Consider the following 288,358-nt stretch of genomic DNA (forward strand, 5'->3'; position numbering starts at 1 on the left):
CAAACCAGTGCAGGTGAGGAGAGGTAGCTCTGCTGGTCAGTCCACTGACATTTCTACACCTGAGCCCCATAAACACCACCACCAGCCATGCTTCACCCTTGTGTGCCATCACTCCACTGGCCTGCCTCTCCTGGCATATTTGAAACTATGTGCCAGTCCCAGACACTTGCAGCAGAGACCAAGTAGTTTCAGATGCATGGATTGCAAAAGGAAAAACTTTCTCAGCCTTTAATAAAGCCAACTGAGAGTTACTAACATGTTTTCCTAACCTCTTCTATTAAAAGGAGAGTAAGAAAGGGCAATGGTGGTATCTGTCCATCACCACAAGGTTTGGGTCAAGAGTTTTACAGAAGACAGACACCAGCATCTCAGCAATCTTCAACACAGTACACAGAAAGGCTAGGCCAGACTTTCTCTGGGTAAACATTGATGCAAAACACATCAAGATAAAAAAATTCCTAGTTTTTTATTTATTAAACTTTTAAGCATTTCACATTTTAAGTTGATCTGCATGACAAAAAGATATTTACACTGCAACTTTAAATCTAAAGGCTGACAAAAATGCCATGAGAATTTCTCACGTTACTTTGACAGGGCCTTGTTTAGGTTTGGCATCAGTAGCTTTTGCTGAAGAACCATAAAGGGCTACAGACAGCTTTTCCATGTGCCTGAGTAAAGTTAAGCATTACTACAAGAGGAAAAGACTCAGCACAACACAAACCCTACAGAAGAGAAAAAAAACACCATCTCCTCTTTCCCTGGAAAGTTTTAAAACACCAGTACTCTTTGCAGGGACTCTGGTCTGACAGTACTTCAAGGAAAGGATGGAAGCATATTATTTCTCATAGAAGAAACAGGAGCAAACAACTCCAGTAGGGATTTCAGAGCGACTTGCCTGAAAAATACAGCCTCTGATCTTGCAAATGAATGGCAAAGTTCTTCAGCACTTCAAAAGAAGCAGTATCAGATTTTCAGGGCTGTTTGCTTGGTGTGTAAGTAAACGAGCTGCTTATTTGGGCAAGAGCACGCACTGCCAAGTGAGGTCAGAAGAGGTGAGGAGGTACTAAAATCAAAGCTACAGAGCTTGACAACCTTGCTGAGGAGTCAGGCGCAGCACCACGTTCCCCACTTTTGCTCATAATCCTTAGTGCAGGTCAGCAAGGGCTGCATCCACAGAGGGAAAAACAGAGACCATCACTGTTCACAGACACACAGAAAGTGGGCTTTCAAAGCACTGTCAGCCAACCCTTCGGTCACTTTACCAGTGCAAACTGGAAAAATAAAGCCTAAAATTTGAACAGCATTTTTCATCATTAGGGTGCCAAGGCTATGGGCATTATGCTGCTCAGGAATCTACACAGGCACTGTGGAAATGACAGGAAGAGAGCTCTGGCTAAACACATTTAATTCAGATTTATCCTTCTAAATCTGTAAACCTATAACCTAAATTTGTGTCCATAGGAGAACATACAGATCCTGCCAACAGGTCATTGTTCATTCTCCTTACATACACTTGCTAAAATCTCAAGGATAAGCATGTCTTACAGTATTTTCCTTCAAATACTGAAAATGACTTCTCAGGCTCTAAAGAGACATGACGTTAAATAGCTGGGCAAGGACACTCCGGACACTTCCCATCATCTCTGCAGGGAAAATAATGGACAAAACCAAGCATATTTTTGGTGGACTGCTCCAGAACATCAATTAATACATTGCTTTGTGGGCTAGCAAAGGCAGCCAGGAAAGTCTACCTGCCAGAGTGCTATTAACAGCTTTGATGTCTTCTCTGGTACTAGGCTCTCCAATACTGAGTCATACGAGTTTATTATTTTAGCAAGACACTTGAAATTTATAGTTGTTTTTTTTTTCTTTCTTTCTCAATGTGATGCAGAGATTTTCCTACATGTTACTCTTCTACTTTGCTACCTCTGTCACTGTGAAGCCGAGGACTCCATCTACAAGCTGCCTAAAGGGGCCCAAGTCTGTTCCCCTGAAGTCCAGGGCTTCCCCTCTGCCACTTGCCTTCCCTCAAACCCTCTTTCATTCACATCAGCCACTACACTAACTGCTTCACCCCCATCTTTATGCCCTGTTGGGAGTGTTGCTGTTTAGCAGTTCTCCTTAGGTGTCAGCCACACACCTCCTCCCCACCCCGGACGTGCTTCCTGCTGTTTTGCAATTCCCAACTATGGCTCATTCACCTCAGGTGTCCCACCATGCTGTGCCCCACCAACACGTCCTGCCCTTCTGACCCCATGTGCTGGGGCTGCACCTGGCGCACCTGTCAAATATTCCAAGATAAAGGAGGAAAAGAGAAAAAGGCAAAAAGGCAGACTTGCAAACACAACACTTTGACCAAAAGAGAGAAAAGACTGAATCCACCCCACAGCACAGAAACCCAAGCTGGTAAGAAGTGGGGCTGAAGCTCTGGCTGTTTCCCCCACTGGTTCTGTGAGCAGCCAAAACACCTCTTCAGCAGCACCATCCCAATTAGTGTGACTCACCTTTGCAAACCTCATTAGTTTTGAGGGAAGAGAGACTGTCCCTGTAATCCAGAGCTGGGGCACGCACCTGTACCAGTGGAGATGAAGAAGCAGCTGGAGGCAGCAAGATATACAGTCTGCAAGGGCAGAGAGCTCACTGACTATAAATTCTGTTTTACCCCTACATTTTTTGATTTTTAAAACTATTTTTCTAACAAAAAGGCCCAGATTTACAATGTAGGACTTTCAAAGAACAATTCAATTTCATCAAATCCGTCACATTGTAGAGGTTGTACATCCCCTCCAGCTTTTACACACTCCTACTGAACACAGTGCTTTTACCAGTCAGTGCTGGAATAGGTCACTGCTCACAGCTGATTACATTGATCACAGAACCAACCAGGGAACACTATCGGTGACTGAAAAGAACCCTGGATGTAAGAATTAATCTAGAGTATTGTTTCAGATGACATGACAGCAAGCTAGTTGTAAGTAAATGGACATTAACATGATAACAACTGGATCCAGGCACTGGATGCCTTCAGACATGCCCTGAATTCCGGGGAAACTGAAGGTCTATCACAGCTGGGCATTGCACTGCAGCAGTGATGGATCATTTATATGATCTAAGGCACTGGAAATCCAGGCCTAAAGGTGGAAACCTCTGATTTTGGTAAGAATTAAATAAGCATCACTGGGGATTACGTACTTCCCTCGAAGAACGAAGTCCCATACAAACCACTGTATGATTAGGCTTTCAGAGCTCATCCCCTACACCAGGCTTTTGTAGCTCAGCAAACTATCATATTGCAATAACATTTTTAAAACTTGCTTGTCATTAACAATTAATAAGAATGCACAAACGCTTTCCTGGATGTGTCATACGATCTTCACAGAGTGATCTAGTGTGAACAGTTTATCTTTGGACTTCATCTTTAAATGCAATACTCAAACTGAAAGAGGGCTCTTCAAAGGTGACTGATTGCTGCCATCCTGCGGCAGGCACATGTACTTCAGATTGACACCAGGGAGAAAAAATTCCTTTAAAGGAATCCTAACCCGGCTCTAACCCTACTGATATCAGACTGCCAGTTCCAGAACGCACATAAATACAAGGATCCTCCCGTTTCTGTTGGTAACTCTGCTGGTGTTCGCAATTGGAAAAGCCATCAGATCATCAGATGCCTCAAATAACATGATTCCTCTGCTAAGACTGCATCCAAACACAACGCAATAGCGCTGTTCCTATCACTGAATCTGAAAGGACGGTGGGGGGAGTAAAATATAAATTAGTGGACAGCCAATGCTCTGTTACTTTTCTAGAATCTATTTCTCACATTTCATCCCCAGTTAAGTCTTCTGAAGGAGAAACAGTTTACCATAACCTGGCTGTGAGATCCAGGCATCTGAGAACACATGTGAGAACTTGCAGACCGTCAGCATCTCTATGAGCTGGAGACTCCAGAAACAGACAAACCGAGGGCTTAAGAAATCCCAACCTGAACAAAACTTGAATCCCTGAAACAGTCCTGAAGAAGCTACAGCTTGCACAAAAGACCAGAACTGTTGAGACATGGCACTTAGATCTCATCCTTGGCCAAGATTAAAATGATGTGGGACTGAGACACCAAACCTGACTGGAACTGGGAGAAGCAGAGAGTCTTCAAGAGGTTTGAGACTCCACAGGCTCCAACAAGCACGGCCACAACTGAGACTCAGATTTTTAGAACTATAGCCTTGTTAGTAAGCCAAAGACTTCACTGGGACTGAAAACTAGCTGGTATTCTATGCAAGGTTGCTGTGTCCTTCAGCAGGCTGTGCTATGTCCTTGGAATGACCTCTGGGACAGAGTGGACCCCAGGATACTTCACACCTGGTCAGTCACAGTATCCTCTAGCATGACACTCTCCACACTCATGCCCCTCACAGGCAAATTTGTAACCACTTGTTGAAGAAGCCATGAAGCAAGACACCGAAGGATTCACAACACTATTTAGCAACCTTTGCAGGACTCCCATATGCCCTGCAACTAGACCGGCTCCCACTCATAATGCCCCCTAGATACCAGCAGGAACAATTCACAAGCACCAAGGTTAACTGTACCAGTTATGCCTTTGATGCCAGAGTGTGAAATCTCCATCAAAGAGTGAGGGCAGTCTCTTCCGTCCTGCAGATACCAGGTTTTGTGGGGGTCCAAGTCCCAATCCACAGCATAGTACCTCCTGGCAACTTCACCTGTCCTGCTCAGGACCTCAGTGGAACAGGAATTCAGCCAGATTGTTAAACCTAAAGGAGAGACACTGGGAAGGTTGGTATGATGTGCACCATCTCTGAACTGTCAGATTTGTGCAAAGATGATAAGCCATTATAGACCACAGCAGGACTGTGTCCCATAGATGCACATGCAGCCAAGCCTTGTTTTCTCCTTAGCACATGACAGCAGCACAGGCAGAAAAACTTGTGTCCCTCTAAACTCAGTGAAAACTGGACCAGAACAGCCTCCACAAACAAACCAACTTACACCAACACAGAAAAAATGGAAGTTTCAGTATCCTGGCACACTCTCTCCTACTCTGCAAGTCATGCTCTGACAACCTCCTCTCTTCCACATAGACCTGCCCATCTCAACAGCCCCTTTCCTTTGCTTCTGGTCTCAGTACCCAACAGCTTGCAGCAGCCAGATTGTCCATCAGGCTCGACCCCACTGCATCAGCAGCTGCCTCTGGCTGTGTGCCTGTGCTAGCAGTCCACCACAGCCAGCCCTGCAACTCCTTGTTTGCCTTGTGTTGTCAGCAACCACCCAACACAGACTTGCTCAATCTCTAGAGACGTTTCTATACTTACTCAGACACAATTTGCCCAACATCCAGCTTCCTCATTAATTTCCCCTCTTCTACAAGTCTTAACTACTTATGTTTCATGGGGTACTTTAAAGGGAAAAGGAGCTTACAGCTGGCAACACAAATTAAAAGCCATTGGACTGGGAAAGAACATTGGTTTGGAATAGCAGGGGGCAGATAGTGGGCCCATCATGCTCCTTTTACTGAGGCATGGGGCAAAGACTACCACAAAGGTAGCCTCAGGTAAAGGGGAGAGAGCAGGCATAGGAAGGAGCACAAGAAGGGAAGGGGCAGGGAAGGCCACCTGAAAGGGAACATAAGCAGAGGCAGGGAAAAGTTGACCACCATGTGACTCAGCCCTGTCTGGGAAACACAGGCCAGAAGGATGCCAACAAAGACCTTCCAGTTGATCCTGGTCTTTTCATCTTGAGTAAGTCACCTATGTCAGTAACACCGAGTATCTTCTCTTACTTTCAGAGATCTGTCCATCTGCAGCTGATCTCCAGCTTCTCCTGAGTTCCTCCACAGTAGTGAAGAACACAGCAGTCTCCTGACCTTCCGGCATCTTGAGATGACTCAACCCTGTGACTGCTTTCAGCTATGACAAGGGGACTGTTTCCCAGCTCCAGGGCAGCTTCTACAAGACAATGTTAAAGGTATGGTCTGCATGGTATATACTCATCTCATATTCCTGTCTAAGGACTGAAATGTGCTTTTGAATAATTTAGAGATAACACTAATGGAAAGTCTATTGAAATCCATGCTATGATCTTCACACACTTGTTTATTTAAATAGGTTTTGCAAAACTTTGAGCTTTTATTTGAAAAAAAAAAAAAAATCTGGCTTCATAGGTAAACTTTGTGCTGGGAGTCAGTGCAGAATTGTCTGTAGGGAGCCAGCAAAGCTGTTGATCAATACTTCAAAAGAAAATGTCACTATCATTGAGTAGTTTTTATGTTCACGGGTACATGACAAAGAATGATCATTAATAGTTTGCTAACCCAAGCAGGCAGAATATGATACAAGGCTTTTAAAATTATCCTGGAGACTATAGGGTTTTACTTGATTTTCACCCAAAATTTAAACACTTACTATTCTAAGCCAGCAAAATTAAAATTCTAAAGTCCATTCAGAGCAGCACAAAAGTTTATGAGGCACTGGAAAAGCAATTTCTCCAGAAACAGGAAAAAAAATACATCCCTGTAGATCCTTCATGGACGAAATGCCCCACAGAAACCTCAAGGATGTCAAAAGCCCTGTCCTACTGAAGCTCTCACCACTGCAGTGGTTCTGCAAGACTCTCCTTCAGTACAAAGTGCTTATGCAGCACAGCTCGCTCTCATGCTGTTCCGTGTAACAAGTAATGCAGAGCAGACACACTGTGCTTTGATGTCGGCCATGTTCACACGGGAACAGCCCACTGCACTGAATGCATTCTAAATATCAATCCTTTATGATCCCAGATATGCATTTAGAGGAAGCAATTGCTCAATTTTAGGCAAAAGCTCAGTGGCGCTTGAGACAATGAGGTTTAGTTCAGGCTGATATGACTGTTCCCTCCATGCATCAATGACAGATGTATGCAGGAAACAGCTCTCTATTTCCATGCTATTGCTAGCAGACAGTATCAATTTCCAGCACTGGAAGTGACAGAGGTTCTGCATTTGTCTTCTTCAGATTTATCTCAAGGACAACTCCTATCCCTCAAGCTAAGATGAGGTAAATGCAGGTAATACTGTGGAGCTGTTTGTTCACGATGCAAACTGCGAGCTATTCTGAGGGACTTCCAAATTAATTTGGGAATCTTTCAATCCAGGGTCCAAAATAAGCAGATAAGCAGCATAACATGTATGTAGCTTACTTTGCACGATTAGCTTCCCTGTGAGCAGGAGAAACATTCCTGGGAGCAGCCGATGATTTGTCAACAGATAAAAATGAACTGACATTTTAAGACCAATGCTGCCATTTCACTCAAAAGTCTTCCTGTACAGCAGCCTGCTTGAGCTGAGCAATGAAATATACCTGAAGGCTAAAAATCCAGTCAGTGGTAAAGTCTGTATTGTCTTCTTTGAATTGGTCAGCTCTCTGAATATCATCAGGCCATAGAACTGTGCAGGACTGCATAGCAACAGAAACAGATGCAGGATCATAACTTCCTTTCATAGCTTTGAAAAAACTGGGGTGCTCTCCAAACATTTTCCTTATCAAGAAAATCCAATCACTTTGCCGTCTTTGCTGAGTTTTTCACTCCATTGTATTCAGCCTAAGTTAGAACACGTTGTTTCCAAAAAACATGTACCTGAATTCATGAATTTACATGCAATGCTACAGAAAATTAAAACTAGTATTTATTACATGAAGTTAACATGAAACGCAAACACAAATACTGGCTGGAAAATGAACAAAGTTATGAGCTCTGTTTAAATTAGCATTCAGTACAAAGATAGGCTTATATCCAAATTTTGCAGATTATAATGGAGGAAAAACCAAAACACAGCAACAAAATTCGGTAACTAGGTCTCCCAGTTCACAGTTTCTTCTGACAGTTATTGTTAGGACTGGACACTGATCAGCTAATCCAGAGTATGATCATTGATCGATACATATAAACAAAAAGGCAAGAAGTCCTGAGTTAGGTTGTGATCAAAAGAATATGAGCAAGGGAACAAGACACCCTGTTTCACCAGCTTGGACAAAGCACTTAAAAATTTAAAGCATTCCTTCTAAATCTTAAGTGATAAGAAACTCTCTGCAAGGAAAGTACTTCTCCACCATTAGATGTGCCCCAAAAAACTTTCCTAGCACTCACTGCTACCTGCAAAATTGCACACATCTTGAAAAATATTACCTTAGTGTTACAACAGGGAGATTTCCTGTATGACAATCAGAGTTTCTTTTTAGGCTTAAAAGAAGCAGAACACTAAATTCACCTGACATGATTCAAGACCCATTTTGTTCTGAGATTTAATTTTTTCTGGATGATGGAATTTTTATGGTTTCTGCAGTGACTTATCCAGAGAAAACCTGGAGGTTCATGAGAAGTTTAAAAATTAGGATACCTGAATCAGAAAATAGTTCCAAACCCACATGGATTCTGTTACTGTTAAAATACAGACCCATCGCCCAAAAGCAAGGTACACTTCACAGAATGATGAGTCAATAGATTCGGGCTTGGGTGCATCTGAGCTAAGAATGCTTCATCAGAAAGCTTTGCTACTATGCCCTTCCCCACTTAATTGGGTAGATGCTGTTTTAGATGTAACAAGCTCCTCATCTCCACTGCCCACTGCTGCCCCAGCTGGAGATGCAGGCTTCCTACTGCACCATCTATAACTTCAGGAGTTGAAACCTGTATCTTAAATCACCCCATTGGAAATGAGAAGGCAGTTGCTGTAAATGACACTGTGCAGGGATACACACTTGATTACCAACACTATTGCCAAGCACAGGGAGTGCGATTTCTGGGCTAGCTGCAGCTTCCAAGTGACATACATGCACAAAGGTATACCAAAGTAATCCACTCTGGAAGCAGTAACGATGTGAACTGCTGCAGTTAACACCAGCACTCCAAGTTACAGGCTACAATTACCTGGCATCAACAGCAGACGTTCTTTATCACCAATTACCTACACCAGCTAGGAGTTCAGCTAAATCATTATCTTTCACCAGAAGGGAACTAACATTGTTTTCAAGTCTCTTTCCTTAGCCAAGAAACATAATTCTAGGATTCCTGACTACCTCAGACACACTGTCCAGACAAACCCTGACTCCAAGATTAAGCTTGTATCAAACAAAATAGCTGAAACCCAGAAATAGAGTTGGATTAAAATAAAAACACCATCACAACAAAAAAGCTATTAAAACAAGCAATACAAATAATCTAGCTTTAAGTAACTTAAAAATCAATTATTTTAAAAATATTTTGCTGCCAAGACTTGTCACATTAAAAATTGAATGGATACTGATAAAAATGTATTTTTGCCAAATCTCTTCTACGGTACTTGTCAGTAGCTGCTCTTGGGTGGCCATTTACAGCTATCACATGCCAAAACAAAAAAGAATCATGACATCCATCTCCCTGAAAAAATGCAAGATTCAATAATGCATCTGGAAAACAGATGCATAATAGAGAATATAAAGTACAGAGAAGTCAGCAGAAAAGATTTGTGTGGTTCTTTTTATTCCTGTTTTGCAATCTATTTCTTATGTACATATACAGGTGTGTGTATATATATAAATATATTTGCTACCTTTCGTAGCTGTTGTTTAATGCCAGCATTTTACATACAAGGTAAATAGGTACTATTCGTAACAAAACATTGTTTAGTCCAATACTCACACAGATGCTGACCTTGCTGAAGAAGCTTCTGGTCTTTAGTGTTGGATTTTCTTATTACTTACAGTATTTTGGAAATTAATTCACATAATCCAAGATTTGCTACAACTAATACCACAAACTTTGTTTTCATCTTTTTTGTATAATCTTGTCACCTTAAAAGCAGATTAAAACATCTGTGAATAGATCTCATTTGGAGATGCGGCGTGTTTAATTTTTTTTAAAAAAGGAAGCAAAGCAGGGTCATTTCCTTTGCCAATTTCCAGGCATCAATAGTCAACATCAAGCATTTCTATAGGAAAAGCACACCATAATGAGTCTGTAGCACATCGGCCAGATAAATAAATAGCAGCTTTCTTCTTGCAGAAACCACAAATGAAGTAGAACAAAGCAACAACAACGAAAAATTCCTCACATATGACACACTTATTCCTGAGCAGGCTAGAAAGGAACCACTGGTGGTCAAATAAGTGGAGAGGGAAGAGGAAAATATTGCAAGCTGAGAACTTTATTGACTGAAAAAGGCACAAGAAACAAAAATATTGAGGCTTTAGAAAAAAAGAGAAAGCATTCTGAGCACTACTTTCAAACTGAATTTGTGATGAAAATGAGTATTTGGTGACAATGATAAAATGAGTACTAAGTGACTGTCCTGGTTTGAGCCTGGATAAAGCCAATTTTCTTAGTACTGATTTTTTTTTTCTTCAGCGAGTTTTCCAGCTAGTGGACTGATAATGCTGGACTGCTTATATTACTGCTGAGATGTCAAGGTCACTTTGCTCTACTTGTTCAATCTGCGGCCTCAGATGCTACAGGAGCAGAATAGTCGTATCTGCAGTTCTCCCACAGGGAGGAGTGGACTAGACAGACAGCAAAATTTACCAGAGTATTCCATTCCATGTATCTACATAAGCCCAGTATAAGGTCAGGGAACATGCAAGTCAAGCCCCTTCCTGCTTCTTTCTCCCTTCTCCATGGCCAGCGTCCAGGGAGGATTCCATCTATCCATCACTGTTGACCCCTCGGCTCGTGCATTCCTGACCCTGACTCTCCCCTCAGCTCCTCTCTGATCTGCTGATATCTCATGCAGAGAGGTCTTGGACATTTTAGAACTGCTCACAGCTCAGGAGACACTGTGGGAATTGCTGGGGGTGAGGAGAGGCAACAGCATTTTGCACAGTCCTGAACACATTTGTATATAACTGTACATATTTTCTTACATATTAGTATTTAATTAAAGATGTCTAGTTTAGTTTTCAATCTGGGGAGTCTCCCTCCATTATTCTCTCTTTCCCTACCTGGGTGGGAGGGAGAGTTGGTTTAATTGCCAATCCTGAGTCAAACCATGACAGTGACACAAGGCATTTATGAGAAAATTCCTCCTCAACTAACAAGAAGACCGAAGACTTTAAAGATGGAATAAAAACTTTTTAAGAAAACACATGCTTATCTCTTTAGAACCTTATATCCCAGTGCCTTTCATAGACAGTACACAAATCTGGGTGTATATTCAATAGGAATTCAATCTAGAAAACAGTTCCTTTATTTTTATTAGTACCCATATTTCAGTCTACTCTTTCAGACTGGCACAATTATCTGTGGCAAGTATTTCATGTTGAGATTATGGGGTATGTTTCTTTTACAGGATTTGTAAAATACATTCTCATCTGTTTGAATAAAGATATATCAACACAGAAAAGACAGTAGATACAATTTACAAGAGAGATTTGTAGTCAAATTTAGAGATACACAATGACCAATGTCTCATTATAATACTAAATGGAAACTCAGGTGCAAGTTTTTCAAACTGTACATGTATTTTTAAAAAGATAAAGGCTTTAAAAATGTTTACATATTGAAGCACTCTCTTTAAGATCAAACACTTATTAAAAACAGTAAACTTATAGCAACAATATGGGAGAACATATGAGCCATGTGAACATTAGTAATTAAAATTAAAACCTAATATGAAATAGTACATTGTGTTAACAAGGACAGGCAACACACCAATTACTTATGCCGAAACATCAAAGAATCCAGGTGTTTGTTCACTGTATTAACAATACTGTTGTTAAGTTCAAGCAAAGTTTCTGTTTAATGCTGACTTCCACCAACATTGTTCTGTGGAGTCCTTCCTGCAGAACTCATCTGAATCTTTTAGTCCAAGTTCAACCATGATCCTTCCTAGATCTTTGCTATAGGAACTAAGGATGCTATCAAATATGGATTCCTTAAAACTAGGCTTATTTTATTTACACTATTCAAAGTTTACTTCTCCTTCCAACAGCAAAATGTGCAGGAGGATTTACTACATGCTATACAATGTAAAAATAGACTTTAAAAAGCCAGAACAATGTGAGTAAAACTGTACAATGTTTGTTCCCTGCTCCGGTTCATTGCACTATTAAGTTAAAACAGATGAGTTGTCATGCCCAGAAGACTTACTGTAGGATCAGAAAACCCACGCACATACAAGGGAAATAAATGCATAATGGTTTAGGTACAGTGCCAAATGAAAAAATACTGAGTTATATCCATGGAAAGCTTCTCATCACAGGAAGGAGCGTTGTTAATTCTGAAAGGCAGCCCTCTTCATGTAGGACACAGAACTGTAAAAGAACCAAAAACACATCTTGATAAATATCAGTGAAACCAATCTATATAAAAATGTATTGTGTATACTAAAATACTTAAATGCTGAATTCTACCCTATCAATAACATGGCAAAATCTAGAAATCAACTGAAACTAGCAGTTAAGATTATAATCCTCTTCTCAAAAGATAATTAAGCGACACAACCCACTATCTCTAACTAACATTACCCAGAAATGAGTTAACTAAAGGTCATGTCTTAAGGAGTGCTCTTTGAGGTGTTCTATTAGAAAACAGAACATTAAAGAAAATGTGTTGCATGCAGTTGTACTTTAAAAATATGCACTATTTGAGATTCTATAAGATTCTAACTCTACTTTCTAACTCTGGTGCGTGTACTTGTATCGCACAGCGGGCACGTAAGTCATGTCCTTCACGTGTTTCTCATTGCTGTTTCACATGTAAGACACAAACCTCAGAGCAATCCAGCTTTCAAACCAGTGCTAGCACAACACAAAAGCAAATAAAGAAGTCAGGTGTAACAATTAAACAAGAACTTCAAAGGCAAGAAAACAAATGTTTGTGTTATCTGAAATACTTGCATAATTTAAAAATAGAACAAGGCATAAATTCTTGCTTTAGTAAAACAAAAAACTATTCATTTTTTTAAGCCTTTAACTAGAAGCTTGAAAGATCAGGTATGAAACAGCAAAGCAAGCTGCAAGAGGGAAAACTGTTCTGCTTTTGTGACATCCATATTCAGAAAGAACCCCTAAAATAAAACAATACTAGACATATTTAATGCATTTACTCAGCAGTAATGTATAGTATATTATTTTTAGCACTGTATTTATATGTCACAATTACTGCTCAAGGATAATTGGAAAAGAAAACAAAGCACAGCAATAAATACATCTTAAAACAGTTTACTGTAAGGATACATTTAATCTCAAAGGTATTTATTTCAGCTACAAATACGTACTTACATATTGTTATATATAATTGTTCTAAGAATGTCACCATTGTTAACATTTTTTTTAAAGGAAAAAACCCACATTAATCTTGCAGGGGTAGAATGATTTGAGTATCATATTGTTAGTAAGTTATATTAAAAAATTATCCCCATATGTGAAGTTGAGTCTTAAAATTTTGTAAAAATTTGAAGTAAAAATGTGTCTAGACGTGATACCACACAACTTATCCCTGATATTTTGGTTCCGTATGTATCTACAGGCTAACATTTCATAGATCTCATTTATTTGTTCCATAAGTAGCTAAATTAAGAAACCCATGCTTCTAGTACATTTCCTCAGATATTCCTCCTTACCATCATAACAACAAAACATAACATTCCCCTTCCCACCATGCCTTCCTCAGCTTCTATTTTAAATGTCTTATCAACTCCATCCCAAGAAGTCCTCCCTATAGTGTTCCTGATGCCCCCTCAAAACTTATAGGAGCTACTGCATTTATTGGCACACGATTGCATAAAAGCTACCTGGTCAACTGGATATTGGCTGTTAAAAGTCAATAGCCTTTAGCTCAATAAAACCAGTGGTTTCAGTCCTTCTCCTGCATAGATGCAGTTCCCTACAGCTTTTGTGAAATGCAGTTGTTCCTAAACCCTTCCTGTCTTGCAGGGTTGATATCAGCAATTATTGTTTGGGAGGCTGAAGAGAGAGACATGACTGCACAGAAATATTTTCTTCAGAAATCATCCTAAACTTGCATACCTTAAGGATTAAAGATACTACTTGATCCACTATTATACTTAGCAAATAAATCATAATAGAGAAAGTAATTGAAAGCTTCTGTAAAAAAACCTAAATTCAATGGATATCATTAATACAAACAAGCTTTTATCTAAGGATATAGCACCTATCCTTGTGGTGACACCTAAAACCAATGCAACCACAAGATATGCCAAAAAGCTGTGCTCCCTGCTTACAGCCTACCTGGTGCACAAGAAACTTCGCAGCTTACTTGTTTGTTTAGGTTTTTCAAAGCAAACAAACACAAAGTTTTGAAAGCATGTTGTATTTGTTAAACCATTAAAAGGATCAGTAGAAAGTTGAGCACAAACAACATCTAAGCTGCCAGCTTCAGACCAAAAGTGTGATTTCTAACATCAAGGATTTCATAGTGTTGGCTTGATGTTTCTCTCACTGTCAGCAAATGCATTCTCACCCGCCTCCAAATCTCAGTTTCTGCTTCAAAGAATCTCTGAATCCTTTAGCTTGAAAAAGACCTTTAAGATTATCAAGTCCAACCATTAAGCCAGCACTGCCAAGTCCACTGCTAAACCATGTCGCTAAGTGCCACATCTACACGTCTTTTAAACACCTCCAGGGATGGTGGTTCTACCACTTCCCTGGGTAGCCTGTTCCAGTACTTGATAACCCTTTCAGTGAAGCAATTTTCCCAATATCCAATTTAAACCTTCCCTGGCTCAACTTGAGGCAGTTTCCTCTCATCCTGTTACTTGGGAAAAGAGACTGACACCCAATAAATATCCCTACTGATAAAATACAGTAACAATATTCATACATTTAAAATATATTCAGAAAAATATAAGCACCACTGCAAATGCATTTCATTTTACCATCTATTTTAATTCTAAATCTATAAACTAGAATAACATCATACACTGGTGGGAGAAGAACTACAACATACTTGCAAAGCAAATCACTAAGTCACTTTCATTATTAGTACCTTCAGGATGGAAATGTTCACTCAAAAGTAAAAAGAAACAAAACCCCACTAAAAGAAAAAAAAATCTCTTGAAAATAATTTAAACTACATCAAGAGTAACATGAACAAGAGAAGGTAAGTTACTGTATTGTACAAAACTACATGGAATATGCACATAGTTTGGCTGTAGGATACTCACCTCTGAGGAGGTGCTCCTATGGAATAGATCCAAGGTATAACTAACTGATCACTGGAAAGAGTGACTTAAGCATGAGGACAAAATGATGATATTTTTAACCTTTTGGGGGACACAAAATGGTGGTAGAAACTGGGAAAATAAGATTCTTTAAAGAAGCCAGCACCAGAAATAATTTCAAAACTCATGATCCTAACCAGAAATGCAGGTAAGAGTTTTCTTTTTTCCTAACACGAAATGCAATGAGTTGCATTGGCCTTTTTCACTTCTTCATTGTATTGCATTTGCACATCCCATGCTCTGAGGATTCCTACATCCAGCGTTTCAGAAGCATTAGCTGGTTATGAAAAAAAAGTCCAAGAATGATCCATGGTACTAGAGAAGAATTGCAGATCTGGTTGCAGAACTTTCCTTCAAGTTCTAGACCTGTGCTCCCAAGGCCGAACTGCCTTGCGAAAACAAATTTATTCAATCGTTATTAAATTAAGATATCAATCATTACACAACATACATCAAGGAGGTTCCTTGTGGGTCTTCCTACATGATCCAAATTTAGTCTTTTACAAATGCCAGAAGATGGTCACACTTCTACAAAACACCATGAAAATAAAATATAAACTTATTTCACCACCTTTTTGTTTAATAAGAACATCAGTGAATTTGGCAAGATTTCTTGTTAAATAAACACTTAACTGCTCAATCTTATGGTTCCATTAACCCTTTCAGGCTCACAGCATTCTTCTTTTATTTGTCCCATTACATTATACCAATACTATGTCAATTGTTAATTGTTTTTCTTCAGTTCTTGATTCTAAAAAATTTCCACAGTAAGCAATAATACCTGGGAAAATTTATTACTAATTCTATGGACAGCCATAACACTCACATAAGACTAGCATGTTCTCATTTTTTAAATACCATAGAATAAAAATACAGTCCTCTAAAAAAATGGTTAAAGACTTTTTTCTCTTTGCTGTGTAAAATGGAACACAGATCTAGAAAGAAGGTTTCATCTGTGCTGACAAATGCCACACTAACTGGATTTCCCATAAAGCAAACACATCCTACTGTCATATATAATTTACTGCCTGCTTTTTTGTTGAACAAATGGAAAAAATTACCCTCAAAGGACCAAGACGTTAGAAGAATTTCACAGAATTAAGTATATCTGGTGATACAATTCATATATTTCAAAATGTCATTTCTTGAGTAAAGCTTAATAAAAATAAATGGCATCCACTCAGTGTAAGACAAAAGTTGGATCATAGAGTAAACAAATGTAGAACGAATACAATTATCACTATAACAATATGAATGCTTATTATTTGGTTTAGAATTTGCTATACTCCTGTTTTTTCTGGAAAACAACTTCAGACCCCTAAATCCTCATAATAATTTTCTCCTTGTCAAGACATTTTTAATATTTACAGTGAAATCAGTAGACTCTTTAAAAAGGAGTTCACTTGTCTTATTATGACATTTAGATTGGAATTCCAGGTACAAAAGCTGAGCTGAAAGTTGCTATAAGTGATTGTCTTGAATAATCTTATCTCCCTTTGACATACTTTAAAAATAATTTTAGGTGGCTGGGAGTATTTTTTTGCCATGCATTAAGCCTCACTGAGTCTTCAGGTCAGAAGTTTTAGAGGCAGAAAAAGAAGAAAAAGATTAAAACTTCAGAAACAACTGGAAGACTGCCTGTTCCACAGGACAGACCTACATTATGATCTAACACTGTCAGGTGAGCTATAAATATTTAACACAATCTAAACATAGCACTATGAAGATAGTTAAGGCTACAGTAAAGGGAAGAGTAAAATTCTGTGCTCACTAGCTTGTATGACTGCTTGCTGTCATGCAAACAGATGCACATAAAATCAAGAAGGGCTTAGTTCTGTTCAGTAATGAAATCATGCTATCTGAGGGGAAATCATCCTTTCCTTTCAGCATGAGTGATGCAAGGGAGGGATTACTTGGCATACTCCAATTGCTTGTGTTTTACACTGTAGAGACAACAGTGCTTGTATATGAAGACCTGTTTGATCCAATGTGAGAACAAGGTTGTCAGAATTGTTGCATCTAGCTAGTAGAACATCCCTGGTAATTCTGAAGTCACAAGCATGCAGAGGCAGAAATATTAGGGAACCTCAGTATTAAGTTTCCTAGATCAGCCTGTCATATGTTCAGCTAATCTGCTTCTATAAGCCTTCTGTGCAGATTTCTCCATTTTCCTAGGGAGCTAGCTTCTTCTCAGCATCCTAGTAATTTGAAAGCTTTTCTGGATAGCTACATCTAAAAATAAGAGTAGACACTGTAAAGAGCACTAGTCATTCCAACCAGTTTCTACCACATGTATTATGATGAAAAGCAAACAACTTTAATTATTGACAAGAGTTCATCCTCTTAAACTAGAGTTCAGTGTCATTACCATTAAAAAATCCTTGATCTTGAGCCTAAATAGCTCTCAGCTCATAAGCAAATACATCTGTCTAATGTAAGAAAGATTTTCAGAAAGGGTTAGTAAACAATAGAGCAATAAAAGGAATCACTGAAAGGATCTCTGCATTCTTATCGCATGTGGTAGTTCTGCAACCCTACATGAAACTTTGAAACAAGCCACTTCCAACAGGAAGTCTGTCAGAGCTTCCAGAACACTGCATGGCTTGCTCTCCTTTCAGATTTTCTGAAGCAAAAGCACAATAAATTTAATCCACAACTTTAACCTGAGAGTATTTTCAAACCTTTGTGAGATCAAAGTGATTAGAAGTCTGCGTAAGAAATACAAAAATCTTTAAAACTTATATGGAGGAAGTTAAGTCAAATGATTTGAAAAAATAGTGAGACTTGGAAAGCATCATACCAAAGGAAGAGAAAAACTCTGCAGCATACGAACGTGAAGCAGAATATAAATATAATATAAATCTGGGTGGAAAATAAAAGGACCCATCAAACTTTTGTGCATCTGTTTGTTCTTTGGGGCTTGACACATACGCTAAGCTTTAAACCCTTAAGAAGACGGTACCTGGAAACAATCTGGAACAACTCTGTAAATCTATACAAGCAGTGATTTTCAAAGTATGACATTCTATTAATATAATCAGTGCAATTAAGACTGGAATATAAATGATTAGTACACAAACCCTTTAAATAAAATATCAAGAAGGTATAACAAGTAAATGTAAAGGCAATAATTTCTCCAACCTGTCAGAAAGTAACACTTAAAATGAAGCTATAAGCACTTTATCTAGCAAATCCATTATTACCATAGGTAGTTTGAATTCTGATTCTGAAAAACCTGTACAACCAAAGTATTCAACTACACCCATTTAACCCTGTAAGCCATACTACCCTGCTCCTGCTGATGTCCTTCAGTTATTTGTATATACAACACATACTTTGCTACATTATAATACCACAAACAGAATAAACACATTTTATTTATGAACTATATGCTCAGAAACCTTGGACAAAATAGAAGATAATATAAATGAGAGCCATGTTTGATGGCAACAAAATTAATGAATGCTCTAAGACTACTTTCCAAAAACACCATGAATGTACATTAAGTTAATTCAGAATTAAAAAAAATATCAGTGCTAAGAGATACTCACCCTTTAAAATATAGTCTGTTAACAAGCTTGGCACTTTCTCGCTATCCTCTTTCATGGCATGCAGGACTGAAGTATGAAAAAAAAATAATTCAGATATTTAATCATAAAGACAACACTCTCAAAAGAAGTACGATGACACTATTTCAACTACTCATAGGGATATCACTACAAGATTAATAAGAGACATCTTAACTAGATTGAGAAGATACAATGAGACATGCATCCCCACCTTCCACTTGTGTAATTCTCATCGAAGTCCATTGTAGACAGATGCAAGAGACCCATTTTACATGGTTAACTATTACAGTAAAATGTCATCAGTCATAGCAACAAAAAAAGTATCTCTTTACTATAAAAAAATATCTCAAAATAGTCACCACATGCAAAACTAAAATGTGCTAACAACTGATGGAGTGTTGGAAATTATACTTAAAAATGTCTGCTCCATTACTTAATTTATTTCTGTGATCTTCATCCAAAATCATGGAATTATGACACTTTTCTGGAGAAAAGCTGCTGTGAATGACTTGCTGAAAATGTTGGTGTTTTTTTTCCTCTCAAATTGTGAATGTTAGCAACTGTAGCTTAGAAAAATCTTAAATACATGATTGAATTTGCCATTAATTTTGAATAAAGCCAAAATATCATTTTTGTGAATTGTATCAAGTAAAATTGTGCCTCCTTGTACATTTCTGGAAAAATAAAAACATTTGGACTAGCTCAAGCTGACACATAGAAGTTTGTCTGTTACCCCATATTTATAGCAACTCTTTATGAAGTGCTCTAGACTCAACTGAAAGAATCAAAAGTACAGAATTATACTGAATAGAAGCTCTGAATTCCTCATATGAGACCCTGAACTTGAAATAGAACAAGCGTTTTGTCTCAATTTTTATCTTGAAGCAACACATTTAGAGTTCATAACCACAGAATAATACACAGCTTTGAAAGAAAAAACAACCAAACAACCCAAAACACCTGCTTTACTGCCTGCCTTAACAACAGCAGACTGAGTCAGAAATCTGCAACTGAGTCACACAATACTGAGTCACAGAATCAAGTTCCAAACAGCCCACAGAAGGCAATACTGTTAGTACTCTTTACAGTGCATTTCTACAAGATGTTTTGTTAATAAACCATCAAACACCACAAAACATTTTCAGGAGGCTTTAACCTCTCTCAGCTTAATATTGAATTTTTGATAACACTTTCAAGTGAAATTTAAATGTGGTAAGAGGCTAAAACTATGAAAAAAATCTAAAAAAATAAAATGAAAAATCCATTTGTCACAGAACAGGTAAGAATTACCAGCTAAGGGTGCCTACTGCAGAAAAGTAAAAGGAATTTAATACCTGCCTAAACATTTAATTTACTCCAGAATCTGTACTACACCTCTTTTCTCTTTCTGGGAAACAACCAATGAGCCTTTTACCATCCCTCAGCCAGCTGTGGAATCACAGACCTGTGCTGCTGGAAAGTACCTTTGGAGGTAGTTAGATCCAAAGCCCTGCACCGATATCTGATCAAATGCACTGAGGTACTCTACCATCTATTTTTAAACTGTTCCTATAAACCTCAAATGAAGGAGATGATGCTGACTACCAGAGATGCTCTGCTGTATTTAGCCATCTTAATAATATTTTTTTTAAAAAAGATAATCTATTTTTTCATGCAAACGAGAATTAAAAAAAACAGACGACAAAGAACTTATAAATATTTTGAGAATCTGGCATTAAAAGTAAGGGTAATTCAAAGCACTATTAAAACTCTGTTTGGTTTATACTTCATAACTGTTGAAATTTATTAACAAAAAAAATTATCTTAAGAGAAAAAGCAGGCTATTAAAATCAAGTGCAATTGTTATACAAGTACTCGTGTGTCTCACCATCCATTCCACTATTTGAAAGTCATTCCAATAATCTCAATAAAGCACAGCAAGATTAAACAAATGTGTGTCTATCAGATACTGTAAGGTAGTACTGACAAACTCCATGACATGCAGTAATTACCATACAGCCCATCTGCTGTGTGATGTGAGAACATTTTGTTTCCTGTTACAAGCAATTTTCTAGCCTTCAGGGTTTCAGAGAACAGCTAGAAAACAAACACACTGTGAAAGCTCAGAAAATAAGTAAAAATTGGCCTAAATGCACGGTTAGAAAACATGCAACTTTATATACATGCTATAAGGGAAGGGCAAGAGATAGGAGTATGGATTAATTTGTTTTGAGCAACCATTTGGAATACAAAGAGGAAAGGATCGGGGGATAACTTTATATGCTCACTTTTAGTTAACGTTTGAAGATCTTCAACAGATGGGGGTCCATTTTTCTTCTCATAAGGAATTACGGTTGTCAAGTACTGTCAAATGAAAAACAGAGTTACTTGATAGTACTTTCACGCAGTTTATGTTGTTCATACTTTATTTCGCAAAAATTGTAGCAATTGAAATAACTATAAAATGTATTCTTTTTTAAAAAAAAAAATCTTTTCAACAAGTTCTACTACACAAGAGATAAAGATTTTACCTTTCCTATCCCAAAGCTTTCATCACAGAAGCCAAATTCTTTCTTTTCAAATTATGTGACCACTTTGCAACTCATGCAGTTAAACATACACACACACAAAAGTATTTTAAAAAATCGAGCTGTTTACAGTAAAAAGTTTCTCCATTAGGTTTCTTCCTCGGAGCCCACGCATACAAACAGTTAAAATCTTTCCTCTCCTCTATTCAGAATTCAACCAGAAGTCCTTCATGTTTTTAAAGCACCTCTTGCAACCAAGTAAAAGCTGGAAGAACAACCTTTCCACTGCTTCCCCTCAAACAATGCTATAAATGGAGATGTACAGCTTTCAACCTTGCTCTTAAAAAAAACAAACACAAAAACCCCACCAAAATATAGTTGTCTGTACAAAGAAAATTAGGTTGCCCCACAATTAGGTGAAAATGATAACACTACTTTTGCCTTCTGACACCACACACTCGGAACCAAAAAGAACAATGCAAGCTTAAACATAACAGTCCACCATTCATATTTTTATAGTTTTAATAGTTAAGCGTGCTAACGTATTGTTTCAAACCAACTCTACTTTTGTTCTCTTTTAATTGAAATCATGTCCGCTTAAACAAATACAAAACATTTCTTAATCTTTCAGGATTTTCACACCTGCAGTGCAACCAAGACTTCTTTTTAAATTCTTGAAGCAATCCTGTTGCTCTTTTGTTAAATGCAGCTTAGTTTGCAGCCTATACAAATGCATACTCTTCTTAAAGAGGTTAGAAGTTCAAAAGTATTGAAACTATTGGAATCTTCCCTTATAAAAAGATCTGAAATCTCCTTCAACTCTAAGAATTTAACAGCTTTATTCTGGCTTAACAGCTACAATGCAGTAGGCAATGCAACCCTCTATCTCATATTCAACTTGAGAGATATGTGGTTCTCCATGTAATAATCAGAAAACACATTATCTACAAGGTCTCCTTCTCTCCTAGTAGCACTTCAGCAACAGTCAAGCATAACTCAGACTGGTGAAAAGGTCCACTTTGTAGCAGGAGTTTTAGTGCTGCCAAACACATCTATAACTGCTGCCATATTTAGAGTGGGATCACACACCTCACACCAAAGCATATCCTCTGCCTAAAAAGCCAAACAGACTCAGATCTGTTTCACTTAAGGGCCTACAAGAAAGCCAGGGAGGGACTTTTTACAAGGGTATGTAGTGATAGGACAAGGGGGAACGGTTTTAAACTGAAAGAGCGTAGATTTAGATGGGCTACTAGGATTAAATTCTTTACTGTGACGGTGGTGAGACACTGGAATGGGTTGCCCAGGGAGGCTGTGGACATCCCCTCCCTGGAGGTGTTCAAGGCCAGGTTGGATGGGGCTTTGACCAGCTTGGTTTAATGGGAGGTGTCCTTGCCTGTGCAGGGGTGTTAGAACTAGATGATCTTTAAGGTCCCTTCAAACACAAACCATTCTGTGATTCTGTGATTCTGTTTTACAGGATGTACTGACACCTCACCAAGACCTTATGCAAACACAGGGTGCCCTTCTCCCTCCCTTCTCCTTTTGTATTTTCTCGCGTCCACTTAGCACAGCAGAGGAAAGTATGCAGAGCTTCTTAGGAAATGATCAGTTTTCAACTTCTTCTCCAGCAGATGCAACCAACAGGTATCAAGAGATAAATACACTCTTAGTAAAACTACTGGAATCAATAGCTAGAGAGAAGACTGTTGTACCTGCAAATGTCAGATGAAAGCAGATCTGCTAACTCCGAAATCAGATCTCAGGCTGTTATTTCTAGCCTTCAGAACTAAGTGGGATTCTACCTGTTGCCTAGACAGTAAATTACTAGGAGACGTTGCACTGGACTAAATACCAGTACTCCCTGTTATCCTCCTCCTCCCAACTTCACCTTCCAATTTTCCTTGTTAATAACAATAGTTAAAATAAATAATTCTTAATTTCCAGCAATTACCTTATTTCTCTCATCAATACTTTGCTGCTGTAACAAGTCTTTATAATAGCACTTTTAAAACTCAATCCCTGAATTGCTGTGTGAGGCATAATGTATTATGGAAAGAAAATTACTGAAGTGTAGCTTACTGATATGCCCAAGTGTTAATTCTACTGAGATCTCTAAATTTTTGAAGCAGATCTGACAGTCTGATAAGCAGCAATTACCATGGCAATTTGTAATCACCTGTAGAAAGTGTCTGACACGCTTGAAAAGCAAAATTAAGATGATTATTCTGAAATTTCTTCTTGAAATATGATCTCAGAAAGAGTTACCAAGATTTAAACCGCTTTTATGCCTTTTTTTCCAACTGCATTATCAGATGGGAACAGGCAGTTTACAATGAAAGCTTCTCTTTAAACACTGAAAAATTTCAAGTAATTTTCACTGATGTCTCACACACACAAGATATAATTGAATTTTAAGAAGGAAAGCACCAACTATCAGAGTAATACTACCCAGAAAATAGTAAAGGTGGTAAACATAATTAAAGACTGAAAATAGTTCTGAAATAATTATACAAGCTTGTCATAAACTTTACACTGTGACTTTATGTGTATGAACTTCTACCTTTCTCAGGTACACAAAAAATTGTTTGCCCTTGGATTTTTTTTTGGAGCACAGCTCCAGATTGGTAACTAACTCTTCCCTGCTAGCAGAAAGTATCTGAACGTGAGTTGATAATGACAACACACCCTAAAAAAGCACTTGGAAAAAACACTAATGAGAACAGGACTAAGCAAATGAGCATCCGACACATTTATTACTTTTAAGCTTGCTGCAGTAAGATCAATATTTTAAAAACAGGGCAAGGGCTTGGTAATGTGTCAAAAACAAACAAGCAAAACCCAAACAAAAAATAAATGCCAAAGAAAAACAGATTTCCAGGTCGAAATCAGGAAAGAGCTGGTATCTCTTATCCTATCTTTCTTCCTTATTTTTCATTTAAAGTTCTTATTTCCATGACTTGCTTTAGGATACCGCAAGAGGGAAGAAAACAACCCTAACCCTGCTAACAAGGATTTAATATGAGCTAAATTGGGAGAAGAGAATGACTAACACGAAGTATAACATCAGTTAACTAACTCAAAAAATGACTGGAAAGGTTATCCAATGGGTCTTATTGTTAATACATGACTAATCTAGAAAGACTAGACTTGTCATGTCTAGAAAGTTAGGAGGTAGTCAAAGAAAAGGTATATTTGAATAGACATGCATATAAAAGCAGTGTTTTAACCAAAAGTAAGAGGGGACTGGAATAACTAAATATGCTCACTTTACAAAAATACATAATATTTAAAGTAACTAAAAATGCAGGCAAAACTGTAATTTATTATTAAGTGGTAAAGACAGAAAAAAAACCAAACCCCAAACAAACCCAAACAGCACAGCTATTAATTTACTGGTATTGAGATAATGTAGTGATTAAAAACTCTGTCAGGTAAGCTCGATGCATGTATTCAGGATTCTCAAATCAGGGGTTCCATAGCTGGATCTGTGTGTTCATGAACTCTCATACATATACCTTGCTTGAGAAATAGTTTGTCTATGATTTCTAATCTCATAAAGAGTTGTTTACCTACTGAACTCCTCTGCAGAACAGCCATCTTCCAGACAAAAAAACCCAGACATATTTGAATGTAAACATACTTGAAGCATGTGTTATGCCAAAACAGAATTTTAGTCTGCGGGTGAGAAATAAGGATTATTTCAGTGCATCAGGACATCAAGTCCTGACTGTCTCAAGCCATTGAGGAGAGAAAGAGACTCTAGGCTAATGAGAGTCCTGAGGCAGGGAAAGAGTACAGATCCCAACATTTTAGTCCTATTTTTTCCGTGTCTTAGCATTTATCTTTGGCTATTGTTAATTCTCAAGATTTCGGCTCCTACCGAAAGTGCAGGCAAAGAATGAGGAAAAGAGGGAAGAGAGCCCAGCACCTGTTTCTCTCCACCTGAGTTTCCAAACGTGTGGCGGAAGCCATTCTGTATGACATTTGAGATCCCTTCCATGCTGAAGCGCTAAAAGTAGTGGAAACACAGCAGAAAGAAAAAAAGGGACAGAAGAGAGAAGTTCAGAAGACTATTAATCAGTATTTATCAAGCGTAAAAGACAAATGACAAAGCTCTAAGATGTATTTCAGCACATTTCTGCTTTTTCCATTAACCCACTAAATCTTTGTAACTAAAAAGCAAACTTTATAATGGCAGTTAAGCAGTGTATCTACAGAAAAATTTAGTCAAATGAAACCTTCACTCAACAGAATCAATAATCGAGACTTGCCTTTTAAGACTCATAATTTCATTTTCAAATGTACATGGTAGTATTTTGGATAGTTTAGTTAACAGTACAATCTCCTTTAAAATTAATGTTTAAGCAATATACTCTCAGAGACACTGCTGCTATCAGTTTTTCAGATGTTAAGCACCAACTAGAAATACTGTTCAGAGGTAGTAATTTTCAGCTATATTCCTTTAGAAAGATTTTATGCTTTCATGATTCCTTTTCCACAACTGAAGCAACTATTAGCTATCAACTGTATTCCCCCTTTTTTGTGTGAAGTGTGATAAAATACACACAATGCATTAATAAAGCACCCACATTAATTTCAAGCTCCATTATATGGACCCATGGAATCCAAGTAAAGAAAAATTTTATATAATCCAACCACGGGTTGGGTTTTTTTTGTTTGTTTTGTTTTTTCTTGAACTTTGTAGTTCTTTTCGCTTGCTGGAGAAGACAAGTAAAAAAAACAAAAATCAAAGTAATTTTTACATTTAGTGTGAGATAGTCAGCACTTGACAAGCATATACAACCAAGAGAATGTCAAGCTGCTGATGCAGGGCAGTATAATGCACACACCTCAGCACACTTATCTGAACATTTTTATTTATGGCAGGGGGAAATAAAATGTGCTGGAATATAGTATTCATTTTCTTTCTAAAGCACAATCAAGTCAGTAAATAGACACAGATGTTACTAAAGCCAACTTAACTCTTTTAAGATATTCTGGTTAAAGGAACTGGTATCTTCAAGCCCTGACTATTCTTAATTACTCCCCATTTTGCTCTTGTGAGAGAGTTAAACATTTTAGAAGTCTAAGAAAGTGATTTACCCAAAGCCTGTATCAGGGACAAAGAACTGAAAACCCCATCTCTAAGCTTTGTATTTAAATGAAACTCCATTACAGTTTTAGTTAATAAAATTATTAATGTATACATGATTAATTAACAGAAACTCACTCGTCACAAAGTTACTTGAACAGATTGAGCACATCTTTATGCACATTCTCAGCACTTCCTTTAAAAAAAAAAAAAAAAAAGGGGCAAGCAAAAAAAAAGGAGTATTGAAGGAAGGAAGCTTGCACCTCTTTTTGGGAGAAAGGTCTGAAATCTCCACTTGGGAATGGTAAAAGCTATTTTCAAAGGAAACACACATATGCAGCCTACAGTGTTATTTGGGACCTAGTTTGTTCAATTCCTCTCACAAAGCAATCTGCCATATTTGTATCTTGAAGCAACCAAATATGAAAATGTCATATACTGGGACCATGCACAATTACAGTGGGAAGCATTAATCAAGTCTCTACAATTGAAACATTGAAACTAGCTAGAATAGCTTATCAGTAATTTGACTCAAGTTCCAAAACCAAATAGTTATTTCTCCTTCTATTTAGAATGCCATTTTTCTTCTTTTTCAAGATGAACAACCGTCAAGGTACATTAGAACTTTTCACTGTGCTCTTACAAAGGTATGACAATTTTGTACTGTTTCCAGACATAAAACTTTCACAGAGTTCCATTAAAACTTAGCTAGGCCCACAAAAGGTGACTTTGAATTAGATGGACAAGACCAGAACTCCATTTAGGTTTTTTCACAGGTATCTTATTCTTGTAAGTTTAGAAACAGATTCTGGAGAATTGTTTCATTACAAATGCTTATTCCTTATGCTTAAGAAACAAATCCAAAAAGCTTCTGATGTCAAACTAAAGCATTCTTTCTGGGACCTAGCCAGACTAACAATTGTACACACTCACTAAATTTCACAGAGTGAAGCCAAACAGATAAATGAGTATGCCTACTGACAACAGAACACACAGCAGTACATTCAAACCCAGCACTTTTCACAAGAAAGGTATGCTGATTCCAAACAAATTCTGCAAACAGAAATATCTGTTTGAGTATGAGAAAAGTAAAATGTTTTATGATCTTGTGAAAAAAAAGATAATCTCAATAAAAACGCCTGAGCCTTGTCTGTAAATGAACACATACAAGCAGGTGTACAAGATATCCTGTTAAAATCTAGGACTACTACTTCCCATGGGGAAAAAAAAAAAAATAATCTAAATCTAGCATGAGTTAGAAAAATTTTCTTACTGTTCCAGGCATATGACCTCTTTCTGGTTTGCCATTTTGAGGACTACCATTTTTCAGCTTCTTTTTCTTCTTTGCTGTTTCTTTTTGTTCTCTCTGCTTGTTTTGTACTTCGATGAGGACAGAAATGAAGCTGTTTTTCACCTCCTTCTCAAACTCCAACTCATCTCGCAGAGCCAACTGCTGTACCAGTTCCTCAGAATAATCCTTAATAGCAGTCTCAATTTCTTCTAGCAGTTCATTTAGCTCAGCAACAGACAATCGTTTTACTCCTATAAACAGATCATGTAAAAAAACGAATCTGTCAGGATTTTATGCATGAGAATACTTGTAGGAATTACAAGACAAAAGTACGCTGAAATTTTTTCAAAACAAAAAATTCAGTTCTAAAACTACATACTTAAACTATTATTCTGTAAAAAAAAATAATTCCTAAAGGAATAAATACATCACAAAGGCAACCAGACTAGCAAGACAGACTAGCAAGAAGACAGTTAAACTTTCTTCTTATTTCTAAGAAATTGAAGATAATCTGCAAATATGAAAAGCATTATAGTTAAGGAAGTTGAAGTAAGCATTAGACTTGTAATACTGCGAACCTTTGTTAACTATTATTTTTCATCTACACTCAACATTCAAAATAAAACGTTTTCTGAACCAACAATCAACATCATGGTGTTTCTGTAATCCTTGGGTTTTTCACCTACAGTAATAAAGAAATTATACTCTGTGAGCTTTCAAAAGCTTTAGCTAATCTTCTTAAACACAGTGTACTGGCTTAAAGAAAGTGTCTAATTTTAAGAAATAGAAATTAATAAAGTTTAGTAAAAATGACTGACTTGTCCTTACAAAGGGATCTCATTCCAATTAATCAAGCTTCAGAATATTTGCTTTAATTTTATTTTAAGTTATGAAAGCTGACAAAGATAAGTCTTCTATTTACATTCTAAATCTAGTTTCTTATTTCAGGACACTTGGAAAATATTTTTGAATGCAGATATTTCTAAGAAAGACTTGCTAAAAATCAAACACATGGCAAACTTACCCTTTAAACTACTTGCAATAAGCGTAAGAGCAAAATACTAAATATAACTTACTCTCTTCATAACTGTTGTTTGTACTGGATCTCTTCAATGTCTGAATTTCCTGGGAAAGTATGGAGAGTCGATCTGATTGGGTGGGCGTTTCATCATCTTCTGGATCAGGTGATTCCTGCATCATTTCCTCTATTTCTTCAATCACCTTTAAAAAAGAAAACCGTTATGAACACCCTCCTGCATGAAGAGAAACAGACTGCAATTTGAAGCAAAGCTGTTAAAAGCTTAAGGTTTTTTTACTTTCAGTTAATGAAGATACTGCTGGATGACACTAATACCAAGACTGAATTGAGAGGAATCAACAAAACCATAGTGACATTTACCCCCCATCCTTGCTCTCTGAGAATAAGCCCTAACAAGCAGTGTCTTGAAACTACACCAGAAGACATGGTTCTGCTCAAAGAGAACTAAAGAGTGAGCAGGAATACCTTTTCCTAGTCCTTAGTTGAAAGAAAACAAAACAACAAAAATCAAGTGCCTCCCCACCCCCAACCTCCCTTTCACTACACTTCTCTAAGCAAAAAAAAACCCAACTAAACTCTGAATATCCTGAAAATGTATTGTTCTTATGAGAAGTTTTATTAACTGATCCGTCATAACCTGAAGTTGATTTGCTTCCCTGCGTGTAAGATCTCAGCCAGACCAAAAGTAGAACAGGAATCCTGTGCATAGAGAGCTTATTTTTCAGTATAGAAATGACCATATTTCTACAGGCTAAAATATTAACTGAGCAGCTGAAAAAACAACACATCAACTTTGGCAGGTTTAAAGGCTGCAGACATTGCTGATATCTGCTTAACAGTAAAAAGGAGCTGAGGTAGTTCAGGTAATCCTGTCTCTCATTGTCTTAATAACCATGTTCCTCAGATTTTACAGGTAACCATTTAAGCAACAAGAAAATACATGCTTGTGTTTGCTCACTGAAACAAGATCTCAATCGACAGTCCTTAACTTGACTCAGAAGAGCAGTTTTCAAGATAATTTAGGTGAATCCACAGATTTGGAACAGAAGTCTTTAGACACCAAGTAATTTGAAAAAGAATTCTCACTAACCACCAATCCATGTGAATGGCCATACAGTCCTGCTGGAAAACTACAAACTCTGCAATATCACCACCATTCTGAAAATATTTTTGCTACTTCACATAGTCACATTCTGACTTATTCATGGCAAGGAACGTATAAAGATTTCGAAGATGCTAGACTATCAACCTCACCTGAAGCACTGAAATACTTTTGAAATCTGAATGAAGCAGTAATATACCACATATTAATATGACTATAATCAAAGACCAATCAAGAAGCTTAGCTATGGTGAACAGTAAGGAAGAGGAACAAAGAACATTTACAGATTAAAAGAAAATACTACACCAACAACACTGTCTTTGAGGACATTTTACCTGCTCTGCTGTGAAGAGTGGTTCATCATTGATGCAGGAAACAATGATAGAATGCATATCCAATTGTTCTCTCAGCTCTTCATCATCTGACAGGTCAAGGTTCAAATTATCATTTACCTAGAAAGCATGAAAATGAAAATGTGTACTTATATAAATATATATACACACACACACCTTTGTGTGTCTATGTATATATATACACACATAAAAATATAGGTACCTATATAAAAAGGGGAACTAATGTTGAATTTTAAGAATGAAACAGATTCCTTGCCCATAATAATGGAATCAGTCATTCTTACTGTCAAATACCTGGAAACCGAAGTACCTTAACAATTGAAATCAAAACCGCTATTGGAGGAAGTTAAAATAGCTGTCTTTAAATACAAAAAATATATCAGGTATCTGCACAGAAGGCAGTCAATCCAATGTAGATATTTAAAGCTTAAAAGAAGATGGATGTTTGTCAGCATGGGGCAAAAACTTATCTATATACTCTAATACTACATTACACAAACCTGTTATTTTATGTGCTTTTATAGTTCTACTGTTTAATGTAATGAAGACAGAAAAAAAGTTGTTAAAAAAAAAACAAACATGAATGTGATTATCATCCTGGATTAAAGCATATTGTTTAACATCTCAGAGTTTTTTCAAAAACAAGCAGAAATAATACTGTTCCCACACATATACCATCAAATTACACTCATCCTTCCAAACCAAAGACATATATATAGTAAAAGATTTGTCCCATCTTTGATCAGTCACATTTTTTTACTCTCACACAGTGATATATACCAGCTTATTTACAAAGTTACTTGTTTCTTTTGCACTTTGTCCATTACTAGGTTCCAGCCAAACCAACCTAGAAAAGCCGCCCAGTGCTCAAAAGCTGCAACACTCAACCTTTGACTTTTTGAGCTTAATCATTTTAACTGACCTTTGGGGTAATTTACACGCGTTATGACTAGCTGTATGAAGTACTTGGTCTCAAAGTGCCAGTTTTCAATTTTTGTTGCAATTCCTTCAATTTTCCCAGTTTCTTCAGAAACTTAATAGCTTTCAGATTTCTTTTGAAAATGCTACCGATATCCCCACATAGCTAGTCTACAGGGAAAAAAAACAATTTGTACTTTTTCAGCCACCAGAATTAAGTCATATGTCCACTTTTTTCCAGAATCTGAACTCCAATAATCATGCAGTGCCAGGGCTCCACTAAGAGTATCTGTTCACCTACCACAGAGATACATCCTAGTTTTGACGTTCTTTAATGTCTGCAATCCTCATATACTTTTCTATGTATATAGGATCATGAAAACAAGCTGTGGGATAGTAAGCAAGGATTATCTAGAAGCAGTTTATGAGGTCAGCTTCCCCCCCAACATCTGCAGAAACAACATTTATCAGAATATATATTCTGATAATTTAGGTTAATAAACCGCTTAAAACAGCTCACGCTACACCTGATGCCAAAAGGACCACCTGGTGTCCCACCCAGCCACACTCCGTGACTGTTTCTGCGCTCATGCTCCTACCAGGGATGAATGACCTGTTTCAAAGTAATCTAACAAAAACATTATAAACAAGCAATTGTGCAATCCTTTTCCTTGGACCACTGTACAATACTGCAATCCAACTACTACTTTTACTGTGAGAGTCATATACAAGTGTTCATAGATCTGTGATGTGAAGCAACAAAGATTAGACCAGTCAGCCTCATTCACCCTAATTTTTTCCTACTAAAACAGGAAGAGAAATACTTTAAGCACAAGTCCAACAGCATATGATTAGCTTCAAAGGCATTAAGAAAGCATTGCTTAGCTGTTAGCATTCGTTGTAAGTTAAAACAGGCTTCTAGCTGGTCCATATGTGCTGTCACATACCCAGAAATACTGCTGGAACACAGAGAAGTAGAAAAAAGCATGTGAAATGCTCCCAAACAGATGGTCTTTACACATCAAAAGGCATGCCAGGTGGACTGAAAGCTGAAAAAACTTAAGATACGTTTAATCCATAAACTGACCTCCCCTCTACTGGCAGAATACCTAAAATTCTTTCTAATCAAGCTCCTTTACATTTTTTAATGTAGTGCCTTCATAATCTCCCATAAAGAACTTCAGAAAAAAACCTATTCGAAAATTTTTTTTTCTATTGTACTTTGTTTCATTATCAAGAAATTAATAATTTTTCATTTAGTCATTTAGTCCATTTTTCAGTCACACGAGCAGGTCACAGCATAGAGGGGTTAAGTCTTTTTACTTGAAATGTAAGGATTTAATTACTCTAAAACCACTTAGAATATCTGAACAAACACTCTAATAAAACCTAGAATAAACACAAGTTAAATTCAAGGGACAGCAATCAGACTCAAGGAGAGAAAGTCAGTTCCAAACTGCTATCTTCCCTTGCTGAATTCCAAAGTATTCTCTTTAGGGGAATAATCTTTGTTCCAGTCACAGTAAGATAGCTATCGTTTATGTAACGGACAGTAGATGTCAAAGCTTTAACCTATTCTCAGGTTACACACAGAGATATTTTTACAATATAAATCAACTTCAAAATGTTTAAAAGCTACTTATTTTCTCAGAAGACCTGGGAGATGGGAATTCTTCCTAGCTTTTCTTCCTGAAGTGTTTTAATCCACTTCTAAGAAGATAAGAGGACAACTCTTTCTATAAACCTCTCTGAAGCTCTTCATTCCCTGCTCCCTCCCCAGACAACTATTCTACTTGTTAAATCAGAAAAACAAACCAAAACAAACTCTTGCTCTTCAATGTCTCCTGGGTCCCTTTTCTGCAAAAGAAGCTGCTTTAGTCTCCATCTGACTGCAGAATGTGATGGACTTAAAAAAAGCCCAAACTAGATTTTTAAATCAGAACACTCCTGCCTCTTTTCCTCGCTTACCCAGAAGAGTGTTCAACATGAAACAGACAGTACAGAGATTTTATGTGAAACACTTTCTCATTTTACAATTTTTTTCTACCATGTAAGGAACACCCATCTAAAACTACCTCTGAATTATTTCAACCCAAGGCAATGCAAACATACATCAGTGCTTGATTTTTTGATTTTTAAAGCTCTCATGTATCATACCAAGCACTAAGAACATTTTAAGCCATTTAATAACAATACTGTTTTATACAAATGCAAATTGCTTAATTTCCCTGCTGAGTATAAAAGATCCAAAGAGCGTATTTCTGCTGATCAGAACTTACCCCTTTTTCTGAAAGATTCAGTGTTGGCAAGTGCAAAGCTCTGGTGTGTGAAGATTTCCAGTCAACAGGCATTACGTTACCATAATTATCAGTCAAAGCATTCCAAATCCTGGGGAGCGGAATAAATTAACAAAAACGCAGGTCTTAAAACAAGCAGCAACTGATCAGCAGTAAACATGTTTGTACTGATAATATAATTCTGTCATCAACTATTTTTTTCTCCCTAAACATTCATGTACAAGTAACTGACAATATTTTATAATATTTTGAATTTAAGAGAAACCAGTTTTTGATCAACATAATTTATATCACTTTTTAAACCAACAACGTACACAGCTGTGAAATAAAACAAAAGGGCTAGTTTCATACTAATTATGTAACCACAATCAGAAGTTTTTTGGGTGGATGAGTCCTTCCTTTAATTAAATTTGAGCTTACCGATAAATTCCTTTCCTAGTGCTGTAGCTGTTCTCCTTGCCTCTTGCATGTTTAAATCAGGAATTAGAAAAGGCTGAGCCTAATCTTTCTCTTTCTTTCCATTGATCACAGAAGAGTGAACATGCACAAGTTACACTAAAATTCTGCAAGGATTTCATTTTATCCAGAAGTACTCTTGCTGAGCTCAGCCCACCACACTTAACTTTTATCTTAAAAGTCTACAGGGTACAACCTCTCTGGCTGCACGAGAGGCTGCAATATGCAGCTCTACCCTGGTACACCAGTTCAGAGTCGGAAAGAGAGCAGCCCTGTTAGCGGCAGGCTGCTGCCTCAGGTCAGCTAACAAACCCTGCGCTGTGGGTGCATGTTTGGGGTGGTTGCCTAGCTAGGCTCAGAGGAGGTCAGGGGAGTGGCTGAGCCAGACAGCCTCACCACTGAACAACACGGCTCTGATTCATGGTCCTCTGTGCTTAACCTCGCTGTTTATACCACAGATAGGTAGCCTTTTGCTAACAGTGTTACTCTTATCTTCTCCTAGAATAAGACATACGATTTAGTTGCCTCAAAGTAAAAAGAAAAACGGCACTGTTTTTAATGAAGATAAGCTGGCTGGGATTTGTTATAAAATAACAAGCCTAAATACTTGTGAAATAATGTTAGAACCAGGAAAGCAACATAGATCCGAAAGGCGCTGTCGCTCAGGGGAAAAACAATTATCGCAGTTGCAACTCAGATTATGCTCTCCATCTGCTTCCTGTACTTTCCGTGTTTAACACACTGGAACAGTGGGCGTTCTGCAAGAAGCCAAACGAGCACGACCCTCAGCCACTGTCTATTTCAGAACTATTACTGTCTCTGAACCCGGAGGGGAAACGCACAGGGATGCAGACACACTTCCCCGGCCGTGAGGGGAAAAACACCGAAGGGCTCGATCTTAATCCAGGGCCGGGCCGCGCAGGCAGAACATGCGCGCCTGTCCCGGAGCCCGGCGGCCCCAGCCGCAGCCCGGCGGGCAGGGGAAGGTTCCACTCCCGCAGCCCAAGAGCCCTTCCTTCTGGGACTCAGCGAGGGCACGGCCCAGGAGCAGCGCTCTCGCCGGGCAGGGCTGTCGCGCTGCCCCCTGCGCCCCCGTCCCGGCTGCCCTCTCAGGCCGGGCCAGGCCAGGCCGCCCCCTCCTGCGGCGGCCCTGCCACCGCCGCCGCCCCCTCTCCCTGCCGGCCCCCGGCTTTGCACTCACTCGTCGTCCTGCAGGGCGCTCTGCTCCGTCAGCGGCCGCAGCGGAACGCGGCTCTCGCCGCCGCCGCCGCCCGCCCGGGCCTGCGGGGGCTCAAAGCAGAGGGACAGCTTCGCTCCCAAGTCCGCAGCGCCCCAGCCGCCTTTGTCGCGGGCAGCCTCGGGGCCGCTCCCCGCGGAGGGCTGGAAGCCCGAGAAGTCCTGCCAGTCGCCCGGGTCTCGCTGCGAGGCCGCCGCCGCCATCGCCGCCGCCGGGGACGCCGGCCCGCGCGCGCCCGCCCGCGCGCTCCCGCCCGCCCGCGGCTCCCCAGCGGTGCGCGCGCCCGGCGCCTCCCGCAGCGCGGGGGCGGGGAGGGGGCGCGGGGCGGCGCCCGCGGGCGGGGCGCGTGGCGGTGCGGGAGTGCCCAACGGCCGCGGCGCGGGGCCCGGCGCGGGGCTGCCGGCTGGTGCGGGGCTGCAGGGGGAAGGGCGGCTGCAGGCCTGAGGCCTGGAGCGGGGGCTGCAGGGCAGCGCGTGGGGGCAGTTCTCCAGGGTGGGGCAAGAGGCAGGATTTGCAGTAATTTCACTGCTGCGTCCTAACCTAGGGCTGGGCGGCTTTTTGGCTGTCATCTCCCTCTGGATTCAGCCACCTAGCGAGTATGAAACTTAAGTTTGGGAGATGCCCATCCTTTGCCGGCTGTGTGTTGTGCCCCTAGGTGCAATAGCTAACGACGGGCTTGTTTTTATTTGGTATTTTTTGAACCGCCGTAAACTTTTTGATATCCCACAGTAGACGCTCTGCTCAACTTCTTCAATTTCTTCTGAGCCTGCTGTAAGTTTCTTTTCATCCTTTCTACTTGATGTTTTCAAATAAGAGATTCCCTGCTAAGCATCTGTGTGCCATTGAAGTATTTGAAAGACTTTAATCCTACCTGACCAGGCCACAGCTTGTTCAAGCTGACACGTCCTAGCATACATTCCAATATGATTGTTTATGGCACTGGGAGTAGGGCGAAGGAGGCCACGACTACCAAGTGTTCAAATGTGGAGGCACCATTGTTTTATACAGCAGTGCAATGAAGTTTCTGTGCCATTCTAGTGAAAAAGCAAAACGTCTGCAAGCACAATTTGAAGATGCTCTTTTAGAAGGTACCAGTCTTCCATAGCCCTGGAAGCAAAAATGCTGAAACAGGTATCTGGAAAGGGAGAGGAAATTACTGGAAATGCAGGATATGTAAATGTAAAGGAACGCACAAAAAATACGGATCTGTCCTAGTCAAAGTCAGGTATGGGCTTTACAGTAACCATTACTACTTGGGCAGTTTGGATTATTGCAGCTAGTTCTGGAAGAGCCCCAACTCTGGTCAGTAGCAATCCAAACACTGATGCTAGTTCCAATATGGAATTTCACAAATGCTTCTCATGTGAAAATTCTGTAGTGTAAACCTGAGAACTTTCTGTAACTACAAATTGTTCTTTACCCACGGTATTTTCTGATCTAAGGTCAGCATGACAATATGAATTCCTAACTCAGGGAAAAAAAAAACCCTCACCATAATATCAAGATATAAACCAATGTCTCCAGGACCAACGTCTGGAAGTAATAAATACAAACATTAAAGAAAATACGCAACAATAGGTTTGAAATTTTTTATTGTGCTGCCAAGAGCCAAATTACAAGAAACCGCCTTACAGTTAAAAAAGTAAACAAGCAATCTGCTGAACCGCAGTGCACTCCAAGTGCCACATACGCATCTATTTTTCAGAAAATTATATCTGCATTTCTCTTACAAGAGCACAACAGGAACCAAAGTAAAAGAGTGTAATGGATACAGCACATAGGATAAATCATATCTTTAAAATAATAATAATAAAATAATAATAATAAAAAACATTTTACACCATGTCCTATATCCTGCTAATATTTTCAGAATATGGCCTTGATTGTAAAACAAAAGCAAGCATTTACAATTTCTGGATAAAGACTGCTTACTCTTATGCAAGGAATGGATGTTTTGTCTTGACAAAATTCTTTGTAGTTACTGGACAGAAACGTCTCTGTTTCAATATCAGATTGAGTACAAAACACTGGGGAGACGACATTTTTTCTTATTGGTGGTTGGAAACTGAAGTTATATAAGCAGAAAAAATGTTGACCCTTAATGATACACCTATTTTTTTTCTTTGATGCAAACAGCTAGAACACCTTTTTGATATTCTAAAACAAAAAAAAAATTGTTAATCTTCAGATTAATAAATTAGGTCATTATAATAATAAATTAGGTTTTTTTTTTTTTCAGTTTTAAAGTTCAGCAACCTCTGACCAAGTATTTACAACAATACTTGAGAGTTCCTTTACAAAAAATACATTTTCTTTTCACATTAAGCATACTGGGTATCTGTGTCTCTTATGACAAGCAATTGTAAAAGAAAAAAGGCAATGCACAAATGGGTAATTAGTATAAAAGTGCCAAGACCTGTTTGGAAAGTTACCATTGTATTATACAGTCAGAGTTATAAATGAGGCAAGCTACAACAAACTTCCAGCTTAATGTGGACAATATTCCAGTAGTTGTTTCAAACAATTGTTTGAAGGAAAAAAAAAAAAAAAAGGAAAGAAAGAAAAAAATAAAAAGAAAATCCAGGAGCTGATGGTGTTATTCTGTGGAGCTGATTAGTGCTGCATGTATATTGTCATCAGTGTCTCTAGCCAATGCATTCATTAAAAAGCCTTTTTAAGGCTAAGCAGGAAAAGAAAAAGAAGAAACACCCTGAAATGTAGCAAGTAGCAAGAGCAACGCTTACTGCTATAATCGTGCACGTACTGTACACACGCAAACACAAGAGTGTACACACACACACACACGCGCGCGCACAAACACTTTCAAATCAAATCAAACTGTAGGTAGAATGAGATGCTCTTTTCTTGTCTTTCCTAAACTCACAAGCGATTAAGCATTGATATGGAATGCCTGTTTATCTGTTTCTGCTCTGGGTAAAATCACTCTCAGATAAAAATACATTCAACAAGAAAAAAAATAGAAAAAATATATACTGTATATATAGCATTTTATATCTACAGTATATATATGTATAGTGTATATACACATGCATGTATATATACATATGTATACCTACATGCATTTGTATATACATATATATACACAAACATACAAATACTTTCTGTTGTTTTTAGCATAATTATATTTACATAAATATTCCTATAATGCTAAAGTTTAAAGAAGCATGATCTCCTTTTTTTTTCTGAGCTTCAAAAAAGGTGCTTGAGTAATATACAATTAAAATTAAGCAGCTTCCTAGCATGGAAGTAGTTTCTAAATCTGCATACCAGTAAATAAGAACATCAACAGGAAAAAAACAACAACCTTAAAACAGTCTCATTTTTTACTCTCTTTTAAGCAAGAGCTTTGTCCAACAAAATATTTTTCCTTCTCCTGTATGAACAACCAGAGATTGCTATAAAATAACAAAACAAAACCACAACAGACAAAACAAACAAACAAAAGCCCCTGGAACTGCATGGTGTTCTTGACTTTTCCTTCCTTCCTTCAATACCGCTGTCCAAAGATCCAGTGCTCATATCAGGAATTAATTAGGCCTCAGTCATTTGCTAACTCTGCCAAAGTCTGGCTAATCTAGCCAATCAGCTTTGAAGAAAACAAAAATAAAAACAAAAAGCAGCACAAGGTATAATTTTATACATCCTTAATAAACCCACCCTTTATTTTTCTGCTATAACCTTTTCCTTGCTATTTCATTAACTACTGTAGCTTCTCATCATATAGAAAAATATTTGTAGCTACACCACACCTGTGATGTGACAAACTGTTCTAGGAGTGTATTACTGTAGCAACAACTGGAAAAAAATAATCAGACCTTTACGTATTTTTTTCACCTGGGGTTAGGCTTTGCTGCAACAGATGCAATTTCAGAGCAACACGAGAAACCACTATCCTGCTGCTCAGCAGTATTTTTTATTCATTTTCTTCTCCAGCCAAGCCTGACCAGCTTCTCTTCTCTGAAGCTTCCTTTTACCTCTACTCCTAGCCCCTGATTCCCCCTCCCAAAAAACCTCTATAGCTATGTTACAAGCAAATACATCTTAACAAGTTTTAAAACTTTGGTTCTAAGAAAACACTTGGTCAGTTATCTCAAGGATAAGTGGGAATGCTTTTTCTGGCACATTGCAGGAGTCAGAGCTCATCCCAGTAAGGTCTTAAGAGCTGTACATGTAGTCACAAATCCAATACAATCCACTAAGCAAGTGCACAATTCTAGTTTTATTTTAATAGCAGACTTAGTCTTTCTCTCTCTCTCTCTTTCTTAAATTCTCGGTAGGGGTGCAATTCTTCAAACTGTTTGATAGAAATTATCTGCCTGTAGGTTGTTCTGTTTCTGCATGCTGTAAAATCCACTGTATCTTGAATCTGGGTCTGCAATTCTTAGCATCCTCTGAGAACTGTCCACCTGGACCATGGTACCTTTCTTGCAGTCCACATATACCAGTTGATTGTTTAGGCAAGAAGGCTGTTAAAACAGAAAGAGAATATTGAATCAGTTAAAAAAGGTTTGTATTACGATCACAATTTAAAAAAACGTTTATGATTCAAGTCCATAAGCACAAACCAAAATCAAACTGGCCCTGGACTTTTGCTAAACTTGTTAAAGGCTTAAGCCAGGCACAAAAACAGACCAACACCCTCTTCTGAATCACCATTTTTCATCTTCTGAATGGAGCTCTGATATTCCCATATCCAGTCCTGCCATTCCTCTGCTTGAGAATCCTTCAAATGAAAAGATTCTGCTGATGAGAAGAAGGTGAAACAATGCTGGGTGCACATAATACTGGGTGCACACTACCTTAAATGTTTCTGGGCCAAGCATGAAGCAGGACAGGCAGTAAGCATACACTATGGATAAATAAGAACTTGGTGACAATGCTCACACTGTAAGAATGGCACATATCTTAAAAATTCCACTTTCCACTGATGCAGCTTCTTTTTCCAAGTCTTAAATCAGAAGGGTCTTTATTACTAAACATTTACAGTCAGTAACCCTTATAATAAAATAGTTTTTTTACCCAGATATTTATTACAAAACGTTATTCTAAGATGTTTTACATTTGATTCTTCAAAAGCCTGTGCACTGAGTTCACAAGGAAGCCCTGAGGTTCACTGATGTTAACAGTCAGGGCTAAACATTAACAGTTCATGTGTAACTTTAAACATCTTTTGTATAATTTTTCTTTTGGTATGGATATGATTTAAGTACAGTTATTGACTTGTTCTTTATTGAATAGCTGTACTATTTTTAACAGAAAGAACGTAAGCTAAAACAGGCTTGCCAAAATTTGTTACTAAGATCCATCAGTCACCCAGCAAGGAATAGGATAAACTAGTAAGTGATACCTAGTAGAAGAAATGTTAAAAGAAAGCTACATTTATGACAAAGGCCCTCACAAGACATCTGAGTTTCAGTATATCTGTCCATGGTTTTGCACTGAATCTGCATGTGGCTTAAAGTGAGCTTTCTTAGCATATAGATGAAAAAAATGTTTCAGCAATAGAAGTGTTTAAGGAAAATTATGCTTCCTAAGTAAAAAAGTATGTGGAATTATTGATTAGTTCGAAAGCTATGATTTTCGTTTCAGTTTCAAACATTTTGTCACTTAGCAGACTTCCTGAGAGTTTAGGAGTGAATACATCAGAGTTTAAAATGAGTTTTTAAATGCATTCCTGAAGAAATTCAGAAACTAGTATCACGTGTCTTGAAAGACTGGAAGTGGAATAATACCGATTCTTCCTGTTTCCTATGTTTCCTAGTTATTACAACTAAATTCAACTTTATGCTCTGACTATCTTTGTAAACTATGTGGAAAAGGCTTTTTTTTTTTTTTTTTTAGGAAAAAAGCTCATACATACATACATACAGCAAGTATATGGAAACAATTTTTAAAGTTACTGTATTACTCTTCTAGGTGGAACTGAAGAAAATATGGTCTCAAATTGTGTTTGAAGTATGTTTGATTAGAACTAGGAAATAGTAAGTGGATAAATTTGAGAACTGAGGTAAATAGCATTTGAATATGTAGTTAGGGCTTAGTCTGCTGATGGAACTATTACTCAAACAAAACAATACTCCTTTCACTGTTCATTTACAAGCTACTTGCTTCTTCCTTTTTTTGGTAGTCTCATAATGCTGAATACTCTCTTAAAATATTAATCCCAGAACACTAAAATACTGTTACTAGAAACTGTGATAAACATACTAGTACATCCAGTACCTGATGTTGGACAAGAATTTTAAAGTGGATGAAAGTTAAGAAAGCAAAAATACTCTTACGAGTTTGACTGCTGATAAGAAAATTGCATATATTTACCTACACATATAACAGAGTTGGGTATTTTTTACTTCTTTTTTTTTTTTTCCTTAGCTTGATTTGTGTCTAGGCTCATAAGTCATTACTATATGGAGTAGGAACTGTTCTCATTTGATAGTGAAAAAAATAATTTAGGAGGCTAAATCAATACCAAGAGACTGATTGAGTGGTGTAAAATGGTGTAAGACATAAAGAGAAAATAATTTGAAAGTTTAGATGATGTGAACTCAATTGCATCCTACACAATACTCTGGTTAATCTTACTGTCCAGAAGAGTGAAAGCCTGGAAACATATAAACACGGCACCTTTGCTGGAGTTTTGTAGCAGGACACTGGAATCCACTGCTTCTTCTGATTGATGAGCAGAAGGACGATGATCAGTAACAGTGCTATCGTGATAGGAATTGTCACCAAGGCAATAGAGCTAACTGATGCATCTTCACTTGGGTGCGGTCCACCACCACTTCTGTACTCCCCCTGGAGATGATTCATGTCTGCAAGGCGAATGTGAGCATTTGGTAGTAATTATACATGGGCCTTGACCACAAAGAAAAATCTAATTCTGAAAGTCCCAGTTGCAGATCTTGTCACTCACATTAATTTGAACCTTCTCTCTTGAAATGTCACCTTATTTATATAAATTAGAACAATGGAAAGCTAGTATCTTGTATAGTGAGTGTTTTAGCTGGAAAAAGGCCATCAAAAAGAGAGGAGATGGGATGGAATCTAAAGCACAATAACAGCAAGTCCAAACGTAACCTCCTAGCTCAGTTGCATTTACATCATCTTTTCTGATCACAACCAAATTCCTACTTGTGAAAAAAATCTGCTGGTGTTTCTATGCTTTGGAAAACCTGGAAGTCTTAGGATTAAAGTTCTTTAATTGTCTGGTAAGACAATTATGATGTGTATGCACTCTCATTTGTTGAGAACATATTACAGTACTTGCACCTGTGAAAACACACTGCTGGCATTCTACTAGACTGTAGCAAGTTTTGCATGTAATTGCAAAGAATGGTCGTTTTCAATGATATACACAACGTTCCCACATGGTTTGCAGTGCATCTTTATAAACCCCAGCCAGGATAGTTGCAAGCCAGCTACTAATGTCTGAGAAATTACAATCCTGTAATTATACAAGTATAAGCTTACAATTTTAAAGCAGTTACATTTCATGCATCCTTTCTTCTAATCACCAAACAACAGTATGCTATGAGATCATTCTTGGATTGAAAAAAAATATGTATGAGTTTAGGTAGGCCCTCAATCAGAAAAAGGTTAACAAAGACTGTGTCACAGAGTGTTTCCCCTACCCTGGAATAAAGATTTCAGCACAGTTTTAAACAAAAGATGGATTTGGATCCTTAAGACAACTACTCTGTCATTATACCTGAAGTGCTGGGTTTTCTTTTTCTGCCTGGCATTTGTCTATGATCTCTGTTAAGGTCTGGTATGTTTTCCTGTTTTTGTTTATAAATACAAGAATGTCAAATGGATAATATGAAGGTCTGTCAACTCCAGTGAACTGACAACAGCCTGCATTTTAGTTTTGGTAACAGAAGAGACACTGTAGAATTACTCCTCATTCATAATTTTATTGCAATTCTTAATTTCATAGAACTCCATCATACCCATACAGATGTTCCTTCCAAGCTGAAAATGGAATAATAATGAGATCAAATTGCATAACTATAATGTAATCAACTGAATCATCTTTACTCAAAGCAAAATGGATATAAGAGCTCTTTACTGAAGAATATTCTCAGATAAACCACCTTTACACAGCATTACACAGAGGCTATGTGAATAGAACAAATAAATGCATTAAAACATGGGGAATAAACAAAGACCTAAGTTAGCTCAGTTTTTATCAGATCTTACCTCTGTGAATGTGGATTATGTCATTTTCACTTGGTGTTGGCCAGTTTGGTACTGCTAGTTCCATGTCTGCTCGATGATTTGTCTTCTCAATGGGGATGTTAGTAGGTTCAGGTACATACATCTCTGTGCAATAAGACAAATGCCTTTCACAAATTACGGGCTGATTAACTTCCCAGTGCTGCTCTTAATTCAGGAAATACACTTGGCCATCCTGCAGCGCTTTGTCCTATGAATCCTTTCATTTGTTTAAGACCATTACTAGTCTGGGATTTTGTTTTAAAAACCTGTTTCATACTGTATATGAGATACATGCCTGCTGCCATTATCATTATCCTAATGTGAACGGGATTGTATAGTCCCATGGACTAGCTTGCTTTTGAAAATAACATTTCAGAAGACACACTTTACTATAGCCCCTCTCCTTTGTAATACTAAACAACAAAAATTCCAAGGGAAGGCTCCATCTTCCCATCTGATTTGTGAACTGTCACTGCTGGTTTCTTTGCCTTTTAATCCTGAAAGTAGAAGAATTGCAAGAAGGGGGTACTGCTGGATCTCCGCAGTTGTCCTGACAGAAGTAGGTACTCGCTGACAGAACAAAGTGAGCAAACTCCTGCAGAAGCATGTCAGGCCTAGGATTAAAAGCCAGTTGCAATTCTTACATCCCCTGTGTCCATCGCTAAGAAAATTTCATATTACTTTTAAGCCAAGTTAAAATGATAAGTGCAGCAATGTAATATTTGAAAAGTAAGGAAGAAACTTGAAAAATACAGAAGTGTTAATCACTGACAGAATCTGTAGAGATGTAAGAATATTAGTCTTTCTACTTCACTAGTATATTTTCATAACCTTGTGAAAGGACAGAGCAGGGGCAAGCAACTAATTTTTGAGTTCACAGTTCTCAGAATAAGTAAAAAACAATCTATATAACAGCACAATATGCCTATGTGTGAAGAATACTAATTTTCCTGATGTCTAAACATCTGTTACTATCTTGATACTGTTCAAACATGAACTGACATCCAAACACCAATTAAAAAACCTGATTATTGGTGCTGAAAAACCAGCACTACAGTAATCTGGGTTGTCTTATCGCATTACCTGGACACATGGGACAGCAGCTTCCTTCCACGTTGATGGGCTCAGCACAAGGGAGGGGTGGGCAGCTGACGGTGGAGCAGAGAGTCTGACCCTGCAGGCAGTAGCAGTGTGTGCAGCTGTCAATGTCCCAGCGTTCCTCATCTGCATATGTTTTCCCGTTGAAGTGGCAGACCACTTTCTTTGGAACTGTATCCTCTGTTGAAGGAAAACAGAGTGGTGTGATCATGAGGTAATGACCAATTACACACAAATATGATTTCCTCCCCAAACACAAAAGTGAAACAATAGCTACAAAGAAATCCCAGCTGTAACTAAACAACCCTCTACACATCTTCTGGAAAATCTGTTTTAAAAGTGTAATTTCTGCTTCTTTTTGAAGTAGATAACTAGCTTGGGCTGCTTCTCATTTTCCTCATGCAAGAGGCTAGAGGCTAGATGATTTAGACAATAAATGATACCAGAAGTGCTGTGAAAATTAAGAAAAAGGTTTTTTTTGTTGTTAATGTTTTGCTGACTCTCCCGAATCCTCCTCCTCTTTTAGTAAAGCCTCTTTAAGAAAAAAAACAGGCTACCCGCATTTCTAATACCAAAGTTCAAGAACAATTAACACAGTCTTGAATACTTCAAGAAAAGATTAGGCAGGATGCCAAGGAGAATAAAGCAACTCTCAGGTAACATAACTGGAAGTGCTTACACTATTATGATAGAACAGATTTGAGGGGGCTCTGATCATTCTCTGTAACTGCATCAATGGAAAGACCCAGAAAAGGGCAACAACCAATCTCAGTACCTTTTTTTCACTGTTAGTATTCTATAAATCGGAAATTGGTGTAATGTTAACCCTCAAAAATTTGAGGTTCCAGAACACTTTTCCCAAATTTTTTGAGAGCTGTGAAACTAAGACGTTTTCAGATAGATTCTGCCTAATAGGCACCCAGACTTGATGAAACAGTAAGATCTTGGGAGAACACTTAAAAGAAGCATTACAGTTTCTGCCTAATCATTCAATACACCATTTTTTAAAATGCTGCATCCTATGCAGGCCTCCTAGGTGGTCTGCAGTTTACCTTCTGTTTCACTGAGAAGACAGTCATGAATTGATTAGGGTGTTTTTTTCTGCTGTAGCACTTCATAGACAATAAAAATAAAACTGCACAGCAGAGCCTCCAAAAGCCAAGCAGCACTTCATTTTCATCTTGGCTTCTTGCTACCCTTTTTTCTTAGAGGCAGAAATTATTATAATGAAACCTGCTGAGGATGTGACTTTGCAGCTGAAGCATATGCATGAGATTACAGAATGGAATCGCAAAGTAACTTCTTAAGCTATCAGGGAAATACTGGTTTAACAGCCACACAGTTTACATGTATTACATTTATGTGAGAATTACCTCCCAAATATAAATAAATAGCCTTATTAAATAATTTGGCCATCAGTATAGCTTTTAATTAGTGACAACATAATAGACTGACATCATTTGGAATAACAAGGTTAGCAGTCAGCAGACCAGTGCAACAGATATGGACAGTGAATCACATGCAAAAGGAGACCAACAAAAAGTACTATTGTGAAAATACTGATGGAGTTATCTGAAAAGTGCAAATGTTCTAGAGGGCCTTGGTATGGGTACCTTAGAAAAGCTCAGACTTAAGAAGGATGCCTACAGAGGATGGAAGCTAGGGCAGGTACCCTGGCAGGATTACACAGAGGTTGTCAAGCAGCTTAGGGATCAGGTCAAGAGAGCCAAATTCCAGATAGAAGTAAATCTTGCCAGGGGTGTAAAGAGCAGTAAGAAAAGCTTCTATAGGTATGTTGGGGATAAAAGGATGACCAAGGAAAATGTAGGCCCTCTCCTGAATGGAACAGGAGACCTAGCTACACAGGATATTCAGAAGGCTGAGGTTCTCAATGACTTCTTTGCATCAGTCTTCTCTGACAAGTGATCCAGCCTCATGGCAAAGGCCACAGCAGGTGAAGGCAGGGACTGGGAGACTGAAGTACTTCCCAGTATAGGAGAACAGGTTTGTGACGATCTAAAGAACCTGAAGGTGCACAAGGGACGTAATGGGGTCCATCCACGGGTGCTGAGGAACCTGGTGGATGCTGTCCATCATATCTGAGAGGTCATGGCAGTCTGGTGAGGTTCCTGCCGGTTGGAAAAAGGGAACATAGCCCGTATTTTTAAAAACAGGAAAAAGAAAGAACCAGGCAACTCCAGGCCAGTCAGTCTCACCTCTGTGCCTGTCCAGATCATGGAACAGATCCTTCTGGAAAATCTGCTAAGGCACATGGAAAATATGGAGGTGTATTGGTGACAACCAACATGGCTTCACTAAGGGCAAATCATGCCTGACCAATTTGGTTGTCTTCTAGGACAAGGCTACAGAGATGGTGGATGGTGACAGAGCAACTGACGTCATCTACCTGGATTTGTGCAAGGCATTTGACACTGTCCCACATGACATCCTGGTATCCAAACTGACAAGACATGGATTTGACAGGTGGACCACTCGGTGGATAAGAGATTGGCTGGATGGCCACACCCAGAGAGTTGTGGTCAATGGCTCAGTGTCCAAATGGAGGCAGGTGACAAATGGTGTCCCTCAGGGGTCAGTATTGGGACCAGTGCTGTACAGCATCTTTGTTGGAGACATGGACAGTGGGATTGAGTGTATCCTCAGCAAGTTTCCTGATAATACCAAGCTGTGTGGAGCAGTTGACACCCTAGAGGGAAGGGACGCCATCCAGAGGGACCTTGGCAGGCTGGAGAGGTGGGCCAGTGCCAACCTCATGAAGTTCAGCAAGGCCAAGTGCAAGGTCCAACACCTGGGTCAGCACAACCCCAGGCACAAATACAGGCTGGGGGGAGAATGGCTTGAGAGCAGTCCTGACGAAAAGGACTTGGGGCTGGTAGTTGACAAGAAACTCAACATGAGCCGCCAGTGTGTGCTGGAGCCCAGAGAGCCAAACACATCCTGGGCTGCATCAAAAAAAGTGTGGCCAGCAGGGCCAGGGAGGTGATTTTGTCCCTCTGCTCTGCTCTGGTGAGACCAGAGACCCACCTGGAATACTGTGTACAGTTCTGGTGCCCTCAGCACAAGAAAGATATAGACCTGTTGGGAAGGGTCCAGAGAATGGCCATGAAGATGATCAACGGGCTGGAGCACCTCTGCTATGAAGACAGACTGAGAGAGTTGGGGCTGTTCAGCCTAGAGAAGAGAAGGCTGAAGGCTGAAGAGAAGGAGACCTTACAGTGGCCTTCCAGTACCTGAAGGCGCCTACAGGAAAGCTGGGGAGGAGCTCTTCATCAGAGATCGTAGTGATAGTATGAGGGGTAATAGTTTTAAACTGGAAAAGGGCAGATTTAGGTTAGAAATCAGGAAGAACTTCACCATGAGGGTAGTAAGGTGCTAGAATGGGTTGCTCAGGGAAGTTGTGGAAGCCCCCTGCCTGGAGGTGTTTAAGGCCAGGTTGGATGAGGCTTTGTGCAGCCTGGTCTACTGTGAGGTGTCCCTGCTCATAGCAGGGGGGTTGGAACCAGATGATCTTTGAGGTCCCTTCCAACCTTAACCATTCTATGATTCTATCCCATGGCTTCCTTGCCTGTCATTATGGGTCACAGCCTCCCAAGTAGAAGATTCTCTAAGTGAATATAGGGTGGACATTGGAAAGGAACAGTGGGAGGAGAAGGTGGCTGCAAGCTGCAAAAGCAGTGTAAGGTTCTTCCATAGACGACTTGCACGTTGGCATGCAGAGCCAGTGGAGCCCTGTGTTGGTCAGAATGTAGATATGGCTGGGGAGAGGGTGAGGCACACAGCCTGAGCAGTCCTCTGCTGCTCATTATCTGTGCAGACTTAATACTGAGCATTCCATGTGTGCTCCCAGTGGGCTACCTTGCCCCACTCAGGACAGCTTCTTCAACTCAGCAGCTGGTTTGGCTGGAAAAGTCTTTTAACTTACTCAGGCTTTTGCAAGTTTGTAAAGAATACATCACAATTAAATACAGTGAACGTTTTTGAGAAGAATGAAAAAGGTAAAATCACATTAGCAGTGTTGCACCTTTGGACTGTGAGAGGAAAATTTAAAGTCCTAAGAAAGCATTATCCTGTGTGTGTCTCCCATTTTGGTGTCCATTTCTATGCAACTGTAAGCCCAGGATGAAGGCCACACCACCAAATGCTCAAGGACAGTGGAAACAAGAGAGATTTTCAGTAAGAAATCCATGTACAAAAATGCAGTTCAGAATATAATTTCCAGCTCTACCTCTCTTCTCCCAAATTTCCTCTAGCTGCACCTGTAAATCCATTTTATTTGGTAAACAAACAGTCATTGCTCTGTTTTCTGCAGAAGACTAATTTTGATTGTAATCAAATAAATATCCCTTTATTCTTTCTAGAATAGAAGATTATCTTTCCAAGTTAATCTTTCCTTACAAGAGAAAGAGGAATGCTGCACTTACAGGATGAATCTGAGGATTCCGACAAACCACAAAGCATCCGAGGCCTATAACATTTTATATTTGAATCTATACTAACTTGTTAAGCATTCACCAGATCTGGATCCAGAAAGAAGCAGAATAAAATACAATGTTAAAACTCTTCCTAATTTTGGAAATTTCCGGTAAACGAAGAAGGCTTGTTTCCACAGAGTTTGCCTACTAATAATTTTATCAACTCTTCCATGGAAATAGTAAGGGAGAATATGTACAAAGATGTGCTTCACAGTTCTCAAGAAATGAAAAGTAAACCAGTAAGAACCAAGAAGACAAAAATTAAGTGCATGATCTTACTCCTTCTATAGGCAAGAGTATATAATTCCTATAAACCATTATAAAAGTAGGTTTTCATGAATTTGAGTTATTTAGACCACCAAATACACTGACAACAGAGTACAGCTTAGATTAATAATATGTATTGCTATTGTCAGTCTTCATCTGAGCACTAATTAAAATCTGGCTTCTGAATTTTGTATTGCTGAGCAGTTGCTACTAAAAAAAACAGAAAGTTGTTACAGCTCATATATATAAGTATTTGCAATATTGTGCAACTATATGGATTTAAAGTAAATTAATTAAAGCTGTATCTTCGTGTTGTGTTTATATATATTTGCAAACCTGACATGCAAGGTGTAGGCACAAAGTTCTAGAGGTTTTCTTTTTGTAGTTCATTGCACTAGTCCCTGTGCTGCATCCCTTCCCTGACCTAAAGAATTTGCCAGTACAAAGGCTTGTGGTTCTGACTCTACTGGTTTGATTGTCCAGCTTTGCATACACTCTGCATTTTTTAAATACTGAAATGTATTCTAGATTAAAGTAATCTTTATGGCTGCAAAGTCAATCACTGGAAGAAAAGCCTGCAGAAAAACAGGTGTCAAAGAAACTTTAAATCCTCCCCATTTTGTATGCAAACCATGATGAGAAAGTTGTAATAGGGTCATAGTACTTTGCTCTCAAAATGTCCTCATCAGGAATCTAAGCAGAGTTCCAAGGGCAACTGAAATGTTGATACTTTCTAACTTTTCCAGGCATTTATTTGATGGAATTCCTTGCATATCTTTAAAAACTGTATTATGTATTATTAAAGATACTTATCTGCAATGATCTAAAGATTTCAAGAGCTGTATCAATGCTACATGTCTGAAAGGACTGCACAACCTTTCTGATGAAAAATTGTATTGTTTTATAGATGGGCAAGTTGATTCAAAAGTTCATCTAACAATACTTAAAGCCCAAACTCAATTTTATTATAGTCCTTTTAATGAATTCTTTTTTACTATATCTCCCTGTACTACTTTTGGAAATGGAGGTTACAGTGAGCTCTGGATGGTCTTCAACAATGCTACGAAGACTTAATTTCAGTAAGTGCATTATACAGTTCTTCTCTACCAGCAGCTTCCATTCTACAGCCTTTGTGCTTATGGCAAACTCTCAAAAAGTAATCTGTAAACGAATAATCCTATTCAAAATACAATGAAAAAATGATCACTAATCTCAAATTCTGCAATTTTAAAAATGCCTGGCAATTTTCACTATCTACAGCATCCAACATTTACTTCAATTCTAAGTTCAAAACCAGTGCATGGCCCTTAATTCAAATTCCCTTATTTTTTCCTCAAATATATTGTTTTGCCTCTTCTATTACTATTTTTAAGGAACTTGTTTCTTCCTGTATTTTAATTTATACACCTTATTAATATTTCTCCAGTCTGTTAGATTTCATAATGCTTCAACTTATCTTCTGCAGTCTTAATTAATATTTTCTTCATATTATATACATCTTTACATAACGTATGTATTACCTGGCAGATTTTCCTTTAAAGAAAGCATTTTTTGTGTAATATTTTCAACTAGAAAGGTGTATTCCCAAGTTTTCAGGAGGATGTCCTCTCTAGTTTGTAGACAAACTACATTTATATCTATGTGTACTTCTACCTAAAAATGACAAATCATGATACATAAACCTGCCTATGCAGATTTCACTCTTCAGTTCTGCTGAAGGCACAAACTGCATCTCCCCAAAACAGAGAAAATGTATTTCAATTTGGAAATAAAACTTCTTTTTAGTTCCCAAGAAGGCAACAGCAAGTTATCAACTATTTTTATTTGCTTACCAATACAGTAAGGACAACATTGTCCCTTCCTCAAAACAGGTCTCTCACAGGATACTGGTGGGCAAGACTCAGAGTAGCATCTAATCACACCATCCATGCAAATGCAGCTGGTGCAGACATTGGGTTTCCAGGACTCAGCTGTCAGAAAAATATCTCCTTCATCATTTTTGCAATAACTGGGCATGCTCTCATTGCTTGATGATGAGGGTTGAAGAAGCTCATCTGTAAATATAAACAGATTAAGTAATTTAACTAACAGTAGCCAACATCTCTTGTATTTCCTCAACAGAGGGTTCACTCTCGAAGAACACAATGGAATTGTAACACATGGGCTCAGCACTTCAGAAGAATTAGTAGGCCAGAACCGTATGCCTATTCAGTCCTTACATATGATGAGGATCTAATGCTGTGCTCTAGAATACAGTTTGTGTAGACCTTTACTGAGTTTATTTCCCCCACCAAAAAAAAGGAAAAAAGGACAGCAAAGTGAAAAATAATCACTGTTAGAAGCAGCCTCTCAAGAAACCCACTCTGAATGCTCTGAAATGAATGGTATCTAGAAATTAACCTTAGAGAGATTTAATTTTAAATCTAAAACTTGAATCCCAGCTTCTGCCATGTCTGTTCAAATCCTTGCATAATGCAAAGTGAAAAGCTATTATGCTGCTGTTGCCTTCACTGCTGGACTTATATGAGCTAATTATAAGCTGTTGGGAAACAAATGGAACTTGATAGGGTTTCAGTCTGATGCCAGTGGATCTGCTTTAATTCTCTTGCCTGCACATTAGGGAGACATACTTCTACAATGAAGCTGTATCTTAAAAGACATTATGGATCAAGAAATACGACTGTATGTGCAGAAAACACATAAGAAGAGAAGAGAAAGAAAATTATTCATAAGGGGACTCAGATCAAGTTTTCAATCTGTGTAAATTATGAGACTAAGCTCCTCATATAGCTGGTGGGGAAAATAAGCTTCTCCAAACAGTATTTTGAAGTTAGGAAAAATGAATGTTCACTGTTACTAATAATGAGAAAAATGGAAGTCAGGAGAACTGGCTAACTTTTTCACTGAAAAGACTTTGTCAGAAAAAACCCACCCAAATCCCAGCAAACACCCTCTAGAAGAGATGGCAAAGCCTAAAATGTTTCTTTTTATAAAGTAAAATTTTTGGATTTTGTTTTTAATAAGGCATATTTTCTTGGTGAGTTTACATACAATTCACAAGTTTGGAATAAATTTCCACTGCAATAATCTCCCCCATTTCCTATGTAAAATAGTAATTAATGTTCATTTATAATTGCACCTCTTTCCTCTGAGAAAAGCAAATCTCATTACCTTCTTCACACTGTGAGGCAGTCCAGGAAGAATCTGGTACTCCTGCTAGGCTGGAATGTTTTGCTATTACTCAGTTGACTTCAAGTCACTCTCAAATCATACCAGGTGAAGGTAAAAGCAAACAGAGACCAAATCCCAAATAGACAAGATAGTAGTAAAAAGGTTCATAGAAGCTAAGGCATGCAGAAAGGAAAAGAAATGAGCCCATATCTGCCTAGCACTTTGACTACATTCAAAGTTTCTCTAATCCTGCATGTTTCCATAAATGGACCAGTGCATATTTCATAAACCTTCCAGCTGTGGTTTGAAAGAAGACTGGTTCTCGTGCAACCCTTACGTTATTAGATTGCTTTCACAGAAGATTTTAAACTTTAGGGCCATAACTCCCCTGACATATAAGACATCTCTTGCACACGGTCAAGTTTTGCAGTTGAAGTAGAGGATGGCAGGTGGGCACTCCCAGCTGCTCAAGAACAAAGGTACCACAACTGGAAGTGCACATACTGAAACATTCAATATTCACACCATACGTTCTCAAATCAAGAAAGGACTCTGATGAAAGCTGGTTGTCAATATATACCTGGGCACTGCGGACAGCAGGAGTCCTGAGTGCGGGTGGGATTTTGACAAAGAAGTGGTGGACAGACTTCAGTCTCACACAGGACACGTCCGCTGTGGCATGTACATTGTGTGCAAGAATCAATATTCCATGTCTCTCCTTCTACAAAGTATTCCCCTCCAGGAGCATGACAGATAGATGGACTGTTAAGCTCTGGCTTCTGCACGATTATTTCATCTGGGAAAAACAGAGTTAGAAGAAGGCAAAAGAAACTGTGACTCTAATGTTTAACAAAAGTACCCAAGATTAATAGTTCCTGTTATTACTGAAAATTTTAGGAGTTACAAAACCAGCTATAAATATATTCTTAACGAAGCTCTTTTGACTTCATCACTTCTGACTTTGTCACCACCATCTCATGGAAAATGGGAAAAATATAAACAAGAAAGAGTTCAAAAATCAGTCTGAATAAATACTAGTTAATATAAATCACAGATAACCTCAAGCATTCTTGGAATTTCAGAAAAAAACACATCAAACTCTGATGTAGGAATTCTAAGAGACAACTTCTCTTTCTGAAAAATTATACTGATCTGACAGTTTCTTAACTGCTGAATATTAGCATCAGTGCAAGTCCTGAAAGGACGAATAAATAAGCTTCTCATTTGGGATTAAGGATGCCTGGATTCAACTGTCTGCCATTCAGTTTCCTGAGTGATATGTGTCTGTACCATCTGGTACCAGATTAAAAAAAAAAAAAAGAAAAACAAAAGAAAAACACAGAATCCCCCACCCAAACCCCTAGAAACATAAATGCACCTAACATTGGTGGAAGTGCTTCATCACTTTTTTCCCATTAAATAAATAAATGAATACATTGTCTGCAGTTGTTGAAATAAAAAATGGACCACAGGAGATGCCTCAGTGTGTAGACTCATAGTTCCAGTGATTGTATCTCACCGAATGAACCTTAATTCCTTTCCAAACAATTAATTACATTACCTCTACAGCCCTGGCTAAAAGTCACCCAGTCTCTAACCCAGGCAGTTTAGAGAACAGATCTGACCTCCTTCAAGTTAAGAAAGGAATGGAAACTCTTTCCCTTGTTCAGCATGAGAGTCCTCCAGTCACTGGGATATTAAAAAAATAGGGGAACTCTCTTTATCTCTTGGTGTTTTTTAAAAAAACAAACTTGTCTGCACTTTGAAAGTGTTTAAGCACTTACCATCAAGAAAAAGGTTATGCCATGAATTGCATTCTCATAGCCTGATTAAAATGTTTTGAAACCCACCCTCACATAAGGGGCAATAAAGGCACTAACAGATTCCAGTTTACCATGCTGGTTGTTTTGGGCCTGGAGTGAGTCCACCAGCTTTTTCCATGCACTGTGTATAGGAATCGAGATGCCTCACACAGCATGTTTTTATTCAACTCGAGAAGACATGCATTTAAAAGCTACCTGCTGCAAACCAAGCTTCAGGATTTGTAAGTGGAGTCCTTCAGCTTGAATTCAACCCATCTAACATTAGCGAGCTAAGTTAGGTACTGATACTAAGAACTGAGCGGCCTCAAGTTTCCTGTGCTAGAAATGGAGGGGAAGAGAAAGTGACTTCCAGGTAACCACTCTATATCTCTAAACCACTTTCTGAAGCTCCCGCCCTCCTACTTAATTAAAAAGATACCTAATGTAAACTTCATCCTAATTCAAATGTATTGGTTAAGGACAGAAAAATTGAAAGGAAAGCATCTTCTCTAGTCATTTAGGCAGGCCAAGGCTCACAAAAGTGCATGTGCTTCTCTCTGCATTTGTGGCACTGCTGTACTTGTCTGAAGAACGGTGTTTTGTGCCCTTTGCTCTATGACACTGCCACGTAGAAGACACACCACTCCATTATTTGTTTTCATTTCTGGAAAATCATCGGTAGGACTCAAGGAATCGAACTCTGGCCTATCTTGGTCTGTTCACAAAGTACTCCTGCATTTCTTCTTTCAGGGAATTACTTTATCTTTCACTGATTCTGTTATGCTATGCTCTTCCTAATGCTTGTATTTATGAACCGCATATGTCATTTAGTAGCATTTACCTGATGTGACATAGCTGGTCTGCTGCCTTGTCACTATTTTTTTATTTCAGCTGGAACAATATATTGTGTTTTATACAATGGCACCCTAACTCACCATGACAAAGGCAATACTAATGATTTTCCTGAAATTTTATGAGTTCTCTCCTGTGCATTTAGTTCTCCACCAAGTCACATGCCTCTTTTATTACAGCTCATATACTGCTCATAATCAGAAAAGCATACCCAGGCAGTACTGCTGTACATATTGTATTGCTTACTGCTCCCTTAGTAGGCATTGATACTGATATTGATATCCCCCTGCAACTAAATTGCTGCAAACAGACAACTACTATATTCCTGAAGGAGCAACTAGCCAAGCAAATACACATTTCTGGGATATAGTGTGCTTCTGCAGAACACTAGTGGATAATGGCTTTCTCAGTCTTTCAGGAAACCTGGAGCATTTTACAAGCATTGTGACAATCCACTTAAACCTCTTAATATATAGGAGTATGGTTAAAATACATGTTGTAGCAGTCAGTGTAGATCTTGATTTGTTGAAAACTAACAAATATGGAATTGCATGTAACAATTTTTTTTTTCAGTCTAAAAAATGATCTCTGAGAACTGCCATTTCCCTGTTGATAGGCGAACAGTGCAATTCAAAACTCAGTACAACAGGATTGCTAATTATTTCAAAATTCTTATGCCAGACACGTTTGTGTGATGTGCTTACGTTTTACAATTTTAAAATGCATTCAAGTCTACTGAAATCCAGGATGTTTATTTAACATCATCAGTTGGGAATCAATACCTTGCAAAATAAAATCAGAAGTACCTTTTTAACAAATCTAAAACCTCAGTGGGGGAAACAAAACCACACTGGGACTAATTTGGCCATATTAATTAATACACTTACTTATGCAATCACTTTAAAAAAATGATATGCCTTCCCTAGCATTGTAAGAGTTTAAACCATGCATGACTTTGCTAACACAGAAACTACATGACTACTACCTTGAAAGCAGGAAAGTTGTCAGAGAAACCTAGTGTATCTCAAAGGAAAGGACACTACTGAATAAGCAATCTCTTTTATCCAAGAGACCAATGTTGCTGGTTCTCAGAATCAAACACTGATCTCATATAGAGGAAAGCACGTTACCTGGACATGATGGGCAACACTGCCCTGGATATATGGTGGGGTTGCCACAATTAGGAACGGGGCAGGTGATCAAGGCACACATTTCCCGTCCATTGTGACAGTAACACTCTCTGCAGCCGTCGTGCCAGCTCTCCTCATTCTCGTGCCGGCGCCCATCCATTGACAGGCAAGAGCCTGTTTTAACAGGAGGCATAAGAGAAGCAGTTGCCTCTGCACAAAATCAAGGGAAAATGAAATATCCTGATAAGCCTGTGTTGCTTAGGAAAAAGAGCACACCGACTTCCTGCCTGCATTGCATTTATTTTTAAAGTACATACAAAATCAAGTGATTAATAATTCTATCATTTACGCTTAGAAATAAAATAACAACACACACGGAATGATTAAAAGGTATAGAGAAGGGGATAGTAGGATGTAGCAGAACGTATTTCCTTGGAAAATAACTTATTTCTGATGCGCCTACACTGTTTTCAATCACACATAAATGCAGCACCGGGTAAATATTCAAAGAAAAAAAAGAAATAGAAGGGACAGAAATAGTAGAATGCATGACACATATTTTAAATGAAGTATTTAAATATTACAGTGTATTAGACTACCTATAATATGAGCGTCTGGTAGCAAGTAGAATATAAAAGCTTTTAAAAGAGGTAAGGATGGTTTTATATAATAAATAAAAAAAAGTACAAGTATGTTCTAAGAGGGTCATGCTAGGTACTGGAAATACTTCATAAAACAGTTACCTAGGTTAAATTGTTTGTTTACATTGCTATGATAAATGAGATGATTGGAAGATAACTGCTCTGACAATTTTATCCCTCATTGCCAGCTTTTACTGAGATCAGAATACAGTAGCTTGGACTGCTGCTTTACTTGCACTCAGCCAGAACATGCAAGTAGTTGGTCTAGGGTGGATAAAGTCTCCTTCATATCTTAAGTGGTATTTAAGTGCTGCAGGATTCAGTCTCAATATATTCTCTGTTAATCAGCATCATTAATTTAGAGCCCAACACTCCCTTATCACATCAGTATGATGATGAAGGATTTAGGATCAGTTTGCCAATGAACTGACTTGTTTTCAGTGGTATGTCAACCATGACACTTAAAATATATATAGGGTTACTTGTCTTAAGTTGCTTATTTAATTTTCTGTTTAAAAAAAGATGCAGTATGAAAAGTAGTAATGTTTACATGTCATTTTAGCAATAGTTTGTTTTGTTTTTGTTTTACTAACATGTGCTTCTTCAACTGTGGTGATCTAAGGTGGTGTAAGAACCAGAAGCCGATGGCACAAATTTTGATGCATGTTATCAGAATAATAACCCAGTACACAGAAATTACATTAGTATATCATTTTGTGAATTGAAAAGCCATGGCATAAGGCTAAATTACTTCTTAAAATACTTCATCTTATTGCATGAGCAGAAATACTATGAAAAGAAATTTACATTCAGTTACTATGCTTTTATGCTTCAGTATCAGATGATACATTAATTCCTGCTTGAATGACTATCACTGAAATACTGTCCTACGTTAAAATTATTATTGATACAGCAAAGTCTTAGATAGCAATACCTTTTCCCTTCCTTAATAAAGTATGTGATGTAACCAGACTTTTTTTCCTGAAATATTCTGAAGAGTGCTCCGAAATTTGAAGAAAACAAACCAAGCATGTAGGCAAGTAATAAAAATTAACTTCAGAAACTGAGATTGTTTTCAGTTTTTAATTAAAATTAATACAAAAGATAATACTTAAATAAAAAGCCAAATGCCCAAATACACAGTGGGAATAACTGGATAACTAGAGGGATGGCTGAAATGATCTGGGATTACAGGGGCTCACAAGTAACAGAGGTGGTAATGTGATGCCACTGCACTGAACCGAAGTTCAGTCTAAGACAGAAGTATAGAAGCACTGTCAAATTAAATGCAGGAGTCCTGTCTCTAATAGTCAGGAGCTTTTGCAACTGCTTATGTACAATATCCAGTTTTTGAACTGTGATAAGAAATCAAAATAACTGGATTTATTGGACTTTGAAAAAAAGCCTCCAAAAACATTTAGGGGACTCCAGTTGCAACCCCTTAAATACTGCAAGAATTCTAAAGGGAATTGCACTTAGCTCTTCCAAATGTCTGCTGAACTTACTACGAGAAATAACTGGTTCAATTTGTAGAAAGGGAGGTACGAATATTACAAAAAATATTTAAAATGTTGTATGGGTAGCCACCAGAAAACGTTATTGTAGAGTTTTTTGTTTGCTTGTTTGTTTCTTGTGAGAGTGGAGATACTTAATAAATTAAATCTTAGATCAACATCTGTTAAGGATTATCCAGATATGCACTGTTGTTAAGCACGGGCAGAGAAATGAACTCTCAGTTTTCCAGAGGACTACCCCAGCCCTGTACTTCTATGGTTCTACTTCTGTTAATCCTAGCATAAGCTATTTCTGTCAGAAGCAATTTACAAAGCAGAGCTAATTCACAAGCAGGGGATTTACTCATCCTTTCTTCTTACTTAGGGATTTTGGGTCAAAATTTTACTAAGGACTCAGTTGTCTACTGTGTATGATGGAATATTGAGAATACATAATGTTTGCTCCTTCTGATTTATACAATTGCATTTTTGCCTTCCACTACAGGAAAGTGACTACAGGAACTCATACACTTTCTTCGAGTCCTGTGTTCCCATAACTTATCTTGTTATATTTTATCAGTTTTTAAAATGCAAAAAAGCCAGCTGCTGAAAGAGTTAAGAAGAGTCATTAAACAAAATGATGGAAAAACACTAAAACTTACTTGCCTACAGCTTGAAATCAGTATACACAAGGAAGAATCAAACAAAATTAGCATCAAAGAGCAGTTAGGATCAGAGAGAGCCTGAGCACAAATGACGTTATTAAATGCAACACACGGAGATGAGCAGTGAAGGAAGTCTGATACCAAGACTAACACAAAACAGAAACTGAAAATATCTTTTAAAAGAGACATGCTAAAAGCAGCATAGAACTAAAACAGACAATGAACATTTCATCTCAATTTCCACCTTGAACTTGGGGGTTACAAATTTGGAATGTGACATGTGTGAAATCTTTAGCTTAAGAATACCCAGGCCCTTCTCTTGAGTAAGTGTTCTCTCTACTCTTTGTTCCTTGAGACTGCCTGAAAAGCATACAAGAAACAGAACTCTAGTTGTAATGACAGTGAACCAATTTTTGTGACTCTGTAATGGGACATCAAAGTGGAGCCGAGGCTTTCTGTTGAAGCCAAGATGAACACAGATAATAACAAACATCTGGAAAACAAAAAACTCCCTAGAGAAAAGTTGAACTGACTCTTCCACCAGTTACTATCTTTAAGCTCTTATATATTCTGTGCAGTATTCCTTTTCTTTTGCTCTAACTTCCAACTGCTTAGGAAACAAGCTGTAATTAGAGGTGGTAATGCAGTCGAACATACCTCTGCACTTGCAGATAACACAGCCGTGCTTGTTCTGCTGGAAGCCCATTGGACAGATTTTACCACAAGGCAGGTCTGGGCATTTCTTACACCGACAGATTTCACAGCCATGCTTGTTCTTCCTAGATGACCAAAATAATTTGTAAAAGGTCAGCAGGTCACTTTAATTCTCTACATGTCAAGATCTTTAAAGCAAAAGCATCCCATAAAGAAGTGACATATCAAGTAACAAAAATTATCATTAACTGTAATCCTTAGGTTCAGTGGGCCTATGGGGTCTCCATCCCTGGTATGTGCTCCTTCCACAGGACTGGCAAAATCTCAATTATCACACAGTAGGATGGAGAATGGACGACTTTCTGTCCTCCTACCCATCTGTTTTCTCCTTCTTAACTTCTGTAACAATAGGCTTTTTATATAAAAAGAAATCCTTTTCATTAATACGCAGAGCTTTCTAACACTTCACCCTATGGAGCATAACAAACAGGGTGGGTTTTTTTGGACAACTGTGTGGAGGTTTTGATTTATTTAAAGATGCAGGAACCCAGATTTTCTTATTACTAACCTTTGACAGTCTTAAAAAAAAATAAAATCACAAACATGATAATTACTCCTTAACTTTGCACTCCCTTATATGCTTTTAATACTCGCTTCTTTAGTCTCCTGTTTGTGACAAAGGTTTGTGTTAAAATAGAGATTTGTCTTCCATTACATTGTATGCTTTTGATGGTCATAACAGGCTTGGAAGTTACATAAGGTTTGCTATTTTAAAAAAGAAATTGGCACAGTAGCAGTACAGAACCAAATAAATGTACTATACAACTGCAAATCGAAATAATTTTAGCACTAGAGTAAGACCTGAAGTGAAATGGTCTTAAAGGAGTTCTTACCACAATTTCAGCCCTCTATTACCGTGTTACATACATTGTTGTTTTTAAATGTTATTAATTTCATTCAGTGCACTTTTCTGTTTACTCTGCAGACAGTGACAAGATTATGGTGCTTATTTTCAATGTTTGTTTTCTTCATTGTAAAAAAATCAAAATCATCCTAAGACTTACTAAACACTCATAATTTAAAAATACCAGCCAAACATTGTGCATAATTAAATTACATTCTACATTTAAAACCAGAATTTAAATTGAAGATTATAGTCTAGTTATCTTAATAAAATTTAAACTTCAGGTGCACAAAAATGCAAGGGAAAGATCATCCCAAAGATAGGGTTCCTAGAATACTAGAATCATAGAATAGAATCATAGAATCCTAGGGGTTGGAAGGGACCTCGAAAGATCATCTAGTCCAACCCCCCTGCCAGAGCAGGGTCACCTAGAGTACATCGCACAGGAAGGCATCAACTTGAAATCAACTTGCTTTTAAAACATCTTTGTCTTACTTCCAGCTACCATTTTATGCCCATTAATATTTGCTGTCATTTCTAAAATGCTGTTGCTGCATAGTTCACATGTATTTTCTAATGCAACTGTTTAATGCTCACTTAATTAAAAAAAAAAAAAGAAGAAAGAAGAAGAGTGTTTACAGAAATCCGTAATTTACCTCTGTAGGTCAATATGCTGAAAGAGTCATACATACAGCCTAAAAATTACTATTCTTTACAACAAGTAGAGTAATTCTGTAAGAGGCTGAAGATTATCTTTTTTATAATGCTTTCTATTTGAATACGAGGCATGTGGTTCAGTGCTGGCCTGGGGATGTCATGGCCTCAGTTGTGGCCTCTGTGATGTTTTCACTGACCTACCACAACTCCTCTGAATGGGATATGGTAGGTTGGGACAGACAGCATGCCTCGGACTGGGAAGTGCCTGGGCAAGCCATTAAGCTTAATAAATCTAGGAAATAAAGCCTATCTTATTCTCTTCTTCAACATCATAAACCTTACTATTTTTATAATTTTTTCCCACTCTTATGTGACAGTATCACACAAATTTTTAGACACTGGCTGCTACCTTCACGAGTTTAGAAAATCACTTAGATTTGTGCCCAAAATTTGTACCCTTCAACAGATTATCCTTGACACATGACTGATATTGAAAAATACTTGCACCTAGGACTAAACATCTCTGTGCCTGAAGTGCTATTGCAGCTCATGGACAATACTCATAGGCCCTTTCCTATCCTTCTCAGAAACCAAGACATCAGTTCTTTATTATAGGAAAGCATTCCAGCAAACTGAATGATTTGATTGATTTCTTCACATAAAGCTAGGCCCATCTATCTTTTTTCTCTCCAGTCCTTGATTTTCATTCAGAAGACTGAGCTGTTTCTGTGGGGATAGACAGCATTAATGCTTGTTCACACTAAAGAAGATGGGACCAACACCTTTAGATTTCCCCATGTAGTCATCTAGATTACTATTGACACATACCACAAGTTTATTAACAATAATCACCTTAAGTGCTTAGCCACGGGTATCGGCGGGATGATACTCACAGACCACACAAACGAAGGTAAGATTACACTCAAACACAGAAAACCAGTTTATCTAGGAGCCAGGTATAATAGGCTCCAGTTGTGTTTTTATCTTTCCCATTTTTAGAGATTTCTCCTTTAAGGCCTTTCAGAATAACAAAGGCCCATCCTACCCAGAGGGCAACAAGAGAAGGCAAATTGAATTATTTCAGATTTGTTGTTGTTGTTCAGAAAGGTATTCTTGATGATTTATACTGGTTTGTCAGAGTATAACCCTTAATATCTCAGGTCAAATTCACTGCAATCTGAAGGTCATCTTCCAATTATACATAAGGATCTTCCTCATTTTTGCTTTACACTTTCTTTAGAAAACCAGTTAAGTCGCAGTTAATGAGAGAGAGAAAGACTATGAAAGTCAAACCTCTAAAACCAACCAAAAAGTTTCTAAATTAATCCAAGTTCATTTATTAATTCAGTTCACATGGAACATCCAGCTTCACTGCAAAGCAGTATGAAAACATAGCACAGAAGACAATGATAAAGAGAAACCTTTGCTTAAGAAAAGAAAGTGAAAATCAGAAGTTGCAGAGTAAAAGTATATGTAAGCCGAAGTAAGGGATGTATCTTACTCAAAGTTAAGGAAGGAAACTGAACCAAAGAAAATACTGTTCTTTTTAGCAGTTATTCATGACCTGATTACTAATGAGATAGACTTAAATCAAGAACATTACTGCTAGCCACACACTGGGAGCACAGGTGTAGGAATGGAAATCCATTATCTTTATGTATCTTAAAAATATATTTACTTTTTCCTGAAGGTTCAGAATTTTAAAGGCAAAAAAATTTTTCAGTCCACCACAGATTATTAAGGCCTCTACTGTGTTCCACTGGAAGTTGTAAAACAACTGTCTGCTTTCCTCTATACAAAAATTATAGTTTAACATAGCCAAACCAGACAAACCTGCTCATTATGTGAGAGTATTTCTTCCTAAATTCATATTGATGGGAAAGGTACTGTACATTAAACTAAACGTGACACATCTACACAAACAAAACAAATTAATAGTAAATGACTTCGGTCGCTACAGTAAAACAATCTTTATCTGCAGTAGAAAAACATTTTTAACACTTGAGTGTCATGTCTACATTGGGACTACCAGTGAAGAAAACCAGTAGTAGTAAACAGAGAGGAACCAGAAGAAGAAACAAACTTGACTATGAACTACAAAGAGTACAGTTATCTGGAGTGGAAATCAAGATCTAGATCTTGGCTCATCAATATATTCAAGCTATTTTATATTCAAGTCCAAAAAGGCAATTACAAAAAAGACATTATGGACTTTATTTAATAGCTTTCTTGTATTATAACTTTTAAATATTCTAAAGCAAATAACCTTGATATAATAATTTATTTATGCACTGGTAATATTAAAATTTAAAAAAGCTTCTCCTGTTCCAAGCTGAATGATATTCAATCACACTGAGTAAACAGTAAAAAATGTTGTGGTTCATACCAACTGTCTGCTGTTACGCAAACACATGCACACACTACTCAAGCATGAGGATGAAAAAAGCGTTCTCAGGTTCTGTCCTGATGGCTTTAAGTTATTGACCCTGCTACATTCAATAAATTAAGAGCTACAGTATGGAAAAATGATAAATCCAAAGATCTAACAGCTTTAGTGAGCTCTTTAAATACTGCATTAGATTAATTTGCAAAGTTTATAAACCAGTTTGAAAAAAATAACCAGTAACTGAGTATGTTTCAGGGAAATCAGTTTTCTAAACACAAATACAAAACAGAAATAAAACAAGTGGAGAGATATAAAGTCTGGAGGCTGCCGAACTCACATCCTGTACTTGCTGCAACCTAGAGGGACCTGGACAAGCTGAAGAAGTGGGCCCAGGTGAACGTCATGTGGTGCAACAAGGCCAAGTGCAGGGTTCTGCACCTGGGCTGGGGCAACCAGAGATACGAATACAGGCTGGGGCAAGACATGCTAGAGGGCAGCCCAGTGAAAAAAGATGTAGGGGTACTAGTGGATCAAAAGCTAGACATGTGCCACCAATGTGCAGTTGCAGCCCAGAAGGCCAACTGCATCCTGGGCTGCATCGGGAGAAGTGTGGCCAGCAGACGAAGAGAGGTGATTATGCCCCTCTACTCTGCCCTGGTGAGATGCCACCTGGAGTACTGTGTCCAGCTCTGGAGCCCCCAACACAAGAAGAATGTGGAACTGTTGGATAGTGTCCAGAGGAGGGCCATGAAAATGATGAGAGGCCTGGAGCACCTCTCTTATGAAAACAGGCTGAGGGAGTTGCGGTTGTTCAGCCTGAAGAAGAGAAGGCTCTGGGGGAACCTTAGAGTGACCTTCCAACACCTAAAAGGGGCCTCTAAGAAGGCTGGGGAAGACCTGTTCACAAGGGCATGTAATGATAGAACAAGGGGTAATGGTTTCAAGCTAGAGCAGGGTAGATTTAGGTACATTTAGTTTCCTCTGTCATCTACTAAAGTTTGAATTTTGAGGACAGAAGTGAAGTTTGATTAAATCTTTGCTGTCCCTCATTTTGTCTAATTTCCATCCTATCACTTTCATAACTTTTGTTTCCTGCATATCTAATTCTGCATCTCAAGTAATAGATAGAGAATGGTATTAAATGTTATTACTTTGTTCTGCTGGACTGCTATTATGTAGGCATTTTCAAATTACACTAGGCATGCCTCAAGCATACAAGTCAAGCAACCTTTCTAACACTGAAAAAAAAAAGAATCAATGTTTTGAAGGCAAATGTATTCTTGAAACTTTTTTTTTTTTTTTAATGTGTGTGTGGCTGTGTGTTGCAGCAAATTTATGCCATTATTGTTCCTTGAGATATGAGTTTGTTTTTTGTTTGATGTAATGCCACCTCTTGTTTAGCTGCAAGCCAAATGCAAGAGCTGTACGGGCAATAAGAGAGAGAGGACAACCAGCACACTCACTTCAGTGGAACACCACTCTGTGGCTAAGAAGAGCATGAAGGTTAAAGGAAGATATAGGGCTGGTATTCTCTTTTTTTAAAAAAATCTGGCAGCTGATGGTGACAATGTCCTTACATTGCAGCTTGATTTCTGTTTTTCTAAAATCTCTGGTACCTCGCTGGTCATTTAGGTTTGACCACATTTTGATTCCCCCAAACTTTATTAAAACTGTATACTAAGAGAAGGACACACTACCCTGTAGATTACTGATAGAAAAACCTGCAGCATTTATGGACAACTGTCCAACAGAACTCTTAAATGAGTCAGAAATTAAAGGAGTATTACTGTCAAACACTAAGAGCTACAACATTAGTAAAGTTCATTACAAATTCTAAGAAAATAAATTACATATGAACATTATCTAAAGACCAGCTGTCATGAGGTAAAAAGGAAACTGCTATGAAAAGTAGGCAGTAACATGGAGTGGACCCATCAAAAATAATTTGTAAAATACACAGAGAAGCCAGCAGATTATTAAGAAATTTCTACATGACAAAAGATCTGTCCAGTTTTCACCACCTGTTCCACAAACTAGTAACTATTGCAAATCTTTCCTTTTATGGAGAAAGAACTTCAGCAACAACACAGGTTTTCAACAAATTTGCAAAGTGGTTCAATGATACCGTTTTCCACAAACCCTGTAAAGTAACTACCACAGGTGTCTCAATATAACTCCTCTGCTGTTATACCAACATTAAAAAACACTGAAATATTAGAAAATACTTTGAAAAGGATAAATGTGTGATAAAATTAAAGACTATTACATTGGTACATGCAAACAAATTTTAAAAAGCTACATGCAAGAGATGTTTTTTGTAAATAGCTTTTTCATTTTGTCAAATATTCTTTAAAAAAAAAATATTAAGCAATGCTTTGCTTTTATAATCAGCTGCCTTTTTTAGTTGCTATTTTGTAATCTATTGATGAAAATCCATTTTGAAGAATACTTTAATCTCACATCAAGTAATGACATTTCTGTTTTCCTGCATTTTCCCCTGCTTTGCCACAAAGTAAACACAAGTACCTATGCCTGGATTTTATATATTTTCAATATGTGCAGGGATTGATTAAAGATGCTTTCAGAATGAGAATACGTACAAGTATCCAAAGGGACAGTACTTGTCACATACAATGGGTTTGCACTTCTTTGGCCGCGGTCGGCACTGACAGATCTCGCAGTTGTGAACGTCAGTCTGGAAGCCGAAGGAACAGTCCAAGGAACAGCCTGAAATGAGGCCAGTGCACAGCTCCTCCCCTGCAAAGGACACATGCTGATTATCACAACGTGAAAACTGTTTACACCAGAAAACCACATCTTTAGCAGACTAAATCTTCTGTTCTCTTTTACTTCTTAACTTTTTACATACTGGTAAGCCTTTCCTTTGGACTGGTCTAATTTAAAAATATTTGACAGAATTCTCTAGTAATGACCCCAAACCATATGAGAAGACACTACAGGATGTCTTCAGTTCCAGTCAAGAACTGGAGGAGTACTACCTGGTACCCTAAAGTCACATGATTTTATGAGCAGATGCACAGCTAAAGGTGTCTAATATCCCTGACTCTGCTGGCCTTTAATAAAACATTTAAAATAATACATACTTTCAACACATTACATGGGTTCAATAGGTTTCTCTTCAATATGAAGCATCCTTATTTCTCCTCTTATTTTAAATAGAACTGAAAGGCTGGGATATATTAACAACTTTTATTCTTTATGCTGTTTGCTGTCAACTGTTTGGTGATTAAGACCTTCTTTTAAAAATTATAACTGCAATACCCCAATATGTGATATAAGCTTAGAGATGCTAGACTTAAACACCTGTCTCTTGAAGTCCACTATGATGTTTTATCAGCCTTCTGTGACATAAGGGAGATGGTGGAAGGCTGGCATCTCAATTTCTCCAGTATAAAGATAAATAATGGTCATTATATTCACTATAACTGGAATTTACAATTTTGAGAATTATCAATTTCCTTTTGTTCATCCTGAAAGAAGACGTGCCAGACAGACCACTCTTAACATACTCTGGGATGCAATGTTCATTTACTGGTTGCACAGGTGAGAGAGAACGGGACATTATTTTTGTTACATTAGGGATGCAAAACACAGGGGGAAAAAAAAGACCATTATTACAATAGTCAAAGTGAGATCCAAATAGAGAAAGAGGGAAAAACAACTGAGATTTTTCAACAGAAGAGTATGACAGGTTATATACAGAGGTTTGACTTTCAGAGTGATACTTATAGGACGGCTGATCTCCAGTTAAAACATCCACACCACTGCAAAGTGCTAGTTACACAGAGGGCAGCTGAAGAGTGCTCCTCATTCAAGCTCTGATGACCACTTTCCTTTAGAGGTATGAACACTTAGGGACAGGATTTATCCGAAGAGGAGATCAGCACATTGATGTATTCTGTGCCTTCTGTGGGTCCAAAATGTAAAGATAATCTTCACTTCTCTAACACCGTAATATACTGAAGGCAGACCACAGAAGGAATTTTGCTTTACTTAAATGTTTTCTATTTTTGTAATGTTGCATTTAAGACTGCAAAATGCAGACTTAAACAGATGTGGTTAAGCGAAGTTGTTCCTTCTCTACCAGGTTAATGCTCATTTGGTAAAGGAGGCATGCTCCTTAGTACGACAGAGTGAAACTGAAGCCTCTGAGCTAACTAGCAAATTCACTGTCTACTTCTGCAGTAGAATTTGGGCGTACAAGTGCAATGCAACGTAAGGGCCTTATTATACCGAACAACAGTTCTCAGTTGAAGCAGGATGAAGATCATCAGGTTCACTGGCTCCCACCTCTCCACTTTTATGTAGATTTGATGTCTGAAGTGAAGAGGGTGCAAGTTTTTTTGTCATTCAGGAAAGAATACAGAAAAATAAATGACAGATTCCTTCACAACCTCTAGAAATTGTCATTCTCAGCAGAGCACTACTGCCACAAAATGTAAGCATTTACTCTTAGTCAGATATAACCTCTGCACAGCAATGATAACCCTTATCTCAGGTTCTTACTTCAGTTGGAGAGAAACACATATAAAGAGACCTTCATGAAGTCTTACGAAGTTTTTGAAGAATATTATTCAGGCTGATACATAAAGAATACTAGATCTTTTTAATATGTAGGCACTAATGCTGATTTAAAAACATAATGCAGAGGAAGCCCTGAAACTCTTCTCTGGTAAAGAGTGATGTATGTGTAACATAAAGAAAAACACTCCTTGAAGCAAGTTAAAGTAATGAGAATTTGCCTTTAATTTATGAGCTTTTACACTAGAATGTCTATACACAATTATTGCCTGACAGCATATAGTGATAATAAAATTAACTAAACTTTTCACTATGCATAACTTTATAATGTAGTAATGATTTTTAAAGTTAGACTTGAACTTTATGAATGTATTGAAAAGTACACACACCTACACTGGAATATCTCAAAAAATAATTAATTTCAGTTATGACCTTTGATACTATCTAAGTTATGATATCTCCTGCAGATGCTCAGAACTGATCAATGAATAATCCTGGAATTGCACAGGTTGAATCTATCAGAACCACTCGTTTTCTGAAACATACTTTGTTATGGAGATAAAGTGTTTAGGGGGCTGTTCATAAACATCAGGCTGATGGAAGACAGGTCAAAGAAAAAGAAGGTGAAAATGCAAAATACCATAAAAAATCTGGCTATGTCCAATGTACAGGGAAAGCTTGCTGAAGTCAATATAGACCACTCTTCAACACTGAATTTACTATTCTAACGTGAATGCTATACAAGGAAATCAGAATAATCTCCAAAGATCTCTGCTGACAGACTTTCTAATAAAAACAATTCCTTCTGAGAAGATGATTGTTACTAAAATTAACACTTCATCATGCTTAAATTTCAGGTATTATGACATTACAAGCTTTGGAAATTGATTTTAAATAGTTTTGAAAAAAATTCTCTATGAAGAAATGTATTGCAATGAAAATCAGAAAGTAAATTCTGCTCTGATTTCTGAGTTCATATACAATCATTTAAATTTCTCCTACTGAAACATTTTAACAATTACAGACAGTCTCAAACTGAAATCTGGGACACAGACACAGGTTAATGTCAGCTACACAGACCTGTTGAAAAACCCTAGTCCAGGGTTTTAAACTGGGTGTTTTTTTCAGAAAACAGAATGAGCCACCCATTTTAGAAAGCAGAGTGTAGCTCTCAGAGAAAGAAGGAAAGGGAGGAAGGGAGGAAGGGAGGAAGGGAGGAAGGGAGGAAGGGAGGAAGGGAGGAAGGGAGGAAGGGAGGAAGGGAGGAAAGGAAGAAAGAAGAAAGAAAGAAAGAAAGAAAGAAAGAAAGAAAGAAAGAAAGAAAGAAAGAAAGAAAGAAAGAAAGAAAGAAAGAAAGAAAGAAAGAAAGAAAGAAAGAAAGAAAGAAAGAAAGAAAGAAAGAAAGAAAGAAAGAAAGAAAGAAAGAAAGAAAGAAAGAAAGAAAGAAAGAAAGAAAGAAAGACATCACAAGTCTCAAGATTGAAAAGTGAATCAAATTCAGAGTATGGAATTGTTATCCTGACAGTATTTCTATAGCTTGAACTATCGCTTTAAATTCATCATTAATAAAATAATCACAAGTTCATTACACAAGGATACATAAAAACAGATTTTCTGCTAAGGTTTTGCATTTCAAAAGACAAGTACTAAAGAATAAAGAGAATTAGTTCATGAAAGTCAACTGCAATGAACTGAGGAAATCTATTGTGGCAAAACATTAGGAGGTTACTTGTTTGGGGGTTTTTTCCACCTCTGCTTAGATAAATGTAATCATGAACCGGAATCCCAAATCATGGAATGTATTTGCAGAGCAGAGATCCTGTCCTAGCTGGGCTAATAACTGCTTCAAAACTGTACCAAAGGGTAATCAGACAGTCTGAAAGGAAAGGATAGGAAACATTTGAAAAGTTAACGCGGATGGAAAACTGCCTTTCAGAGTTCTAGAGAACTGCATTATGCATCTTCACATCACTGCAACTCTAACAGAATGGGGTCAAGCTTCTGATCATATAGTATAAACTATCTTTATGTCTCTGATTAGTTCTAATGGCATCACCCAGGGAACTAAACTAATGGTTGGCTACGGGATAGAAGATCACAACAGAAAAGGAAACCAATTGAAGGGAAAACATTGTGCTGCTAAGGGAAATACCTGTCTGGAGAATAGAGTTCTTCTTTGTGAGTAGCAGAAATATTTTTATTAATATTTCTTATGAAATATAGAATGCGTCAATGAGGTAGTGTCAAAACAGAAAACAATCCTACACAAGGTAACAGGAGGGCTTAGGGGGATAAAAGAATAATAGTGGGGTGAAATATAATACTGAAAATGTGTAAGGTTGTGCCACCCATACGGAATAAACAATAATTTGTGCTACAAACTGAGAGTTCAGGCACAGGATATTTGTTGATCTCAGAATGATACTGAGGTGATATGACTTTAGAAGAAGACCATATGTTCCTGAATGTCTCAGGCTAATATAACTGTATTTTTACCACAAATATTTAGCTTTTTAATGTGAGGATAGACATTAGCTGAAACGCCATAAAATTCTGGAAGAATTTCAACTGAATTCAGTACAGCAGAAGGCTAGGACAATAATAACAGAAAGGCTGTCTGCCATCAACCAATGACATCTTTAAAATAGACTCCTGCTAGGAACGAACATGCAGTGAATACACCTAGGAATGAATCCAGCCCACACAACAAGACCATGCAGATTGATTTTCCATGCGCAACCACGACTGCAAAAGCAGCAGCAAAGCCAGTTACCAACAGGTCCATGTTTCTAGGCAGTGTTTTCACTAGATCTCATAATAGTGGCAAAAGCTACTGCTTTATACACTTTGACCCCTTCAAACACTGTAGTTCTAGCAAATACTTAGTAACTTCTCGTATTAGCGAACAAATCAATATTAGCACCAAAGTTTCTAAACCTGGTCACAATTGCCCATAAACTCATTTTAAATACAGTAATTTATTTCTCTCCCTCTCTTTCCCTGCTCACAAACAGTTTAATACACACAGAAAATAATAAAATAAATATTAAAGTTTCAGAAGAGCATGATATTGTTTAAGGGGAATCTGTTTGGGATATGGGGGATGGGACAACACTCTGAAGAAGAAAGTCTCAAGAACAGATGATTACCAAGATATCATGAAGCTCTACACAGCACACTGCACACAAACTATGTGGTGTTTATAACTCATTTCCACTAAGTACCTTATTCTCAATGCTAACACCAACTCTTGTTTTAAAAAGATTGTCTGATCACTGTAAGACTGAGTCACTGGCTGGTAAATGAAAGAAAGGTATGTACAAAAACCAGCGTGTAAGAGCAGGTTATATACTGACGTGACCTACTATATTCCAGGGCCCATTCTGCAAATAAAACAACAAAATTCTGTCCCAGGATATGCAATGTTAGCAATCTCTGCATGTGCGAGGATTCACTCAGCAGTCCAGTATTTCAGACACAAAGCAATCTCTCCTTCTCAGGTATGGTATCTTAGAGACAACGTTTCACAAAAGGAATCACAATTCTCTGGCCTAAATTAAAACCATCAGATGCATGATTTATTCCTGACTTCAGAGTGCTCACGTCCCCACCTTGCATGAACCTATGAATATTTGGAGTGTTATAAAATATTGCTCAAAAATGAAACTGAAAAGTAAACAAAATTCAATTCCATGAATTGCATGTTTAGGTCTAAAAAAGATCTTCAGTTTGAACCTATAATAGCTTGATTGTAATTCCAGCTAACTCTTGCTGAAAAAAAAAAGACTTCTCAATTTACTTCTTCTAGCATACATATGCCATACAAAAAACTCCAAGCTCTTAGGCTGGGATATTTGTTTTTCCTCAATTCGTTTTTTTTCAATGTATGGACACACTGATAATTGTACTGTAAAGACTGAAAGCCATCTTAGTGTAAGAACTTTTAAAAATGCATTCTAGAGATGCATAGGCTGTTAAAATACTTTCAGTTTTCAATTCTCTAGTTCACAGATAAAATACAACTGCCAGAGAATATTCACAGATACCTGACAAGAATTATGTTGGTATTTCAACTTGGCTCAGGCAGGTGTCCATTTTTTGAAAATTTGTAGCATGGCTACACAAAGCTAGCTACATACCTTTACCATCATTATTTTCTTGACGCTGAGGCTAGATTGTATCAGGAGAACTGTTTCACAGTACCTTTATAATTAAGCACTCCTCAGCCGTCCTCTCGGTGTGGATTGCTACTGCTGGTTAATCTTCAGGGGTGGGGATCTGGGGAGGCAAATTTATGAAGGAGAAAACTAGGTTACTTATCAGTAACTGGAATTCTCTGAATATATTGCCTCCACAGATCCACACTAACCCTCCCTCCTTTTGTTAGAATTCACTCATGATTCACAATAGCTGGATAAAAATGAAGGGACTGGGCACTGTGATGCTAGAAAACCCTGTTTAAAAAAAAAATCTGATGAGTCTGTTAAGGCAAATTACCCACTTGGACACTTTCTCTAAACAACTCTAGGATTCACATACAACAAATGACTTCATGAAAATGGATTTGTAGCAGTGATATCTCAAAGGTAGAATTAATGGAAAATGAGAAACCTTCAATAAACCTTCTAGCAGCACATTCGGGTGTTTTTTTTTGCCCACAAGTCAAGTGAAGTTCTTATCTGCTTCTATTGCATTAGATCTATTGTAAGCATTACTAAACCAAATATATTGTTGTAATCTTAAGAGAGGTCTGCCAAAGACTTTTATTGTAGTGAGAAGAGAGATAATATTTACTTGGCCTGAGGTGTTCATCCTAATTCCACTCTCTTCAGGGACCACTTTCACTATTTTCCACATGTGTATTTTGGGTTAATATTTCACTTCTACTTAGAATATGTATTTTCTTTCTGATCTAAGCCTTAAATTTTTAAGTAACATGCTTCATCTCAATTTTCCATGGCTGTATTTCAATAGCTATTTTTCTTCACATGACTGCAAAAGGATAATAAAGCATTGTTTTTCTGCCAGGTCTACAAAATTATTCAAAAATCCAAGATGCACCCTACTTGCACTAAGGGAGAGTACCTGGACTGTCTTTGTTCACACAATCATTTTTTCCCATGAAATTTGTAGCTAAATCAAGGCAACAATGGGAGATAATTGTAATTAAAATAGACAATGTTACCTATTTCTATTTTCCTTTACTATTTCCAGCAATTTTTCCTTTTTTGAAGTGTACATTTTGCGTGATTTGTGTGTGGGATTATTTTTTCTACCAAAGTTTGATATCAAAATAGACATAACACATGTGGATGGTCGCACTCACAGAGTTGCGGTCAAAGGCTTGATGTCTAAGTGGAGATCAGTGATGAGTGGTGTTCCTCAAGCATCACTACTGGGACTGTGTGGATGGTGTGATTGAGTGCACTCTCAGCAAGTTTGTTGACAACACCCAAGCTGTGTGGTGTGGTCAACATACTGCAGGGAAGAGAGGCCATCCAGAGGAACCTTGACAGGCTTGAATGGTGGGCCTGTGCAAACTGCAATAAGTTCAATAAGGCCCAGTGCACAGTCCTGCACCTGGGTCAGGGAAATGCCAAGCACAAATACAGATTGGGCAGAGAATGGATTGAGAACAGCCTTGAGGAGAAGGACTTGGGGATGTTGGTTGATGGAAAGCTCAATATGAGCCCACAATGTGTGCTTGCAGCCCAGAAAGCCAACAATGTTCTGGGTTGCATCAAAAGAACTGTGGTCAGCAGGTCAAAGGAAGTGATTCTCCTCCTCTGCTCTGCTCTCAGGAGACCTCATCTAGAGTACTGTGTCCAGTTCTGGAGCCCCAAACACAGAAAAGACATGGACCTGCTGGAGCAAGTCCAGAGGAGGGCCACAAAGATGATCAGAGGGCTGGAGCACCCCTCCTATGAAGACAGGCTGAGAGCTGCAGCTGTTCAGCCTGCAAAAGAGGAGTTTCCAGGGAGACCTTATAGGGGCCTTCCAGTACCTGAAGGAGGCCTACAGGAAATCTGAGGAGGAATTTTTTACAAGGGTATGTAGTAATAGGACAAGGGGTAATGGTTTTAAGCTGAAAGAGAGTACATTTAGGCTAGTGTGAGGGTGGTGAGACAATGGAACAGGTTGCCCAGGAAGTTATGGATGATCCATCCCTGAAGGTGTTAAAGGCCAGGTTGGATGTGGCTTTGGGCAACCTGATCTACTGGAAGGTGTCCCTGCCCACAGCAGGGAGGTTGGAACTAGATGATCTTTAAGGTCCTTCCAACCCAAACTGATCTATGATCCTATGTGTGTGTTTTTTTTTTTAAATGGCCAAAATCAGCATAGAGTTTTGAAGCATTCAGAACACACCCCTGAGTATGGATTATTTACAGGAATGAAGGAATTAAATATTTACATTTTAGCCAGGAAGAATGAAAGGCTAGTAAAACCCATCCCAAACTTACTAGGGAATGATTACCACTTAGAAAAATGATGAGATGTATTCTTCCGTGGTAGTCACTGCAAAGTTTTTCTTAGGCTTTTTCCTATCACTCCATACACTTTTCTGACTTAACTGCTGCTATTTATAGAGAGCCCACAGATGCATCTGCCTAACTTTTCTCAACCTTTCAATCCTGCCTTTGAATGTCTACATAACTAAATCAAATGTCACACTGCCAAACTCAAACTCCATGTCAGAATTCCGCTCTACGTCATAAGCTGTAAAGAGAGATGGTGTGACTTGCCAGAATATTGATATCCATGCTGCAGAGTATAGAGTGAATGGCACCACCTCCTTTATAAGTCTGTGGTAGAATACATTTTCTTCTAATTTAAGGAAAAGGTATCAACACTTCCAAAAATATTCATAGAATCATAGAATGGTTTGGGTTGGAACAGACCTTAAAGATCATCTAGATACAATGTATCTACATAGCATGTGTTTGGGAGAAAGGGGTGGTTGTTTGACTAGGAAAATGTGCAAACACATAATACATCAAGATTTCTAATTTTTGAATAGGGATTTCATGGTTTGACTTGACTGATTAAAGATAACACACCACACAGAGTGGATGGTGGGGCACTATGATGTGCAGGGAAAACAACTCATCTCAGTCTTCTACAATTGTGCCTCTCCATAGGCAGTATGGCAGTAATTAAATTGCATTACAGTTGCATCACGTAACTGCAAAGGTAAGCCTTCTAAATGAAAGAAAAAATAGTAAATTGACAGCAATGATTTGATTTAATTCCATTTTAGTAAGATTTGAAAGGTTTAAAAATACTAAAGCCATACAATTATACCCTGAACAGAACCTCAAATGCAATTCATTTGGAGTAAAATGCAACAGTCTAAGTTGTAGGCGAGATTTTAAAGCCTTTTTCTCTTTCATGAAAACAACACAGGGAATACACAAGGCATGATAAAATACTGTCCCTCACTGCAGATTCTCACTGAAGAATGATTTAGCGTTCAGCAGCATCTATCAGATTTTAAATCCTATGTTACTGCAATCAGCTAGAATTATTCAATGTGCCTGTTAGTCGTTGGAGCAACAGGAGTCTTGCCTCACAGACATCACAAACAGCTGATCCCTGGTTTTGTTTCATTCCCCTCATGTACTCCTCCTTCTAAAGACTTCAATACAATTCAGTGCACCCTATGAAAGCAAAGGCCTAAACACTTAAAACACAACAGTAATTGCTGCACCCTACAAGTAAAAATTTTTTGCTTATTTACTTTTTCTACTTGTTTCTTGTTTTTGTGTCATATCTTACTTCCCTTGCCTCCATGCTTTTCCTACTTTTTTTAGTTTTATTCTTGGTACTTAGCAGTGGTTCTTTCTATATCCTGGATTATACTTTTTTCCTTTTACTCTCATGTAGAAGCTTTAGCTTCTATCCTCTCCCAGTCTGTATGATTATTCTTTCTCCCTCATTATTTGTTGTTCCACCTCTACCTACTACTCTACCCTTCATATCTATCTGTGCTCACTCTTTGGCCAGTGGTAGGTTTTTTCCTCCCTTATCTTACAACTGTGGACTGCCTCTGCTTTTTTTTTAAATTTTATTTTACTATACAGCGTGGAGGTTTTCATTGCGTGTTGTTACAGCATGGTTTTGCATTCACTACAAAAACAGGAAGAATAAAGGACAAAGTTTTTAAACTACTTTTAAAATTGTATTCTACACATTTTATTATTTGCTTCTTTCTTCTCATTCTGTAGAAGGCTTGACTCAAGCTGGATAAACTTGAAACTGAATTATAATAAAGCATCAAACATGTTTAATGATATCATACTTAGATAATTATTTCTAATATATAAATGTGTTGTACTGATTTCTGGCTACAGCAATGTAAATGAAGGTAATAATGAGGAACAATTTACAGCTTTACTCTATGTTCTTACTTATTTGTCAAGTTGATTTTATTTTGGCTGAAATATATTGAAGTATAACGAATCTTCAGCAGAGATATCTAAAGAGAAATTAGCAAAAAAGGAAACATTATTGGACAGAGATTGGTAGAATTAGGATGTTATGACTCCAAATAATACTGGGGAGCAGGTGGGCCTCCTTTACTCAGACACTTTAAATATGGCTCAGTTGAGCAGCTTAGACCAGCAAGTGCCAAGTGGGTGCAGTATAAAGATTGTTCCCAGAAGTCCACATGAGTCTACATGAGCTAAAGGTAATATACATCCTCACATTCTTAGAAAACCAAGATGCAACTAAACCGGTTTGGACACGGCGGTATGGAGGATCTCAAACGGCAGAGAACCAGGCCAGTATATTTTCAGCACATTTGACCTAAACTCCTTTCTTACTGCTCACACACTCATTTGTCTAGAGCCTTGAAAACGAGAGACATTACTTGAAAATTCTATTACATTACAGAAAAATTCTATTTCTGTCATCTTGACTGATAACCACCAAGTGATGAAGACTTTCAAGCTGTTATTTTTCTTCACTTCTTTAGAAAATAAAGGTTTCTGCTCTCTGAATGACTGAAGAGATTTTTAAGCACTCTACAGTTCAAGCTATTTAACTGCAAAAGAGATGACAGATGAGTGATACTATTAAGTTGCTCCAGACATTCTGCTACAGCAAAATTAAAATAATTTAAAGAGAAATAATTTCAAACCTGGCAAGAGAAAAATTGCCATGAAGAGGTTCTTAAGCACTATTTAATCAGAAACACTCCAAACAAAACCAGAGACTTCCTGGGATGGGGTGTGTGTACATGATCAGTCTGGTAATCTGGGGTGATGGGTATCCTGTGCACCAAACTGGAGAGAAAGATTGCACTCACAGGCATAGATAATTAAATTTGCCAAATTTGTCCATCCTCTTGTTTGAATCTAACTCCTTGATCAATTTAACAACAATAAAAAAGGAAGGAAAATGAAATTACAAAGATAAAAGCAGAACCTCACACTTCTAATTTTGTCAAGAAGAACCATGTAAGGCATGTTTATGATAGTTTGGATGCAGTCTATGGAAAGTTGCCCTTGCAGTGAATACAACTTGTAATCAAAGGTGTTATTTCTGTATTGCCATGATGCTTGTCAAATATTTACTTGTTATTAAGATGTTCTGTCCTTTACCTTATGGAAATAAAAACATATTCACTTTTCCCCAGAAAAGAAGTTTAAAATGCCACAACAACCCCTCTTCTTGGTCCTTAAGCAAAACACTGATCCAAACCTAAAACTCTTTACTTTGTGCCAATTAAGAGTTTTATTTTGACCATATCTACTGGGGATCCCTAAAATAGTCATATTGGTTTAAAAAATGGCTGAAAATGGGTAGACTGAAATACAAAGAAGAACAGAGTAATACTTCAGTTGTGAAAGCCTCAGAAGCTACAAGGAAGATGCAGAACTACAACAAAATTACGAAGAGAGTTTAAACTCACTCCAAGGCTGGGCTGTCAGCCAGAATGATGCATCCTGCATCTGAGACTAGTACTCCATAGGTGACCTTTGTTAGGTAATTCCAACAACCAACAGAACCTTGCTTTGTATTTCATCTGTAATCATCTAATTCTTAAGGAAACATTCAGAAAATATATTATTGCTGCTTCACTGATACATGGGAAGTTGTAACAAGGCACAGTGATTTTCCATGGGGAAGAAATGTTCAAGCCTGCAGAAATACTAATGAAAGTATTTATATAGATATAAAATTTCTATATGTAACAGAAATATAAGAATACAAATACAGTAATATGTTATAGAAATAAAATTATATATATATGTTTGTATTTACACAAACACATTCCCCCCCATACACACCCCGGCATATGATTTTCAAACATTTATCCTCAAAACCTAAGTTTTGAGGGAAAATAGCTAAGTTGAAAACAGGCTGTATAACAACAGGGGGTTCTGAAGTGCACAAACCTAGATGCTCTTACACTCTTTATATACACAGAGGAAAACGAAATGTGGAAATCTTATCAGACTTCTCAAAGTCTGAATAAATGTTAAGTGTTACCTTTTTTACCTAGCTGTTAATTTTTACCTGAAGTCAGACATTTCATGTGTTCCTCCAAACACATTTTAAGCAAGCAAACAAGCAATGTCAGAAATCAGGAATTTATCCTCAAAAGATGAACAACTATCAAGCACACACATACTAACACAACATATAATCAACATAATGAATGGAAAAAACAGCATCCGAGCATTTTCAGATACAGCTTGATAAAAAAGGTAGAAGCCACTGTATTTTTGCATACTCACTAGTTTTGCACTGACAAATGCGGCAACCATTTTGGTCCAGTTTGAAGCTGTAGATACAGTCTTTTTCAGTCAAAGTGCAGTTTACCAAAATCTCACAGGTGGGCGGACCTATTGTGATGTATGTTGGTTCTGAAGGTAAAAAAAATAAGGGAAATACATTTGAGATGACTTGAGTATTTTAATTAAGTTCACAAAAAAGCATACACAGTGCAATAGTGAAGAGAACAAAATTAATTAAATTTGCTTCTGATTGGTGAATGTTCTCGGTACTTCTGAAACAACAGAAGAAACAGACTTTGCTTTGAAGTAATATACACTCATCACAAAGAATATAAAGCAGCATAAAATTTTTGAAATGTGGAAACAGGAAAAAATTACTACATTTTTTTGGTTCACTATGAAATCAGCTTTCCCGCAAATACAGTTCAAAACCTAATGCAAAATACTTATTTTGCCCACTTTTTTCCAAAAGTATTTAATAAAAACTTTTAAGCAGGTTTGTTGTTTTTTTTTTTCACTTTAGAAACTTTCTCCAAAGCTCAGCTGATAGATACTACCAAGCTGCAAACCAAAGCATGTGACTCAGTAGATCACATCTTTCTCCATGTGAATAAGATCACTTCTACTGAAATTTAAAGCAGAAGAGACTCTGAATACCAAAAGGGAGTGCAAGATCCACTGCATGTGAAAGATCTCTGGAAACCATTTAATGTATCTATTCATTGAAAACATAACTTAGAATATACTTTTCACTACCAGATTATATTTTCTGAAGTTGAGGAAATTGTCAATTACGAGGTATTTATGAACAATATCATGCTTACTTTTGGCTATCATTTAAATATATTGCAGTATGAAAATTGTTTTAACACATATGGTAGCCAGAAGTATTAATGTTTTACTATATGAAGTTCAAATACATTGAAAGGCAGATTTTGCCATCCTTACTTACGGCAGCTAGTCTTTACTCTCAGACTGAAGGTAAAATACTACTCAATGTAGATTAAGTTGTTAGAAGTATACACTGTTAACCAAAAACCAAATTTCTTTCCTATTGGCTCCATGTCCAGCAAGCAGATTTTGCACCCATGCCTTCCAGTCAAGTGACAATTTTGCTATTACGAGAAGGAGCTTTTCTGCTTGCATTGTCTTTGACAATTTCTAGCTTCTATAGCTTCTCCCCAACCCTACACTTCCCTTCACAACAGTTTATTCAGCAGCTGAACATTTTTAATCCTTTAAAAAATAGGTCAGCTAAGTATGGAGTTTGGAGGGAAAAACTGCATGAAAGACACTACAGTGAAGTTAAATGACTTCAAACTCATCTCAGAGGTCACAGTTCAGATTCCTTACTTTGCTGAAAGTTTCAAGGTAACATTCAAATTTTGTTGCTTGAGTAATTTTTGCAGTAAAAGTAGCTATACCCTTTATACACATATATATATATATCTATCTATAACACTACTAACAGCTTTGTTCAAATACAAGCTAGAAATTTGTATAATGGTCTCTGTAGACCCCTTCAAACATCTTGCAATTTAAATTAAAACTTTTCCAGATATTTTTCTAAGAGTTGCATATAGAATACTGGATTTGAGGCTAAAGGGGAGGTTTTATAAATTTCTGTAAATTTTTCATTTCACAGCTCCAAGTTTGCACTTGTAGTATGGAAGAGTAACCGTAATACGCAATGTATTTTAGAATCCACGGATTCCCAAACCAGACATCTTTTAATATCAGTGAACTCTTGACATTTCTTTTCAAGTTCATTCAGTAAACTATCTTAACTAAACCATAATCAAGTCTAATCTTCAACATTTGCAACTTTAACAAACCATTAGTAACAAACCATCGAGAAAATATTGATATACATTCATGAAACTCCATTAATTAACCTCACCTGTTTAGGATTCAGAGTATATAAACTAGTTCTGTAAACAAATTGATTTTTTGCATCTCGTGCCTATTCTAAAATCTCCTCTCCTAGCTCACTCCATTCTCTAACCAAAATACCTTAGACATACAAAAGATGAAAATAAAAGAGTTACCCTGAAGGTTACTGATCAGCCGGCCCAAACCCTACAATTAAAATGGTAAAAAAGCCACAGTAATGTTTATACTCACTGGTAGTTAAAGCCACTACAAATCATATGAATCATTAATGCTACCTTGTCCACAGACAGTAACATGAGCTGGAGAACTGAAGGAGACTGTAGTTTTGCCATCTGACTGCAGAACTGTTAGGTAAAATCTGTAGCTAAAAATGCCACTACACTCACTGAAAGCTGAGATGCAGGTTAGTATTGATTGACCCACTTGGGTGTAAACAAAATCTAGAGAGAATCAGGATTTTGTCCCAACACCCCATCACTTAAGTGCATCCCTCAAGGTAATTTCTCAATAATTGCAGGTGTAATTTAGGAAAAAACACAGTATTTGTTACGTATTTTGGTGGTGACTTTTCAAACCTGTATTGTTTTGATGCTCTCTTGTTTTGGACATACCCGCACAATTTTTTGCCCTGTTGTCACATCCAGTAATGTGGTATTTCTCACAAGGGACAAAATTCAACTGACATATTAATTTGAAAGGTTTTTATTAGTCCTCTACCCATTGTTGTATTATTCTGTTACCTCCCACTTCTGTGTTTGCTCTCAGCACCCTCAGTGTTCCTAGACAAGCTTACAAATTGTTTTTTTCTCCCTCCTGTCCCTAAAGGTAAGCCCTGAGATACAGTAATTTCATATGCATGCCTGCTTCTCAATGAGCTGCAAGTAGAGGACAAAAGAAATAATTTCATTCCCTACCCCCACATGTGCAAAAATGCAGCCAGGAAAAAAAAAAAAAAAAAAAGCCACCAAAAAAATCAGCCCTTTTCACTTCGCTAGACAAGACTCAACAAATAAAGCCAGCTCTGCTCTGCCAGGCTTCTGGCTATTTGAATAGGCAAGCAGTAGCTAAGCTTCAAAAAGCATGTACCACCACATGATCTGAGCTAGGCTTTCACTGCTGCTCTTGGTAGAAACGGCACAAGAAAGATCCAGTGCACAAATGTACAGACAATGGGTGGGAAAAACGGTGCTGTTTCTGTCTGAGTGCTTTACCAACAATAAAACTATACTGTAGAAAGAAAGAGAGAAGAAGAAAATAAAGAAGTGGATTGAATACAGTCTGGATGGAAAAAATGGATTTTTAACAGAGCACAGATTTTGCTGATGTCAAGTACTTACACAGAAGGTTAAAAGCAGATCAGAACATCTTGCTTCCAAGTACTCTAGCTGAAATGGACACTTTCTTTGCTGAAATTTACTGCAGGGGATTATTAATTTGCCTGCTGTGAGGTTGATAAAAATATCTGAATTAATTTTTTACGCTACTATTTACTTAAAATCAACTTCAAACATTTCAAAATCCACAGCGGATACTTCAGCCACTGGTGGTCCATCAGTCTGACTGGTCCACTGAAAACATTACGGTATGTCATCAAAACCCTGAGTATCATTCATCTCATCTGGAAATCAAACTGCATTTAAGAGGAAAGAAGATAAGACAGTGACAGCCAAGTAATGCCTAGAGCTATCTTTGACCTTACAGAGCCTATATTATCAATACCAACCCAAAAACTGGATGTGCCAAAAAAAAAAAAAAAAGTTGTCACGGTGGAATAAGACCGTATCTTCACTGGCATCTTTCTACCCAGGATACTTTCATAATATGAACACAACCAATCCCCAGGCCACTCTCTTCTGCGATTTACTCATATTTGAGTCCTCTCACTTCTACGACTGATATGACACAGCTCGTATTACAAAAAGGAGACACAGATCTTGTTATACCTGGATGAGTATTGAGGTCTTAAGATAATGCTCAGCTGAAGTATTCAGTAATGGAGAGAAACTTATGCATCCAGGTTTCAGTGCGACCAGGAGGAAAAGAATTTCTTAGGATCAGAATTTTACTATGCACACAGTTGGATCAAATAGAAAAGAAACCTAAAATTGATAATTGATTGCTGAAGCCCTGGAAAACGAAACAAATAAAAACAAACAAAAAAACCCGAGAGACAATTTATTGCGATCTTGTTGACTTCTACTGTTTATCTGAATGTTAAAAATGAACTGCTCACTGAAGTTTTCATTCAACAAGAAGAGTTCAGAAAGACACTGACACACTCGAGTGAGTACAGAACAGGGCCACCAAGCTGGTCAGGGGCTGATGCTGGTGGCAAATGAGGCATGACTGAGAGACCAGGCCTTGTTCAGCTGGGAGGAGGGTGAGGGGGGTATCCAACTGCATTCACCACTACTTAGCGAGAGGGTACAAAGACGACAACACCTGGCTTATCCTGGAGGTGCTCCAGGCTAGGATGAGAGGCAATGAACACAAGTATGAACATGGGAAATTACAACTTGATAAAAGTTTTGTTCTTTCTTTTCAAACACATATAACCCATTGAAATACTATTTTGTACTTTGTATTTTTTCAGTATTTGCATATTGACTTATTACTGCTATGCTTACAAACAGCTTCAGATGTGGGTTTTTTTTATAGTTACTACAGAAAAAAAACACAGTATATTCTAATAAAGATATTTTGAGGAATTATTTGGAGAATTATGCTCATGGAACTGGAAGATGAAGTTGACAGTGATTTCTTCCTATGTATAACAAAAAACATTTGAAAAAAAAAATTGAAAAAAAAAGCATGCAAAAGTTCATTTTTATTTTTACTACTACACATGCTTCCCATCCCCAGAAGTGTTCAAGGCCAGGTTGGATGGGGCGCTGAGCAGCCTGATGTAGTGGAAGGTGTCCTTCCCCATGCAGGGAAGTTGGAACTTGATGATCTTTGAGGTCCCTTCCAACTCTAACCATTCTACGATGCTATGATTCTACAATTTTTGAAAGGCTAAATTACCATCAAGATATTTTCAACATACAACAGGAACACATGAACTTTTCAAACGCACCAATCTAATTTATGCAGCACAATGAAGCCTAAAAATATTCCTAAATTTAAACATTATGTAGTCTCCCACAAGTGAGAAGTGGGATTGTACATTTCACTGCTCAATGCTACAACTTCTCAACTGTCTCTTTCATTTTCCCATCTAGTTAATGTGAATCAGTCTGTAGTTGTCCTGGTTTGAGCCAGGATGAAGCCAATTTTCTTTTTACTGATTTTGTTTTTAGTTTTCTTCAGTAAGCTCTTTTTAAACTAGCAGCATGTTTTCCAGCTAGTGGACTGATAATGCTGGAAAGTTTATGTTACTACTGAGACATCAAGGACACTTTTCTCTGTGACCTCAGATGCTAAAGGAGCAGAAGAGTCGTATCTGCAACCCCTCTGTAGGGAGGAGTGGACTAGACAGACAGCAAAACTGACTGAAGTATTCCATTCCATATATCTATGTAAGCTCAGTGTAAGGTCAGGGATCATGGAAGTCAACTTCCTTTCAGCTTCTTCTTCTTCCCTTTTCTTTCATCCATGGCCAGAGTCCAGGAAGGACTCTGTCTATCCATTAACATTGACCCCTAGGCCCCTGTGTTCCTGACCCTCATCACCCTCCCCTCAGCTCCTGTCTGCTCTGCTGCTCTCTCCAGCAGCTCCGGGACATTTCAGAGCTGCTCACAGCTCAGGAGATGCTGTGGGAGTTGCTGGGGGTGGAGGAAGGCAATAGGGTTTTGCACATTCCTGAACACATTTGTATATAATTGTACATATTTTATTTCATCATTAATATTTAATTAAAGCTGTCTAGTTTAGTTTTCAATCCAGCAAGTCTCTCCCTTGTACTCTCTCTCCTCTCCCTACCTGGGTGGGAGTGGGAAGGGATCGAGAGCATTTTTGTCGCTGTTTTAGTCAACAACCCTCAAACTGTGACTGTAGTTGAACTAAAGACAGTCAGATAACAGAGATTAATTCCTTGTGCATAATATTAAAAAGACTGGGACATGGAAACACATCTTCAGTGTATAGCACTGGGAAGCTTTTTTGCACCTGTGAGCTCCCCCATGTACAGTTCTCCCCACCACCACTGACTGTAAGTACATACGACTCCAGTGTGTAAATGGAAAAATGAATTAATTCCATAAATAATTCTGCCAACTGGTATTTTCACTACTTCTAACAATAATTAACTATGTAGGTTGGTTCAGGTTTGTTTTGTTTTGTTTTGTTTTTTGGTGGCTTGCTTTTTTTTGTTTGTTTGTTTCTTAAGGGGGCACAACCATATGAAACCTTGCATAAAGATCATGTTGTGCTAGGACACTAATTACAAAAAATAACTTTCTGAAGTTTACACATTTAATTTACAATGATTTTTAACCTTGGAGAGAACAACTCACAAAATACCAGTGATTTAGATCCTATAGTGACAGAAGAGGATTCTAGAAAGCCCAACATCTCATTGGGAGCATGAAATGAAAACCAACTCTGGGGGAAGAAGGAAAAATGGTCAAAAATAATTTTCTACACATGGAGAAAGACTAACATCAATAATAAAGAACATGGCAGTGATTGGGGAAAGTGAAATAGCTCCCTCTTCTGTAGCATTTTATACAACCACCTACCTTTAAAAGGATTAAGATGTTCCGATGCTATGAAACCCACACCGACTTAGAGAAATACAGCATTATTGCTTTCAAGGATTTACTATAAAAGATCAGGAAAAGGACTGAACAGTAGTCTAACTTTTTACCTAATGCTTTATGTGATAACTGGCTATAAACTAGTCCTGAAGGGTGCGCTGCTCAACAGCATTTCATTTGACTGCATACTTAATTGCATTTTGTCTGCTGTCCAAAAAAGTTAGCTGCAGCCTACTAAGCAGCAGCATGTGTGTTTACTTAAGCTTCCTGTAAAAACATTCATATCATTCCAAGAGTGACTAAATGTTTTCCATCCCCATAGTTCGCATTCCAGCCTTCCCTGCCCCTCCAGTTCATTACATGAAAAGTATCAGTCCTGAGTTCTGGGCAAGAGAATTTCCTTCCTGGGCTTGAAATACCAAATACCTTGCAGGAAGTTTTTCCCAGTGTTTAGCTATCTGTATTAACTATCAGAGTTCAACAGTTCTGCCTCACATATTTATAAAATGTATGCATCAACTTAAGGTAATTTTCTAATGTCACAAATAACTCTGAAAATATATTCACTAATGCTTCCAAACACATGCTTCAGTTTAGCTGATTTTTATTTCAAATTTTAGTCATACTATCAACCTGGAACTACTTAGATATGTATTTTTCCTCAAAAGTAAATACTGGAATCCAAGACTGTTTTATTTTTGCAAACTTAAGAAGCCTCGTGTGAACCAAAGCTGCATGGGCTTTGTTTTTTTTTTTTTCTTTTTTGCAGTGATGCAATCAAAATACTCACAAGCTTTCTACTCCCAAGATGTGAAATTGAAAGCTTTTGTCTGTTGTAATAAATTCTTCCAGTTTTCAGTTTAATAGGCATGTATACCCTTCAAACATATTTTAATGCTTTTTGACCATTTTAGGTGGAGTGACATGAAGAATAATAGATTAAAGCCTGTCTACCAAGATATGTCCAAACACTAGGTACATCAAACACACTAAATTGGAGTGCATGTGGGGCAAATTTTTGAATGCTTTAGGCTCTGAAAAGAATTAATTAGAGGATCCATGAAATTCTTTACAGTAAGGGAGACGTTCTTTGCTGAACTGATATATATACATTAGGATTCTTTCATTACTTATCCTTGCAGTAGTCTTCCACTGACCTTAACAATTAATCACTGAAAAGTAGGAAAAGGTTATTTTACACTAGTGTAGTCTTCCTGACTTTCTTAAACTCAGAGAGACTTTCAATGGCAGCACATTTCATTATACCCTGGATTGTGTGGTTCAACAGCCTCAGCTGCCTACTGCAAAACCACTACACTAAAGCATGATCTGGCAAATGTAAGCCCAATTCTCTGCAGCACAGCGTTTGCATCCCTTAATTGACTTTGATGAAAAGGCTGGTTGAGAACTGCAGCCCTGCTGCTGAACAATAACTTACACTTCACACTCTAAGGAGATCTCTGGGCCCAAAACCCTGTGCTGGTGAACGTTGCTCACTACCACTGACTTCATCCTGAATGAATCAAACTTCTTTTCACTGAACTCTGCTGCCTGTTTTTACTTAATGAAGTGTTGAACATGCTAAAGGAACTGAACTGAATTACATCTCAGCTAGAGTTTGGAGCCCTTTATTGATGAAAACGTTAATTTCTTTTTGTGAAGATAAAGTGTCAGCCATAATGACAGCGAAGTAATGTGGGCCTTATTCATGAAAATCCTCCGAGGGGGTTGTGTTTAACACTTAATTTCTCATTCACAGCTTATGCTGGCACCCTGCCACCTGTACCTGAGGACTGTCACTCAGAGGGACATACTGAGAGATAACCAATTACTGTGTACCAGCGGACTGGGTTGCTGCTTTCCCTGTGAACAGCCTGAGCCTATGGGATATGCAAGGGAACAGGAGGAGCCACACACTTTTCTAAGGGACATTTTTTACATAGTGCCAGAGCTGAGCACTTGTATTTATTATCTTGTTAAGAAAACACAGATAACAAAATCAGGTATTTTCATACTATTCGTCTCAATATTTACTTGCTGTGAACACAACTACTATTCCAGTTTGCAGATGTCTGTCCACTGATGCAGATGGCCTGAGAGAAACGTTGTTCTATCACTTTAGCTTGTTTGGTGTTCTTGAGGTGCTATTACGTATTGATACTAAATAGCTATTTTAAGCTAACAACCTGAATACCGATGGAACCAGTTTCCACCGACAGGACAGGTATACAAACCAGCTCTCATGAAGAACTTCTGAGCCTAAAGAAGTGCAAGGGCATACCAAAATTTTGCAGTCCCTTATAGCACCTGCAAATCACTTTCTGCCTTCCATCTAGCTGTCTGGTTTCATTTCATCTGTAGAAACGGACTCTCTTTGGGGCTTCCTTGTCCTACAAGAAGCCATTGCCTCTAAAACTGTGGGGAAAGCAGAGGGCCAGTGTGATTACCTAAGCCTTGGCTCTTAATGAAGACAGTATAGAAAACAAAGAAAGAAAAAACAGACTAAGTAGATAATAGTTTAAACAAACAAAGGCAAATCCCAAAGGACCAATATCATTACAGCAGCTATAGAAGCTATATAGAAGCATCCATCAGAAGCTTAAAACTAATTCTCTGTGTTGGATCCACAGAACATGATGGGCCTGCTTGTCCCAGCTCTCACCAGTGAAAGGAGATGCCTGCCTTGAAAAGCTGCATTGATTGAAAAGCCTGAAGTTGAGGACAGGTTAATGAAAGATTTACTTCCACTCCACACCGCAGTCTCTCAATGTTCCTTTACCTCTTGTCTCATGACTTATCAGTTTGCCTTGCTTTCTGCCTCCCCCCACCTTGGACACACTCACCTCGAATTTGCCAGCTCCCTGCTCACAACTTGGGCTTTTGTCTATACACTCCTTGCACCAGCACAACCCACAGGCATTGCTGTGTTGGAAAACTGGTGAGAAGTGACAAGGGTGGACATAGTTTAACAAGAGGTCTTGCCAAAAGGGCTTTGATCACTTTGATGTTTACTTAAAAAAAAAAGCAGCAGCCACAGCCATCACTTGCATAAACACTGAAAACTACACAGGAATGACTAATACTGCTTTCAGTTATGTATGAAATTTCCTGAGCTGAGGCTGAAAATACAAACAGTGATGGCCTGAATGCATAAAAAAGACAACCTTAGTCACCACATGCCACAGGAGGAGTTCTGTTTTCCTTAACAACTTCCTGCTTTCCTCTAAATCACAAATGAATTCCATTCTCCTTTGTCCTTTTTCTTTGCAACAACCTTTTAGGCACTTGAAGATTGAAATAGTCTCATTCCAACTTAATAATTTTCTCTTTAATTTAAACCAACCCAATTTATTCAGTCTGTCTTCTTAGGACATGTTCTGCAAAGCTTGGACTGTGCTCACTGCTCTCCTTCTGACTCTTTCCAGCCTACCTGCATCACTTTCTAAGGAACAATATCCAGAAAAGGACCAAAGGCCTACTATGTCATCTAGGGACATACCCACCCATAGGAAAGACAGCAAAAATAATTATTTCAGGTCTTGCAAAGCATACTCTTGATTGTCATTTCAGCATGGTGTTTGCCTTCTCAAGGCTCTGTCATATCCACATTCAGCTTTTTCTTTCCCTTTAATCACCATACTTCCACTGGAGAACTGCTATTAAACAATCACTCTGGTTCAGGACTCATGAAGAATCTCCTCCAAGTGTAGCGCATTGTATTTTGCCTTGTTGAATTTTGTCAACATTTTTTTGTGAACTCTGCTTTAAAATAAGCATACAAATTCATACTCTGCTCTCCAAGATGCTGCCTACCCTTTTTAGGTTTGTCTGTAAATAAAACATTTAGCTTAGATCTAAGCTAGTGAAAACATTGAACAGAGCTGGACCCAGCACCAATACTAGCAGATACTAACTACAGTGCAACTCAAGAAAGTCTGCCCACAGATTTGAAGACTAAATCCATACACAAACCCATTGTATTGGACTGCTATAGCACTATACATACCCCTGGCCTCCAAATACCCCATACTCCTGTCTCTTTCTCCCTATCTCTCTGAGGAGCTCCAGTGTAAAGCATCTCAAGCACCTCACTCACCCTCCCTCTTCTACCAGCAGCATTGGTAGACAAGATTCAAGTATGGAAGGGGTGAGGGGAGGTGAAGAGTGACCCTCTAATTCAAGCCCAGCAAATCCCAGACACGCATTCAGAAAATTACACATCTCAAACCTATTTGGCTGTCCCATCAACACTGAAATTCATGTTCTGTGGGATACACACACACATAGAGCATATATGCTATGAATAAGAAGCTCTAAAAAGGGTTTACTGTGGAAAACTGTATGGTAATATTTCAGATCACAATTGCTACTCTTTGTTCTCTAATTTAGAAGGCTGTGAACAGTGATTTCTGTATGTCTTCAGTCTCTACAATTGTTGCACTCCAGTTTTCTCACTGCTGCAGTAAGAAAATCAGGATTGTCTTCATTGGGGAGTGGGACTGTTCCACCTGAGTCTGAATTTACTCTGCTCATAGTGTGAATACATTTTTGTGCTTACATACCATGTGGATACTTCAAGAACCTGTGTTCACAGAATTTCTACAATCCTATATTCGATTCTCCAATGGGATTTTTTTTCTCCAAATGTAACACAAGAGCAACGTTAGCCTTACATAGGTGCAGGAATGTAAGCTTATCTACAGCAATTGATATTTCTTTTCTTTGAAACTGATTATAAAACAGCCAGGAAATAACTGAATTGGCAGAACTGTAGGTGTAGCAGCATTTAGACTGAAGAGAAAGTAGAGAAACTCAGGTAGTAGTAACCATTTCCTCTGGCTGAGCTGCAATGAGGCCAGTTCCATGGGCAACTTTGATTAGAATTTGTCCATCAGTCTCATGTCTCACAAACCACTCTATCCTTCAACATTTAAACCAAATAAATGTTAGAAACATATTTGACTAAATGTTTTGTCTCGCATATTAAAGAGCTAATATCTGACATATTAAAAGTAAGTTCACAGATTTGAAGCTAGCTGCTGGATCTTTTTCACAGGTAGAAAGTCTGATGAGAAATGTATACTTAAAAAATAGTGATAAGCATATAAAATCTCTGCCTTATTATTCTTGATCTCTGCCTATTTTTAAATGGAAATACGGACTTGAATTGGTCCACCAGTGACTCAATAAACAAAAATGACAGTTTTCAACAGCCATCAGTCTTCTTCCTGCTTTAGAGCTGAAGCATAACTAAGATTCCAGAAGAAAAGCAATAGTTTCCTACTTTCTGCACTAGCCCCCAAAAAGGTGAAGTAGTCAATGCAAAAAGTAGAAGCTATAGCTTAATTTAAAAATGTAATATAAAATTTATGTAAGAGAAGTAAAAAAAAAAAAATTCATGGTGAAACTGAATAATACAACTTAGGAATTACTTACACTGTCATTAAAAACCGATCTACAAAAACCCCCATTATTTCACTATGGTATATTCTCTATGGATTGAACATCTTGCAGTCTGTGTTGAGATCTAAGTAAAAACTGAAAGCCACACAAAGGAAAAGTGTAAAATGAGTTATGTTTAGCCCTACAACACTAGTAAACTGCTCTCTGAAAAGTGCATGCAGAGCTTATACTAATTTTGCCCATTTGTTAACATTTATTGAACATAAGTTACGCTTTCTTCCTTGAATCCTTTTCTTCAATAACTTGCACAGTTGAAAATACAATACTATGTAATAACATCAGTGATTCCATACCTTATGCCTCACTTGATATGATTTTGGTTTTCTGTTCTGAACAGCAGGACATAAGAGATGTAAAAGGATGGAAAAAAAGGAAAACAGACCAGGGAGCACAGGACAGCAGGTTCAAGCCACTAGTGCAACATCAGTTATGTTTCAGCTTCCATTTAGTCAGCACTTCTGCTCATACACTTAATTGCAAAATTAAGGTTGAGCTACAGATAAGCAGATTTAATTTGGTATATGCAGGAAAGCATCACATGGCTGACACTGAAAGTTTTAAATTCCTCTTAGGAACAACTGCGCCTGGAATGTATTTTACTGCTTGAAATTCTTCACTAAACATACAGCATATCTTTTTCATTAGTAACATTAAAACCAAGGGATTGTCAGTCAACTTCCCAGATCAAGAAAGACACAAAAGTCTCTAATGACTTTCCAATCTGGTAAAACATTGATCCCTAATATATGCAAATATTATTATGCAGGCTGCTAATCATAAGGCTTAGCAGCCTTTTTTGTTTGATGCCCTGAAACAGAACTTCAGGAAGTCTGAGGGTACCTTTGACTAGTTCATTTATCAAGGATTTACTTATTATTATTGCAAGATACGTTGTTAAGTCTCAGATGTTGAAGTAATGTTGCATAAAGTAATCCAAAGCTGTTTCTTGCAAACTCTGTTTTTTATATCTTGGGTTCTAGCATCTGAGCTCACTGCTGAGTTTTAACAGTCCAGATTTTTGATCCTTGAAATATTCCCAAATCTGAATTATTGAAATTAAATAACTTGGCATTATGGAGTATAATCACCTGCTTTGTTTAGTTTTGTTTGCTGTAGGGGATAAAAGTGAAGAAAGAAGAGAGGATTCAAGTGTGTTTTCAGGTATCCTCTGACTCCGGGTACCTGAGTATGCTCAGATTTGAGTATGCTCAAATCTCCTCCTACCATGAACTAAAATTACTTCCACTAATTGTTGGCTCCATCATTTGCATAATTTCATGATCCCTTGATTGTTTACTTGGTGCTTCTTTGATAGCATATACTGCCAAGTCAACTGTGATGCTTAAGCTTAAAATTTAGGAAGTTCTCAAAATGCCATTCAATATTACTCTCCTCCAGATGATAATGATACACTCAAAACCAGATGACTACAATTAAGTGCACATCATACAACAGCTAAGGCGAGAAAAAAATTAAAAGTCAGCTTATTTTCTGAGAAAACATGATTAAGAAGACACAAGAATCTTATTTCAATATTGATTTCATGGTGCTATTGTGTCAGTCTTTATCTACTTGACATAGTTTATATCTGAAGTATAATTTAACACACAACCTCTCAAGAAAACCTACAGAACAACTTCTATGGACTTAAGCCAGTCCTGCTTTAAAGAGTAAAAGCATGTTATGGCACAATATTACTTAACCTAGTGCAGATAAGCTAACATGTCTTCTGAAAGCACTACAGGGGCATTAGCATGGTAGGTTAATGAATTATGTTGCAACCTTCAGTAATGAACGATGGATACCTATGCTCTGCCCTGTGTTTGCTTCCCACTGTTCATAGTAATTGTCTCAGTCTGATATAGATAAGCATTCAATTCAACTGTCTCTCATTCCTTTGCTCCAATCTGGAAGAGGAATACAGAGATGTTCCTCTATCCTTCTCTCATTGGAGGAAAAAAAAACAACCCAACATACTGAAAATACTTCCACTAACCCCTCTCTCTGTACTGCCTCCCCATACTCTGTGATTTCCATAATGAGGGGATCACTGGAGGTTTAAAAGCAGTCAACCTGCTTCCTCATAATTGATTTAGTTTAGTGCAAGTAGCAACTCTGCAATTAACTGTCAGCTTTTATACATCATCAGACACTTTCTTCGTATCTTGTGATGTGAATTTTGGAATGAAACAGCACTTTTAAGAAATCTTTATGCTCATGGGACTTATCCTAAAAAGTATCCCAGTGAACTTGGGATGTATACTGCGAGTCAAGAAGGGCCCCGAGACACATGCAGTTACACAAAATTTCATTCTAACAGAGGTGGAACAGGAACAACCTAAGTGGTAGCTCACTGAGCACCCACAAGCATTTGTACACTGTGAAAGATGGCTTTGAAGACAGGTCTAGATGAACCATTTCTGAATTTAGTAATTTGGTGTTTTTCATGATGATCAACTACTCCGTAAAAAAACACCACTGAATGTATGTATACAGACATACATACATACACATACATATATATCTAATGTCTCAGTTGCAAATCTTCACATTTCCATTGCCAGGCTGGGTGAGCATTTACCATACAGTTAAGTCAGTTATAGAAGATACATGTTTTGCCACAAGATAATGAAAACTGCATTTTAAACCCTAAAATTTAATCTCCCACATAATATCATCCTTTGTAAGCTCCACTTGAAAAATGATGATTTATTCATACAATAATTATGTACATTATAAAACTGTATTGTGCAAAGAGATTTTCAGTTGTAACTAAATGACACTGTTAAATAAGACACCAGGAAAAATGTTATTATCAGTAATACCAGCCAACTGACATTTTGGTCTTCTAACTTCTCCTACACATAACAAGCTTTAAGCAAAACTAAGAGTTAAATTAGTGAACAATGCAGATCTTAAGTAATCTCTTACTCCACACTTTTGGGCCAAAAGAGAGTATCAGGCATTGCCATATACAAGTATAGTTAAACCATGCTTATATTTTCTGCCTTCACCAGTTTATTCAGTCACAGGCAATGCTGTAGGATCTACACCAATCCTCCAAAACTGTAAAGAAAACCAGGAATTACTGGCTAAGCAGCAGCCATCACAGACTGAAGCACAACAGAGAAAATACTAATCTTACCTTCACACACCGGGCAGCATTCCCCAGGGACTTTAACAGGATTTAGACAGCTCTGCCCACAGGCTGTTGCAACGCAGTGTGGATCTCCATTGATGCACTGGCAGAAAGTACAGTCGTCCTCTCGCCAGCGGTCTCCGTGAGCTTGGATCTGACCATTGGCATAGCAGCCAGCAGGATTATTCACCGGATAAACTGGGTCTGAAATGAAACATTGCAAGAGAACAAGAGATTTTACTTTCCCCTTTTACACCTAAACTTTAGGTATGAATAACTTCAATGATTTTGTTTGTACATGACCTAGAAAGGGTTAAGTGCAGCCACTATCAAACACTGAGAAAACTACTGAGAGTAAATGTCAAGACTGAAATTTACTGTTGAGAAAGTTAAGTCAACTTATACTGAATGTTCACAGATTCTCTTTTTAGGATTTTTTTTAGTGTTCTGTATTTAACTATTTCAACTCAGATTTTGTGTGTAACAACGTTTACACATATAAATACTGCAACTCTGTATATTCTAATTCATTACTTGAAATAAAAGCAGCTTTTACTCTTTAAAAATTACATTTTACTTTTCAGAAATGTGACAAGTAACATGGATAATAGCAAAAAGCAAATTACATATTAAAGTAAATTTGATATATAAATAAAACTAAAAGCTTTGTTTTTAGCAGATAGCAGACATCAAATAAGCACAAGTGATTTACTCCTAAGTCAATTTCAAAAAGCATTAAATTTGAAGACCTTGGGAGGAAAGAAATGTCTAAAGAAAAAAAAAGGACTGGATGAAACTTGGAATATTTCTCTGAAGTTTCATCATTTGCTTTTGGAAGGAAGACAATGCATTTTAAGTGCAGATGAAAGCAGCAGCAGGGCTAATAACAGTTGTGTTACTATAAGCCATTGTAACATGCTATGGTGGTATCAAACTCTGAACATTTGGAGTGGAACTGCACATAAATTCTACCTCTACCTGGCATTCACACTCATCCTGAATTTCAGTGACATTTCCAATTTTAGCAAAATGGGTTAAGAAAATATAAAAAAACAGGTGTCTGGGAAAATAAGACATTTAAAAATGAAAATGTTTCCTAATTTCTTAACTTTGCACCTTTTCTGTTTTAGGATTACCCTGCATCTGCAATTAACTATTTTTACCTAATCAAGATTCAAATCATACACAAACAAATGAAGTGAATTTTATCATTCAACTCATGTATGGGATTCTGAGTGACACAGGAATACAGACAAAGCACAGAAAACCCCTTTAAGTCTTGTGTTATTTGCTATAGTCTTTTATGCAAGTCAAAGCACCAAGTTCCTGGTATCCTTAAAAGGTCAGTAGTGTTTAGTAGAGCTATAAATTGAGCCCAGCAAATGACATTTCCTGATGCTGAGGTAACCTGCAGGACTTTGAAGGTTCTTCCTGGAGCTAAGACAAGAAGGGCTTGTACCTGTACTACACAACGCACATCAAATTAACTATTTGCCATTTAAAAATTGTTGCAGGAAATATAAAAAAAATGTATTTGTTTATATTTCTATCATCAAGAAAACATTAGTAGAAAACAATTAATTACCTTGAAAATCAGTCATGAAATAGTGCAATAGAAAGTGGGTAGAGAAAAATGTCACCTCTTCACCAACTAAAAAAGCATGAATGGGTGGGTTTTCAAGTATACATTCTGCCTATTTAAAAGACTTACCTTGTCAGTTTAGGTGTCACTAAACATAATGTGAGTTATTAAGAAAGGAATCAGACCTTACTTTTTTTTTAATGTGTTTAAAAGTACCAGGAAATTTTACTGCATTCAACAACTATAAATCATTATCCATATTTTTCTATATTCTGAGGATCTGTCTTGAGAAATCTCCTTTGCATGCCCTAATACACAGCAACTCATCAAGCACCAAATGAAGTCTTAACAGGTTTTCTTGATGGTCTGATTCAAAGGTTAAAAAAAATGGAGCAATCAACTTCTAACATTCTATGATGATATTGCAGAACAATTTATTGAGAAATCGTAAGATAAATGAATATTTAAATCACCACAGAGGATGAAGGACATACCTAGAACTGCAAGTCCAATGTGAAAAATCAGTACCCACATCTGAGTTTAAGAGAGAGCCCAGATACAGCAGATGTATAGATACGTTATTTATGTATTTAAATACACTGTCATAATGATTTCATATTGCCAAATCTAATCACAGGAAAGATTTCACATATTCTGCTAAATCAGCAGCTCATACAGCAATTTCTTCAGGAGTGGACCTGCACTTACTCAGGAAGGGCTGCACCACATCAGCCATGCTGACTCTTAATTTTTCTAATTTGTCATTAAATGATGGAATAGCACTGAAACTTTTTTTTTTTTTTTTTAACCCCCACAGCTTGAAGGCTCTTAAAAGCATAGGCACAACTGTACCAGGAAAGATGAAGAAGTCTAGCATCCTGCCTCTCACCATAATGAATGTCTAAACCAGATCTTAAACATACGGCAAATATGGACTGGGGTCTCTTTAGAATACTGAAGCCTACAGCATTTCTATTTCAGCTTGTCTACATGGGAACACCATGTATCAATGCATCTGATAGGAACAGATACACTAAAACATAAAAATACAAACACTAGTTAAAGAATTACTTCCTGTTTCCTACCTCACCACTGATACTTCATTGTTCAGATTTTGTTTTTATAGATCTTTGAAGGTTTCAAAAGTTTGTAACATAACAAGCCATCCAAACAGTATTATTCACTAGATCCTGTGCTGACTGAAAAGATTCAACTCGTACAGATGCCTTTTTTAGACTAATTTTTATGACGGTCTTTACTTTCATAACATTCTCTGTTTGGAACGAAGCACAACTATGATGAATCTTTTGTCTTATTTGCTCCTGCAATAAACTACAGCAATACTGATATTAAACACTGAAAAATGTTTGAAAGTGACATTAATACTTTGATTCCTCTCCTCCTAGGAGAAGATTTGAGATTTCCAGTTATTTTGCTTATTGAGAAGTCATTCTCAATCCCAAGTTCACATTTAAACACAGGGACCAGGAGTGCTTAATGGGTCACTGTCTATACTGTGGACCTTAGAATCATAGAATCATAGGGGTTGGAAGGGACCTCGAAAGATCATCTAGTCCAACCCCCCCGCCAGAGCAGGGTCACCTAGAGTACATCACACAGGAAGGCGTCCAGGCGGGTTTTGAATATCTCCAGAGAAGGAGACTCCACAACCTCTCTGGGCAGCCTGTCCCAGTGCTCTGTCACTCTCACAGTAAAAAAAAAAATTCTGATATTCACCTTAAACCTCCTATGCTCCAATTTGTATCCATTACTCCTTGTCCTATCACTGGTCATCACTGAAAAAAGCTTAACTCCATCTTCTTGACACTCACCCTTTACATATTTGTAAACATTGATGAGGTCACCCCTCAGTCTCCTTCTCTCCAAACTAAAGAGACCCAGCTCCCTCAGCCTTTCCTCATAAGGGAGATGTTCCACTCCCTTAATCATCTTTGTGGCTCTGCGCTGGACTCTTTCAAGCAGTTGCCTGTCCTTCCTGAACTGAGGGGCCCAGAACTGGACACAATACTCCAGATGCGGCCTCACCAATGCAGAATAGAGGGGGAGGAGAACCTCCCTTGACCTACTAACCACACCCTTTCTAATACACCCCAGGATGCCATTGGCCTTCTTAGCCACAAGGGCACATTGCTGGCTCATGGTCATCCTCCTGTCTACCAGGACCCCCAGATCCCTTTCACCTACACTGCTCTCCAGCAGCTCAGCCCCCAACCTGTACTGGGGGCTGACCTTGACCCCTGCTGGGACAAGACCCAGGTGTAGGGGTTCCAGCCCCATCTCCCTCTGTGGAAATCCTGGTTGTTTTCTGGCAGAAGGTGTGCCAAGTATTTTCTAGAGCAAACAAGAGGGTCAATGTGAAATTTCCCATAAAACCCTTTTTAGGAGGACTGTAGGCCTCACAAACAGAGAAGCAGGATGTCAACATGGAAAGGACGAAGAGAAAAATACTAAAGTCAGATTACTGCCCCATTTCTTTGCTATAATTGTAGCGAAGAGAAGGTGCACATATTGCTCCTATCAGACAGAACAGAACTGGAAGAAGCAGGCTGCAAAGCAACAGAAATGTGTCCAAGGGCCGCCACTATTGCTTTGAAGAATACCTAAATACTTGGTGCAGAAATTAGGAACAGCTTATATCCTATGGGAAGAAGGCCCCCCAAAAAGTACTGCACACCTGACCATATCTAAGGAAGATCTGATGCTGAAAGGAAAGAGGAAACCCAAACAGGTCTATATCAAAAGGCAGAGTGTCAGCATCAAAGAAGCACTACAAAAACCAAGATACTCAGACACAGCAGAACTGCAGAAATAAATTGAATTAAGGAGGAATCTGCAAACAAAATAAAGCACTTGTTTTCTCATTTGCATTGAAAAGACAAATGGAGAAAAGCAGTGGGAGTAATAAGCAAACTGGATGAAAAAGATATGGTACCTTCACACACAGGGCAGCACTCTCCTTCTGGCACATAGTACCTGTCGCAGTGTAGCTCACCACACTGGGCAGAGAAACAAATAGAGACTCCACCTTGGCATCGACAAAATCGACAAGCATCCATTCGGAACATGTCTCCATCGTGATACTCCATGCTGTTAAATATACAAGTTGGCTTCACTTCTGAAAGAAGAAGTAGGAAAAAGAAAAAAAGGTATTTTACAGATTTTGATAAACAGGAAGGAGTTAAACTTGTGTTGCTACTCACAAAAAAACAGATTTAAAAGAGATGGCTGATTTTTATTTCATTTTTTTAAAACTAAAATACTTTTTTTTTTTTTTAAGGAATATGGCCTATTTTATTGTCTGCTTCAACAACTGGACAAAATAAAATGCTATTCCAATTTACTTTCAGAGCAATTATTTACAATTAAAAGTATCAAAATAATGAAGAAAGGCTAAGGCATTCATATTTCTTCACAGATGTTAAATATTTCTCACTCTGGATGAGCTAGAAGCTGCTTCAAGTTTCAGCACATGAAGTAATACATTTTTCTATTTTAAGACAACAATTTTTGATGTTTCTTAAGAGCAATCTTCCTTTCTGCAGTACTCTGTACACAGGTAGATGAATTACCCTAAAGCTATCCAGTCCATAGGGATATCTTTAAAAAAATTCCCAAACATATTTTGTGACTGTGCAATCTGTTATGCAGAACTGACTACTTCTAAGTTCAAGCAACCTAGAGTTGTACTAGTCAGCTCACATCTGTACTACCCATAGAAAATAACCTCAACTCTAATAAATATTTATGTGATCACTTTAGTGTTTCCAAAACACAACAAGACTATTTCTTGTATGCCCCCATCTACAGCAGAGCCCTAACAACATATAATTAAATCCAAACTCTGTGGGAAACTAAAAATCTCTGAAAATTCCCAAGTATTTTGGGAAGGACATTAGTATTTCCTTCGTTAACATAAAAAAAAAAATAGAAAAGAAAAAATATTTAACCACCTTTTAGAAGTTGTTATCATTTTTTTATACTGAAGAGGTTTGGATCCAGATTATGAAGCAGATCTACACAACATGTATGTTAGTCTAAAATATACCATATTAGTCATTGGGAAATCATTACTTCACTGTTTTGTCATTACATTACTCAATGACTTAAGCCTCCTCCCACTTACCCACTTCAGTATAGACTTTTTTGGCCTTCTATGACACTAGCCCACGATACTGTTTTACTTCAGGTAGCTATTTTTAACTATCTAGTAAAGAGATGCATTATTTCAGAGCTACGAATCTAGCAGTCTCAAAAGCTAAATGTTCTGAAAACAGGAAGCTATTTATTTCAACAAGGTAAAAATTAAAAACATTACCAAACTGTAGATAAACCATCAAATTTCATTACATCTGAACTAAACATAGCAGAGGAAATAAAAGACAACTGCCTATGTTGTCGATTCCTGCAGAATGCAAGGAAAAGACTATTTATTTATTTACATGTTCAATGCCTAGTCACATAAGGCTGCAAACTGCCTACTCAATTTCATGTGGGAGATGAATAATATTTAAATAAAGATTCAGAATTTTCAGGTTCCACCAACCCAAATAATCTTACTTTTGGGGGATAAAAACTTTTCCTCTCAAGTACTCATGATGATGACACAGCTTTTCGTTAAAACTCTAAAGCATTTCAGGGACTCTAGTATTTCTTTCCAAATAAGCATATATTGAACTCAAGCCACGAGTTATTAAATATGACAGTAAGCCTTAAAGCTGAACTTGGAAGTGTCTTGGCCAATGTTTGATTTGCATATGCCTGTTCTGTATTCAAGGCATAATGTAGAAAGCAGCATATAAGAAAACACAACAAAAAAAACCCTGAACAGTAAAAGGAGGAAATACCACTGTGTCCAGAAAACAGCTATGACCTCACTAGAAAGCAATTCACATAAACAAACACTTGAGAAATATTTCAAACTTATGTAGCTCTAGCTGTTTGTCTACAAACCTTCTGAAAAAGAAAAAAAAAAAGACACCACAACTTAAAAGGTCTTTAATCAATTTGCTTCCGACTTGACTGTTTTGATTACAGCTTCCTGGATTTCTACTGATTTACCCCTCCTCTCCAAACAGTAAGTCTGAATTCCTGCCTAGTTAGGAGTAGAAACATCATATTCCATGAATTATCATTCATTTTTAAAATGTCCAAACAAGACCAAGCAAGTGTCTGTAAATCCTGAAAGGAAACAGTATGTTTTATTCCAACAATGAAAACCCCCATAGAATTATCACTTTATGTGTATTTTTACTCTCCAGATTTATGGTAGTGTATACATTCATTCTAAACTATTGACCCAAGCCTATACATGCAGCCATGAGACAAGGACTGCTTTTGTTAGAACCACATGTAAGACTGTAGTCTCAAAGACTCAGTCAAGCCAAAACAAGCACTAAATGAAGAACTCTAGCTTTAGATACTCATGAAGTGGAAGCCTAATGAAAGAGCGAGAATGACACCATGGAACTCTAATGATGCATTTCTTTCACCATGATATGCTGGAAGATTCTCTCAGTTCTCTCTTTTTTAAAAAAGTGCTAATTTTATTGTCTTACTGATCTATGTATGGCATCCACAAAGGAGTGAAAGAACATCAAGCTAACATTAAATAAATGCACCTTTTCCTGAAGGCCAGTAACCATTACTTTATTATTCTGCCAATAAAGAAAGCTTTGATGTGTGACAAAGTAATTTAAATTGACTGAACTTCATAGTACAAAGTGCTTAAAGGCATTCAGGATCCCAAACTCCTTTTCTGATGCAGATTACCACAACAAAATGATGGGCATGAAACTTGTGAACATGAATTCAGTACCTGTCAGCTATCAGGTAACCCAATAATACAAGATTGATCCAGACCAAGTGCAGACATGGAACTGCCCATTTGTTAAAGGAGCAAAGATGGAGTGGACAGTACTCAGAACAATACAGAGTTCATACTGGCTGTGGAAGGACAGATGATAGCACATCTCTGCTCCTATATAAAGCTAAGCATGACTAAGAAAGGACTTGATTTAGCATTAAAGCTCCTGCCACAGAGCAAAATGAAGAACAGTTCTGGCACAGATTTAGCACTACAGATCTCACAGCCACAGCCTATTTGTGCTGGCAGCAAGAGCCTTAAAGTCAATGTTGCAGTGAGCCACACAGACTCACACTACACAGAGATAAACTGTGTATTTCTCCAGATCTTTATCTCCAAACTGAACTGCAAAGACAGTATGTTCTAACAAATCAATTTTCTAAGGTTTTTTTACCTTATACTTTTAAATCTAATTAAATACACTTCTACTGACTGAACTAGTCCAAAACAAAACTTCTATTATTGAGATTTCTGTAGTTTCTCAGTACAGGTGGTTTTCTTTGATTAGAGTCATGGAACTGCTAAGAAATACGTGCAAGTCTGGCAATCCACCCCTTGTGAAGCAGCAATTCTGCCTACAGTGCATGAGATGCTTCAAGCATCAGCTGTCTGTAGGCAAGTTTGGGCACTTTCTTTTGCAGTATCTGAAATTCCAACCCTCCCAAAGTGGAAGCAAGATTCAAAACAATTTTCTATTGTTTCAAAGATTAAATGTTCTTGATTCCAGCACTTTGGACATTCCTTCAGTGTACAGAAGGATTTGTACCAGACTCTTGGATAGAACTGGGGCAAGTGCTGTGAACTTTCAATTAAATGAAAAGGAAGGAAACTGATAAACTTGATTTCTGTGTCTATATAAACGAAATACAGAAAAGCTTTCTGTTTTCAAAAACTGCGCTGTTAGGGCATTTAAAAAAAGAGAAGGGAACGTTTGACTGGAATTAGCCCATAACAATGTTAAAGGACAAAACATTATGCTTTGGTTCCTTGCAAATATATAAAAACAATGTAAGTAGGGGGAAAAAAAAAAAAAAAGGGTCCCTACTCTTCAGGCTGTAGTGCTTAGTGCAGTATATTCCCTGTTAACACAACTGCAGGACCCTTTGAAAGTCCTTTGGTTTTACATATTCTAGAACGGTCATCCAGAAACACCTTAGAATGAACACAACCTGTAACTATTATTTGCAAACAAGTGCAAATATTTAAGTTTGTGTTTATACATAATTGCACAGCTTCAAGCAAAGAGGCATTATTTTGTGTCACTTGTGGTCAGTTAAAAAGTGGAAGCCCCAACTGACAGAAGTAAGCAGCTGCAGGATGCTTCGTAATTGCACTCTCAAATTTCCAAGGCACAGCTCGCAGTCAGTGTATGTGCTTTAGCACAACATGCATTCAAGAGACCCACACATCAACTTCTAATTAGAGAAGAGGCAAGTTTGGATACTCTCGTTTCCAAACACTTCCACTCTTGCTGCACGTGCAGCTTTCAGTCTCTTTAGGTTCACTTGTTGATGCTTGTAATTTAATGTCGAATCCTTTTTTTTTTCTTTACAAGCTCTGCCCTGAGAAAAGGCAGCACAGCAGGTTTTGTAGACAAAAATCCTGGTGAGTAATATATTTTGGGTGGATCAATGGAAACCTTGAATTAATTTCTGTAAAATGCAGGATTTTGGGAAGGACAGCATCTTGGGAATATCTTGTTGAATTTTCCCCAAATTCGTATCATATACTACCTAGTATTCTCTAGAAGGAAAGCAGATTTCAGGTAAGTGCAAGCAGGGAAACTTCATGGCAATTGGAATAACATACCTTTAAAAAAAAACAATATTCACTCTTCCTTTCACTGAAACGTATACTCTGTTACAATGCACTGGAAGCACACAACAGGCAAAAATCTCATTAAGAAGAAATTATTTGCTACAGATTTCCCATGTTGCCTTATTTTCTCAGTATCTACCTCACATTTCTCAGGCACATTTGACAAATGAACACATTTGACTGTGGATTTAGCGCTTCCCTGAAAACTTCACTTCTGAACCCCTCTATATTAATCTCCAATTCCCATGTGCAACAAACAGTGCTGTGTACAGCTGTACCAGCTATACCACTAGTTGTACTATTATATGGCAGCCAGAGATTTGAATTTAGCAATTCATGCTTCTGTCTCAAGCTAAAAACCATGTTGTTATATGAACAACCCGGAGTTTGCCCTGAGTGTCATCAAGAAAGGACGATTAGGAGAAATAGCCAGCCAGCCATCTTCTAAATCTTGACAGGGGAATAATGCGTCAAGAGGGAACATGGGCTTGATTCCCACTACCATTTAAACAATACAGAAGGATTTTATTTACAAAGATGCTTTCCTTAAAAATAACGAATAAATACATGCCTTAAAATTGACCTTTATAATTGACTGACCTTTGGGACAAGCACCACATTCTAACAACATTTATTGTAATGATGAATTCTTTTAACTGCAGCAGTGTTTTAAAAGGCACAAATTAATGTATCCAGGTAGTACAACTGTTTTACTTAAAATACTCTGATCTCTGCATATATTCATGATTAAAACTTCACCCAGAACTATTAAGAGCATCAGCTCTGTATAATACACTTTTTTCTTGTCACCAAAGAAGAAGCTGTTCCCAGCACTTTCTACATTATTTCCTGTATAAAAAAAAAATACAGAAAGAAGCTCAACCTGTACAAAGATGGACATATCAGCTATGGACAGTAGCTACTTAACAACAAGCTCCAATGAAAACATCAGGACAATTCCAAGCAGGAATAAATGTTATCTTGGTGATAAATAAAGTCTCTATAACTGTATAACAAAATATGGGAAACCACAGATTACACATGATGGGAAGCATAAGGACACTCCCAATATAAATCTGAAGTATGAAAGTAATGAAGCATTAAAGTACTGACTCACTGCTGTATTTAGAATCCAACAGGAACAACGATGACTCCACTATCTGCAAAGAGCAATCACTGTAGAAGTTTCTTTCACTGCAGATTAATATGCTTTTCTGAGAAAGCTAGTTTGAGACTCTGTATTGGCAACAAAGACAACCCCACAAAACCTACAGACATATTGCAGAGCTTCTCAATCAGTTTTATATTAAATCTGGGAAAAGCGTTTCTGAAAGAATGACTGATCTGTCCCCAAAATGGTGACAAATAAGAAAGAGAAAATTCTGCAAAGTATCTACATGACACATATTTTGCTGCCCTTATTCATTAAGTATCCCCTCAACGTTGGCCGGTGCTGCTCTGAGCAAACAAGCTCTTTCCTACACAAGTAAAGGCAGCCTCCCCATATTGCCCTGAACATAAAACTCTGCATCTCTCACAGTAGCACATGCAATAAATACTGCAGAGGACAGGCTTGCTTTAACACTCTGAACGTCATTAGGGATACCTAAATATACAATTTAGTTACCTCACAATACACAAATGAGATTTTTTAGTCTATATACACTTCCTCATAATGGATGCTTTGTTTTTAAGGTAACTCAGATGATCAGTATTCATCCTGAATGCGTTTTTCTCACTCCTCTGCCCCACCTCACTCTGACTAGCAGATTTAATTCTAACATTAAATAGATGTTGTAACAGCTGGAAAATTTATGTTAATGTGACTAAGCACATGCCCTTTTTATTCCATCCTCTTGTCTGTTTTCAGAGGTTTTCAAACAGAGAAGTAATGGAACTCGTTGGTAACACTGTTTACACAACTTCCCCACTTAACATCTATAAACCTATTAACTTGCATTTGATTAAAACACACTCTTTAATCCTAATTGGAAAGGATGAATATAAGGAATTCAGCATCTTTCTGGCAGTTTGTTCCAACAGCTAACCACCCTCACTGCTGAGAACAGCGTGTCCCAGATATTATAGATTTGGCTCTTGTTACTTTTGATCGCAATTTTTTTCAATCAAGTGAAGAAATTGATCTAAGCATATCACTGTAAGATATTTTCTCCATCTGTCACTGCTATCTACTATATCTGTTCTGCCCTTGTTAGTATTTCAAGACCCTTTTAAAAAACAAAACTGGATATTATATTCAGATATCAGTCTCACAACAATCCCTTGTCCTCTACATTTTAAACTGACAGAAGTAATGGTGGGGATTTTATTGATTTATTTCTTTATCTAGTGGTTTGTCATTGCACTACACCTTTATCCAGTCAGTTCTTGTCAGATTAGGATTCCTAGGAATTCAGAGTTTTCAGAGTTGTGGCTTGCAATATTTGTTCCTGTAACAAGAACCACCTAGCCATCCTAAAATGCACTTGAAAAAATCCAAACTATAAAGCAATGCAGATCAAGTTCTGTGACTATTCTGTCATCTTTACCAGTGATCTGTCACACAATCCAAACGTCACATACAGAACTCCTCTTGAGTAGTTTTCATGGTTGCTCTCACCTCATTGATAAAAATATTTATCATTTCATGCTTATAACATTTTCTTCTTCCCAAAATGAGGCATCACTAATAACTGCACCTGGAAGTTTTTCACTTCTAAATACACCTAAAGTGGTTTCAAGTCACATCACAGAGTATTATTTTTTAAAATATTACTGTAGCATTAAGTAGCATAAAGACAAATAACCTTTTAAAAAGAACCCACAACTGTTTAACTTTTCAGACCGGTTTCTTAGAATTATTTATTTTTATAGAGGAACTTATTACTAAATAATTTTAATATTTTAATACTGATGTTTTAAGGATATAAACAAGAAAAGTTTGCCTTTTCTTGTTTAAGAAAGATTACTTATTCCTACAAACCTTCACTTTTCTTCAATCCGGCCTTTTTGCCTCCTTCTGTGGCACCAATTTCCCTTCAAAACCTCCTGTTTTTTCTTCCACTTTCTGTGTCTTCATAGGCTACTAAGTGGAAGATTAGCAATTGAAAAGCCTGAGAGGCAAAAAGAAATCCTGACCCAAAAGGAGGTTGAACTCTTGGAGGGAGTTACAGTGTAATTAATAAGGGAATGATGCGCAGGGCAACAGCACTAAGATGGTCCGAATTCACTCTTAACAATTAGAAATTAATATGACTCCTCCTTGGAAACAGGATATGAAAATGACTAGGGACAAAAAAAGTGAGCCATTTTAACTGTTCCATTTAACACCTGATATGATATATATACTGCAACTATTTTGACAGAACTTCCAAACTGAAGAGAAACAGGAATGTCAACAAGGTGGTTTGTACCTTTGAGACTCATTCACTGTTTCACACCAGCAAAGACATCATATCAGAAATTGGTTTTGCATTTCTTGCTCAAAATACTAAAGTAAATCCTGAATCAAACATTGCATTAAAATGTACAACACAGTTAAATCAAATTCAGAGATGATAGTTTGACAGTATTACATAAATATGAGACAAAGGAAGATTAGTATTACTTCAGTATAACAGTCAGTAAGTATATAAACAAAAATCAGGTAAATTGCATTTAATTCTACATCATCTACAATCTTATTTCCAATAGCTTTCAGATTAATTCTTTCACTAAAGAATCTGTGATTCTTCCTGATGCAATTTTTTTATTCATACAAAACCATTTTTATATATAACCTCCCATTATATGTACCAAGTATTATTTTTGAATCAGCATTTGAGCATTTAAAATATTGCTATGTGTAAATATCACAAACATTCTCCTGGGGCAGTGTCTCTCTATGTGTGTTTTTGTGCATATGCAATGAAGAATGGAAAATAAAAGCTGTTTCGAACATTATGATACAAGTACCACTAAACAATATTAAATATTGTTGAATAAATGTTCATTGATAAAACGACACCAACATATACATTTTAATCCTTATATGTTGTCTATGCATGCAACTCTTCAAGACTATTTTTCCCCTTCTATCTACCAACAATCAAATATCTAAGTCTCTTCCAAACTCACCATATACAGCATATATGCTGTTATACATATATATATATGTAGCATGCAGCAATCATGAGATATGGTTACTTCAATGAAAAAATTGATTTTTCAAGCATTTTCTAAGCATTTAAATAAGGAAGCAAAGATCGCAAATCAGTCTACCCTTATACTGACTTACATTTTCCAAAGGTTGTACATCTGCATTAAAAGTAACTTTGCCAAAGTTTCTTAAAGCAAACCCATAGTCTAAACAGCACCCTTTTGTTTACAGTGCTGCAACCCACAGTTGCAGAAGTTCACAAAAATTTCACTTCTAAAAGGACTCTACTGTTAGCTACTGGCAAAGCAGTACCTGAAAAACACACAGTGAAGGAACCTTGCTAAAACTGTAATTCCCTGGATCACAGGGAAAACTGCATTTGAAATTAAAGAAACATGACGGCTTGCCAATGACAGTTTCCCACTGAAGTATCTTCAGCAGAACTTCCAATTTCCTCCTACTGAACAAAGCTCAAGAAAATTATTTCTCTTACATCTTGACAACAGGGTAAAAATATAACCAAATGCCCAGCATCTCCTGTAGACAGATAAAATCTCCAGGTGCAAGAGAAAGCTTCACGTACCATTGACACATTCAAAGACATCACAGCATTTGCCAGGTGTTCCATCTCCACGCGAGACTATCTGGGGAACGGAGCCTGCCTCGCACATGGGGAAACCACATAAATCAGAGAGACACTCGCATCTGAAACCAAAGAACAGTAAGGAAAACCCCATAAATAAATGAAGCCACACATAAGGAGAAAGAATAAATAAGAGGAAAACTAGGAAAGCTAGAGCAAAAGTTCCAGAATTAGCATATTGATATCTTAGAATAATCTTTTATTAACCCATCAACCAAGATAGCTTTTCAACCTGAAGGTTTTTTTCAACCATCTAAACACTTATGCTGGTCAAGCAAACAGGAAGGTGGTACTATGCAACACCAACATTTTTCTAGTGCTGTGTGTAAAAACACAGAAAAAACCCCACGTTGTTCCAGTATGTTTGAAAATAATTGCATTCTCCAGACTTGCAAAATTAGGCTTCTCCTACAATTCTCTCTGAAAAATCAAAACTGGTGAAACACAAATAGCAGTAACTGCATCCATTAAGCAGAAGAGTGTTCTCTCATTAGAAAAAAACATACTATGTCCAGTTTTGTAAGCAGGAATAATTAAAAAGAAAGGAAGACCATGGAGAATCATTAAATCTAAGCCATATGAAAATAACTGCAGGTTCCTTTTTGGTTTTTGATGGTGCGTCCCTCAGTTTGTGGAGAGGCAAAATAATGTGAGAGGTTAGGTATACTAAGTACTGTGAATAAATTTAGAGATTGGGTCATTCTAAAAATAATGTTTTCTCCATGTAAGTATTATTTATTTGCTTATTTAAGACAACAGCCTAAGGAACTGGAAGATACCAAATGTAGATAAACAATAGTCATGTTTATTTCCAGATTCTTTGCTTTATGATTTACATAATAGTTTAAAAGTTAAACACTTAAGACTTGGGTAAGTTAACATTTAACAGACTTCCTGCCCCAAACAACAGGTACATGATACGGTTAAACATCAATGATTCAACACAATGCAATACAAAATGAACAAAAAGAAACATAAAATATAATAGTGCAGAAACTTCATAGAATAGGACTGAAATTTTTCAATTGCAAATCACAATTTTTTTTGTAAAAAACTTGCAGATTAATTTAGCATACTGCTAATACCCATGAATTTCAAAAGGAAAAGAACTTGCCAAAAGACCCCATAATCTTGAGTTAATGAAATGAAAATAAGAAAGCAAGAACTGTATTTGTTAATAAATATTTCAAAAATTTTAAGTATTCCAAGACAACCCCCACATTAAACCATCCATTAGTAAGAAGCATCACCAGCACTTAATGCATTCGCTTACTTTTTATGCTGAAACAAAGTCTGGTTCTCCTCTACCATGCATGTCTCCTTAACTGCCCCACAGCCATTTCATCTCAGTCAAGGGTTCAATGAAAGAGGAAGAGCCACCTCTCAACAGACCAGGTTTTAAGATCTTTCTCTTAACCCTCAGTGTTAGATAATGTTATTATGTTCTGCACTGTAAAGTATTACTCAAAAGGAAATGAGGAAGAAGAAATACCAATTAAGTCAAGGAATCTCACAAAACCTTTATTATGGAATCTGAACAAGATTCTTAAAATACTGCATTATAGCAGTGTGTAACTAGAAAGGAATGAGTCCTTGAAAAAACAGTAATAATTAAATCACAGTTGACAAATAACATTAAATACTTCAAGATAAGGTGAAGCAATTGAACATTATATACCCATATATACGGCAGTATCGTGACAATTTTAAAATAAGCATTTAAAGGATTTTTTAAAATACTATTATCCTTATCATAACAATCAAGGATAACAAACAAAATCAACAAAAAAGTATGAATACAGCAAGAAACATTTTACTTATCATACCTATTCTTCTGACATTTTCTTCTCAACTTATTTGTAAATAGAAAAAAAAAAAGGGGGGGGGGGGGAGTGTGTCTAATTATTTTCTTTAGTGTATGCCCTTTGCCTTCAGAGATGTAGAAGGAAAGAAAGCATTATGGCTTCCAATACATGGGATCCAAAACCCCAAAGAATTTGTAACAGCAGCTTCCCCTTAAGATGACTGTAAATAATCTTGCAGAATTCTGTGCTATTTATTGCTGCCCCAATAAAAATACGGTAAGTTAAAAATACTAGGTTTTGCTTGAACCCCCCAATATTCAACATCGAGGTAACCTCTGGGAAAAAAAGTAGATCAAACTTTCTGAAAGCTCTCATCTTTCACGGAGAAAATGGCACACGTGATGGAAGTCCATTTGTGGATCTTGATTTTTCAAGTCTCATGAGCTGAAAGTACCACTCTCAGTTTTCTTGCCTTCACAATCAGCTTTTTCAGGCATGCCTGTTACCATCTCTACTTTTTGCCTCACATTCACTATCTTTGATGATTTGAGTTGCAGAAGCATATGAGCCAATCAATAGCTTGCACTTTCCCCCTCTCGTTTTCTTCCCAGTCAATCGCTTTAAAAACAAAATAAAACACAAGGACAAACAACAAAATTGTCAGATTAAATAACTTAGGAGAAGGCAATCTTCCAGAAGAAGGGTTGAAAAAGATGTTTAAAAGACTGGTGGGAGCCAATGTTCCTTTCTGCAGAGAAGACTCCCATTCAGAATAATCAAAGCTTCACATACTCATTCACAGAGTAAAAAAAACAGAACTCCACGGCTCCAAAATTTTATAAATTGACTTCCCATTTGGTTAAAAAAATAATCCATGCATAGAAGAATGTCAAAGTAGCAAATGGTCTCAGATGGACTTTTAAATAGTCTGCATTCTTTTCAGCCAGCTCTGCTAGGAAAGCCTTTGACCATCATCCAGGCTATTAGCATGGAAAACATTGTTTCAGAGACAGAAGTCTTTCAAGAAGAAACCCAAGGAATTCTGGTAGCCAAGCATGGCTGTCCCGCTGCCAAAACAACATCTGGAAATTCAGAATAAGTGATCCCATTCTCAATAGGAGAGCAAAATGAACTTTATAGTACTAGATTTTTTCTAAAGTGCATTTTGGAGCAGAAGGACCGATGGAAGAGAAGTTGTAGGCCAGCTCTGTGCTCTACCACAGGCAGCTACCCACCTCCACGGTGGTTCTTAACTCAGTATCTGGCATTAGGTTTGAACAAGTTTAGGAGGCTAGATTCTGATAAGCCTGTTGATAGTGGCCATGGTCTTTCTCAAATTTCTATTTAAAAATTTAGCACTTCAGACTGCTGATCAGTAAGGCACAATGTTGCTTCTGAGCTGCTCCCTCGATAACCGTAACTTCCCTAGGAAAACAGACATAGCAGAAATTACTACAAGGAAGTCTTCCCAGAGAGAAGACAAGTTTGTTTGTTGCCTTCTCTCTTTACACAGCTTGCAGCGACACCACTGCATCGTCAAATAGCACACTGGCACCCAGAAGTTCCAAGATTAAAGGGAGGTCAGTACTTGAGGTACCAAGAAATTGACCCTCAGTATTTGATCCTCACACACCTTACTAGCAAAGACTACAAAGACACACATCCATGGGGAGGTTATACCATAACAGTCATGTCAAATCAACATGAGTGTGTCCTTTTAACAAGGAATAACAGTTTTATAAGAGAGCACAATGTCTCCTAAGAAGAGGGCCCAGAAAGAAGAAAAAGAAGAAAAACAAGAATCAAAGAGTTATGCTAGAGACTTCATGGAGTGCAACCTGAAAACGTGCAGGATGGCCTGGAAGGAACTAAGAAACCAAGTAAGAAGACATCTGTACTGACATTTTAAAAATACAGAATCAAGCTAGCTGGTAACAGGAACCACCTCCAGTTAGTTCTTCAGATTAAAAAAATAGTAATAACAACAAGAATCCTAGAAATTTCAACAAATGAGCAAGGGAAACTTCAGTATATGAAGAACAAGAAACAAGAGGATGTTCATTAAAACATGCTTTACAGATTAAGAAGGTAACTGCATCAGTAATAAAAATGACCTGATTTTTAATTTCAGATTTTACATTCTTCAAAACAGAAATAATTTCATTGCTTGTTTCTTTTATGTTTGAGGGGGTTTGGTTTGTTTTTTGTTTGGTTGTGTTTTGTGTTTTTTTTTTCTTTTCATTTATTTTACATAACCCTTGTCTCTTTTCCTTTACATCATCAAAAATACAAAAAGGAAAAGAAAGAGGACAAAAAAAAAATCAAACAGAATACTTACAAATGACAATTTTTATTTAAAATCTAATTATCTTGGTCCATTTACTTGTGTTATTAAACAGATGAAAAGAAAGAAAGGCTTGGTTAGCCACAGAAAAGCTGTTTTGATGGTAGGATCAAAAGAGTTTTCCAGGCACAAGGCATAATGGCTATGAAATTAAGAACAGGCAACCCTGAAAAGAAGATTTAGTACCAATGAATGGGAAGGTTGGGACGGGGCTGTGTTGAGGAGAGGGATATTACCATTTTGAGGACAGAAACAGAATTAAGTCTGAAACACTGAGACTAGAGAAAAGCATTCTGAACCATATATCCTATTCCTCTGGAGTTTTTACCATGGTCCCTTTTTTTCTTTGCAGGAATCAAATTTGCTTTAACATTACTAGAACCTATGTTACCTAAATGTAGTACAGAAAACTCTCACAGATCTGTTAAAAATATAAACACTTAAGGATATTGTAAAATCAGGTATTTCCAGAAGAGAACTCCCATTATCAAAGCTTGATGAACTAACTAGTGGCAAGAAAAAGAGTTTAAGTGCCATCAAGCATAGGTTATAAGAGATAACAATACAGCAAAATGAAATATTTACATAGCAGTCACATGAAATCATTGAAAGATTATGTCCATGTTACTTACACTTGAAGTAACTATGTGAATTAAGTAGGCAAGATGATGAGCTTTAAACTGGCCAGGATACCACTTAAAGAATCAACCAAATGCTAGTCTTGGAAAATATGACACCAGTTCTACACAGAAAGTGCCACTGCAGGCAAAGACAAAGCCATTGGGACACCTCTATCGAAGAAGTTCAGCTAGAATTTTCCTAAATCTTCAGACACACAGACTGAGGAGTTTTCACCGACAATTTCAGGGTCACTTTTCCATGTATTTTACATTTTCAGTTTTAAAGATGTGATTAAGCAAGTCAGTTATGAAAATATTCCTTTTTCCTGGAAAGCTTTCAGTATTTTATTTGGGACATCAATAATAAACCTGTAGAAAAAGATGGCAGAAGAACTGTGGAAGTTGCATGTAACACATTATTGGATTATTTCCAAATGCTTAAAAGTTTTGCATCACTTCTGTGAAGTGACTCATATGGAAGTTCCTCATATTCTAATTCTCTAAGGGGTTTACTTATCGAGAAATCAAAGTTAGCATGCTCCCACTCTGGATCTTGTTACAAACAGATACACAATATAACAGTGCATTTTCCCCGTAAGTATAGTAATCTTTATACACAGGGAGCATTTAAATGGGACAAAAAGCAACTATCAGCTTTTAATTAAAGATCCTGTGAAAGAGAAGACTTTTTGTGCATCTTTTGCATATTATTAGCATTAGGAAATAGCAAACAGATGCAAAGCAAGGGAAAAAGTCATAAAATCAGCATTCACATCAAACAGATTATCATCTTTCCAAGGCTTATTAGAATCCATGAAGTTCATTTGACTAGAAGACTTGATTTCATCCTTTGACTAATGGTAAACCAAGTGAGCTCTTTCCCACAGGAATGAGACAGGAAAAGAAGAGTCACAAAAGTCATGCCATGGAGCCAGTAAGCACACACCCACTGGCCAAGTGCACTGAGTTCTCAAGAGCACTCATTTTTCAAGTACACTGGTCTATGTATAGACCCTTGCGAATTCATCAGTATACTAAATAAAACACAAAACAGCCCAACTCTTCATTTCTCTCATACTTCGCTGTGTCAGCTTATGTTCTCCTCTGTTGAAGTTCTCTTCATTTTTTACCACTATGTACCTCACTTATTCTAACATTAACAAATGTTAGTTATCTGGTATAAGAATCTATTTATTTTCTTATTTCACTACTTTTTAATGAGCAATTATAAATATGTGATCCTCTTACAAATAAAACAATTCCTAAGGACTTCAGGTCAAGAATCACTTACAGAAAATAGTTTTGAGTAATTCATTAACTTCAGTAATACTGTAACTCCAAACTTGCTTACGACTGAATGACATAACTCTCTTGAACTAAGCCACCAGGGACTCAACATAAGCAAACAAAAAATAAAATAAAAAAAAAGCAAATTATCCAGAAGCGGCAAATATGACTCTCCTAAAAATGTGGCAGAAAAATTATAATTTAGCTTCTGAATTTATTCCATTATGGACTAAACTTAAAATGAGTCCAGAAGATTGCTGCAGAATTCCAGTGTTTCTGAAACCAAGCAACTAAATGTAATTTATGAGACCTTTGCCATGTAGTATGAACCATGTATGCAGAAGTGTAACCCTTTTCTAGAAACAAGATCCTTGAAATTCCACCAGTAACATCTGAAGGAACAGTAGTGTGAAACTGATTATTTCAAAATGGCGCACAAACTTCAGTTCCACTTCTTAAATATTAAGTAAGTTAAGAAAGAGAGAAGGAAGCAGCAATTTTTGGCTGCTGAAGCCAGACACAGCATTTCCTGCTTTTTTTTCAGAGGAAACACAACTTCAAACTCTTTTGATATGACCTCAACACTGTTGATATAATCTATATATGTATACGTATGGTTTGGTGGAAACTTCTGGAAAATTCTCATGTCTGCTTCTAAAATGCAAAAATCCAACTGACAATTCTGTTGCTTTTTTATGTATATGAGTCTCCCTAGGCATCTGTACAGTTCTGAGTTGAAGAAAACTGTCAAAGACAGTATTGATCTCTGTGATACAACCAGAAATTTGACTGTTGAAGTCAGAAATTATTCTGAAGTAAATCACCTATTCAATTTCCAAACAAGTTCACAGCCAGTTAAGCAGAAGAAATGGGAGAAAATAAGAGTGGGAAGTCGTGGGGCACAGGAGGGAAAGCAATATTCAGTATGATCAAGTTAAACACCAATTCTCAGACTGACAGCAAAACCAAGAAATTGTAACAGAAAGACATGTCTAGCAGCTTATTATAAATTGAAAGAGTTCAAACACCAGCTTGCTTGTCAAGAGTGCAAACAAACCAACATTCTACAGACACTAAAATTTAGTTCTACTTCCAAGCATAAAACATCGTCTAAAAGTAGATATAAATAAGAGTTATTTGGGTTAAAATTTATTCTTAAGTTTAACAGTGAAGGAGTAAATGTAACATTAATACAGCACATGACCAGATTAAAGTCTTATATATACTTTTCCATTAAAACTCATACTAAAAAAGCAAGCTTATTGCGTAACTATGATCAATACTTCCTCCCCTTCAGCAAATGCTGGGGGAATGTGCATATGGGAAATGTGCTCCTTTATTTGTCTTGAAAGGTTTTGCAATTCAGTACTTCCTAGGAGCTGGTAGAAGAGCATGGATGTATATTTTTAACTTACACAATACAGGACCAAAAAGCTGATTTTACAGAAGATGCAAGCAGGAACTGTTATATTTAAAACATTTTACAGCTGCTTCTGCAGAACATTCACGTGCTATTTCTTCTGAAAATTTTCTTGTGTTTCCTCTCTTTGTTAGATGTCCCTGACGCTGGAAAGTCAGCTATCAGGTTCCAGAAATGTCTTGTGTTTCAAGCGCTTCTGTTCAAGTTTTATTGAGAAGGCTTTAAAAAAACCCCAAAATAAACTTACCATCTTCTTCTCATTTGTGGACTTCAGGAAAATATGACTGCCTGCCAAAACAACCCACACTGTGAGGCAGGATGCCAAGGCAACAATAACTATCACTGAGAACATCTAGGAATTGTTGAGGCAGCTGTAGTAAGGGAGGAACAAAGGGACTGAACTTTGAATTCAGTAAGTAATAGTATCTCTTGGAAGACGAATGAGGAAAAGGTGGATATGGAGCATGGGTTACCTATAAAGGCCACACAAGTGCCCTTTTACTCTTACTCTTTGTGCATATTCAGTACAGTGCAGTCTGTAAACAGGAATTAATACCACTTTCTCACTTTGACCTGAATGAAGAAAAACGGTTTTCCTGGACTTCTCTTAGGAGTTCTTTTTAAAGACTAAAATACATGAAAATGCCTAAACACCTATTTCCAGATATTATGAAACTTCAAAAATCGCAATGTTCTATTTAGCCTTTTCATCAACTATTAAAACAAACAAAACTCTATTGCAAGCCTAAGGTTGATGTGCAAATGGTTCAGCTGGAATCAGTGTCCAGCTTTCCTTCCATAAAAAAGCCTGCCTCTTCAGTATAGAAATGAGACTCCAATTCAACATCAAGTGTTGCAACGCCAAGGTACTGGATGGTCAGATGTACTTGAGATGACAAGGTGGTCTGCTAGAGTTAAAGTACAAGAGGAACAATTTGAGCAAGTTGGCCACAATAGCTGTAAATCGGAGTTTCTACAACAGTGATGAAAGAACAGAACCCTTAATGTGATATTGTTAGACCTGTGGTCCACCTACCCAAATCACTCAGAAGTCAAGCCCTGAACTGAAATCTCAGGATGACACACGTGCTTGGATTTGTATTTGGTCTTACCAGTCCCAGCTGAACTTTCCTTTAACAAAAACCGGAATCCACAAACACTTTCTCTTGGATACCGTTTCTTGAGAATGAGATGAGTGGAGGAGAAGGATCTAAAATTCTAGAACAAATACAAGGGAAACCTCTGTTCCAGCAAATGTTGCTTAAGAGAGGTACAAGGGGGAAAAGAGAAAAAGTTATGCCTCCTGAAAAATCATGACTGCCCTGTAAAGAAGGTTGGGAAAAATGAAGTGGTGAATCCTGTACTGAACACCCAAAAAGTGTATAATAAAATTTAGGCCTTCCAAAGACAGGAAGACCTAAGAAAATAATTTCAACAAATATGCAAGAATGTCATATTTTGATAAAGAATGATGTGGGAAAGACTTGGCCCAGCTAAGAAGAATAAACAGGTTGTACTCTATTCTTCCTATTGAGTTGGAGAGATGCAGAGGCCGTCAGGGACTTGGAGGGACTCTACAGATGTTATCAGCAGAAAAAACATTATCCAACTAGCTATGTGCGGGTACTCTCAAATGTAATGCAAATATAAATTGGTGATAGCTTAAAAGAGAACTACAGAACTATAGATTTCCCAGTTACGATTCTAGTAGCTGCCATGAAATTATTAGAACAGAACTGTGCTGGTTTATGTGTAGCTGTCACTAGGATCCCCAAGACATGAAATACATATTAACACTAAATACAAACTATTGGCTGATAGATCTAATGCAGTGACAAGTTGTGGACGCAATAGATGAAACAATGACAACAGGTACCAGTGTCATAAAAGGGGATACATTAAAAGCAAACGCTTACTGGACAAAGTAATCTAGAAGGATAACAAAATAATTAACACATTTAAATTATCTCTGAAGAGGTGTGATCTTTGCATAAACCGCTGTCGCAGGACCTCCATTTTAGTTTACTAACAGGAAAAGACAGCATGGTTGACTTAACTGATATCTATACACTTCCTGAAAATGCTAACAACTACTTTCCCAGTGGAATTTATATGGTGCATAAGACAGCACAAAGTTCTATTAGAAACAAAAGACTACAAATAATAAAATAAGCAATTTATTCTTTTGGAATCAAAACCCAATTCAGTAAGGGTATAAAAGATTAAGAGACTCTCTCTAATATAAACCACTACTATTCCTTAATATCTTTAAAACTAAGTTAAGCACACTCATGTTAAAAATATTACAGTATAGGACAGATGCAAAAGTGTTTTCTTAATTTAATAGATTACTCTTCAAGTGAAACATGTTTTTGTAAATTTACTCTTTCTCCCACTATTTCTTCCCTTGAAGGATAATTTTAATTATGATAGTAAAATCTGCTTTTGTACTCTTCTAAGTTGTATTGAATTTATATCCAAATATACCTTAACGTAAAACTTGAGTAAAAAATTTATTTGATATCACATGAAGTATCGCTCATTTTCTTGAGCTGTATAAAAATGTAAGTATTTAAGAACTGAGGGGGCAGAGCTGGGCAACTGAGAGTTTTGCACTTGCAAAGCCACCCAGCTATCTCTAAGTGATAGTGAAATGGTCTGTTTCAAAGAATCTTCATACACTCATCCCTCACATCCAAGTGTTTTGGGTTCCAATCTTGTAATACTGTATCTGTGTAAAGCTCTTCTTCCCTCTTCTGACATATGAAAAAGTCATAAAGACTTACAGTTATGTTTCAATTAGATTTATTAAACAGTTCACTGCTCTTAAAAGTTCTGTCTCCCTGCAACTTATCTGCTTCTGTTAAGCTTCATTTACATGTTTTTTCCCTTGTCCACAACTACCACAATAATCTCTAAACTGCTTTTTTAAAGCTAAAACTCGGATACAAAGTAAACTACTGGAAATTTTCATGGATAAAATTATATATAAATTATTTCTGAACTACTTCTAAACTAGAACATATTCAGGTTTATGGTGTGAGCTTTTAAAGTAAGTATGTCAAGCAAACTTATTATTGGGATTTAGTGAACATATTCCTGGATACTTCTCTCAGAAGGATATTATTATATCCTATATTATCAGCAAGATATTCAAGCCAATATATGCACTCTGCAAAATTCATCTTAGGAGGTAAAGGACCACAATGCTGACTCATTGGAAGTGATTACCTTCCAGAAGCTGGGGGAGGAGGGGTTGGGAAATTATGTTCTTTGTTGTTACGTAGTTTGGGGAAGGGGTTACATTTCTATTCTGTCAGAGTAAATCCTCTGCAAAAATACTAATGAAAAAGCCCTACAATTCATTTTAAAGCTAGAATGAAATACAAGGAAAATGACTAGTGGCTACAGAAGACAGAAACTGAGAAAGGAGATGCTCTTATGGTCAGATTTTTAAGGGAAGATTAGTATCTTCAAAAGACAAAAATCAAGTTTCATAAAACTGCCTCTGTCAAAGCAAAATCGGTTGCATTTAGCTATAATTTCACCCTTTCATCCTTCTCAATTCATTCCTCTCTGTTTTCCCACTATCTATCAGAAATTATGTCAAGACAAGCAAACTTCAAGTATTTAGTCTTAGTTCTTCTTAATATTGGCACAGTATTAGTATCTTTCTGGTTGTCTAGAATTTTCTTGGTTTATCTAGTTTTATTGAAATACGGACCAAGAATAGCTGAAAAAAGGTGTACATGATAACAGAGTACTAAATAAACCTTTAAGTTATCAGATTTGTAACAGGCAACAGCACAGAGAACAGAAACTTGAGCAAGGGAAGACTACATGAAGGGAAAAGACCACAGAAGCAGAGGGATAAGACTAAATTTACAAATGATTCTAGCAAAGAGAGAAGCCAGAAAGAAAGACAGATAATCCAGAAATATCTGGTGCAAAGCTATGCAAATATGCCGTTTACTCTTTTCTATGTAATCCTACAAAAATTGCACAAAATCATGTGAGCAATAAAGATATAAACCAACACTAGTTACTGAAATCAGTTCCTGTTACAGTCCATACTTCATAGATAAAAAATTAAGATATTTTAATAAAGACCTTTACATTTAAAAAAAAATTCTCAAAGGGATCTGAAAATCTCAATAAAATTCATTCACAACAGAAAAACTATAAATTTGAATATAGCGGATTCTGTATTCTTCATAATGATCATCCCTTCATTTAACTTTGTAACATAAGACGACAAACTTCTATTAAGAAAACTGTGATAACATGTTCTCTGTAATAGCTCTAATACATTTTAATTTGATGAGTTTCTTGGAGAAGAGAGCATCTGTACCAAGAGCAGAGACAAACATATCATTTAACTTTCCTAACATGATAGCTTGAAATTGAAGGTGTTTCATGACAGTCTGATGAACGCTGAAGCAACCAGCATTTTTATACTAATGCCAAATCAGTAGGCTGTTCTGTTTGCAGTACTGCATTAGAAATCAGTGGGAAAATAAATGTAACCTCTCAATGCAAGTACAATAACTTACAGTATCAGATGTTTGCTTACTATTCCCACTCTCTCCCTGGCATTGCAGGTTTTCAATATTATGAATATGCATTCAGGAGCTCATTCATAAAACAAATACCAACTTAACACCAAATTTAAGGATCTGTTTTCCTAGCATATTACATACAAGAAAGCAGGCAAGAACAAGGTGTGGGACAGAAGTCAATCTCCTTCTGCTGCATGTGAAGTTGTCAGCTGTTAACTAAGTCAGTAACACACCATCTGTCCTCAACCAGGATACTCTCCTTGACCAATCTCCAGTCCTGCTGGTATTAAGCCTTTATTTCAGTGCCAGTAAACAAACAACAACAAGTAATTTATTGAAAAAGTCCATAATCTCAAACAGTTTCATGAAGCCTAAAGAGTGCCACTTCTTTTGAACTTCATTCTACTGATTAAAATGCGATATGGCTTTAAGTGATTGTAAACTGAATTACAGACAATGTGATGTTAGTATTTAATCGTAAGTTTAACCAGAAATTCCAGAATTAAGGAAAAACTTCCCCTCTTCCCAGAGTAGAGTTATTCATCCATAAATCTACACTTTCCCTATAGTTTTGAAGTCCAAGTCTCAGGTGGGATAGAGCACCTGGCTTCGAATATAAAGCTCCACTGTTTACTGAAATTTGAGGAAACACTGAAACTGAGTTCAAATTATTTGACTTTCGTCTTTCAAGTCACTGAACTTAGTTTTTCTTTTCACTCTCCTTTCATACATACACTTCTCTTCCCTCCATACTTCATCCAACCTTTCTTTCCTGATTATCCCCAAGCATGTGTTCCTTCATTGTCTCCTTCAAGTATTATCTTTACCTACAGCACATGAATGATGATTAGGCATTGTCTTCCTTAAGAAGCACAGCAGTATATTAAAATCTAAATAACTAAATACATTTCCAGCAGGTACACAACATGTAAAGTACCTGTATTATCTTATTTGTGCCAGATTCAGCTGCTCTTCTCCTCAGCTATTCTATTAAAAAGTGCATTATTGCTTTGGCTGAATGAAGGCAATAAAAAAATGCAGCAACCCACAGAATAACTATATACAGCAACACAGACTGAGTCACCAAATTAAAAATTAATGGAGGAGTATAAGACATTTAAAATTGTTTCAGCCTGCCTGCAGACTCAGAATAGGTTATGCTATTTAAGTTTTTTTGTAGCTTTACATATCCAGAAGGACAGCTATTAACATAAAAACCTCCTCAGATTTGATCCTCAGATTCCAGGAACTAAGAACCCATCTATCCCAGCTCTGATCCCTTGTCAAACTCTGATGCCAGTAATGCACAGCAATCTGACTTCCAAGAGGTTTCAGTGCAATTCACAATTATCTAATATTTCACAGACACTAAGCCTGCCTATACAATCGGGGTCTTTGTCTACAGGAGATGAGATTATGTGTTTTGTCACTTAAGTACCATACACATAGAGAAGTATGTTTCCGATAGTTAACTGGCTATATTTTTAAACATTATCAAAGAAAGTAAAAGATTCTTTCAAGAACATGTTTACTCTAGGTGTTTTAGTTAAGATCAATTCCAATGTGCGTGCTAGAAACAGAAAATATTTCCAATCGGTTATTTTTCTGAAGTAAATGAAGTTTTATTTTCTTGGTACTCAACATTCCCCAATAGAAGGAACACCGAAGTTATCATCTACAAAGAATAAAGTGGGTATTTTTCATTCCCTCTACCTAAGCCATGGAAAAATCAAACCACAGCTCATATTAAACTGCAGAAAACAGGAACACAGTTTTCCTTCTGGGAAATAAAAATAACTCAGCCTATAGATCACTTTTTAATCCAGCAAGTTGAAATAAATTTGGCAGCAAAAATCTACCATTAATCTAAGATTCCTATTGTGTCAAGGTTTCTGAGACAGTCTGATCCAGAAATTTAAGAAATTTTAATTTGAGATTGCTTCTTTGACTTTATAATCTCTCTGAATATAGTCCTCAGTAGCATTTTATTCTTGTTGTCTTGAACATGCTGAACTGTACAGGCAGCAATGCCAGTACGAAGACTAGCTAAAAACCTACAGCCTCCCGTGCAATCTCAATTAGCTAGGTCAGCTCTCAAGTAATATGGAACTATAGTATTTCCTGGGAAGGTTAATGAGAATATGTTGAAGAATGAAGGGAGGATACTGAGAATCTGTACCATGTTCTGGTCCAAAATTCAGAAAACCAAAGTAGAAAACAACAACTATGAAAGAAAGAACATCTATAGCATTTGCTGAATAAGGACAGTGATTATTTTTTTAACTAGTAGACTACAATGTGCATTCCACAATTACAAATAAAATTTGTCAAGGTCAGAAATAATATTTTCAAACTTGAACAGGCCAGATAACTATACCATATGAAGTTCTTCACATATCTTTCCCTGTCTTAAGTTTTTTAAAAATATATACATTTTTAACTCTCCATGCAATAAGAGATCCTCAATTCATGGAAAACAACAGTTTCAAAGCAGTCACTGTATTAAATGTGTACCTAAAGGGTAGATCCTTGATTCATTACACAACCTTTGTCATTTTCTACTTTCTGAATTCTTAGCAAGTTTATCACTCCATTACAATCTCACAAGGGGTTTAGAATACGGCAACATTGTATTGTGTTAAGACCTTCATACTGAATAAATATATACATATAAATAAATAGTTATAACTACAAAATATCTATTATTTGTAAACTATTTTCATTGATGGCACTTTTTGCTTGAATTCATATTTATTTGGCACATTGATGACTCAGGTTTTGGAAATTGTGTTGTAAAGACAGAAGCTAAAACAGTGGTGCAGAATTTTGGAACTAAACCAACTCCAAAACTGACTTATTTTTCTCAGCTGTAATGGATTATACCTACTTGAACAACAACAGTAGTAAGATGGAAGCAAGTACTCAAAAGCTCCGTTTCCCAACAGTTCCAGACAGCCACTGTCCTTCAGCTTCTTACTGAGGTCTTCCACATACAAAAAAATACCTTTTTTTTCTTTAACCAGGCAAGACTTTTTCTGGCATATGTTCTATCATCTCCACCATTAATTCCTTACCATCAAAGACCTTAACAAAACACTCAAAAGAATTCACTTTTGTAAAAATAATTGAATACATTGAAAAATCAATCTAGAGGCACAAGTTGCTCAATTGATTTTAGCAAAATCTGTTCCATGCATCTGTACTGAGAATTTTTTTTTTCTGATTTTTGTATTTCTATCAGCCTGATAGATTTTTAACTTGCTTCACGTATCTTTTATTCTGTATAAACATTTATTGCCACAGAAGGATGCATTATTATCTTGCATTTATAGTACCTGAATTGGGGAGAATAAGTTAAAAATACTCAGCCATCAAGACACCAACCTTGTAGGCAGGGTACAGCAGCCATCAGCCGTCAGCCTGACTTGGGTTTCATAGCTATCCAGCGGGCAAACAACTTGTTGGACAGGAGGACATTCGACTGTGCTGCAATCCACACTGAACACTACAAAGTAAGGGGAAAAGAAAATTCCTTTTATGCGTGCTTTAGACGCTTTTTGCATATTACTTCATCATCAGCAACCAGTTATGCATTAGCCTTTTAATTTAAGACGGAAAAATTATCTAATGAACGCATGCTTGGTAGGCAATGTTACAAAAAGACTTCAGTTTGCTAAGACTCACTTTTAAAAATTATTGACTTTAGAAGCAACTGAACTAATATTAGTTAGTAAGGAATTTCTGAAAGTTAAGACAGACAACCTGAAACAATAATTACACCTGTGAATACTATTAGTTAACATGAACATATGTTTCTGAGAATATATTTTCTCCGCAGCTTTTAAAACAGTAAATAATTAATTGTTTATTTTTTTCCTGATTTAAGTCTGTTTAAAGAGTAAAACACCTGGTTTATAGGAAACAAATAAAAAAATTAAACATTTACTATGGATTTGTGCCTGCACATGTAAGCTACATTTTTAAGGATGATTCTGTTAGTTTGTGGTGTCTGGGCATTTACATATGGCAAATATGAAATGCAAATTACCAACTCTATCTGCAATAACAAGATATAGAATTCCACAAAACTAGTAAGACCAGCAGACATGTTTTAGAAAGCAAAAATTGCTTAGAAATGCAAAAAAATCAGGCTGGATATAAATTTCATCCTGTGAGTCATACTCGGGAAAGTTGAAACATCTTTATCTTATTTGCTCCTAAATCTCCCATGTTAACAAACAATACCAGTTCAGGCATTATCTACTTGCTATTCCTTATCATAATTATAATGAGAAAATACAAAATAAAACATGGTTCCCTCTTTAAAGAAATTACCTACCTACCAACTAAGTAGGCAGGATGAACAGCATGTTATCAGACTGAAAATTATGTAGTACAATAACCCTGATTACCAATTAAACTTCACTTCAGTATTGACACTATTATAGCCTCTTACTGCAGTGCTCAAGCAGCTTGGTGATGCTACACCACAATGCCTGAAAGAGCTGATACCTCTCAAAGTCCCATTTTCTGTCTTCGAGTCCTACATTATTCAGCCTTGATCTTCAGAGGTACCCAGCAATAAGAATTGGTCATAATGAGACATCAGTCTCAGAGTTACATCTATTTAACATACCTCATTAAGCAGTTAAATGAAAACACACATTCAGTGCAACCAGTTTGCAGCTCATCAAGGTTAGGACCAGTAGGTTTGTCCTCAAGATCATTAACTTTCAAAGTACACGAGTATGTGTGCATCCTCTGTACAAGTGACTTTTTCCAGTTATCTTGGAAATATCTGCTAAATTGGAGCAACCTGACAAGTTCAAGAAGTTCTCCCTAGAAAATGCACAAATAATCAGAGTCCCTTTTATGGAGCAATACAGAAAGTTATTAAATCTAAATGGAATGATACCAGTTACTAATCCTGACAATGACAGCCATCAAATTAACTTTTCTACCTCTTCATAAACACACAAAGACACCTATTTGCCTTTAAGACAAGACTACTTAATTTCATACTATTTCACTTTGAAAAGCCCTAGCATTTTATGTTCCATTTTATTAACAAGTTTGAAACAGCTTTTTTTTAAGAAATACACATCTCGTTTCTGCATTATCACAACAGCCACTGAGAATCATGAGCTTCCCAGTAAGGCCCAAAACAACCAATGCAATTTGCATGATTCTGTTGTGCCAAGTAACTACCAAAGCCCAGTTTTCTGATTTTAAACTAGTAACTTTTCTACCTCCCTTTACTCAAGGTCCTCTCTGCCTCCTGTCCAGGTAAGCAGTCTGGGAAAAACAGCCATCAAGTTCTGCTAACAAGCTGCAACTGCACAGCTATTTCCATATCCATCTTCCCATATACCAGTAGGGATGATGAAAAAAAACCCACAAGGAAACTCTCTAAACCCCCCACCAAGTCTCAACTAAGGGGCCCTTTCTTCCTGAATAGTTCCAGTTATTTCCAGTGGAAATAGTGTGCTAGTACACGGCTCACTAACACCAAAATGTAGCCTGAACAGTTCTTCTTTATGAAAAAAAAAGTACAAGCCTAAAAAAAAATATTACAAAATCCAAATCAAGAGCATTCAAAGAGCAAATTCTCATGTCATTAAGTGGTTGTAGTCATTCAGTGGTTCCCGCTTGATTTGATTTACCTGTTTTTATTTTATACTGATCTCTCACTAGTACTGGAGTGGCCTCCTGTTCTCGTAGGGATTAGTAGCACTGATGTTATCCTCCACACACAGAATTTTGTAATCTACACTCATACACCGTCTCAGCCTTCTCCTCAAACTGGGAGATCTTTATTATTACATTATTAGATTCACCATAGAACAGCTGAGGTTGGACAGGACCTCTGGAGGTCATTTGGTCCAACCTTCCTCCTGAGCCAGGCCATGCAGATCTGGCTGCCCAGGACTGTGTGTAGATAGCTTTTGATTATCTCCAAGGACGGAGTCTACTAGTTGTCCGGGCAATCTGTGCCAGTACTGAGTCACCCTCATGGTGAAAAAGATTTTCCTGATGTTCATAGAGAACCTCTGGTTTTCAGTTTGTGACCCTGCCATTGTGCATCACTGAGAAGAGCCTAGCTCCATCTCTACACTCTCCCTTTTGGTATTCATATGCATTGATGAGATCCTCCTAAGGCTTTTCTTCTCTAAGCTGAACACTTTCAGTTCTCGCAGCATTTCCTCACATGAGACAGAACAAGAGAGATAAAGATGAAAGATTTTTGAGGAAGAAAAAAGAAATTCCACTTTTTTTTCAGTTTTAAATGGGTTTCTCAAACAGCAAAAAGCATTGCAACAAACTTCCAGATAAGATGAAAATACTATATAAGGCTATAGACTGGTCCATAATCAGATTCTTCATTACCTTAAGATGTCCCCCAGATTAGCTGTACTACTGACCTAAAAAACAAGACTGCAAGAATTTGCCACTGAAATACTAGTATTGTTTTCTCATCTTACTTTGATTTCAATAATTACATAGTGTACTGTAAGGTTTTTTATTAACTGGCATTCTATATTTTATTATAAGCTAAAATAAATTAAAATCCTGTCTAAAGAAAATGATTTTTATCTGTCATAGAAATGTTAAACTTTAAATATATAGTCGGACAAATACACATCATCAAGAGCTCATAAATGTATTGCAACTTCCTATCAGTGAAGATGCACCTATTCAACCTTTGCTCACAAGTCTTCAGGAACTTTTTCATGCACAGAATTTGTATACAGTACCATGTGAGAGTTAATAATTTTTCTAAAATAATGTAGCAGAAATCCTACTATGGTTTCAGACCCAGACATAGCTGCACTAATGTGCAACCTCCTTTATTAACTATAAAACCAGACATCTCTGATAATGAAACTGTTTATGACTAGGTGAAAATAGCTTCATAGTAGAATACCTTAGTGCAAGCTTCACCTTTACATATTACGCTGGCTTTTCAAAGAATAGAATGTACTGTTTGGGGGCAAGACCTAAAGTGCTGTCTATGCATCTAAAGGTCCAGGATAGAACCATAGAATAGTTTTGGTTGGAAAAGACCTTGAAGATCACCAAGTCCAACTGTTAACCCAGCACTAACAAGTCTACCACTAAGCCACATCCTTAAGCACCGCATCTACATGTCCTTTAAATACCTGCAGGGATTGTGACTCAACCACTTCCCTGCCAGACAACTCTTTCAGTAAAGCCAATTGTCATAACAGCCAATCTAAACCTCCCCTTGGTGCAGCTTAAGGCCATTTCTTCTTTTTCTATCACTTGCTGCTTGGGAGAAGAGACCAATCCCCCTCTCACTACAATCTCTTTTCAGGTAGTTGTAGAGAGCAATGAGGTCTCTTGTCAGCCTCTTTTCTCTAGTTCTCTCAGATGCTCCTCATAGGACTTGTTCTCTATACCCTTCACCAGCTTCATTGCCCTTCTTTGCAATCACTCCAGCACCTTGATGTCCTTCTTCTGGCATAAATTCTTCAGTGTAAGAGTGTAAGTTGGTGAGACACTGGAACAGGCTGCCCACAGACGCTGTGGGAGCTCCATCCCTGGAGATGTTGAAGGGAAGGTTGGATGGGGCTCTGAGCAGCCTGTTCTAGTGGAAGGTGTCCCTGCCCATGCAGGGGAGTTGGAACTCGATGATCTTAAAGGTCCCTTCTAACACAAAAAAATTCTGTGATTCTGTGATTCTAGTGAGGGGCCCAAAACTGAGCACAGTACTCAAGGTCCTGCCTCACCGGTGCTGAGTACAGGGGACAATCACTTCCCTAGTCCTGCTGGCCACACTATTTCTAATACAGGCGAGGATGCTGTTCAACGCCTTCTTGGCCACCTTGGCACACTGCTGGCTCATATTCAGCCAGCTTTCGACCAACAGCCCCAGTTCCTTTTCCTCTGAGCAGCTTTCCAGCCCTGCTTTTCAAGCATGCAGCGGTGCTTGGGGTTGTTGTGGCCCAAACACAGGACATGACACTTCCCTTGTTGAACCTCATACAATTGGCCTCAGCCCATCAATCCAGCCTGCCCAGATCCACAGCCTTCCTACCCTCAAGCATATCAAGGCAGTATTTCCATTTCTGGTGCAACACAGTGGCTCAGCACAGGAAATACTTAGTATTTTTCCAGAAGTCACAGCTTTCTCAGGGTCCACAGTCTGCTTCTACAGCAGCTAAGAAACAAACCATTGCTTTCAGTTCGGATGCATTTCAACTGGTCTCTCATGGATAACACAACTCAACATGGCTGCATCTGATAATAGCAATTACACTTTCTGCTCTGAGTAAAGAATGGGACCCAAAAGTTCAGATTTGCATAGATTTGTCCTTTAAAAAAACCCCAAACCTTCTGTGGTTAAGTAGCTTCTAGTGTACTAAGATTTGTCAACATTCACCTGCTCCCTGCCTTGTCTCCCAGTTTTGTGTTTGCTTTTTTTTCCTTTGCAACCTTTGCACTATGTCAAATGGCAAATGAAAAAAACAAACATCTAGACTAAAGTTATAAGTCAGCTTGAAGAGCCACTGAAGTTTAACTTGACAAAAATCAGGCTATATAGTGACTAATTTGTTGCACTCCTAAGGTAGGGGAGAACTCTCTGCTTCCCCTTAGCCTTCATTTCTAACCCCCATTGCAAAGCCCTACACTTCTCTTAGTCTCCTTCCCCAATCTCTTCAAAGCCTCTGCTCTTCTGCCCTCCTAATAGGCACTCAGTCCTAAATACCTTTATGTCTTAAATCCCTACAACAGGAAACTACTTCAGAAAACAACATACACACAGTTATATAAATCCACCAATGCCACAAATAACTGCATATTCAATTTGAAGATTCTCTAATACTAACAAGCTGAAAACAACCTTCAAGAAATAACCTACAAAGGGAAGTTTGGACTGATTTATTTGCAAAATACAAGCTAGGATGGCAAATAACAGTTGGGAGAATATGATCAGAACAAACATTTATTTTGAGAAGTAAATAAATAATCCCAAGTCAACAAGATAAAATTCAGTAAGTAGTGCTTTAGTTAACAGTCATGCTACGGAAATATCTTGGTATCCACTGCATTTCACAAACTAAATATAACTCTTGCAAAAGAGCCAGTTCTTATTTAGAATTTGGCATGAAAGATAGAAAGTAAATATACTACAGTATTCAGTACTGATGAAGATTCACCCAAAATAGTAGTCTGCTTTTGGACACCACATTTTTAAGCTATGTGGATAAAGTTAAGAAAACTTACACAGGGTCAGCAAAACATGGAAGGAGTCCAAGGAAACTACATTGTAAGAAGTTACAGCTAATTCTAGATTAAAGACCACTAAGGCTGACAAAATGTTCCAGAGCAAAAATTATTATAAACACTTGTTCACCAGCTACTCAGGATAGAGAACAAAAAAGGTTTGCTTAAACTTCCACACAGGCAAATTTGCATTGGATATTAGGAAAAACACAAAGGGAAGTACTAACAGATGCAAATACTATACAATCATCTCCTGTGGAGGACTTAAGAAAATGTTAAACAAGCATAGGAAAGGCACAGGTTAAGCATACTCAAACCTGTTTGCATATATGATTTTGGATTATTCAATTTTATATGCCTGCTTTCATGCCTGTGTTTTTATTATTCACCTTTACCAAAGCCTGGAGAAAAAAGAAGAGTGAATTACATCTTCCACTTTGGCGAGACTAATAAATAACAAGAAAGGATGATTCATGCTCTCATGAAGTGGAAAATGGATAAATATTGAAAATGTTGTAAAGCCTTTCATGATCTTCCTCCACAATACTTTTGCTCTCCAGTTTTTAAGGGTCATCACTTTGTAATATAGAAAAATCTGAAACCAGGAACTTTAATTCCTGTTCATGCACAACACAGCCCTGCTGTAAAAACCTTCGTATAATGTGATCACTTTCACTAGTAGCATCTACAGAAATGCAATATTCTCACTAGGCTACCTTTCCCTTGTTGCTTAGCTTAAATTAATGTCTGAAGAAAAAGAAATAAAGTAAAATTCATCATAATAGTTTTAATTTTTTTTTTTTTAAATGGGTATTGTCCTCATATAATAGTTTAAAATGTAGAGGCTATATAGGCTTTCTTATAAGCAAATATATGTTATTGTCAGGCAGAAAATAATTGAAAAATGAGGAAAAAAAATGGTGTCCACTTTTACCTGGTTTACATTCATAGAGGTCACAGCACTCCCCTGGCTTTCCTGATGCCTTAGAAACCAATATATTCAAATAGCCAGGCTGGCAAACCTTCCTCAAGCAGCCTGCAGGATTACACACACAACGGCTCGGGAGTGGACAGCATTCACCAGGAGGAGCATAGCCTTCAATCAAGATGGAATCTTCTGGACAGCGAGGAGAAAACTGGACTTCACAGCGGGCCTTGGAGCAGTCAGGTTTCTCTTCTGAAAGGGAGAGAAAAATCAGCATGCCATAAATGTCAGTAAAACACTGCACTGAAGCTGTAAAGATGAACTCAGATAAAGTTCCTTTATCTTCTCCCTCCCCTAAAACAATAAAAAGAAAACTGCTGCTGCTGGACTGATTAGCAAAAATTCCAGAACATGCTTTTAAAAAATCTTGGTTTTTTGCAAAACAGCAGGTGTCTTAGAAAATACTTTACAAAAATTCTGTATTTGTGAGATGTGCATCAGTGACTTCTGAATGCACACAACCTCAAAAAACAGCCATGAAGCTACACATCTGGCCATGACACTAAGAAACAACTGGTCTTATCATGCATAGCCCTAAAGTTCAGAGCTACCCATTCAGTTTCCTAAGACTTTCCATTATGAGCTGCAGATTTTAATTAATTATTACACCTCAATGACCTGAACTGAGATTTCATATATTCACAAAGCCTGTTAAAAGCTCAACAGCTAACATAATTGGAGAGTCCATACAACTAGCAGAAATGGAATACTGAGGAGCATGATCAACAAGTTGGTGGGAAGAATGACAAGCTGGACTAATATTGAGATAAGATAAAGAGAGAATGAAGACATAGAAGAAAGTTCTTGGACAACTAGATAACACTCTTCTAAAACTTGGAAGAAGCAGTCAAGATTTCCCCATTCTCAAAACCAGGAATCTTAATTCTGGCAAAGAAAGTTGTGTCGTGCCCTCTAATGACTAAGCCACACTGGGAAAAACCAGAACATTCCCATGACCAATCTACTCCTTAATGCAAATAGTGAGAAACTTGCTCATATCCAAGAGGGTCTCACTTTGCTCAGTATACCTGAGCACTGTTAAATAACAAATGGATTCAGGACACTCAGAAGAGCAGTATCTTTAGGTCAAGAGGACATGGTGACTTAAGTATTTGGAGTCAATGCAGGGAGTTTGCCCAGGTCTGTCTAGAAAAAAACATCCCAAACAATAGGAAATAAAGACCTGAATTTAGAAACTGTTTGTAGCATTCTTTGGTTATATGCAGGTTTGTAAACTAGATGGTTCTACTATAAATGTCACTATTATCCCTACAAAATTAATCTACTACTTTGGTTGTTGTCCTTAAAGTTACATGCAGAATCGTAGAAACAAGTAAAAACAACACTAAATTTATTAATCTGATGTTTAAACTACTGTGATTAAAAAAAAAAGAAAAAAAGAAAAAAAGAAAAAAAAGAATCAATCTCCAGTGATAATTTCAATGATTGAATAACATGTACCAAACATGAGCACCTCTTATCTTCTCCAACATTTTGGTAAGTCACCTTTTTGGAGTTACTGAAGTTACTGGATACTGTGCTAGGGTTTTTTAAACTAAAAGCAACACATCAATTTTTGCTTTGTTTTTTGTTCGTTGTTTTTTGCTCGTTGTTTTTTGCCTTCGCCCCTCAGGAATAATTTTTACACTTAATTTTAGTATATGCCTTGGAATTCCAGGTCATATCAAGGAATCAAAGCAGTATTGATTGTCTACATGGTTGATTTGCTACCTGTCCATTAGTTTCAGGGAGGGATACAAGTCCTAGACAAAAAAGTGTTTAGAAAAATACTAAGATAGGTCTTAGTATTAGTAATTGCAAAAGGAAATAACAAACATAAAAACATTTGCCTCAATTTTAGTTGACAAATACATCAAAACAGAATAAAAAAATAATTACAACATTTTGTTCATGCGCAAGTACTTAAGTTTTTTCTTACAACCAATAGAGCTAACTTAAATGTAATACCAGATAGCATCATAACTGTTTTCTTACAGTTAAAAACTCAACTATTTCCATCTATCTTAAAAATAGCCTAGGCTAGATTTGTACTTTGCCTGGAATTTTGAATAACATTTCTAAGATCTATTTTTTTTTACACCTCCACTTATGTTTAGGTTCTTATCTGCTTTATTTAACACATTTTTCAGACTGAACATTACTGGTTACAGAGGTTCCATACAGAAAGTTGTAAAAAGAATAGGTAACATACTAGTTTTTGGTGGTTTCAGATATTCTTTAGCTTCTGGCTATGATAAAAGGCTCAACATTTTAGCATTTAAAAATCTTTTCATTTTCCACTGCACATTGTTCAAGTGTGCACAGAGAAGTGATAGAAGAGTAGTGCAGTAGCAGCCCTTGAACTTAATGAACAGTGTGAATTTAAGGATCAACCATAAGCATCAATCCATCTGCCCTAGTGTTATGTATCCAGCCATTTCCTGATTTCCATGACTAACAAATAATTCCATCCTCATGCAGTCTCTCTTGTGAAAAGACTTCATATTATATATATTTTAAAAATTTTACCTATTTTTTATTTGACAGTGTGTATGTACATACATACATGTATATTAAGATAAGTGCTTCCTTAAGGACCGTTTATATTTCACCAATCTAAACCAGCTTTCAGAAGGGCAAGATTTGTCAGAAATACATATGATACTGTTGGGATTCAGACTATTTAGGACTCTCTACATATTTATTTTGAAACCAATGCAAAGCCTACTGTTGGAGCTGATACATGCACCTAGCAAAAATATGAAGAAAATAAGGATACACTACTATCAGTACATAAGAAGCATCTCATGCTTCTTCAAAGTAGAAGAAATTTTAAATAGAGAACCATGTCAAGATTTCTTGTATTAAATATTCACTGAGTGTTTCATAGTTACTATCTTTTATAGTCTTTTTCACATTATTATGCTCAGCGTAGTTAACTGTAGCAGAATTCATTGAGTCTCTACTATTAAATAAAACCAGGATTGCTTTCAGAGGAAATGGCTTAAACACAACCAACCACCGCCTTGCAAAGACATGTATGTGTTTTAATACCAGGTTATATAACACCAGCAGATATTTAGAAACAAAAATTAAATCTTTCTTTTTAATCAAGTGTCACTAACACTTTTGTACTTGATAGTCCTGAAATATAAACAAACAAAACCCTCTCCCTATAACCACTTGTGTAAATATTGTGCTTCCAAATTACAATCTCAAACCATGTACGTGGTAAAACATTCCCTTCCCAGGATACAAATGCAGCTGAGCAACGGGAAAGTCAAATATATTAACTCAAGCTGCATCAGCCAAAAGACAATTGTCCTTCTGCTTTCCTAACTCCAGCCTCAGCAAAGTCAAGGACAAGTAAAGCAACATTCTGGAGACTTTGCAATGTTTTGGTTCTTGATTTAGATGTGGTTTTATCCTCTTGTGGAAACTTTAATCAGTTCGCACTACACTACTGCAACTGCATCCCAAACCCAGCACTCATTGTAATACGAGAAGACGTGAGTTCTGTTTTACTGCAGTTCAGTAAAAGCTGATGAGGGCTCATCCTTTTGGTACCTAGCCTGAATAAAAGACATGACTTTCAAGCAATGATTAAGAAAAATTGCAGTTTTTCTTCTTGTTGCCTCAGCCACTGGCGAGCATACCCATAATCTCTATTTACATGGATAAAGATTTATATACAAGGTATTTCTACAATTCGTTGAATTAAACTTGTTTAGCTTACTTGATTGAAAGCAGCATAAAAATTGAGTTTGTTCTCAAAATAAATGACAAACATTAATACAGCCACAAATGTCACTGTTTTAGCAGGATTCTTGATTTATTTCCATTACAAACAGCTACTTAAGATTTCATCAAAGAGGAATCGTTTAATAGCACTTTTCCCCCTTATTAACAAACACTTTCAGCCCTTACAAAAGGAACACTTAAAATAACATGTCAGAGACAAATAATTACAAATAAAACAACAGACAACCTCAAAACACAGAAAGGTAGGGCAAGCTGGACTCCACAAAAAACAATTGTGGAGTCACTCACCAGAGGTATTTTTGCTACATTACCCTTTCTATTCACCAAACAGGGAGCATTCCTAAGCGTCTTCTCAAAAGACCACAGAAGATGCAAAACAACAACCTACTCCTTCTCTGTCAAACACATACATACACTATGAAGGACTGACCTGTCTCCCAGATGTTGTTTTAAGCTACTATGTATTACTCAAATCAAGATCTTCCTAACCAACATCTTCAAAGTCAGGAAAAGATATTGGGACATAATATCCATTTTATTATCTTAATTATGATAATAAATAGAATATAAACTGTTACTATGCATGCCCAGAAACAGGATAACTTTATTTTTTAAAGCAGTGTATGAAACCTAATTAAATGAGATTTTCGAGCAAAGAGAGAACTATATACATGACTTACTATTAAATAATTTCAGTAAAGCATTCAACACTGTCTCCCACAGCATCCTTGTAGGTAAGCTGATAAAGTATGGGCTTGGTGATCAGGTAGTGAGGTGGATCATGAACTGGTTGAAGGGAAGAAGTCAGAGAGTTGTAGTCAATGAGACAGAATCTAGTTGGAGGTCTGTGACTAGTGGAGTCCCTCAGGGGTCAGTCCTGGGACCAGTGTTGTTCAACATCTTCATCAACGACCTGGATGAGGGTACAGAATGTACCCTCAGCAAGTTTGCTGATGACACTGAACTGGGAGGAGTGGCTGACACACCAGAAGGCTGTGCTGCCATTCAACGAGACCTTGACAGGCTGGAGAGTTGGGCAGGGAGAAACTTAATGAAATTCAACAAGGGCAAGTGTAGAGTTTTGCATCTGGGGAAGAACAGCTCCATGTACCAGTACAGGCTGGGGGCTGACCTGCTGGAGAGCAGTGTAGGTGAAAGGGACCTGGGGGTCCTGGTGGACAGGAGGATGACCATGAGCCAGCAATGTGCCCTCGTGGCTGAGAAGGCCAATGGCATCCTGGGGTGCATTACAAAGGGTGTGGTTAGTAGGTCAAGGGAGGTTCTCCACCCCCTCTATTCTGCCTTGGTGAGGCCACATATCGAGTATTGTGTCCAGTTCTGGGCCCCTCAGTTCAGGAAGGACAGGGAACTGCTTGAAAGAGTCCAGTGCAGAGCTACAAAGATGATGAAGGAAGTGGAACATCTCCCTTATGAGGAAAGGCTGAGGGAGCTGGGTCACTTTAGCTTGGACAAAAGGAGACTGAGGGGCTACCTCATCAATGTTTACAAATACGTAAAGGGTGAGTGTCAGGATGATGGAGCTAAGCTTTTTTCAGTGATGACCAGTGATAGGACAAGGGGCAATGGATGCAAACTGGAGCATAGGAGGTTCCATGTAAATATCAGGAAGAACTTCTTTACTGTGAGAGTGACAGGGCACTGGAACTGGCTGCCCAGAGAGGTTGTGGAGTCTCCTTCACTGGAGACACTCAAAACCCGCCTGGATGTGTTCCTGTGTGATGTACTCTAGGTGACCCTGCTCTGGCAGGGGGGTTGGACTAGATGATCTTTCAAGGTCCCGTCCAACCCCTAGGATTCTATGATTCTACGAAATAAATCAGCAGAGCAAATAAATAAGATACTTACTCCTAAATAAAGAAGCATCTTTACACACAAATTACATGGCAAGAACATACACATGTCACATTTTTCTAATCCAAAATGTAAATTCCCTCAGAAGAACAATTTCATACAACCCTAACTATATGTAGAAAGACAGTGAAACTATTTGCTAAAGGAGATGCCTGGTTTTGTAATTAAGAGTTTGTACTCAGGACACTGATCACACTAATGAAAAGAATATTTTTGTAAAAGTTTGTTCTATCTCTATCCTTGAAGCAGCTCATAGGTCTCATTTAATAAGTTGACCATTTCAGCAAGGCAAGAAATTGTTTATACAAGTCATCAATTAATGTAATGAAGTGAGGAGTTGTATACAATTTTGCTGTTCAATTTTCACAGAACCAGACAGTTAATGGAAAAAACATATACAACTCAATCACATTTCAGTCTCTCCTTTATAAAAAAGGAAACCATTAACAAGGAGAACAATTACTTGTCAAGGATGCATCCACCAAACTTCTCATAAATTAAGTCTGAATAGATAACCTACAACCCACTAAGAAAAACTTAATTGGCTGCAAATGTTGCCTTTATGTTCAAAAAAGCAGTATTTCAAATGACTACACAAAGAACAGAAACTATCACTTGATTTGCTGATGAGGTTTCTCTGTGGGACACGTTCTCTTTATAGCTTTTCATCAAACACCACCTAAGCTGGAAGTGTACTGATATCTCTGACACCTCACCAGCCTGAGCCAACAAAGAATCTCTATAGAGATAAAGCAACGAGTCTGATCAATCAAGCTTTTACAAACTATCTATTCCGAAATGTATCTGGAAAGATAAATGGAACACAATCCAAAAAGGAAAACTGATATTTTGATGAATTCAAAATACAACTCCTAACCTTGGAAACAAACTTCTAGTCTAAAAGGCAGCCCTACAGACACCATAAAAATAGGAGTTTACCAGTGGTAGTACTATTTCTAGCTATAAATTACTACAAGTAACAGATTTGCATGTCATGACAAGCTTTACTTTCTGTAGGTCTGAAGGTTCAGACTTGCTTGCTGTTCCTCTGCAGTTAGAGTGAAAAGACAACCTGCCATCACTAGGCACCTGTTGGAGGACACCCTACAGTTACCAAGAAGAACCGAAACACCTGAGTTACAAAGTGTAACTGAACAGTAATGGCTGGCAAAGTGACAATGTGCTGTACTTTAAAGTGAAAACAGGGATCATTCATTTAAAGAGTCAGGATGTCTTAAAAAACATTTCTCATTTTCATCTGATTTTCAGCTCAGAAGCACACAGGAAACCTGTAGCATCTCAGAAGTCAAGGCATAATGTTCAAACTGACCTTTCACTGCAACCATGGTATATTTTTTATAAAGCACATAGGGTGGAGGAGAGCAATCTTCAAAGCAAAGAATAAAAAGAAGAAATCAAGATGTGGATTTTTTAAAATTATGCTTCCCAAGACCTCATGAAGTTATGGTGAAGTGGATGCATGATGGCAAAGTACTAAAGTTTTTGTAAAAAACAGTGCTTTCTCTGAGAGAAGGTAACTTCTTTGCCTTCCTGAAAGGTTTACACAATACTCACTCAAGCTGTCCACCAGTTAGAGGTGTTTTTATTAAGATAGGCACTGAATAGTGGGAGCCTAAATTTCAGAGTTTTTCTTTATTTTCTTAAAGTAGAGAAGTTGTAACAAAACCCAACTAAACATACACACACATCCCTCCTGGATTGTACAAATGTAGTATGGAAATAAAAATGGTTCCTGAAGAATTAAAAACTTTGCTTTCACCTCTGTATCCAATTCTTTTCCTTCACTATGCTTGCACGCTGTACTTTGACATGCAGAGAAAGTATATGCCAAGTTTAGTTAATGAGAAAAGCACACCAGTTAGCATTTGTTAGACAAAGGACCTTCAGGTATAACCTCATGTAGGAGAAATGGAGAAGAAAAGCCCCAGTGGGGGTGGGAGGGTCTTCTCATTCTTCAGGTGAAAAGAAACAGATCTGTGCTTTTCTGGAAACCTTTTCAGGGAGGGATTTTTATAACTTTGTCAAAACTTCATGTGACCAGAAGTGCCATTACTCAATCACCATAGGAACAAAGACAGATATTTTCATCCAAATAGAAGGCTGAAGTGAACTTATCTGAGACCCAGACCTGAACGCTTCCACCAAGATACCTAAACTATTCTACAGCTGCTCAGTTAAAACCAAGTTTTTAACACACACATATGGATATACATATGTATATACAAAGAGATTATGATTTATTTTTTCTCTTAGGACCCTAAGAAGAATATAGAATTAGAAGCATTTTGAAATATTTAGCTTCGTATTTCATTTTTCAGAGCAGTTCAAAACAGAATAAGGTTCACAAAGATGAGCATTTTGTTTGACTAATCAAAATGTTGCACTAAGGTCAGCATACATACTTCGAAGACACATGTTGTTCAGCTCTGCATTTTTGTTTCATTGTAAACTGTTTTGGTGAATTCTAGGCTAAAATACAGCCATTTTTACTGTACAGCCTTACAGGCATCACTGAAACACATTCCAAACAACAGGCATACTGTACTGTTACACAGTGGCAGGAAGCAAATATTAAAAGGATTAGGGATAAACAAGAAAAATGATTACCTAGCTGAAGCAGTCAGACAGACAGGGATCGATATCGGAATGCAAAATACCCAAAAGGATTTTAAAGAATCAAAAGAACAGTTATAGTAGATTAAAAAATGAGATTACCTTACACATACAATATGCACAGTGCTGTATACGGATGAACTGCTACAAATAAAAAAACGAACTAGAGCCTGACCTTTTACCTAAATCTGAACTTAATTTAAAATCCATCCTGTTTTTTAAACAACCTTTGCTTCGCTTTCCAGCATTCGGACACTCTGGATTGTCCCACACAGTGGGACAACCTGTCTCACCCACTGTATATCCTAATCTTCTTGTAATATATCAGCAACAGCCTGAAACTAACCTGGGTTAAAAGTCACACACAAAAAGAATCACAGACACAAGGTTTACTAAAGATGCACTTGTCAATATACATATAATACGGTGCTCACTGTTAATTTGCCAGAGTTTTTTCATTTCAAGGATCAAATAACCAGGAACAAGGGTTATGCCACTCAAGACAACTAGAGGCAAGAAAGATAATAATCCCATTTGGATGCCAAAGCTGTGAGGACATTATAAATCCACTCCTTAAAATTTCTTATTTTCCTGTACTGAAAAATACTAAGAACCCAAACACAGACCAGGATTGTAATCAAGCCTTAAGGGAAGCTGTTGACTACCAAAGAAAAGGTTTAAACAGAACCAAAGAGGATTTATCAGACAACCTGTGTCTAAACACAAACCCAATTTCTATGAAACCAATGATGTATGTGGCAGTAGTTGTGTTTGGGCTCAGACCTCCCAGCTCAAAGCTGGGCTTAGGAAGGTCTTATCTGTAAAATGCAAAGGTAGTTTTCCTTTTCCTCCCTTTAATTTAAAACTTGCTTTCAACAGATACGTATTAGCTTTTTTAAAAATATAAATTATCACCTTGATGCCAACAAGTTAATCCAAATCTATAATGGATAACAGTAGCTTTCTGACAGAAGTGCACATGCAGAGAAGGAAACAAGCCCAGAGAGGGAGGTGTGACATCCCAATAAGGGGATCCATTTCCCCTGGTAACTGCACTGCTTTTAGTAGCAATAAACCACCTTTAAAATTCTGCATTGAAAATCCTCCAGAATTTAGATGAAGAGATGTGCAGATAGCTACTCAGTCAGATTTACAGCTGGGTTGCCTCCATTGTAAAAAATCCAAACCAAAACAAAAATAAGTGTTTTCAATATTGTCATGACTGGAATAACATTGTATATTGTGATTTCTATAAAAGAGCCTATTATTCTGGATGGATGATACTGCTCATTCTACTGGTCAATCTTTATATTGGTAAATCAGTTGACATCCCTAAAGAAAGGAAGAATATATAAACAGTAATGAGGTGGTCTTAACTCCAGACCCAATACTTTGAAGAATGCCAACACATTTTTCAAATAAACAAAAAATAAAGACACTACATTTGCAACCAGTATAAACTGAATATGCTTCAATGACTTACAAAAATGTCCATCAGTAGGAAATTTACCTACAGCAGAAAGCATTCTTTATTGCAATGATACAAGCAGCTGCAAACCAAAGGTAATGCTGAGTGTGTACCAAAATAAATGATGATAAAGCGCAAATACTTGGAACAATTCTTCTTAATGTAGCTTAAGAAAAATATAAGCTAACTGACACCTGGAGAAATCAAGTATTCACTGAAGATGATGGTACTGCATCATATACCTTGATGTGACGGGGAGAAAGGGATTTGAATTTGAGCAGGGAACTGTTACCCCACAAAGGACAAACAGCTCTGGAGGCAGCTCTGGACAGGACAATTATGGAACAAGATGCTATATCACACAACCACACCCAAAGTAGTAGGCTCAAATCACCATTTGCTTCCTAATTGGAGTCTGAAATCGTAAGCAGAACAACAACCCAGAAAACACCCGCACTTGCAAAAAAAAATGCAAACTACAATCAAAACAAATGCAAGATTTTACAACAAAATGGGAATTCACATATGTGAGAAGTTAGCAACCAAGATAAAATTCAGAACAGCAAAAGCAATTAGTTTTCTAGAGCTAGATTAATTTAAAAAAAGCAACTGAGATGCAAAAGCTAACTTGGAAGGTGCAGAGTTTGATATTCAAAGGAACACAACTTTTTGTTGTTGGTGAAATTGAATCGACTCCTGTCTGCCCTTCAGTGTTTCATTAAGTTAATATAAATAAAGTTCATATAGGTGCTTTTCTCAAGTTGTCCGATCTCTGCTCATGTTAAAAAAAACACTAAAAGCCAAACCCACACACCATAAAATGAGAACTTAAATGCCTTAAGATACTTCTGGCTATCAAACTCCATCATCTAAACTATCTTTCCTAAGTATAATGTTCAAAGGAACTCTGTATGTTAGCAGCTTAAACCACATATTTCTTACATTGTTTCACAAAAACACTCAAGATGTATAAAGGCAGAAAAATCAACCCTATTGAACATTCCATTCTTCTCTTTACCAACCTAAGACTGTTGTTATGATAAAGTAGGAAGAGAAGCATTGTTTCCTTCTTATTGGCAAACAAATGCTGACTACTTCCAACAGTGAAGGCCAATGCCCAAGTGTTTCAAGCCACTTTCATTCTCCAACTGCTATGGTTTGTCTTTCTTGACTTCTCTGGGTTGGTTTCTTCCAAAACAGCCTCTCTAAATCGAGAATTTAAATGCATTTCTGTGACATAAAATTTTCTATATTGCCAGAGATTATCTTGGTTTCTTTTTTTTTTTCCCTTTATTTTTTAACATGAATATTTCTGTTAAATTTGCCTCCTTAGAATGAATTTTAATACCAATGACTATGACTACAACTTTGCAATTCAATTACCAAGCCCGCATCAACTTACTGAACAAAACTGCAATGCATTAACTAGGGCAACAGAAAAAGAGCTCTAGCTGGAATAAGAAATATGACAGTAAAGCAAATGGGGCCATTACATTTTTGGTAAATTCTATACTGGCACAGTGAATTCTTTGGTTAAAATTACTGTTGCCTCACAGGGAAGAGATTCTACAATATTTTTACTACATTTACAATTACAGGAAAAGTTGTCAACATGGAAGAATTTACTAAACAGCTCTGTCCTCCAGAAAAAATAGATATGGGTTTTTACTAGATTTATTTTTCTACAGAAATTACTTTTAACTAAACTCTAGTTAAGAGCATTTCACTGAATACAGAGATGGTGGATATTCCACATAAATCACTATCATTTCTCCAGAGACAAAGTCTTCTAACAGAGTGCCAATTTGACAATTAAGATACAAGAAGCACAAATAACCAACATATCAGAAGACATATCAGAAGACACAGTTGTAAAGAAGTGAAAGCACTCTGTTCTTTGTTTCTTATAGTGGAGGTGATTTCTCATATTCCATGTGAAAATATGGAATATTTGAAATTTAATCTTCTATGGATACAGGCTTTCTTGAATCCAAAGAACTAGTGTGCATTCAGAAAAACAAAATTAAATCAACCACTTAAACAACACATAACTAATTTTGTTAAATTCCAAGTTCCTGCTTGCAAAACTAATTTTAAGTGCTAGTTTGGATGAGCTTCTGTTTTTTCTTAACTGTCAATCAAATGCAAAAACAGGAAAAAGAAGAATCAAAAGAAAAACAACATCAAAAGACAAAAAGAAGCATATGCAATTTTAATTTTAGTCTAAGCTATAAGCATTTTAAGCTTGAGAAGATAGCTGTCCAACTGTTTGCACAACTGAGAACTGACTAGAAAAATTAACAGAAAACTGGAAATTTGAGAATCATCTTACCTTCCTGTTTCAAAACTACAGTAGCATCAAAACCAAAAACATCTACACATTTAAAGTAAAAAACAACAACAACAACAAACCACACAAAAAAGCATAAGTCTCATGCACATGTGTATTAACAACTGACCCTCAAACAGATTAAAGACCACAAGGAACCACAGTATGGGAAGGGCAAACAAGCTGCCCCATTCTGCAGTACTGCCATACACAACCCAATGTAACAATCCCAATTACTTTTTAACATTAACTGAGAAGCATCCAATATCCACAGTTTTTATTCCTCTCATAGTCACTGAAGAGGTGTCTGCACTGGGTTATTCAGGTATATAAATAAAATACTCAAAATAGGTGATATATATTAAACATCGCTAGTAGCATTAAATGCCCATCATACATTTCATGCTACTAGATATCACTACCCTGTTGCAGCATTCCTTATTCTACCTCAAAGTAGCAACATCCCACAGAGGGAATTAAATGTCAAAACTACAAAAAAGGAGAAAGTCAGAGCTTACACAGCACTGAGCTTCTGTTAACACTAATACAAGGATTTTGCTGACTGCTGTAGTCATTAAACTTGGACCCCTGTATTTCAAGCTGGATGAATGCCAACACCTTTTATTACAGACAAAAGCTAGTGAGCCTGGAAAAAAAACCCAACAACCCTATGCCAAAGATATAAAAATAATCTCTCAATTTCAAAATACTGTTGGCTGCAACATTCTTTAATTAGATTCAGTTTCTGATCCCATTTGAAGCATACAGTTGAGTATTAACTAGCTGGAAAGCTCTCTTCCAAGAGCAGTAGCTTAAAAGGGGAATAGTCCAGATGACTGCAAGTGCACTAATCACTTTTTCTCAAGTGTATTTTTTTGTTTTATTTTTCTTTAGCAGAACTATCAAACTAGTAGAGTATCACAAATTACCCTGGTTCAGCTATTTCTTTTGATTCTTTACCCTGTGCTTTTCTTTCTTCTTCATTGTCCTTTCCTCTTAAGTTATCTACTTATTGCTTATACCTTCTTGAAAGCAAACCCCTAAAGTATCTACTTAACATCTTTTCTAAGCTTATGTCTTTCTTACTATACATCTCCCTAAGCATAATATGTAGCAACAGGCTCGGTTTGTGTAACAATCTACCATAATACAAAAGAAAAAGACAGAAAAGCATATTGTGGTGTTTTGCATACCAACTTCTATGACATAACTAGAAAAAGAAAAAACTACGTTATTCAGCTGCAGATGTATTTAATTAGCGTAATTTCTTAGAGAGATTTGATTAAGCCTCAAATGTAGAATCAATTTATGAGCACTAAAGTACAGGCTACATACCTTTGTGGAACATTACATGCACTGACAGAAGTTACTGCTAGGAAAATGCAGGCACTATTGCACTCTGTGAGTGAATTGAAGCAAATTGGTGTTATTCCTAGTGAGATTTCCATGATGGCACTCCTTACATAGGATTGGAATTCAGTCACGTCCACAGCCATTTTTAGATCAACCTCTGTACAGGGCATGGCTCAGGAATCTGACATAATCAATGTACGTTGAACCTACACGTAAGTTTGCAGCAAACATAATTTTACAGAATATAAGGTTCAGAAACAAGGAATATCAGGTTATTAATAAACCAGTCCAGAATGTAAGATGGCATCTAATCCACAAAAATGATGTTAGCAACTCCAGAACAGGAGAGACTGGCCGATAATGTACTTGAAGAGCTGACAGGCTCCTCATGGAAACAGGACAAACTCTACCAGTAGGAAGATAATGGGCAAAGTTTTGAACAATTACCACCCTACACCCTGAGGAATCATAGAATGGTTTGGATTGGAAGGGATCCTAAAGATCATCTAGTTCCAACCCCTCTGCATGGGCTGGTACACCTCCTACCAGATCAGGCTGCTCAGAGCCCCATCCAGCCTGGCCTTGAACACTTCCAGGGATGGGGCTTCCACAACTTCCCTGGGCAACCTGTGCCAGTGTCTCACCACCCTCACACTAAAGAATTTCCTCCTTATGTCTAACCTAAATCTCCCCTCTTCCTGTTTTGATCCATTACCTCTTGTCCTCTCACTACATACCCTTGTAAAAAGCCCCTCCCCAGCTTTCCTGTAGGCCCCCTTCAGGTACTTGAAGGCTGCTATGAGGTTCCTCTGGGGCCTTCTCATCTCCAGGCTGAACAGCCCCAACTGTCTCAGCCTGTCTTGATAGGAGAGATGCTCCAGCCCTTGGATCATCTTCGTAGCCCTTCTCTGGACTTCCTCCATAAGCTCCATGTCCTTCTTATGTTGGAGGTTCCAGAATTGGACACAGTTCTCCATGTGGGGTCTCATGAGAGCCAAGTAAAAGGGGAGAATCACCTCCCTTGACCTGCTGGCCACACTTCTTTTGATGCAGCCCAGGACACGGTTGGCTTTCTGCGCTGCAAATGCACACTGTCGACTCATGTTTAGCTTCTTGTTCACCACCACCCTTAAGTCCTTCTTTCCTCTGGACTATTTTCAATCCATGCTCCACCCAGCCTGTATTTGTGTTTGGGACTGGTTCTGTACACTCTAACGTCACAATGACAGCAACCCTACCTGATAAACACATTCTGGGAAACAACACAAGCAGGAAGACCAGAACTTTAATTGATAGCTGTTGTAAGCAAAACTATTCTCAAACCAGACTAACAAAAAATGATAATAACGAATTAATATTTGAGGTTACTAGCAAATAATAGGAAATTACATCTCAAAGGCGCCATGATCCTTACAACCAAGATACTGCACTGACTATATAAATTCATGCAATGCATTTAAGAAATCCACAGGTTGAGAACATACACCTTCATACAGGCCAAGCCAAGAACTGGTATTACAGAAGTCAGCAAAGCCTGAGCAGTGCTAAAAAAAGCCTGCTGACATCCAACAACATAACAGAAGAAAGCAAAAGCTACCACACTGATGGTTATGCATCCCAGAGGGATGCTACTTTAAACAACATTGTTTTTCCATTGTTTTTCTCCATTTGGCTGGAAAGAGACACCAGAGAATAAAATCTTGTATTGCAACATAAGGAGGTATCTCTTGTGCCACTTAAGACACCTCTGCCACAGTAAACATCAGTCCTCACAGTCTTGCTATTAAACCACCAGCAACACAAATAAATGAGAAAGAATGAAAAATTTTGTAGGTCTTAATTGTTAATGAAAGCAGTACTAATGAGGTGAGTTTTAAAGGACACTTTCCTTAGCATGACTAAAAATGCACACTTTTTTTTCAACAAACAGACTAAGTTGTGTAACACATCACTTAGTCTTACCGCTGACAAATGAACACTTTTACTCTTCTTCTTTCAATCTAAACAATAAATGCATTTTCTCAATACAGGATAAATACTTCCTATCATGGATATATGGATCAAGACTTACCAAGATTTATCAGAAATTTCTGAAGTGTAAGTGTGCAGGAAAGATTAAGACTAATACTGATATGTCAGTAGTGGTAAAATAGGATGCAAATATGATGACTCTCTCACCTTTAAAGCATGCCTTCAGAATCTTATCAACATAAAAAGGAAGAATAATTTAAATACAACAGTTACAAAATTTACTCTAGATTTTTTTCCACATGCATACCCTCCCCTTTCACTGTGTCCCATTAATGCCTTAGGTGCATCCTTAAAAGGAAGCAAAGCTAGTAAGTTTAATGAATCTTTCCCACAATTAACTTCCAGTACTTCTCTAATCTTATGCTTAACACACCTAATGTCCTGTGAAGCAGGCTTTTAAATATCACCTTTAATGTGCTGCCCCCCGCACCCCTCCCCCCCCCAACCCTGGAAAAGGCATCATAAGAAGAGAACAAACCAAACAGAAACATACAAAAAAACCAGAGGGGCTTATAACTAAGCAGGCAAACAATTCAGAAGACTTAACACAAAATTTTAGCCCCACATTCAACTGGACTGAGTTTCTATTCCTAGTTTCAGTAACTTGGACAACCTCCTGTTTCACTTTCCAATCTAGCACCCATTTTACATACAAGTGCTGGGGAACTTGTTCTGCATGTGGCATAATGTTTTGTACAACACATGATACTTTTTTCAGTCAAGACGATATGTGCTACCATAAAAAAACCCAAAGAAAACCCAAACACACACCACAAACACCAAACTGCTTAGTATGTATCTGAAAATAATACAGCTGCTAGAAAATCCGAATATTCAGGGGAAAAAATGCACAAGTTTTTCTTCAACAGAAAAATTGCCTCTGAATATACTTAATTGACTAGAATCAGCTGAAGGTAACACAAAGTACCATCAAATGAATATTCACTTATCAGTTACTGGCAAGTAGTTATGAACTGATGTTTCATAAAGAAACTTCAGTTTACCAAGTTTTAGGTAGTCAAAATTCAGACTATACTGAAGTACAATGTATTAATTTTTCTTTGTTTAATTATCCCTTAAGCCCTAGTTTATATAACCACGATACAGATAGGTAGTTTTCTAGAAGCATATTATACTGATTGGAATAAAACAAGAGTGGAAGAAAACACGTTTTGGTTAATCTTCCATAAACAATTTTTTTCAGAGGGCAGCTGTTTCAAAGGCCAGGTAGAAGAGCCAACCACTGTATCAGCATTGCACTATAAGAAAGATAAAGGAGATACAGGCAGCAGTGAAACCAACCGCAGAGTAAGAAGCAGGTAAAGCGTTGACATCTCATTGAAAATACCGGTTCTGACTGACATCATATAGAGAAAGATAACAAAAAGAGCACAAGAGCCTCATGAGACTTCAACAAAGGTCCCAAGACTTTCGCAAAACAGAGTGAAAAACAACTTGGTGGCCCCTGGTCTCTCTCATTATTATAATAATTATTAGACTATATTTTCCACCATCAAAAATAACCTTGGTCATTCACCAAGGGGATCAATAATTCTAAAAGGAAAGTTTGCTGACTGAAGAACTTGATGTTCAACACAACAGAATTGCAAGGTCATCAAATCTCTTTGAGAAAGGTCTACTTTTTTTTCCAAATGTAAACCACAGTAATGACACTAGCAACCTTTATTTGTCCATACTGATCCACAATGGCAAGTGGGAATATGAAACAGGCAAATCACATACTTGGGCTTGATACACTGATGGGAATCCTGCGCTCTTTTGTGTATACCCCAAGCTCTTTACATTTCCATTCTGAGCTTCCTAATCTGTAAATAAGACATCCACCACAAACTAGCTGGATAGCTGAGGGAAATATCAAGGGCTTCCTTTCCAAACATTTCTACATCTGACATTAAGAGAGTGAGTATCACAATTCTGTTGAAACAGATACACATTAATGTGCATCATAATGACAGAGCATTCAAGGCTGTAACTGCTTGCATCATGTATACTGTTTTGCATATGTTGCTTTGTAAACAGAGCACTGAAATGCTCCTCCCCTACAAAACAAGAATATTCTTACTCTTCACGGTGATTATCCAGCTGTTTTGTATGTGTGTGTATGGGGGAGGGCGGGGTGGGGTAGGAGAGTGGGATGATGTCCAGTAATGTTTAGAACAGGTAGTGCAGAACAAACCCTAGCAGGTAATAAGGGGTGAAGAGAAGATATGAATGTGTCCCATGCTGGCTCTGCTGGCTGAGCTCCTACTCATATAAGCTGGCATGCAATTGGCTTTCCCCACCGCAAGGGCACACTGCTGGCTCATGTTCAATCTGCTGCACTGTCAGTCTTGGTCAGGGTAAGTCATCACTCCTGCCTGTGACAGGTAAGCTTTTTCCCTTGTACAGTTTTCATGAGGGCAGAAATTACTACAATCAGTAACATATTGCTCACAGTGTGATCCTTTCTTTATTAGTAAAACCATTTCAGGTAGGTTCTGCTTCCTATCATCAGCTTCTGCAGTCCAGCAAGCAAAAGAGAAACTCCAAGAACTTTAACTGTTTTCTTTTGGAGCTATGTATTTATGACCAACAAACATGATAAGGGAAGTTCAAAGATTTTTTTTTTTTTTTTTAATTCATGGATTCAGTTTTTTATCCTTCCTCTGTCTCAGTTATGTCTCCTGTAGCTGTTCAAACATTGAGCAGTAGCAGAAGCTTCTGAACTGCAAAAGAGATAAATTAATTTTGTCTCCAAATTACTACTGCAGCAGAAAACTTTTGTCAACCCTATCTCTTAGTTTGTGGCCTGAATTCAATTTCACCTGTAGGAGAAAAATTCTGAGAAAACAAGAGGAAATTTTCAGAGTACTACACTTCACTTACTCTCTCTTCATAGAGAAATATTCATCATGTTTGTTAGGAACTTCAGCTTGTTCAGGCTATGAAGGATCCTGCCTAAGAGAACTGCATCACAACTAAGAGGACGTCAAGTAGAAACTCCAAGAGGCCAGCATGGATGAGCAAGCATCTCCTAGAAAAGCTCAAACTTAAGAAGGAAGCATACAGGGGGTGGAAGCTAGGGCAGGTATCCTGGGAGGATTACAGAGAGGTTGTCCGAGCAGCTAGGGATCAGGTTAGGAGACACAAATCCCTGCTAGAATTAAATCTTGCCAGGGATGTTAAGAACAATAAGAAAAGCTTCTTTAGGTATGTTGGGAAGAAAAGGACATCCAAGGAGATTGTAGGCCCTCTCCTCAAGGAAATGGGCAAGGCAGCAACACAGGATATTGAGAAGGCTGAGGTCCTCAATGACTTCCCTGCTTCAGTCTTCTCTGGCAAGTGCTCCAACCTCAACATAAAGGCCACAGGTGAAAGCAGGGACTGGGAGAGTCAAATACTATCCCACCATAGGTGTAGAGCAGGTTTGTGACCATCTAAAGAATCTGAAGGTGCATAAATCTATGGGACCTGATGGGATTCACCCACAGGTCCTGAGGGAGCTGGAGGATGCAGCTGCTAGGCCTCTGGTCCATCATATTTGAGAGGTCATGGCAGTCTGGTGAGATTCCTGCTGATTGGAAAAAAGGGAACATAGTCCCTGTTTTTAAAAACAGAAAAAAAAGAACCAGGGACCTACAGGCTGGTCAGTCTCACCTCTGTGCTTGGCAAGGTCATGGAGCAGATCCTCCTGGAAAGTCTGCTAAGGCACATGGAAAATAAAGAGGTGACTGGTGACAGCCAACATGACTTCACTAAGGGCAAGTCATGCCTGACCAATCTGGTGGCCTTCTACAAAAAGGCTACAGAGATGGTGGATGGTGGCAGAACAACTGACATCATCTACCTGGATTTGTGCAAGGCATTTGGACACTGTCCCACATGACATCCTGGTCTCCAAACTGACAAGACATGGATTTGACAGGTAGACCACTTCGTGGATATGAGATTGGCTGGATGGCCACACCCAGAGAGTTGTGGTCAATGGCTCAATGTCCAAATGGAGGCAGGTGATGAGTGGTGTCCCTCAGGGGTCAGTACTGGGACCAGTGCTGTTTAGCATCTTTGTTGGAGACATGGACAGTGGGATTGAGAGTATCCTCAGCAAGTTTGCTGACAATACCAAGCTGTGTGGTGTGGCTGACACCCTAGAGGGAAGGGACGCCATCCAGAGGGACCTTGGCAGGCTGGAGAGGTGGGCCAGTGCCAACCTCATGAAGTTCAACAAAGTGAAGTGCAAGGTCATGCACCTGGGTCGGCACAATCCCAGGCACAAATACAGGCTGGGGGGAGAATGGCTGGAGAGCAGTCCTCAGGAGAAGGACTTGGGGGTGGTAGTAGATGAGAAGCTTGATATGAGCTGCCAGTGTGTGCTGGAGCCCAGAGAGCAACTGCATCCTGGGCTGCATCAAAAGAAGTGTGGCCAGCAGGGCCAGGGAGGTGATTCTGCCCCACTACTCTGCTCTGGTGAGACCCCATCTGGAATACTGTGTACAGTTCTGGAGCCCTCAGAACAAGAAAGATACGGACCTGTTGGGAAGGGTCCAGAGAAGGGCCATGAAGATGATCAAATGGCAAGAGCAGCTCTGTCGATAAGACAGGCTGAGAGAGTTGTAGCTATTCAGCGTGGGGAAGAGAAGGCCCCAGGGAAACCTTATATTGGTCTTCCAGTACTGAAGGGGCTATGGAAAAGGTAGGGAGGGGCTCTTTATCAGAGAAGATAGTGATAGGACAAGGGATAATGGTTTTAAACTGAGAGAGGGGAGATTTAGATTAGATATTAGAAAGAAATTCTTCACTATGAGGGTGGTGAGGAACTGGAATAGGTTGCCCAGGGAGGTTGTTGATGCCCCATCCCTGGAGGTTTTTAAGGCCAGGTTGGATGAGATCTTGTGCAACGTGGTCTAGTGGTAGGGTTCCCTGCTCATGGCAGGGGAGTTGGAACTTGATGATCTTTGAGGTCCTTTCCAACCTTAATGATTCTATGATTCTAATATTTTGCCATCTAGACTTCACAATTTCAGTATGCAATATAATCTCCACACAGCCAGATAAGATACCCTGTTCACTCTTGATCTAAATATTAATTCTGAACTTAGCTTAATTTGGTAGCTAAGACAGAGCTATATGGACACTAATGTGCAAATAAGCTTCATTCTAGACTTATAAAAATTCCTTAATAATTACTGACTTGATTTAAGGAGATAGTTCCAAAAGAATTAGGATGAATTAAAACAACTTTCCCTCCCATCTTATTTATATTCATAATACTTGAGCATGGAATGGAGGGGCATACACTAGGGGAGTATCTGTATCGAATAACAACTGAGGAGAAAAAAAAGTACTCTTTCTTCCCAACAAATTCAAGACCAGTTTACCCCAAAATATTTACTATAACCTTAAGTTATCCTGGAAGTTAATCTATTTCCTAGCAAGAACCCCAAGACCTAAGAGACTGACAAAACTTGATTTATGTCCTCCATTGTCACTTAGTGCAGCCCCTCTTCAGATGCACGGTCTTGTCCTGACAAATCTGAGAAGACTCCAGACTTGTTTATACAGGTCAAGTAGAAGGCATGTCCCAACGTACTGAACTTCGATACTACAGGTCACATTCTTCCACCTGCACACATCCACCTATACAACAGGCACTGTCCAGCTAACACCAGATTTCCATTACAATGAGTGTCAGGTTTACCACATGTTGTGTGGTCACATACCAAATCAAAATGACCACACAGAATAACTAACAGATATTTATTATTTATACCTATACTATGTTCAATTACATACATGACTGGCCAACAGTAACTTTTTCTTTTCCTCTAGGAACGCAATATAAGCAAGCACTTCCAAGAAGAAATTATATTCAGTTCAACTAAAAGCACTTGCCTTAAAAAACAGACATGGTCGCGATGAACACTGAAATAAAACAAACATTCTGGAATTCATGGCTATGACCAAAGCTCTGTGTTTGCCCTGTAATACCAGGCATATCGATTCTCCAATAGTGGATGCAGTTTATTATTACAAAACATAGCAGAGTATGATGATCTGAAAATAAAGGGAAGAAAAGCTGCACAGGAGCCAACAGTAAGTGGGCAACATTTGTTATGCTAACATGGCTCAAATGCTGTAGTCATATCACTTCTGTGCCTCAAGAACACTATCGTGTTACAGTTAAATAAAAACAATTATTCACTTCACAGTTCAGGCAAAAAGAAAATTATACTGGTACAGTTGTAATATATCAAAGCTGTTTCTTTTAGAGATTGTATATGTAAAAGACATTTATTAACACATAATTAAAATATGTAATATAAAAATAACTGCTGTATTTATATATGCATGTAAAATTCAGATATGCATACTGAGCAAGATCAAAACCTTTTTTCCCCCTGAAGAAGAACAAGAACACCGGAATCTCTTCTTCTCCGTTTTTACTATTAGAATTATTTGCAATAGCTTTTAAACAGAAAATAAATACTCTTGGACTTTAAAAGAAAATTTTCTAAAGGCATATTAACAGGACAGTAAAATCTCATATAAAAAAATTAAATCCTTTATATATTAAGCAATACCTAAACATTTTCTTACAGCATGTATCTGTGAGGAGTGGAGCAATTTAAACTCTAGCAGGCTTACTGTACTCTCAGTTCTACTTAAGTGCTTCAATTTCATGAGCAGTACCAGGACACCAACAAAAGGATTTCTGTAATGTTTTAGATTTCAGAGCAACAAGCCAAAGTGAAACAGAAGCCAAATATCAAACATAACATGAAAATGATGAAGTCTTACAATAAGCAAGCAAACTCTTAGAGCACATATAGAAGCAACAGCACAAAAAGGCACTGGTACATCTTGAAAGAACATGAGAGTCTAAGTTACTGGTTCACCTCAATTTGGTATGTTCAGCAGGCAATCAGCCAAATTTTTCAGAACTTCATTGTGATAAACCTTCACCAACGAACTCGAGTTATGTCATTGTTTGACTACAGTAGGCAGTTTAACTATGAGACAGACACACCTGCTCGTTTACTGCCTGCCCCACAGTGGGACGGGCAAGAGAACTAGAAGAGTCATGAAATGACAAAGACAGCTTAAGAACCAAAATAGGAGAAAAAGTAAAACTCTCCAAAGAAAAACAAACCCAAGAAAAACAAGTGATGTAAAAAAAACCCTGTTAGTCACCACCAGCTGACTGACTGATCTCCAGGCAGTCCCAGAGTAATGGCAGTGCTGGCAAACCTTCCCCCCACCCTTTTTTTTGCTGAGCACAATGTCATACAGCAGGGGGTAACTCTTTGGTTAGGTGGTGTCAGCTGTCCCAGGTGTATTCCCTCCCCACTCCTTGTACATCCCCAGACAACTTGCCGGTGGGGTGGCATGAGAAATAAAAAAGGCCTTGACTCTGTGCAAATACTGTTCAGTAATTACCGAAGTATCAGTGTTATCAACATTGCTTTAATCACAAATCCAAACCAAAGCACCATAGAAGCTACTATGGAGTAGCTATCCTGTGCAAAACTAGCACAATTAACACCAGAACTCGGCTTGCAATGTAGTAAGACTACTACCTGTACCTGAATGCATACATGGGGTACAGCTTTACCCACCCTGAAGTACACATTTTTAACAGATTAACTCTCTCCGATTATTCTAATATATTCAAAGAGGATTAGAATTTAGTTAAATACTGCATTTTCCTATTGGAGGAATGTTTTCCTTAACGTTCTCAGACCAAATCCCTTCACATCACAATCTGGACATCCGCTTACACATTTTGAAGCCCCACTACTGTTGCCTATTAAATAATGAAATGTAGAAATATCTTGCTCCATGACAGAAGTAGGAAGAACTTAAAAACATATATGTATACAAAAATGTACTTATGGATCCCTCCAAACATAACTTTACTTTGTGCTTCACACAATTCAAGGATTTTTGAGATGACACTTCTTTTAGAAAGTTGCATATATTTTTAGAATAGAACATACATATGTATAATTTGGAATTGTTCATCAATAGGAAGGATATTTATTAGATTCAAAATAGACTTAAAATGCTTGTAAAGAATTTCTAACAATAATACCCTGCAAGATGGAGCAAGTTATGAACTTCTATCTGGACCTACATTACAGTGTGTTAAGACCCAATTTATGTGGTATTTGTTAACAAATACACAAGATTTGTCAGTTATTCCAAGCTTGGGCTGCAGAGAAAGAAGATGCAAAGATCGAGGCCTTCACAGATCACCCTCTCCTCACCTCCTTGTCAAACATCAGTCCTTTAATACACTCACATATGCTCCAGTTCTTACTTTCTGAACACCTGTCACTGTTTCTTTCAGCTCCACTCATCTCATATTTAACATTCAAGGTTTTCTCCCTTTTTCATACTCTTCCTTCCTCTTCTTCGGATCCCACCCCTATTCCATTCATTGCAAACAAGCTCATTCCACACACTGTCCAAGTGTGAGTGGAGTTGTGAGAGCACAAAAACCTATCCTTATTTTAAATCCTTACATCTGACAACAATGCAGTACTGTGAGACTGCATGAAATAAATCCTCCTTAGCCTACTCATGTCTAAGGACACTGAATCAATCCCCAGAGAATTAAAATGGGAAACTTCTTCTTAAATCTCTACTGAACATTTGCAAACATTGTTTTCAATGGCTGATATCCTGGCCAGCTACAAGCAGTGTCTCTTTTAGCAGATAATGCTGTATCAAAATCAAAAGGGACAGCAGATAAGGAAAGAGTATAATGAATACAGATTCACCACCAGTTATCTCCAAATACAAAAATCACCAACTTCCAAGCTAAATCCAATATAAAACATGCCCACGGCAGAGCTCTTCTGTGAAAACACTGCAGGAAGCTTGTTTTATCATGAACATTACAATGCACTTAATAAAAACCCTCAAAGAAAACAAAACTTATGCTGATTATTTGCTTTGGGATTGCGCTCTGTCATTCTCACTCTGGTTTTAAATCATTCAGTAACAGAGGTAGCAAAGAGCACTTGAAGTTCCATGTTTAAATTTCAGCAAAGAGGTACGCAACTAAAGATGAAAATCTTCAAATTGCTAAATTATCACAAGGCTAGTCATAACTCACTCCCTACCTGCCCATCTCACATATGAAACACCATAGAGAATGCAAGAGAGCAGCACAGCAACCACCATGGAAGTTTAAATAGCCTTTGTGCATTCTATGCTACAGGACAAAGAGAAAGAAACACCAGAAAAACCCCACACCTAGTCAGCCCACTTCAGGTGATTTTTAAGTGATTCATTTGCCTAGGTTTAAAAGTATACATGTGAAAGCACAAATTCTAGAACTCACTGTTAGCTTGAAAACATACCTGAAACACACAATCAAAACCTAGACACTAACTGTCTAGGTAACTTCCAGAGACAGTAACAGAACTGAGAGGGCTAGTAACACTACATTTGCACCTGAAACATGATATAAACCAGTGTTCTGACCTCCTGTAAAGAGGACTAAATACCCAGTGTCCTTGCTTATTCGTTCCACACAGTACAGCTGTATCAAAAATTCAGGACAAGGGTGCTTTAACAGCCTAATCCACCAAAATGTAGGCAACTCTAAACTCTGTACTGCAGATCAGTATCTACAACATGCCAGGACTTTCTTGTGATAAAATCAAAGACCAGCACCATTTTTCCTTAGGAATCTGCAGTCAGCACACAATCATCAACTTAAGTGTAAGAGAAACTTAGGTTTAAATTCTCTTTTGGCACATGGGAATCTAAACCCCTATTTTAAAGAGTGTAAACAACACAAAATTTCACAGGAGTACAATTTTTCTAGTTGAGGCTACTTCATTAGGCATTAAAAATTAAATACTATCTTTCCTTCTGCATTATGTTGCTCAGGGATTAGAAGCTTCACTTTACCGTAAAATCATGTTTCTCTTTCATAAATTAATATTTATATAATTTTATGGAGATTAATATAGCTTCTACCACAGACACTGACAGAAGCCACTTTCCACAAATCTCCTGAAGTTGAATGTAAGAACCTGGAAAGAAATAGGACTTGCCAACTTCAGTTTCTATTAACAACTTCTGGAGCCAAGCACGGGTGCTTTAGAAATTGAGAAACAGATGCTTCCAACAAGCGAACATTTAAAGTAACACGAATGAAGAGAGAGAACACTTTAGCCTTGACAAAGTATTAAAAAAGACGGTTTGATATATTTGAAATGCTGTGCTTTAAGTGATAATAGTAGGAATAGTAAAAACTGGCAGATCTAGTGTCAGTGAAAACAGCAAGTAAACTGTAATTGCATCTGTTAATTACTAAATCAAAGACATTCTGATCATGAATATTAAAAGCAGAAGAACACAAAAGGGAGAGTGTAACGCAGGATGAAAGAAGATGAACTTTCCATGTAACTTTTATGGAAGCAGCAAGGTTTGGGGCATGCTTTTTTTGGCTCCTAAGATTCATGATCAGCTTAAAAAGAAAAGAAGATAGAGACCCCGTGCATCTTTGAAGATAGACTTCCCATCTCTATGCAACAATATGGGGAAAGTCAGGTAGAAAAGATTAGAAAGTAGAAGAGCATTCTATTAATAGATAAAAAGTATTTTAAGTAACAAATATGAGAACAGCAAGTCTAAACTTGGCCCTTTGAACTGGTGAACTATTAAAATGAAATAATTTTATGCTTCATCAAAATTACAGCAAAAGTAATCTCAGGTTTTGTACAAATACATTTTCACAGAACAGCAGAAAACTACAAAACCAGATTAAATCCTAATCAACTCTTTATTGACAGGAACAAAGCCATAACTATTAAAAACAAAACGAAGGAATTAGATGACTGTACCTGAGATATTCCACCAATGGTGGAATACACACTCTGCTCTTTTGAAAATGTAAAAGCAAGTTAATTGTAAGGAGTTTACTTCTCAAACATCACAAAATTGCCCACAGTGACAGTATGACAGAAAAGTACATACAGACAGTCATGCCTTAACAAATAATAGACCGTAAATTTATATTCCCAACCTGCACGAAACACTAAGATAAAAATTGTCCTTTGCTGTCTGCTGTAATTTTCTTTTTTAAAATTTTAATTATTGTAGTTTTCTGTCACTGGTTCCAGTCCAAACCTGCCAGAGCTGAAGATTCATCATTACTTAGTCAGGAAAACATACAGTAAGAATAAAATAAGTAAGGAGGCAGTTCACTTAAATATGAGATCCTTAAAAGTACAACTTAAAAAACAAACAAAAAAAAGCTTTCCACATAATTACATCAGGTTCCAAGAAAACAAATTTGTAGCACTGAAAAAGAGGCTAGAGACTAAATGCATCCTCCCTTTCAATCTACAATTTGGTTACTGTACCAGGCATGATATAATCAAAGCAACTACACACACTTACGAACTGTCAAATCCAATGAAGTAGAAAGCGGAACTTTTTTTTTTTTTTAAATACAAACACAATAGGTAAGAATGATGGCGTGACAAAAGGTCTGTCCAAATAACAGATAAAAAACCCTGAGTATTTGTTACAGTATGGAAACACCTTCTGGAATAGTAAAAAGCAAACAGCAGCATGACTAGATCGATCTCAAATAATTGGCAGGACATTACAGCTTGTGTACAGCATGTATTTCTAGTTCTGCTGTTTCCAGTAACAGAGCTTGTACACTGCATTTAGATATAGCCGGGCTAGAGTCCCTATATACATGGGGGCAACCCAATTGGCATACTTGAATTAAAATTCCAAGCTTATACCAGAAGTTACCAATATTTCCCATTATTTTTACTGATTAATGATAAAATCCAAAGCTTTAAAATTCTTTAATATTCATATGAATACCCAGTAACACCTCTTCACAATTAAAGAAGAAAATGTAAGTAGAAAGGTACAAGCTCATAGTAACAGTCACCTGAAAAAAACATTTTACTAATTCAAGCTGTAAACAAATACTAACACATTCAAACAAGGCACAGTACCCTCCTCTACATTTTAGAGTGGGGAGAAAGTAAAGGAATTATTAAATCTTGTTTTGATATGCATGTTAACAAAACTCTCAACCCATTTACACAAACATGAGATTCAGACAACTGGAAATGTCTATAACAAGTTTATTTAGTCCTGAATATGCGGTTCCTTCACAATCGCTACACAGCAGCTTCATTACACATAAAGAAGTTTTCCTTAGTATTACTCCCCAAAAATAAAGTTGATTTAAGTAAAAAAGTAATTGCTGGAGTACTGTTTTAACACTGTTAGACAAACTTTGGGGATAAAGAATATCTCTTCCATTATCATCCATGCATTTTTTCTCATCACAAACTATACCATTTTGTTCCGTGTATCTCTGACCACACTGAAGTATGTATAACATCTGAGATTATCAAGAGTTGTGCTTTAAAATTATAAAGAAACAACTACTTAACTGTTCTCTTTAAGAATTCAAATGGTAGGAGAAATATTTCCACACAAATAAACTAGTAGTCCAAAACAATAAACTATATTGCTTTCCCTAAAGAAACATCCCCCCAGCCACACACACAAACCCCATATTCTACATCAGTAGCCTCTTATGTCCCTGAAGTGCACCTTATAAAAAGCAAATGTTTTCACAAGGTGGCTGAACCATCAAGGTTATGAACCAATGCTACATCATATGGTGAAAATTTAGTCAGACAGGTCTACACATATAGTTTAGTGTTTGTGTATATATATACATATGTTAAAAAACACAAACAAAAAACCCCACAACAAAACACCACCACAAAAAAGGCAAAACAAAACCAAAACAAAGCAAAAACAAACAACCCCACAACATGATATCATCCTGGAAAATGAACTCACAAAAAAGATCACTGAATTTGATCCAGTATTATTCATACATCTGCTACTACTTATAACAGTTATAAAATGTGTCAGTGGATTTTTGTCCTATTTACTATTGCTAGCTGTTATCAGAAGCACAATGTGTCACTGGAAATAAGCTTTGGAAAAGAGAGACCTAATAGACCTGTACCTTCAAAAAAGCCATTATACTCTCACTTTGGATATATATTCCTAGAGTATTCAAAACTCTCCAATGATCAAAATCTTTGCATCACTACAAATGCGGACGAGAAAGAAGAAAAGGTGTTTGCTATTGCATTGTGTTTACAGAGGTAGTCAAAAGCACCTCTCTCAGGGACAACAAGTAAATGAATATGAAATACTAATTTCTTCTGAAGACAGAGGAGTTACTTAAAGGTACAACAAATATGGGAAGACTTATATGTTTGAGACATCACAAGGAATAGTATGACGACAAAACACAGCAATGACTAAGAATAATCCAGATCTTCACACAGGCAACGTTGCATACCTTGAACCCTTTGCATTCAACCACAAGCATTCCCCTCATGAACAGAGCGTGATCTTCTCACAGAAGCAATGGCACCACAGAGGCCATTATGAAATTAAGGAATAAAAGATACAGCCAAAAGAAGAAGGTGGCTACATTTGCAGAATCAACCCTGATCATCAAGAAAAACAGCCAATGTATTGATCAGCCTGCCTCAGAGTGTGGTGTTGTGGAACATGCTGCTGGAAGTAGTCAACCAAGAAGAGAGAAAACCAAACTGCAGGTGCATTGAGGCTTCCCAACCTTTGGAGCAACCTTCATCTCCCTCTTCTTAGCACACCTGCTCCAAGCGTATGTTTTCTCAGGATGCTGTTTTACTGAGCAAATGAAGGACTGATACAACTCCACCTGACAGTAGAATCTACCATAAAAACAGCTTTAGTGCTACCAACAAAATTAATTATCAGATGTGCAAAAAATTTGTTTGGGAGAATTTTAAAGGAGTGGAGGAAGCAATAAAGTTGAGAAGTAATATCATCCTGTGTAAATGGCTTCTATTCACTGGCACAGTAAACACCAAAATCATCCCTTAGTGCTAGGCAGAGTAAACAATGAAGAATTAACACAGTAGTCTAGGTCTGCACCTGAAGGTGATGTCAGGGAAGAGCCAGGCCACCTCCATAGCTTCTGTGGGCAGGCAGCATCCCAGCACCACACAGGGCCAAGGGAAACCCAGCAGGGTTGCACACTCACTTACAACCCCAAAAAACTTCAAGCTGGACTCGGTCAGCATCCTTGTCCTCAGCAGTGTTTCAGCAAACCAAAGGAGTTTTGGCTACCTGCCCAGTACCAATCTCCCTGCAACAGAAACGGCTCCTGTCACCCACTGAGGAGTTGCGCACTGCAGCCAACTGCAAGCACGACTGCAAGCACTCATTTCTCTATCTGATCATAGTTTTTACAGTGGGCTGGAAAATACCTGCACCAAAGGCAATTTTCACACCATTTTCACTCTTCAGTCTAACAGAGAAAAACATTTTCAAGCTATGTTTCTGATAAACGCGTAATTTGTAGCTTCATACGGCACAGATATTTTCACACCAAGTGAAGGGACATAACTGCACAATGGAATTCCCAACATTTTCACATCAGATGCCTCTTAATGCAGAAAGGATTGCTTTCACAGACACCAAACAGCTACACTGACTACATAGACATGGTATTTGTGCATTGATCATGGCAGTTATGGCAGATAAGAGCATTTTCCTTCCCCTTAAATCCTACGTGTATTGAAATTATAATTCAGTCACCCAGAATAAGTAGTAACATATACCTGAGTACAAGGGATTTATTTTAAAGATTAGGTGGGTTTCATGCAGGTATTAATGGGGTCATAAACAAAATGATGTAAATGCTGACTACTTCCAGCTTGTATCTAGTGTCGTCAATTAATGAACGTCTCTGCCTCAATAACAGATCAAGTACAAAGACAGCTGCAAGTTATAAATCCACATTAACCAAAAGACTGATGGAAAGAATGACAGAATATAATTTGAGTACAGGTAACATTTAATTTGTTACTTGTATTAGGAGACAATTTTGATTAAATGACACATGAAAAAGAAGCATAAAGCTGTAAAAATATTATGTCACCAACTAAAACGAAACCATTAACACCACCACCACTTATTTTTATGTAACAGTGCTACAGCTCAATGCAGAAATTATGAAAAAAAGAAGACACATGCATTTCCAAACAGTATCTGTTATTATTTACCATCCTAGCTGTTATCAGTAACAGATTTTATTTCTTTTTAGATTACTGTATTTTTTAACATACTAATACAATGGAAGCAATGCATTACTTAACACTTGATGGACAACAGTCCAAAGAGAACATTAATACTATTTTTCAGGAAAGATTTTTCATTAAAAAATTAAGTACAGAGCAAAAGTGAAAAACAACAAGAAGTAATATACAGTAAAGGTCAAGACAAAGCTAGAGATGAAGAAATGTCAGCCCTGAAAAGCCTCAAGAAATTGAAGACAAAATTTCTTCAAAATTTGGGTATCAATTACAACTTCAAATAAGAAAAGCTTCATGCTAACATGAAAGAGGTTAATTTATTTTTGTAAACAATGCATTTGCGTTTAGTCTGTATTTAATGCAACTTTACTGACATTGTCCTAAGAAAGGATTCATTAATTCTACATTAACTGACCATAGCATTGTATATAACATGGAATTTCATCAAATAGTACCTCAAATAAAATACTGAGTACTCAAATAAAAAAATGAGTACTATATGATTAAGCGAAAGAACAGAGATTCTAATAAATATACTACTCTTAAAATAACAAAATACTCGATCTTTGTATAAAGGAAAAGAAAATGCTTATAACTTATGCAAAAACCTGGAAGATTCCTCTACCTCAAAGTTACATTTACTTTCAAAGACTTCTCTTGCTCTACTTTGCTTACTCAAACACTTTTTTGTGGCTCTGAGGTGCCATTTTTTAAAGTAATGGTGGAAGATATTAAGGAATGGTAAAGGTCCTTTTACCATCACCTTCTTCAGACGCTCATTTAGGCATCTTAGCATACTCTGTAAGTTATCATCATGTACTCAAGGAACCACTTAGTAAAGGCCTCAACAGATTATTGTTGCTAAATTTTGAGTATATGAACCTCTCAAATGCCCATTTAGTATTAACAGTTACTACATAGCTTTTGAATGCTGGTGGTTTATTTTAAAGACAGCATTATATAAGTCCTAAATGGAGCTACTAGCTAAGAAAGTTACACCCAGTGGGAAGGTGACTTTCAGTCTCACCCTTTTAGGAAAGAGAACATTTGTTTATTTGAAGAAGCTTGTCTAACTTGAGTCAAGCATAGTTTCCAACCGACAAGGAAAGCTTCATTATCAATGCTTAAGTACTTGTTGAATTCCTTCAGACTAAAGATAAGAAATAAGTCTTTAAAAAGAGGTAGAACAAAATAGATTGTTTTGAGCCTCTGATTTTTCTTTAGCTAACCATCTCTAAAAGCATCCAGTTTACAAGAGCCCTATAAAGTACTGTAAAAGATCTTAAAAACAAAACAAACTGTGAGGTTTTCTTTTTCTTCTCTCTCCCATTCTTAAGTAGCAGTCCTGCACCTCTCCACCAATTTCTACTAACAAAGCAGAACTTCCTCAGTGCCACATTGTCCAAGAGGAAGAAACAGAGCTAGCACAAGAATACATTCAAGCCAGTCAAGCCAGTATCTGTAAAACTTGGTGGTCTTTTAGCTTTGTGATCAAGATTACTGATGGAAGGAAGGTACCACACAGGCTGAAAGGCACATGGGAATGGATGCTTCTTTCTCAGTGCAAGGAAGGGAAAGCAGTTAACAGACTAACCAGGAGCTGCTGAAAGGCACAGTCTGATAACCATGGAACTGGGAGGCTACTAAGAAATTTTCTCCAGAGGAAAACATATGTCAAAAGACCCCTACTATGCCTATAATCTGGAGGGAAATGCAAATGTCACAAGCCGCATGGTTAAAGTTTGAGGGGAATTCACATGCTGCCAGGGAAGAACAGAAGAATAAAGAGTAGGAGAAGAGGGCACTACTGTCCAGGCCTCCATTCCAATAGCCTTTACTCACCCGCAGAATGACTGAGGCTGCTCCTCCCTCAAGAAGACCATAAGGGGCATCAGCAGCAGTGGGAGAAGTCCCACTGTGCACCCAGGAAAGTGGGGAGACCACCTACAAACAAAATGGAACAAAAAGTAAAATTAAATTTAAGGTCAAGCTTGCTGGAACCTAAATTCTAAGAAAATATGTTTGAAACTTTAAAGGAAATAAAATTATATATCCCAAGCTTAGAAAACATCATCTAGTGTGTTTTTAATAAAATGGAAGATTTTATCCTAAAGAAATTCCTGGAAGTATTCCAACAATAAACAGCTCTATGAGGAATTAAGTTTAAATATGAACCAATCTCAAGAACAAGAGATACAAATTAACAACAAGAAACCATGAGAAATCTGCATCCAATAAGTTAAATCAGTATTTTATGAACTAACATTTCTACACTCTTGTCAATCTACAGCAAAGCAATGATATCTATGTAATTACTTAATGCCTTCTAGGACAAAACCAAACTAAAACCACACATGCTGCATCTGGAAAAAGACAGGACTTGAGAGGAAAGCCAAGTAACATTTGTTTATGTAAATATTTCCCCCCCAATTCCAAAATCCTATCATGCCAGAAGAAAGTTATAAAGGATTACAGTGCACCAGAGTGATATCCATTACGGCATACTATCACTATCTGAGCCTTGAGATCTATCAACATAAAAAAAAGACACAAAAAATCATCAGTCTAAGCTCTACAACAGTGAACATAGGAGTTGGTTTATACCATTTTTTATTTTTTACATTTAAACCAAACTCAACTACTAATCTTTTTTATCTGCACTACAAACCTTCAATAAATCTATTGCCAATAATTAAACAAGTATACAAGGAAAATATTTTCTTCCATGGAAAAGACAGCTGGATAGAAACATCTTAATTGAATTCTAAATTATGTACTGAAAAATATTAGATAAAAACATCTTAATCACCTTTGACAATCCATCTCACCCTAAACATTTAAAATAATTAATCATGTTGAAGACAGATGAGTTATTTCTCTAAAGGCTACAGTCATAAAACCAATCAGGTCTCATATTTATAGATCTATTTAGAATTAACACAAAAGCATTTTTTGCATGAATAGTTTCCTGCAATTTCAGAATCCCCAGAATGCAAATTCAGTTATTAAGCCAATTAATCTTTTAAATTACTTAATTATCTCTCAGATCCAACAAACAGGCAATTGTAAAACCTGAGAGAAATAGGAGGCAGAGTGAAGGCATTTGTAACTGTGACACTTCTAATCTACTCCAGAAGAACAACTGCTCTTTGGAAGGAGCAGTTACCTCTGTAAGGCAGTAACCCCAGGATGCCTGTAAGCAGTCGGGCTGCTGTTGTTGGAGTGTTTCTCAAGTGCTTTGGTATGCTCTATTTGAGATTTGCACATCAGAAAAGGTGAACATGAAACAGACTGTCAACAGCAAGAAGCATCTTGGTTTCAGATTTTATTTCAAAAGGCTCATTTCAACATTTCTGGAGCAGCAGGTTAAACTGTTTCTCCTAACCTGAGGCAAACTGAATAATTTTAACTTTATATATAAAAATCTATATTCTTTGTGAGCAAAAGGTGTTTTTCTTCACTGCACTTTATCTGAAACCTGTTCAGATAAATTTTTCCCCTATTTACTTGATTTTGCTAATTTCCTCTTATTTTGTCTACTCAGTGCACTTCTGCTCCTTTCCATCTTGAGAGGTTTACCCCATCCATCCCTATTCCTAATGTTAGATTGATCTGCTACATATTCTCAAGAGATCAATGCAGTACTCTGCACATCTGCCTATTAGGAGAATTCAAACCTTTTCTTTAGGCCTGGATAGTCCACACAGGTTGCTTTCTTTTCCAAATAGAAACAGCTCACTTTTTGGAAAACATCTATGTCAAGATAATCGTAATCACGATACAGGGTTTTTTTTTAATAGAAGCAGCATCAACTTACTAAATTCCAAAAAAAAAAAAAGTCTTAAAATAGCCTATTGATACTGCTTGCCACCCAGTCACTAGTTCTGCAAGCCCATTCAACACACTGCCCTTCAACCTCTGTTTTCAAGCACATTTAATATATATGTGTCTGTGGTTTTCTTTGCAACTCAGCCACAAGTGACATGGATCTTTCCAAAAGTTTTAAAACAAAAAGTACATTGTGTTGAAAGGCTATACAGGGGAGAAAGAAAACACCAACAAACAAAATAGCACCCTGAAATAACAAAAGATAGCATTTTAACTCTCTACCTTGATGACAATTTCTAATGATGAAATGTAACTAGCACTATTTATAATTTTCCTTTGAAATTATATTTTGATTGCTTCTAACTGGCAAACGAAGCCCTTTAACCTGGCATTCTTTGTATTTCATCCCCAAGCTTTACTATTAAGGAAAAAACAAAACAACACTTTTCAGCAGTGTCAACTTGGTTGTCTTCATGGAAATTACAGAAGCAATACTGGCATTTCTTGCCAGGACTAAAAGCAAGTTTATAATTTATTCTAGCTTCCCAGGCTTATGTAATCTTCTAGCACCTCTACTTGTGCTTTTAAACTTGTTGCCAATTCTAGTCAAACAAGAACAGCTTGAATACAGAAAAAAGCTCCCAAAAGGGGTAAGCAGGTACAAAGCTAGTATGTGGTTATTGCCATTAACTAGCTAACTGACAAAGAGAAAAGGAGAAAAGGCAGGGGATTTGTTGTTTGTGGTTGGTTTTTGTTTGTTTCATGTTGTTTTAATTCATTAGTGTTTTGTTTTTTAAAAGTAGTTTCTTTCTTTGCCTACTGCAGGTGCCATGAAAGATGCAGGAAGAGTCAGGAAAAGATAAAATAAGAAACAAGCTTGTGTTAGAATGACAGGAGTCAGAAAACGGACTCAAAAGATTGTACCACCTAGACGTATCCAACTTGAGGTATCTAGCTGAAGTATCTCAACTATGAGCCCCCACGCTGATACAACACTATGGACAAGCCTGGATATATGCAAAGGCAGGACCTTTGGTGTCCTGTATTAGCTTTCCCAGCTTCTCCTTTCCCTATCAGCTGCAATGCCACACTCCAGAGTTTTGACATGTTAAAAAAAAAAAAAAGAAAAAAAAGAGTGTAATTCTCCTATGTTGTACCCTAACAAACAGTAAACTAATCTAATCCAAATAGTCCAGTAAAACCTTCAACTCCCTCAAAGAACAAGAGTACCACTATATTTTATTAGGAGTACTCTGCAACAGTGTAAAATAGGAAGTTAAAATAGTGTTCCACTTTTCAGAAAAATGCGGAGGGCAAACACAGTGCTGACAACAAACACATGGGAAAAACAGAGTAAACGCAAAGACAAAAGACTCTAAAAAGTTTAACCTGTTGCTCATTTTTAATATTATGTATATATTTTTATACTAAACCTATCTGTACTGGAAGCACCCAGCATTAAGTTGTCAGAGGGTTCAAACACCTTTGACTGCTGTCTGAAGGGGCAGCTTTAAGCTCTTTATGGCTCTTCTACAAAGCTGTTTTTTGAGGGCCTTTTATTTCAGGGATAGAAGCTCAAGCCCCCTCAGTAACTCCAGCAGCTTTTCTCAGTCTCCAAAAACTGTACACAGACAAGTGGCAGATGATTACTTAACCATACTTCAAAGTTATGTTGCCACCAGCACATGAAAAAAGTGAGCACAAGTTGACTTGTACACCCCTAAATGAGGCTTTAGGGAGGACAGTAAGGAAACAATTGTGCCAAGGAAACATCTTACACGTTAAAACAGTATTTTTGTGCCACTGAACATTTCCTGTTAGTGTAACATGAAAAGCATTTTTAGAAATTGAAATACTGAACTTTTGCAATATTTCTTCAGCTTTGAATTAGCTCCATGAATTAAAGCATTAAGCACTTAATGGAGCAATGGAGATTAGCCTAAAAATTTTTACAGTATCTTTCATGTTTTTCAAGCAACTATCATCATATTAACAGAAAGTTAAGGCTTAGTCTACTGTGCAAGTCAGGATTTTCACACTGACAAAATACTAAACTCTGTAGTCCTTTCAGTGCACCAGAAAAACACCAGAAGTACTGAGGCAAAGTCGGACATTGATGGAAAGCAGAGAGGAGAGAAGTACAAAGTCCCAAAAGCAGAATTACAAAAAAAAAAAAGCTCTTGCCCTTACTCTGTACTTATTTGCAACGTAATTACTTTTTCTAAAAATTAATTTTTGATGCCAACATGGTTTGGGACCTTTTCCTCCCCAAAAATGTAAATGCATGTGAGAAAGTTTTCATCTGTACCTGTTGACTGGATTTTGTTTGACAGACAACACTTCATAATTACTTCTTCTATAGTTCTGAATTTCCCAACTGGACTTTGAAATTAAAATCTGGACTTTGAAATTAAAACCTGACCAGTATGAAAGAAGAGTATACGCTAATGGATGTTGTATGTACACAATACCAAGAGCCATTTTCTTCCCAACTAAAATGTTAGTAGCATGAGAATCAAGCCACACTCAGACTCAGTAATCATATCTTCCTCCTCCAAGGTTTGAAGCCAGCAGATTGCAATAACCATTCAAAAATATACAAAAATTATTTTTGAAAATTGATATTTTCCTGCAATAGTGTGGTACTGTAACATTGTTATTAAAACTTTAATTAGATGCAGTAATAGTTTTACATAATAGAATACTTACAATTCGATGACAGTAAGAAGGGAGCATAACAGAGGATATAATTCACACATTTGATTCATAGTTATTACAGTTTCTGAAGTGGATGGTATTTCTACTGGTCCACAACTCTTTAAAAGAAGCAAACCCCTTGAGGTTTTATTTTAAAAGTAGCACTTACAGCAATGATTAACATTTATGTTCAAAGGACAGAACAGCATGATCCAGGCAGTGCCCTCCTGTCTTATGTGCCATTATGAGCACTCCCTGGAAAATTTCCCCTGCAGTAAATACTGCACCTTTTTCAGCCAAGCAACAGGTATTACACATCCTCTTCCTTGAAGACCTATGCAGAAGTTCACATCTGTGGAAGCGTGCTTAATAAAAACCCCACACAAACATCTGCAAGTGGGCTTTTTTTATTTTTATTTTTTTTTAAGGAAGAAAATTAACTTTTATTTCCTAAAACAAAGTCAACAGCTTTGTGTCTAAGGCAGTGGTGTGCACTGCTAAAATACTCTCAGTACAACCAAAATCTTGTTTGGAGCACATGATTTGCTTACAAAGATCAACAAGTGGTACTTTTCAATTTAAATCAGGAGACAGAAATACACAAGCTCCAATTTCAAACATTACTAATTCAAACCCCAGAGTTTTACATAAGTATTCCATATATAAAATTTAAAATATTACAAATAATAAAAATTAGGTGAAACACTTCAAACAAGAATCACATTACAAGCTGTCACACAGTGAAGTACTATTCTAAAAGGTCCATTTATTATTTTATTTTAAAAACCTTTTAATTAAATTGCACTGTCGTAGTACACAGAATCACAAGATAGGACATCTGGAGGTCATCTGGTGCCATCTCCCTGCTCAAGTAGGGGTGCTCTGAGCAGGTTGTCCAGGACAAAGTCCAGATTGCTTTCAACTATGTCTACGGATGGATACTCTACCACCTCTTGGGCAACCTGCACCAGTGCTCAGTCACCCTCACAATGAAAAAGTGTATCCTGATGTTCAGAGAGGACCTCCTTAGGGCCCACTGCTTCTTGTCCTGTCACTGGGCACCACTGAAAAGAACCTGACTCTGTCTTTACATCCTCCTTTCAGGTATTTATACATATTGATAAGATCTCCCCTGAGACTTCTCAAGGCTGAACAATCCCTGCTGAGCCATGTCTGAGCCATTCCTCAATGGAGAGATGCTGTAGTCACTAAACACCTTTGTGCCCTTCATTGGACTCTTTTTGGTATGTTTGTGTCTCTCTCTCATACTGGGCAGCTCAGACCAGGACACAGTACTCCAGGTGTGGCTCTCATCAGTGCTAAGTAATACGGACAGACCACTTCCCTCCACTCCTCCTAATGCAGTCCAGCACACCATCAGCCTTCTTTTCCAAAAGGTCATATTGACAGCTCATGGTCAACTTGGTGTCCACCAGGACAGGCAGGGCCTTTTCTGCCAAGATGCTTTGCAGTAGGTGGCCTCCAGCATATACTGGTGTATGTACTTTTTATTTCACAAATGCAGGACTTGGCACTCCTCTTTGTTGAAGTTCATGAGGTTCCTGCCTCATGACAGCAGTATGACCCTCTGGTGTAACAGCCACGCCACCCAGTTCTGTATCACCAGCAAATTCACTGAGGGTACACTCTGCCTCATTATCCAGATCACTAATGAAGATGCTTACCATGATCAGACCCAGTATTAACCTCTGACGTACACCACTAGTTATTGCCCTCCAAGCAGGATTTACATCCCTGATCATGACCTCTGGATGTGGTCATTGAGTCAGTTTTCACCTCACTTTCTGCTCATTCAGCTTCTTTATGAAGATCTTATTGGCGGCAGCACCAAAAGCCTCACTGAAATCAAGACCCACAATTCTGCACTGCTTTCACCTCATCTATCAAGCCAGTAATTCGTCTTGGAAGGCTATCAAGTTGGTCAATTATGACTTCACCTTGGTAAATCCATGCTCACTAGCTCAGATGACTTTCTTCTCTTTCCTATTGGAGCCCATGTACATTATTGCGTCACTTTACACTCCATTTAAATAAACTTCCTAATACTTCATACATATGGCTCCCTGAACTCTTTTAATACCAAGAATAATAATCAGAATTATAAAAACTGACCTGTGGAATACACACACAAGAAAAAAAATCATAACAGCTACTGTCTTCAATTAAGATCAGCGATCCTTTTAGAAAGATACCCAGATCTTGACTTTGAAACTGCAAGTGGTAGAAAAAAAATCTACAGATTAAGCAGCTTTAACATTAATGACATCTTTTTCTAAGCTTTAACTTGTAGCTTCTCTATCTGTTATACTTTCATCTTCCAATCCACGTGCCCACCCCATTTAAAGAGATCTTTTCTCCTGTGACAGAACTGTAAGAAAAGTAACCAGTAAGACTTCTCTTTATACACTAAACATACTGAAGTTGCCTTGCAAGGTAGAGTGAACTTTTCTAGTCCTAAAAAATGTTCCAAGTACATCTAGAAATCTTTTCTTAAGAACATGAACTACTTGTCATTGGTAAGGTTCTTGAACCAATCCACAAAAGATAATAGGAGAGCTCCAAAATGGTATTATTTTATCTTAATTTCCTTGAAATGTATTCATAGTACCGAAGGGAGCAATGCATATAGAGAAAGTCAAAACCAGAAAAACTAGTGCCCATCTAACAACAATATATTAAGCAAGGCTTAGTTACAGTGCCTGTATTTGTTCATTACTTAATAATCAAGTGGTGAACATTCAAGTCACATAATTATCATCTAGATATGTCAATCCTGTCCCACTGTAACCACAATCTGAAGAAAAACAGAGAAAGTAAAGGTGACAGTTGAACAGCAAGACTGAAGGAACAAATGGACACTCTCCCTTCCAAAACAAAGTGCAGCTGCCACCCTGAGATTACTAAACTGTCCCACAGTGTCATTGTCCCTAGCCCCTTACTAAACTTCTGCGAAAATATCAAATACAAATCTTGACAATACTACATTTCCAAACCTAGAGTTCATGCTAGACAATTTTTCATTGTTTCTTCATAGCAACACATTTGTTGGTAACCATTGCTTACTTTTTTTATCAGTTGGACAGTAAAATATTTTTTTTAATTTGTATAACCCCATATGCACTTGGAGCCAGTCAGCCAGGCACATATTATGGTAATGCCCTTTAAAGAAAACCCAAAAAACAACAAAACAAACAAAAACAAAACCCAAAACCAGTCTGTCTACATTACTAGCCACACTGAAAACCTGAACTTGATTACTACAACTCATGACAAAGAATAAATATCAATTTTTAACACATTGTGGATAGAACAGTGCCTTATTAATTAACATATGATTGCAGTGCAAGATTACACTGATGATATTATATTAAAATTGTTACCTCCTGAAATTCAAGATTCCTGTCTAGTTGTAATAAGCTAAATTTCAAGGTGAAGCTGTTAATCCAAACCAGCTGGTAAGTATGCATTTTGATACAGAATGACAGACAACAGGGCAAGAGTCCAGAATGGCTGACCATATTCAGGTGAAAGAGTAGTCATCAGTGCAGGAGCGACTGGTGGGGAGGTTCATCTCATGTTTTACAGCCACAGGGAAAATTGAAGTTTTGGTTGAAGATGATGTTTCCTTGTGAAAGGAAAATTTCCTCCAGAGATACATTTGGAGTCAACCATTAGTACAAAGCCTTGGTGAAAAATTATGTGTTTTGTTTTAAATACTTTACTTTTACATCATAACCTTGGCCTTCCTAGTTGTACCACCCTGTATTAGCTCTGCCTCTCTCCTACCTCTGGAACTCTACCAGCACTGGGAACAGCAGCTGGCAATGGTCTCAAGTCAGACTTCCTATGGTTCACCACAAAGCTACTACCCTGTGGTGAACTGTAAACTGGAGCGCTGTGGGGCCACCACAGTAATCCAAGGCAGACCGCCAGTTGCTGGGGACTTCTCCTGCCAGTTTCCCATACAGACACATCAGAGAGAAAGCAGAGATAGCACACCACAGATTAACCTGTCAAGTGCTCACTGAAACAGCTATGCTTTTCCAGTATGCTTCTCCAGTATGCAAGTCAGGTTATTTTAGAGCATGCCCAGGTATCCCCACAGCAGTGCCTGTACTCAGGGGCACACTTTCTAGCACTCCGTATTGCTGTTATTCTTTGGGTAGGTAAACACTGAGAATGGTGAAATGGCCATGAGAAAGGTTGCCTCTTTACTTTTTCCAGCTGGTTGAACTTTTTCAGGTGAGATATTATGAAGGGAGAAGTGCCCCTTTCCCTGGAGGCAGCTAACCATGGCCAGCCAAGGGACGCAGTCCTAGGAGACAGCAGGCAGGGACAGAGGAAGCCAGGATCCCAATATATAGGAGACCCTTGAGAAAGCAGAGACCAGGTGGACAGACAAGCCATAGATACAAGAAAACAGGATCTTCCCAGGGTCTAGATGAGGATTTGGAAAGCTCTGCTCTGACTCAGGACACCTGTGAAAATTGCCTGGTTAGAAAGCAGAACAGATAGATTTGATTTTAAAACATTAAGATTAACATTTCACCCAGCAGATGTGAGTTGCTGTGGTACACAGGTTGACTTTAGCATTTTGTACACTTACATAACCAAGTTTTAAAGGAGAAACCCTAGGTATTTTGGGAGACTCATTGTAAGCATGGTGCAGAACAGTTCTACCTCAAGGCATCCAAACCATCAAAGCCATCACAAGTACAAGAATCCTTGCTTCTCTTTCTAAAAAGTAAAAATTATTCTGAGGATGTATTTTCATGTTCTATCAAGCAGTTCTTTACCCAGCACACTTGCTTCTATTCTATATTCTGAAAACAACTAGCCTGAATGCCCATAGAATAAGGTTTGAATTTCAATTTATATTTTCTTCAGGAAAGAGTAAGATAGAGTCCTATGGTTTAAGGTATGTACTGCATTTGAGCATTTGCTCTGGTTATTGCATATAGATTATCATGCTATTAATCTTTCACTGGCTAAGACTGTATGTTACTTTTAATTGGAGGTCAGATTGGATGGTATCTTTTGGCTTAAACAACAAGAATTCAGTGTTTGAAAATGCTGTAACCCAAAAAAATGCTGAATTCTACATACTAAAATTACTTATGAGATCAGGAGTAACTAATAAGCCTATTGGAACTACTACTCCAAACTTACAAGCTTTCCAGTTTCCCTTATAAACACTGCAATGTCCAGACTTTAGAAAAATATCCAGGAAACAGAAGCCTGTATTTCATTAATTTCTGTTATTTCAGTGTCAGACCTCTCCACATTTATACTGTAGCACAAGGTAAAAGCTGACATGATTTGCAACTTAATGGGAGAATCTTTCAAATTAATCCTAAGCATTTTCTGCATTGCTCCTTGCCTTTTCAAAAACATTCCACCTTGCTGCTGCAAGTATTTCTACTTTCTTTCCTGAATATTCTTAAAAAAAACCCAAACAAACCAGAAACTAAAAACTGTAGTATGGTTTTAAGATGATTAAATATCTATTAAACTCTAAACAGCTCCTGTTAAAAAAAAAACAACAAACAAAACACACAGAAGTATGAATGTATAATTAATGAACAACAGTTGCATGAAAAAAAAATTAAGGACACAGTAAAACCAAAATGCCAAATTTCCTTGAATGATGCAGTTGCCAGGCTGTTTTCTCACTGCAAGCCACTGCTAGATGTGACTATCTTATAGTCTGAGTCAGAAAGTTTTAAGAGGCATAAACTGTTCCTTTTCATCCTAAAAATATGACACTTAAACATGCCTGTTTTAAAAACAATAAACACAGGGAGTTCTGAAATTTCAAAAATCTGCATATGCTCCTCTGTGCACAGAAATCACTACTGGAGATGATTTTTATAAAATGTAGGAGATAAAGGAAATTTCTATGATTATGAGTTACCAGACCTAAAATTTCTATTTATGAAATCTCAATACTAATAGATGCAAGGCATATATATTTGAAGTAGAAAAAACTAGTGAAGGAGGATTAAAAAGATGAAGACTCTGGAGAGCTTCAGGGAAGATCTCTTATTCCTTCTCCCGTATGGAACAGCTATTTAACCTGATCATCAAATGACCTGTTAATTACAGTATGTCCTTGTAGCTTCATCCCAACCTACTTTCAATCATTCAGTTGTTCATTAAATGATCAGTTTTTGTTGTTTCCCCCCCCCTCCAGTAATTAATTCAAATTTCCTTCTCTCTTTTGCTTCCCTCTAAAATATGTACAGTATAGAAAGAAAATGTCAGTGAAGAGCTTGTTAGATATTTCTAGTTCCTCTGGGTACATACAATAGACTTCACTTCTTGCACAATTATTCTATTCATAATCACGTGGAAGCTTTACTAGATACGCTGTTTATTGCCACTTGCAGAACATTGACTGAGAATACAAAACCGCATCTATCAACATGATGCAGTTCCCCAATATACAAGTACATTTAAATTCAGTATTCTAGCATTTACTATTGCCCTTCTTAATACTTACACTGCTTTCCAACGCGTGTCATTATTTCAGCTTCAGGTGCATCTGAAATGATGCTTTATTACATGGATGCTAGCTTAAAGTAGACTTATTAATTCCTCAACATTGTTCAAGAACAAACTGCATAACTGACAACATTATAAAAAAATGACAAGATAATCTCCATGTTCTTGACAGCCGTTCTTTACTATCTTGCTTAAATATTACACAATTAATAGACCATCTATACAAACCCATCACCTACTTAACACAGGATGTAGGAAAAAATTAACATTGTTGTAGTAAGTTATAGCCAACAAAAACAATGAGGAAGCTATAGATCACCGAGTCAAAGCAAAAATAAAAAAACAAGAACAGCTACAAAGCAGAAAATCCTTTCCTCAAGTATACACACAGGGCGGGAAATCTCCACGGGAGAAACCTCACAGAAGTGCTTCTGATCAGAACCTTCCGCTGAGGAACGGACTGTGGGAAACACTGCTCTGCCCTGCAATGGTTACTGGTCACAGGCTCAGCAGCAAGGTCACTCTCTTGCTTGTCTTTATGTAAAGCACATGTTCTGTACAAAATATTGATATTAAAGCTTTCTGAATGTTTGAATTTACTAGGAAAGCATGAACAGACTTCAAATTATAGACAACTATTGCCATTTTCCTTTGTAGATTTTTTTACAACTGCACTGGAATAATGCTGATTTCTTGTCAGTGTAAATAACTGACCCAAATCAGGACTGCTGTTAGCAAATAACCCTCAAATTCTCACAATTGGGATTTTAATTTTTATTATATTTCTTAAAAGTTTTACAAATACAATTTATCAAATGCTGATTTTCCAAGACTTTTACCTGTACTTCAACCATTAGTATTTTTTTTTTTTCATAATCTTCATTACAGAAGAGAACATATTACTTAATATATTGGGAACAAAGACAGACAACAATGATGCTTCTGGTTGAATTTTTAATGCTGATTTTTGGAAACGCCTTTCCTGCTTCTTGTAAATCTGAAAGATAATTAACTCTACTGCTGCAAACTATTTCTTAAAGTTTGTTGTTCTTTTAAAATGTACAAATATTTTCTTAGTCTGCAGAATTACATTCAGTATACAACAGTCCAAATCTGTGAACAGCTAAAAGAAACCCAGCCTTTCCCAGTCATTCCCTGAATGAGTAATTCTTGACTTTGTGCACATTCAAAATAAAGTGTAAGTAGAATTGGGCTACTCAGGAAAAAGAGAGTCACACAGTGAAATTAAGAAAACCTAGGGTGGGCTGGATTTTAAACTGGTAGCAGGGATAAAACCCACAAGGACTTCTGCAGGCTATGTTGGCAGCAAAAAGAACATTGAGGAAAGAGGTGGCAGCTGCCCAATTGATGGAGGACCTAGCAATAGAAATACACAGGCAAGGCTGATTTAGTGTGTCTCCTTTGCCACAATCCTTCCTGATAAGGTCTACTGTCAGCCATCCCGAGTCTGCCACTGAGCATTTGTAGGGTTGAAGGACTATCTCAGGGCTGAGAAAGATTAAGGAGGAGACAGCTAAGCGCAAACAGGACATACATGATTCCTGAGTCCACAGGAACATGGACCAAGCCACTGGTGAGCGTAACAGTGCCACAAGCCACAGAAAGAGATGTTCCAGTTAAGACACAAGGAAAACATTTTTCATAGGAAGGGTGGTCAAACACTGGAACTGAGTGCCTGCAAATCAGCCTGCAGTCATCGCACTTGAAATTGTAGTACTTCAGCTACTTTTACTTACTTCTCAACACTAAACAATTCTCTTGGTTAGGTGCCAGATTTCTCTTGAGCAAATGTTCTTTCAGCCCAATATACACAGTGGGCATTTCTGGTTTCTTATGAAACTGGCTATACATTTCATTAGAGACAATTTCAGGTTTGTTTGGTTTTTTTTTAATTCCCGCTGCAGTACTACTTCTCATTGCACATTATTCACCAACTGTTTTACAGTATCTTTGCTGAAAATCTGTTCATCTTTGATTCCCAGTTTTTCTTAATTGAACATTTGTCTTGTTCTCCCTCAGTCTAAGTATAATATGTATTTAAAAAACTTCTGATCTTGGAGGATTTTTTTCTCTTTAAGGTGCATGCATAGTTTATAACAATCACCACTATCTATAATCACCTAAAAGCTATAAAAATTATTAGTCAGATGGCTATATTTTTCCCTGTGCACCCAATGTAGTACCAGTCACTATAGTATTTCCACAACACATCATATACTATTTCATAGTCAATGTCTTTTGATCATTTCCATATGGGACATTTCACACATTAAATAGAAGTTATTAATCATATCCATATAGTTGCTTTGAGAAGGAAAATCATCTTGTTGTGAAAGTAAGGAAATACAGCTTTTCTGAAAAACATAGGAACAGGTAGAATGGAAAAGCTGCACAGAAACCTGCAAGAATATTGCCACTACAGTTTTCTGAACAACTCAGAAGGGTAGCAAGTGGGAAGACAGTGACTAAGCAGACTTGGTGATTTCCAAGAGTAAAAAAAAAATTTAAAAAATAGAAAATAAAAGAGGACCTGTGTCTGTTTTGCATTCTTTCAGTTTGGTTCTTCTTCCAGCTGACTTTCATGCTCCTTACTCCCAGTTATAAGTAGTAAGATGGCATAGGTGCTAACTAGATGTAATAAAGCAGAGAGGAATATAATTTCTGGCTAGAACTACTACTGGACATCCTTCCAGTAGTATTAGGGCAGGAGATTAATTGTTTGTGAAAGGGACACTGTGTAACTTGCAGCAAACTAAAGGCTAAAGGCATATTTGCCAGACTTTAGCACACATTCTATTTGACATATAGCCAAAAACATTTTTCCTTCCAGACATTTGGAAGTGAATACGAGTTAAATGCTTATGACTTAATAGAGCTAAGATGTTGCCAATAGTTTCTCAGTACTAATTGACTTTTTAATTTCTTTTTTTTTTTTTTCCCCAGTTCAAATAACCTCACTAAAATGAAACTGTCCATTAAAATCAACTGTGGTCTAACTCCACTTCTCTGTAAGAGTCTGGCAAGCCCGGCCCTTTAGCCCCACCTCTGTCTGTTATTAGAGGTACTAAAATACATGAACACGCTTTAATCTTTATCAAGCTTCACAGAGATACACAGTTTTCTTCAGATGAAGAGATTGGAGCAGAAAGAATATTTGTTTTTCAAAGGGCCCAGAAGCAAGCCTGCCAGCCTTACAGAAAACTTGATATTCTGGCTTTCCGTGTTTGCTGAGCTGCCAGACTACACTTGAAGTATCTAGAGCTGAAATTAAGAAAGTCTGATCAAGCAGCAGCTTCAAGGGTGGAAATCTGTAACAACATGACAATGCTTCCAAAATTAACTCTAGCTTGCAAAAGTTATTATTATTAAAACAACAGAATTATTAAATTATGAGTAATCAACTAATTTTAAAATTTTATTATTAAGTAAAACACTATGAAGGCAACATTTCCATGTATTTGGAGGTCAAGGAAGTTTGATGTTCACAAAGATTACAAGACTGGTTCAACTCATGCATACAAAAAGCCTCCATTAAAAAAGAAAGTATCCCTCATCCTCCAATTCAAGGGATAGCAATTTCTTAACAAACCTTTCCTCTCTCCTATAGAAAGGAACCATTTATCATTCCATATTCCAGGTCCTAAGGTAAATGTGTGTGATACTGATCATGTAATCCATCTGCACTCCTGCTTTGCTCATATTGTCTTTTTTAACTATCATGCAAATTTCAGTTAATGATGTAAAAAATTATCTCCACATGCAAATTTATTTGTCAGCATAGACCATCTCACCAACTCTGTTCAAGCCTTTCTGGAGGCTTTCATTCTGGTTACATAAATTACCAATACACTGCTTACTCAGAAGTCAAACACCATTTTGATTAATAAGCATTCCAAAATTTGCTTTTGTGATTACACTTGTAAAACTATTACAGAGTTTACTTTTAAAACACAGTAGCTTTCCCAGGCTACTGTGACCAGAATTTGTCTATGTATGCTAACAACCTTCCAATACCTTCTAAAAATTACTAGGGAGCCAGGAGCAATCTTAGCATAGAAACACTGCCAGGATGATTCCTGAAACTTTTCCAGTAATTTTTAGTGCTGGCCCTAGCACAATAGTCACAGTTGTGTACTTCAAATTGAAAACCAACACTGAAAAGAGCTGTATTGTTGATCTTATATGTAAAAATAACCATTTTCATCACACAGCACTGAGACATGACCTGTTCCTTAAGGCTATACAAAGTACAGTAGACACTGAACTGAAGTGGCACTGCTCATTTTTTTCATGTCTAAATGGACAAGACAGGTAGCTACCACTATTTCATGGTTCTCTTCCTCTGGCTAAAAACAAGTGTGCTCTATGCTTTACTGATACCAATATGTGAAGCCCAACATCTTGCTCTTCCTCAAGCCTATCATACCATCACTCAGAAAACTTTAAATTTTTAAGAGAGTAATGGAATGAAATACATCATACCAAACACATATCAGAGGCAATTCAATTAATGAACATATGTTTGCCTGAAACATCAATATGCTATACAGCCAAACAGCACACATAATGTCAAAATACCTTTATTCCTTTCATAGGGAAGCCATACTCCACCAGCTGGTTTTGTCAGACAATTTTTGCTGAAGGTAAGCTCTCTGTTCTTAGTCCACTCCTAACATTGTGTTTGAGCTCTTTTAATCCATAAACATGCTGGAGGCTGAAAATCCTGCTACTCTGAAGCCTCTCAGATTCAGTGCCCTCTGCACCACCATTGCTTGGAAAAACTGCTCTTAGATACTTTGATCCCCTTAGATACTTTGAGAGTTTAAGACATGTCTCTAAGTAAAACAGAAAATTTATTGGGAAGCCTCACAAACAGAGATGTTTTCATCTAGAATCAATCCTTTTTCCAGAACAATCATCATATATAGTTGAGGACTTTCACAGGAAGGATGAAGTGTTACTTACCAGTAGTCCTGTTTATTGCAGTCTTCCTCTTCCTCCAGCCTACAACAGAGTCCTTATACTAAGCGTTACGGCTCCCACCTACCAGGAAGCAAAAAAATTGTCAATCAAGGTCATTAGGGGAGTACCAGCCTGTTCACTTCCATGTCAGTTACATTTCCACAGCATGAAGACAAACTACATCTGAGATTCTAGAAAAACTTCATCACCAAAGTGTAACAAAGAAATAAAAAGGAAAGTAGTTGCTTGTGGCATGAGGCGGCTGGAGAGAAGCACTGGCTTGTTGCTGACTTCTCTCTTTCTCCCCCTACCACACATTTCTTAAATAGGAGACTCTGCTAAAGAAATCAGAAAGAAAAGAAAGGCTGCTATAAACAGTTACTGGAGGCCAAATGCAGGACACTAGGAGAACAACTGAAACTCAATGGGGTGTAGCAAGCTACAGGGATAGTACTTTGTTGCTAGTGCACTGTTTCTGCTACAAGATGATGTGCTACTAGGCCAAAAAAACTTCAGCTATCTGCAGTATTCAGTTGTACTGGCTACTGTCCTTTTAAGACAACAGGTATAGAAGGACTTAGGTTTCTCTACTCATGGAAATTCCAGAGGAAAGACTGTAGCAAGGATTGATGCACATAACACCTCAAACTATTCTGTGTGTACCTGTGCATTAGTGAATTTTTTAATTACATTACATGTACATAGCTTTTTTAAAAGGTTATGGACAAGAATATTACACTTATCTATTCCTTTTGCTGGAATTCATGACACTATTTGCTAAATTAATCTAACCTTTGAGGTGAAAAAAACCCTATTCTCTGAAGTCTTTGAAGAGAAGGAATGTAAATTATATTGACTAGGGCAAAACAGTGTTTTTAGGAACTGTATGAGACAATTTATCTGTCTAAAATGAGGACAACTTACAAAACTGTCGTTAACATTTCATGCCTCTCACATGCTTTTCCAAGTATTAAAATTGCTTTATCAAAGACATGTGTCTTTTATTTTGCGGTAAAAGTGACAGGCTGCCAAACTTACTGGCTTTATCACATCTGAAGCTCCATCTCTGTGGAACTCAAAGGTATAAAAAGTTTAGCTACAGACAAGAGGATGACGTGATGAGACATAAGGTGATAAGAGAAAACAAATCAGATCATCTTTCTGTTTGAGGTTTTCCTTTCCCTGGTGCCAAATTTCTTTACAGGAAAGTTTCTCTTTTTGAAATTGCCTCTTTTGGGGGCTGAGAACAGAAAATAACCTACTGATCCCACAAATTATACCAAGTTTTCAAGGATAGTTACATATTATAATTATTTCCAGAAACTATTCTATAAAGTCAGAAATGTAAAAAAAAAAAAGCTTTTTCTATTTTAGGTCTGTGAAGCACATTACATGGAATTGTAAGCAATGAGCAACTACATCTACTTAAGAAAGAGAGGTGAAATGAGAAACATTAGTGAGAAAAATTGTAATTATTCCACCAAATAAATCAAACTACAGAAAACGTGTGTCTCCAGTGATAAAGACAGCATGTCAGTGAAGCAGCATCTGTATGAATTATTGACTTGAGCTCATTACACTTAAGGTGAGCATGGCCCAGACAACATCCCACTAAGATGAGAATTTTGAAGGAATGGAGTCACTTCTTTACAGACTGCCAAGGCTTACTTCTGAAGAGTATTCTTATAGAGGTAACCCAAAATGTTATAATTGAAATTCTCTGCAAAAATGGAGTCACATGGCTGCATTTGGGCATCTGTATTTTTCAGACAGTGCTTGAAAAAAAAAAAACACACAAAAATGATGATAACATGTAACAAAATACATGCAGAAAACAAAACAGCAAAAAAACCCCAAACAAACAAACAAACACCAAAAAAAAGCAAACAAACAACATGGTGAAGGAACATTAGGAAGTATATTAAATGGAGAAGGAAACAAAAATTTCACCTAAGACCAGAAAGAAAACAGAAGCAGTATCCATTCTTCCTGTCATTCAAAAATACCCAACACCCTAAGAAAACGGAGAACTTTTGCACATGGAATTATCCAGGACAACTGAACAGGAGCTGAATGTTTCCAGTTTGAAGCCAGAAGTTGAATACCTCCAAAACTTCAAAGCTGAATAAAACATTTCTCATTAAGCATAAAGCCCAGCAGCTTAAAAAAAGAACGCCCCCTGGGGACTAAAGATTTAAGCCACACTATGTGTTCAAAAATCTTGATCCAGTAGGTTCTATATGAGAAATAATGGAAAAACACACAAGAAAAACCTTCAGGCAAATGCCTAACTGATGCTTGGAACAGTTGTAAATACCACTCCATTCTCTCCTCCTCCAGCCAATATAAAATTATTCACAATAACTGAATGAGCATTTCTTCATGCAGATGTTTTGACCCAAGAAAACAAGGCCGTAAGTGGGAAATATCATGGTTCTTCACCTTGACAGACTCGGCCTTCCTACTACTCAGTAGCTATCTTATCAAATGCTCTCTGAACACATTCATAAACCACTGGGCTGCCAAAAGCCCTTCAACAGGTATTTAACACTACAATGACTTTCCAGGATGACAATATCACCTGCTTCTGTTAGATGTCATGCTTCTGTCAAAAATCAAAAGAAAACTGAGCCCTTAAACTCCCAATCCACAGCTGAACTTTCTGCCTCAGAATTAATACTCTTCACATCACCCAGTTGTATCTTCTGTACTTTCCCTATCACTGATTAATCTCACCATCCAGAAAGAATGAGTAACACTTATCCGTTCACGGTGACAGGCATTCTTCTCAATGCTCTTGAGCAGCACAAGCATCTTGCAGCCCTCTCACAACTGTTTTACCTAGTACCACAGCTACAGAATTCAGATTTTTCTTATTGACTGCCTTCTTCACCTTCTCTCTTTCCTTCTTCTCAAAACTGTATATAACTTACACACCTGTTGTCCATTATCCTCTTCAGTCATGTTAGTAACACCTCTTCTGTTACTTCCATTCCTAGACCTTCATGTGCACCACACCAGCTACCATCACAACAGAGCCTTTCCTCTTTGATTCCCACCCAAGGCTTAAGCTGCCAACTGTCATCTGTTTAGTTTCTCACTTCTGTTTTCATATCTAAACAATCCAATTATTGGCCATTTTCCCATTTCTTTCTTTAATCAAAGTTTCCATTAACTGGCATCACTGCTTTTCCTAATTGCCTATTTCAGTTTTCAGCCCTTTTGCACAATGTTAACAAAAAGTATAATACACACATGGAACACTTGTCTAGTATCACTCTGCATCTTGAGGGAAGGAACTTCTGTATAGATGTTTTCAGAAAGAAGCGGTACATAGAACTGAACTTTTGTGAAGCAGCATTTACCGCTCAATATTCAAACAGAAGCTCTTAAGCTTTCTGTTCTTTGAATTTTGTTTTCTTGTAGCTAACTTCTTTAAACGTAACTTGGAGTGAAGGACACTCCTTAAAGCCTTAACCTCCAAAATACTAGCATGAGACAGCACCTCATTTATTTCCGTCCTTACTGGAGCTAACACAGGTTTCCATCCACAGTTAACAAACAAACTCAAAACCACAACTGTCTGAAAAAGCCTGTTTGCTTCTCAAGGTTCACTAAAACTAAATCAGTAACTATAACGTGGAGGAGTTTTATCAGGAACAACACCATCACAAAAGCCTGAACTGTGTAAAATGATAATGTTCACTAGACCTGCAGCAGAGGGGACAAAGCATTTTTGCTTTTGTTAATGCAAAGTCTGTAAGATAAGAAAGCAGTGATTTGCTTAAAATACAGTGACTCAAGCCATAAAGCATCACATTAGAAAACACAGAAATAATTATTCCAGCCTCTACTAACAGCCCACTATATCCACCTTAAAAAACCCTGAAGTGCACAAAAGTTCCATGTCTCACTAGGATACCATCACTAGTGGCCTAAGCGAAACTTCCACAAAGCTTTCCAGTCAATGAAATGAACATTTAAGACCTGAAGCTACTCTGATTAAGTTTCTTAAGATGTTTGGAGTCCACAGAATTAACTAATGGAAAAGTGTATTAGGATCTTCAGGTGGGGGGGAGGATGAATTCAGAGGCAAACAAAAGCCAAAGCATTTGAAAATGCCTGTGTAAATTTTGCTATGAAGTTACCAAAAGGACAACTTTTCTAAAATAAGCTTCAAATGTTGATTTTATTATTGAAAGGGCTCTCTCGGGCTTATGAAAAAAAGAAAATACTGTTGCTTTAAATTTAAGTTACTGCAGTACTGTACAGAACAAGCATACTGTGAGATGACAAATCAGGGATGCAGAGTACTGGTGACATTTTAATTTTTCAATACTTCCAGTGAAGCAAAGGACACAAATACACTATCTAAACCTTATTAAAATATTACCTTGTCTTACCAAGCTAGCATTTATCAGCTAAGCTGTGACAAGAAATAACAGGGTGCTTACTCTGTCCCAAATGCAAACTCTAACTACACTGAAGAATTGTAATTTGCATTTGCAGTCAGTGAAGCATGTGGACAGGAGCAGTTACAATTAATTCAGCTGATGCTCACCTACCTACCATCAGATCATAATATATCATCAACACCTTCGAAAAATAGAGTAAATCTGATTAAAGAAGGATTTAAAATTATTTGAGTGCAAACACCCACCAGTGCTAGCAAATAATCAGCTGTAAGTGCAAACCTAAGACACCTTCATACACACTTCCATGGATATTTCATAAAACCATTTCCTCTGCTGTTAGAAAAGCTACTTTAAGATCATATGTGGATAAGTAGAGCAGATGATGACGAGAAATATTCTCACTGTGAAAGGAACTGGAGAATATGCTGTAAGGAAGAAAGCCAGGCAAGAAAGGCAGTAGCCTAGGGAAAGGAATTTCTTGGATTATGTCAAAGAAATGGACAGTTGTAGATCCAAGACAAGAGAAGGAAGAAGACAAGATGATTAACTTAGTACCATTTAACTTGAAAAGCAAACACATTTTCATCTAGACACTGCAGTGCTATAATAGGACTGCTAAAATTAAAATATCATAAACATTTTTTTTCAGATCATTTAGTACACTTACCAGCATTTGCTGTATAGAGAATTTCATTGATGGGTCAGTTGTACTTCCTCTATAAAGTGCTTTGAGGGTAGCTCAAGTGCATCCTCTTCCTCAATCTTTGAAGTGTTTACCTGTACCACCAGCTTTGAAAGTAAAAGGCAACAGGCAGGCAATGCAGAGACAGGAATGAGGCTAAGTACAATACTATATTACTCCAAAAATATTTTAGTGTTGCTCTTCAACTCTTCCAGGGACTAAGTTTTTTGGTTTTGTTTGGTTTTGTGTTTGTTTGTTGTTTTTTTTTAACCAAGGCTTCAGAAACTATTTAAAAGATACTATTTAAAATTGACAATTTGGAATTAAGTCAGCGATGTATCAGTTCACAAGAATATAAGAATGGATAATCTGAAATCATATACGTTATGTACAAAAATACATAAACCAAAGATAATTCTTAATGAATAAAATTATTGCTGCTGTAACGAAAAGCAACTGGAAAACTGTCAATATTAAATAAACCAGAATCACTATTGGATAATGGGAGAACATCATAATAGGAAGGTTGAGGAGTGTGGAATTATGAAAAATAACTATGTCTGTATAAATCTGGCAGAGTAAAAAGAATTCAGACAGTGGGGGAAATACTACAGATGAAGCTTAAGACTGGCAAAGATTTGTCCACAGTGCAGGGAGAAAAAAAAAAGTATTGAATGGACAAAAAGAAAGATTTATTCAACTTTCACATCAAATATTTTATATTTCAAAAGACTTGAAAAAACAATGCTACTATGCAGTCTGTCACAATTAGCAATGAAGTTATTTCCCAAGCCCAAAAAATTAAAGCAGCAAGATGAAATGTTTCACACAAGTATTACAAATAACCGGCAAGGAACTGATTTTGGCAACTTCTTTTTATGTTACTCGTGCTGCAAAAGGAAGACTCATGCTACTGACTGCAACTAAGGAAACTTCCAGCATCCTTAAAGGTCAGGGAGCTCCCTGAGCGCTTGGTTTTCCTAGCATATATTACAGGTCTGCTGAACTAGCTAAAGTAGTCTGCTTCTTACATAACCTGGAACTTAAAAAAAAAAAAAAAAGGAAAATTGACACCTTTTTAAATTAAAGTGGCAGGCAGTCAGGCTGCACAGTACTAGAGGATCTAAATTACTGTATGAGAACACAACACTGGGAATTTAGTTTCCATCTCTTTGCTATAAGGAAGAGACAGAAACAAAAAGGTAGCAGTTCTTGCTTCTCCTACCTTCTCCAATTGTTGATTTTTTGCTTTTTTTTTTGTTTTGTGGGACTTGGGATTTCTTGGTTGTTGTTTCTTTACAATGGAAATGTAGAAATGAAAGTATTTTAGACAGTATTAAAACTTATTCCACATGCAATTAGCAAGGAGCAACTTTGGCATAATATTGAAGTGGGAACATTTCATAGTTTCTGGGGAAATACAGCACAGAATAAAAGCGGATATCTTTACTACAGAGGAAAGTATTTAATTATGGAAAACAGTGAACTTCTCCCTAAAATGTTAACCCTAGAGGTGATATAAGTGCAACATAAGAACATAAAGCCTCCTCTTATTAGCTGAGAAAAAATTAACACAAAGGTTAGCATGTAAAATAAAGCTACTACAGGCAGAAAACTGTAACAGATAAATGAAGAAGCAAACTAAAGGAGATTCACAGTTTCCATCATGCTTACTGGCTAACCAAGAGGAAATTTCCAAATCAAGCTAACAACAATGTAACATATATTATAATAATCTTGTATTTGCTACAAAAGAAGCTTCAGAAAGGAAACCTACAGTGCACCAATACCATAATTTGCACTGAACACTCACTCATGATTCAGTAGCTGTTTTCCAGGCAAAAAAAGGCTGGAAAAACAAGACAGAAACCCAGTATCCCTATAGAGAAGCAACAGAAAACCACAATATGTCTCATTAATAATGCCTAGGAAGTGAACCAGGGACAGGGTAATACTTCTCTCTTCCTTAGTTCTTAAATTCTTGATCAATCATTATTTTCTTAATGCTCTTCCCTTTTTCTAATTGCTATTTCCTGTTTCATAGACCAAGACTGGAAAATTGAGATGTAGTTGAATTCCTCTGTGGCCAGGACCTGTGCTGGGAGCCGGTGAGCAAGCTGACTTGAGAGTGGTCATCTTTGCTGCCTACTCCTACACAAGATTCACTGCAGAACAGTAAGAACTGCAAATATCTAGCTATCTTCTCAAGTCACAGACAGTGGAAGTATTTTCCATCTTTTTTTGGACATTAAGAATCACAGCTCATTTATGAACTTTTTAACAATAGAGAGAAATCTGTATGACTATAAGAGAGATACTTCACGTTTTCACAGATGAAGTCTCTGTACATTTATCATTCCTTTTGCTAAGTCTTAATGGGGCAGGGAAGGCAACAACCACTTGTTACACCTGAAATAAAATAATGCTACCATCACCCTTCAGGAAGGGGGTCAGTGCCTTTGTACACAAAAGAAGAGTGTCCCAAAACTTTTGGAAAGTACAATTTTTGCTCGGCTCCTTTGTCCTTGTACAGTTCTTTGCTGCTGCTGCACAATCAGCTGCAGCTCCACTGCCAAGGAGCAGCTGCAGGCCTGTCCCCCTCAGAGGAGAGGAACAGCTGTCAGTAGTTTCTGCAAATGCTTAGTTAGTAACTGCAGCCTGTTTTTCACCTCCCACCCAGGTCAAACAGAGCAGAGTAGTACTGCAGGAAGAGAAGCCACAGGACTGCTCTTGAATACTCTGTGTTCCCCTTGTATCCAGAAAAACCTCATAAGCCGCAAAAAACCAGGCTGAGAAACACTCCTCTGCAAGACTTCTGATCACAACATGATCACTTGTCACATGCAGAATTAGTGATGGATCTTCAATAGAAAGTGGATTTCAGATAGCATTCTTGGGAAGGAAACTCATTCATAAAGTTCTAAATACACAATAAAATCTCTCATAGTTACTTCCTCAAAAAATAACTGAAAGTGATGCTGGGTTTGTTGGTTTGTTGGGGCTTTTTTTATTCCAAAGAAAATTCCCTTTTAAGGGACTTACCTTCTCCAGTGCCAACGAATCCACAGGCTCAAGACTGATGGAAGCCAGGGACTGCAGAGCTGATAGACTTAATCCACCTGCTAAAAAGGATCATGCTGGAGCTGGTAAGAACCACTGGCTGCACAGTCCAAATCTAATTTACTTAATCCAGTGTGAAGTCCCTAGAAAACGTTATTGTCTAGCTTCTCAGGCAAGCAGAGTCACAGGAGAAATCTGAAACCAATGGCCCAGAGTGACACCCATGGTTAGGGGGCACAAGACACACAAGACCAATGCATTGCTCCCCAAAGGCACTTCTGTAAGTGAACAGAAAAAGAATATCCCACATCAAGCTACATTGTAGAATTAAAGCACATACATCCCAGTCAGCAGTTATGTCTACTGTGAACTGGAAAAAGAACTGCAAGGTTGAAATTAAACTTCATACAGAATTTGGCAGGAAACTTTTCTCTCCCCAGGCTGACAAGACCACAGCCACAACCTGGACATACAAACCACCACTGTCAGTCTTCATTGCCTCTCATTTCACAACAACTGAAGGATTGTAATAATTTCAGAAATTTAAGAACACTCTTTTTAAATAAAGCAAATTGCACTCACACAGTCTCAGTACAACCCTGAACATCAGGACAAAACAGTGTTTGAAAGCCAAGCCCCTCTTTTAGCAAGGGTGTCTTCCAGTCTCATCAGCAGATATCAATCACACAGTGCTTCACACTCCCAAAACAAGGCCTAATGTAACCCAAGGCTGATAGTACAAAATAGTCTCCCTCACTGTGGATTTCTAGCTTTTCTCTCTAAACAGACCAAACCAACCAGGACCCCACCTAAGACCCTGGCCACAAAGGAGAACTTCTCTCCCATGTCATTCTCTCATTAGCAGGACAGAAATGCACCTTTGTCTCTCAATACTGCTTCTCAGAATGCATATTCCACAGCTCTCTTTTGAATTGTACTCAGGGTATTACCAGTAAAATGGTCAGTGTCTCCACATGCCCACAACAATTTTTTTTCCACCTAAATAATCCCCTTCACCAACACTACATGCTTTGGGACTCTGAACTCTTCAGCATCTGAGGATTGGCAAGGCTTGCTTAAGAAGTTATTTTCTCTCTACATCACTGCACTAGCTTCATCAGAAATCATCATCACTTTAAAACAGTCAACAGAATTACATTGAGGCATCACTCTTGCTCACAATTTATCTTCCTGGTACAAACTTGCTTCATCACCAGTTTAGTGTGCTGTGTACTGCCTTAAATGACAGTATTAAGATGCACGAGGCATCATGCAGATCTCATGTACCAGAGCACTCAAGCTGCCAAGGTCCAACCACCAGCTATTTACAAAATGACATAGGAAAGCACAGAGTCAATACACTTCCTTCTGAAAGGAAGACTGCTTTCTATGCTCTATTTTTAAAGAAATAACAAACCGTAATTAAAAAAAAAACACAACAAAACACAAATGCTATTCAAATGGCTATCACCGTAACAACCAACCTCCTCAACCTTTCAAGAAATATCTTCAAAATACTATATGAGAAGGAAAGTAACAACTTCAAGTGATGAACTGAATGCAAATATTAGAGATAAGTTCAAAAACAAGTCTATATTATGCATAAATGCCCATAGCCTTTACACCACAAATAAAGCTTGCTGCATGACCTCAGTGGTATTTGTTTCTAGGTAGACATTATACACAGTTGGATTACGTGAACAGGACACAAGACAGAAACCATACACAACTCTAAACACAAAGATGCTTCAGCTATTCCTGTCAGTGTATTTTTAAAAATATCATTACATTAATAACAACTGACTTGTTGGTATGTGGAACATCTATTTTAAGGTATCTTCCTATAATAAATCTAAAGCCAAAGTAGCACCTGCAAACTACCCTAATTTTTGGCCAATTTCTTTCTTTTACAGTACTTCCTTCAACATTCCCTTACATATGCCACAGAGTCTTAAGTCAAACAATAATAATTTTAAAGGAATGGTCAAAACAAACCAGCATCAGACACATGTATCAATAAAGAGCTTTTCAAGATAGGCCACCTGCATTTGACAGCCTTTCTTTCTTAAAAAACACCCAAACAACAAAACAAAAACCAAATCAATGCTGTCCAGACTAGAATGAGTTACACCTAGCACCACTCAGAGCAGAAGTTCCCAAACATCAATATCAAATCCTCAAAGTGGTACTGCAGAGCCAGACAGTGCCTGCAACAGCACTTGCATTTCCTGATCAGCTATTCAGAGTAGATCCATAGAGTAAGGAACGAGGTGTGCACATGCTCAAGATCATCAAAAGAGAGGACCAAGTTGATACAGGAGAGCTGGGGAAAAGATGGTTAGGAGTAGGCACAGTAGATGTGTTAGAAAGGTGAAGGAGGAAGAAGGTTGTGCACAGCTGACTGTAATGCTGAAAGAAAATCAGAAGTGGGGAGAAACCTTTTACATATGAACTTCAATTTGGAATGACATATGACAAACTTTTACAATTCTGTAAAGACACTACATTCAGAAGGTTGTTCTCATCCACGTGATTATTCCAGATAACCATCATGTACCAAATAAAAGGAATAAGCTGGTATCCCTTCATGGTCCTTCACAGGCAAACAGAAGCATCTGTATCTAACTGCACTGTTACAGCAGAGCATCAACTGTATACAAAATTCTGAGGATGCATCACATTCTGGTGATTCTAACCCCTTTCAAAAACCTTAATCAAGTTGCTTTGAAATCTGACACTTCAATTTTAGTTAGTATTGATATTCCAAACTGAAATATCTAGATTATGTTTCTAAAAAGACCACAAGAAAGAAAGCCACACACCATTGCTTTTATATTTGTCATTCAGTATTTATCCACCCATAGCATCCACCCATGAAGGTCTTCATTAGAAGAGATGGTATAGTTAATGAACTAGATCATAAGGATGTAGATATCTTCTGGCTTGGTCCCAATGAATGCCCAAATGCAAGATGTACCCCTAGTATTACAATACACAAATAAGCAATAATAATTGCAGAATTTATAATGTCCCAACAGCCAGGACTTAGACAGCCTTCTATTACTAAATGCACACAGCAATCGCCCTATTCTTGGGCTGTTTTTAGCCATCTCCCCAGCTGCTCTGAAAGTCAAAACAGCAATAAAATGAAGCTAAAATAAACTCCCACACTGAGTGGGTGACCAGCACATTGCAACTGAAGACCAGAACTAATAAAAGAGGAACCCTAAAGGTAGTTATTAACAGGTTGAAGATATATTTGTTTCCAACTGGTAACTTTATTCACTTGCAAGTGTCTCACCAACAGAAATTAGTGACTCCACAACACTGTATCAAATTCAAGTTTAAACAACTTCACAAGAACTTCCAACACTCCAAAATCATGCCTTCCATGATAGGTTATCAAATTCACCACCTTCGTGTCCTTGCCCCTGTCACCAGTCCTTACAATGAACAACAATTTGTCATCTCCTAACTTCTGATCTATTAGCAATAGAACCAAGAAATGGGAAGAGTCATGTGCTGACACCTAAATGCACACAACTGCTTTGAGTAGCAGGCTTTTGAGAAGGGGTAGAATTCTGAACACAGAAGGACATAAAATGTTGAAAACCCTGCACGTTTCCCACAACAGCTACCAATATGAGTCCTGTTAAGGGCTCTAAACATCCCTATCCATGTCTGCTCTCAAATATAGCTGAAAAGTATTTTCAATATATTTAGATGTAGAATCAAGACACAGAAAAAGACATCCATAGAATAGATGCATGGGGTCTGCCACCTAGTGGCACCAAGAGCCTCAAACTATTGTTTCCATCATATTCTTACTTTTTTTTTTCTTTTTAAAATTTTTTTAACTGGAAACATTTGACAGCACAGAACAGAACACAAATGGTTTGACTGGCATCAAAATTGCCAAGCCTGAATTGCATTTTGTAGCACCCAAGATAACAAGAATTTCAGTTGAAGCTTTTTCAGCTGTTTGGACACTCATAGTAACCTCTCTTTATCCCTCTTGCAGCTCCTGTAGACTCACTGCTGCCTAGTATTGAAGGTTATGACATTTGGTATAAGCTCTCTCATCGTCGGCTGCTCATTTTCAGTGCTTGCTGTATTACAGTATCTTTGAGGCCCCTATCCATTTGTCATAACTGCTGGAATCTGACAAATCTCAAAAGCAGTAATAAGCAGTAAATGGGGAAAGGCAGAGCCTGAGAGGCAAAAGCAGCATAATGATAAAAGCCCCATTTCCTCAGGACACCGTCTGCATCGCAGTTTGTCAATAAAGAACCTCTGTCAGCCCCATCAGCTTAAGGGATTCCACTGCCCAGTTCACAGCATGGACCCACAGCATGTCATGTCAAAGCAACAGGGACAGGGACACAAAGGCAGGAACTCTTTAAGACAAGCGGTGAGCAGAAACCACCCTTTCTGTCAGGCCATAAACTCAAAACCCCCTTTCCCACTTGGAATTCAAAGCCAGAAGCACTTTAATTCCTAAACTAGGTCAGCCTTTGTTTACACAAAACACAGATGAGAAAGGAAGTATCATTCATTCAACTTACCAGTATCAGTCCAAACCACCGGATTAAAAAGCACATCATTTTTTTTTCTCTTTTATAAAACAAAACGTTATCAAAGGCACATGCAGAGAACACACCTGTCACAGACGTAGCCAGGTAACAAGTAAGTCTTTTCCATGTAAGACGGATACAATTTCTCTGTGGGAGAACTGACAATGTAATTTGAAGTGATTTCATGTTCTTACTAGGCTATATCCTCACAGATGCTTTAGATTCCTGCCCCCATTCGTCAGTTTTTGTAACAACCTTGGTAAGCCATGAGCCATTCTGGGCTACATTTACTACAGATTCCTTAGTAAACAACAGATAGATCTTGATATTTTAGTTTCAGCCCAGAAAAAAAAAAGGAAAATAAAAAAGCCCAAACTCCAGTAAGCCCACAAAAAGCCTGAGAAACCAAACCCAACAAAAAAATCTGCAAAAATACAAAGTCTAAACAAGATCACAAGTTCTATACAGATGTATGTCCTACCCTTTTTGACTTTTTTCCTTTTCCGTTCTCAAGTTTTTCCCTCCAACTCCATAGCAATCCCTGCACTCCACTTCAAAGTTCCTTAACTGTAGCCTATGGCTACATCTTAAGGGATGGGGAAGAAAATCTGCCATAGGATGCCACAGGAGAGCCCATACTGTAGAGCTAGTAAAGAATCACAGATCTCTGCTGGACTTTAATCAATGAAAAAAAAAAAAAAAAAAAAAAAAAAAAAAAGGAGAAGGTTTCAGCAAGTTTCATTTCTCTTTCTGTATTCCACAGATTTGAATTTCAGCTGTGTAAGGTACAGCTGTAAAACAAGCATGTAAGAACTACCACAGTGGTGAAGAGGTGCACGTTACTTTGATGTGAACTCATGTTTGATCACTCAGTGACACGTTTTGTGGACAGCAGCTGTAAAGGCAGACATGATTTCTGCTAGAATGCAAAGCTCTCTTTCCCTTGTCAACAAGCTAGTAATTTTTGTATCAACAGTCCCTAGGATTGAGAAAGAAAATATTGTTGCTACAAATGTGTTGGTAAAGCAATACTTCAAAATGTAGGCTTGCGAGCAAAAGTCAGGCAGAGATTGTTTCTTTCTGCAGCCTCCTCAACCAAAACAGTGATGGCTCAGCACAGAAAGTGTAAGGCTTTCTTGGAGTGAGTGTTCATGCTCTGATCTACGTGTAGAAAGCTACTCACATTACTAGAACATCATGGTATCACTTAAAAGAAGCTAGGGATGTGTTATCCTGAAGATACATCTTCATCTTAGTTTTCAGGTTCCACTTAATACCTCTTCACACATTAGTACTGAACAGTTCTGTCAAAACTCAGATGCAACTTAAGGAACATGCAGGACACTGATTATAAGGGATTGTTAGAGGTTAACCATAGTCCTCACTTATGTCTAATTTGAATAAATAGCTTGCTCAGACAGAATGGCACAAGAGCCAGGAAGTTGTTTTCAGACAGTATCAATGTGTATCATCCCTTCATACGATGCTAGCTTCTACAGACCTGGCTTGGCACTCTCATCAACATGCTACAGTCTTGAAAAACACTAAGAAAACACACTTAAAAAAAACAACAAATATTGACAGACTAACTTTATGCAGTAACAAAAAGCTCTAAAATTGCACACTTTACACATTGAGGAGGGCAACAATTTTCTCCTCACCTCATTTCTATGCAACTCTAGATCTGTGCCTCAGACACATTCATTAGATGTTAGGTATAGCATGTTTTATAAGAGATCCAGACCTACCAGTGAATCAGCCAGTTCACCTGCTTCTTTATCATGAACAGAGCACCACTATCCAGGTAAAGCCCTTGAGTCAAGATCTGAGTACTGTTCATCCTCAATTACTTGTATGCTCTTGAAAATTCCACATTCCAGAAGTACTCGATTTCTTGCTTAACACACCTAATGTCACACCAGGAACAGCACTAGTAGACTGATCTGTTAAGCATTTTAATTCTCAAACGCTAGAAGGAGATGTCTAGAAAAGAGAAGATAGGTATTCCATTCTCATTTCCCACCCCACCCTCCAGTTTGATCCTGCTTGGCTCACTTGGTGTTTTCAGCTTTGAAGGAAGATGGGATGAGTCCTGCCTTACTCTTGCTTTTCTTACTCATGAGTTCTCAGGGCTGGCAGCATCTTGTTCAGGGACAGATTCAGTTCAAGGAGACAGACAGCATTTAGCTCCCAGCAGCTCTCTAACTGTAGCAGGTGAGTTCCAGGCTCAAGGTTTTTGTCCTTCTACCTGGTCTGCCTACTTTGCAGGCCCCAGCAGAAGGTATCTGGTTATTGCAAGCTGGAAGCTGAAAGCAGTGGCTAGCACACAGAGGGCAGATAAGGACTTGATGCTTAGTACAGTGTAACAGACTAAACTCTAACTCTACAGTTGATGTGGAAGTAACAAAGTGCAAGATTTTTGAAACACAGCAGCATCAAGATTTCTGTTTTATTTTTCTATCACATATGATCTACCCAGGTAAGGAAAGCCCACACTGCCCGTGAACTCTTACAGCACAATAATTAGAACATTTTATTTGACAGACTTATTTTATATCTTTTCTATCATTCCAGTATGGTGTAACTCTCAAGCTTACTGGCAATTTTTCATGTTTGAAATTGTTTTCTTCAGAAGCACCCAGATTCGCTTTTTAAAGATACAGTCTTTTTACTTAAGTTTTAAAATCTTGATACTCATATTCTAAACTGGCATCTAAAAATGTACAAGACATTGGGAACTTGTCTTCCAAATGGTTATAAAGCAATTATTACAGAAAGACCCAAAACAGAAAGATGAAGAATGCTGCTTTGGCATTACTCTGTCCCCTGTTCATGTCTACAAGAAGCCTGCAATGACAACTGGGAAGGAAAAAGATCAGACCTACACATATATGTGTGCCAAAGAACTGGAAGCCCCAGCTCAGATGGCTAGAATGTCAGGCATTTCCTCCACTGCTGTATGTGACTGCATCTACTAGCCAGAGGTCAAAAGTAAATTCCAGTTTCTAGTTATGGGGTTTGGGTTTTTTTATGTTTGTTTGCTTTAAATCAAAAGAGTGTTTTCTTTGCACTTCTAAAGTTATATGCCAGTGCCAAACACATTTAACATTGAACATATTAGTACTTTCATTTATAGATGCCATTTCTGGCATATGTATCTGAAAAGTAATTTAAAATCTAGCACCTTAAATTATGTAGATTGGTTTGCAACTATTACAACGATTTTTACATGCCTCTAGAATGAAGATGGTCATAGAAAAGTGCTATTTGTTCTCTTCCTAACTGAAGCTAAGAGTTAGCAAAAGCTTTACCTCTTATGGACAGCAAGGCAGAATTTGCATCCTTTAACATAAGTTGACCTAACATACCTGATTCTAGACAAGCCATTTATTTTACAATATATAAGTTACTTGATGAATGAGGAAGGAAGTTTTCTTGGATTCTAACAGAAAGAATTTAAAGAATACTTTGAATACAGAACACTTGAAGGAATCTAGAACAACAGAGAAGAGAACACACGCAGGAATTCAGGAGGGGGTAGAGCTACTGCTCATCAGCACTAAGGCTAAGAATGCCCTTGGTTGCCTGGGTTTTTTCTGAGAAAGCCATTCAGCCTTGAGGTCAGTGCTTCACCTATAAGACACCCACCCTCTTCCCAAATATTTGTGTAGAGGAATTACTTATCAGCAATTTGAAACACAAACATGGGCCCAAAATATATTATGACAGAGAGCAGACAGATGCCCCAGCATTCAAAGAGCAGGCATTTCACTTTTAAGCATCCATAGAGAGTACACACATACCACCTACACTTGGGTACAGCATGTATGAATACTGGCCAGAGCACCATCTCACTGTCCCTGGGAAAGGCGAAACAGAGTCCTGAAAAGCCCATTTACAACTAAGTAGTTTCCATTTCCTTAAACCAAAGTTTTAAAACCATGAGCTGTGAACACTCTGGGGTAGGGTGAAAAATTCTTCTCAGACATCTTTGTAAGAGGAACGGAGTTTTATACAGGGGTGTCTGGGGGACAGGTGGGTCCAATCAAGTAACACCTGCTCATATAGAACATTAGCAGGGTAGAGTAACGGGCAAACAGGATTAACAAGCTCAGAACAAAACTTCCTGCCTATATCATTAGATTGGGATGCCCATGGCAGATTACAGCTAGTTGGACTGAGGCAGCCATAGCTACAGGAAAACTTGAAATGGTTTTGCACTTAGACACATAGGCAAGGGTGGATCATGGGTTTGTCACACAGCATCAGGCAGATCTAATGCTACTAAACTAACAAGGACAAATAACCTGAAGAGGTTAGTAGTGCAAAGTCCTCTAAAACATTGCTAGAGCTCAGTGCACAACTCCAACATGTATCCAGGAAAGCATCCTACTTAGAGCATAATTTTCCAGAGGTTATTACAATTAAGTTTTTGATGCAGTTCTGCTGAATGCAGAAACAAGCTACATGCTTTTCCCTTGCAGATCAGCACCACTGCTGAGAGGAACCTTGGTTTGAAGATGACGGGAGGCAGGAGCTGATCTAGACCCCAAGAGTTCAACCAGCAATTTAAAAAACCTCCGTTGCATTTATCACCATGGAAAAACAACAGTGTAGAGAAGTTAATGCAGAGAACATGAAACATTATTATAATGTTTAAAATAAAACCCAATATTTTTTTGGTAAGAGAATATTGTTTTTTCTTACCAACTAGTATCACAATTCTATTGCAATGTTAATCCTTTTGCTGTCTTACAGAGCAAAAATTTTATGTTTGCAAATTACCTGATAGGGACATCTTCTATTACCATATTGATTAGCAAGTGCTTTTGTATATGGGAAAAATAAATGTCTCCTCTTCTAGTAGTGAATATAGATAAAAAACAGGCTCATATATTTTTGAAATGCTGAAGTTGCAAAGTATTGACTGAGTTAGATTTGCAAGGATCTTGAAAAGGGTTCAGTCAGAGCAGATATACAAGTATCCTTGCTCTATTTAAAAGAGATTCATCTTATCTGCTGCCTGTTCTGAATTAGAAACAATGGAAGTTTTCCTGAAACGTTGCTCTTTCTTTTCTCATTTTCCCTCCCATCTTCCCTCCTCTGCAAGGGATTATCCAACTTCACTAAAGTTTCTCCAAAACCCAGCTGGTTCACAGGTTCTTGCTTCAACTCTAGTCTCCATCCCTCCAAACTACTTACCATAGACAAACATTAGGCTGATAATGCTTCATTATATCACACAGAGAAGTCAACTGAAGCTGTGGAAGCTGCATAGTGTTTGTTCTATTTAGAAAGAACAACAACAATACTTCACAAAATAATTCAAGGCCTGAATTTGGAGAACAAAGAGCTAAAATAGTTTTTCACCAAGCTCAACAACCATTCAGACTTACAAAATGCTGGTAAATAATTATTTCAAGAGACAATTGCGAAGTTTACTGGAGGTGGTGAAAAAAAAAGGGCAACTTAATTTTCTGACAGGCTGTTCCTCACTATTTACAGAGACATAGCCATTGTATTAAAATTGCCATATTGACCAGTATGTCACTGACACGACTATCACTGGATACAAACATCCAACACTCGCTTATCTCTGTCACCATCAATGCTGCAAACATTCAAACAAGACTTGCCCTGTCAAAACACAACCTGTGACCCATACCAAGTGCCACAGGAATATAGCTTCCTGCTAGTATGCAACATTAGCCCAATATTTACACATCATTCAATTTGAGATCTTTGCTCAGGTCTCTTCTGTCACATGTAGATAGCTTTTCATCCTTAAATAAACACTGAATCCAGAAGCATTCTGCTATAAGTCACCTGCTTCATTTTCTCTTTCTTCCCCAATTTTAAAAGAAGTTAAGGTCAAGGATTCATTAAAACCTGTAACTTGATGTTAGAAATAACATGGACATACTTCAGGACAACCTACTTGTCACCACGGAAAAGAACATTTGGAAGGCACTGAGCTTATCAAAAGCAAGATCCTACTGACTGTCTTGCCTTTTTCCTTCTCTTATGGAGGCTCCAGGTACAACAGGTTATCTTGTATTATTTTCAAATTAATTCAGGTAAGCATTTGGAACAGGAATAGGCAAGAATGCTCCTTTGTCTCTAGGAACAACCATGCTTTGATCATCCATATCTAACTGCAAGCTTTGTGGGATGTGCTTCTCACGCAGTCCAGTCCCACAGTGAAGGTTACACTTCTGTCCAATCTCAGAAGCTGCAAGTTTGAAGGCAACTGAAGTGTCACAAACTGAAGATCCAGTACCTTCTCCATAAGCATTATATACTCAAGTGATTTGGATGGAGGAGAAGAAAAGGCAAGGGTGGCATTTCCAAGCAGCTCACATGAGCAAGTGTAGCAAAGAAGGAAAACAGGCTCAATTACTACACAGTAGAATCACCTCACATTTACACAAAATAGAAAGGAAAATATAGAAGAGCAAAGATGCAATATTAGTTACCATTGTAAGTAATTCTTGTGATACTAACAATTCTAGGGGTTTTGTTTGTTTGTTTGTTTTTTGTTTGTTTGTGGGGTTTTTGTTTTGTTGTTGTGGGGTTTTTTTGGGTTTTTTTGGTTTGTGGGTTTTTTTTTTTGTTTTGTTTTGTTTTTGTTTTTTTTTGTTTTTTGTTTTTTTTTGTTTTTTGTTTTTTTGTTTTTACCAGCAGCACAGTTTTGGGTTCTTTCAGTTTTCCCTTATAACACTTTCTGCAATACAGTTCTCCTCCCTGTTAATAAACCCAGAATTACTCATAATCTAATTAAGCCTAACATTAGGTATCCAGCCACATAAATACAAAAACATGAACTTTGTTGTTCCCTTTTGGTATCTTTCTGAAGCTTCTGCAAAGTTTTTGTACTGTTAGCTTCAAATTTCATGGCACAGATGTTCTGTGTGCCAACTCATCTTACAAATAGACCATGCTGAAAGAGTCAATGCTTTAGAAAAAGATTATACTTCCTTGGTCAAGGAACAGTTCTCTGAGGAGCTAGAGTCAGAAAAGTGGTAAGTTCTGCAAATTTAACATGATTCTGTTACGCTGTGAAGGCATTTGCACTGCCAGATGTGCCATTGTCACAAAACCCTCTCATAAATTAACGAGCAAGTTTTATTCCCTTTTGGTTTTTTTTGGAAGACTTCTTTATGTATTTAAGTTTAAATCATTATTCCTAATCTGTACTGTTTCCACATCAAATGTTTTTTCTTTCTGTATCTCTGCATTCAGAAACAAAGCCCAAAAGCTATGCCATTGTTTTCCTCTCTGCCTCGTGAAATTTTGCCTTCAAATGCATTTACTTGGCTCTCACAAGCATACTCAAGGGTAAAATCTGGACCTTTGCCACAATCACATTCCTTATTGCAAATACATGCCAACCTTCAAAGTTCAGTTATTTGAGCAAAAACATACGTTAATTGTTATGCGAGAGGAGTGGAAAGTGTATCAGATTAAAGCACATTTGAAAGTATTTTGCTACCCCCCCCTTGCTTGATAAATCAGCATAAAGGTGGATTTGTTCTGTTCTAGTTTTTCAACATAGCTGCAGCCATTAAGACCACACAAGTGAAGTTTTAACACAAAATCACACTTAACAACAACCGAACAAGCATTCAGAATAAAATTACCTTCTCATATTTGTTATTCCAGGACTGGTCTAACAGGTATTGCAACATTTGACAGTATAAAGTTATTCAGTTACATGTAAAAAACTATGGAATGCAAGGAGTATGTTGCAATAAGCCCGCTTAATAGATACCAGAGAATTAAAATGTTTTTTTTCTTTCACCTATGAAGGACAGCAGTGAAGAGCTCAGAAAGGTGCAAGCCAGGTAACTAAGAAGCCATTATTAAAAACAGTTTCAATAACTTAATATCAGCAGCAGGTTTTGCATGAAGAGAAAATGCAAGTGAAGGGCGTTCATTTACCTAAAGCATTAACCACATCTTCTATTAAAAAAAAGGTACAAATTTTATTCTTCACATATATTTGGAAAAAGACTGGGCTTAACTTTTACATGAAAAAGCTTATGCTTTTGGTAGAGTTAGAAGTGATAAAGTCATTTGGTTTCTCTTCGTAGAGCTCAAGAGCACACTGAGAGAACTTGAAAGAAAAATACACCACCTTTGCTACAGCTGGTGGCACTTATGCTCTCCATAGACAAAAGTGTTCTTGAGTACTATGTGCCACAACACTACCTTGTATTATCAAAAGAAACACAACTGCCAATTTACTTTGAAGAAGCAGGTGAGTACAAGGAAGCTGCTCATCTTGAAAAGAATTTGCAGACTGAAGTTTTTAGCAAACCCCATCGAAGAAGTACTGTACCTGAAGTACAGCCCACACAGTGAAAGATGGGATGCTGCTAACACACAACTGCCCACCCCCTCATTCCAAAGACCTGCCACTGCCTTTGAAGTAGGAAGGTGGCAAAGCACATTGCCTTCCCATGGGCAGCTTACAAGAGCACAGATCTGACCTGCTCTGGTAGAGAAGGAGGAGCAGGCTCCAGAATATCCTTAGGTTCCTGTTCTTCAAAGTTGTCAGGCTGTCAGAACTGCTGCCAGTGTCCAGCATAGAGGGAAAGAAAGAGGATCTCAGACTGGGATAGTCCTTAAAAGTACTGAGGCTGGGTCACATCAGATACTGACTTCCTAGCATTTCTTCATATGTGCTAGGCAAGGTTTTGAGAGAACTGGACTGGTACAACACACCAGGTTTTCAATTCTACAACCTACCTATGCCCTCGAATTGTATCTTGATGAAAAAAATGCCTTCCTCCTTTGCTTCCCTCACACCCAATCCTCTGTCTCTCGCACAGTCTGAAGAACCGACTCTTCTTTACTGTCTGCAGTTTATTCTTAGCAGAGCATGACTGCAAGAATGTGGAGATGCAGCTCATTAGACTTCTGTCTGCTACCATGGCTCAGCAGACATATGGCATCTCCTCACTCTTCACTCTCTGGCCATATTTTCCACAGTCCACTCCAGCAGTCCAAGTTCAACCAAGCTGTCATCGTTAGCAGTCTTCTGAATAGAAACAAGCTTTCTAAGCTCAAGAACACAGGATTTCCTGAACCATATCAGAGCAGGCACTCATCAAGACAATAACCAAAAGCATTTTAAACAAACAAAAAAACCCACCCCAACACAGGAATCTATTATTATTTTAGGTATGTGATAGCTTCTCCAGACAGTCTCTTTCTAGCCCCAAATGTGTCCCCTTCCTCATAGCAGGATGGTTCATGACCTCTATATAAACCTGCTATATGAAAAGTCACATGCAGAGAACCAGGCACTTTGAACCTGATGATGGAGCTGGGAGACCTCTAAGGTTTTTTATCTTTATGCTATATGATACTCTATTCTAAAGTAACAGGTCTTCAAACATTTGTTGTGTATCTACACAAAAATTAGTCTGAAGTTAGTTACCAATCCTTTCAAATGCATCTAATCCTACTGTTTTCTAGGAAAACGTGGGGATGACCATGACCTTCAGTACCTGTATTGTTGAGACATTGCATTAACCTCTCAGTATTTTCTTGAACAGTCTCATCAGCATCCCGAGAGATGTTACAAATATTTCAGTAGAGATTAAACAGACACTCCTCATTACAGGATTCCCCAGTTCAGGGCAGAGCAAGACTTTAGGAGACCAAATAAAGAACATGACTTTCAGGCCCTGTCAATGATATCTAAGCAATGTGATATTATGGCCCAAGCAGCCTGAGTTTGGGAAAGGACAAAGTTGTCTTATTTGCCTAAAGTGGCTTGTTTAAGTGAACTGGGGTGCAAACACTATGAAATAGGTAGGCAAAAAAAATAAAAGGAGATGGGGAAAGGTAAAGGTAGAAAGAAACATGAGGAGACCAGGAAGACAGGCAGACAAGAGCCAGTACGGAAAGAAAGATCCTATAAAAAGCTAACAGGAGAAAAAGTTTGGGTTAGCTGAGTAAGCAAGCTAAGAACTCACATCAAGCCCAGAAGGGAAGACCACACACAGCCTAAAGAGCTTAACTATAACACAAACTAGATAAAAAGAGGATGACTAGAGAGGCACTTGAAAGGGAAGGTGCAAGCACAAAACGATACAAGAAACCAAAGTACATGCAAAAGCCCTGACCCCATAGCACATGTGCATTCCTATCTGGAAATGGGACTCCAGATTTTGGCTCACTACCTGTTATTTGCCAGGTGGTACTGGTGGAAGAGATTCCACACCTGCAGGCAAAGGTAGCTTTCACTGAACCATACAGGTCGATAGAGCTGGCAACTACAGCTAACACTATGCATTAGCTCCAGCATCTCTGTGTATGTTCTATACCTAGTATGGCTGGGACAGCCTACCTGCACCATTCCCCCTTCTTTCAAGGAAACAAATAAATCCAGCAAAGCAAAAGCAAAAAAGAGAGGAAGAAGAAAGAAAACCCAAAGAACTGACTTTAACCAGAACAAGCAAGCCACACTGATCTAGCACCACTAGCCTCTATAATACCCTTGCCTCACTCAACTGTTCAGGAAACAGAAAGATGGATTCTCAGTTAAATAATTTCTACAGCCCAATAGAACTTGTCACAGCTATGTAACTTTAATGAAATTGCTTGAGCCAGAATTTCTCTAGATGCCACTGTATACTACTAATTTTCTAGGTTCCAATTTGTCATATATTCTGTAAAGTTATAAACCTACTTCAGCTGTGCTTTTAAGAACAGTACTACCAAAAAAATAGTTCACTTAATAGGAACTTCCCATTGTTTTATCTCCATAATTAGAAAGAAAGCTACCTTACCCATTTTCCCCTCAGCAGGATGGAGTTAAGTATCTTCCCTTGACTCAGTTCTGTTACAAAAGTTCATCAACATGTGAATGATACACAAATTTATAATGACTATTAAAAAAATCTTGCAGAGTAACACATGTCACTGAACAACACAAAATTCTCAAAGCAGAACACACATTGAAGTAGCTGCGTATACAGCACTTTTCTTTAAGTTTTCTTCAGAACTTGTAATTATGGAGTATCCATCATTCAGGTGTTCAACTTGTCTTTTTCATACCAGTGTGTATTTAACTATCCATATCAAGGATGGTGAGGAGAGGGAAGTTTGATTACCCTCTCTTAGTTCCACTTTCCATGGCAGCAGATTCTATTAGAATATTTCAAAATTTAAATTACTAGTTTCAGATCTTCCCGCTGTTATGTTGAACAGACAAATCATTAGAGTGAAGTATACACCAATACTTTGGATTTCAGGAAAATTTTAATTAGACATATTTAACAGATCCTATTAATCACCCCTTTTTACATGACACTACATTTCAAGACTTAGCTTGCCTTGAATAAATGGAAAGATTTCTCTATTTTAACATGGTTAAAGAACCTGCTGGTCTGCATATAACTAAGCTGTGTTTCAGGTTTCTAAATTGATTAATTCAAACTTCAGACTGTGAACTTTGAAAGGCTGAAATACTCAAACAGCAAATACTGGCTCAGACACACCAAAGGAGCTATCCCATGCTACCTAAGAGACTTGGCTTGCTTACCAAACAGGGATGTGGCAAGCACAAGGGGAAAAAAGTTACTCTTCTTTTCCATTAGTTACAGGATAAAGCATACACTTTAATTACCTAAACAAGTAGCAATGCATTTAAAGAAACAACCTCTATAAGCAGTTAGCACTCAATTGCCAATTCTAGTTAGAGAAAGAAGGAATAAGCATTTTCAGTGCAAAACACAGTAGGCAGACTGGACTGACAACAGCTCTCAAATGCAGTCAAATTGAAGCTGTGCCATGACTTCTGCCTTTCTGTTAGGAAATACAAATGAATTTAACTTCAAACATTTCATGAGGGTAGGCTTGGATAGTCGGAGGATGCAAATACAAATTCACATTCTTATGAGGAAAAGCTAGATGGTTTTAACACTCAAGTTTAACAGTCAGATTTCTGGTATTTAAGGGTAGCATTGCTGTTTCACCACTTAAATCAACTATCCCATCTGTGAAGGATTAACAATTAACAGGTCCTTAACTCTTCTACTGCTGCCCTATTGTCTGAGGCTTTGGAGAATACCCTCCCCATGCCCCTACAAAAGGAATACAACCAAGAAAACAAATAAACAAGGAAATTGCTGTGAAAAACAACTGCACCGTGACATAGCAGACAGTTTACTTGTATTGTTACCTCATGGCTACGCTTTAAACAAGAGGTTGCTGAAGGCAAGCTACTCAAGGAATCAACCTGCTTTAGTTACGCCATTCCACAAATTGAGGCCATTTCTCTGAGTCTGCAAAAAACCAAAAAGGCATCCACAGCAGATTTTCTTAGCAAGTTAAACACGCGACGAATTGTCACGCCAACAGAAGTCCTGCTAAACTACTACATACTTAGTCATACCTTCACATGTAAAAAAAACCAAGTGGTGAGTAAGAAGGACTTAAGAATTCGTACACACTACTGCCCACTACTACAGCAACAAACAAAAGCCCAACAAAGATGAAGAGGAGAATCACAACCTAACTAAAAAAACCCCACCAAAAAACCCACACAAAGCATTGTATGCCTTTAGTCACCAACATCACGATCCACAATAATGAATGTCTTTTCGCCAGCTACTTCTTCCTCACAAGATCTCCTTGTTTAAAGTCCGCAACTCAAAACCCATTTTCTTATCGCAAAAGCAATATGACAGATGACATCAGACCACACTTCCTTAACTCAAAGGCAGTAACTTTAAAAATGGTTAGTAGCCTTATAAAGACATTCATTTTCGCAATATGAAGCACTGGTTTAAAGCAGACCAATTAAGCAGGTTCACACTACTAATCAACTATAGTATGTTCCTAGACACTTTGGAAAATAAACAGCAATTAGAGCATCATAGAAAGGGCTCAAGATCAAACCTTTGATAGCTGTTCAAAACAATCCTAGAAACACACCATAGGAATTTCACTCCAACTGGATGTATTTGAACCAACTCATTTCCAATTTAGACATAAGCAATGATAAATAAGAAAAACCACCAAAAAACCCAAACAAAAAAAAAAACTATGTATGTGTGCAGAAGCATAAATATATGTGACCTAATTCAATTCTAATCAAAGGAACACAAAAATGGAAAAATACAAGCATTAAAGTAACCCTGCATTATGTAAACCTAAGGAAAACAGCAACATTTATACATTCATATAAGAAAAGGTACAACTATACTCAACAAACACTCCTTTATCTATACCTTTGCTATGAAAATCCACTTTCTTTATTCATAGTTCAGTCACATCAATACCTCTAAAGAGAGCTTTCCACATTGCTTTACACCTAAAGATATGCGAAGGTACCTACCAGAAACAGAATGGTTTTAGCCTTTGAATCTGCAAATATCATTAACACACCTACCACAAAGTATTACCTTCTTCTATTCTTAAACCTAGGCATTTGGAAGCTTACTGAAGTTCTACCTTCCTTTAAAACATACAATTGTCATCCGAAAAGTACAAAACCACAGGCATCTGAAACTACCCAAGTTTTCCTAAAACATATTAAACTAGACCCTAGCTTTTCATCAAATGCACAGAAAAATTACTAACTCTGAATTACTGAAGACAAGTGCTTACCTTCAATCCTTTTTAAGGCTGACAGGCAAGTATCCCGGCTTGGAAATTCGAACGGATTATTACAGGTCCGAATGGTGTCACATTCGCATTTCCCGTTGATTATGTTACAACCTGTTATAAGGTTTTCATTGCATGGTTCAAATCCAAGAAGCTGATCATCATCCCAGTTTTCATCTAAAATAAACAAACAAACTTGCTCACTATTGGATTTTGGCTACAGTAGATAAATTCAGCTGCTTTGAAGCTGGGTGCGATTCACTGCAAGTTCAACATAGCACTAAACAGAAGGCAACAGATTAAAAGAAATAATGGATTAATCTAAATTATGGGATTTGAAAATACCACGTTTCACAGCTGTTCCATTGCCAATTTTGCTACAGCTATTGACACTGTTTACTCCCAACTGTATGTGAAACTGTGATACCCCGAGGAAATGCATAGCTGTAGTACAAATGACTGCTACTCCAACTGAAGTTTACAGACACTTGAGTTATATTTATCAAGGAAGTGAGAATATTGGACAGAATCTACGGCTGTTATAAAAGTCAAAATTGAGTCAGTAAGAGAGCATTTTTAAATCCATTTAAAAAATATATCACATGGAATTCACTACACAGATACAAATTTTTATTACAAAAAAAACTTCAAGACGCCATGCCTTTGATTCTGTAATATGACCAAAACTGAGTTTTCCAGCACTCCTGCATCACTGTCCATACTCTAGAACTGCTCAAGCACATCACGCTCCATGCTGTCACAGGTTGGGCTAGAATGAATGTCTCTGCTCAAATCATTTTGCTGCTTTTGAATGAGTCCCATCAAATGTAACTCATATCCCCACTGTACAACTGTCCATTTTCTTGCTAAAAGGAGGCTCCATGCAATAAGATATTTTTTTTTCTCTTCAGGAAGTGATAAATCCAGTTGATCCAGATTTCTATTGAGATTACCAGTTCTACAAAATCTCAGCTCTGTTAGGCCAAGTGCACACACAACATCCCACCAACTCAAAAGTTTAAGCAACATACATGCTTTTTATGCAAAATAGAAGAAAATAAAGCATACATTAGGTATCCTTCACTATGCAGCACCAGATCATTTACCAGCCTTGTCTTCCAAAACAAGTACTACACAACAGTCACACAGATAGTTCACTGACTTCTAGCAACGACAAAAGGAACAAATATCTATTTTCAATCTTTACATCCTTCTATTTCAAAGCAGCTTTCACACTGGGCCTTCTAGTAGTTCACCCTGTTTTTATACAGTATCAACAAGCAAGCTTCCAATACAGATCTTGCCAAGAAACACTTGTATGGGAGGCTGCAGCCCAATACAGACTGTTTGCCATGCGGTAGCCTGACACTCAACAGAAGTCTAAAAACTGATAGGAAATAAGAGTATACACACAAACACACATCGAGATGCACATATAAGTACTGTTCACTCACAGAAATATGTGGAATATTCACTAATCTGCAGTTTTTCCTGTTTTGAGGAAAGAGCAACCAACACCTGTAGAGACCCATTTACCAGCTAAGTGCTGTACATGACCTACATACAGCAAATATGACAGTAGATCCTCACAAGTATGTCTCTCTCTGTAAAACCAACTGCTTGCTTTCTGTTACAAATCAGCAAATTATCCTGCTGACAAAGAGCACTGAACAAACAACTAAGTCGATTTTAGACGTGAAGAAGGGACTGTCCATGGGAACCTCATGGCTCTTCTACTCCATAAAAATACCAAAGGAAGAGCACTCATTAACCCCAGGAAGTAATTTTTTTAAAGTTAAAGTTAACCTATCATCCCATACAGCAATTGTATCAATAAAAGGCAAAGGAAGTGTAGAAGTTCCTGAAAAGAAACTATTAAAATTCTTTCAAGACAAGATGCTGCTAGAGTAATACTTAGGATCACTTTCATCGTGAGGAGGCCATGCATGCAGAGGAGGAAAAAAAAAATCCTGAGAATTTGGAGAACAATAATACATCCTGTTTTTGAGAAGCCGGAATACAGCCTGGACAATTTGTATTTTACAAATTGCAGCAGTAATCCATGTAATGACAAGAACAAAAGGGACTACAGCTCTGCTCCAAGATTTGGTGTTTCAGATTCTGTAAATACAGGGACCACAGCTTCATCCAGACAGGCCTGTTTAATGGTCTTACAAAAATGAACGGCTCCTTGTTTTTGACACATAGACTCCTGTGGCAGAGCACCCTTGCCTGGATTCCCAAAACCAGTGGGGCACATAGATGGCCTTGAAAGCATGCATTGGGTCTTCCAGCAGTCCAGTTCAGAGCCCTTGGGAGTTTTTGCCCTGTGGTATTTCAGCACTAAATCTTCTCCAGGCTGACAGAGACAGGAGCAGACTCCCTGCTGTGCAAGAGCTGCTCACTCCATGTAAGGTGGGACCCACCTGGCAAGGAATGCAGAGCCATCTCTTACTCATGGCACAACATCTCGAGGCAGATGCACCACACGCTGGGGCACTGCTCACAGTACTATCTGACTTCTAGAACAGATTAGCATTTGATATCTCACCTGCCACCTCTCATGGCCTTTCAGATGGGAGTAGAAAAGCAATTACACAGGAAGCACATGGTTCAATACTGGGTGCACCTGAAGTCTTCAGTGCCACACCCATAAAAATTAGCTCAGTAGCTATGAAAAGGACAGAAGAAAAAACAAGAGAAACCCCTCACGAATACTTGCAGACTATACATTGAACATGCTGAATCTTGAAACAAGGTATTTTTCATTACAGTGAGTGAATACAAAAGAGTCACATTCAGATAGGAAGAATTTCACCAGACAGTTTTTCACAATTTCATTTAGAAACAAGATTTCCATCAATGAAGGACTAAATGTAACAAGAAAAGAGCTTATTTTAGTTCAGTAAATCAATACAAAGTCTAGCTTGATCTTTCATGCAGACTTAAGATTCCTTTTCCTATTTGATTTTGTCCTTTTATTAACAAAAGTTAAAGGTCTTGTTAAAGGAATACTTTTACTACTTAGAATAAACCTTCAGAAATTACATCAGTACAGGCAGAACAAAATTCCTTGGAATTAAAGGTACAACCACATGAATGCACTCGCATGAGCTAAAGGGATGAATCCAGTGTCTCACTTCAATTCAATTCAAAGCTTTAGTTACTTGATGCAAAGGCATCTAGTGCTCTGCTTGAAGCAGGTAAATGGTGGTCCAGTCCAGAATGCTTTCTCCTTTAAACATCAGCATTACTTCAACTGATAAAACATGTACTGAACAAAGTCTAGGCTCTGCAAATCACATAAACTAGCCTCTGTTACTCCTAAAATTATCATGTCCTGCAGACTATTCCAAAACCCAAACTTCTAAACACCAGTGACGTGGAGATCCAGGACAGTTCAAGACCAATTTCAGACTGTAGCACAAACATTTTCGTGCTTGCTCTATTTTACTTCTATGGCTTCCTTTCCAGGAGACTCCTCTTTCATGCATACCTCTCAGAAACACGGATGATATGACTTCTAGGACACTTAAAAATACCAAAATCAAGCAGGTGTTTAACATTAACTTTTTAGAAACAATACAGCTGAAGAGCAGTTGAAGCAACCAGTTTTCATCTGAACTCAACTCAGTTTAGCTGCAGTTTTCACCATGTCATTGTGCAGTCACAAGCAGGTAGGAGCAAAAAAGGGAAGGGACACATTTTAGCAGTTCTGAATTGACGCTGGACTGCTCTATATTTTGCACACATGCCTAGAAGTAGTACAAGTGCTCCCAGCAGGCCAGTAACTATGGTTTGAAAAGTCATTCTTCATATAGTCTCTGCCCACATGCAGTTCCCCGTTCTTTCCAACTCGTTCAGGCAGGTTCCTTCTCCAGGTAATAAAGTAGTTCTGCATTTACTCAGACCAAAGGTAACTCTCGGACACAATACTTTAATTATTTTAAGTGTACTTTAATACCATAAGGAATCCATATGAGAGGAGGCATATATTAATTTGTGGTTTGTTGGGTTTTTTTACTTTCTTCCATCACTCACATAATCACTTGCTTTCTGAAAAGCAAACGTTTCAGCTTGCTAACAATTCAACTGCTGCTCTGGATTGCTGAACTCCCAAGTCTTATCATAGCATGCATCTAAAGTAGGGAAGAGGATTAAGGCATTAACGAGTTGAACAAGAGGTCCTTAAACAACAAGTCCAGTCTGAGAAGCAGTGTGAGAAATATGTCTCTGGTAAGTAGCATTCCATTGCTTCTTCCATGCTAAATCCTACATACCAGCTCTCACAACACAGCATCACAGCTGTATGTGAGGCATGATGCTCACAATTGAAGCAGGTATGTCACCTCCACCTGAAGAGCTGTCTGTGTTTCCAGAAAAGGGTGCAACTATGATAACCTTGAAGCCTTATTTTCAAAGCACAGAATTGCATATGGAGACAATAAAAGCAACTGTAATATGCTAACAATCACCTCAAAATAGGCGCAAGTAGAAGCACAAGAAAAGACCATTTCAGAGACTCCCTTCCCCATTGCTTAAATTTTTGCTTTCCCTTCCTTCAAGTTCTGAATTCCTCCTGCCTGCCCCCAAAATCTTCTTTTTTTGTGCCCCAACCCTCTCTTCCTTTCTGGACATTGAATATCAGCTATTTTTTTGAAAATCATCTACTATTCTCCTACGCTGTTTATAAAGATGAGGCATCACCTCAAACCAGCAAGCAACACAATGAAGTAGTCACTGAAGTATCACTGTTGAAAATTATCATACAAGCCTTAAACTCACAATAATCTTGAATTACAGTTCAAGGGTTAGGGGGTAAACATAACCGGAGTGGCTTGAGTGAACTCCCATAATTTACATTAAATGCAGCATGTTATTCAGCTATTTCTGCCTTTTTAAAGTGTGACAGACAGGTTCTCAGGATGCTGAAAAAGCAAAGAGACCATAAAATAAATCGCTGATCTGAAAGTGAAACAGTCCAAGTCACATCTTACACACTCTTGCATCCTTTCAAATCCTGCATTTGAAGAAGGAAAGAGAACTGGTTTCACAGTGACACAGAAGTGATCCTTAATGACATTGGTATTGCCCTCTGAGAAGTGGCGGGAACTTTTCAGAAGCTTCTCCAACAAACCAGACCTAAGGTCTGAGCCCCACCACTCCAGTACGCTGGAATACACAACAGCATTTTCAAATCAATGGTATTCATTAAGATGGTATGAGACTCTGAAAAGATTCTGCAGACTTTCTAAAATTAAAAAAAAAAAAAAAAAGGAAATACTTCTTGCCAGTAGGCTTTGGCTTCTCTTTGAACAGGAAAAAAGAATGATGGAACGGAAATTCATGTTTTGGAGGAGCTGAACAATAGAAATGACTAATCACCACTGAAGAATGCTTGAAACCCAGCCCCAGACCTTGAAAACCAGCAGAAGGGAAGGCTAGCCTTGAAGTGACTTTGAGCTCATGTACTGGCTGCAGTCCTCTCTCCCCTCACAACCAATTCCTTCAGTGAAGTTACGAATCAGTGACTAGAGCTGACAGAGACTTTCATGGTAAGACACAGAGCACTTATTTAAGGCACATTTTCCAACCTTTGAAAGGGTCCACTTTCCAACATCAAACCATCACATGGAATGTACATCAGTACAAAAGGGCTTTGCAGCTTCCTGATAATAATTCTAGTAAAAGCTAGAAAGTGAATCGTACCCTAACATTTAGATAACTCAGGAACACCATACATGTAAGACTTGTCTCAAATTTGACTGCCTGTTTTATCTTATTCGAACTACAGTATGTAGCTTAGGGGATCAAATCCTCAATACAGCATGAAAGATTCCACTGCAGCAGCCCCATGTGTGTCTGTCTCAAGGCAGTTATTTCATACTAAGGAACGCAGCAAGTATTTTAAAAAAAAAAAACACAGAAAAACAGCTTTCCACTCAATTATCAGAAATTCCACCAAAGCTGTGAGGAAAGCAAGGAGATAAATGCATAAAAGCATTAAGTGAAGCATGTGACACAGACAACTATTTCAATGTTTAAAGTTTTCCCTTGCCCACACTGTCTGCAATATTCAGTTCTCCAGCTACCCCCATTTTTAAAAAATTTTTTTAAGTACTTAGGGCGGGGGGGGGGGGGTGGTGTTTTGTTTGGCTTTTGTTTGGATTTGAAGACTTTCACTATTAGGGTTCTACCCAACAAGACTATAAACAGTATCTCTGAAATGAGAAATAATTACTCCTGAAGTCTGACCAGGAGACATTTAAGCACTTGGAAAAAAAAAAAAACACATCACTTGTAAAGAAGTTATTTCAGTCTTGTGACCAGAACCACATCTTGTTTGTAAATAGTTGACTGAAAATGTTACACAGTGTCCCAAAGTCTAATTGGTCAGACACAGGCTCTGCCAGTACTCCCTTGATTAGAATGAGCACAGACAGCAGTGTTTCAACTGTCTAGCAAATTTTTCCTCTGGCTCTAGAAAACTCTTTAAAAATACATATATATTTTCTAAAGCTTCAGGAAAGAGCCAAATCTTCAAACCCATTTTCCAAAGGAGGCTAAAATTCCAAATTTTCTTTTTTTTTTTTGTTTCCTTTTTTTTCCCCCCAAATAGCACACTACACCTACACACTGCGGAAACCTGCAGGTAAAGCAGCACACATCAGCTTGACTGCAAACAAGTAGCTGGCTGGCAGCTTGCTGAAGTTGCTCATTAGAACCAAAGCTGACAGAAGTAGGAAAAGTTTTACTTAAGACAAATTCTGGAACAGGGCTATGAATAAAACAACCAAGAACAGTCCACACTACTATAAGAAACCAAATACCCTAAACCTTTTGCATCTGTTCCCCCCAAGTCGTTAATGTAGCATCACTGAACATTAGAACTACAGGACGTATCAGAGGAATTACATTCAATTTCTTAGTCACAGAAGACTACAGGAAAAACTCTACATACCCTGGGATTTAGTATTAGCAACAAAGCTTTTTCCTTTTTCCTAAAAACTAACTTAGAGATAGATATCAACTTGAGTCTTTCCATTATCAAAGCAGCACATTTTACATTAGCACATGTAATACCATTATCAGTATGACCCCAGCTTTTTATCAACAGCCCATCAGTGAGGGGGAAAAATATCTCCATGTACATGCATCCAACTTTTCTGAAAAAGCTCCTTACTGGAGCACAACACAGGCTGCAACAAAACCCTCAATATAATTTGTTTCAAGGATAAGTAACTCAATAGAATGGCCTGATTCAGAAACATTACACTTCCTACATTTTCACTAATAAAAAAAAATAAATTTTAAAAAAGAGAGAAAAAGCCACCTGAAGCCTATCAGTATGAAGGTAGCTGGCTGTATAAGGTTTAAAGTTCTGGAAACAAGCAAGAACAAGGGAATGGGAATGTGCCAGTGAGCCAGTGCTTTTCCTCCTATCCACAACCCTACACTCTCCTATTTGTATTTTTCTTGAAAGACTTGCACACTCCTGACCCAAAGGTGTTAATGTGATTTGCATTTTCTGAAGTTCTGAGTACAGCCAGTGAAAGCTGCTGGGGACTGAATATTGCCTCTGGTAAAGGTGTGAGCTGCTTTCATTCACGTCAATACATTACTAAGGCCCTACTTCCTCCAAACATGTCCCAGCTAGTCTGTTTAGACTAGAGGTCTCATACAGACCATCTTTTAATCCATATGCTTATGTGAAATTTAATCTAGACAGTCTTTAGAAAAAGTTATCATCCCATCTTCTTTTGTATTGGTAAATTTCTCCAGATACAAAGGCTTTCTACATCAGTACTAATAATTTCCCAAATTGCACGCACACACACCAAAACCCAGAGTTAAAAATTTAGTTGTGTAGTTTGACAGTATTACGTGTTACCTGAAGTCTCAGGCAAACCCCTGAATTCAGCATTTCCAAGCTTATGTTCCCTGTGGATTAACTGCATTCTCAAATGAAAGCAGTTTATAAATCACAAGAGACATTTAATAGGCCACTCCTACAAAGTATTTAATCCATTAAAACAGATACACATTTGGTCTACCTGCAAGATGCTATAAACTTTACTTATTAAGATGAAGAATCCTTTAGGAGAGTGTAAAGGAAGGAGGAGAAGAGAAAGGCATTTTTTAACCATATTAATGGATTAATTATTGCATAATATGCCTGTCGCTCAAATGACATTTTGGTTGACTAAGTACTACGCAAGAAGTTAAATTACACAAGTATTCTTGAATCAGCTAGAGGGTACTTAAAACAACAACCATGCCTGGGGTGCAGAAATTACTGACAAGTTTGAGGGTAGTTTAAAAAAACAAATCTTTATAAGCAGCATGATTTTGGGAAACCTGATGAAATACTCATTTTCTATGGGGAGAAATTCACATCGGCAGAGGATGCTTGACATACAATAATGTGAGATCAAATGGGTTTAAAATGTAAAAATAAAAGTATTTGTCTTTACAGGATTTAAGAGATTTAGTCATTCAGCCTATCCATGATGAGATTGCTAGTTTTAAACTAGCTGTGCTGATCCACAACAGCAAAAAACCTATGAATTCCTGCACCAATGCCTCTCCTCATATCTGTTAGATTTTTCCATTTAATTTTTCTTGAAATATTGGAAGCAAGTTGTTTTTAAAATTGAAACATGATTCCCAGAAATAGAAAGGAAACCATTTCCAAGACAAATAAGCACCTGATCTAATTCAAATTCCATGCCACACTCAAAATTACATGTTCTTACTGGTGTTGAGATTTCAGCATTGACACAAGTCCGAGTAGAAATAGCGTACAAATTATCCAGCCTGTGCATAAGAAGTCAGCGTGCACCTAGCGAGTGCTTTCTAAGGGGTAGGGGAAAAGGAGTGTTAATTTTGGTCAAGACTAGCATATCAGAAGCTGAACATTCGCCATCAAAGTATTACTTTTCATTCCAGTTTCACATTCAGTAATTTTTCTGATAATTTTTCTCACCATTAACAATTTTTCACTTTTTTTCCCCCCAGTAGTCTGGATTGCTGACAGTCCTTGAACCAAGCATTTTGACAGTCTTCATGCCAACAATTACTTGATACACCACTTAATGAGTATTAAGTCCCTAACTAGAAGTTCTAACACTTTGTGTTAGTGGAGGAACTTCCCTGTACGCATGTGGACATGTGAATTACTTGGACATTTCTACTGCCATTCACTATACAACAGAGCAAGGAAAACAATTAAGAAATCTGGGCAACACTGTTTAAACGGATACTAATAACCACCTCACCTCCATGCAACTTCTCAATCACTTGAAAGTCAGTAACTCATACTCAAAGCAAACTACCTGATCTTTAGCTTTCTGGACTGCATCACAGGCAAGAAGCCAAGTATGTTGTGTATCAGTCTCTCTGGAGAAAAAGAATCATGTTTCAATCTTTGCATCCACTGATCCATTAGATACACAGCATGAGACGAAAAAACTGAAAAAAAGGTTCTCCCAAGGGTACTACCTACAGAAGTTACAAGTAGCAGCACCACTTGCAGTAAAAATACTAGCAACTTTGTAAGCAAGTTGTTCTTACTTCAGAAAAGCAAAAGTGAATTCAGTACATGTAAACTGATGCCCAAACAAAACCAAAACAAATTTTCTCTTCTCCTCCCAGTTCTGAAAAAAACTTAAGTTTTTAATATTTAATTTATTCTAAACAGCTCCAGTTTCACTGTGCTTTGATTACATACAATGTACTGTACCCTTACATATGATACTCTATTATATGTTTCTAGGAGAGGACAGTTAGCTCACAGTAGGCTTAAAGGTGAGTGGCAAGGGACAACAAGTAAGCTTTGCCCCCTTGTCCCAACAAGAAGTAAGACAGACAGTAATGCTCCTAGCTCCCAAAAAGCTGCAGTTCAATAGAAGAGACTGGAACTAGCCACAGAAGGGCAAGCTTCTACTATGGTCCTAGAGGATTGACCCACATGCTTCCTGATACTTGCTACAGTAGTTTTCTCCTGGTCCCGAGGGAACCTCAGCTCAGACGTGATCCACTAGGCAAACAAGGCTCAAGACAAGCCTTAAATTAACAACAGTGGGCAAAAAGAATGCAGCAATAACTGTACAACACCCCCAAAAAAACCCCAAACAAACAAGAAAACCCACCACCACAAAAAAACACCAAACAACACAATGCCAAACTCCACCAACACCAACACAAAAACCTAAACAAAGTACTACATATTATTGATAACTACTGGAACAGAAATACATTCTTTCAACAGCTACCTAGAGGCTAGCTCATATGCAAGTTATTCTCAAAGGACGCTAAGGACAGAGCAAAACTAGCAGTTCTGTAGTTCTGTTAACTTCACATTTCAAGTATACAGACACCACAAAATCTTAAGTTATGTTTCTATAACAGCTAAAAATAATATCAGCTTATTTTCAGCATTATTTCACATGCTGCTGTTACACCTTAGGAGAGCTTAGCAAAGCACTTGAGACCTCTTCATCTAAGAAACTGGGGAAGTGTTGTGACAGAGGCAAGAAAAGAATCATGTCAAGAAATGCCTTTGCAGAGTAACAGAAGTCCTTTGGCAGAACTTTTCCAAGGCTTTCCAACTCTCCAGAAGGCAGGAGCCCTGCTCAGCTGGACTGCTGCAGAAGGTAACACTAATGTGTTTCTGGAGAACTCCAGTGTAATCAGGGGATGGCTCTAGGTCTACCTCCAGAGACATAAAGAAAGTGCAGTCCCTGCTTTGAGCTCAAAATTTCTCAATGCTAAAAGCATTTGGAAGGGGCTCTAGGATGTCAACATCTGATTGAACCAATCCGGCAGCATCCCTGTAAAGCCAACAGACAGACTGGTGTTGTTTAAAGTCTCTCAAGGTTGCCCTTCAGGAAACGTACCCGCCCGTGCCAGGGGGAAGCTGACCTCAGAATTGTTCTTTACCAAAAATACCACTGCATTGACAGGGCATTCCCATACTTCAGCATAAAGCCACAAACTGAACCTTAGAACTGAATAGCTAAGGTGGTGAGATGAATGAGGACTTCCTTCAGGTTTTAGAAGGATGAAGGAAAGAACCTAGAATTAGCAACTGATTTCATTAATAGACACTGGTTTAGCAAAGACTACTCCGTTCCCAGTTTCAGAAAGAGGTTACCACTGACAGATGCCACAGAGACCTCCTCTCCCAAAGTTTTTAGACAGTTCACTTTTGCATAGTGCATTAAATACTAAGTTAATAGACAAGCATTTCTACCTACTGCAATTCCAGCTCTTAAAGTTTTCTATAGCCTAGAATGTGTTGATACTCTGAAATAAGACACTGCTGAAGCTTCAAAAATTATAAAAAAATATGCTTATAACTGTAGCCAGTAGGGGTCATTTCAGTGTAAAAAATTGCAGTAGAAGAAAAGGCTAGAGACAGGAAGGAGAGTAAAAACATAAATTTCTGCTCACAGTTCTGTAAGTCACTTGCATTTCCTCCTCCCTGAAATGGAAAGGGTTTGCACTCCCAGTAGACAGGATTTTTAAAAGTAGCCTTTATTCCGTTAATGGATAAAGGCATGGCTTAGTACTACTCACAGACCAGTCTAGCCTGTTGCACGTGTGCTTGTAAGATTTGTAACTGTTTAGGTCACAACAATCAAAATAACTGAAGCAACTGACCTCTTTTCAGTGATCAGAGGTAGTACATCAAGTCCCCTTTCTTCCTTGCTGCTACCTCTCTTGCATAACACGCACCGTGAAGAACTACATTACTTCTGTTGCTTAGAAAGAGGCAGTTGCCTGAGAATTCAATAATAGTATTCCAGGACTATTTATAAGGCTGACAGTTCAGCTCAGTTGCTTTTCATTTACAAGAATGAAAATTAAATAGATAACTTATCTCCCTGGCTATTCCTATAGGGACAGCTGGAACTAGTTCCTAACCACAACACTAATTGAAATGCAATCTTGCCAACAAATGCTTCATACTATTTTCAACAGTAGATGGGACATGTTACGAGTTGAACTGCAGCAACGTACAGATTGCATCACTTCAAAGGAATGAAATACTCCTGTACTGCCAGAGACGTCCCTACTGTGATACAGTAAGGGAGTGGGAACATTAAGGCATTTAATGACTGCAGGCTTTTAGTTCCTTTAACCAGGGGGCAGGACGGGGAGCTGTTTAAGCCAAGCTGTTACTTGAAAACAAGCAACAAGAGAAACTCATCCAAAACTAAGTAAATTTTTGAAGTGGTTCTACTTTTCTATTTAAGAGAACTGTTCCAGCACTTGATTAAAAATAGTAAGAGAGAGACTACAACATTCAGCAACATGGTCTCAAACAAGGTCTTCAAAGTAGTTTAGGGCCATTTTTAACTGTTTAACAACAGAGCTTTTAACCCTGGAGCTGGTCAGACTCAAGCAACAACTGCAGAGGCTGATGGCATCGGTTACAGTCCAGGCAGGACATGCTCCTCTGCTTTGTTGTGGTTTGCAATTTATTCGTAAGGGAGGCAAACGGAGTTTTAAACGAGGAGCTCGGGAACAAAGGTCAGCTGCCCACTAAAAATGACTGGGTTTAGCTCACTCTTAACAGTGCATCATTTTTTGGACAGATGCTGCCACCCCAGCTCTCTGGACTTTCTGCTGCCCTCTACCCGCCGAGGGGAGACCGCCTCCCGCTCCTTTTCCAGAATTGTCGAAGCTCCCGCTTCCAGACTCACATACATTTATACACATCTCAAACTAGTGGTTATTTGTAACCTCTTTACAGCGCCATGTTTTCCCTCAACTTGGAGGAAAAGGGAGCTGGATGGAAAAGACAAAAATATTCTAAAAATTTGTCTTCGGCATGTCGTCAGTTATATATGTGAAAAACAAAATCTGAGGTATCTGATGGATACCGAATTTGAAAGGGGGGTGTGTGGGGGGGGGATGTGAAGTCTTCTTGCAGTTCATAGCGACTAATCAGGCTGCAGGAAGCAGAAGTGACTTAGTGAGGAGTTCTGCCGTAGGGATTGCTCCCTCCCCTTGATGCTTCAGCAGGGAAAAAGGCATCCCTTACCATCACACAGCAAACAGGACAGGCGGGGAGATATTAAGTGACAGGAACAGGAAGGAAAACTTGACAACAGATGATCAGCTTTTGTGTTTCCTTACAGAGGAGGCAATCCGGAATAGGCATCATGTGTGCGCACGACTGACCTCCACAGATTACCATCTGCCAAACCCTTCTTTTATCGAGGAATTCTCCTCAAGCATCAGATCGTACTAGCTATTAGTAAACTGGTGAAGCGCTATGGAAAGGGAAAAGAGACTGGAAGTTTAGGCTAAGCAAAAGAAAGGTAAAAGTTTTAAACTGAGGGGCTGAGGGAGTAAAGCTTACAAGACACGCTTGGGGATCGGATCAGACAGGCGGACGGCGGGGAGAGAAGGAGGGCGCACCGGCGCGTTCCCTCCCCGCCGCCCGCGGGTACCCCCACTCGAGGAATGGATGGACGGATGGATGGATGAATGGACGGATGATGTCCCGCCGCCTCTCACCTTCACAGACGCCCACTTCGTACTCGGTGATGGAGTCCCCGTTGAGCGGAGGTCGGATGACACAGCGCAACCCCCGGTCGCAAGCTCCGTGCAGCCCGTAGACTCCCCCGCAGCTTTCGTTACGTTGCCGAGCGCACATGAAACAACAACCGCAGATCCCCAGCACGATGCTACCGGGGCAACTCTTCGGTTCTTCGCATTTGGATTCGTCGCAGGGTAAGCAGACCAGAGCCCGCGTCCCCGACTCGCCCAGCAGCAGGGCCAGCAGGAACAGCCACCCCGTCGCCGCCAGGTGCCAGCCGCCGTCTCCGGCCGGGCGTCTCCTCCCCGCCGAGACCGCTGCCAGGTACATCCCGGCCGCCGCAGCCCGGCCTGGGCCGGGGGGAGCCTGTCCGAAGCCCCCTCGCCGGGCGGCGGACCCAAGCGTGCCGCGGCTCCTTCCCGCCGCCCCCGCCTCCGGCCCCCCGAGGAAAGTTTCCTCTCGCGGCGGCGGCCGCTCCAGCCAAACTTCTCCTCCGAGCGGCGGCGGCTCCGCCCGCTGCCCTCTCTGGGAAGCGGCGTCCGTCAGTCCGTTCGTCCCTCGGGTCCTGGTCCCTCCGCACCGTCCACGCCGGCTGCGCGGCGCCTCCCGCCTGAGCAGCGGCGAGCGAAGCCCCGGACGCCGCGGCTGCGCCCGGCTCTGCCCCGCTCGCTGCCCGAGTCCCGACTCGCCGTCTGCCCGCACCTCGCCCCGCTCCGAGTGCGCCCTCTGCCCTTCCCCCATTGGGCGGTGATCGCCTTCGCCTCGCCCCGGCTGCCGAGGGGCGCCTCCTCATTGGATGCCGCCCAGGATGGCCCCGCCCACTCCTTCTCCCGCTCCTCCGCCCCCCCCACCCCCAACTCCCCCCGCAGCCCCAGATCCTGGGGCTGGGGAGAGACGCGGCGGAGGCGAGAAGCAGCCTGGGCCCCACGGCGGCCGCCGCCGCCTCCCCCCCGCCCTTCCCCTCCCCCGCGCCCGGGGCTTCGAGCGCCGAGCGAGGCGGCGGCGCCGCCAGATCCCGGGGACGGGCCAGCGTCGGCTTGGGAGACACTTCTGCCAGCTGGGGACACCGTGGGTGGGGAGGAAGAGGGCCCCGCGAAGGGCGCAGCCACAGCAGGGCAACGGCGGAGGGTGTCTCCAAAGGGGCCTCGTCCCCGGTGGCGGCGGCGAGAGCCTCCTCCTCTTCCTCCGCCTTCCCCCCGAGGGGCGCGGGGATCCGGGACGGGGAGCGTCTCAGCGCTCTCTTAGCCCCTGCGCCACGGAGCGGGAGAACCGTCCGTCCGCTCCCCGTCTCGTCCCGGCGCTGCAGCCGGGCCCCCGAGCCCCGCCAGGTGCGGAGCCGAGAGTGACCCGCTCGGCAGAGGCGGGAGGGTCTGCGCTGCCACCCCTAATTGCTGCTGGCCCGCTGCAACAGCAGCGCTGTCCCGGTCCGCCCGCCCGCTCGTAAACAAGTGGAGGTGCCGCAGCTCGCCCGTGGACCTCGGCACCCAAAATCGCCCCTGGGCCGGCCAGGGGTCTTTGCTGGCCGGCCGCGGCTCCCGGCCGCTCTGCCTGCCCAGCGGCTGCCGTCGCTGCCCAGAGCCCGCCGGCGTGCCTGGGGACCGAGGCAGGGCGGGCAGCCGCGGCCCTGCCGGTGCCAGTGCTGGGGAGCGCTGGCGGAGCGCGGCACGGGGAAGGCCGGCAGCGGGAGCTGCGGCTGCGGCGGCGCTGCCGCGCTGGGCCCAGCGGCGGGGGCAGGAGCCAGTGGCTGCTGGGCGGCGCGGGAGGCCCGGCGGCGACCCCGGGGGGCCGGCAGCGGCAGCGCTCGGCTCCCCGCTCGCTCCGGTGCAGTGTGGCGGGAGGGAGCCGCCTGCCCCGAGCCGGGACGAAGGAAGAAGCGATGGGAGGGAAGACAAAATGAACGGTGTTGCCGAAAGGGAAACCGCAGACTTGTCTCCGCTTGGCAACCGCAGGGAACCGAGACGCCGCTGCCTTCATAGGGGCAAGCCCCTCGGTACACCCGAGAAACAGGAGCCGTGTCACGCCCTGCCCAGGCGCAAAGGGGGCTCCGGGCCCAAACGCTGGAAGCTGTGGGGATCGAGGGAAGGAAGGTGTTTACTCGGCAGGTGGGGCTGTGGCCGCTGCACGGTCTCCGGCCTTTGGGAAGTTTTGGGTTGCGCGTAGCGGTGCCAGCGATGTGGGAGATGTTAGGAGGCAGGTTCTGGAAACTTACTACGGGTTATTACAGAGAGTGCCAAGGTATGGCCTCTACAGTTTCTCCAGTCCCACACGCTCATCTGCGTTAGTAGAAAGAAGCCGCCCTTGGGTCACCGGAGGAGCTGCTGTCTAAGGGCAAAACCCCCCATTGGCAAGGCAAAGGACAAGTTGCCACCAGTAACAGAAGAAACTACAGCATAAGCTTTGTCAGCAGTAACGTACCTTTTTGTTGTGGTTTAAAAAGCACTGTAATTCCCTGTCGCTCAATCCAGCCTAAATGCCTCCCCGTAGCAAAGGTTCCCAATTACTAGCGCAGGCCCATTACTAATGGAAACGGTACGGCTGTGTAATATGATGCTGAAAATGAAAGAATTTCCCTATTTGTCTAAAATAAAGCATTATTAAAAATAATGATGTTTTTATCATGTCAGAATAGCCAACTGTATTCTGATCCGTTCTGAACTTGAACTAAATTGTAGAAAGATTATTTTCAATCGCTACAAATGTTTTCATTAGCTGCAACAGTTTGCAAGGCAATTGTCTGTTTTCCTGTGCTGTCAATAGGTTTCATAGATGAGGGCCGTTCAGCTAACACATCTCAACAACAAATGGACAACGAGAAGCAGCCATCTGCTGGGCATCAGTGTTTGATCTGAATGTTGTGCTACATTTTTTAATAGATTTCTGAGAGTAAATAACAAGCCGATCTCATTAAGGGCACCGTGTTTTGGTGTAAACAAACCCGATGCATACCTCTGAGAGCAGCCAAAACCATTGTGTGTTCCTGTGCTCTGGAAAGCCGTTAAGTCAGGAGAGCACCCTGGAGGTCGTATTAGACAAGCATTTAAACTCTGAATATTACAGCAAATGAACGATGCTCCCGGGTGGAGCAGCACACTAAGCAAGAAGTTTTGTACTGTTTCCTCAAAAATGCAGGTTCTTCCCTCAGCCTCAGCCCTCTCGTGTCAGTTTGCCGAAGCACCTGCAGGGGTCAGAGTATTTTTGATTCACCAGAAGTTTCCACCAAAAAAACCCACTGCGATTTGGATGAGAGCACTTTGTAAAAACATTCTGTTTCCTACGAACTGGAAACACTGCCTATTGGTCATGTCTTTTACTGACGAGGCGCGTGAAGGGGTTTTACCTTCTATGTATAGCGTCGCTGCGATTGCTTTTCGCATGAGGCACACGGTTCCTGTGGCTGTGTTTTTTAAAACACTGCTCACAAACCCAAGATTGGGCAGAGAGGAATCACAAAAGTGATTTCAGTGCTAGAGAGGATGCTGCACAATACAATACATGATCAGAGACTTGAATTCAATAAGCTTAGTTTATCAAAAGATGAAAAGTGAACTGATTACAGTGTACTAATCCCTTCATGTGGAAAAATGAACTGGTCTATGAAAAATATGTAGGTGTTTTTCCAGGACTTGTGAACATAGCCAGCATGGAAATCCCAGACATGTTGGATTGCATGCACAGGCAGTTCAATATTTCCCAGACATGCCAGACCTACCAGTCATGTACTGTACTGATGTGCAGTATACTCAATGCACAAAGAATTCATTGGACCTACTGTCCCTGTTTGCCTGTGTGGGAACGAACAAAGAAGCGCTAGAAGCAGTACAAAAACAGATGAAGAGGACAGCTATGGACAGCTTAGATAAGAATGTTGTAGGGCCCTGAGAAAAAGAGAGCAAACTTTTAAGCTGACTGCCAAGTGAGAGAGGCTTCAGCTGTGAACAGGATTAGCACCCTGCTTCATAGACTATTTACCCAGTGATAGCTGCATGTAAGGGAGGAAAATCGGAAAATTTATGGAACAAGGACCAAAATTCTGAATTCTTGTCTCCTTATGCCTTGCCCTTTAGGTACAAGTCACAAACTGCTTGTGGATGTGCTTATGTTTCCCTTTTCTGGCCCCAGGAATCTAAATACTTTCATTGCACAGTGGCACAGATTCAACAGGAAAGTAGAGAATGCTCCTGCCTCAAACCTGAGAAGAGCCCAAAGGGACAATGAGGTACTCCTTGGAAATCAGCAAATCTGATATCTGACAACTTCACAGGGAAAGTGAATATCCCTGCTTTCCCTAGGGATATTCCTTACAGGGAAATTCGCTTGCTGCTGCTTCTTGCTGCCTCTTGATTTATTAAGGGGTCTACTGATCCAAATAGCTTAGGAGTAAGTAGATTCAGCTACTGAAGTGAAATCCATCTCTTAATTTTCCCTAGAAACAGGTTAGTAAATACTGCTGAGTACAACTATAGGAGGAAGAAAAGCATTCTGATAACCAGGCTGTAGCAGCCGAAATTTCCTGGGCTTGTTTTCCTGTAGTATTAGTGTTGTACAAAGCCACATCAAGGCTAGATGAAGTTGCAGCAATAATTGAGTGGACCTGTGTAGTTTTCTTGGTGATTGCATAATGTGGAGCTTTTGCTCACAGTGCTATGAGAAAACTACTACCCCCTTGACTAATTCCTCAGTCCTGTTCTGATGTACTCACTCCCCTTCCTACTGGTAAATCTCCCAATGTGAGAAATAGGTGTTCAGCATAAATCTCCTAGTAAGTCAAATATTCACAATAATGACAGCTGAAATACAGGTTTCATTTTATAACATAGGTGAAGATAACGTTTATACTACCAAAAAAAAAAAAATCTCCCCTCCACACCCACCAACACTAAGTATCAAAATGTTTTCATTTCAATTCAAAAGATTGGGCTGATATATAGTGGGAAGTCTTTATGTATGTCTTTATGTATGTCTGAATTTTGGCAACATTGGTGCTTTTTTAATACTAAAGTGATACTTTTTCTTTTTTCTACGCATTTTTTTTTCCTTTTCTGTAGCTCGTTGTGTCTTTGTTACACATTAAATTCCTTTTTTATTCTTCAGTCTGTTGAGATCGTTTGTGTCTCCTGACATAAACTCTTTTGAAAACAGGTTATACACATGAGCAATCTCTGCTCCCAGAAAAAAAGGATCAAGATGAAACCTGCCACTAATCCAAGTGGTGCTGAATCAGTCTAAAACATATGAGAATAATTTCTCTCTTATTTACGGAGATATCATAGACTTATTACATGAGTAGCTGCAAGGTGTTTCAAAACCCCTAAGCGGAAAATAGTGGGAAACTGGCAAAGTGAGTATGAGAATTCATTTTAATAGAAACAATCCTTTTAAGAATTGTTTTGAGCCAGTTCATAATAAATAAATATCCTATCAGGTAGTCTCTGGTGGGTTTTTTATCAGACCTATAAGCTTTCCCTCTCAGTTGAATCGCTAGCTTGGGAAAGCTCAGTAGTTAAAAATTTAAGTCCAGAATAACTGACAGGAAAAACTCTTTGTAGCTTTTTTCCTAATACATCTGTGACTGCTTATAGGGAACATAAAAGGAAAAGGGCTTGCGTTTTTAATGGCCTCAGAGCAACTGCATAAGCAATTTTAAAATACAACTGCATGATTACTTTACTTGTGCATGCTTTTTCACCTATTTAAAAAACTATACATGAATAAAAATTTTAAATTAGTTATAAATTAATGGGATGGGCCATTTGCACATGCAATTCTTCACATTTCACTTAAATCACTGAAATTGTTGTGCATTCAACCTAAGGATTTTTTCAGAGCTGAATATTTTATAATATATATCTTTAAAATTGCAAAGTTAAAGAACTAGGGAGTCAGTATCTATTTAAGGCTATCTACCAGGAGCATACCAGAATAAATAACTGCTATATCTAGAAATGCAATTTTGTATTTAAATTTATCATACTCAAGGTCATGTTGGTTTTAGCTTCTGGCACAAAGAAAATATTTTTAACAAATAAGCACAGTTAGTAAGGAAATACAATTTGCTGTCAGTTTACAAAAGAAAAGTAGAAGTCTTTTAAACTGGTATGTCATTCTAGGGATTTTATGCATTTTTATTACAGAAAATCTGGCCACCAGAAAAATCCTTTTCATAGCACTGCATACTGATAAGATTTTAAATGTTAAATTATAAAACTGAAAATACTGTGTTTATTTCTGCAGTAAAAAATGGATGAAATCAGATAGGATGAAAGGTAGGCTGGATGTCATCTAAAATTTGTCGTAGCTAATTCCACAGCTTAGTATGTCCAAGAGAAATTCATAACATTCTAGGCAAGGTACTTCCTAATCTGAACATGGCTTTGAACTCCTGACAGAAAAGCATGAGAGGCTGAAGTTGGTGGGTAAAGACTAAATGGGTGTGTAGCTGATTACCAAGATTAGTAAGGCTCTAGCTGTAATACACTTTATTTCAGCTCAAAATCATGAAAACTTGAGCTTCAAACTCTTTGAGTAACTGAGTCAAATAGGGGCAAAATGGCTTATCCTCTGGTTTGCAGCTGAGTCAAATGCTAAAAGGAAGGTTGCAAAATATGAGTGGATAGCAACCTTATTCGGAGACCACTGAAAAAAGTTTTTTTAATAACAACATTAATAATAATTAGGTTTCTCCCATAACTCTCTCTTTAGCAGGATTATATCTATAAAACATCTCCAAAATGTATCTTCTATGTTAGAGAAATTTCACTTCCTTGGGTACGTTCATATGTGTATGGGCCTAGGCGGCTTTTGATTATCGAGAGTAACCCAAAAAGGGGGGAAAAAAGTCACCCCAAAACCCAACCCTACCCCCAAACCAACAGACAGTGCATGTCAGGTGGTCTTTGGGATCACACAACAAGAATGCAATGGGGAAGGGAATAGGCTGGTGACACCAGTGACCGCGGGGGGTGGGGACCCAGGCGAGTATGGGTCATGCTGGGGTGGCAGCGACCTGCAAACACAACTCTTCTGCTCACAGACGTGAGCTTGCTCACACTGGGCCTCTCAGGTGTCCCTGGCCTTGCAACACAGTTAATCCATAACCCAGAGAAGCCATTAGCAGTTGATGGAGAGGCAACTGTAGCTGGTCCTGCTTTACAGCAAGGGGGCCATATAAATCCCTGTGAGCTTTCTGACAAGGTTTTCTGTAACTGTTTCAGGCAGTGTTGCATATCCTGGCTGTATTCTGACCGCTGGAACTCACAGATGCCAGGGGTTATTAAGACAACCTCAACCTGGTCCTTTACTTATTTAGCAAATTGAAATTATTTTTGGTGTGTTCATTAAAGCTGGATGGAAGCTTTCATTTCAAGAAATCACAGCATAATTCCAGTGTTTTTTCTAGCTCTTTCTAGGTTTTAATGCTGATAAATGTAACTGGCTATAAATGCCATGTATCCCTACTGAATTACTTCCATTCATGTAACCCATGTCTATAATCACCTTCTTGTTTTCCGCATATGATGATGTGGGCTAGCAAAAATGTTTAGGACAGAGTCAAAGACTTTTCTGATTGCTACAACTTCACATATGCCAAATTAAAGTTTGCCTGCTGCTATCTACCAAGTATGTTGATGAAACCAGACTTTGATACTTCATCCATCCATCCTAGGAAGCTAATGAGAGTAAAGCAGAGGCATTTTCCCAAAGTAAATCAGTATTTCTATAAATTGTTTCAGTTTCTCTATTTCTCTCAATGGATAAATAAATAAATAAGTACATAGCCATTCTGACTGTTTAGGTTTATAACTGCTTGGTTAGAGCTATGCACAACTTGGATACCATTTGCAAAGTCCATAAGTCTAAAGTTATTTGGTGTGGTTACAGTAAGAAAAAAAGGCTAGTATAAATCAGCATTCATATCAGTTAATTGGTCTGTGTTAGTTTTTGTAACATCTTAGGGCAAAAAAAGCGCCAAGGTTACTATATTTTTTTCAAGGATATGTAGGCCTTATTAATTGTTGGCTTTTTCTCATTACTATTTTTTTTTCCTGTTGTGATATTAGTTGGCCCCCCATGGCTGATTTCAGTATATTAGCAATAACTATTTGCTAACTTCTGGGTTGTTTTTTTTTGTTTGTTTGGTTGGTTGGTTTGGTTGGGTTTTTTTACATAATTAGAAATATGATGACTCATCTTTTAAATTGCTAAGTAGATGGAGAGGTTTGCAAGTCTGGCTTTCATTGTCAGCTTCAACAAATGTTAATGCACTCAGCCTATACCAGAAGATACTGAACATCATGCAAGATCACACATCTTTTCTTTCAGTCTGCAGGAAGACATGCTCAGTAGATTTCCCAGTCCAGCTTGGCTGAAAGAAGCTAATGGAGGTTGCTGTATACCCAGTGTTTTGAATAGCATTTATCTTTTCAAGTGGGAATTTGGAATCTCAAGCTTAGGAACTTGGGTGCGGGTTAAGGAAACAAGCAGGAAGGTAAGATGGCTTACTTACAACAAGGGCAGTGATACAGTTAAGAAGAGAACACACCTCTTGCTTCTCAAGACATTTTTGCCTTGCAAAGTTAACATTTCACCTGAAGTGGAAAAAGGATGGTAAGAGGAAACAAGTCCTGAGGAATACAAAAGCCTCAGCAATAAGTTGGGAATGAGGGTGGTTTTATTAATATGGACTGGTAGAGAGGAGGCAGACAAGGGTCTTCTCATGCCAGGGGAAAGATGGGGTAGATGCGGCTGTAGGTGATAGCATCCTGCCATTGGTAGAATCTTTACATATAGATGGATCGAGAACTGACTAAACAATAGAGCTCAGAGGATTGTGATCAATGGTGCAGAGTCCGGCTGGAGACATGTGACTAGTGGTGTTCCCCAGGGGTCAATACTGGGCCCAGTCTTATTCAACATCTTTATCAATGACCTGGTTGGGGGGACAGAGTGTATCCTCAGAAAGTTTGATGATGATATAAAGCTGGGAGGATTGGTTGGTATAGATTAGGGGTTGACCTGCTAGAAAGCATCCCCATGGAGAAGGACCTTGGAGTCCTGCTGGACATCAAGTTATCTATGGGACAGCAATGTGCCCTTGTGGCCAAGAGAGCCAATAGTATCCTGGGATGCATTAAGAGCAGTGTGTCCAGCAGATCAAGGGAGGTTCTCCTTTCCCTCTACTCTGCCCTGGTAAGACCACATCTGGAGTATTGTGTCCAGTTCTGGGCTCTCCAGCTCAAGAGGGACAGGGATATGCTGGAAAGAGTCCAGCAGAGAGCTACAAGGATGATTAAAGGACTGGAACATCTGTCATACAAGGAAGGCTGAGAGACCTGGGGCTGTTTAGTATTCAGAAAAGAAGACTGAGAGGGGACCTTATTAATATCTGAAGGGTGGATGTCAAGAATGGACCAGTCTCTTTTCAGTGGTGCCCTGTGATAGGATGAGGGGAAACGGCACCAAGCAACAACACAGGAAGTTCCACCTCAACATGAGGAAAAACTTCTTTACTATGTGGGTGACGGAGCACTGGAAGAGGCTGCCCAGAGAGGCTGTGGACTCTCCTTCCCTGGAGACTTTCAAGACCTGTATGGACACGTTCCTGTCTGATCTGCCCTAGGTGTTCCTGCTGCAGCAGTGGTGTCGGACTTGATGAACTTCCAACATCTATGATTCTACGATTCTACTATTCTATGATGATGATTCTATGAAATGCACTCTTTTTGATTCTTGAAGTTCTGTAGGTATTCACTCTCAAAAAAAACACCACAATTTAAAGGCACAATTAAACTTTAAAAATATAAAAAAGAGAAAGTATTTTTAATTCTGTAGCTGAAGCTTAAAAATTATAACTATACAGTCCACCTGGTTATTTCTGTAACAAATTATTCCATAATATCTTTGATCTTTAATTTTTGTTATAAGAAGGGAAGGTCTTCATAGCCCTACACTAAAAGCTACAGTTAAAGCTGTATTTACTCACAGTTGAGGTTAAATCAGGAAGCACCTCATCCAGAAAATTTAGAGAAATAAAATAAGAAATTAAGATAAAAAAGGGTTTATGCATTCCTTGCCGCTGTCATACTACCTACAGTGCTACTAAAAATGAGCTTTAGTACTTCACAAAGTTTCTATTTCCATTCACCACAGAAACAAAAAGGGAGCATAAACCCCAAGTTTAAGTTTCCACTCTGATTTATGAAACTTTGATAATGGTTTGGTATGGTATCCACTGATCAACTCATCTGCCTTCCATAAATTGGCAGCAATGTTAGTTCTGCATGAATCTGTAACTTCTGCTAAAGAGCCAGCCTTGTCAGGCCAGGGCTGCCCCACACTCCAAATGTTGGTGGGATGAATGCAGTAGTAGGTGCATTCACAGCATGTTCAGTGGGAAAGGAAAATGAGTGACAAATAAATGACAAGTTCATCTGTTGGTTGTCACCATGTCTCGATAATGATGAGTGATCACCCCTGGCAGATGGGTTATCAGCTTTAAAGTACGTTCTTACAATGCAGACTAAACGATCATTAGAAAATCTGCAGTGTCTTTAGACTCTTGTCTTTCAGATATTAATTTTAAATGCCCTCACCTAATGTAAGAGAGAGAGCTGGGGTACTATCTTGCTTTTTGTAGAGGAGTTATCATAAAACTCTTTGACCTGATAGAAAATTCCCCAGTGAGCTATACATCTACTTAATAGTTATCATTAGCAAACATATCAGTAGACCTTTTCTACCTTCATGTAAATGGCAGCAGGCAGCATTCAGCAGCTCTTCTGGGTTGGAGATCTTGGTTATGTCAGAAAAGGGAATGAGGTACATGTGGGAATTTTAGGTAGCAGCTAGAAGTAGTGAAAACTGGTATTTTTCCTCTCAGTGTAGAAAATAATCTCTCTGAATTTCTAGGTACTAGGGAAGTATTTTTTTGTTGTTTTGTTTTTCTCTTTATTAATGGATAAGCCAGGGCAGATTTGTCATTGGTATCTCTGGGCTCAGTCTGGCTGAGTAGAGAAACATAGAACAAAGAGAAAGTCAGTTGGTGCAGAAGAGGACTCAAAGTCCTGTAGATTCTTTTTAGAAAATAGGCAAAGAAAAGAGAAAATAATAAAAATGAAAACTCCTTGGACATTTATAATTCTCTCTTTATCAATTCATTTTTCCAGATGACCATGAATAATTCAAATAAACATCTTAGTTTATATTCCATGCTTTGTCTTTTTGCTATTTAAATGCAGCTTTTGATAAGTGAGAGTTAAAGCTTAAGAGTGTAAAAAAGAGTATTGGTGTAACTATGGCTGTCTGCTGAACATATTTTTAATAGACCAATCTTCATTTGGTTTGCTCCTAAAGCCTACTGAAGCTAACTTTTTATTACAAGAACTTCATGCACATAACTAGAGGACTGAACACCCACTGAAGCTGATAGAAATGCTCTAATTAACTTCATCAAGTTCTAGCTAATAGTTACTTATGTGAAATACATGTATCTTTAATCAACTATGATTTTGATTTCTCCTTTCTTCTGAACTTTGATATAATGAACTTGGCTTTTTGTAGGCACAGAAGCAATGTGCAAAGCTGTACTGCTTCATTTCTTTCTAAATCTAACTGGTCTTAGAATTTTTGTACATATATATTACTAATTTAGCTGGACTGTAACCATGACAATATTGATAACATATGTAGAATAAATAGGACACACGACTGCTTACCCAGGAAGAGTCAACATTTAGTGTATTATCAGGATGTCTGGAATTCCAGATATTAACTAGAAAATATGTATTAATATTATTTTTTATATAAAAACTCTTAGGTATTAATTTTTATTTGTTCTTTGTTATACATTTGCCTATCAATAGTCTCATCCATTTAACAGTCATGACATGTATAAAAGGTTAAACTTGACAGTTGTCCATTAAATTATATTATTTTCAATGACAAAATGTGTCTCTTTATTTAAACCTTCTGGTGGGGAAAATATTCATTGGGGAATTGTGTTGCCTTGTTCTCAGGTTATTCCTAGGCTTTACTTTCAAGCCCACTCAGAGCAGTCAGGGCTGATTTTCACTTCCTGGGACCTCACTGCAATGCACTTTATATCTGATATGGAAATATTTGCTTAAATTGCAACCATATTATCTGATATTATTGTTTGCAGTTAAATCAGAGCAATCAAGTGTCCTATCTTTTGCAAAACCGCCCCTTTATTCTAAAACACTATTATATTTGTGCCTGTTTTCTGAACCCCTTTCTTCTCCTGTATTTTATAGTGCAGAGTGTTCACTCATTTCCGTCAATACAAAGGTGCAACAAGGCTATAAAATGAGCTTTGTCAAAAATTTGGGGACAGTGCAGATGACTGCTGCCGCTTGTTGTGGCATGTATTTCAGATGAGTCAGATGAGAGATCAAGTTCTACCATGCACTGGCAATTTCTGTCAGGTGGGACAGATTATTGATGACCTTTATTGCTGGATAAGACCTAAAGGAAATCAGAATATAACATTGCGTTATTAACATGTCAATATAACATTGCGTGAAGGTGGTAGAGAAAGTGTTCTTTGGCACAGTCCTAGGACACCATTTAGATCTATTTTTCTGCTTCTTTCACAGCTACACTGTGTACAGAACACTTCCTTTCTCTTTATTACTATTGTTAGAACAATAACAACAAAAATCACCAGTATCTTTAAAAATCATATTGAAATGGCCAATGTTAATATTAGTCAAAACACTGTTTCTAAATGTACATATATTTGCAGTTCTTCCTTCAGGATATATCAAGATCAAAACTGTACTGTTAAAATATTCCAAATATCAAAGCCTAAAACCTCAGTGAATACAAATAAAAATAATCTTGACTTAAAATAAGACAGAAGATTGTTTATATGGGAAGTTGGTAACCAGTGACTTCGTACTGTTTGGAGAGTACGGCTACCCTCATAGTTCAAGGTACCAATGGTCCCTAGTCTCATCTGCCTAGTACTGGGACCTTTTGGGAAAAACACCTACAAATCAATCTTTAATTATCTGGAACTCCTCTGCTGACTAAGAGAAGCCTTGGTAACTACAAACAAAATCTCTCTAAGGCCCAGGGAAGTATGTAGTCTAAAGCAATGGAAACATGGGCATTTAGGGGGGCTGTCTGTAAGCTGCCTTTGCACCCTTCGGCCACTTTCAAGCTCCATGAATATTCTCCCTCCAACTTCCTCAACCTTCTTTAGCATCCTAGCTTGAATTGCTCTCTCTCTCTTCTCCCTGCTTCCCCCCCAAAATGTGGCACTTTAGATAACAGCCACAGGATAAATTTTGTAGGGTAGCAGAGCTCCTCCTACACCTTCATGTATTTGAAATTGATTTATTTTTCAGTTTTGTCAGATCAGAAGTTTTTTTAGACTTAGAAGGCACTGAAAAAAAAGCATTTATTTAAGTGATTTTTTTAATGCTACTTTTTCCATCCAGAGATGGAAAAGTAGTCTTGAGTCTAAATGCAGTCTTTGCAAATTACAAGGATATTTACTATGCTTTCATTAAAAAGTGTAACCTTAGTAGACAAAAGGAGGTAATAGACCACAAAGAGGGGGAGAATGAATGCTGCCACAGTTGGTGAAAGTGGTAGTCAAGAGACGAAATCCTCTTTTTACATTAATTTATCCATATCAGTATCTATATAGATGTTTTATTACATGCATTAAAATTTAGTATTAATTAATGAGTTGTTCAAATGCAACTTTTTATATGAAGCACATTTTGTAACTGATAATATAACTAAATTATTCAGATTCTTGAAATAAAAGCATATGTGCTGAACAGATGACATTTTTAGTTTGTCTCTTCATTATATGCAACAGCAAACACCAGCAAATGAAACAACAACATTCTTCTAAGATACAGGAGGTATGGTTGCAATGATAATATTGTGCCTCAGTGACCATTCACCTACATCAGCAAATGTCAGCTGGAAATCTAAAGGATAACAAGACAGTTTTCATACTCCCAGAAAGGCAGATGAGAAGGCTGAACTTCTTTACATGTAGCCAGAAGTGCACTACATGATCACGTGGATTCTTGACAAGTTAACCAACTGTTACGAAATTCAGTCAGAAAACAGAAAATGAATTATTCAACACAATCTGAAAGAGTTTTTTCTTCAAAGAGTGACACTCATTTCTGCTGCTTTACACAAAGAACCTTGCTTGGGGGGCAAAGACTCTGAGGGAGTTTTGTGGTTTTTTTCTGTTTGTTTATTTTGAAGTTTTGGTGGGGTTTTTTTGGTTCAGCTAGCAAGCCAATTACAAACAAAATTTGGCTATGTGGATATTTTTATTTAGTTTCTCCAAGATTAAAGTCCAGAAAACTGAATGGAACCCAGTTCCTCCAGACTGGGTAAATATTATTTTTGATCATCCAAAGCTGAAATATCTTGGTAGAATTTAGTAGTTAAGTTCACTGTTTCTAAAGCATTTCAGTTTTTAGATGCACTCTGATAAAAGTCAGGGAGAGGGAGAATTAGGTTCCTAGTGGTATTACTGACAGGGCTCCTCCTCATGTCAGACAGTCCAGAAAGGGGGGAAATGGTGAAGAGATTCTTTCTGAGAGGACTTCAACCTGTATTATTCTCCTTCCTGAGCAGTGCTTCCACAGTGTGGCAGAGATGACTTTGGGCAGATCCTAAGTCTCTCTGGATGGAGATGCTCCACCAGGTATCACAGCACAGTGTTTGAGCCCAGGTATTTCATGCCTTTGACAGCCACCAAGCACTATACTCTCTCGTTTTCTAAATAGGCCACTCACATTGAACAGTATCAATAAAGACATTAAATAAGCCCCATTCATACCATATTAGGAAATAGTGATAGTCCAACTCTGCAGTAACACCAGTTCAAAACTTTTTAAGAAGCTGGAGCACAGTATGCATTTTCTCATTTCTCATCTGGGTAGTCTAGCCCTTCTTTTCCTTGACTTACACAAATACTCATATAGTGAAACAGCTCATTTTGTATATATGTCAATTATTGCTTTTTCATATCTGATAAAATTACTTGGCAAATTCAAACCAAACTGGTGGCATCCTCCCAAAATGTTATTAATTAGCAACGTCAGTTCCTTTGCACTGAAGCCACTACAGGAAATCTAAATACACTCTGAATGATAGTAAACAAGATTTCTTGCAGAAAATATATGAGCTAGGTAGGAGCAGAAGTGAAATCTACAAACAATAAACAGGTCTTTTCCTCCCAGTGAATTTGGTTTCAAGCAAAATTAGCAATTAGTTGTATTTCTCTTACAATAGGTGTCTCAAATACCTGCATTTTAAGCAAAATACCTCACTTTCATATTTTTTTTAATATGATTTTATACATGCTATTCAGCAAGCTGAGCTTCTTGGTAATGTGAAAAACAAAACAAAACAAAACAAAAACAACAACAAAAAAAGAAAGAATATCAGGCTTCATTTTATTTCAATAAATAAATGGAAGTAGCAATATGTTTTCTTTCCTTCCTCCCAACATGCTTACTACAACAATTTAGAGCAGTGTATGGAAAATATCCTAATGTTTAACTTTAAAGTTAGTGAAGTTAAATACTGTAAGTTGTGAACCTGGAAGGATTTCAAAGATACATTTACTGGAGAAATCATAATCCAAAAATACTTCATACAACCAATTGCCCTATATAAGAGAAAAACAGGGAAAACCATGTAAGAAACAAGGAGCCAGTCTACTAATTTTAGTACAATGTTTGTCAAAAAAGGAAATTTAGTAACCAAGCAGTGTCAGGCAGTGCCTGACAGTTTACAAACCTTTGGTTTATGATCTAAGTTTCTGAAGAAAAAATTGTTATAGAATATAAGTACTAATTTATAATCAACTAAACTGTAACAGACAAAGTGTTCTTTTAAAATCAGCAATAGAATCTCTCAGTTTTAGAAACAAAAGAACTCTTATCAAGGATCCGTTGTTGCAGAAGAAACAACGTTGCAACTATCTCTTGTTGTTTGCTTTTTTACTGTAAAATCACTGTTTCATTGACAATACACCTTGCTCTTGCAACACCAGAATTCATGTTGTCATTAATGGAAAGAGATATGGATTTTAAGATTTTTGTCTTCTGAAAATTCACTGGGCTCACTTACATGCTCGCCCTGCCATTCATTTAAGATCCAGTCAGGGCACATTCCTGGACTGGAAACTATTTCTGTAACTATAGGTTATATTTAAACCTCTTTCTTTTTTCCTTTGCAAATGTGTCTGGTGAACAGACAAACATATTGATATAATGATCAGCAACTTAATATAGGCTTAAGCAGTCCAAACACTTTCCAGTAGCAAAAAACGAAATCCCCAAGACAGATTCTATAGATGGAAACAGTGTTTCCTTTTCAGGTACTTTGCTCCTATTTTGGTTGCTCTTTCATAGAACTTAGGACTTGCCATGAAGAGAGGCAAAACGAAAGACCTAAGCCTACGCACAGACGTTTTAACTGACATCAGCTCTCTCCTGAGCACATTCAAACTGTATAAATTTCAATGACCTTCTGAGTTTTGCATCTAGGACTGTAGCAACTAGATAGGGAGAACCCGATGGCACAATTCTATGGGAGCTCAGGATCTAAAATGCAATCTGACAAGACAGTTGGTTTATGTGTGATAGTTCCTAGACCTTGATGAACGCTGGGAGAACCCCTTGGACCGAGCCCACTTTTTCTGTGGGAACACAGCCCCTCTTTTCTCCCTACAAGAACAATACAGCGGAAATTCTGCTAGCAGCTTGCCATGGAAATTCCATTTCCCCATGCAGGATTTTCCTGCACAGGACTAATCTGGACAGTTAATGGCCTCTTCGCTGAGCTTTAGCGTGGATTCAAAAGCATATGACTGCTCTCATGGGTGGCATAGCAGACTACTGAAGGATATGAAATATTTCTTCAATGGAGGCATTTACCAAACGCTCTGTAGGATTACCCTGAATCCATGAAGGCCAAGTCTTCTGAAAATTTTCATTCTAATTTATATAGATATTTTTTAAAAGGAGTAATGGGATTCCATTCCTCATATACATTAATTTTCCATCCAACAGAGTAAGTCTGGCCATTTGGTACTTCAGTGAAAACCAGCTCTGTAAGCAGAGTGTGACTGAACAAGAATAAGCATAATGGAAAGTTTCATTTCCAAAATATAATAAAGTTGCAGGAGTGGTGAAGGAAGTGAACATTCCTTGTACTTATGGCACACTCATTTATGCTTTTATGATATGAATTTATGTTTTCCTTTTATGCTTGTATTTGTATAAATGAAATATACCATGGCATTTAAAACTGGATTAAAATGTTTCTCTTGTTTTGGCTACTGAGATTTTTATAGAATAAATCACATTTTAATGTTGCTGTTATAAATGTTTATGATGGATAATACTATGTATGGGCCTAGTCCAACTCCCACTAAACTCTGTGGAAAGATTCCTTTGATGTTGATTGGAGCTGGATCAGGCAATTGATGTCTTGCTGTTTATAGTGTACAAAAGTGTTAATGCTCTGTGAATTAGCAAATATATTATTACCATCAGAATTTCTTTCCAGTGTAGATACATTACCTAAAAAAGTAGTTCCAAGAGCAGTGGAATTGATGAAGCCTATGATTTGTAACTGAGGGTGAATTTCCATGTGGATTTTCTTATGTTGAGCCATGATTGCACTCACCCTTTCCTGCCAGGAGAGCAATGTCTGTGTCCCACTCACCTCCCTGGCCACTTATTTTCACAAGATTTGTAAAATGAATACAGATGAGTCTTCTAGCTCTCTGTTAATTTGGATAAAAGTAGCCAACAGTTTTCCTAGGGCCTGGCAGGTGACACAAAAGCTAAAAAATGTTGTAGATGCAAGCTGCATTCCTGGGGAAACTGAACTAAAAGTAAAGGAATGCACACACTGGACTTTGTATCATCAGACATTGATAATATGCTCAAGGAACAGTTAATAAGAAACCACAAATGTAGATTCTAAAGGAGCAAGAAGGAATCTGAGTTTTAATATGCAACACAGAAAGCTTGGTTATCCCCTGTAAGCACAGCTAGGCAGTACATACCCTTATGACTTCCCAGGAGACTCATCTTGTTCCAGTGAGACCCTGATGCCTCCTGCAACTCTACAGCATATAAGTGGTATTTGAAATATTTATGGTACTGCTACATGCCTTTGGTAGCAGGTGACTCCCCCAAGAATTAAGACTTGCTTTGTAAGCCAGGGTAGAAGGGGAACAGACCTTGGCTTGTTTCTTCTCTCTATACTTTGGTAAGCAAAATAGGGAATGATCTGATTTCATTCCTGGGGAATGCGCTCCTAAGAAAAGGGAAAAGTCCTTAAATGAGCCAGAGGAACGAAAGGAAGAATTCACAGTGTCAGACCTTGTGGTCTTTTAAAATTCTTCTTCATTCTTTCCATCCTCCAAGTCTACATTTCCAAAAAGATTGCTGCAGAAGTAATAGTAAGCATTCTGGGTCAAACAAACCATTGGAATTGACTTTGCTTCAGTTATTCTGGGAGGACTTCAGTCCTTACTGTTTGTTTGGTTTTTTTTAATGAATCAAATTAACAATTAATAATTAAGAAATGTAAAAGCCTTAAATCCTGCATATTTCCCCATCATGAAGCAGAGTAAATAATTTTGAAATCAATGTATTTTAGCTGGAATCAGTACTAGTATTCAAAGTTAATGTTGCATAGATCTTTTAATTGCAGTTGACTATCGCTTTGCTAATGTCAACAATATGAAATAAAAATTTCTACATTCAACTTCTGTGACAAGCAGATTTTATATTCTAACTGAAATTCAAAAGAAAAACAATGAGTGGAAGGTAAAGAAGTATTTGTGTAAATGTTTAATCATCTTTTCTTCTCAAATATCAATGTTTTGTGAAACTCTACCTTCTCCATTGAGATTATTTTGAAAGACAGAAGGAAGAGTCCTAGAATAAGACATAAACGTACCCATCTGAGGAACATCCAGGCAGAACTGGACAAATTGTAAACTTTTAAGGTTTTCATTTGTATATCCTCTATAGAGTTTGTTGAAGTCTAACTGATAAAAGTCTCAAAACTTCTCATTTGTCCTCTCTAAGCTCTTCAAGTGACTGGTGTGAATGTTGTCTAACCAGTGTTTGGCTAATTGTGGGCCTAATTTATGCCATGTTCCTCTCCAGCATTTAGGGCTTGAGATAGATGGTGGATGAAGCAAAACAGCCAGAAAGCAAAAAATGTTCTGTTTTACTTCTCTTTACCAAGGAGAGACCTGCAAAAGATTTACTTTGCCAGGACCTTTTTTGCACTGTAGAACAAGATTGTTATAATCCATATGTTCAAGTAGGTCAAGTCAAAGTTATTTTAATAATGACATGTTATCATTTTCCCACTTCAGTATTCTTTTAAGACAATTTTTATTTGCATTCAAGTGCATCTGATTGCTTTATCATCTACTACTTCCGTTAATAGAACATAGTTTACCTGTAACTAATACACTGTTTGATAAATTAGTTGTTTTCTAAAGGATGTTAGAACTCATGTTGCTCTTGGGAAGAATCTTTCTGTATCCTGTTGGCTGCTCAAGAAGATGACCTTTCAAAACCCTAAGTACTACCGCATCTTTCTTGCAAATATTTTGCTGGACATAAAATACAACACCTATGATTTCATCTGCTACATATGGTGGTTTACTGTTCATCTATTAATGTATCATCTTATGAAATCAGTGTTGTATTTTTGTGACTGTGTACTCATCCTGCTGCAGAATTTCTCTCAAATTATTTTGTTGTGTGTTATTTCCACAAGAAGAACGTCTAAACAGTTTGAAATCAATACTGCATGCTCTGTCATGTAGGTGGTATCCAAAAATCTCTTCCCAATTTAGCTCTATGTTTTGCAGCACCTGTTTCACAAGTTCTCAGCACCTGTTCTCCTTATAAGAGCATTAACATTTGCTTCAGTAGGAATAACATCCGGTCCTGTATTTGTTGATAGTCCCACACAACATCAACAGCTACACCTACTAGAAAAAATAAACAGTGTTTACTTCCTTCATCAGAATAGATGAGCAGGACATACTGGCCCATATATCTTTCTTGTCTCGATGCTGTGCACATTTCTATAAGACTTAAAAGTCTACTACTCTGGTTGAAGTAAGGAGGATGCAATACTTATACTTTCCTCTGTGGTTTTGGTGAAAACAAAGGCCTCCTTTTGAGGCCCTTGACAAAGGGCTTGCCTCGATGCATTATGCAATCCCGAGCAATTTATTTTTTTTGTACCATGGCTTGCAGTGACTTGGGAAAAGGCAAGGGATGGACAGGAACTTAGTACACAGTCTGCCTCCACCACTGTGGAGGTTCCTGCAGCTCTAGCCTGCACTGTGGAGGGCTTCATTTGCTATTGCTTGGTCAGGCTGTGAAAGATCTATTCTTAGCCACTGACAGTACACTGAGCTGCAGCATTTGACGCTTAGCAATAAACCCTGTTAACGGAGAACTGTGAATCTTATCAGGGCACAGGCCTGTGTACACATTAGTATTTGTGCTCAGCTATTGTGACCAGTTATGTGATCAGAAGAGTGCATTTTGAAATTATCAGTTGGACATCTACCTTCTCCATATGAAATGCTTGCAGTGCAGTGACAGTTCCAATTGAAGACTTCTGGGTTTTTATTACAATATTTCATAATAATTGTATATTATGTTCCTAGGTAAATCCTGATTTGTGAGATCTTTGAAGTTTAAGTTTTGAGATTTCTATTGGAATCTTAGCAGAGCAGAATATAATTTTTTAGCATAAATGAGAAAGAAGGAAATTTAAACTTTGCTGGTACCTGTTGGATCATCATTGAACAGTCAGTCATTGCTGTTTAAACGCAAAACTGCTCTAACAATTACCAGTGATCCTCCAATTCTTTCTTCCAATGTAGAATTTTTATTAAATATTTTAAAGCACTTTTTACAAAAGAGGTCATAATAATAATATATTGATTAATCGAGTAACTGAAGAAAAGTAAAAAATCCAATTATTTTCTCAGCATTACCAGGTAGGTAACACAGGTTGTCTATCTTACCACTGTGGGGCAAGAAGGGACAAAGAGGAAGCAGGCATCTGTGTTGATCTTGCTTTACAGCCCAGTGCAATGTTAAGAGCTGGACAATGTGTGCAGCATTAGAGGCTGGTCTAGATGATCTTTAAAAGTCCCTTCTAACCCAAAGCATTCTGTGATTCTGTGTTTCTGTGTCCTTAACCTACGAAGGAAACAAGCAGCATGTGGACTATGTCTTTCTTCCCCTCCCATCTCAGGTTACAAACCTTGAAAAATAGATCTATACTTGCATGTTAAAAGCATAGCCTAGTCCTTCTCAAAAGGTCTGAATTGGAAACAATTTGCTGAAACTAATACTATCTTTTCAGGTAAAATGAGTTTACTTTTTTTTTTTTTTTCCCCTTTCACATCTGAAAAAAAACCCCAATTTTTTAATATTGATTGTGAAACCATTATTTAAAGTTAAAATTCCTGTATGCTTGAACTTGTAGTAAATTTTTCCACTATTATGAATCTTAATTTGGCACAAATTAGCTCTATTCAATATATCCAAATTTGTATTAGGTTCTCATTGCCACAGCAGTTGAACTTTAGCTCTCATTTTGAAAAAAAAAACATGAGGAGTGCAAATCCAACTGTTTTCAAGTCTTTGCAAGGCAAAACTAGATAGAAGTTTTATCAGAGTAGGAAATTCAGGATTTTCCTCTCTGAGTTGATTTTGTTTTCAAAGCAGCTTCCCAGAAGCCAGACAGAAATGGGAAACAATGCTAAAATTGGGACAAGGTCAACTGGATATGGAAGTGATTGTAATAAACCTCAAATAGTTATTTTATTTTTGTTTCACAGAATTTTTATTAAGAACCTAACCAAGATATTTATACAGGAATCAGAAAGAACAACTTTTTAATGACTGCCTACTAGGAACATTTTATTCATAGCTGGTGCTTACTTCATACTTGATGCTGACAGATACTATTACTGTGTATATGTATGTATGTATGTATATATATATATGTATATATATCAAAGACTGACAAGTCTCCCTCTTCCAAGGGTATAATATATTGGAAAGTAAGATACTTGGAGAAATCTTTTGAGCATATTTCATAGTTATTAATTGCTTGGAAATATAGGTATATATTATACTCACATATAAACACAGAAAAACACGTATTTTATCAGAATAATGCACAATTCTTTTCAGTTGTAAGGGCTTTACAACCAATATAAGTAGGAGAAAGAGCAGGTCTTATTTAAATATGATACAAATGCAGACAGAGCACATTTCCCAAGCAAAAGTGCATGCTTTCAAATCAATTGATAGAGCTAATTCATCTTAATAAAAAGGAAGACCCTCTTGTCAGTTTAGACACTTCTCTTCTTAAGTAAAGTTACTGTATCATAGATGGAGCAAATACTTGCACACCCATGGTCTCCTCCTGTGGGAATTTTCTTTCCCCTCAAAAAAAACCCACAAACTACTCAGAAGCATTAGGTATCAGATAACATAAGTCACAAAGGTACTCAACTTAGAACTTCCTCTCTTGCTAAGAATAGAAATCAGAGGTTTCTCTCAGAAGGTGTCTGCAAATCAGAATTCATCTTCTGTCCAATCTGAAATAGCTTAAATTAATTTGGTCTCCTTCAGGGTATGTTACTTTAAAATGAGAAATGTGGAAGAGCCCAACTTGTTCTTTATTTAGGAATTTTAGATCTGGGAAGATTTAATTTAGGTAATTGATAGATTTTGCTGCCGGTGTGAATATGCAAAGAATATTCTGTCATTCTAAGTTTCATTTTTGTGATGATTTTATAGTTAATTTTTTATGGGTACAACATGCAGATATTGTTCTCTTTTATGTGCATGTAAGTAAATATTAAGCAAATATATAAAATACATCAACAGGACATTGGGAAGGTGGGTATACTCTGTATACTTGTATTGAAGGCCGCTGTTCATTCTTCTGAAAGATGACACTTGCGAACTCATGTGACATGGAAAATACAGAGGTTTTAAATAGTGATACAGCTAAAATGCAAAACTTGGCCAAGGGCAGCCATATCCCTTCCAAACTGTTTTTAATAGTCACAAACTATCAAATCCTTTAACAACAGAATTAAGTCTAACTGACAGCTGAAGAAAAGTGCACCTGATATTTAGAGATAAACATGTATCATTTTCAGTGCCCTAAGAAGGCAGGCTCAGTCTAACCTTCAGCCTGGATTCAGAATGTCATGGTACAAAAGGAAATTTCATTTCTTTCTATCTTGGCCATTATCACACTTGCTAAGCCAGGAGCTGGCTCTAAGTCTTTCTTAAAAATGGGAGCAAAGAAGCAGTTCAATAGAAACCTAATGGCAAAAATGCCACAACAGTCTTAATACTTCGTGAATAATACTAATGACCCTGAAAAGATGGGCCACATAGAGTATCTCAGTGGGACTACTCTTATTCTTAAAATTGTGAATCTGTTACATTTGTTAACAACTTACGGTTCTCATTGCATAAAATCCCAGTAATGTGCAAAAGTGGGGAAGAAAAGATGGGCTATTTTTTCCATTTTACAAAGGGTAAACTTAGGTGCAAGAACATGGAGAGTCCTGCCCAAGCCTGGGCAGGGAACCTTTGGCCAAGCCCTGAAATCTTAAGTTCCACCTGAGTACTTTAACCTTACAGTTGTAATTTGAATTTCACTGAAAAAGCTATTTCATTACTAATTCGATGTAAAGACTGCTGACTGAGAGATAATCTTCAGGTAATTTGAGAAGAGAGGATTTTTCTGCTGTCCACCTTAAAAGACCATGGGTAAATTAAACAATTAGAGCTGGTTACAAAGGTAAGCTAAAAGCTAAACATAATAACACACTGTTTTCAGCATTTCAAAAGAACTAAATATACACATCAGCAGCTTCAAAATCCTTTTGAACAAGTGCACTCAGAAACAACTAACTAGCAAACAAAGCTATTATGAAGATGACAGTGTGGTCAGTGAACTTTTGGCATGTTTGAGTGCACCCTCAGCAAGTTTGCTGACGACATCAAGCTGTGTGGTGCAGCTGACGTGCTGGAGGGAAGGGATGTCGTCCAGAGGGACCTTGACAGGCTGGAGAGGTGGGCCCATGACAACCTCATGAAGTTCCACAACACCAAGTGCAAGGTCCTGCACCTGGGTGGGGGCAATCCCAAGCACAAATACAGCTTGGGTGGAGAATGGATTGAGAGCAGCCCTGAGAAGAAGGACTTGGGGGTGTTGGTTGATGAGAAGCTCAACATGGGCCAGCAATGTGTGCTTGCAGCCCAGAAAGCCAGCTGTGTCCTGGGCTGCATCAAAAGAAACGTGGCCAGCAGGTTGAGGGAGGTGACTCTCCCCCTGTACTCCACTCTCATTAGACCCCACCTGGAGTACTGTGTCCAGTCCTAGCGGTCCCAACACAAGAAGGACATGGAGCTCCTAGAAAGAGTCTAGAGGAGGGCCATGAAAATGATCAGGAGGGCTGGAGCACATCTCTTATGAAGACAGGCTGAGAGAGTCGGGGTTGTTCAGCCTCAAGAAGAGAGGGCTCTAGGGAGACCTTATCACTATACTTCAGTGATATCACTACTTGTCACTACTGCAGTACTTGAAGGGGACCTGCAGAAAAGCTGGAGATGGACTTTTTACAAGGGCATGTAGTGATAGGTCGAGGGGAATGTTTTTAAGCTGAAAGAGTGTAGATTTAGATTAGGTATTAGGAAAAAATCCATTAGTGTGAAGGTGGTTGCCCAGGCAGGCTGTGGATGCCTCATCCCTGGAAGTGTTCAAGGCCACGTTCAATGGGGCATTGAGTTACCTGATCTAGTGGGATGTGTCCCTGCCCATGCAGGGGGATTTGAACTAGGTGATCTTTAAGGTCCTTTCCAACCCAAACCATTCTATGGTTCTATGTCAGCTCTTTAAAATGGAGGCCTCTAGAACTATTCCTTACATTTGAGTAAGTAGAAAAGGCAAATTCAGCCACAGATTCTGCGGATGGGTTATGATGCTTTGTTACTTTTTACAAGGTTTGACACAGGAGAATCTCTTTAAAAAGATAAGTATATTCCTTATGTATTGTTGAAAGGATTTGATTTTCATTAAGTTTTAAAGGATCAAGAATAATAACATGACCAGAATCTCAGAGACCAATGAGACAATTTTGGTACATGACTTTATATTTAGGTGAACTTTTATTATTTTCAAGCAATGCATAAACTGCTTAAATGACATCCCATATTATCAGGTAGATATTCTATATTCTATCACATATCATAATTTCTAGGTAATTAAGCTGATTCTATGGGATAGATAGATTATCCTAGTCTAATAGCATGGGTCAAGTATTGCATGAAGACAAATGTCCTTTGAAAAAAAAGTCTTTTTTAAAAAGTTATTGATTTAATGTAACTATGCACAAGAAGATTTATAAGAGAAAAATTTCTTCAGCCTCAGTAGTAACAAAAGCTATAAGAAACAGGGAACTAATCAGGTCTTATTATATTTGGGGAATGTCAGAGTGGAAGCAGTGCAGTTTCAGTGAACATACTGTTGGGCTGTTTTCTTTCTCATATCTTTCAGAAGGGCTATTTTATACTTTCAATAAGAAACCCTCACAGTTACAGTAGGACTGTTAAAATGCCAGATGAGGGTATCAATTATTAAGAAGGATAAAGCATCAAGGTGGATTGTTTCCTCTACTAAGATTAAAATTGCTGTGCTCACAAAATCTTTTATAAATTCCACTAACAAATTTAGGTTTTGAGTCATGAAAGTCATTAAGCCTATGCTTAAAGTTAACTTTCCTGAACAGGAGGCCTTTAAGGATTAGCATGGGTGTCTGGATATAGGATACAGGATATACTGAAGGATGCTAGTCTCCCAAATAAAACAGAGCAGAAGCTATGAACTGGTCTCTAACAGTCTTGTTTGATTTGCCAGAACCACTAGAAGAGTTACAACAGCAAAGGCAAAGCAAGAGCTGCAGCTATGCCTTGCTTCAGCTCATGACAAGTATAATCTTGCCTTTTTGTTTTTCTCTTTAACAGTTCTGAACCTGCACACAATTGAGAATTGCATGTACTATCTGGATATATTCATAGTTGTAATCAATTTTGATATAAATTTGAATTGTTTCAGCTCTTCTGTTTTATTGTATCTTTCTTTATAATTGCCTACTTTGGAGTTAAACACTCAATTTGATTTCTGAATATCTTATTTAGGCGTTGCATGGATTTCTAAAATAGGAAAAACATTGTGTGCACTAACATAATTTCTAGAAGAGATGTATTCAGCATATTGTTTCCTTAAGAATCACAGATTAGTTCTGGTTGGAAAAGACCTTTAAGATCATGGAGTTCAACCATAACCTACTTCCACTGACCATTAACCTACTCTACCAAGTCTAGTGCTTAAACCATGCTCTGAAGCACCACATCTGTATGTCTTTTTAACACCCCCAGGGATGGTGGTTCAACCACCTCCCTGGGCAGCCTATTCCAGTATTCAATTACCCTTACGGTGAAGAAGTGTCTTCTAATATCTAACCTTTCCTGGTGCAACTTGAGCCCATTCCTAGCAGAATGGATCTGTTGCACAAGTTTCAGCATTATTACTGTAATATAAGCCCTTGTCGACTTTTTTTAGGTTGTGGTTTGTTGCTTTTTTTTCACACTCAATTTCCTTCTTCTAAATTTAGATAGCCTCTTTTCATGATTCTCATGAAACCTTCATAGATTTAAGATATGTTAACATGAAATATATATATAAAAAAGTGATATAAAAAGTGACATGCTGATACAAAATGTAAATTATGTGCAACATTCTTCAGATCCCAATAGCTAAAAATAGAAAGGTAGCAGTAAATGAGAGGAAAAAGAGGAGGAAAAGGAATTAAGATTAGAGAGCAAATCAAAGCCGATAAAATAGATTTAAAAGGACAATGCTTTTTCTCACTGGTATCTATGGATCTAAGCTAAAATAAGCTCAGCAATCACGTTGCCAGAGATAAACATTTAATTCACTTTAAGAAATATAATTATTTTTTTTCCTTGAGATTTATCACCAACAGATAACACTGCCCTCCCCAAAATACCCACAAAGGGCACATATTCAATGCATTTAAAAATTCACTTATGAGTCACAAATAATTTGGACAAGTAGCTTTATTAGATATTTAAACTATGAGCTAGTTTGCTTAGTTGAATAAGCATGATAAATCACACATTATTCATGTTACCTGATTGGATGAGCATGCAATTTTTAAAAAAATAATGAATGGTCTAAAAAACATACTTCTATGAGCTGAAGCCTGGATTTTTAGTATCAATAAATTTAAATTGTGAAATATTAGCAGAAAATATGTGCTGGGACATTTATTTATTTATTTAAACATGTGTGAGGGAATACTAGTAGAGTTTTTACAACAATATCCTGCCAAGCTTTCAGTTGCCACATAATGCATCTTTTTGCAACACTGTAGTAGGCATAAGCTCAAAGTCATTTATGAAGAAAAACAACAATGATGAAACCAAAAAGAAAACGGAACATACACAGAAAATAAGAACAACTTGATGGATTTGTGTGATACTTTGAAAAAACAGAAAGCAAACAAAATTGTTCAGATTGATATGATATGTTTCTAAATCTGAAAATAAATTAAGGATAGAATAATTCAGCAAAAAGTTTCTAGAGCCGTTGAATCACCAACAATCTGAACTATGTAATTAATGTAAAATATGTATGCATTTCTGTGGAATGTAAGTGAAATGAATGAAAAATTGGAAGAAAATATGTGGCAAAAGGGGATGTTTTTGTTTGTTTGGGGTTTTTTGTTGTTTTGTTTTTTGGGTTTTTTCCCTCATGAAAAACTGTAATTTATAGAAGTTATATATTTTATCATTGTTCTTTTATATGTATTTTTCTTTTACTGTAAAACTGTGAAAGAGTGGAGAGAAATGCACAAAGCCTAGGAGACCTATAGAGTTCTCCTAAGCATCATTCAGTGCACCTAAATTTGACACCAGGTTTGACTCTCCACTACAGCTGTTTCATGGCTGGCTTAAGTTGATCTAAAGCTGCTGCTCTGGAAAGCAGCAGTCCTGCCTTTTCCCTCCCCATCCCATCCACAACTGCTTATCCTGCCCTCTCCCTTGCATGAGTTATAGTGACTTGTGCGCTCATGGGGAGACAGGTTAAGCCACTGACACTTAAAACTAGTATTGTTTTTTCAGGGTTAACTTTAAATTGAATTACCTCGATAACAGAAAAGAAGTAGCAGAAATGTAGTGAAAGCTGGACCATGCATCTCAGCATCAGACTGTTTTCAGATGAGTTTAAATTCATCATGAAGCTTAAAAAAGGTGATATGGACTGACAGCCTTTGGTTTCCTCACTTTAACAGAAAATGCTGACAACATGAAATTTCTCATCCATCTCTGACTTGGGCTTTTACTCACTTTTCTTGCCTAACAATGCTTAATGTCAAGAAGTATATAGAATGGTTTTGAATTGTAGTCTCTGCTACATCTGTTGAACATAAGTTGCAGAGCCATATTTACCTCTTACTTCCTTTGCTATAGTCCCTGTTTTCAATCACTCACTTTAGCACTGTGCTGCACTTAAAATAATTGATAGATATTATGGTTAAGAGTTATATCAGTATATATATTTTTTCCTAATTAAATCAGAAATCATAGTTCAACACTCAACAGAAAAAAAGATTCTACTTATGTTCCCAACAAAACTTAAAACCTCTTCATATTCAGGCTCAGATGTAACTCTCCATCCTGACCCAGAATGTTTTTCCTAGATAAGAACCAACATCATTTTCTTCAGCATCACACAGGCCTGTGATACCACTCAAGTCATCTCTGGAGATGTTCAGTAGCTGTGCTCAAATCCTGCATATTTTTGCATTACAGTGTCTCTATAATATGTCATTTATTTCTACCTTGTGAGATACCTGCTACCTCTCAAAACTAGTTATTTTTTTCCACTCCAAGCTTGACAAAAAGAATCAGATCCATTCAAAATTCTGCTGCAAAGACTGATTTCCTTATCCTGGTCTTTGACAGACTTATTCCCTCCTGTGCATTAACATATGGGCTCCCTGTTCTTCAACCCCTACAGCGCAGTGTTCTGCTCTTCCCACTCAGACTTCCTCCCACATTGTTTCTCTCACTCATCTCTTCAGATCAGGTTTAAGATCTTGCCTCCGTTTCCTGCCACGTTAAGATCTTAGCATCTATCATCCACCCGTTAACATTTTGGAATATGCTTTTTGCGCAGAATCTGCTTCCCACAGTGTTAGGTTTCATGGGTTTTCCTTGTGAACCTATGCAAAGTGACCATGTCATCTGCCTGCAAACACTTCCTTAACATTCTCCTGCGCAAAGATTCCTGCAAATCCCTTGAGAGCAGCAAGACTGTCTCAACTGCTGTCAGTCCATCATGTTGATCAAACCAGCTTTATTATTTCTTGACACTTCCCTGCTTGTAACCCCTGTACTGCAAAGGACTTGCTGCATGTACCCTTACATCTAAAGGCTTTCAGGAATGGGCTATTTTTTTTCCTTTTCTGTTTTTACATGCTACAGTACTTGCTACAGTGAAATCTTAGCCTATGAGAGAGTTTGTGGGTGCTATGCTAAGAGGAATAAATTATTATAATAGAAGAATAATTAGTAACTTAAGAGTATAAAAATAATATACCACAACCAAATTACAATTCTTTTCTTATTGCTTTAGTGTTAAATTTGGGACCAGACAAATTTTAGTGCTTTTTCTAATTAAAAATCTCTTTATCTATTTAAAACTCTTTATCCTTTAAAAAAAAAAAATTACAACAATACTAAAATGGTGGTAGCGGTTCTGTACTTGAATGTTGTGAACACTAGAGAAGGCACTTTGGGATAAAAATCACTGGATGGCACATGAAGAAAAGATGTTTTCCTCCCCTTCGCTTGGTACAGCCCTTAGTCACAGAAAATGGCCATGAATGGCTATGGAAGTTGCTGCTGGTATTATTATGGTAAAAATTCTAATAACTTTTTAGATTTATATAAAGGAGAGATTGAGTTATATCATTACCTAAGAACAAAAATGTGATTAATTGCAATTTTTAAGTGGATGCATGAATGGAGAAGAAACACTATTTTTCCAGACTGGGTTAATTTTTCCTTACTACACCCTACCCTGAACACGCTTCAGTTTCATCAAGTTGTGTAACCCTGTGTGTGTGTACATCCATCGGGCTGATTCTTTGTGTAGAAGCCCCCTTGCTCAACCACTACTTTCTAGGAGAAGCAAAACACAGCAGCAGCAGTCTAACGGGATGTTCCTTCATCAGTGATACCACCGGAAAGACCTGCTGTGTGACCTAAACATTTGGGCAAAGTCTTGCCATGTGAATAGAATAAACTATGAAATAATTTGTGTTTATTCTTCTGCATCTCTTCTGCTTCCCTAGTTCAGGTAAGAAATGCTGATGACTTCTCAGAGAAAGCAAAAATAAGGACTGGGAAAGATGTAGACATCCCATATCTTCATTAACCTAGTTTTTGCAGATCAAAAAGATATTTGGTCTAGAGAGCAGATGAGCTGAATCCATTACCACACGTTCATTAGTCATAGGGTTAGACCTGATTATGCCTTCTGGCATCAAAATCTTGTAATCAATGAGAATGGCCCTCATTGAAGGTAGTCTGCCTTTTTTTAGAGCCACCTGCCTTTTTTAGTGTCTTCTTAGATGCTAGGGAAGAGACGTACCACTTCAGGGGACCTACTCAGAGCTCTCTCAGGGCTCCAGTCCCTTCATGCTGGGCAGTCAGGTTTGGCGTATGACACCAAACTTGGTGATGAACCACTCAACATTTATGACTTTATGTAATGAAGGGAAGCATGGAGGAATGATCTAACAGATCATAGAATCATAGAATGGTTTGAGTTGGAAGAGACCTAGAAGATCATCTGGCTCCAAGCCCCCTGCAAGGGCAAGGACACCTTCCACTAGACCAGGTTGCACAAAGCCCTGTCCAACCTATCCTTGAATACCTCCAGGGACGGGGCATGTATTTGATGTATTTGTGCCTGCAGAAACTGATGGGCATGTTGATAATCTCTGCCAGGACTTTTGAGCTGCTGGGTAATACGCTTGCCAGCCATGGAGCTTGGATTTACACATAGTATATTTGTCATTGGGGTTGGTATTCATCAAATGTAACCTTGGTATCTTGTATTACCAACTATCTTGATGCGAGTTTAATTTTTTCCAGGAATAACTCTGGAATTAACTTTAAAGCACTCAACATTCAACCCTCCTCTCCTGCTTTGCCTTTGCTCAACTCCTAGCTCTTTTTTTTGAGTGTGGTTGGTGACCATTCTAAAGAAATGCACTATCACTAGAAGTCCCCTTACTGGTGACATCCACACTGTTATGGTTTGGAGGCAATGGATTTTTTTTACCTTTCAAAATACCAGAAAAGTTTTGTCTTCATAGAAGATCTCATACTGCTACAATGTGATGTCTGCAACTTAGGGGGGTGGCCTCTAAGAGCCTTTGGCATATGGGTTTTATGTATCAGGGTCTGTAAAGGAGATACCACTTGCAAAGATTTACAGTGTGCCAGGACTGTGTGCCAGATGGTAAAAGCCATATGAGTTGTGGAGTCCTTAGAGATCTTTTTTTTAGTTTGTTTTTGTTTATCATAGAGAATACGCTTCTGGGTTCATAAAGTTTCAACATGTTCTGCCTACTGCGTCATGGAGAAAAATATTAACTCTATCCTGAATCCAGGCCACCGGGAGTTATAAAAATAGTATTTAAAAAAAGGAGGTAGACAGGCCATTTCCTGGGACAGAAAAAATTGTTGTTTTAAAATACATTCTTGCTATTTTGATGCTAGAATGAATAGGTTGTTATGGCTGTTTTTTCAGAAGATAAAGCACAGTTCTTTGAAACAAGTATATTTAAACACTGCTTATCCTGCTCGCCTGGAAAGGCAATATTTGTTCTTGCTATAATGAATTACTCACATTTGGGTTTGAGCATATGTTCAAATAGTATCACAGGGGGGCTTTCCCCGTCACAAACAAAAATAATTGATGTAATTTAAAAGCCATTTTGATTTGCCATCACAGGCCAGGCAAGCCAATGTAAATCATGGAACACAGTGGACTAGCAAGATTTCTAAGCACACCCTGCATGGGAGCAAGGCACAGAGCATACGATCCCTAAGAGGGTGAAAACCACACGACTTTCAGTTCAAAGATTTACTGCAATAAAAAGAACACACTATCAAGCTATTTAACTGGATTGTTCATCTTCCTTGAAGCCTGCCAACTACTATGCTGGTGAAAATACACAGAAACCCACCATTTCTTCTCAGGAAAGAAGACACGGGATGCTCAGGAGTCAGGGCTGAAGAGCTGAAGGGACTCCGCAGGCAGCGAGGCCTTCGAGGGTCCAGCCCCGCCTCAAACTGCTGGCAGGCCCTAAGTAGGATTACCTCGAGTTTGTCCACGGCTCCCACCTCCGGCAGGCGGGGAGCTCCTTCCCCTCCGGCAGGCGGGGAGCTCCGCCCGCCCCGCCGCGGCACCGCCGGGGCCCCAGCGGCTCTGCCCCCTCGGCCGCCATTTCCCTGCAGGCCCCGGCAGGAGGCGGCGGTTCCGCCCCGCGCGCGGCCGCCAGGGGGCGCCCGCGCGCGCCGCCGCCGGCGGCCAACGACCACCGCCGAGGTGCCGGGGGGGGTGGCGCGCGGGCGGTGTCCCCGTGGCCGCCGCGCGGGGCGTGCGGGGCGGGGACGGCCCCGCCATCTTTTCCTGTGGGTTGCGCCTCAAATAGCTGACCTTGGGAGGGACGCGGCCTCGCTCCGAACCGCGGCTCGCACAGCCCGCCTCAGCGTTATCAGCGGTTTGTTTGGCTGGGTTGGGAGGCTGAGAGCCCTGGGCCGGAGCCTCTGCCAAGTGCAGGATTTTTCCACCAGCTCTGTTAGTTTATTTCTAGTCCTTTCGCAGCTGCGTCTGTGGACGCAGGGGGTAGGCCCTGGTTGTAAAGTGTGTGTCCTCTGGGGTCCCTTATGGAGCGCAGTGCAGCAAAAGGGATCAGAGCTGGCTCCTAACTACACCCAGAATGCCACAATTTTATATGAAAATGAAGTCATCTTAGGTTCAGCATGGGTACCTGTATTAAAATCCTTACTTGATGCCTTGAATCTGAGTCGCTTCAGCTATGCTGCAGCTACCATTGACATACAGACTATGGACGCGATCCAGGAAAACAAGATATTTTGAGACCAGTGACGGGCACCTCAAGTTTGTGTTGCTTACTGGTTAAATTACTCATTTTTACTGAAACCTGCAATTCCTGGCTGAACCACACAGTGATAAATAGGGGTAAAACGTGGTTTGCTTGAGTATTAATAGTAAGCGGCATACAGCTTTGTGCGAGTGAGAGATCAGTGCTGCTTGTGGAGGCATCCCACTCTAATCCCTGCTGTAGACAAAATTGACAGCACAGCTACATGGCATACATGGCAGATGAACTGCATGAATGCTTTATATTCATAAATTTGAAGTGTATATTGGTAGTGGCAATTTGTTCTAGGCAAGACTGAATGTTTAGAGTGCCGTTGGCTATAAATAGCTGAAACTCAGCAGAAGTCTTTCTTTTACCCCTTTACTTCTAAAACCCAGGAAATTAACTAACTTCCAGTTTACTTGTCTTTATAAAAACCTAGTGCTATGAAAATATTCTGCTTTACTCTTAGTGTTGTGTAATCTTGATCCTTGAAGGTGTTCTGGGCACAGCCTACAGCAAAGCTGGGTGCACTGCCAGCGATGCAAACGGTTCACCAAAGCACCCAAGAGCTAAGCCCCTGTGAATGGCACCACAAACAGCCACACCTTGTGCCAGTTTTCCTTCATGTTTCCTGATGCATCTTAGTTTTCTTTCCCTTTAGCTCCACTGCAAAACATAAAAGCTTATTGTTACTCTCTCAGCCACTTTAGGGATTTTATTTTAATTTTTTTGCTAATGTAGCTAACACAGTCTTAGTTTTAGGCATCTAGATAGTTCAATGGACATGGGCGTTTTTGCTCAGAATGCAGTGATTACCCTCATTCTACTTCTTGGAGAAATAATTTTCTAACCTCTTAGTTATTTTGAGACAGTTTGCTGAATTAAATTTGCCACTTCACATACTTCAGTGATTATTTTTCTTCTTCCCTTTTTCTGTTCTTTTTCTCTATAAAGAAAGATTTTATCAGCCAAAACCAGCTATTCCACAAAAAGTAACTGCTTTGGAAAGCACTTAGGCAGCTCTGTCAGACGCTATCAAAGAAAGTGCCTCAGAGCTCTGAAAGCACTACATGGAACAGGGGCTTCACACCTGCCTCTTGCAGTTTGTCTGCATTAATTTTGAAATTAAAAGATAGGTTTAAAATTAATTGGGAAGCTGTAAAGCATTCTCAGCAGAACTGGAAAAGAAGAATGATACTGACAAAGTACTGAATTTAACAAAAACTACGCAGAGTGAAAGCTCTGTGAAGGGGCTGCTTAAAACTTATTTCAGGACCTCCTGAAGTAAATGTAAAGATTTGCACAAATGTAGTAGGGTTGTGGTTAGAATTTACAAATACAGGATTTTACCAGAGAACAAAATTCAGAGTTGTACTTGAAGAAGAAATTAAGCAGATGGGGGAAAAACTATCCAGGCTTTGGATTTGAAATGCAAACAGAAAAAATGCCCAAAGAAGTCAGGGATAATAGTTCAGAAGTGCACTTTCAAACAACAAAAATCACACTGGCCAAAGTATAAAGTATGGGGAAGTTCCCAGTCAGACCCAAACTTGCAGCTGCTGATCTGAAGCACTAAGCTGATTTTTGATATAGCTCTGCAAGGCAGTTCTTATGAAGGACAGGCATATATGTGAATGATTCATCACACAGAACCTCTTCACAACCAAGTAAGCAGATGTATCCTATATTTACAGAAGGGAACAGGTCCATGAACAGAGAATCAAAGCAAGTTTATAGAGAGTAGATCTTACCAAAGAAATCAGGTTGGGCTTTTTTTTAAAAACAAAACAAAACAACCAAAACTTTGGAGCTGTTTTTCAAAAGTTTGTGCAGCTGATAGTTTAGTTGGCTAGGAAGAGGTTTTGGCTTTCAGTGTAAGGTAAATATTTTCAAGGATCAAAGAGGTGGAAAGGGAGTGGTTAAGAAGTAGCTTCTCAGCTCTGAGTATGTTATCTGTTATCCAAGCAGGTATTGTGTCTATGCTTGTGTCTACCATGCAACTAATACCCTACCAATGAATGAAACTATTTATTGACTTATGTTTTGGATAAGATTAATAAAAACACATCCAGAAAACAAACCTTAGAAGTTCTTATATTTTTATGGTCTGCTTTCTCCTCTAGACTTCAAGAGGTATGGTGTCTGGCCTTAGGTCTTGCCACACCTTTCTCCACTGACAGAACTGCTTGAGCTTCATTTGGAGGGATTCAGGTTTACCACAAGCTGGAGGTTAAGAAATTCTCCATTCATGTGGAGATGAGCCCTCAGTCTGAGAATTCTCCTTAACCTAGCTACTGCACCTGGAAATTTGTCTTAAAAGCAGGTAGAAGGATCTGTTGGATAGTGTTTTAGTTGTATTGTGTTGTGAGAAGAGGATTTTGAGATCTAGGCACAAAGATGCATAAAACACAAACACCTTTTAAACAACAACCAAGAGCAAGGGCCTAAGCCTGCACGCAGCTCCCAGGACCAAGGGTGGATGCCCCCACAAAGGCCTCTCAAAGCTCTTTCTCAGCAGTCTGACCCAAAGTGACACTGCTACACCGTGTTTTAACTGTCCTTAAGTACAGGCAGCCAAGATCCAGCAATAGGGCAGGGAAGAGATTGCAGAACTCCTGAGTGCATTCAGGGCCCTGACAGACCTCAGCCATCATCCGTCTTTCCTGGACATGAGAGACAAAATAACTGTCCTGAGATGTTTACACTGTTACTTGACATTTTGGCACAGAAGAGGAAGAAAATGTGATCCTCTCGGTTTGCCTGCAAAGGGTTCACAGGGCCTTCAGCCTGAAATCTCTCAGTTCAGTGACAATCAGGTGGCAAGGAGCACCTCAACTTCCTGCCTGAACGAAACATTTCCTCTGGATCCCTATGCTTTTTATCCTCAGCTCCTTGACAGTTCTTAGTTCTTTTGTCTGTCCTTGTGGCAGCCACCTTCTCACCACCAGCCTTTTGTGTTTGTCAGATCTGGTCCCTCAGCTTTGTTTTGTGCTGCTCTGTGTTTTTGGAGAGCTTCCCTTGAAAGTATTTGGAGAGCCACTCATGCCCTCCTCCTTCAGATCTCCTGCCTTAAGATTCCTCCTAAGGAAGATGGATTTAGAAAATCAGACAATTACACTTTAACCTGAGAGGCACGTAGGAAGAGAGGGGTTTTTTTTAAAGCTGTTTTAGTATTTAAATGTATCAACATGTATTTCTAAAATTGTTTAAACTTTACATTTCCATTTTTTCACTAATCCCTTACTCTATTTCTTAATTTGTATTAGGGCTCTAAGTACAATCTCAATTTGATTTGGTGTTAAAAACATTTTCCTTCACTAAATAAAAGAGATTATTAAGAACATCTTATAATTATGACTCCAGAACAGCCAACAAATTAAGTATGTCCTAAAGAGCTTTGCTGAACTGGAACCAAGATTACTAGTGCTGCTCGAGTGTAATTTTTACCTGTATGATTTTGTTACCTTTTTCTTAATTGTAAAAGATTGTTTCTTCCTTTGCCAGTGATTTGAGCGGTGAGAGTGTTTGAGCCATCACATTAGGCTATGGGACAGTATTTTAGCACTTGCATGGAAATTATATTTCTCTTGCTTGCATTAATTTAAGTAGCATTACTAATTTGTTGTGAGAAAAAGAATGGTCTATTCCACTGACAAAGATGACAGTATTTAGTATATTCTACCCAGTGTTAACATGTCCATTGAATACATGGCTGTGGCTTAAGAACCTGCCAGCAGGCCGAAGGACTTGTGTCCAGAACTGGAACAATTCAAATACTCTTAAGTAATGGAAAAGAAGGTACTGAAAGAGAGTTTTGGGTTAGTGTGCAGCATTACTTTGAATAAGTAGGATTATGAAAGAGCAGCCTCAGAAAATATGCTGCTTCCTGAGAATGCAGTTTGTAACTTGAATAATTCCTCTGGATGGTAAAGTGACAGAAAATGAATAGGACTCAAATCCTTCACGTTGTCACAGGACACATAACTGAGACAGAGATTACACTTGGATTTTGTAGAGATAATTAATCAATCATGTAGTTAGCTATAGCTGGTGGTTGTCCCAGGTGTTCAAAGCAGCACATAGCTTTGTTGGCTGGCCAGAATATCAAAAGCTCATAGAGTTTAATAGTTATTTCTGGATTATTTGAAGAAATTGTTTGATAACAGTCCACAATTGTTTTAAACAATTTCAAATGCATTTACTAAAGCATGTTAGAACTGCTGCTTATCTCCCATGATCAAATTGATAAACAAGGCTTTTGTATATACATTTCAAAGGGCACTGGAAAAAATGAAATAGAACTTGATTTGCAAGTACAAACACCGTATCAGTAACTTTAACTGAAGTCTTTTGATTTACTATATATAAGATGTATTTTGCACAGGAACCGGATGAACATGGCAGAGGAAATAAAATCTCTAATATATGCCTTCTAGACATTCTGCATCTGTCAGGAGGATGTGCATAAAATTAGAAGGGATGAAACTATTAGGACAAAGGTGTTATCAAGAAGGTATATTACTGGAAGCATGGCATAGCTGGTTTTGAAAAAAGGGGCATAATGAAGAAATATATTGACCAGCTGTTACCAGACAGAAAGGTTTAGGAAGAGAAAAGTGTGCTGAAATTAAATCTGATGGCCATGCAGTTACTGGGGAGGAAAATTATTAAGCTTTTTATTGGCCTGAAGGGGATGTAAATGAAAATGTTACTGTAGAATGTGAATCTTTTAACACATGTGAAGAGCTGAGAATGAACAAATGCCAATTCCCCTCTTAACACACTACCTTCAGCCACAGGAAAATAGAGAATAAAACTTATGTGTAAACATGTAGTGGAGACCATTTAATGGGTAAGCTACGTGTGGTTCTCTTATTAATGGATCCACTACAAGGAACAGTAATTTATAAATAAACATAACACATAGGTATGTATATGTAAAACAAACTCGTCATTTATGAAGACTTATATATGTGCCTTAATGAAGCATGTGTTTGAGTCCCTCTAAAGTTATACCTGTGCTTGAATCCTTTCTTGTTCTGGGACCTTAGGCAGTTACTTTCCTTTTCTGGGCATCTTGACATTTCCTGAAACTGGCTTTCTGTAAAGGCAGTTCCTATTTTGCAACACAGAGTCAATATGATATGCTACAGAAAAGTATTTTCTCATGAAGACTTTGTTATTGTTCCTATTTTCTTTCATCTAAAATAAAAATAACTCATGCTGAAAATGCAGTCTGTGTATACTGGCAATTAAAAACAAATCAGGAGATCACTCTGCTATATTAAATCACACATGCCTAGTTATGATTTAACATGCAGCAGAATGAACAAAATTCCACCCTCCCATGGCATTTTGTGACAGTGATAGCAATATTTATTTTTCTTCTTATTGTTTATTTATTTTTAAAGACTGATTGCAATATGTATTTACTGCCTTCAGTGCTTTAGCATTTCATTTTCCCTGTGAAGGACCGTTTTAGCTGAATTACCAAACACTGCTTTTGTAAACATTGGTCTTCTCATTCGGAATAACACTTCTTCCATGCTTGTGCTGTTAGTGTATGCATCCAGATATTTCTGTGGAGAGTGAAATTATTGGGTTGCCTACTAGTAATATATGTGATTCCTGTTTAAAACCATGTTCCAGGTAACTTAAAATGAGAAATCTTGGAGAGCATCTGGGTTTTCTTTTTCAAATGAGAGCAAAGTGTCTGGTGGTTGGCTGTGCTTCTTCAGTGAAAAGGTGGCAAGAGATGACATCAAAAACAGACTGGAAGTGAGAGAGCGGTTTGTGTCGTGACCTAACACAGCACAATGGGTGCAAGTTCTGCCTGTCTTTTCACTGAGGCAACCCTGCTGAAGTCACTACTGCTGTAATTAAGCCTTGATTTTTCAAGATACTCAGTAAACAAAAAATAATTGATGGCACAGCACCTCAAAGTAGAAGAAATGCCCAAAAGATGCTGACGTGGGCTATTCAGCCAAGCTTCTTGGTTGTTCACCTCAAAACAAGTTAATTCACTTGTTTTTTACAGATCTGTTGCAACTACTGTTTCTCTCCCTAAGCGGTAAGACAGTATGCTTGCTATGAGTCTGGGATCCAAAGTACCGTTATACACGTAAGCAGCTGGTGAGGTCTGTTACAGAGAATTAATATTGAAAAGGATGATGATGATTATTAATACTAACCTCTGAGGGAATATTGAAACAGGCCTAAACATAGATAAAAAAATCATATGACTGCAATACAATATGGCAGTAGAAAAAGGACATTGTAATTTGATGCTGTACACAGAGAAACACTATCAGAGAGGGAGGAGAGAGCTGCAGAAACGTGCCAATACAAACTACCTGGAATTCTGGTTTTAGATTGCAGGCCAGCAGGTGTTGCCAGGTAGGGGACACCCAAAGAGCAATGTTTAAGAGAAGACTGTAGTTTTGAAAACTTGCTGCTTCTCTGAGAATAACTGAAGAGAAATGTGTTTTAAGTGTATAGATTTAAATACCAAAGAAATGCAAATATAACAATTAAACAACATCTGGAAGGTCTCAATGTGGGAATGAAAAGAAGAGACTAGTTTCAGAGGCACTCAGTATCTTTATTGATCTTACATACACTTTTCTCCACCTGTAACATTTAGACTAGCTGCTAGGAATGATCTGACCACAGTGAAGTATCTCAGGACACTTGTAATATTTTTCAATTAGCCTGGTCACAATTTTAGACATACAGACTGTAGAGGGTATGCCTGCAGGCACAGGGGAATCTTAACAGGCACTATCGGAGCTGATCTCAGTCGGTGAAGCTAGCAGGGCATCTTGCAAACTGGTGCACCCGTGAAGACCTTTGTTCTTTGGGTGGTATCTTTCAAGACAGACAGGGCCAGCTTGCTGTGCAGGCAGAGGAGGCAGGAGCCAGCAGTAGCAGAGCCAACAGCTTTGCCTATGCCAAAGGGTACAAGGGTTGTTTGTAAGAGGAGTGTGTGCTGCGTAAACAGCAAATTCCTGCCTCCTCTGCTCTGTGGCTGAGAAAGGGATGAGAGTTTGCCAAATGACAAGCAGTGCTAATCCCTCTTTCATACACACCTGAAGAAAGCTCCGCTCAGTTTGACCCTCATCCCTCAGGCTTTCTTCAAGTCCTCCAAGCCCTACCATCTGCCCCACTGCCCATGAACTGCCTGTAAGTCCTTTCACTCCGCTGTTGCACTGAGCCACCTTAGTCTTTTCCCACCACCAGCTTCCTCACAGCAACCTCCCCAACACATTTCAGTTCTCCCTGTTTAGTAAGTTGCTTTGAGGGATTTTATTTCACCACCTGAGGGGCAGATGGTTAGTCACATGAGGACAGAGGGAACAGCCTAGCTTATGACAGGTAAGTAACTTTCACCCAGTGAATGTGAGTCCAGGCAGGGTGTGCATCAGCCAGTAGAAGAGCTCAGAGGGATCAGGTCTATAGACAAAGCAGTTGGAGTCCTTTATGTACATGCTTCATGCATTTTGGAGCTTTGTACTCAGCTAGGTCTCTTCTGATGCAGTCTTGAGGTTTAACACTGGCTAGCATTTGTGTGACAGGTCTGCTTTAGGCATGCGTCTTCTGCTTTAGATCTGTCTGGAAGGAAACCTGTTTGTGCATTCTGAGGCAGCTCCACATTGCAACCCAAAGCACAGAAAGTGTGGGTGATTTGAATTAGAACTTGGATTTGGATGCAGCCTCATGCATCCATGATTTTCAACTATTCTTAGGAGCCACTTCTAGGAGATTTGGGGTTTAAGTCTTTGTAAAGAGAAAATTAATTGTATCCATCAGTTTGATTTTATCTATCATTGTATTAATTCTTTCAAAGAATTTTAATAGGATAGAGAGATGTTTACTATTACAGAAGCTGAATTGTTTAGTTCTTATCATTTTATATTAATCTGTGGGAGTTTGCAGCTCTCTATTCCATTATTGTTCTCAGCTGTTTTTTTCTTTGCACTGAAACAAGGAGATCATAAACAGAGCCCACCAACATGCTTATAATAATATTTACTGTGTAAAGCATCTAATTTCAACCTATCAAGTGAATAGAGATTGTTTTATGAGTGGACTTTGGAAAGAACACTGTTGGATTTCTTGCCATCCAAATGTTTGTACCAGTTGGAACAGAGAACATGTTGCTGAATAGGTGTTGAGTAAAATCTTCCCATTCAAAGAGATTAAGGGATCAGATACTGCACCAGATACCATGTCTGGGAGATGTATGATTATCTTAGAGGCCTTTCTGAGTCTAAGTGTAATTGCCATGGCTCACTGAGACAATGGAGAGCATAAACAGGGGAAAACAGTGGGTTTCTGGTGAATATGTAAGAGGTGGTGGGCATTCATGGGTCAGTAGATGAATGAGCCAAGGTTTACTGCTGAGAAATGTAGTCTTTGCTTGTCTCTTGTATGAACTGAAACAGAGGAAGGAGAAAGGTCCTAGGAAACCTACTGTGAGAAAAGAAAGACTAAAACTATGAAGCAAGGACTTCTCTTGAATCTTAGGTTCACACATTCCGATCAGCTCTGCAGCTAGTTATTTTTCACCCTGTCTTTGACTCCTAGCGATCATGTTCAGGTAAACAATGCTGCTTCTCAGAAAGTTGAGTGTTCCCAGGATATCTGTTTTCAGCAGCTAGAATCTGGCAGTGGAGGGGCCTTCTGTGTATGCACGAAGACTGGTCTGTGAACTCTTGCTGGGGTCGTGAGTTGCTGGTCTGCTCAACTGCAGTGGGGTATCCTCACTGTAGACAAGCTAAAAGGCATCTGGAGAAATGCTAATTTCAATATAAAGGAAGTTTTAATTGTGAACATGAGAATAATGGGAGGGAAGGGGAGAAAATCTTGTTCTTTCCATGTAGGAGATTTTGTGCAATACAACAAAGGAAATTGGCAGGGGGTTAAATCTCAACTACTGAGGTCTCAGTAGATGTGCAGGAAAATATAGCATACAATAGGCCAGAGAAAGAAACATAGCTAATCCAGTAGCACCATCCTCCACATTCATTTTATATGGGGACAGGTAATGAATTTTGACTTTTTTTTAGGTCTGGTGAAGCCAAATTCTGAAAGAAATCAGGATCATTCATACTTTCTCTCCAGCAGCAGGAATGTTCACCTGATAGGCTATCATCTCTCTGGGTTTGCCATCTACAATGTATGATGGAATCTTTAGCCATGTTTTAAAAGTATTAGAGAAAGCATGAGTACAACTGGAAAAACTGCAAAGAGAAAGTGCCAAAACAAATGAAGTAGCTTCCTTCAGAAAAATTCTTAAGCAAGGCTTCAAGTGCAATTCAATGCATTGCTAGAGGAAATAAGATACTGGACAGAAGATAAGCTTTCTTCTGTAACTTGAAATGAAATTGTGAATCAGCAAGGTACAGGAATACAGTGCAGATATTTCAGACAGGAGGTGCTGCAACAAAGTCCCTGTGAATATTATACAGCTAATTACTTTCAAGCTTTCTGGATGAATCTAATTTTAGGCCTTTTTTGATAAGTTCACAAATAATCTTCTGTTAATATTATTAGTGGTTCAAAGCATCTTCTTTTATGAAAGTTTGAAATCAATTGCTGTTTATCAAGCAAGTTTTGATTTCTGAATGGTATACCTTATTTATTTATAAAATTCAGTATTGGTTAGGATGTAAGGCGGCTTTTTTTTTTTTTTTTTTTTTCCCCAGACAAACATGTCAGAAAAGGAAAATTCAAATATATATTTTTTTTTGGTTGAAGCCTGAGTCTTTGATTTTTATGACAGGTACTGGTCTGTGAGGATGCAGACTATCTCGAGACAGAGAAGAGCCTGGAACAGAGATGAAATTCTGGACTGATTGGAGGACATTGATAAAATGTAATCACATCCATGACATAGGGTTCAAATGGCTCTATATCACTGTTTGTTTGAAACAAGTCATAAAGACAAACTAAGAAAGGGATACAAAGTGCAAACAAGATTTACCAAAACCAAAGCAAGGTCTGCTTGAGCTACTCTAGGTTTTTATTTCTCAGTATTACGAAAAAAAAAAAAAAAGTAAAAAAATCAGTCTTCTGGTAGTATTCCTTCTAATATACTCTCATAATTCTGAGAAAAACAACTCCAGACAACCTTAGACTGTCTAAACCAGTTTTAAATGAATCAGCTGGCATTCAAATTTTGAAATAGTTCACAAAAATATTGACAAGCAGTGAATTCTTCTAGCAGGTTTCTAACTGGATGGATTTGGGTCTTTACATAGGGTTTAGGGTTATAGGTTGAAGTTTGTTTCGTGTTTTATAGCCATCCCAACTGGCTGTTGCCATTGTCCCTGCAGCTCTCACATACAGAGAGAAGGCTACAAAATACAAGCCTGTGAATTGAGGAAAAAAACAGGCAAGCTAACTTCTCTAGGCTGCAAAGGAGTCATCTATAGCCTGATTACTGCAGTCTAGTGTAATAATTCAGACATTAAAAGTACTCAAAAAAAGTACTTGGAAGGTGTAGGGCTGCTCATATGGCCCACCTTTGGCAAATGGACTGGATAAAAGCACCCCTAAGATAAGGAAGTGATGATAGACAGTGTGCATGTGTATGGAGAACCTAAAACTGGTAGAGCATCTGCCCCATTCTTATAATCTAGACTAAACAGCATCTGAGAATTTGTAAAGAGAATTTTGAAACATAGCCTGAAAAGACACGTAACTTCTGTTATCTTCTGTTTGAGAGACCTTCAGGAGAAGTGTGGAGACCTTCAAGAGGAAGCAGCAACTGACACAACCTGATCTGACACTGCAAGAAGTCACCTCAATGGCACCACAACCTCTGTCTAGGCCAGACAGCACAGCTTCCTCGTCAGGGCTGTGGGTAACCTGCACCCAGGTGGGAGCCTGACAGTGTGGGGTGCAACAACTGGGGTTTAACATTCAGGGGGTGCATTTGTGCCCTTCTGGGGGGCTTTCCTACCCAGGCATGCATTAGTGGATTGTAGGGAGCAGTGTGGGTAGATGTGAAGTGACAGCACCCACACCTCCCTCTGGACTACCAGGAGAGGAGAATTTGTGATCCACACCCCCCCTGTAGGTGTATGTGTGTGTGTACATGAGTTTTGTAACTAACTGCGTGCAGAGGGGAATTGGGATTACTCATGGAAGAGAGTTTAGAAGCTTGTGGCCGTTTATTAGCATTTCACAAGTGTTATGGTTTATCTGTTTTATGATTGGTATTCGTCATGAATGTATGGATTCACTGGTTGCTAGTTAATTATGTCATTAGTAAATCAATAAAACACTTTGTTTCCAGTTTGGTTAAGTTACACGCACTGAGCAGCTTTTCCCTGTGACAGGAGGAAAGAGGAAAATTTTTTTCAATTACAGGAATAGGAGAGGATGTAGGTTGCCAGAGGAGTGGATAGGCAGCCCCACATTAGTCATACAAATAGAGTGGCAAAGGTGGATTCACAGGCTGCACAGAAGAAAATATCTAACCTATAGAGGTCATGTTTATGGTAATACTCCCTGCTGGGAAAATGAAGTTGAGGGGTGAGACCTGGAGAATTTTAGGACAAGCCCCAAAGAAGCACTTTCTCACACATCTTGATGGGGTTCTGAGTAAGGAAGTAAAGATGAAACCAGAAATTTTCCTGGTCAGGTGCAAAGTTGGTGTTAGCTGCATTTGAAAGCATGAGGAAGATACATAGTGAAAAGCCTGACAAGTTTAACAGAGCAACTGAAGTTGTGAGATGAGGTGATGAATAGTTAGAAAGAGGAAACTCTGGGACTCAGTAAAGGAAGGAAATCAGGAAAGAGGACCTGGTACGTGATAGGAAAGAGCAGAGGTGGAAAGGCTCATTTCTGGAGTAGAGATGAACCTACTGTTGTTTCATATGGATTTGCAGAGAACAAATATCCCGGGTGCAGGCCTAAGCAGTAAGAGCTAGGTTACTCCAAAAAGGAATAATGTGTCTGCTCCATATCCTTTGACTCTGTGCCACTGTTGCATCATTTATCTTCATCTCTACATGCAAATCTCTGGCAATGAGACTAGGAACTGAACCTTGAAAGAATTAGCACAGCATGGTAATTTTAAGAAAAACTGGGAAATGAATGGTATCACTGAGAATAAACCAATTAAAAACACCCCGTAACTTTTTACAGCCAGATAATTTATGGGATGCTCTAATAGTTATGTGGTGATATTGTTTATTATACTTAGATTGTAGCTACTCCCACTTCAAAATCTCCCACTTTTAATAACCTCCACAGATTCCTGGCTATATTGAAATATTGCAAGCTTGGACATTTTTTAGCTTCACCCATCTCCACCAACTGCAGCAAGAATCTTTTTCTTCAGGTGGATGGTTTGTAATCAGGAACTGATGGAATTACGGAATTTTTGACATTAAAAAAAAAGGAAAATATTAGATTTTTAGTATAAAACTAGTCAAAAACTATTTTTTACTTGCTGATTTGAAAGTATGAAATAGCCTATTTGGACACTCAATGGTATTCCTTAGAGTGATGGGATAAATATAATTAATAATTCTCAACCATTTTCAAGTAATTCAATAATAGGCAAAGTTCCTTTTCATGTAGTTTAACTGATAAAGTTTTGCAATATGAAAAAACAAGTGTGAATATTGAAATTATTTCCTTCACCAAACTGTTGGAGAACATACAGCTTTAAATCATAGAGGAAATTTATGTAGAAATCTTCTGAAGGAAATAGAGTATTGTGATATTTTTACATAAAGTGTAATTGGGAAGTTATGATTAGACAGGTAAGATAATAACCCTTATTTAAAAAGTTGGGTCTTACTTTCACATGTTCCTTAAAATCTAATATCAAACTGGCAGTGACTTAAATATTGTTAGAAGAAACTAGCTCATCATGACTTTTGGCACTTTTTGTTCCATGTCTGATACTTACTGGAGTTGAACAGTTCTTTTCCCCTACCAGTTTTATTAAAAGTTTGTTAGCTTTTATAGCTCTTCCCTTCCTATCATAAATTAAAAGGCTTAGGGAGGAGTTTCTCCCTTGAGTTACTTCTAAAGTTCTGAAAGTTTTGGCACAGCCAACTTCTTAACATTCAACAACTTTTAAAACAATACGAGCTTTTTGAGAGATCTACAGCAGCTTCATTCTGTAACTTTGGGAGTGCATTTACTGTTCTACGGAGGAGTTGCCTTTCAATTTGGCATGAGGACAGTGGGTTCTGATCAGTGTTGTGAAGTGTTGGCTTCTTGCAAGTTATTGGAATAGAGAGGTAGCCAAGAAAAGTTGCTATGGTAAGGAAGTGTCTTGATTTAAAAATAAATAAATAAAAAAATGAGGAGGAGGGTAGTACAGACCTACCACCAAGAATAACTCTGTTATGATGAAGTACTAGGAATGAAAAAAGTGTAAATACTGAGGTAGTAAGCTGACAGATCTGAAGACAGTGGTAATGTAGGGGGGGAGAAACTAATAAGATAAAAAGAAGTGAAAGGAAGTGTCTTGGGAATTAATATAGACATAATGGAAGTGTTCATTTTTAGATCAGAACTTAAATTAATCTTCCATTGGTAGTGACTGAACTGTATCATATGAATGGTAGTAGTTAAAAAGTATGACCAAACTTCAGGGAAAAACCTACACAGGTTTTGAGCCCATAATGTGTTATTTTCTGTGGCAATTTCAAGGTCTCATTCTGTATATTACTTAAATCTGATTTGCAACTAAAACAGATTGACTTAATCTGAAAATTGCAAGGTTTTTCACAAAGTTAATTAAGCTGTTGTCTTTGGAATGGCTGCCCCATGCACAGTTACACACATACAACTTTAGCCAGCCAGACAAAGCATACTCTTTAATTTAGTGATGGTTATGAATTTTACTGGATTGGAGGGCATTCCTTCTTTCAAAAATCTTTCCTCATGGGGTGGGAAACCAAGTCTGACACGGTGACTGGTTGCTTGTACATCTCTGCAAACCAACATTCATCCAATCTGCTGTCAGAGGCTTCATGGTCATGCACACCCTTATCAGATGATGCCTTGCCACCAGACAAGAAAATGCATTGGTGCTTTGCTATTGTGGGTTTTTTAATTGGTTTTTGTTTGTTTGCTTGTTTTGTTTTGTGTGTTTAGTTTGTTTATTGTTTGGGTTTTTTTTAGAAGGGGGTGTCACAAGCCAGCTTCCCACAGGGGGTTTACCAGGCTGTGACCACCTTCAATATCTAGAGTGAAGAAAAGGAAGAGGTTGTTACCTCAGTCAGCACGGTAAAGGTGTTGCACTGAGGATTGCTGTCCTCCTTATCAGGTGGCACTCCAGGAGAGTGAATCTTCTTGTGAGACACTTGTGTCACATTATGGAGTCCGGGACAGGGGAAGGAAGCACCCAGGCCAGAAGGGTTAAGTGACTGGCGTCTGCATGACTTATGCAGGCAGGTCCACCTCTACAATTGGCAGGAATCTGTGATGGATCTTCCACCTGTCTGCTGTGGGAGATGGGGATCTTAGAACAAGAGTTTGGGCAGTAATGCAAGAGAAGTGCCAAGAGTGTAATGTTTATTGTGATCACTGCGGTGGTGCAGCAGTGGATAAAAGTAGACTAGTATCCACACAAGTCAACAATGAATAAATAAATTAGCACTAATACCCTGTTCTTACACAATGCTCTCCACCTATAGACTTCAAAGTTCTTCCCAAAGAAGCCTGACATTAATATTTTTTATTTTTCTGAAAGGGAAGCTCTTAAAAAGACAAGGGAATGACTTCTTCATGGTTACCCAGCAAAGCAGTGATAAACCTGGTACGAGAAGACAGCTTTCCCAAATGCCAGTCTGCAACCATGCACAGGAGAAACCCTGCCTTTCTGTATATGCTGGTGGCCAGTTCATTAAAAAGGGGTGCAGATTTGCTGTTATTAAGAATCTGTCTCTTAATATAACAAGGTAAATAATGAAAAAATCCTGCTAACCTAAGAAATAGCATAGGCAGATTTCATGTCTGAGCATACAATTAAACTAACCATCCATTTACAATTGCTAAGAACTTGAACAATAAAGATAAATCCGTCTTGCTTTTTCATTCTTTGTGATTTCCACATATGATCTCCAGCAATATCTGTAGAGGATCACTGATAGTCTGCTGTCTGTCATCTCACCTTTGCAGATAATTTACTGTTTTCTTTTTTTTTTCTTAAAGTGCTTGAAGAGCAATACAGGATTTTTGCCTACAATAAATTATTGCTGGTGTTGCTGCAGTCTCAAAACCCAAAGTCCTGTCTTTCAGTGGAACAGCAAAATTGAACTGACTCTTTATAGTTATCTTTCTAGTCCTCTCCAAAAGCTTTTGCACCTATTTGCTAAATGGTGAATGTCCTGAATCCTTATCTTTTGCATGAATTCAGGAGAAAATTCCCAAGTTATTGTGCATGTCTTTATTTTAAGCTCATGTAGTCTGTGCTTTTTTTCTCTAGTCTAGGCATCATTTATGGACAATTACACCCTTTGTTACAGGTGCAATCCAAAGTGTGGAGGAAAACAGTCTTGCAATCTTGGGTTGTGCTTCCATTGTCCTGTTCTGAACTCTCCTTGGGCTCATCACTGATTGGCACATTATTGCAAAACTGTGCTCCAGGTGGGCAAAACATAGGGGAAGACACCACAGGAGGGAAAACCTGGGGGAGGCCTGGGGAAAATATCCCTCTAATAGCACTCAATAACATGAGCAGTCAGGGCACATCCTGCATTCAAGAGGCATAGTACTTGCCTGTGACAAGTGTGCTGATGGTGTGAATGGGTTATTGCTGACACAAGGGTGATGACAGACAGTGCTGGGCCAGGGCTGATGCTTCTGGAGCCTCCTCTCCTGCATATCTTGAGTTCTGCTCCAGGCATGGCCTGACACTGCCAGGTCTCTTATGCAGTGGACGTCAGTGGCAGTGCCAGCATGTCTGGAGCCATCTGAGGAGCTCCAGGCAGGGATGGGGTCTGCATTCATTCTTGGCATTGCAGCTATTCTCACATAAGGGTTGGTGCTTGAGGCAGTTGTGATCAGTGCTGTGGCATGCAGCCACCTCAGGCCATGTCAACTGTTCTAACCTAGGGTACTTTCACCTCCTCACCACCTCATGCAGCCCCCCAGGGCTCAGGGATGTTCTGAAACAAACTCCAAGTGAACTCTGGTGACCTGTTTTTTTAATCACCTGGTCAATTCCTCAGTGAATAATCTTCTGTTAATGGAGCTGCTTTCAAGTAATTCCATTGCTCATGAAACCTATAAAACCTGATAATCTGTAGCAGAAGCGAGAATGGTCTACTAGGGGAAAAAAAATAAATGTGAGAATCATAGACTCATCCACTTTATTATCTTAATGAAAGGTAGCATTAGGTGAATATATAGTAATGAGAGGACATCTGCATTAATAGCAACACAGCAATACTAAACTAATGATAGTGGTAATCCCACCGGTCCCCCTTCAAGATCTAAAGTCAGGATGCATTAGTTTCCCCTCAATCAGTTGTTCATTAAATCTTACCTCTTCCCCATACATGAATATGTACATGCTTGCTCTCTCTCTCTGCCTCTCACAAAAACTCAAATAATTTCCTTGGTGTTCTATCATCAGTTTTCTGTTTTACCATCTAATTTAATCAGAGTTATTTAGTGTTAATGTAATTTTTTAAAATACCATGTATTGCGGTGAGGCCCAAGCTAAGAAGACCAGAGCAGGGGAAGTTTAGTATTAGGCAAATGTCTACCTTAAGTACAGAAGCAGCCAGATCAATAGTAAAATTCATGCATGTCTTCTGACATGTTGCACAAAAATCACACTCAATAAGGTGTATAAAACCACTCTTTTTCCTTCGTCTTTATCCCTAAATAGTGTTCTCCCTTTTTTCCTCTTCTAGTTTAACTGGCTAGCTTAAAAGCATGAAAAACTTGTAGTCTTTCTCCTTTCACACACTTGGGGTTGGCATCTTCCTTTTTTTCTTTCTGTGGGCTGGAGAGCGGTCAAGTTTCTTTACTGAGGTATGTATCGTATGTTGGGAGAGAAGAATTTGGTGCCATCTGCAGCAGCTTGAATGGAAATAAATGATACATGTATTAGATGGCTGTGAGTTGCTTTCAGATCAGTGGTTCTCTTTTCCTTGCCTGTCTTCATTTTGCAAAGTGGTAGGTGAGGACCTGAGCTGAAAAGCTATTGAGAATCAGGTTCTTCATGCTTTTTGGCCACACATTTTGAGAGAGAGAAAACTGTTTACTGAGGAATTTAATCTGAAACCTGGAAAACTACTTGCCAAAACACAAGTGAGACGAAAAACTAAAATAAGTGATTTATATTACAATCTTTAGGAAACATTGTGTTTAGTTTGCTTTTATAAGCTGTTGTTTATTGCTGGGTGGTGACAAGGAAGAGGATGGCACTGCAGGGCACCCTTTCACAAAGCCATTTACCAATTTCTAATCTAAAAGCAATCTTTAAAAATAAGTGAAAAGTGAGGGCTGTTGGTATGAATTCAGAGAAGACCTAGCACACAGTTTACAGCTGCTTAAAAGAGGAGTATTCAGTGTGTGTGTGTGTGGGATACTGGAAACTTGCCCTCTATTAGGATATGCAAAATAAAGATCTGTTTTGTAAAGGAGCTGAGAACCTCGAACTTTGTTCTGGCATTAGCCTGCTAGGCACATAAAACAGATAAATGCTAATCTAATAAATCTATTAAATAATTATATTTCTATGAGATAGACACTAAAAAAAATAATCTTAGCTCTCCAGTCAATACCTTTGCATAAGTAATGAGTGAATACAGAATGGTAAATAGAGGCTACGCTGACATTTGTGTTTATACAGAATATACACAGATGTATGCCTTCTCCCATCCATATCTATACTGGAAAAGAAAAGATAGGATAGCTGATGTATGAGCCAAGAAAAACATTTATTTTGGACGATACCTTTTTAGAACTGACTTCTCTGCAGAATTCAAAAAATGTGTTTGAAATTAGAGAGGTCTGTTTATGGAGGATATAAAAAATAGATGGAAGAAGAAATCGCTTAGAGAAATGCTAATCCCCTCCTCCACAAACTGCCTTTTAATATGACCCTGACCTTTAATTCTGTCACTTGAAAAGATCCTTAAATATTTGTTGTGATATTTTGGGAACAGGCAGGTACAGATAGAGCTATATGCTAGCTTCTTTGACTCATTCCCTCCTTACAGATGAAGATATAAGAAAAAATATATCTAAACCTGCATACAGCCACATTATTTTTCACACAGTAACACATTACTGTTTAAACTAAAACAGTCCTTCAAAGTTTTTTATTTTATGAATACAACGCTGAGCTCTGAAAGAACACAAAAGAAATAGTGCTTTCAGTAATCATTATACTTGTATATTTTCTTACTACATAATGACTTAATTTTGGATGCTGTATGTGGTCACATGGATATATTTATTCTGTCACAATCTGCCATAATCCGTATTGTGGATGTCCAGTTTATCTACACTAAATGTGATATGTTTCACATATGCGACTGTGAGACACGCAACTGTGAGAACAGTTTCTACTTTTATTGATGCTAACCGTTACCATGCTTGCAACTGCCAAGTGCTATGCTGCAATTACAGCAAGCTACTTAATATAGTGGCCAGTGGGAGAGGAGGAGACTCTTTCTCCCTTAGTGGCATAGTCAAATGCAGCAGCTGTTTTAGAGATAAAAACATGTACACAGCTGGCTTCTGGGTACTCGCTTTTGTTCTTTTAAGCACTCACTTGCTGTAACTACACCTAAGCAAAGGATAGATTTCACATTCTTGGCATTATAGTTGAAGACCTCTTGTTGATTTTTGGAGTGAGAGTTTCTGCTGTGCACTCCAAGTTTTTATTATATGAACATCAAACAATGTATGTGTTGATTATATTTCTTAAACTCATGGTTTCTGAAAGCATTTGGAATCTGTCCCTCTTTTCTTTGTGATAATATCAAGACAAAATCAAAACTCATTTGGAAAAGAAAATACCTTGGAAAGGATATATTGACCTAGTCCAAAGCAGATTGGCTGCTAGCCCTTTGGGAATAAGGCTCCTTTCAGATGTATTGCTGTTTGTGCACCTGAAACTGGTGCTTATCTGCACAAAAGTAAGCCGCTCTATTTAAATGAGTGACAGAAAACATAAAATTAATTGATACCTTGAACAGAACACTATGGGTTTTTTAATTGTTATCAAGTTTCCATCATATCAGTAATTTGAAATTACTGGTGAACTCATAGTACTTATTTTAGGAAGAATGAGGACTGTGTCATTCTGTGATGATTTTTAATATGATTATTTGGTTTACTATAGGGACATTGCCAGGCACATAAACTTTCTTTAACTGTTTCTTTCCTTGAGGTCACGGTTAGATTGTACTATATCATACCTGCTTTGCACAATCGTAAATGACCTGTCACATGTGTCACATGTCACAAAACAATCAAAACTCAAGAAAATACTTTGGCGCTTATACTTGCAATTTTATGATCTCTTAAGAAGTCACTGTGGTGTCCTGTGCTTACTTGTTGTGTTTTTGTAGTTAAAGTATTACTTATTATAACTAAAATGTAGCTTTCATAATCTAACTCAAAGCTGAAATGTGGTTTGACTTCTGTGTGTCCCATAGAGGAATGCTCTATCTTTTAAAAATCAATTTCTCGTGCCTCTTGGAATTGCTTTGCAGCTATGCAGTGAAGATGATATAACAATACCAAACATGCCTTCAGTCTCCAAGAGGAAACAAACAAACTGCTGGGAGTGATTCCCCAAATAGTCATTCATCATGCAGTGTTCAGAAGATCACAAGTAGGGTTGCTGATACAGCTCTTACTTCCAGGTTTACTCTACATATGTAGAACAATTGCCCTCCTTACAATAGTAATTGGAAAACTGGAGTTTCTGCAGTTGTTGTGTGCTTATTTTTAAACCACTTAGTATTAACCAAGGATCTCATAATACATCTAATAGCAAACAAATGCAACAAAAATGTGAATTTGTTATGTGTGCTACATTTTTGTTTCAGACTTTATACACAGGAAACCGTTTTTTTTCCCCCCATCTCTATATCCTTCTGAAGCAAATTGATTAATGAACACTCTGTGCTAATATGTTAGAACACACATACACACTCAAAGTGATAAGATCTTGGTTGGAAAGACTAAATAATGATTAATTAGTTCTCTGGAGGCCTCATCTTTGAAGGACAAAAGTTGACATTTTGAACATTTCTTGAATCAGTTCTGCTGTTTTATAAACACAATGATCAATATAAGAAAACTGAGGTTCTGTCACATAAAATATACCACACTGAAAAATTCATATGCTGTGATTTTAGCAAGAATGAAAGCTTACTTTTACTTCAGAGAACACAGAGACTTCTTGCAGTTCAAATAATAGAAAAAGCAGAGTGCTTTACTGGCATTTTTAGGTCATGTTTCAATACATACTGAAATACTCTCTTTTACTCCAGAGTTGTTCCAGTTTGAATAATTTTCATATTTCTTCCAGCAAATTGTGTTATGGGGTTTTGAACTCTCATTAGAACTATGATTTATTTTCTCCTTTCAGTTGTGTAAAGCCACTGAAGCTGTGTGGCTATACTGGAAGCTAACTGGGTGGCAGATACACAGAGGTATAATTATCATAATACAGACCAAATGTACATCTACTGTAAGAATTATATTTGCACTTAATTTAATATGTATTCATAGAAGGAGTGTGGGGATGACTTCTCAGTCTCTCAACTTCAGAGCTTAAAGCCATAAAATTCACTATGCAGGAAAAACATCACAGTGAATATAGAGCTCAGTAACTTAAACGAAGGAGGATTTGCTTCCATTTTTGCACATAAAATGTTTTTGATTTTGTTTTCTTTTATAAAAAAAGAAGTCTGCTATTGCAAGTGCTGTTATGTGTGGCTGTAGTAGCTTTCCAAGTGAGTCACTAGCTGTGTTTGGATCCAGACTTTCAGTTTTACTGTGTAGACACCTGCGACTTGAATGAAAGGATTTCCTATGCTCGCTGGCATAAACAGTAGGGTTTTTTAGTTTGAGGATCATCTACTTGAGAAAAAGAACTAACACCTTGAAACAGTGAGTGGCAAACCTAGGAATCACCTCATGGTTACATTTGGCAGAGCTTTTCCCAAGGCTGTGTAGTTACTCGGTTGTAGGGGCGAATGGGCAGATTGGTTTCACCTCCATTCTGCGAAAGGGTCGACCCCCACTGCTCCCCAGTAATGAATGCTGCAAAGTACGTGGGGTCACCACAACAAGGTAGGATACCTCAAATGACTCCTCAGGATCTCCTATGTCAGGCCCAGTATCAAATGGTACCTGGACCTGAACTATGGAATAAAAAGATCTTTCCTCTCTACATAGAAATTATGTAGCTCAGTGCAGTCTGAAGTATCATTAGGTGCCTACCTGCATTTTCCATCACCTTTTGCTTTAAAGAAAATTGTATTTCGTTATTTATGTTGCCAGTGAAGAGAACCTCAAAATAAAGGTAAACCAAGTGTAACCGCTACTGAAGGAATTTGGCACTTTTGTACAGATCCTAAAATAGAGGAGAATCCAGCTAGAACTTTCTCATGACAGCTGTTTCAAAGGATATCTCCCGTTAAAAAAAAATCAAACATCTGTTTTCAAGAAGGAAACCGATTTGTGTTTTGGCAAATAATTTTTTTCATTTATACTGATTTTTGTGTGAAGGATTTTCTTAAGGCACTCTATGAAAAATCAAAATGAAAAAAAAAAAAGATTGACATAGGTGAAGATGTCAGTCATTTAATATGAATGTGTCACACAGCAAAAAAACCCCAAGCCACTCTCTGAACAGTTTTAATGAGACTGGAACTATTCTGTTCATCTCAGTGGAGTTTTAGTAATTTCATGTTAATTTTGTTCATTTTTTCCCTATAAGGAAGGGGAGGATTGAAGACCTGCACAATTTATTGTGATTGATGTCTCATTTTGGCTGTCAGTCAGCAGAGGGCTTTTGTTCCCAGTGCAGGTCAGCTGCAAGAAGGCAGAATGACCATAGATGTGTCCTTGTCCCAGGCACCGGTGAAGCAGAGCACATCCAGCATTTCAAAGCCCCCAGGCACTCGGGTGTCTTCTGGGGTGAGTGCAGTGAAATCTGGTCCCACATATTCAGAAGATGGAGTTCTTTAAAATGAACAATAGCAGCTACTTACTTATTTTAGTTCATTGGTCCTAATTTTATTCCTTGCTGATAGCCACAGTGTCAATGCATGTGCTCCTGCAACGTACTGTGCAAACACAGAATTACACAGTTAAGTAGTCAAAAGTCAGGATGTGCAAGCAGAGCTATACCCTTGCTCAAATACCATTACCCCTGAGTTTTAGTCATTTCTTCATGATTCTTAATCATACTCAACCCTGATTGATTAGAGCCTTAAGGGCACATTTCCCTTTGCATGGAGGCCTCATTGAGCTTTCTGTTTCATGCTGCTAATCTCATTCAGTTAGCGTCTATTTCATTTTGTGACACACACCAGTATTGGAGAGTGGAGAGTCCATCTGTGCCTATAGGGATCAATCATTTAGGTGCAATTAGTCTGTAATAATTTGTAGCCTCAGATCAGTTCTTTACCAGAGTTCTTTATACAACTGGCCGTGTCTTGCTGGTATGAATTCACAGTAACATGAGTTATTAAAAATCCCCTTGCAAAATATGGCTTTAAACTGCTGGACAGAAACAAATATTCATATATTGATTTCTAGGGTATTTCTACTGAAAGGTTTGAGAGATTGCAGCTACACTTTCTATCAGCTGTGAATGCAATTGTTTTATAAGTACAATGCTTTTATTATACTGGCTAGAAAAAAATTCATCAGAAAGCTAGAGGTTTTTTTCAGTTCTTAGTTATTACTGTTTTACACACTGTAACTATGTTGATTTTGCTTTTCTTTTCAGAGGTTGCAATAAAACCAAAAAGTTCATTGTTCACTTCTTAATAGTATTTGAATGGAGAGATACTTCAGAATTCAGCTGTGCCATTATTATCATGTACCAAAGACTATTTTTATTCAAAGTAAAATGTTACTTGTGTAAGCATAATTCGCCCATATTATCACAGGTTAGAGGGAGATTTTATGAATTTAAAGGGACTGTTTTGGGCTATTAAAGTAGGTGAACCCTAGGTCTGACAGTTTGGTCATTGTTATGTCAATATATAAACAACTAAAATGACTTGGGGCACAGGTCCACTCCTGACCTTAAAATAGAGACTGTTTTCATACTCCAGACCAAAAAGTAGCAGATCTGCTGTATGCTGTAGATGTACTCTCTGTTAGGGAAAATACAGTTTGTACTGTTCCACATTTTCTGTACAGTGCCCATTTACACCAGGTGCTACAATCTTACATCTTTATCTTCTTGAATTGCAATTGAGATGTTCCATGTAAGCTTATTTTGGAAAAAAAAATAAGCCATATGTCACACACTGATAAGACTTTCCCACATGTTTATAAATGGAAGTACTATTCTGCTTCCTTGTCACAGAATTTAATTAACTTACACATCAATGTGCATAGCACCAGTCTGACCACTCAGTTTTTTAGTCACTAGTTCAAAACCTTCTCAGAGACTTGCAGCCCAATGTAGGCTTTGCTGTAGGCCAGTATCTCCAGCATGCAGAGCGTCCCAGTTGTTTGAAGTGAAATTACTCTCTTTTTTCAGCCAAAAGGGCTGCTGTTGAGCTGAAAACTCAAAGTTATACACACTGGGCATGAAGTTTATAGCAAAAATGTTCTTAGATGAGCATCATCTGTTCTCCTTGTTTTTATCAAGAGGTATGTTAATGGAAGATAGATTGGAAATGTAAGCAAAACACCTGCAAACAAAATCAACTTGAAATGTGAAACATTATAAAAATGAAAAGCAGGGCACATCTTAAAAATTGAAGATGCCTCTTGGTGCTACTGCCAAGTAGCAAAATAAAATGATGAAGAGAAAAACAGAAAGGTGTTTATTTTTTTCCTTTTTGTTTGTTTGGGTTTTTTTGTTATTATTGGTTTTATTTATCAAAAGACTTGAGTAAACAAACAGAGAAAAGCTACACTAATAAAAAATGTCCAGCTGTAGCCCTGAGGTACCTGAGAGCTGCAGGAAAGCCAGCCAGGCATGTGGACCTTAGCATCAATGAGAAAGAAGAAAGAATGGGCTGGCTGATGTTCTTTCAGAGCCCCACTTGAGAACTGCAAGCTGGTGTGAGGGCATCTGCTCTGCTCCTGCTCACCAAGAGAGTGGAAGTTATGGGGCTGAGTGATCAAAGGTGAATCTCATTCTCTCTTTCCCCACAGAAGTAATTATTCTGTGGCCTTTTAGTAAAATGAATCAGATCTTCGAATCACTAATCTGAACAGTCTGCAGTATCAATGGATGAGCAAAAATGTCTTTGTTTGACTTTCCTTTTGTTTTTTATTTGAACTGCTCTCCTTTTTTTGTCTCTAGAAGGCTCTATTGGCTGGCTGTCCATCCTGCAAATTTTGGCCAGTACTGGATTTTTTAATAAAATGTCACTGAAGCTGTTGTGTATAAAGAGAAGGAGCCAGGGATGAATTCTGCAACAAAAAGATGAGGAGCATCAGTGAAAATAAATAGCAAGAAATAGATTTTCAGTGCATATCCCCTCCCAGCCTTGACCTCCAGACTTCTGGGAGGTGAGGTCTACTTCACTCCCAGTCCAGAGTGAGTTCCTGCACTCTGGTTCCATGGGTGTAAAACCAATTACTCCTGGCTGTTGATATCTCTGCACAGCGGGTGAAAGACATATCAGGTCCTGAGTGTTTTAAATTCAAAACAGAATATTTTACACAGCTGCGTTGGGAGATTTTCACTCATCCATATAATAGCTGTATGTTGTGTCCATAGAAAGGTGGTGTATGATTTTTTGTCATTTGACAATATTGTCACTCGTCAGTGCAATTCTTAAAATGCATTCCTTCCACAATTCTGCAAAACAACAATTATATAAAAAGGAAAAAGCAAATAGTTATCTCTTTTTGAGAATATTTTAACTTCAAAGAAGTCTGACATTTACTAGGAGTATTCTGGTCTTGAGGTTTAAAATAAAAATTAGTGAGAAGGCATAAAAAATGAATTTGGACAAAATACTCTGCCTTTTCTGTTTTCTCCCAACTATGTATTTTCACTTACTCTTTTTATTGAAATCTTAATTATGAAACTCATTCTGCCTAACAGCAGTTTCATCTAGTAGGTCATCAGTTCAGTCCTTTAGCAAGTCTTACTGCTTACTATCATAATGTAGGCAGTTGTGTAGATATTTTAACATGTTCAACTGTAGATAAATTACCTGGGAGTACATTCATGGTTGTTTTGGGGTGCGCACTGGAGGCAAAGAAGTATTGCTCTGGAAAATCATCAAAACTACGATGCCTCAAACTAGTACGTCTCCATAGCAACTTAAAAAAATAATGACAGCTGTACCAAGAAATTTGCTAATACAGCCCTTAACACATTTGTTTAGACTCAGTCATACTTCATAATCATTAGAACAAGTAGAATGATTGTAAGAAAATGAAGTATAGATTAATAAATATGGAATATCTGCTTTTTCCGGCATTTCATGCTGGCTTATCTGGCCTTTTCTATGGCCGATATAACCATAACATTTAAAAGTAACAGTGTTTAATAAGATAGCTTAATTACAACTTAATTTATTCTAATATGCACAGCATCTCATTTGTTACGTCCTATAGCCATAGTGGAAATTTCTCATTTATAAGCAGAAAGCTAGGTCTTCTGAAAACAAATAGGAAGATTCCCATTCTCATAGTATTAAAATTAATGGCTGTAACAGTCCATGTTGAAAAGATTGAATGAAAAATTCAGCAGTAGGAGAGACACTTTTAAAATGGACTTGCTCAAGTCCAAGTTACTGACCACTGATAAAAAAAAAGAGAAGGATTCTGTAGGATCAAAGTCACATTGATAAAGCACGAGAGAGATTGCTAGCTTTGGTCTGCTAGAAATGTCCAAACACACTAGAGAATAAGGCAAATGGCTTTGCAACCATTGAGCTACAGTAAGCAAACAAAATATTTTTAGATATTAACGTAAGTTTAAAGCACATGTGACACAGGCTGCTGATTTTAAGGCACCCTTTGAGTTTTTAAAATTGTACATAACAGCTTCCTATATATACAAAAATTGTATCTAATGGGACAGAAATCTAGATGGGATCTTATGAAGTGAAGAGTTAATTACAGAACTGAAAAAAAATAGATTAAACCGATTTTGTCTTGATTACAGCTTTTTTTTTTGCCTTTTTTTTGGTGAGTTTTGCCTAGAATACATATTCTTGGAGGTTTGAAAACGACAATTTAATAAATCTGAAAATAATTTTGAGACAATCGACTGGAGAAAATGTAAACAGAAAAATGAGAAACATAATTGTCCATTGTTGAACAACAATTTGCTAGATGCCCAGATTGCGTATTTTAGAATGGTGTTGTTGCAGTGACTTAAGGAAAGAATAGTATGGGTCAAAGTAAAATGAAAAGCATCTATAAATCATAGTGAAAAGTGTAAAAAAAAAAAAAAAAGAAAAGAAAGGAAAAAAAAAAAATAGACCAGTCATAACAACAACTGTCTTGTAAAGAAAGTAGAGAGAGGAAATGAAATGTTAAAGACAGAATCTATGGCTGGCAGATATAAGAATGAAAAGGTAGTAAAAGGAGTTCAGTTTTGCTGGGAATCCTGATAATATTATTGTTCTGTTGTGACTGCATGATGATAGTGTAACCAAAAAGAATTCATGAAAAGCAGAATCTCAGTCACTTTGTGTCTGTTTTTGGGGAAAGCCAGATGGTAGTCATATGACGTGAAGTTGTAGTACTCTTAATTTTTAACCAGTTACATAGCAGTTTATTATAGACATTGTAAAATCTGCATGTCTAATTAACTTGCATCTGATGGTTTTAAAAGAACTAGCAAAAGACCCCCATGAACATTTAATGTTGATGATTACTGTCTTCATACGGGGAAAGCTTCAAGTTGTGAAAAATCTGATGTTGTGCCAGTATTTAAAAAAGGCAATAGGACTAACTCAGGAAATTAAGGGCCTATCAAATTGAGATTGCTCAAATGCAGTTAATGTCCATCAACATGAGCTTCACAAAAATAAATTTTGTTCAGACTAATTTGATACCATCCTTTCATGAGATTACTAGTTCTTTTCAATCAAGATTAATATTGTTGATGTAATAAACTTTTTGAATGGACATGCATTCACATGAGAAGACATTTTGTTAAGAGAATAAAGCAATAGAAAATCCACTTGACATCTATGAATTTAACTAAAAAACCATGACATTTTGTTGATGAAGTTTTCTTAAACCACCATAACAGGTGGAGAATTAAATGATAAATAAGGCTGGTGAATAACAGACAGCAATCTGAATTTCTTTACAAAATGGAACAAGATGTTTTTTTGGAAGCCCATGCAGTGGGGAACAGTGAGAGCCACACTTGCAGGATGGAAGAGACTCCATGCTGAGAAACAAGGACTGAAAAGGGCTTGATTTTTTATGATGGATAATCAGATACACATGGAGCTCCCATGGTGTGCCATGGACAAAGTGCTAAAGTGATCATTGAACTATAATCAGGAGAATATGAATAAAATCAAGGAACTTGCATTACTCAGGAGATTTACTATGAGGGAAGAGGGAAGGTGCTACAGAAGCTGTAGCTGCTTTGTGAGGTCTGGCTTGGGATTTGAGCATCTGGTAGAGGAGAAAGTGGGGCACTACACAGCTCCTGAACTGTGCCTGTACTGGGATCCAGCAGCCTGCCACTGCTGTCTTTCATGTCTACTACTGGTACCCTGTTCTAAAGGCTTTTAGTCTCTATTCTGTTGAACAGGAACTCGTGGCTAGCTTAAAAGCTTGGAAATCATGCTGAAAATGAAGGACTGAAGGTCAAACTCCTTAATTTGCTGAAGAACATAAAACTGGTATAAAGGCATCTTTATTTCCCTGGCAAAAATCAGAAAAATCCTTTGCCTAGAAATAGAGAAATGTAAGTGTGAAATAACTTACCATAGAGAAGGGAACTGACCACTGGAAAAAAATTACTGAAGACTGCAGTGGACCTTCTCTGAATGGAAAACTGAAAAGATTGGTTTTTGGTCTGGCTTAGCTGCACTATTGGTCTTGATACAGAGATAAGTTTGGGGGAATACTGGAGCTCTGTGATGAAGGGAGTCACATTAGGTAATCAACAGATCCCTTCTAATACTATCTTTCAGTCAAAAATTTGTAATGGGTATTTTATTCTGCTGAGATGATCTGGGACATGGACTTAATGGCATTCTTAAAAAATGTGTTTTGTAAAGAATTTTAATTTATAAGCTAAATACCAGGCAGATAAAGTGTGAAATTTTCTAATTCTTTACTATTTAGTAAAACACTAATTTTTCTGAATTACATAACAGAAATTCACCTAAATTACAAAAGTTGGTCTTTGGTCTCCAAATAAGCATGTTCTGAGGTCCTAATTTCTACATGTAGGAAAGGGAAGGAGTAATGCACTAGAGCTCTAGTGATTAACTCTGGAAGTTGGGAGGATCTGTCCTGCTGTGGGAATGCAAATGACATCCCCAACCTGCCTGTGGGCCATCATTGTCCCAGGAGACTGCATGGGCTGCAGGTTGAAAGAGGGGATTCTCCCCCTCTACTCCACTCTTATGAGACCCCACCTGGAGTACTGTGTCCAGTTTTGGAGCCTTCAACATGAGAAGTACATGGAGCTGTTGGAGTGAGTCCAGAAGAGGGCTGCAAAAATGATCAGAGGGCTGGAGCACCTCTCCTATGAAGACAGGCTGAGAGAGTTGTCGTTGTTCAGCCTGGAGAAGAGGAGTCTCTGGTGAGACCTTATACGGGCCTTTCAGTACATGAAGGGGCCTACAGGAAAGCTAGGGAGACACTTTTTACAAGGACTTGTAGTGATAGAACAAGGAAGGGCTAATGGTTTTAAGCTGGAAGAGGGCAGATTTAGATTAGACATTAGGAAGAAATTCTTCACTATGAGGGTAGTAAGACACTGGCCTAGGTTTCCCAAAGAAGCTGTGGATGCCCCATCGCTGGAAGTGTTCGAGGCCAGCTTGGATGGGGCTTTGAGCAGCCTGGTCTTATGGAAGGTGTACCTGCCCATACAGGGAGGTTGGAACTAGATGATCTTTAAGGTCCCTTCCAACCCAAATCATTCTATGATGCTATGATTCTATGTGTTAAGGCTGGGCTTGGAGACAAGGGAGGAGGTAATGAAGGGACTTGAGTAAGGGCATAGAAAAAGCTCCTGCCACTACTATGTTTTTAGAAAACATTGTCTCTTGTGCTTTCAGATCCCTTATTTGCTCTGAGCTTTTCCTTTTGGGTCAATTCTACTGAAAAGAACACATTAACTCAAGCCATTTTGTTTCTCCTTTTTCACTGCACCTTTTTCACCTCGTTATGCCTGCTGGCATAATGAGGCTTGCTGTTGAGTCACAGCTCTTACAGCTTATCCAGCGGTTCATTCCTCTGCCACCCTCCCCTTCCCGCTTGGAGTGATTCAGAGCGCGAACTTCGCACACAGGCTCCACAAAGAAACTAACAAAAATGGAAGAAAGCTGCCTAAAACACATGTACACACATTGCTGCTCTTATGGACAGTCATTGGGTCTGTGTTATCAGCATGCTATTTGCACTATCAGTGAAATGACAGACTTTGCTTTCTGATACATCGCTTGTTGACAAATATTCCAGGATGATCTGAACCAGTTTGTGAACTCCTGCTAAAATTAAAAAAAACCAACAAACCGGAAGCAACTGAGGAACAGCATGGAGTAGATTTTGGTGGGCTGGAAAGTGGTGTAAAACCCCTGGGAGGGGGCGCCACTCCAGGTGCCCCCTGGAAAGACCAAACATCCCAAAAGATCAGTGTCCTGCAGAGGTGAATGAAGGGCAGCCACCTGCTAGTATTTACAACTTCCTGAAGAGCCAGGTCCCCTCAGAGGTGGCCTCAGAAGACATACCGTATCTTTGCTTATTTCTCTCAGTTTTACTTTTTTCTCCCCCTTTTTTGAGATTAATCTCCACTGGCCCTCTGAAATATCTGTAGAGTTCTTTTAGTTTGCACTCTGCTTCAGAGACATTTATATAAAGGTGCAGCCTGAGCATTACTTTGCTTATACATATGCTTGAGTGTGTGTATGTACTATCTACATCTGGAATGAGGGGCTGTATTAAAAATAAAATAATTATAAAAATAAAATTAAATGGCCTCACATGGAAAGCATTTGGAAAGGAAAATACCAGGGTAAAAATGGAAAAATAAGTACGTGTCAGGCCAGCTGCAGGTTAGGAGCAGCTCTCTGAGAAGCCAGTGGGATTTGCTGGTGCCCTGCATGGGAAGGCAGAGATGAAACAAGTACAGCTGGCCTGCAGCACCCTGGTGACCAAGCCTTTAGTCATGCCTGCAGGAAGGCTTTTAGCTTTAACCTTGCTGGCCTCATGAGTATTTCTCAGAAGCTAAAGATGTCAACTTTAGCAAGACCATGCCCATAGATAGTAATAACCAAGAGGGAGATCCCTGGGGCAGACAGAAGGAAGCTTTAGAAGGTGCAGGTGCCAGCAGATATCTGGAGCATGGGAGAGTGTCCCTGCCTTCCTTGATAGGAAAGGCAAGTTCTGCTAATAGTCAAATTCATATATTAAAACACCTCTCACTTCATTCCTGCCCAAGGGTAAAGAGATCCTACACTGCAAACAAAGCCATCATACATGCAGTTATTTGTCAGCCTCTAAGTTAAGAAGGGATTTTAATACTTCTCTCCAAGGGATTACTCACATGATTGAACTTGGGCATGGTTTTAGGAACTTCAGAAAATCAGCCACCTGATAAACTCTCTGCTTCAGGTTAAAATAAATGATATTTAAAAATCATGTTTCATGAGGATGAACATAAAGGACTGATATTGTAGCAACAAAGCTTTCTCTTAAAAATTATTAAATTATCTGGTTTTTTTCTATTATTGAAGAGGCTTAATTACCATGCAAACAAAAAACAGGTTGACTATTCACCTTTTGGAAGATGGCATTTGCATTGGTATAACAGAACAGAAGAACCTTAGAAAACTAATGAAGGAGCACAAAATGCAAATTACTGCAGCTAATTGGCTGTGCCTTCTTACACCTCCTGAATTATTAATTTATGACAGAGTAAATCTGCCCCTTTTAAATAATTTAATAAAGAACAACAACATGTTCCATGCTGTTGAGTAGATAGTGTTTGTTCCCTTAATTTTATGGTGAGTTGCTCTTGTTGTTTGCACTCGCAAGATGCTTGCAGTGTTCTGTAAATCTCTGAATCTCTGCAGGTTCAGCACTCTTCTCATGCAGACTGACATATTTTCCATTTCTAAATCCTGACTGGAAAAAAAAAGAAAGACAAAAGATTATGCCATTATTAAAATAATGCTAATTACATCTTGTGCCATTGGCTCTAACGTTTAATTGGAAAGCAGGCACAGAATCCTGCAAATGACCATTTACCTGCCAATATGTGATTAATTCCATCCATTTTGGTGTGGTAACTTACATTCATCAGTGGTTGCTGCCCAGGGGGCTGATGAAACAAAAATAAAATAAAATACTTGAAAACAGGGTTGGTACCTGTGTTTTTTTTCCTGAATAGTATTTCTTCTTTCCTGTAGACAATTTGGGAAATTCTGAGGAGCTGCTTATTTTATCTGGGATCTGTAGACCTGTGATACCCTTCGGTGTACATGAGCACAATTTTGGAAGCGCTAGTTATTCTGCCTGGCAGTCCTGTATATTCCCTGTGTACACATAGTCACATGGAGGCTCTCATTTTCACTCTGTACTCTCACCCAGACTGTGTGGGGCATGAGCAGTGTACCCAGTACTTTTTTAAAGGGTCAGACTTTCTCAACTTGCACTATATTGTCCAAATACTCTGAAAAATCTTGGGTTCTCATGTTTAAGTAATTCTGTGGGACAAGGGCTTAGAAAGCTTGCATGATTTGCTTTTTCCCTGGTGGCTTCACATGTATCTCTATAACATACCTAAATTAACCATTTTTCATTTTAAAAGGGTATGTTCCAGTACTGGGCACTTTTTCATAGGTGATGCCTGTGTGACCAAGATTGGGAGAGTTTGGTCTGTGGGATGGATCACTGCTTTAGATGACATGGACAACAATCACAGGGTGTAGGTGGGAGTGCTTATTCTTTTCTCCTCCTGTAAGGAAGAATGTTTATTTTACAGAAAGCAACCTTTTGAGGTTAAATTTCTCATTCTCCATTTTATCCTCAAATGATTTATTTTAAAAATGTAGCCAAAACAGGTTGAAGGTTTTGTTGCATTGATTATATGTTGCTTAGTGCGTAATACTCCAAAACACAAAGAAATCTGAGTCCCAAGGAACTCATTTGCCATGTCCCTAAACTAGTTGCCACAAAAGACCACTCATGGAAGAACCTTTGCTCGAGTTGAAGTGATCTGGCCAGATCAATGAAGACAGCAAAAGGGAATAGTAGTGAGTCCAGGGAATTTCTAGTCTTAGAGGTGGGTAAACAAAAGCTGAAGAATATAAAATCTGATTTATTTTGTTTGTCTGTTAGGAGTTTTGTGATTGGACTGCACAAGAGTTTTGCCTAGCTCTCTTTTTATAGCATCCAAATATCTCACTAGTATCAATGCATTTCCCAGGTGGGAAAGAAATATTATTTCCAGCTTATAGAGGTAAAATTGAGAGATGCAGTGTGGGTAGAATAGCTACCCAAGGCTGCCTGTGAAAACATGGGAGGAACTGCCATCCCACTTGCTGCACAAGCTACTAAGCTATCTTTTTTTGCAATCTGTTTTTTTTTGCTGGGTATTTTCTAAACAAAAGGAAGGAATACAAGCCTTCCTCTAAGATGACAAAGAGACACTGGCTTCTTCTGCACCAGAAACTGGATGGCCGTAGCATGCCAGTTTTTGTTGAGCAGATTTCCATATATAGGTATGTGTTTCTCTCTGTGGAATGTGATAGTTCAGGATCAAACTCAAACCTACTACCATTTGAAAGGATCATGTTAAGCATGAGGTGTATGGTATGTATTACTTAAAATATTAATGAAGCGCGTAATAGCTGTTAAACTAAAGCCAACAGGAACGATGGAGGAGATACCCTGCTACATTACCCAGAAGAACAGGGAGGAAAACACTCCAGGGATAAGTATTTCAGGAAGAGATCATAGGTGGTAATTAAAGGCATTTAGGCACAAAAGGATTTGGTCCAGAGAGATATATGGGGAACACGGCATTTACCTAAGACTTCCTGATAGCATCTGCTTCAGCCATCTCTGAACACCTGGAAATGGCTTCTCCCTTAACGAGAAAAAAGAGTAGCAGATGTGTTTATGCTCTAGGAGATGCTGAAGAAACAGAAAAAAGAACAGGAAGATATGATAAGTACCCATAGATCCACAGAGAAATGGAGAGGAGTACAGGGACTAGTCATTTTCATTTGTCATCAGGCCAAAAACTAATGGCCTTAGCCTGCAGCTAATTAGATTAAATATCAAGGAAAAATATGAATTAGTCATGAAGGGAGCTTTTTAGAATCAACAGCATTGAGTCTATTTAAGGCTAGACTTCCTAGAGCACAGCTGGAGGTGGTTTAAGTCAGTTTAAGACTCCCAGCACAAAAAGGGTAGTGAAGCTCCCTGGGAGTGGGCTCCTCATGTTCCAGCCACAGGAAGCCTTTGACACTCAGAGAGGGCTTTCTTCTGCCTTCTGGAAAATGACAGCCCAGGAGAGTGGCCCTAGCCTATTAGCTGTACACTTCTTAAACTGTTTCCTCACTAGCACCCGAGAAAAAGCAGACTGGAAATCTGCTGTCCTCCCTGCCTTGCTGGGGAGGAAATGGAGATGTTTGTTCAGAAAAGCATGGCATTTTCTGCAAGATGTCTGAGTACTTGCAAACTGAACTTCTTTAAGAGTGGGCTTTTGCAGGTGAAGCCAGAGACATACTTACTACCCCATGAGGAAAGAAACCCAGCATGGTGACTGAGAAGTGTTACACAGACCGTTCCTCTGGGAAGATCCACATCACTTCTTCCTGAGCTTGCTACTTCACACCTAAGGTGACTATTATTTATCTATGCTGACAAAGTTGTAATACCACTCGGTCAGGTCCTCCCTAGCAGCATAAACCCCTCCTTTAATGGACTGAGTGTACAGGGGGCATTGCTTTCATCATGCCAAGGATCTGCTGGTGGAAAATAGGTGAGGGGTGCGGGAGCGCTCGGCCGGACCCAGTGGCACCATCCATGAGGAGACACTGAGCAGCGCTGCAGTCTGCTAATCCCGGAGTGCCCTCTAGTGCTGGCAGCACGGAGCGGCTCCCCACGGCTGAGGCCAGCAGGTCCCCAACATGGCAGCCTCTTGGCATGGCATGGCACGAACCAGGCTTGCTCCTCTGGAATGGTAAGGAAAGCAAAATAGCACCAACGGCTCCACAACTGTCTTGCAATGTGGCTCATCTGGTACCCACCTGTGTGCAAAATGAGCCTGGGCTGGCCGTAAATGTTCCTACTTTTCTTTTGCTGTAGGGTGTTCCTATTTTACCTTAATTTTCCATCAAACAGTTGAACACAGAAGATGCAAAGTGGTGTACAACTCACATTTGCAATATTTGTGAAGAATAAAACCAAACTCTTTTAATTTATTAATATAATTTTATATAAACCCATTAGAATCAGTAGAGCTTATTCACTAAATTTGGACAGGGCAGCTTGCTCTTCATAGTGGTGTCACAGTTGCTCAGCAGCTTGTATACCTGGGACTGTTTGACCTAAAAGACAATTATTTGGCTATATGCAATGCAAACAGGCTAAAAAAGAACAAGGAGAAGATTTTTATTTCTTCTCTACATTCACCTCCTTTCTGTGGTCATTTAACTTCACAGCTGGTGGGGATTTTACTTTTAAAATGACACATGTGAGACAACCTTACAATACTGGTCATTGCCAAGTGGTTTCTGATGCCAAATCTCATCTTTCCAATTTCTAAGTCTCCTAAATTCTTAGCAGAATTGAGAAGAGATTTTCTACTTAGTATTAAATTTAAATCTACTACTCTCAGCTGGAACAAAAATCGACAAACCAGCAAGCATAGCAGGGACAGCAGGGCAAAGAAATCCATCTGACATGCAAGCTGTGGAACTTGCCACTTCTTGTGCTGGGAGGTTGCCCACTGTGTATTTTGGTTTTCTTTTCAAATAACATGCTATTGCCAGTTATTAACATTGTGGAGATAGACTTGGGGTGCAGGTGCAGATCCTGTTATGATTTGACACATAGGAAGATGGAGGTACAGAGGCTCAAGTGGCTTAAGGAAGAGAGTGACATGCCTGTCTTTCTGTCTGTCCATTGTGGAAGAGCTGTGATGGGCTCATCAGAGAAGAGCCTGGACAAACTCTTCAGAGTAGAGCTTTATATCTCTTCTCAAACGATTTGCTAGCACTGAATGCACTGCTCTATTAATGATCAAGGAAGTTACTGGTAACATCTTCAAGCACTTCTCTGGTAAGGATTTCCATTTTGTGTTATCTTCAGAGTTAATACATCCACTTTGTTCCATTTGTCACTTTCCCCACTGTTGTGCTACAGGAGCCATCACTTGCTACTGCAGTTAGTGACTGAGGAACCAAAAAATGGTTACCTAGCTGGGCAGATCATCAGAGGGAAAAGATAATTTAGGAGTAGATGAAGATGACATGGTATTTACTCTCACTGAGAACTTGCTCCTGTCTGTGTAATCAGTACCAAAATGTACCTGAAAGGTTTTAATATACTTGTTAGGAAGCACCTTCTGGCATTTGAACTAATATTGTAAAAAAGTAAATAAAGTGATTTTGATATAGTAAATGTTTTCACAGATGACATCCCACTGCATATTTAATTGTTTTAGCAGCAGAAGTTAATTGTCTCAAGAAGGTAAGAGCCTGTTGGACAAGGCAGCCATCAA

General features: G+C 38.2%; 2 protein-coding genes across 5 annotated transcripts; both read right to left on the reverse strand.

The window, feature by feature from the left end:
• Nucleotides 1–10,150: 10,150 nt before the first annotated feature.
• On the reverse strand, nucleotides 10,151–35,309 carry FEZ2 (fasciculation and elongation protein zeta 2). 3 transcript variants are annotated; one of them, XM_051614634.1, is made up of 10 exons: nucleotides 35,028–35,281; nucleotides 33,353–33,461; nucleotides 30,138–30,254; nucleotides 28,738–28,882; nucleotides 27,644–27,912; nucleotides 25,207–25,287; nucleotides 21,036–21,111; nucleotides 18,751–18,816; nucleotides 12,727–12,755; nucleotides 12,234–12,269 (listed from the first exon to the last, which is right to left on the reverse strand). In XM_051614634.1, exons 1-9 carry the CDS (start codon nucleotides 35,264–35,266, stop codon nucleotides 12,745–12,747), a joined length of 1,113 nt encoding a protein of 370 aa, XP_051470594.1. In that variant the 5' UTR covers nucleotides 35,267–35,281; the 3' UTR covers nucleotides 12,234–12,269; nucleotides 12,727–12,744. The 3 variants fall into 3 exon arrangements, with proteins under 3 accessions (XP_051470593.1, XP_051470595.1, XP_051470594.1); XM_051614633.1 differs by lacking the exon at nucleotides 12,727–12,755 and having other exon boundaries at nucleotides 10,151–12,269; nucleotides 35,028–35,309; XM_051614635.1 differs by lacking the exons at nucleotides 12,727–12,755; nucleotides 25,207–25,287 and having other exon boundaries at nucleotides 10,151–12,269.
• Nucleotides 35,310–36,638: 1,329 nt separating this feature from the next.
• Nucleotides 36,639–219,573, reverse strand: CRIM1 (cysteine rich transmembrane BMP regulator 1). Of its 2 annotated transcripts, XM_051613737.1 has the most exons (17): nucleotides 218,858–219,573; nucleotides 205,331–205,504; nucleotides 130,277–130,519; nucleotides 123,478–123,598; nucleotides 107,999–108,120; nucleotides 98,529–98,711; nucleotides 94,000–94,197; nucleotides 78,802–78,930; nucleotides 66,115–66,271; nucleotides 59,571–59,692; nucleotides 56,115–56,324; nucleotides 52,911–53,126; nucleotides 50,992–51,213; nucleotides 44,385–44,579; nucleotides 43,284–43,406; nucleotides 41,709–41,896; nucleotides 36,639–39,550 (listed from the first exon to the last, which is right to left on the reverse strand). In XM_051613737.1, exons 1-17 carry the CDS (start codon nucleotides 219,207–219,209, stop codon nucleotides 39,374–39,376), a joined length of 3,132 nt encoding a protein of 1,043 aa, XP_051469697.1. In that variant the 5' UTR covers nucleotides 219,210–219,573; the 3' UTR covers nucleotides 36,639–39,373. The 2 variants fall into 2 exon arrangements, with proteins under 2 accessions (XP_051469697.1, XP_051469698.1); XM_051613738.1 differs by lacking the exon at nucleotides 205,331–205,504.
• Nucleotides 219,574–288,358: the final 68,785 nt, after the last annotated feature.

Source organism: Apus apus, chromosome 3 (assembly GCF_020740795.1).
Source record: "Apus apus isolate bApuApu2 chromosome 3, bApuApu2.pri.cur, whole genome shotgun sequence".
Lineage (NCBI taxonomy): Eukaryota > Metazoa > Chordata > Aves > Apodiformes > Apodidae > Apus > Apus apus.

What these genes read in the sequence shown, in the direction of transcription:
- FEZ2 (XM_051614633.1), bottom strand. Translation starts at nt 35,266, where the DNA reads ATGGCGGCGGCGGCCTCGCAGCGAGACCCGGGCGACTGGCAGGACTTC. An exon ending in TGAATCTTTCAGAAAAAGGG is followed by an intron (nt 30,255 to 33,352) that starts GTAAGTTCTGAT and finishes CATGCTTTCTAG; the next exon opens with GTAAATGATAATTTGAACCT. An exon ending in CACTCTTCACAGCAGAGCAG is followed by an intron (nt 28,883 to 30,137) that starts GTAAAATGTCCT and finishes TCTTTTTTAAAG; the next exon opens with GTGATTGAAGAAATAGAGGA.
- CRIM1 (XM_051613737.1), bottom strand. Translation starts at nt 219,209, where the DNA reads ATGTACCTGGCAGCGGTCTCGGCGGGGAGGAGACGCCCGGCCGGAGAC. An exon ending in TACTGTCCCTTTGGATACTT is followed by an intron (nt 59,693 to 66,114) that starts GTACGTATTCTC and finishes TTGGTCATCTAG; the next exon opens with GAAGAACAAGCATGGCTGTG. An exon ending in TGTTATCTGCAAGTGCAGAG is followed by an intron (nt 56,325 to 59,570) that starts GTATGTTCGACT and finishes GATTTTGTGCAG; the next exon opens with AGGCAACTGCTTCTCTTATG.